Source organism: Corvus cornix, chromosome 28 (genome assembly GCF_000738735.6).
Source record: "Corvus cornix cornix isolate S_Up_H32 chromosome 28, ASM73873v5, whole genome shotgun sequence".
NCBI classification, from domain to species: domain Eukaryota; kingdom Metazoa; phylum Chordata; class Aves; order Passeriformes; family Corvidae; genus Corvus; species Corvus cornix.
In genome coordinates, this window is record NC_046356.1 from 4,538,865 (window position 1) to 4,755,924 (window position 217,060).

Sequence of the window (217,060 nt, forward strand, 5' to 3'; positions counted from 1 at the left end):
CCGCCTGCCTCGGCCCCCCCGAAAAGGGGCAGCTCTCCCCCGCATTCCCGGGCACCGGGAGGGGTGGGTCCGGCCCCCCTCGTCCCCTCTATCAGTTTCCCCCATCCCGGGTGCCGGGAGGGGCTGGGGTTGATCTCCCCGTCTCCTGCCCGGGTTTCCCCCCCATCCTTGGCACGAAGAGGGGTTCAGACCGAGTCCCCCCATCCTCTGCCTCCATTTCCTCCGCCCCTGGCACGAAGAGGGGCTGAGGCTGACCCCCTCCACCCCTTGCCTCAGTTTCCCCGATTTCCCACCCCGGTGAGGGGCTGGGACCCCATTCCCCCGCGCTGCCACAGCCTGGAAGGTGACTCCCCTCCGTTGCTGCCGAACATGTCCCGGCCCTCAAGCTGATCCTCCTCCCTCGCTGTGAGCCCCCCATCCCTGCCTCAGTTTCCCCTCGCACCCAGAAGTTGCTCTGCGCCCCACGGCTGCTGCCCACCCGAACCCCGCCCTCCCCGAGCTGCAGGGGACGCCAGGATGGGCACCGGGGGGGGCCCACAGGGTGGGGGGCCTAGCACGGCCTTACTTTGGCCGTTTTGTTGCGTTGTCCCAGTTGTTTCAGCCTGAAGAACCCCAAAGCAGGGTAAAACCGTGTCCGGGTGTGATGGGCGCACCGAGCTGTGCCCAGGCCTCAGCCCACCCTGGCGAGCAGGAGGTTCGGAACGTGATTCACCTCTTCCTGCATCCCTCCGGTCCCTCCCGGTTCCCAGGGCAGGGAAGGGGACGGCCACCCCCGGGTGGGACACTGACGGAAGAGGGGTCTCCTGGGGAAGGAAACCACGGCCATGACTCAGCGCCTGAATCACTGTCCCCAGGGGGGCAGCGAGGGGACACCGCGAGCCCCTTGACCTGTTCACACAGCCCCGGCCCTCCGCTCGCCCAACTCGGGCTCATTATGGCTAATTAATCAACGCTCCTCAGAATTAATTCCTCCACGATTCCTGCAAGCACCGTCCAAACGCGTTTTGCTGAACAACAGCACCATCCTGGGGCACCCCGATACCCCATGGATATCCCACGGCACCCGAATATCCCCTGATACCCCACCACCCTGCAGCAGCCCAGCACCCCATGGCACCCTAATATCCACTGGCACCCTCATATCCCATGTCACCCTGACATCCCACGGCTGTGACGGTCCCACGGCTCCTCCCGTGCAGGAATTTTGGCTGGCAGTTTGGAAAACAGCGGCCCTGGGAGGGCTCTTCCCATCCGCAGCCTCCAGATCGGGATTTATTCCCGGATTTGGGGATTTATGTGACCTTTAAGGGAATAGCGCGCGTCGCGGACGCGTCGATGGGCTCGGGTGAGTCCCGCAGCCACACGTGCGATGAGCAGGGCCGGTCTCAGCTGCGGGACGTGGTGGATGGGGGGTCGGGGGTGTGTCGGCCCCCCCCGTGAGCCCCGCCGGCCTCGTGCATCCCGAGCACGCGGGGTGGGGGCCGCGACCCCCCGGCCTGTCCCGGCACGTCTCGGCAGGCACGGGATCCCAGTGCCACCCCCCGCACCCTGCTGGGGCCCAGGCAGGGGTTTTGGGGAGCGGCGCCTTCACAGCCCCCCCGTCTGATCCCCCACCCACCCGGCGATGGAGCCCCGGCAGCGCCCTGGGCCCCTCCACCCTGTGGGAGCGGCCCGTGAGGGGCAGGAGGGGCCCCAGTCCCGGGGGATCCTGGCACGGCAGCCCCGTCCTCCCTGGCAGAACCCCTGGATCTGGACCCCTGGGTGTCCCCTTCCCTGCATGTGTGTGCACGTGTGTCCATCCCTGTGTGTGTCCATCCGTGCGTGTGTCCATCCGTGTGTGTGTCCATCCCTGTGTGTGTCCATCCCTGTGTGTGTCCATCCGTGTGTCCATCCGTGTGTGTGTCCATCCCTGTGTGTGTCCATCCGTGTGTCCATCCGTGTGTGTGTCCATCCCTGTGTGTGTCCATCCCTGTGTGTGTCCATCCGTGTGTGTGTCCATCCCTGTGTGTGTCCATCCGTGTGTCCATCCGTGTGTGTGTCCATCCGTGCGTGTGTCCATCCGTGTGTGTGTCCATCCCTGTGTGTGTCCATCCGTGCGTGTGTCCATCCCTGTGTGTGTCCATCCCTGTGTGTGTCCATCCCTGTGTGTGTCCATCCGTGTGTCCATCCCTGTGTGTGTCCATCCGTGTGTGTGTCCATCCCTGTGTGTGTCCATCTGTGTGTGTCCATCTGTGTGTCCATCCCTGTGTGTGTCCATCTGTGTGTCCATCCCTGTGTGTGTCCATCCCTGTGTGTGTCCATCTGTGTGTCCATCCCTGTGTGTGTCCATCCCTGTGTGTGTCCATCTGTGTGTCCATCCGTGTGTCCATCCATGTGTGTGTCCATCCCTGTGTGTGTCCATCCCTGTGTGTGTCCATCCGTGTGTCCATCCCTGTGTGTGTCCATCCCTGTGTGTGTCCATCCCTGTGTGTGTCCATCCGTGTGTGTGTCCATCCGTGCGTGTGTCCATCCGTGTGTGTGTCCATCCCTGTGTGTGTCCATCCGTGTGTGTGTCCATCCGTGTGTCCATCCCTGTGTGTGTCCATCCGTGTGTGTGTCCATCCCTGTGTGTGTCCATCCCTGTGTGTGTCCATCTGTGTGTCCATCCCTGTGTGTGTCCATCCCTGTGTGTGTCCATCCGTGTGTCCATCCGTGTGTCCATCCATGTGTGTGTCCATCCCTGTGTGTGTCCATCCATGTGTGTGTCCATCCGTGTGCCCACCCATGTGTCCACCCATGTGTCCACCCATGTGCCTCCCTCTCCCAGCTGCAGCCATGGCCACCGCGGAGCCCCTCTGTGTCCCCACACTCCTGTGCACGCGTGTCTGTTTGCACGTGTGTGCGAGTGTTTGCACACGCGTGTGTCCGCACACGCGTGTCCGTTTGCACACGCATGTGTTTGCCCACCGGTGGCCCCGCGAGCCATCCCGGCCACCGCCAGCCCCCGCAGCTGCCGCAGCCCCCCGGGCCCCCCGGGCCCCGCCGCTCCCCGGTCCCCAGCACCTGCCGCGGCCGTGGCGGGGCCGGCCCCTTCCCGGCACGCGGGCGCTCGGGGAGGAAGAGTGGTAATTAAGTTAATTTGCACATGCAAATCATCCGCAGTTGGAATCTGTTAATTTTATAATTTGATGTTTAATGTACATATCTGCTGTGTTTTCCCAGGCAGAAACCCAACATTTTCTGGGTGCTAATGACAGGGGCCGCGCCCCGGGGTGGGGGACAGGGACCCCCCCGGGTGTGCAGGCGCTGGTGAGGCACCGGGGATCAGCCACCACCGGGAATGGGTGCACCCCGGTGTACGCTTGGGCCAGCCCCAAAAATGATTGAATTTGCCCCGTTCTGGAGGCAGCGTGGCTTCTTTCCACCCCTCCTGCCCAGGAGGTGTTTTGGGATGGTGGTGGTGAGCTGAGACCTGGCCACCCGTGTCAGCTAAGAGGGATGTGGTGGCCACCGGAGCGTCCCCACCCTGGAGGGTCACTGGTGGCATCGGTGGCAGCACCCAGCACCAACCATCAGCACCCCAAAATGCAGGATACAGGCATGGCGTCCTCTCCCCCTTCCCGACGCATCCCTGGGAGCTCTGCTGCCTCATCCCCAAGCTCCTGCCTGAGGAGAGGGGCGCAGAAACTGGGGCTGTGCCCAGACTGAGTGTCACCCCAAATACTGCCCTGAGGCCGAGCACCTCCCGGGGCTGAGCATCCCTCCAGGGCTGAGCATCACCCTGAGTTCAGGCATCATCCCGGGGCTGAGCATCACCTCCAAGTCAAGCATCACCCCAAGGCAGAGCAGCTCCCTGGTGCTGAGCAGCACCCCAGGGCCAAACATCACCCCCAACCCAACCCCCGCCGAGCCAATCATCCCCCAGAGCAAGCGCTGCCCGTGGCTCAGCTGCCAGGGCTGGCTGAGGCCACTCCAGTCCGGTCCCTGTTTATCTGCAGGACCAGCTGGGGCTTTGCATGTGCCGGATTTGTGGGTTCCCTTTGAAGCTCCGGCTGCCGCCGGCCCCGCGCCTCTGCCGCGGCGGAGATAACGCGGTTCCCCGCAGCCCGGGGCTCGGCAGGACGTGGTCATCCTCCTTCCCGGGGCTGGATCCGGCTGGGAGCTCCCCCCGTCCCCAACAAGGCACGGAGCAGCCCTTGGGGAGCAGGGGAGGGTGATGCCACCTTTCTAATGAAAACTAATTGCCATTAATCCCGTCTCATTGTTTACTCGGGGCTGATTTAAGCACATTTCAGGCAAGACTGAGCAGTTGAACATTTCTAATGTATTTTTCTTTCTGCTTTAATGACCTTGTTCCTGCCACCCCGCTGCCATCTCCCCGCTCCAGGAGGCGACTGGTGACTTCATCGAGTTCATCCGGAGAGAGAAGGACCCTCCGTGACTGCTCTGGGGGTGGCTGGGAGGGAGCTGAGCTCCCCGAGCCCCACGGGGACCCGGCTTGGCCCCACGCCGGCTGGGACAGCCCTTTGTCCCCATCAGTGTCACCCAGCCATGACCATCACGTTCGCTGGCCTCTCCCGTGCAGATGTACCCCCAAGGCCAAATCCAGCTGTTTCCAGCCCTGCACAGCCCCCCTGGCCGCTCTCCCTGGGATCCCATGGCTCTGCCATCCAGATGTGCCCCCGTGACCCCATTCCAGCTGTTCCCACTGTCACCCCAGGGCCATCCATCCAGCTGTTGCCCCCATGCTCCCAAAACAGCTGTTCCCACTGTTACCCCAGCCAGATGTGCTCCCCGGAGCCCAGTCTGTCCCAGCCCAGCTGTTCCCCCCCAGTCCATGGCCAGTCCCCTCCACACCCCATCCCCATGTCCCCTCCATCCCCCCCAGTCTCCCACCGAGCCGGGGCTATTTTTATCCTCCTTTCAGCTCTCTCCTGCTCCGGTTCCATCCGGAGTCAGTGACTTTCACAACCTCCTTTATTCCAACCCCAGACTTTCAGTTCTCCCTCCCTCTGGCAATGAACCAGCGCCGGGAGGGGGGGGGGCCCACAGAGGTGCCCGTGCCCCCCAATCCCTGATGAGGGACTTTGCCAAACGGAAGAGTTGCCCCCACCCTTGCTCCCTCCTCAGCTTTCCTCCTTTCTCCTCACGAGGATAAAATCCTCAAGATTTCCGTATCCTACCGAGGGGGAGGAGGAGCAAAGTCAAGACTTTTGGGTGGGCAGGTTTTTTTTCCCCCACTGAGGTCATGATGTGGCGATGGGGGGATGCCTCAGGTCTCTCCCAACCCCGACCCTTTCCCTGAGCCACCTCACTCCCACCCCGTGCCTCAGTTTCCCCAGTGACCCAATGCACCAACAGAGCCCCCCAAACCCCACCCCCAGCCCCCCAAAGTGACCCTGCCAGATCCCAGCGGCCCCCCATGTGGATCCCCCCCGGCAGAGCGGCTCTTCCCGGGGAAAATCCGGGGCCGGCTCCTGGCTTGGGGCCCCGGCAGCGATTGTGATTTTCCCCTCAAGCGTGGCTAACGCCGGCCCCGCAGCCCAAGCCAAAGCATTTTCCACCCCCCGGGGCAGCTCTGGCAACACCCGCTGCAGGGGCAAACCTGGGGATGGGGGTTCCCCTCTCAGCAAAGGGATCACAAAGATTTCACCCAAAATAATGGCACAAACTGGGAGCAGGCTGCTGAACCCGTCCTGACATTTGCTGGGATTTTTTGGCCCCTCCATCGGCTGTTTTCCAGCTTTCAGCCCAATCCTGGAGGTCTGACGTCGTCTCCTCAAGAGCACAAACCCCCAGGAACTGGGGTTCTGTTCCTCAAAAAAAGATTCATTAATTCAAGGACAATCAGAGTCAAAAAAGCCGCTTTAAAAAAAATCTCTTTATTTATGCCATTATTACAGACAGAGAGTAAAAATGATGCTCTCGTGGCTTTGAAGCAGAGCAAACAAACCGCCCGAAATGGTTAAAAAACCCCAATTAAATGGTGAAAATCCTGCCCTTCCTCCCTGCCTAAGGACTGGAGTTAAGGTCAGCTCTTTCCTTCCTTAATCTGTGATTTTTTATCTGGATAGCAATTTTCCCTGGGCTACCAGCCGGTTGGTAAACGGCCTCTTTTGTCTTTAGCCCTTCCTTTCTCCTCAGGAAAATGGAATCCGATTTTTTTTTTTATCGGTGTTATTTATACACCGGTGCCCGATGGCACGAGCTGCTGATGCTCCCCCCGCACCCCCCTCCAGGTGCCACGGGAGCGGCGGGCCCGGGTGCTTTGGGCATCCGCCCGTGGCTTGTTTAACGTCCCCGTCTGTCACCGCGAGCGCCCGGGACACGATCCAGAGAGCGGTTTGTGGCGGGGGAGTGCCAAGCCGGCACGCCGCGGGCGCCTGGCAGGCGCGGCGAGGGCTCATCGGCGTTTCCCATGGCCCTGCACGTCCCCACCCCACCATCCTTTGTCCCCAAAGAGGTTTCTGTGCCTCCTCTGGCCTCCAGACCCCGAGGCCGGATCCTGCAGCCCTTCCTGGGGAAGCCTTCGGCCTCGCTGAGCCTGGGCTTTGCTCCAATCGATGCTCCAGCCTCTCTTAACACCTCGCAGGGATCGATGGACAAGGCAGGGAATTGCCTGCACCGAGGGACATGGATAATCCCCCTAGCAGGGCTCTGCCTGCAGCGCTCACCTTAACCCTGCCCGTGCCGTGGTGGTCACCAGGCGCTCGGGCAGTGCCACCCGCCTGTGCCCATTACTGGGGCCTCTGGTCACCACCGTCCCCAGGGCTCTGCCTGTCCGTGTCTGCCCCTCCTCCAGCTGCAAAGAGCTCCCACAGCCACTGAGAAAACACCAAAATCTCCCCAAAATCAGACCAGCTGGTGTCACTGGGGTAATTTCCCTGAGTGGGGGGACACCATTGCCCGTTGCTGAGCTCCCCCTTCCCAGATCCTTTCCCAGATCCCCGGCCAGATCCCTTCCCAGATGCCCTGCCAGATGCCCACGCTCCGCTTCCACAGAGCAGTTTAATCACTAAAAGGCAATTTGACACCTTAAAATCACACTCTGCAAACGGGTGCCGGGCTGCCCACGCTCCCACGGGCTCCCGGGTGGGTGCGTGTCCTCAGCGGGCTCCCAGGCTGTGGGAATGCTGTTATCCCGCCCTGTCCGTGTGGCTGGAGCAGCGGAGCATCCTTCAGCGGGAGAAGGAACCAGCCCAGCCGGTGGCAGAGCCCTGCAGAGCCCTGTCACAGCTCAGCACACGCATGAGCTCATCGCAGGGGGGATCCAGGTCCCCGGGGGGTGACACGGCCAGGGATGCTGGGTTCAGTGATATCCCAGCGACGAGCTGGATCCCATCCTGGGGAATCGGCTTTCGAGGAAAAGCAATGTGGGGAGAGGGAAGAGGAAGCTGGAAAAGCTCCAAGATCAGCGGCACTGATACGAAACCATAAATTATCCTCCGGCTGTGCCGGCTGCGGGGACGGGCGGCCCCTCGGAGAGCCGGGGAAGCGGCACCGCCGACATCGACCCCGGCCCCACCGCCGCGGCTGAGCCGCTGCCATCGTTAACGGGAGCTGCAATTTCTCATCAATCCAAAGCGACTAATTAACAGGCGCCGCGGCCGGGGCTGCTCCCCGCATCCATCACGGCACGCGGCCCCGCATCCATCACGGCCCCGCCGCCGGCGGGGTTGGTGCCCGCCGTAAATCACCGGCACCGGGGCTCTGCGCCAGAGCTCCCGGCCAGCGGGCGGGGTCCCTCGGCGGGGCACAAATCCCCCATTTCGGCAGCTGGGGAGCATCCGGCAGCACCGGGATGAGCCGGCTGGGTCGGGATGACTCCGGTTCCCTTCATCCCCCTCCGGCAAGCGTTAACCAGCTCAGCTTCCCGGCATCCCCACGATCTAATTACACCGAAGATGAAGCAGGGAACGATACCTCGCCGTTAATTAATAACTCGTCACGGCTCAGAGCAGGCGGAGAGCGTGAACGCCGGGTGCTGGCGGACCAGGGCGCCCAGGTTTTGGGGTGCAGGGGGGGGGTACAGGCACCCTCAGAGCCGGAAAGGGAACGAGGAGCTGAAAAACGACATTTAAATAATAAATCCCAGCTATTAAGAGAGGCTGTACCTGGGAGCGCCGGGCAGCGCCGGCGGCCAGCGGGGTAATTAGACCGCGGCTGAAATGATGAAAAGATATCTGCAGGCTTTGAGGCCGAGGCTTTGAAGCTGTAAATCCTGTGAAGGCAGCATCCCCGCACGCACCCGCCGGGAGGTATTTACCCGGGACCTGCTTCCCACCATCCACGTGGTGTGCAGAGACGAGGAAAAAAATCCCCCCCGCCACGGGAAGATGATGAGCTCGGGGGGAATATTCCTGGGTACCCCAAATTCTGTGCTCTGGGGAAGGGTAACCCCAGCACCGGGGATGCCCTGGGGACCAGGGTGGTGTGCTGGCTCAGCCAGCGGTTATCCCAGTGCTGCAATTTCCTGTGCCGGGAGTGCCAGAGCCTCGTCCTGTGGGGTGTTGGAGCTTCTGGGATGCAGTGAAAAGTGCCGCTCAGCGCAGGGGGTGGGTGAGTTCAGCAAGGGGGGCCAACACCACCGAGGGAGAGCTGGTGCTGCTGGGGGGCCCCGGTGGCCTGGCGGGGGGTGCTTCCCCCAGCACATGGAAAGGTTTGGATTTCAAACATCCCTGTCCCACGTTGGCGCTGCACACCCCCCGCGGACACACGGACATTCCTGTACGCGCCCGGGCATTCACCCACCCACGGCAGCCCTCGGTCCTTGACTCGGGTGTGGCTGTGCCGGGTCACCCAAAGGGATGTGACCAGGGTGCGGGATGGCATCTGCCTCAGAGAGGCCATCCAAATGGGAAGACCCTTGGATTTGGCCTCTCACCTGCCCGAAACCTCTTGGCACGGGGGTCTGGGGCCAGGGATGCCGTCGGGATGCGGTGGGAGCCGTGCGGCGTGGCTGGACAGGCAGAGCCCAGCAGGAGCGATGCGGCAGCTCGGCACAGGGGTAATTAGCAGCTTTGATTCCAGATCCTCATTAGGGGCTGGCACCCCCCGCTGTTGCGCTCCGTGCAATTAGTCGCTAAGTAACACACGGATATTTATACCCCGGCACAGAACCGGGGCCGGCACGATGCCGGCATCGGCATCGCCGGGGTGCTCCGGCTGGGGCCGGCCATCGCCGTGACGGGGACATTTTGGGACAAGCGGCCCGGGCTTGCCAAGGAGCTGGGATGAAGGTCCGAGAGCCACTCCGGGGTGCCTAGTGGCGAGGCAGCACCCAAGGGTGGGCACCCACAGGGACACGTGTGACACCGTCACCCTGGGGAAGCCACTTCCCTGGCACCACCGCGAGGGACCGGCAGCTCCAAGAGGCTTTTCTATGGGGAAGATGTTTTATCTTCCCTCTCACCCCACCCTAATTAATTGTTTTAATTAAGGAAATGCCACCTCCACTCCCGACTGCCATTTGCCTGCAGAAACGTTGCTAATTACGGCGAGGGAATCGCGACGGGGCTTGTTAGCAGGCAGCTGGGCGGGGGGTTGTGAAGGGGGGGGGGCTAAAAATATATGGGAAAAAGGAAAAGAAATGAGCTCTGAGATGCAAATCACCCTCCAGGCAGCGGAGGGAGTTTGGGGTCCCCTGTGAGGGAAGGGGTGGCCGTGGTGGGGGATGTAGTTTGGTGCCCTCATCCATCACCTCTGCCCGGCAGCGGGTGGGTGCTGAGGAAACCGTGTCCGCTGTGGTGTCACCCAGCCGGAAACCGGCTTGGGAAGAGGGGGGCTGAACCCCAAATTTGCCACTGCACCGAGCTGGCACCACCGCCTCCCTCGCCGGCTTTGTCAGCAGCAGCCGGGAGCTCGCGCTGCGCTCTGCTTTTTAACAGCTTTCATGAATTTTAATGGGCAGTTGCTGCTGGATTTCTCCTCTTCCCGCTGCTTTCCCGCCCCCCGCAGCCCTTCGGGTCGCCCTTTTCCTCCCCGGGGCTGCTCCGGCTCGCGGCATCCTCCGAGCCCCCCCCAAATCCTCCCCGGTGTCCCGCTCGTCACCCCACAGAGGAGATTTGTCCCCACCGGGGCCGGGTGTTGGCGGCGGTGCCGCCGGTGCGAGGGTGCCGCGGGTCCGCCCGGTGGCTCCGGGCACCCCGGTGGCTTTTCCCGAAATTCCATGGATACAAAGGCTCCGGAGACGCTACTTCAGAACCATCCATCTTTATTAGCAGCTGGTTAACACCTCCCCGAGGGACCATAACGAAGGGAAGCAACTTAATCACCGTCATGCAGCGAAGTGCGGGCGAGCACGTCTCCCCCGGCCGTTCCCAGCCCCCGCGCGGCTGCTTCCCGGTGGCTGCGGTGTCCTCGGGTGCTCCCACCTGGTGACAGTGTCCGTCCTGCAGTCCTCCGGTCCTCTGATGATGTCTCTGCTGGCTCCGTGTGACAGCGTCGCCCCTCGGCCTGAAGCCTTGTCCCTAATGGTCCCTCCAGGTTCCTCTGGTCCCCACTGGTCCTTTGGTTCTTCCGAACCTCCTCGTTCTCCAGCCATGTCTCTCCTGGCCCCAAGCAGTGATGCTCCCTCTGATGTCCTCTCTCCTCCCTCCTGGTCCCTCCTGGTCCATGATGGGATCCCCCCTGGAAGGGAGGCTGAATCCTGCCCTTTTCCCAGGGGATTTGGAGAGTGGGGCCGGGACGCTGCAGAGCAAAGGCGTTTGGGTCTGCAAGGGAAAGGCCACAGGGCCACGGTTCCTCAGACCACCTGCCCAGGCACAGGAAAACTGGGAACTGCTCGTCACCAGGGGTGGTGGCACCCCCTGAGGTCCCACGGTGCGGGGATAACGGGGGGGCGTGGATCCAGCCCCACCGGCTGCCAAACCCCAACACCCCTCGCTGTGGCTCCATCCCAGCTCCCAGCAGCTTTCCCAGAGGCTCCATTCCCAGCTACTTTAGATTTGGGTCCCATTCCGAACACAAAGCATCACTTTGAAACGACTCGTGGTTGCCAAAGGGATCGAAATAACATTTTCTGGCGAAGATTTCGCTTTGTTTTTTTAAAACGCTGCTTAGGAAAAGCTCGGCGCTGTTGGTCCCTCTCCTGCCACTGCCGAATTCCAGAGATTTTGGAGCTCATCCCACCTGGCTCCAAAATTCCCCTTATTCTGGGAGAAATTTCCCGGCTCCACCCCCCGCCCTAAGAGCCAGTGTTGGACCTGGGTGAGCTTTGGGAAAGATAGAAACAGGCTTGGACTGCTGGTGGGTCTGCTTGGCTCCCTGGGCTGGGAAAAACTTGTTCCAGGAAGAGTGTGTAGGAGCAGGGGGAAGGGGTGGGAGAAGCTGGATCAGTCCGGCCCAGGGCTTCTGCTGAACCAGGTCCTGCTGTCCCAGCACGGTGGAGGGAGCGTGGTCCCACCAAAGAGTGTCTGTTCTCCAATCCCTGGTCACTGAACTGCCCTGCTTGAACGAGGGGAGGTGGTTGGCCATGGGGTGGAGGTGGCTGTGGCCATGGCGAGATGGTGGTTGCAGATTCAAGCACCTGATATAAGCCCCAAGGCCACAACCACCACCTCCCCAGGGTCACAACCATCTCCCCATGACAACATCTCTCTTATCCCCCATCTTCATCACCCCCCGCCCTGCCTTCGTCCTCCACTCTTCATCTCCATCACTTCCAGTCCTGCTTTCATCTCCCCCACCCCCCGTCTCCATCACCCCCAGCTCCTCCACCGCCGCTCCAGGACCCTGCGGATGCCACCAGCTCCCGCATCCCCACGAGGCGAGGGCGCCGGGGAGGAGCGCCGGGAACCGGAGCGCGGAAGATCAAGAGGAAAATGATCAAAGGAGGGATGTGGGTGAGCGCTGGCAACCCTGTCACCCTGGAGACGGGAAGCAAATATTTGGGCTAATGGCACTCCCGGGGAGCAGGACAGGGCGCTTCCCATTGTCGGGTGACAATAGGGATGGGCAGCTGCCACCGAGCCGCTGTCAGGCGCGGCGCGGGGGGAATTTGGGCTCTCGGCGGTTCCTTACCGGAGCTGGCCGTGAGGCAGCGCTGGGTGCCGGCCGGGGGGATGCTGGGCCGGGGGGCTGCTCTGGCTGAGGGATGCACGTTCAGGGGGATGTTTATCCCGGGAATGCTCTGGCGGGGGATGCTCGGCTGGGGAATTCAGGGGGTGTTGGGAGGGCAAAAGTTCACGGCCCTGGCGCTGTCCCGCAGCGCCACCGTGCCACGAGGCCAGCAGCACCGTGGGCATCGCCAGCCCGGCTCCGTCCCCTCCCGTGCGGGTCTGTCACATCCCTGGGCTCAGCCTTTCCCCACCGTCAGCTCCCCAGAGGCAGCGAGTCCTCCCTGAGCCTTCCTCCCGCAGCCCCGGGGATGCTCCTCCTGCCCAGCCAGGAGGGAAACTGAGGCACGGAGAGCTCAGACAAGCAGTGAGTGCTGGGAAGGGGCTGCAGGAGCTGCAGACGTGTGTGTACACAAATAAATACATGTTACTTTTAAAATACATCTTTTTAATAAGCTCAACCAACTGGTTGAATACAGAGAACACTTAAACATAGCCCCAAATACCTCCAGTTTTAACCCAATGGTTTGTTTGCAACAACATCCTTGAGGTGCTGGGAGAGCATCCAGGCTGCCACCTCCCGCCCTCCTGCTTGGGGACACCCGGCAGAGGTGACAACATGGCCCTTGGTGGCGCTGGGCCACCCACCCGCTGGCAGATGTGGGTCTGTCTGCACTGGGCAAGGCAGGGTGGGCACAGCCCGGGGTCCTGGGGGGGACAGGAGGGTGGTAACAGCTATATTAATACCAATATTATCAATAATGATAATAATAATGAAAAAAATTAATCGTAATTTTAATAATAACAGTACTGACGCTGAAAATACTAGAATTATTAATAATAATATTATTAATGCTAATAATTCCCGAGCTGGCAAAGGGCTTTTGTCTCGTGCCCCCCGTCCGTCCCCACAGCTCAGCACCTGACGTGCCGCCCGCCTGCCGGCTCCAGGAGCATGATGGAATCGGAGTGACACGGAGGAAAATCAATCTGAATGAATGAGGTCACCTGCCTCATAAATAATTCACCAAAGGCGCGTGGTAACACACCTCGGCCCCGAGAGCCGCGGGGGCAGGCGAGGGAGCGGCGCGGCCCATGGGTGCTGGGGATGGGTGCTGGGGGCTGGTCCATGCTGGGTGAATCCTTGTGCAGGACTCAGGACGATGCCCAGCCCCAGCAAGGCTCAGGGTGGGGGTCCCGGGGTGCTTGGTGGGTGCTGCGCCCCGGTGCCGCTCCCAGTGCCGCGGTGGGACAGCCAGGGCTGGGACCGGAGCGTGGCAGGACCCCGATCTCTGGGAAGAAGACACGAGGTCCCCCCACGGTGCAGAGGTGACCCCCCAGCACCCAGCTGCTGCCATCAGCTGCCCCGGGGACACGGCAAAGGGGCTTTTGTCCCCTGGGAGCAGCGGGCAGGTGCTGGAGGTGCGGGCAGGAAGGGCAGCAGGCCCAGGGATTACAGCGGGAAGAAGCGGAGCAGTGTGAGCCCGGCAAATGTTTTAATTCCCTTTAATTCCCCGGCTGCACCGTGGCCCTGGACCCGTCCCCGGGGTCATCAACCCTCCCCATGCGCACAAGGCTCTTCCCAACCTCCCTCTTGGAGCTGTTTTGGAGGAAGGCGAGCAAAGGAGCCCAAAATGTTGGAAAAGAACATCTTGAAGCCCTTCTGCCATCTGTTGTGCTTTCAGCGCAATTAAGCAGGAGGCAGCCGTGCCAGGCAGCAGGAGCATCCCTGCCTGCAGCAGCCGTCCCCCTGCCAGGCCTGGGAATCCACCCCGTGGGGCTGCGGGTGGGTTTTCGGGTGCCCAGGGCAGCTGGTTGGCAGCTGGGAGCGGGCGCAGATGTCCGGGCTCTGGTTGCTTGGCAGGTGCCTGGAAGGCGGCTCTGCTTTCCCGGCTCTCTCGGCTTTCCCGGCTCGCCAGGGCGGGTGCCAGCTCAGCTGTCCCTCCCCGGGGCCCGGTGGGATACTCTGGGCCATGAGGGCTCATTGCGGGCTGCAGACGTGGGGCGGGAGGGGGACAGTGACACACTGGCAGGTGGCTGTGGCACCCCAAAACCTCCCCTCCCGCCAGACCTGGGGACGCTTGGCCAGGGGATCTGGGTGTCTGGTGTCACCACACACCCGGCGAGGCCACAAAGCGCTGCCACAGACGGGGCTCAGAGCTGGGCTGGGACCTGCCCATCTCACCAGCCCCGAGCCCTCCTGCCATCCGCACACCCCGAGGCAGCGCTCCGCGGTGGGATTCGCCTCCGGATCCGCGCTTGTCAAGCTCCGGGCTTGTCACCGCTTCCCTGAGCTGCCGCCGGCGTTAACTTTGCCGGCAACATTGGTTTATCCCCTTGATCTTGACGGGAACTGGGAAGCAAGGGAAGCATCCCCAGGGAACCGCCGTCACGCGCGCCGAGCTTTAATTAGGGCTGGGAAATCGCCGCCGACAGCCGCGCGGGGAAGCGAACCCGGCACGGATTAGGGCCGAAATTAAATGGTCTGCACCGAAACGGGGAGCAAAATGCCCCGAGCCCAGCTCCCGGTGGTGCCTCGGCAGTGGGGTGGGGATGTGGGGAGCAGCCCCGCACCCCCCTGCCCGCGGGGATCTCGGCAGATGGCTGAGACAGGCAGGGAAATGCGGGATGGAGCCGGCGGCGGCAGCAGCTGCGGCGAGAACAGCTCTGGAGTCGGCTCAGATGGGGATGAAGGAGCTGCTCCCCAGCCCCCTCCGCCTGTCCCCAATCCACAGGGCCCGCTGGAACCCCCAGACTGCTGGTGACAGTGGGGACAAGGTCACACGTGCGGCCGAACGTGCTCTCCCGGGGGTACCGTCCCGCGGGCAGGGACAGGGACGCGCCGTGCAGGGCTGGTCCCCAGCACCCTGCACCCTCCGCGGCACGACCACCACGGCAACGGCTGGGGACACGCGTGGCACCACTAGTGACATGCATGTCAACTCCCGCTTGGCCCAGATGGCACGGAGGCACGTCACAGATGGGTACCCACCCACCAGCCGCCGGTCCTGCTGTGCCAGGGCGATTCCTGTGGTGCCACCCGCCAGTTTTGGGGTGAAATCTTGCAGGATTTGGGTCACCGGTGTGCACAGTGGGTGAAGCCACCACCCGAGCCCCAGGAGGGATGGCATCCATCCCTTTCCAGCGGCAGCAGGATGCCCTGGGCCGGCGTGGGTGTCCTGGCACAGCAGGTACCGGCAGGGTGACACTGTCACGATACCCGGCTGTGTCAGCACAAACCACCAGCTCCCAGCCCGGCCGAGGACTAACCAGCCAGCTCTGCTGCTAATTAATAATCCACTTGATTAAGAATTGCCAGTCAATATGTCACCAGCACAAGGACAGGCTCAGTGGCCACGAGCCGGGGCAGTCGCTCCATGGGGCCACCGTCCTCCTCTTGCTCCTGCTCATCTTCCTCCCCATCCAGCAGCCCCAGCTCAGCCTGCTCGGGCCCCTCTCTCTGCCCCCCCATTAATTGCCACCTGATGATGTCATGGATCATGCCGATGACGTCATCAGCATCCTGTCTGTCTCCTCCCCCATCCATGGTGCCATCGCCCAACAGGCTGGGGGTTCCTTTGTCCCACAAGGTGACACAAGGACCCCCTCTGATGATGTCATTTGTCGCTCAGGCTCCTGGTGATGTCACAAGCTCCCACACTCACCCCAGGTTCCCACTCAACAGCTGGACGGAATTCGGCCACGAGAGATCCTGCAGCCTTGGGGTGCAGCAGGACATCCCCAAAATGTGGGGGAAAGCCAGATCCATCCCCGGTGTTAAGAGCATCGTCCCCTTTGTCCCCAGCAGGTGACATCAGGGACATCACATCGAGCTGGGCTGGGAACAGCAGGCTTGTGGGGGCTCCCCTTCCCTCCATCCTGAACCTCTCCATCGCTGAGCAGAGCACGGGGGGCAGGCGGGGGGCACGGTGTCCCCCAGGGCGGTTTTGTCAGACGGAGAGAGAGCAGGAAGCCGTAACAGCATCCCCGCTTTCCCTGCGAGGAAACAGGAGCAATTAGCTAATTGCAGTCGTGGGGGCCTGCCCCGGCCCCCCCGTGGGGCCGAGGGGCTCCGTGTGTCGCAGCCGCAGCACTTTGTGCTTAACCTACATTCGCTTTTGTCCGGCCGGCGCAGCCGGAGCGCGCCCGGGGCTCTGTGCTGGGCTCGGCTCAGATGCCGGGGTCCCTCTCTCTGTAGCCCCCAGCCCCAAATTAAGCAGCCAGGTCTCAGATGAGCCTGGGTAAGTGAGTCGCACTCAGGCAGCGACATGGTGACGAGGAGTCGGGCCACACAACAGTGTCCCCAAGCCAGGGATGGAGGTTTGTGTCCTCCCAGGGAGGGTAATCACAGAAACGTCTTCCCCAGGGTGCGTCTCTCCCCCGCAGCATCCTCCTCCACCCTTTCCCGGGAGAACGGGAGCGCTCGCAGCCTCTCGAGGAGCGGCAGTGCCTGACAGCTTCAATCGAGCTTTAATTAACTAACGAGGCTCGGCATTCCCCGCTCTGTGAACAAACACACGGAGGCAGAAGGGGCCCGCTCCAGCTGTGGCACCAGGCCAGATGTGTAGCAGGGAGGGTGGGAGTGTCAGGGGACTGCTCTGCTCAGGAATGTGGGGCCGGGGACCCGGGAGACCCCTTTGTCTTGAGGGAGGAGCAGGAGCACAGTTGGTTGGGGCCTGTCCCCATGGCTCAAGAACAGTCCCATGGTGTCCCCAGCTACCTTTGGGTACTGCCAGCACCCCGAATTGACACCTCCATCGTGCCTTTCCTTCCATCCAATGCCAGCTAAAAATCCTGGAGCATCACTGGGATAACTGGTCAGGAGAGCGTGCCCTGCTCGCGGTTCTCCTCCGGAGCTGGTGCCTGCCAGGATGGATTTTTTTTTACTGGGATGGATTTTTCCGCCTCGGCTGCCAGCGGGGTGGCTCGGCACCGGGGAAGGGGCCGAGGGAGCGCAGCCGGCGCCGGTGACGCGGCAAGAAGGGGCCATTGTGGCCAGGCACAGCTGTGCGGCGCGGGAAGGGAGCAGTGGGAATGCAAAATGCTGGAGAGGGAAGGGCTTGCGGGATCCACCACCCCGCCACGGGGGTTTCCCCACCCCGCACGGGCCCCGGTGACAATAGTGGCTTTATGGGGAGTGACACCATCCCCTGTCCCAGGAGCTGCCGGGGGCTGGCATGTGCCATGGGGACAGGTGGGTGTTGGGGACACCCTGTCCCCGTCCTGTCCACTGCACACCCAGACCCACAGGCTCAGCCAAACGAGGTGTTGGGCCCTCTTGGAGCCGGGATGTGCCAGCAGCAACCTGCTCTCGAGGCTGATGGAACCGGGCCCTGAAGTGCCCTGCCAGAGTGGCACTGGGGACTGAGGGGAGGACAGAGAGCGGCTCCGTGCCCTTCCCAGCGCCCCTCCGCGACCCGGCGGGCAGCGGATCCCGTTCCTCTCGCTGAGCTCCCCTGAATTATTCAGGCGCTGCCTCCCTGGCGATGCTTCCCCCTGCCCGCAGCGGAGCCCCCCGCACCCGGCCGGAGGGGAGCAGCCGGGACTGGTGTTGCTGGAGCTGTGGTGGGTATCCGGGTGGGATGTGCCGCGAGAGAGGGAGCGGGATGAGCCGTGCAGCCTCCCCGAGGACGGGCGATGCTCAGCGGGCGGGAGAGGAGCCGCTGCAAAGCCCCATTTCATTTCCCTGAAAGGAGAGGAGGGACGGGGAGGAGAGGCCGCTCGGAGCTGGACCAGATCCTGCTGCTTCTCTTTTTTATTCCCTGTTTCCATGCGGCGCCAGCTCCCATCCCTGCTGCTCCGCAGTGGCTGCTCCATCCACCCGGCAGCGCCCTTCAGGCAGGGACAGGGATTTGTGGGGTCTCCCCCCTGTGTGATCCCAGCCAAGCACCCCCCAGCCGCTGCTTCGGGGTTGGAGTGAGGTGCAGAGCTCTGCGAGACATGGGGACATCTCTGAGGTTCTTCCGGAGACGGGAATTGGGTGATCTGGGTTTTGGGCACACGGGAACGCACTGGGGGGTGCAGGGTGCCCCCCACATGCCCACCCCATCCCATCACCCTCCGACGAACCTCCAGAAACAGCCTGAGAGAGGTGAAAAAGCTGCAGGGATGTCCCAGCGATGGGGATGTGGGATGGGACAGTGACGGGGGTGCAGAACAGGGCAGGAATGGGGACAGGGGATGGGGAAGTGACTCCGACACAGGACAGCAGTGGGGACATGGGGCAGGGCAGCGGTGGGGATGCAGAACAGGGCAGTGATGGGACGCAGGACCGGCCTCCTGGTGGCCTCCGGGACCGGACGAGCCCAGAGGGTGATTTATGCCGGGCAGGTTGACGCCACAACTGTTCGGAAGAGCGGCAACAGCTGCTCCGGTTGTTCTGGCACGACGTGGGACCAGAGCAAATCCTCGGGAATAGTGGGAGTGGGGGCGATGTCCCTGCGGTGTCGGGGACTGTCGTGGGGTGGGGACAGCAGGGCCGGGGGTGCTGGCGGGGCTCTGGGTTTTTTTTCCCAGCCGCTGCATGAGACCAAGACTCAAGTCAAGGCTCCCGTTAATCCGGACTTTAATCCGCTCTAAATCCCACCTTTAATCTGTTTAATGCCACCTTTGGGAATTAGGATCCGGTGCCGTGGCATCTACCCCCTGGAGGAGGAGGAAGAGGAGGGATGTTCCAAGATTCCCGATGCTGGGGAGCTCGGAATCTCTGTGGGATGTCGGGGGGTCCCCAGCACCAGGATGAACCGACAGCCACGACCGCCGGCCCTAAACACTCCCCCACACGCTGCTCTCGGCCGGCAGCACGGCAGCGCCCCTTCCCCTCTTCCCACGGGTGCCACATCCCCTCGTGGGGCACCTGTGTGCAGAGGAGGGGGGGCTGTGCGAGACCCCGCCGTGCTGCCCGCGCTCAGCCCGGCCCAGCAGCGCCCTCCTGAGCTCCCGCCCGTCAGCGCCGCGGATCCGCCCGGCGCCCCGCGCCGCTTCCACGCGTGCTGCTCTCACCCACCGTGTCCCCGTCACCCACCCGTGTCCCCGTCACCCACCGGTGTCCCCGTCACCCACCCGTGTCCCCGTCACCCACCCGTGTCCCCGTCACCCCCGAGCAGCTGCGGGGCCCCGTGCCCGCCCCACGCGCGCTACCGGGACCGGCCCACGCGCGCGGGACCCGCAGGGACGCGCCCGCCCCGGCCCCGCCCCCGCCGCCTTCGCGCGCTCCCATTGGCTGCTTCGTAGCAAGCCGCGCGTCGCCATTGGCTGGCCCCGCCCTCCGGCCCCGCCCCCGGGGCCGCCCCCGCCGCTCCCGGCCCCGCGCGGGACTTGGCAGCGGCCGCGAGCGGGAGGCCCCGACCCGCCGGGAACCGGCACCGGGAACCGGCACCGAGAGCCGGGAACCGGCACCGGGAACCGGACACCGGCACCGGGAACCGGACACCGAGAGCCGGGAACCGGCACCGGGAACCGGACACCGGCACCGGGAACCGGACACAGGGAACCGGGCACCGGGAACCGGCACCGGACACCTGGAACCGGGCACTGGAAACCGGGCACTGGGAACCGGCACCGGGAACCGGACACCGGGAACCGGGAACCGAACACCGGGACTGGCACTGGGCATAGAAGACCGAACGTCGGACATCGTCACCGGGCACCGGCATCGGGGGCCGGGCACCGGTAGCGGCTGCGGGGGCCCGCCGGGCGGGGAGAGGCGCTGGGGAAAGCGGGACCCTCCGCCCGGCCCCGCCCCGTCCAGCCCGTCCGCCCCGTCCCGTCCCGCCGGGGACACCGGAGCAGCCCCGATCCCGGTCCCGGCGCCGCGCTCCCCGAGGCAGGCTGCAGGTAAGGGCCGGCTCCCCCGGTACCTCCCAGTTCCTCCCGGTTTCCCCGGTTCCTCCCATCTTCCCCGGTCCGTGGGGGCGGGGGCGCTCGGTACCGGCCCGTTTCGTGCTTCCACTGCGGGGCGAAGCCTCTCGTCTCCCACCCCGGGAATCATCCGCGTGTGTCCCCCCTCCCCGGTGTCACCGGGCACCGACGGCCCCACCCAGCCTCCGGCCCTGGGGAGCCCCGGGGGAAAGGAGGGCTCGGGGAGCCGCGAGGGGCGGGAGCTGCGGGGTGGGCAGAGCCCGGAGCTGCTCCCGGCAGCCCCAGGATGTGCCTCAGCTTTCCCAGGTGGATAAAACACGGGGAAAGGGCGATTTTCCCCCAAATTCAAGGGAAACCCGAGGGGGCTGGAAACGGCGCTGGGTCCGGTGGGTGCTGGATAACGGGAGCTGGGAGGAGGCGCCGGAGCCATCCCCGTGGGGCTGTCACGGACCCACGTGCCGGGGCAGGGCCGGGTGCCCCATGGCAGCACTTGGCTTCGGGCATCGCCCGTCCCTCCTCCCACCCCCGTGCTCCAGAGGATGAAATTCCTCGATTCCTGGAAAGACTAATCCCTTCGGAGAGGCCAGATCCCACCCGGGGCAGGAGCTGGGTGTAAAACTTCCCAATTCTGACTAATCTTCCCCTGGAGCAGGGAAGGATTTGGGCCATTTGAGGCCATTCTTTGCTGACCCCAAGCCCAGTATCGGATCCGAATTGTCCCGTGGAGTTTTCCTCCCTCCCTGAGCGACTTTGTCCTCCTGATCCCGGGGCAGGAAGCATGTGGTGCGCCCTGGCCCCCGCCGCAGGCCGGACAGACGGACGGATGGTGGCTTGGCCTCAGTTTCCCCCCTCCCAGCCTCTGTTTTCTACTTCCCCATAAGTCTCCGTCTGCTCCAAGCAAAGGAGAAAGGAAGTTGCTGCCAGAGAGAGCAGCTTGGTGGCAGCTGGAGAAAGAAAAGGAGGAAATGGAAGGCGAGACAGATGCTCCAAAATAACCCCCCCTTCCTCCTCCTCCTCCTCTTCCTCCTCCTCTCCATAAAATAATCCCCCTTCCTCCTCCTCTTCCTCCTTCTCTCCATAAAATAACCCCTCACCCTCTCCTCTTCCTCCTCCTTCTCTCCTTAAAATAACCTCCATTCCTCCTCCTCCTCCTCCTCTCCAATTTGGCAGCTGCCTCCCCCCTGGGGCGCAGTAATCCCAGGGGGAATTCCTGGGATTGCCAGGTCCTCAAATCAGCCCCCCAGGATGACCCCCTGCCCTGTGCCAGAGCACCCCTCCATGTGGATCCCAGGATCCCATTCCCACGGGAAGCACTGGCGGGATTCCCCACCCATGCCCAGGGTTGGCATCGCTGGAGCCCCCTCGGATGGGCCGCTCAGCTCCTTGCACAGACACGTTGGAGCTGCCAGGGTGGATCAGCATTCCCAGGCAAAACAAAAAACCATCTCCTTCCCGTGGGTGCATTTGCAGCCCCAGCGAGGGCACCCGCGGGAAGGAGATTTTGGGATGGAGGAGCTCAGATCCTGGTGCCAGAGGCGGTGAGGACAGTGATGGGGACACGCCAAGCGCGTGGCACCACCGCTGCCATGAGCGCCGGGAGCGCGCGGGGCGAGGTTGAACCCCCCGGCTGCGCCGCTGCCCCGCGGCATTCCCGGTCCCTGCTCCAGCCGTGGCGGCCGTGGATTCATCCCGGCCTTGCCAAGAAATGAGCTTTTCCTCGGGCGAGGTGTTTACTCAGTGGCTTCCTCCCCGGCCTCACCCCGCTCGGCACACACGCGCCCGAGCCCGGCGTCTCCGGCTGCTCTTTGCACCCATGGCAACGTGCGAGGGCCGGCACGCGTCCTGCCTCCCGCTCCTCTTCCTCGGCTCTCCCGGCGCTGGTAACGTGTGGGCTTGGGAGCTGTGGGGGTCACGGATGGTGGGGGACAGGCGGTGACGCTGGTGGGGCTCTCCGGTTACTGCCCGGCGCTCCGGCCCAGCTCCTGTAATCCAGGAGGGTTTAATTAATTAATAGGGGTTGGAGCATGGGGGAAAGCGATGCCGGGGGATGGAGGGCAGAGCAGTGGGATCCCATCCACCCAAGGATTCGGGGGCACGGGGAATGCTGAGGTGCAGAGCAGGGGTGTTTTCCAGAGCAGTGGGAGGGAACAGCATGTGGGACGGAGGGGAAAACCAGGGAGATCGCCACTCTTCAATGTTTATCCTGTTGGGAAACGATGCTGGAGGAAACTTGTAGCAAGACAATCCAAGTTACTGTGATCGTGGTGGGAAGGTGGAGGAGGGAGAGGAGGAGGAAGAGGAGACAGAGGTGCCTCTGCTCTGAGCTGGAGCTTTGTGGAGCCTCCCCCTCCTTGCTGCTCCATGAATTATTTACGTACTTTTCCTTTCCTGCATGAAATATTCACCCGCTGCCAAGGGAACTGGGGGGGCTGGGGGGACCAAGCCCACGGAGCTGCTGGTGGGAACCAGGTGAAAGGGACAGGCAGGGAGAGTGATCTTTGGGGCAGGTGGAAATGATAATTGAGATGATGTCACTGCTGCATTTGGCCCCTCTCCATAAAGGAGCTCTGGACGGTGCTCACTTGGCAGCTCTGCTGTGGTGCCACCGGCACCAGGTGACCACAGGGTGACAGGGTCTCCTGTTCCCCCCTCAGACAGGAGCTTTCAGTGATGCTTGTGCCCTCAGTGGTGTGGGGGAGGTTTTTTGGGGATCCCGAGGAAATCAGGTCACAGCTGGGTGTTGGGTGAGGTGCTAGCCCAGCAGGGTGAACGCCAAACCAGAGATGGGCACGGCACGTGTTGGTTCCCAGGGGACCACATCCATCCTGTGGCAGGGACACCCTCTGTGTCCTCACCCAGGACACCCCACCCCTCACACCACTGCTCAGGGCTGCAAGACTGCCCCAAAACCTCCAAATTGGGTGGAAACCCTCCAACAAAGGGCTGTACCTGTCCCCAAAGCCACCGTTGGGACCGCAGCCCCGCCGTGCTCTTCCGGAGCAGGGAGGAACTTGGTGACAGCAACACTCAGCTGCTCCACTTCGGAAGAAGAAGAAGCTGTTTTTTAGGGCGTTTTCATTAAAAAGAAGAAGGGGGTGGGGGGGAGCCCAAGCCCTGAGCCGGGCTGGAAACTTCAGCGACAGGAAGGAAGCGCAGTGGGTTATTTCGAGCTCCAGTTGGCTGGTGGGGCAAGGCTTGACTCTTCCGCGCGCCGATAGCAGCCCCTCGTGAACAATGGGGTCGTGGGGCCCTTCCCAGCAGGAAAACGGCTCATTCCGGTGAAATGTCCTGTTGGTGCTGAGTCAGCAGGTCCTGGTGAGCCGAGTGTGGTGCAGAGGGTGCCGGGGGAACCATCCCGGTGCAGCCGGAGCCAGCGGGAGGTGAGCCTGGGTTTCCTTGGGGTTTGCAGGGAGTGACCTGTAAAACCATCCCTGGGCACTGGAGAGGGAGCTGGTTGCATTTTTGGGATCCCTATACCTGCCTATACCACTTATGGGGTCCCTAGACCCCCCTATAATGGCTTAGTGCCTCAGTTTCCCCCCTGGACCGATGCTCTTCATCCCGGAGCAGGGGAGGGCTGTGAGCAGCCGGGTGTTATTCGGTGTGGGGAGCAGAGGGTTGAGCCATGATTCCAGCTGGCATTTGGGAGCTGTGGGCAGCTCGCAGGACTTGGCACTTCCTATTTTTCATGTGGTCTGGAGGTGGAGTTTGCACTTGCTGGTCACCCAAGGGAGAGCTCGGGTGTGGGAATTCCTATTTATCCAGGCACCGTTCCCAGGGCACCCCACAACCGCGAGGGCGGGGACTTCCAGGCTGTCAACACCACAGCAAAGCCCTGCTCCTTCCGGACAGGATGCCTGGCACGGGCAAAGTGAGTCCCCTCACAGCCAAGGCACAGGAGATGGAGCTGCCTCTGCCCATCCTGCCCATCCCTCCCTCCGGGCTCCGCTCCGGCAGCAGCTCATGGATGCAGCCATCGGCATTCCACGAGCCCGACCTGCCCAGCTGTCACCAGGCTCTGCGTTGTCATTTTTGTCTTATTAAGTGCGAGAGCCTCAGCTCGAGGCTCAGGCTGGCAAAAATCAATGTTTTCCCATCGAAGGAAATGCTTCCAAACCTCCGTGTTTTTCCAAAGGGCTGTAAATAACGCTGCAGACGGCGGCTCCCACAGCACCGGGGACAACAGCTCCATTACTGCTCTGAATTCACGTCCCCACGGAGCCTTGGCTGCCCTTGGGTTTGGGAGCTGGTGGCTGGGAGATGCCCAGGGAGCCGGGGCTCAGCACCATCGACCTGGCACGACTGGCTGGGTGAGATGGAGCCTTGGCCACACCAGGGGGTCCATGAGGAGCTGGGATTTGCTCCTGAGAGCCTGGTGTGTGCTCCAGAGTGGCAGGAGCAGGACTGGAGGTCCCTGGAGGGGTCTGGGACTGGCAGCTTGGCTGGGGGGAGTGACAGAGCTGCATGTGATGGGGACAGACTCGGTTCTGTGATAGAATCCCAGAGTTGTGGAATGGTTTGGGTTGGAAAAAGACCAAAAGCTCATCTCATCCCACCCCTGCCATGGGCAGGGATACCTTCCACTATCCCAGGGTGCTCCTGGGACACTTCCAGGGATGGGGCAGCCACAGCTTCTCTGGGCACCCTGTGCCAGGGCCTCACCTCCCTCTCAGGGAAGGATTCCTTCCTAACATCCAATCTAAACCTGCTCCCTATCCATGAGCAATTTATCCCCATCCATCCTCACAGCGGCAGCATCCTTTAGCTGAAATATCTCCTCTCCGTTCCCTGGGATGTATTTATAGGCTGATCCCATCCCCTCCCGCTCTGCCGGGCTGTCCATGCCATGTGCAGGCTCTTGCATAAGCAGCTCCCAGCTCTGCCCATCCATCCCCGCTGTTTTCCCGCTGTTCTCCCCTCCCTGTGATTTGTAGCTCTGCGGTTTCCCAGGCCAAGATGCATCTCCAGGGTCGGCGGCATTTTAATCGTTCACAGCAGATTTTAAAGCCGTGCTCTGCCCGAGGTGATGGATTTGGTCCCGCTGGGATGTGGGAGTCGGGCTGTAGTTGAGGTTCCTGTCTGGGTGAATTATTCACCTCCGTGCGGTGCTGGCTCCAGAGGAGGTTGAGGCGGCAGCAGAACAAGTCCGAGCTCGTGTGGGTGTTCCAGGGTGAGCAGTGCCAGGGAAAAGGGCTCCCACGCCGATTGCTGGGTGCTGCAAACCGGCTGTGCCGCTCTGGCCGCGGCCAGCACCGGGGTGGATGCGGCACATGGCATCGGGGGGTGACTCAGCTGCCACCTGCGCTGTCCCCAGCTCACCCTGCAGGAAATGAGTCAGGTTTTAAGGAAGGAAAAATGTTAAGATGATGGGGCAAGAGTCCTTCCTGCACCAGGAGCAGGGAGGTGTTGGTCGCAGGAGGGAGACCGGGATGGAGGGTCACGGGTGGTGCTCAGGTAGGGGCACCTCGCTCACTGTGACCTCTCCACAGAGTCTGGGAAAAGGAAGGTGGGAACGCCCTGTGACTGTTCCCACCATCCACACCTGGGGGGTGAGCTCAGCTCTCACCTGCCCTGGCACCCAGGAGCTCCCTCGCTCTCGCCATTGGCTGGAGATGCTCTTTCTCCTGCCAAAAGGCTGCGTGGGGAGGTGAGGAATCACAGAATCATGGAATGGGTTGGGTGGGAAGGGACCTTAGAGCTCATCCAGCTGCACCCCCTGCCATGGACAGGGACACTCCAGTAGCCCAGGTGAGATGGGGACAGATGCAGAGCAGGGGCTGATCTGTGTGTGCCTCTTCCCCTGCAGAGATGGACACCTTCAGCACCAAGAACTTGGCCCTGCAGGCCCAGAAGAAGCTCCTGAGCAAAATGGCCACCAAGACCATCGCCAACGTCTTCATCGATGACACCAGCAGCGAGATCCTGGACGAGCTGTACCGTGCCACCAAGGAGTACACCCACAACCGCAAAGAGGCCCAGAAGATCATCAAAAACCTCATCAAGATCGTGATGAAGCTGGGGGTCCTCTACCGCAATGGGCAGTTCAGCCCCGAGGAGCTGCTGGTCATGGAGCGCTTCCGCAAGAAGGTTCACACCTTGGCCATGACGGCCGTCAGCTTCCACCAGATAGACTTCACCTTCGACCGCAGGGTCATGTCCAGCGTCCTCACCGAGTGCCGGGACCTGCTGCACCAGGCTGTCAACGGGCACCTGACGGCCAAGTCCCACTCGCGCATCAACCACGTCTTCAACCACTTTGCGGACTACGAGTTCCTGTCGGCTCTGTACGGCCCGGCCGAGCCCTACCGCACCCACCTCAAGAGGATCTGCGAAGGGGTCAACAAGATGCTGGAGGAGGACAACATCTGAGGCTGGCCCAGGCGGGCTCTTGGCAGCCAGACTCTGCCTCCCGCGAGGCCGAAGATGCGGTGTCTGCTTTGACCTTCACCGGGCTCGTCCCCTCCTCCCCTCTGCAGTGCTCACTTGTGTTCTCCTCGTTTCTACAAAAGACTGAACCTCTTGACTTTGTCTCCCCCTTGCCCAGGGTCTGCAAAGCCCTCCCTGCGCTGGGTTGAGCCCTCTCCAGGGCATCCTGGGATTTTGGGCCCCTGCTGTACAGTTCGATTTCCTTTGCCCACCAAGTGCCTTTAGCTGAGAGTCCAAGGATTTGGACTCTTTGCCTTGAACTCGGTTGTAACCCTCTGGGGGGAAACCAAAGACTTGTGCTGTGAAGCACCTCCGAGGTGTCTCTGAGGAGGTGGGACGTTGTTGGGGTGAACAGTTCTGAGACCCCGTAGCTGGAGGGTTGTGGAACTCCGGTTTTCTTCCAGCAGCTCCACAGCATGGTGGGAGCAAATCATGGTCCAGACTTGTGCTGCCCGGGCAGGAAGGTGCTTCTGTGTGTACTTTAGTGTCCTCAAAGACAAGTCCTTGTGACCAGGAGGGTCCCTCCTCACCTGGGTGAGGGCAGGGAGGGAGCTGGGGGGAGCTGCTCCTTCCCTGGACCCTGGGAACCACCCAACACCCAACTCCCCACGGGCCTCCAGCAGCCGGTGCCACCTGGCAGCTCCAGCGCTGTCCTCGGTGGTTATCCAAAGCTGCCCCTGGGATTTCATCCCTTTTCCATGCCCTTGACTGAGTGATGGTTGTTCATTTTTAGCAAACTCTGTAGCCCTGATGAGTTATTTAAATAAACTCACCCGTGTGGCCTGGGAGCTCCGTGCAGTTGTTCCAGCGGTGGTGACAGTGACAAAATGAGCCCTGGGACAGCTGGGTTTGTCCCCAGCTGGTGATGGCTCTCTGTGCCCTGGCATTGCTGCTGGTTGTGCTGTCCCTGCTCAATGGCCCAGCAGCTCCTGGCTTTGCAGGGACAAGGGGAAATGGCTTCCCACTGCCAGAGGGCAGGGGTAGATGGGTTATTGGGAAGGAATTGTTCCCTGTGAGGGTGGGGAGGCCCTGGCAGAGGTTGCCCCATCTCTGGAAGTGTCCAAGGCCAGGCTGGAGGGGGCTTGGAGCAATCTGGGATAGTGGAAGGTGTCCCTGCCATGGCAGGGTGGGACTGGATGAGCTTTAAGGTCTCTCCAAAGCCCAACCATTCCATGATTTTGTGAGATCCCGCTCCCAACAGACACCCACGTGTGCTCCTCTGCACCCCTGCATCCCCTCCCTGCTCAGCAGGAGCCCAAAAGCAGAGCCCTGGCAGCAGGAAGCAGGGGGTGACTCCAGAGTCACAGGGGACAGCCTGGAACAGCGTCTGCTCTCGGAGCGGGGATGCTCCGGCCGCTCCCAGCACGCTGAGCTGGGCTCTGAGCACTGAAAATTTGCCCTTTTAGCATCCCAGACACCACAGTTGCAGCTGGCCTTATCTCCGTGACCTTCTTGTGCCTCCTGTTCCATGGATGTCTCCAGGCACGGGCGGCTCCCGCTCGCTGCTCCCTTTCCACCGCTGGCACTGATAACTCTGAGCCTTAGAAGATTAAATAAAAGACACAAAGGCCCTATCTCTGTCGTTTCACAGGCCTGGCTCCAGCTGTCACAGAGATTTGTGTGACACAGCTTGGGGTGGGGGCGAAGCTCATTCACAGGGGGCTGTGGAGAACACGGCCAGGAGCCCAGGAGGTGCTGGTCCCTCAGGAGGGCAGGGGCCAGTGGCCTTTGAGAACAACTCCTGTCTCCCCTGGGCTGGTGTGTCCCTGTCAGGAGCGTGCTGGAGAGGAGCTGGGAATCCCAGGCAGGTGTGGTGGGATGGGGCCGAAGGATGCCCAGCCAGAAATGCTTCACTATTCCCAAAATCTGTGTCTGTGTCAGCTGCAAGAACCCCCCTAAACCCTCTGCAGGCCCCAAATTCCTGTGGGACACCTCAACTCGTCCTGGCCAAGCAGCAACAAAGGTCCATCCAGCTGGAGAGGGGAGGAGGGACAGAGCAGAGCAACTTCAGGCCTGAGCACGATGCTTTATTTCTTTATTTGTGCTGTATTTACACAGGAAAGGAATTGCATATTCCCTGTTATTACTCTGGATAAGAAAAAAATCACTTTTCTGTAGGTATAAAATAGTCCCGTGGTTGTGCTGAGACGTGGAAGTGTTGCTTGGATTGATTCCTGGTTGTGTCAGAGTAAGCTGCTCTGCCTTCCCCCCATCCAAGCTATCCCAGCCCAGCTCTGGATCCACTCCAGCCACACACTCGCCACGGAATCAGAGCTTTGGCCAACTCCCTCCCTTCCTCCCCCTAAATTAATTATTTCCTCCTGTCACGCTGCTGGAGAGAGAAATCCCATCTCCCCTCCAGAGACTACAGAGTTAACAACTTCCCTTTAGCAAGCCCTGCTTAAATCCAGCCACTTATCTCCCTGCCTTGCTCTTCCCGGCGAAGCAGATAAGGAGCCCCTTTCCTCGGGAGCTTTTCGTGCTCGGCAGCTCTGCCAAGCAGGAAGGGGCACAGGAGGATCGGGAGCCTCCCGGGAGGTTTCCAGCTGCAAAGCACGGTGTTACTCTGACACAAGACACAACAAATCTGTCCTCACGCCTCCACACCCCACTCGTGTCGGTCCCCAGCACATTTCAGTATGGAAAACATAAAAGGTTCGGCCAACCAAAAGAAAAACCCCGCGGGTAACCAGGAAATCCCTTCACTGCCACGCTGGTCCGGCCAAGCCCCCTGCCCGGGGCCGGCCTCGGGGTCACAGCTCGTCACGGGGGGTTTTTGCCACAATCATGAGTTTGGACAGCTCGAAACGGAACTTGCCTTCCCTGTGAGACACTGGGGAGAAGAGAGAAAAGCCCAGGATCAGCAGATGGGAAAGCAGGAACAAAACAGCCCCGCTGGGCCCTTTCCAGGGTGCCAGGCATTGCTCTTCCCGCTCCTGCACACGCCAGGCTGGGGGAGAAACCCCTCCTTCCCCCTTGGAATTTAACTGGGATGGGACCCACAAAATCTGGCTGCCAGTGGTGGACTGAGAGCACTGTACCCCTGGCTCCATGGCACTGGCACCAGTATTTGAGCCTAAACTGGCCACTGGCCTGTGTCCCACACCAGCCCCTCTCTCGCAGCTCTCTCCAGCACAGACCTGTTGTTTCAGTGATTTCAAATTCTTCCTGTTTCAAGGGGATGTCGCTCTGGGCACCCACAGCAGCCTGAGACTGAAACAGGAAGGAAGGAGGTGTAAGAGGCTGAGGCAAGCCAAGGAGTCACAGCACTTCAACCAACCAAACAACAGTGAGAACGAACAGGTCTGTGATTTATGTGCAGTGAAAGAACTAAGCGCACAAAGGAAAAGTGAAGGAAAATCTCCATCTGTTTTTCCATTTCCTATTAAACTGTGGACTCGTGTGAGTGAAAGCCTCACCCCTGGAAACTGGGAAATGGAAGAATGAGCCAGACAAAAACACCAGCCGAGGTTTGGTTTGCTTTGTCACCTGCAATTTGTTGAGGCAATCCAAGACTCCTTCTGTGCCCTGATGCCTTTGGAGCCCCCTCCCAGCAAATCCCTGGGACTGAGAGGGCAGGAACACAGAAGAGCAGGCTGCCCACCTGCAGCCCCTCTCCTGCCTGCCACCAGTCTCTAATTAGGGACATGATGGAGCACATTTTATGGCACAGATGTCTAATAAATGTTTTCCACATCTAATTCATGTTTTATAGCAGCCTCCCACACTCCTGCTTCCCCGGGATCAGCTGGGACTTACATAAGCCATGGCATACTCTATCTTGGCTCCTTTCACTTCAGCTTTAAACTGGGTAAAGAAGAGATAAGACTTCCCTTGGGGCCTGAAAGAAGAAAGCAGAGCCTTTGTCAGCAGCACAGAGCGTGGAGGTGCAGAGGAGTGAAGGATTCCTGGCTCCTTCCCTCCCTCCCTCCCCCCACAGGCACCTCTGGATCTCCTGTAGCTTTTGTGCAGCGTGGGGAAGAGGGGAGCACAGAATTGATAAACCAAAAGCTGCACGAAAAGCCCCCAGAGCCACAGCATCCCTGGGAGAGGGAAATCCTCCCTGCAGAGATGCAAGTCCACCTGGGAAGCAGGGTCCTTATGCCTGCCCCACATCCACCCAGCCGTGGTGGTTTTGCTCAGGACACACCTCCAGATGGAGCAGGAGAAGAGCCCGCTGTCCTCGCTGACTCCAACGTTCATCTGCCATTGCTGCACAGGGGAGATCCAGAGTCAGCGTGGGGAAAACCCTCCGAGGCCAATCCCTCCCCTCCAGCTGCAGCAGGAGCTCCAAAATAACCCAACACAACCACCCAGCACTCGCCGGCGGCCCCTTCTGCTCCCTCCTCGCCACAGTTACAATTGTGCTCTTCCACAAAACAGTCACCAGTCTCGTTTCCTTTTAGGCTACAAAAAAGGAGCCGATTCCAACAGGACCAGGACGTGCCTGGGGCTAGCCCAGCTCACCTCGTTTGTGCCGCCCTGGGCCGAGTAGGTGAAGGTGCAGCCGTAGTCCCCCTGCCAGGAGAGAGGAACAGGAGCAGCCTCGCTTCAGCACGAGCTGCTCTTCCATAGAATCGAGGAATTGCTGAGGTTGGAAAAGCCCTCCAAGACCATCAAGTCCAACTGTTCCCCAGCACTGCCAAGTCCACCACTGCCCCATGTCCCCAAGTGCCACATCCACACGGCTTTAACTCTCCAGGGATGGGGATTCCGCCCCTGTGCCAGTGCCTGACCTCCCTTTCCATCAAGAATTTTCCCCAATACCCAGCCTAAACCTCCCCTGGCACCACCTGAGGCCATTTCCTCCTGCCCAGAGTGCTGGGGTGAGGGACCCCCAGCCCCTTCCCCACTGGGGCCCTTCCCGTCCTGAGCCGCCTTCCCATGAGGACCCTTCTTTCTTTAAGACCCCCCTGCCCTCGGCATACCTCATCCCTTCGGAACCCCCCTTCTCCTGGGGTCCCGTTATCCATGTCACGTCTCCATTCCTGGGGCTCTCCTCTCTACAGACACCGTCCCACCTTGGGGATCTACTTGCCCTGGGGACCCCCTTCTGCTGGACAACCCCACTTGGGGACTCCTTCCCCTCGAGGACCCCCTTCTCAGTGGAGGCTCCGTCCCTCCCTGAGTCCCCCCGTTCTCTCCGGGTCCCCCCGCCTTTGCAGCCCCCTTTGGGGACCCCTCTGTCCCCGGGGACCCCCCACCCGGGCGCCCCGCCCTCCCTCGCGCCCAGCCAATCCCCGAAGCAGGATGTATGAGTGACGTGTCGCGCAGCCAATCAGCGAGGGGCGCGTACCCTCTCCGCACGCCGCTCCCTCCCTCCCGGCCGCTGCACCAGGCTCCGGGAGAAGGAGTGAACCTCCCCGCCGGGCCGCACGTCAAACTCGGCCGTGCTCGGGGCCGCGCCCGGCGCCGTGCCCGGTTCCGCGGCCGCTCGGGCCGCCAGGCACAGCAGGGCTGCGGGCACCAGCGCGGCCCACGCGCGCCGGGCGCTCCTCCCGCTGGGCGCCGCCATCTTGAAGAGGAAGCGCGGCCTATGGCGGCCGGAGGGGTCAGCGCGGCGGCGGCGGCACGGCGGCCATGTTGGGTGTGGGCAGGAGCCCGGGCGGGCCAAACCCGCGGGAATCGAGGAGGGACCGGAGGACACGGGGACATCAAGGGACAGCAGGGACAAGGGACTGAGGGACAGAGGGACAAGGGAGCCTCGGGGACAAGAGGCCCTGTGGTCAGGGGACAAAGGGACCACGAGGATAAGGTGCCATTGGGACAGGCGACCATGAGGACAAGGGGCTGCGGGGACCTCGGGGACAAAGGAGAGCGGGATGGCCGAGCCGGGAGGGAAGGCCTGGAGAATGCTGAGCACGGCGAGAGGGAGCATCCAGGCTGGATGGGGTTGGAGCAGCCTGAAAAGTGTCCGGGAACAAGATGGGCTTTAAGGTCCCATCCGACCCAGCCCCTTCCGCGATGCCACGGTTCTATGACAAGGACCTGGTTGCACCAGCCAATTAACATGGCACTTTTAATTGCTTCTTGCTGCACAGGAACAAAAGCCCGTTTCCAGAAGGAAGCAGCTGTGGATTTGCAGGCAGGGTGGGAGGGAGGGAGAGCTGTCCTGGCTCAGGGCAGCGGGTAGCTGGCATCGCTGGCCACCCCGCACTGGTTTCCGGTGTCCTTCAGCAGGAACATGTAGCCCTTCGCGCCCCAGCACTCCGACCAGCTGCAGGCAGAGACAGGAGCAGCACCTCCATGAGCACATCCATGAGGATGGGGACCAGGGGGGCAGCAGGTTCGGGGGAACCCCCTCAGCCCTCACCTGTTCTTTAGGATCCAGTAGCTCACTTTGTACTTGCCCACTGAGGCCGTGTCGTAGCCCACGAGCAGCATGGCGTGGTTCACGTTCTGCTGGCCAAATGGGCAAGTGAAGATGCCTGGGGGGAGCAGAGCTAGGGTGAGCTGGGGGCTGGCCCTGGCCCCATTTCCAGGTGGTGCTACCGATTGCCTGCGGCTGGGTGCCCTGGGCAAGAGGCTCAACAAGGGCTCAGCAGCCCAGGCCTGCAGCGAGGTGGCCCTGCCTCAGCTTACCCACCAAAAGGAGACAGTACCTGAGCTGTAGAATTGGAAATTCTGGCTTCTGGCGTCCACTGCCACTGACACGGGGCCATTGATTGCCACTGCGTGCTTCAGGGCCACCTCGTTGCCCTGGGGCACCATCCTGAAGCCGGAGCAGATGGCGGCTTTGTCGCGGGGGTTGTATCGGCAGCTGGAGTTGTCCTGGGAGAGGGAAAGTGTCACCAGGGCTGGGACACCAGCAGTGCTGTGGCACATCCCGGGGTCACCTGCTGTCCCTTACAGTGCCCTGGTAGGGGTAGGAACGCTCCGAGTTGAGGCCGCCGTTGTTCCGCACGTACTGGAAGGCCGGCTGCATGTGGCCGCCTCTGCAGCCCTTGTTGCCCAGCTTCTGGGTGCAGTCGATGAGGTTCTGCTCGCTCAGCGCCACCAACTTGCCCGTCCGCCTGAACATGAGCCCCTCCAGGGCCCCCGTGGCACTGAACGCCCAGCAGGACCTGCAGTCGCCCTGGGGGAGGTGGGGGCAGCAGGGGGTCACGGCCTCGCCCCCAGGCCCACCAGAGGGATGCTCTGAGCCCCTGGTGCTGCTCTCAGCTACAGAATCAGCAGCCAGGACTCTGGGAGCAGCTCAGAGCTGCAGCTGCTGCTGCTGCTGCTCAGTTCTGCTGCCCAGATCCCCCAGCCCTGGCTGGGCTCCCACCCCGTGCCCACCTGGGATTTCACGGGTGTCACGTAGCCCTTGGCCCTCCAGTCCACCTTTGCTGGGGCCTTCAGGGCTGCCGAGGCTCGGAATAGTGGTGCTGGCTCCTCCCTCTTTGCCGGGATGTAGCCACTCATGAGCTCATTAAACTCCTGGTTCGTCTGCAGGTCACCAAGGGAAAACTCGTGTGATGCCAAGGGTACCCCCAACCTCCAGGAAGCAGCCCAGCCCCAGGAGTGGGCTGGGAGCTGGCACTCCCTGGATCAAGCCCTGTGAGCATCAAGATGTCCCTGATCCCCTGGATCAAGCTCTGGGTGCTCTGAGGGTCCCCAGGGAAGGTGGCAGCAGGTACCAGGTCCCCAAAGTGGTTCATGGCCAGGCGGTAGCTGTGCTTCCCCTGCGACTCCTCCTGGTTGTGCTGCTGGATGTGGCGCAGGTTCTGCTCCCAGATCTCCCTGCGGGTGGCCTCGGCCTCCTGCCAGAGGATCAGAAGGATCAGGAATGGCCCCTGGATCAAGGGGGGACAGGGTGGGGTGGGCGCACATGGACAAGACCCCCTGGAGCAGGACCCAGCACGTGTTGGGAGGGCTGTGGGGAGCAGGACCTACCCCTGGATATTCCTTGGCATAGAGACTCTTCCACCCTTCCCAGGCCTCCTCCAGGGCAGGATCCGGCGCCGCGGCGCAGCCCAGCAGGGCCAGCAGCAGCCCCAGGGTCAGGGCCATGGCACCCGGCTGGGGACAGCGAGAGCAGGGTCAGGGGGCTCTGGGCTGAGGCCGGGCCAGGGGCTGGGAGCAGGAAAAATCTGGATTTGAGGAGAGGGGGAGGCACAGAAATCTGCACCAGCTCCGAGAGGGGCTGGAGGGGGAACCAGGGAGAGGAGGTTTCTCTGCAGAGGCCATGCCTGAAGCCTTCCCTCTCTCCCCACACGGAGCTGGGATGCCTGTGATTTCACCAAACTCCCTCTGTGAGGATTCTCCAAGATCAATTTACATTCTTTCTTTTGGCCAGCACAGACACACAGAGCCCAGCCCAGCCCTGTGCCTTCCTCAGACACCCCACTCCTCCTTTGGGGACCCTGGGATTTCTGAGCTGCTCCAGTTATTCTGGGGGTGCAGAGATCAAATGCCTGAGACCCCCAAGCACCCAGAGTTTCCACTGACGTGGCTTTCCCAGACCCAGAGCTGTCACTGCACCTTTATCCCACCCACTTTGGGAATGGAGATGCCGGGAAGTTTTCCATTCGAGCATCTTTCAGGGCAAGGAGTGACTTTTCTGAGCTAATTTTGTAGCTGGAGGAGTGGTTTTGTTTCAAAAATAAGCCCTCAAGAACATCTGTTCTCCCTCCACCCCATCCACCTAAAAATAAAGCCCCACAGGGTGGGTTTTTGGGAGAGAAATGCCTCCCAAGCCACACTCAAGTCCCAAATTCTTGAGGAAGAGTCGTTTTTGCCTGGTTTGCCCAGCACCTGCTGCTTCCTCTGTCATTGCCACTCACTCAGGAAATTAGCTCAGCTTCATCCTCCAGCTGCAAATCCTCCACCCAGAGATGCCCTGCTCCCCGTTCCCATCACCTTTCCCGCGGGACAGCGGGGTGGGGGCCTCCCACATCATTTGTATTTCAATCCCCTACAGAGCCTGTTCCATATGGAACAGCTCCGGCCCGCGGGAGGCGATTTCCCAGCTAATTCCTCTCGGGATTCTCAATCCCCAAAAGAAGACAACCAACCCCTTTTTAGGGTGCCAAACAATCCTGCAGCAAGCTGGGGGATCAGAGGAGCCAACAGATTTGCAAACTCTTCTAGAAAAGAGCGTTTTAAGACATTTTAAGAAACACTCGGCTTTTTGGGGACAGGAAAAAGCAGTTTAAATTAAGCCTGAAAAGAAACAAATCCTGCAAAAATAAAGCTTCTTACCATCCAGCAGCACCCACCCAGCTGTGAGGGCAGCAGGGACAGAGGCAGCAGCTTTGCTGGCTGCAGGGTGCTCTTATAGACCCATCTCAGAGAGGTGCAACTCCTCCACCCCGGTCCCTCCTTCCACACCTCCGACCTCAAAACTCGCACCCGAGGTGCTTTGTAGCAGCTAAACCACAACTGCAATAACTGGACAATTATTTGGGCACAGGGACAAGAAGGGGGGGGGAAAATCTGCTCCCAGCTGTCCCCAGGAACCCAAACGCTCCAGCTGGAAGAAGCTTTGCATTTGGAACAAGCCTCCAGCAGCACCTTCGGGGCACGAACAGCGCGTTCATTAACACCGGCTCCCACGGAGGAAGGCGAAGCAAGGCCAGGCTTGGGAAGCTTTGAGCTGGGAGGGCGAGCAGCGGCAGGCCCAGCTCTGCAAAAGCAGCTCTGTGTGTCCCAGAGCGGGAGCAGAGCAGCTGCACCCCCGAATCCCATCGGAGGGAGGGAGGTGCCCACCCCAGGCTGGTGCTGACTCGCTCAAGGTCACGCCAAGCCAAGAACACAGTCCAGGATTCCCAACCTTCAACTGCTTCGATCATGCTTCCCCCGAGGAACATCAGGGATTTAATATTCTCTCCACTGCTCGGCACAGAAAGAACAGAGCACTTGGCTTTCAGCAGAGCCGCTCTGGCTGTGGCAGCAGCTGCCGTTTCCTCCCGCCCCCCAAAGCAGCCACCACGTCTCTTTCCAATATTTTAATGAGTCGCTACATCTTACACTCATAATTATAAAAGAATAAGAATCCATAAAAATATTTTCTTTTCATAATACGCACTTAAAATACTCCAGGGCAAGTCAACGTGGTTCATTTGGGTGGGTTTTGTTTGTGTTTTCGTTTTGCCCCTGGCAGAACCCTTGGCTTGAGGGGGGCATGTGCTCCCCTGAGGTGTGATTGCTCAATCCCCCCTCCCCAGAACTGCAGTTCCTGTTGCCCAGGTAAATAAAAACCAGGAGAGACGGGCAAGGGGACCAGTCACTGACCCGCAGAGAACTGAAGCACAGCCAATTTCAGTGCACATCGGAAAGCTCGGGGAAGGAGAGGGGGGTTGGGAGGCGGCACAGAGAACGGAGGGAGGGAGGATTTGCATAAATATCATCCATCTTGTGTTGCAAAAACCCAAATGCTGCTGTGTGCGCTGGAGAGGCTCTGGCTGTAGCCAGTTGCCAGTGCTACCTGTTGGCACAACTCTGTGTGAGAGCGGCCATGAGAGGAAGGATCAGAGGACGCCGTTACTGGCCCCGGCCACTTCCTCCATCTGCTCTGCAAATTTAAACTGGAAAATATATATATAAAAAAAAAAGACTAGTGTTGCATGCTTCTGTAGAGCTCTCTTCCCTTCCCAGGGCTCCAGTGTGGCAGCAGGGCCAGGACACAGACCAGCTCCCCAGGTGAGCAGTAGGTAGTTGTCTCTTCCCTCCCACTCCTGGCTTAAGGCAGCTTCTGATTCGGCTCTTCCGTTTCCAACACAGGCACTGAGTTCTTGCAGGTAAGAGTTTGGGAACTGCACAGGTGCAGTGGAAGGGGAAAAGGATTGGGGAGAGAGAGAGATGGACACAAACCTCAGCCTCGGGACACAGACCACTGTCCATTGATTCCCAGGAGAGAGGGAGTAGCAGCAAAAAAAGCATTGAACAGCCAGGCTGGAGGAGAGGAGGAGGATGAGCAGCCGAGCAGGGGCAGACCTCCAGCTTGGAAAGTGAGAGAAGGTGGCACTGTCCAAAGGAAAGGTGCCCTCCAGCTTTTCCCCCTGGCCTGGGGGGATCCCCAGCCCGACGTGGGCACTCAGCCCCTTGTGCTCTGGGTTGGACGCTGCTGGGGAACGGGAGGGCACGGGGCAGGTGAGCTGTCAGTGTCCAGTTTGCAGAGGCTCGTGCTCTCAGAGGTATTCTTGTAGAAAGTGCAGCAGCGTGATTTCGTAGTGCTCTCCTGACTCAGGGCACCGAATACTGTGTCTCTCGTTGGGGTAGATCTGTGCCGGGGCAGACACGGGGCATCGGTCACTCAGCAGGGACAGACCTCCCTCCCCTCAGCCCTGTTCCCTCCATCCAGTCTCCATGTGGACAAAGAGGGTGCCAGGGAAGGTCTGGAGCACAACCCCTCCCTCACTGCAGCCACCTCTGCCAAGTGGGACAGAACAGCTCATGGAGAAGGAAAGTTCCAGGCCCCAGGGCAGCAGCCCTGCCTGCACATGCCACATCTGCCAGCCATGGAACAGCCACAGTGCCACCTCCCGGCCTCCTGTCCGAGTCCAGCGAGGTGTTCACTGTCACCAGCATCATGACAGGATGTGGGATATCTGCCTCCATCTCCTCCCGTCCCCAGAACACACAGCAGGGAGCTTTCTCCAGATTTATGGGACCTTCCCACCCCACTCCCGTCCCTCCTACCTGCAGCTGGTAAGGTTTTCCAGCCCGGATTAGCTGCGACACCAGGAAGTTGGTGTGAAAAAAGTGCACATTTTCATCCAAAAAGCCATGGAGGATCAGCAAACGATTTGGCCTGGACATGGGGTGGAGATAAGGAGAGAAACAGGATGAGAAACCGGATGGAAAACACGACGAGATACCAGATAAAAGCTCTGCAGAGGGTCTGAGCAAAGAGCTGGACAAGCCAAACCCAAGCAAGAGCAGTGCCAGGCCATGGCCGTGGGCCTCGAGCCCTCCCTGGCAGAGGGGCTGGGGGTGCCATGGCCCAGCTGCTGCCGAGTCAAAGTGGACCAGAACCCCTGAATTCCTTTGGGATTGAGCAGAGGTGGCACCGAGCAGGCACAGGAGCAGCTCTGGGGCAGGTACTCACTCGTTGGGAAGCTTTTCCACGTGCAGTGCCACCGAGCCAGCCTCGTAGCCCTGCTGGTTGTTCTCGGGGACGTCCATGTAGCGCTCGGTGTAGCCGGTGTCGTAGGCCATCCACACGGTGACAGGGGCACCTGCTATAGCGATCTGTCAAACAGAGGGGTGCCACCACACAGCCTCCATTATCGCCTGCTCAACAGCACAAGTGTTCCCCGTTTCCCAGGAGAGGCAGGAAGAAGCAGGCTCTGGGCTGTTCTGTCACTCAGATCAGGATTCCCCCTCAGCAATCCCACACACAACCCAGATTCCTCCTCCTGCTGTTCCTCTTGTGGTCACAATGGGGCAAATCCCTGCACATCAGCACTAAAGGCCTCCCCTTTGCAAGGAGGACTTGTGAACGATCCAGAAACTCTGCTGGGACTTGGGCTGGGAATAGCACATCAACATCTCCCTGTATGGCAGACCCAGCCCTCCACTGGGAAGCAGCCCGTCCCAGAGCCATCCTCCTCCAGCCCCAGCCAGGGATGAGCTGCAGCAGGACACAGGACTGGAGCCAGGAGCTCCAGGCAGGCAGGACAGGGGGACATTTCCACCTGTCCACCACAAACAAGGCAAAACGCCAACTCCAGCTGCCAAGAGGGACAGAAGCTGCGAGAGCCAAGTGTCCTAAAGGTGCCAGTCCCACGTGCAGGCTCACCTTGAAGACGTTGGGTTTACAGATGAGCCCCATGAGGGACAGAAAGCCCCCGTAGGACCAGCCGTGGATGGCGACCCGGCTCAAGTCGATGAACCCGTATTTTTCTGCTACATAATGTAAACCTTCCACCTGGTCCTCTATCTCCACCTGACCCTAAAAGGCAACAGGGAGGCTCATGTTAGTGGACTTGATAAATTTAGAAACTTGAGGCAGGGATGGGCAATGGTGACACAGGAAACGAGCAGCCACCACCCTTAGGAAGGACAAATGACCAGAGATTCCCCAGCACAAGGAGGATGTTACCATTTGGTTTTTCAGGGCCCCTTCAAATTTGAGGCCTCGCTGGCACGATCCCCTTCCATCAATCACCACCACAGCGTAGCCCAGGGATGCCAACGTGTTCAGCCGCAGGTACTTGATACCTTTGAAGGAGTTGTTCACCAGCTGCACCTGCACAAGGAAGGAGGAAGAGTTTCAGAGCTGGGCAGCTGCCTTCCAGTGCCTTCCTGTGCCAGTGGAGGATCATGAGCTGGACAGCAGCCACTCATCGAGCTACCAGAGCCATGGAAATCAAACCCCATGCTGGAAAAGTCATCTGAGGTTTGAAGCAGAGGTCAAACAGAGGGACAAACTAAAAGAGTAGGTTTAGATTAGATTATTAGGAGGAAGTTTTTTGCTGTAATGGTGGCGAGGCCCTGGCACAGTTGCCCAGAGAAGCTGTGGCTGCTTCAAGGTATTCAAGGCCAGGCTGGATCTCTGAGTAACCTGGGACAGTGGAAGGTGTCCCTGTCCATGGAAGGGGTGGAACTGGATGGGCTTTAAGGTCACTCCAACCCAAACCATTCCATGATTCCACGACAGTGTTCACTGCTACCCAAAGTGCAAGTCCTGATGCATGACTGACAGAGCTGTGCCCTGGGCAGCAGCCCCAGCCCTGACCCCAGCAGTTCACCTGGGTTATTACCTGAGGGCCTCCATACACAAAGAGCACCGTGGGATGCTTCTTGCCAGGCTGGACATCGTGAGGTTTGTAGACCATTCCGTAGAGCTCCACGTCCGACTGGGTGTGGAAGTGGAAGATCTCCGGGGGGACGTAGTCTGGGGGACAGCCTGCAGCAGGAGGGTCACACACAGCACTGAGGGATTGAGCAGGCTCTGCCTCCCACCCCCTGAACCAGCTCCTCTGTCCAAACCTGACCCTGGTCAGGGCTCCTTCAACACCAAACCACACCAAGGCTTAGCAAAGCCTCTCCCTGGGAAACACAGCCTCCACCTGTCTGCACAGGGAAGGGATTCCACAGGAAAACCTCACCAGCTGGGAGTTCTCCAACAAGGCACACGTGCCACAACAGCAGCGTGGGAGAGAGTAAGAAGAGGGATGGCAGAAAGTGTTTGCAGTAGGGATTCAGCTGCTGTGAGCTGTACCTAAACCTTTAAAACCTGCAGTGCAGAACGGAGCAGCCACTGCATTCCAGGGACTCATTCCTTCCTTCTTCAGACAAACCATGAATAAAAAACCCCCTGGAAGTGTTCAAGGCCAGGTTGGACGGGGCTTGGTGCAACCTGCCCCAGGAAGATGTCCCTGCCCATGGCAGGGCATGGGAACAAGACGAACTTCAACGTCCCTTCTCACCCAAACTGTGTGGTGACTCTGCGCTAAAACCACATCCTTGTCCATGTGTAAACTCTGTACATCCCTGAGCACAATTTTTGCTCAAGGTGTGAAACACCTCAAAAGCCCACAGAGCATTTCCTGGGCAAGCTGACCATGACAAGTATCTCCCCCACAAGATAACATCATTCATCTTCCCTCAGAGCAAAGGTACTCAGACCACTTCCTCCCCATCACTCTTGGCTACTGCTGGGAGTGTTACCACTGAAAGGCCCCACTGGCACATTCCCCAGGACTTACTGGCTGCCTCCATCATGCTGGCCCAAAACTTGGGCTGCTTGTGGAGTGGGTCATCATCGGGGCCGCTGAGCTTGTAGATGTGCACACAGGGAGGAGTGCTCACACTGCTGTAGTGGCTGATGAACATGTCAAAGTTCTGGCAGGGGAGACAGGAGAGTTAGGGAACGAGATCCTGCATTTCCCACAGAAAAGCTCCCACACCTCAAGCAGCACTCAGGACTCGTTACTGGCCACGAGTCATTGCCACTCCCAGTTAGGATCCCTGTCAGTCAGGAGATGGGAATCCAAGAAACAACAAACCTGGCTCATGGAGCAGCTGTGGGAGAAGCCTGGAGTGGTGAGTCGCATGATCTCCCCGGGATCCTCGTAGCTGACCACATAGAGGTGGTGCTCCAGCGGGGTGTCCTTTGTGCCTTGGAAATACACCAGCTTGGTGGCCTCATTGACCCAGATCTGTGCCGGGAGAGAGGGCTCAGGGACAGACAGGGACAAGCTCTGCCCCTCTGCCAGCCCAATGTGTCTGTCCCTGGGCAGAGCCAGCTCAGAACACATGCAGACCATGATGGGATGCTCAGGGCAGGGGGTTGAGGGGCCAGAGAACACACACAGCACTTGGAGAACTGCAGACAACACAATGCAGCGACAAAGAACAGTCCCTCAGCCTTTTTGTTAAAGACTCAAAGCATTTGCTTATTAATGGGCATAAAAAGTTGGGCTTTGCTCCCTGCAGGTTAAGAGGAAGCCATCCTCTTAGCAAGGAAGATTCTGTGCTTATATGGCATCTTACAGAACCATGGAATCATTGGAAAATCTCTCCAAAATCAACCATTAACCCAGCAGCACTGTGCTCACCACTAACCCATGTCCCCATGTGCCACATCCACACCTTTCTGAACACTTCCAGGGGTGGTGACTCCTCCCCACTGCCCTGGCCAGCCTGTCCCAGTGCCTGACCACCCTTCCAGTGAAGCCATTTCCCCCATCTCCAACCTAAACCCCGCCCTGGTGCAATGTGAGGCTGTTTCCTCTGCTCCTGTCCCTTGTTTCTGACCCTCACCTGGCCACAGCCAAAGCATGGCTGGGTTAGAGGGTACAGGTACCTTTTTTCCAGCCACCATGGTAATGAATTCCCATTTGTGGGAGGACAGGTCTAACACTCTCAGCACCAAACTTTAAGACACATTAAAATAGGTTTTTTACTGTCCAGATAAAGCTGTTTCTAAAAACCACACAGTCAGGCAGGAACAGAGGCGACAGCTTTTAAATCCTGCATTGATCCAGCGACAGTAACTGAACTGTTTTTCCACCTTACGGTTTCCAAATGCTATTTCTGGCTAACCCACAGTTTGAAGACCCCTGTGAACAGCAAAGGGAAAAACATATCTAACCCAATTGGCCAGGAAAACCAGGCAGAGCCCTGTGGAGCAACAAATGCATCAAAATAATTGCTGCTAACACAATTTTAGCCATAACACATGCAGGGAAGAGCTGTGGCCAAAATCAACAGCATGTACAGTGAGAATCCACATGGGGAGGGACAGCAGGTTAATTGCAGATTGAGGAAAAGCAGCAGAAACCAAAAGCTTGGAGCTGTTGTTCTTTTAAAAAGCGAGAAGTGAAAATCCAGATTAATTGGAAATGAACAGACAAGGTCTTTATTTTGACAGAAATCACCTGGGAGTGTTAAAGATCAGACTCAGAGTTAATTCCTGAAGCAAAAATGAAACTAGGTTTCTACAAGATTAATAAAAATTCATTTCTGGCTGTTCTGCAAGCGACAACAGATACAGCTTTTCCATATTCTAAATTGCTTTATATTCCCCAGCTGCCTTCTTCCTAAAGGCTCTGCTGAGGGATCAGCTGGAGACCAAGAGTTCACTCCGAGTGCCAGGACACATTTCCACATTGCAAGAACTCATTGGAGTTAAAATGCCTCAGCAAAGGCAGCAGTCCCCAGCTTCTCCACAAAATGGTTCTTTGTTGCTCTTAAACCTCAGACTTGTGTCCTTTTTTATAGCCTGATCCACTCCTGGGATTTACCTAAGGAGCAATCCGAAGTCTGATTAAGAAGGCAATCAGATCCATGGGCACTGGCCTACAGCACTTCTGGGGAAAGCACAGGCAGCAATAAAAACAGCAACAAAATGAAACTTAAGCAGTTCTAGCAGGTCCCAGGCGTAAGGGAGGACTCAGGCCAGGACTGGGGGCAGACAATGCAGAGCTGAGACACTGCAAGAGAATAAAAATAACCCCTACCTTGGATCCGTGCCTCGCCAGCACCTCCCATTCCCCACCAGTCAGGGCAATCTCCTCCTTGATGGGACATTTGAAATCATCTGCAAGAAAAGCCATGAGAATAAATGACTGCCCTCCAAAAAGGACAACACAGGCCAACGAGAGGGGGAGCTCCCAGGGCTGCAGCCCTTACCCTCACTGTGGACACAGGGCTGCACCCAGTCGTGGCTGCCTGGCTTCAGGATTGCTGTCACCCTGTACAGGTGACAGAACCCCGTTTTGCACTCGTTGGCTCGGATAAAGCAGAGCTCTTCCTCCTCCCCCTCCGGCTGGATGAAAGGATAGAAGATGTCATGAACCTGTCACACAAGATGAGAAACCTGTGAGTGATTTGTTTTATCAAACCCCTGATTTAACACCAAATTTGGGGCTACTGAGTAGCAAAGCTGCTGGAGCAAGGACTAAACTGGACACCCATCAACATGAGAATGGTTAACTGAGGGGAGGAAGGGGCAGCCTGTGTTCTCCCAGCCCTGAGCCTCTTACATTTATCCACACATCAGTGGTTTCTTCATAGATCACAAATGGCTGGACATTTTCTGGCACAGTTTTGGCAAATTCAGCACGCTGCTCCTCATTTTCTGGGACTGGAATAAAGAGTGCTGGAGGCAAAAGGACTAGCTGGAGCCGCTGCTGAGGTCTGTCTAGGAACATAGCCCAGGCACTGGGGAAAGAAGTCGGAGGTGAATGTCAGTACCACAGAATAGAGGTTCCTTTCCAACACCCAGAACATGCATCCCTTTCTTCCCCCCGCTGGCAGAAAGGATTTGGGCATCTGAATGCAAAGCTTTTCTCATCACTGCTGCTTTCTAATCCCCTGGAAGCTGTGCCAACACGCACGTACTGCCAGACAGCTCTGGTATTTCACAGGGGTATCGCTCAGACGAGATGTCTGACAGATTTGCCAGCGCCTGTTCCAAGGGAGCACTGCTAACAGAGCCCTGTCTCCAGAATGGAACTCCTCCTTGGACATCCCTCCATCAGGAAGCACAACTGTTTGTGCTCCAGCTCTCCTCCAGCTCAAGTGATCACCCTCCAAGAGCTCCGTCTGCAGCCTCCTCCTCGCGCTCTGACAGAGAGGCACAGACCCAACACGAGTGCCAGGGGAAGGAGTCGCTTCAGCCCCAGCCCTGCTTCTCTCCAAGGAGAGTCCCTGGAAGTGGTGCTGCACTGCAGGCTCTCAGCATGACAGATGGCAAAGCACGGCCACCCCAAGGCCTGTGAGTGCATCCAGGGAAGCTTCGTCATCCAAGACAGGTTTGAAAAGAGCCAGCTCTCCCCCAGCGCCGCAGGATTGCAGGAACTGAGATATTCAGCACATTTAGATAAGCTCTGGTGCAGAACATCACAATCACCTCCAGGATTACCTGCTGGAAAGCTCTCTAAATTTCCCTTCCAGAGCAGAAAATTAATGATGAGTTACAGAATGCCACCTTCAAAGACAGCCAAGTCACCCTAACTTGATCTGCACACACACCAGTTAAGCCAAGCAAGCTTGGGAGGGGGAAAAATTAAGAACTTTAAAATTTCAGTCAGATTGGGGTGAATTCTGTAACTCTTCAGGCAAGACTGGGTATCCCATTTGGAGCCATGGCCAGCCCCAGAACAATCCTTCCCCTTGGACACGCGGCAGGGAGGATGTGGCAGCACAGATCCTGGCCCTGTCCTGGGATTCAGGCTTTGATCACTAACTGTGCCAATGAACAAAGACAAAACTGCCTACAGAACACCCCCATTTTCAGCAGGAAGCACACTGCACCTGTGTTAAACACCTTCAGCTCCAAAGAATTCCCCAGGACTGCCCACTTAATGTATCAATGTCATTTAACTCTGTGGCTGGGACAAACCCCACAGCCTGTCACTCTGCTCTGCTTCATTCCTACTTTTAGGATGCTACAGCATTGAGGAAGCCAAATATTCATGTGCCAGTTTTGGCACTCAGGGCTTTAAAACAGGTCATGAACACAACACAAGCATGTGGAGGGTCTGCAGCCAGAGGAGCCCTTGGGAAATTTATTTTGGGAGGAAAATGGACTCACTATTTGCCATCCCGGGTCCATCCAGCACGGGCAATGTACTCCACAGTGGGAAACAAGGCAGCAAAGGGTTGCACCAGCTCTTTGTCCTGAGCACACACAATCTGCAGCAAAACCAAGGTCTGACATCAAATCAGAGCACCAGAGCTCCTCACCTCCTCCCAGGGAAGCTCAGGGAGATGGGACAACAAGGAAGTTTAGCTACTGGCATCAGTAAGGGTCAGGCCAGGAGAAGCAAGCCTTGCTACAAAGAGCAGGAAGAGAAGGGAAAAACAGGCTTCAAAGCAAAATGATTTTGGCATTCAGCCACGGGAAAGGACACAGGCAGGGACTGAAGCCCCAGATTAGACCTGGCTCCAGCCCTCCTGTCTCTGCCATGGTGTACCAGGCTAACCCCACTTCCCCCTTCCCTCCACATTCCCAGCTGAATCTCCACCAGAATGATTCTTTTCAGCATTTTCAAGTCTTTCTGTTTCTTGGATAAACACATTAGAGAACAAGGTATTACAAGAGAACAAAAAAACCCAGACTAACACTATTTAGGATTTCTCTGTGACCTTGTTTTAATTCTCGGGAGCTTCAAAAACCCTCCTGTGCAATGTCCCCTTCTGAGTTATCACTTACCTTACCCTTGCTGTCTGTTTTAAATTCTGCCAGTTTTAATGTAATCTTGGGGTTTTTGCTGCCTGCAGAGAAGAATTGAAAAAACACCAAGACAATCAAGTTGAACATTCTGTGGTTACACAAAATACAGCTTCTAAAGGAGAACTGCCCCTGGTCCTACTGAAATGGCTCTGTGTGAATTTAAAAATATCAAATATGTATGTAAGCAAACACCAGAGTCATTCTGGGAATGGGAACAGTTTGCTTTGCCTTCCCTAGTTGGCTGTGCATGTTCCCAGGGGGAGAGGCAAGATGGGATTCAGAATGTATTCCACAATATACCACCGGATATATTCCACTTCCTCAGCAATCCTTTCATTTAGGGCTGGGATTTAAAGTTCAGCCTTTCTTGCAGCACATTTTGGGATCGGAGAGTCAATTAGGTCTCAACATTTACAACCAGTTTCTACATCCTAGTAAGTGCCCAGATTAGTGATGCAAAGTTCATAGCCTCAGTTCCACTGCTGATTCCAGCTGGAGTCCAGAGCTGCCTCAGCAGCCCCACATGTTTCACTCACCTGTCCTGGGGTACCGATAGGAATCTGTTTTTCTCTCCTCTAAGGCAGGTGAAGGAACATGAATTATCTCCACCTCTGACTCATCCACTTCCTCATACAAGATCCGCAGTGTTTTCAAATCCTCTGAACCTGGGACAGAGAGCAGGAATGTTTGCAACAACATTTCCTGCTGTTCCTGGACTGCCTGGAGCACCGGTGCAGAGGGAACACCTGTACAGCCCCAGCTCCTAGTGACCACCTGCAAACACTCCACAGTTATAATCCCCTCAGTGCTTTGTTCTTTCAGGTGATCTCCCCAGAAACAACCCAAACCCAGGCCAAAGGAAAATCATGCTCAGAGTGTCATTCCTAGCAGGAAGGCAGCAGTCACAGCGCCAGGATTTGATGAGCAGAACAGTGACTGACCTTCTGTGGAAGCTGTGGGACACCACCAATAGCCCGTGAACCGATCAAACTCCTCCTGAATGACAAAAGTGGCTACACCAGCAGACTTGGGGTCATCCAGAACATTGGATAAGCCTGGAGAGGAACAAAGATGAGACAGCATTTGCATTTTGCATTTCCATCTCCTTGGAAAACGCTGACCCAAAAGACAAATGCACTTGTAAGAAATAAGCCAGGAGTGTGGGTGTTGCAGGCCAGATTCCTCAGCAGGAATTCCCTTCTGGAGCTGGAAGAAGCCCCGCTACCTTTATGGCAGTACGTCATCCGCCTCTCCTCGCCCGTCTCGATGTTTGCCACCCACAGGTCATTGTTGTTAATGAAGGAGAAGAAGGCTGGGTCAGCAGGGCAGATTTTGGGATCCATCCGTGGCCCCGTGCACTGAGTCTTGATCTCCAGAGGCTTCATTGGAGACACCTACAGCAAGAGACACACACAGAGCTGGGTGCCACATCAGCTCCCAGCTCTGCAGGGAAAAAGCCTAAATCAGAGATACAGCACAGCCCACGGGATGATGGCAAATGTGGCCCTGACAGGACACAAGAGAAACCACCATAACCAAACAGATGAAGATGTGGAAGATGTGGATCTGCTAGAGCAGGTTCAGAGGAGCCACGGAGATGCTCTAAGGGCTGGAGCCTCTCCGCTCTGCAGTCAGGCTGGGAGAGCTGGGGGTGTTCACCAGAGAAGAGAAGGATCTGAGGAGACCTTAGAGCCCCTCCCAGGGCCTAAAAGGGCTCCAGGAGAACCTCCTGTGAGGGGGGGGAGGTGACTTGGTGTGAGCACAGGGTGCTCAGAGAAGGTGTGGCTGCCCCATCCCTGGAAGTGTCCAAGGCCAGGTTGGACCGGGCTTGGAGCAACCTGGGACAGTGGGAGGTGTCCCTGCCCATGGCAGGGGTGGCACTGGGATGGGCTTTAAGGTCCCTTCCAACTCCATCCAGCCTGGGATTCCATGTGCAGCCATCTCCACTCCAAACCATCAAGGCCCTTTGAGGTGATATCCACCAAGTCCCGCCAGACTCACCATGAAGCCATTCTTGCCCCCATCTCGACAATGGAAGAGGCTGTTGCTGGCCTGGAAGAGGAACAGGCCGCTCTCACTGTGGAAATCGTAAGATGTTATCCCAAAGACACCCAGTCTCTTGCGCTCCCTCAAGAGCTCCTCCTCTCTGGAATACATCCCATGGTGAGGGGTTGCCTAGAATTGAAGGAAAGGAATATCTGAAAGGATCTGCAAGGAGAGGAATGGTCACAGGAGTGCTCTGAGCCTGTCACAACACCCCAGCTCAAACAGGCAGCAGTGTCAGGGTCCCCAGTTCCTGTACTCCAGGCTACAGCTGTGGGGTCCAGGAGGCCTAAACCCACCACACCCCCCCAAACTTCCCTCTGCAGGAGGGCTGAGCTGTGAATCTCTCAGTTCTGCAGTTGGCACTTTAGCATGAACTGAGAACAGCTGCACTTGCTCTGCTTATGCAGATAGATGTAACCAATTAACTTAATGACGTTATCTGCAGCCTTCACAAACAGTTTCCATGTCAGACACTGCAAACAAAAGTTCTTCCGGGATCTTGAATTACCCTGGAGAGAACTCACAGCCCAGATAGGGTCAAGACAGAAATTCTGTTCCACCAGGAACTTTTTAAGTAGGGGAGAAAAGACCAACACCCTCCAATGCTGTCAGTGACAAAGGACATGAAGGTACTGAAACCAGGGAGGGGAAAATTCCCTCCTGTTCTGGTTTACTCACAACAGTGTAAGGCAGAAGCAGCAATTTAAACTCAACTTTCCCAACTTTTTAAAAGCAGGAAAGATGACAGACACCACACAGGTGTCCCCACCACAGCAGCCCCACAGCATCACCCAGTTTCCCCAAGCACTGGCAACCCAGGCTCTTCCCACTCTGACTCACCTGAAAGTGATCCAGCATCTGTTTCCAGGACAAGAGCAGCAAGGCCTCCTTCCGTACCTTTTTGGGAATCTCTGAGTAAAGAAGGGAATTCTCTCTGCTACCGTATGGCATTCCTATTAGGAGGACAAAAGCATCACCCTACTTAAGATGAGTTAGCCAGGAGGCCCACGAGCAAATTCAAACAGGAGTCTGGAAACAGAGGGGCTGGGGCTGCCCAGAGGCCTTTATCCACATTCCTTCCCAAGCAGCTCCCAGATCAATCCCAGAATAACATCTAAAGCACTTAGATACTCATTTGTTTGGAATTTTTCCTAAGCAAGATTTAACACTAACTCACCTCTCCAGAACGTATCAGGTCCAACTTTCCCCTCTGTGCCTGTCCTCCGTGCCCCAGATCCACTCTAAAAGCACCACTCCCTGAATGGGTGACTCAACATTACTCTCCACATTTCTCATCCAGAAATTTGCTACAGGGACCTCATTCAGGCCAAGGCAGCAGCTTGCAAGGGGGGAAGGAAAAGCTTGGAAGCTCCAGAGAGCCCATTCAAATGTGAAACGGTATCCTACAGTCAAAAGACCTTGTCATTTTACATAAGCCTTTGACTGTGGTTATCAAATAAGCTCCTGGCCTTCATCCAACTTCCAAAACAACCATCAAATATCCTGACACGTGATTTTGACAGTTTCCACAAAAACAAAGACCATGAACTTGCCCTCTACTTATGCTATAGAGACTCCCTGGATCAGAAATTCACACAGGGATATGTGCCCTGATACTGCCTACTCTGCACATGTTCTGGGCAGAACAGAGAGATTTCTGAGCTGGCTGACCCAGCAGTACAGTTACTTCAAATTAAAACTGAAATATTAATAAGTGCTCGGTAAGCAGAGTGATATGTGAGGATCTAATCCTCAGAGATACAGGAACACCAAAGTGCTGAGCATGTGGTGTTTAACATAAGCAGCATCTGCTACGATACAACATAAAACTCTGTGGGGATGGCCCAGGAATGATTGAAGATGGCCAAACAGGAAAAACTGCAGAGAGGAACAAATGACTCTGGGCACACATATCTGACACCCAGGCAACTGTGACCTGGACTTCCCTTCCCCTTATGTTAGAACTTTCTCCAGTGACCTCAGGCTGACTAGAATCAATTGGCATTTACAAGGAAAATACTGCCTTCCTCCCCAAAAGACAGTTTGCTTTGCTTCCAAGTGAAGTATTCAACTCTACAGCAAAGTTCATCAGGAGTCTCCATCTACTCCTCAGTTTAATTTAAACACTTTAAAATGTTATTTAGTGCTGGGGCAGTAACAGCAAACTGAGTTAAACACTTGTGAACTTACAGGTCGCCCAGAGAAGATGTGGCTGCCCCATCCCTGGGAGTGTCCATTATTATGGCAAAAAAAATCAGCACTTAAATCAGCATTTACCCTTTATTGGGGACATATGAGAAGAGGTACTCTGGGATTACCTGGCTGATACTGATCTTAACTGAGCTCTAAGCCCTGTACAATTCCTTAAGGAAGGAAACACTGAAAAGGCACTTGTGTATCCTCAGTTCCTGGTTCTGGCTCCTGGAACAGTCACACCCTGGCAGAACACCAACCACCCAGTAGCTGGTTTGGTTGCCATTTCATACAACAGAACATTAAAAAAATTTAAAATTAGCCACTTAGTTCTTTAATCATCTAGATCAAAAACCAGTATCAAAGTGAACTGGAAATACATTCAAGCTTTAAATCAACCCTCACTGCTCAGACTTGACAAGAAAAATATGCCAGCTCTGGATACTGCCCTTCAGAGCAGCACTTGTGTCCCAAGAATTTATGAGAACTACACAAATCAAGTCACTGGCACACAGGAGCTGCTTAATGACAAAACAAAGCAGTCCCTCAAATCCAGCATCCTACAGTGACCTACACTCAAAACCTGGAAAAAGAAGGAAGAACAGCAAGGTCACTTCAGGGCAGCAGTCACTGCACAGAGTTGCACATCAGGCAATTTTTACTGGCCCAGTAACGATCAGCTCATGCCCCAAAGCACAACAAACTCTTTAGAGTCTATAAAGCTTCCCATGTTACCAGCCACAAAATTATCCAGTTACTAAAATCCAACAACTCTGTCACTAATTACATTGTGGCTCCAACTGTAACGAGGGACCTCTACAACACGGAATTCTGCTTTCAGTCCCACTGAAGGAGAGGGATATTTCCATGCAAATGCCAGGAACAGCTCATTCCCACCTCAATTTTCGTCCCTGCTCTTGAAAGCAATCCTACCTTCACGACACTTAATAAAGCAGGAGACACCACCATCCTGCCATTAATATGTTGCAACATATAATTAGACATTACTCACAGCAAATTTCTTGGAAAGTCAGTCTGGTTACTGAAGCAAGTAAATCCCATTTCTCCCTAGCTACAGAGGCACAAGACAGTCCTGAGCGTGAGGAACATCCCTTGAACTTCCCCATCCCCTGTGTGACAAGGGACACAGAAGTGCTGGGTGGCCAACACTTCCCCTTGCCACAGCGGAAGCCCTGTGTGCGAAGCCTGTCTGGGACTGGCGAGCCCCAGGCTTTGCGGAAGATCCTGCAAGCCTTGAGCCACATTACCCAATCTCCCATCCTGTAAAGGGAGATCCCTCCCACGCCTTCCCTTGCCTGTTGAGTTTGGAAGAGCCCCATGCCCCCCCCAGATGCTGGCACGGAGGCTTACCCAGGTAATAGAGGCGGTGAGAGTGCGGGCTGGACTCCTCTGTTTTCCGGACAAACTGGAAATCATGGGGAGCTTTGTTCACTATCATGCCCGAGTACTTCCTGCTGCTGTGAATAATGTCACGCAGCCCATCCCAAGAATGCTTTTGCACCTGGAATTGGGAAGGCACATCTTCCATCTCAACCACTTCGGAGCTGTCCGAGAGCGTGTCCACTGCAGTCATCCTCGCTTCCCCTTCAGAACTGGGCAAAAAACTGAGGGAGGAGTAGAGGGAGAGAATTAAGCCTTAAAATCAAGCAGGTGCTCCTTGAACTACAGATCCTAGGATTCTCTGCACTCAAGGATTACATTTTAAACATATTGAATCCTGTAAATGAAGATATTGACCTCAGAAAACTCCCTCTCCCAGGACTGGCTCTAGGAATAAGCTGTTAAAGGAAGCACAAGCAGCAGATTCTCGTGCAGACAACAAGCAGCTTGACTCAAAGGAAAACCACTCCAGGAATTTGGATAGATATGTCATCAAAGCTATGACCTATCATAAAGGCACATAAACTCCTGCCCCGTGAGACCACAGAAGAGGAATCCCCTTCCTATCCCAAAGGAAAATCGCTTGGGGAGAGAGGTTCAAACCCAAGCACAGCAACTCACCTGAGGAGATACTGAGGCCAGGAATGAAGTAAGAGAGATGGGAAAACAGGAAGGAAAAGTGCAGCTGCTTAGCTAAGAGAGAGCAGGCAGCAGGACCAGACCCTGGCTGTATCCTGAGAAACGCAGCACACATTCCTCAGAGATTTCCAAGCGAGCAGGTGTGGAAGGAGAGGACAAGAACCGCCTCCGCATTAACACAAATGTTAATTTGACGTGAGGTGGGCCCACAGACTTGCCCAAGGTCAGTGATGTCATCCACTGCAAAGCAGGAATGAGCTGAGGACTAGGGAAACCAGTTTCTGACACCCCACTTGAGAAGCAGGATGTCCCTCCAAGAGGACATTTGTGTGGTTTTGGAGGTACCTGAAAGAATGTTACAGAGAATTTCAGAAGAACTTCAGTTTACTGGACAAAATTAGCTTAGAGAATTTTGCTCCAAGGAGACAGAATCAGCCTTGTACAAGGGCTGAAAATGTAACATCTCCTCAGACTCCTAAGTCCCTAAATTGTACAAAATGTGCCAATAGTAACACAAGAACAAGCTCCCAAAATAACTCTGTAGGTACTCCTGGTGCCTACTGCCCAGCAGTGAATCCACAGCTTGAAAATGGATAAAGAGGAGTATTTTCCAATCAAAGGCAGCCAGGAAGTCCAAGTGAAACCACAAAAGCGAACATGATGGGATGTTCTAAGACTGTGAGTGTGTCTGTGGCCTCTGCCTGTATCCAGGGTCGCCACTGCAGCAGCTAAAACCACAGCTGAAGGCAGAAGTGTTGCCTGTCAGAAACAAGTGACAGGAAGACCATGAAAATCCATAAACTGAGTGCAGTTCTCCCAACCCCATCCCACTGCAGGTCAACTCAGCCAATTAAATACTCTGGCTTTGGCTCACAAAGCCTGGCCCCTCGGGTTACTCTCACCCAGCTGATGAATCCATCTCACCCAGCCAGGCTGGCTCCTCACCAGGGGAAATGTAACCTTTAAAACCAGTCCACAAATGGGATACTGGTACCTGTCCCCAGCTGAACTGGAGTCCGGAGCCCCTTCCAAACTGTACTGCCATGACTTTATGATGTGAACAGCACAGCTCTAAGCTTCGTACTGTTCTCATCCTGGTGATTTGGACTCTAGAATGGAGTGGGGAAGCAGGACAAGCAAAGCAGCCACCACACAAAGTGAGGTGAGAGAGCTGGGAATTGCCACTGGCACAGCTGGAGCCTGGTGGAATCTCACAAAATCACAGAATGGTTTGAACTGGAAATGACCTTAAAAATCATCTAATTCCAAACCCCTGTCATGGGCAGAGATACTTCCCACTAGGAAGGGAAAAAAACCCCCTAAAACCTAGGTCCTGGCATGATACAGAGTAAAAAGAAACTCAGATTTCTGCCTCTGTCACTACAGCCACCTCTGGAAAAAGACGCAGCCAGTATTTGGCAACAACACATACGTAAGTAAACAAGTACAAGAAATAACTTATCTCAGAGTAGATTTTGGGATTACATTACTCAAACGTGAGTTGGATCAAGACACCAGTTATTAACTACCTTAAGACAGGCAGCAATAGCACATCCAAGATTTCCATCTTGCTGGAGAAGCCCTGTCCCTTCTGCCCCACGCTGAGGCAGAGACTGAGATGACTCAGAGCGGTTGCAGGAACACTGCTCTCTCCACTCCCCAGAACATGGAGCTGCCCCTTGGGGCTCTTTTAATGCCATTTGTGCCCTGCCAGGTGAGGTGGAGGAGCTACCAAGCCCTCCTTTGGGGGAAGGTGTTAGTCTGGAGAGGACAATGAGCACAGGTGGGAAATCAGCACCAGGAAAAAACTGTAGAGCTCGAAACTGGAAGTGAGTGAAACAAGTTATTGTCCTGAGTCACTTCCTGACTCACAGATCCTGACACAGAGCTCCCCGGGCAGGACTGTACAGCTGGGATTTCTCAGAACCCTCACTTGCTGCAGAGGTGATTGCTGCTCTGTCCCAGCTCCAGAGGTGATTGCTGCTCTGTCCCACAGCACACAGAGGCCCCGGAGGGACCTGGACGTACCTTCTCCAACTTCCTGCAGTCTCGTTTTCCAGACGAACCCTCTTTATCTTCTGCATTAACTACTCAAGAGAGCTGGGCAGGACAGGAAACTGGGGAGGAAGAGGGGAGAAAGGAGATTTCATACAAGTGCTGGATAAAAGCATCTTCCATAGGTCACATCTCCAGCTGAGCGGGGAGGCACAAATAAATCCTTGGGTTTCATTCCTTGGTCCAAATCTGTTCTGTCATCACAGGCTGGATTTGAACAGCCCTGAGAAATCTGAGAGACTTCTTCACCTGAACAATGAGGCTCACTGAACTCTGTGGTGTGCCTCTTTCTTTCCCAGAAAATTCTTCTTAAAATCTGAGAATCTTGAGTACTGAACCTTTCTGTCACCCCCTTCCCAAAATCTTGAAATTCTTGCAAGTATCAGGTACTAAAAACTGACAAAACAGAGGCCTGGTCCATACACTTAGAGGGAAGAGTCAAACAAAGGACACACCATAAGGAGCCAGCCAGAGGGTAACAGTCCCACCTGGGACATAAAAAACACATTTATCTTCCAAGCCTGACTGCTGCTTCCCTGTGCCTCAGCCCTGCTGCCACGAGGAACCCTGACTCCCCACACCAGGAGCACAGGAAGGTGCTTCACTGTCATCCTCTCTCCCCAAGTACAAAGGTCTTGAGCTCTGAGTCACAGACACACTCCAGACCCATCACTGCCTTTTATCGAGGCTCCTGCTCTCCCCCAACAGCCATTTCTCCACCAAAACCACACTCAGAGGGGACCGGGAGACAAAGCATCACAAAGAAACTCCTCAGCTGCAGAGGAGAGCAGAGAGAGAGGAAGCAGCAGCAGCCAGTAATTTCAGGGCAGTTTTTGATGCAGGCATGAAGGGCAGCAGGAGCGATGCTCAGGAATGCTGAGTAACCTGGTCTGATCTCCCAGCTGAGCCTGCCTTAAAGCAGGGGGTTGGACCAGAGACTTCCCGAGGTCCTGCCAGGCCCGGCTGTTCTGTGATTTTAATGATTCTGAGGAACATCTTAACCCTCATTGCACCCAGCCCAGATCACGCATTTCACAGAGGGAAGGAACAGTAAAATCTTGGACCAGGGAAAAAAAAAAGAACCTGAGCAAAATAGACAAAAGAGATCAGGAACCAGGGTGAATCATTCGGGAAGAGCCAATGGAACACAGGAACACAGTCACCTACAGGAGCCCTTACAACATGTCCCTGTCGTGGCCGGGAGCTTTAAGATCTCCAAAAATTAAAGCAACTGAGAGGGGGATGAACCTGTGGGGATTTCTCCCGAGAGGGATGAGCTCTGGCAAAGGCTGCCAGCAGCCCGTGTCCCTCTGCAGCTCTTGCCGGGAGCTCTGCCCTTGGTGCAAAGGAAAGGCCGGGATTTGGGACAGCAGGAGAGGGGGAATCCCCGGGGACGGAGCATCCCGTGGCCCCCATCTCCCTGACCGCTGCAGGCGGCTCTTTGCCGTGGAAGAAGAGGAGCGAGCAGCCCCTCACCCGCCTGGGCAGAGCAGCGGCTGCTGGGGGGAGACGGGACCCCCTTCCAAGGGCAGGGGGTGCCCCCCATCGCCCCATCCATGGGCAGCATATGGGGGGAATGAACTGCAAACGACCCCGAGGGCCAGGCCTGGCGGCGAACCCGGGCGAGCAAACGCCCCCCGGGGCGAGGGGAGGCCGCCCCCACCCCTGGGGGAAAAACAGCCCACGGAGGGGGGCAAACACCTCCCCCCGGCCCCTCGGGCACCCCCAGCCCAGGGCAGCGGGGATGCGGCCCACGGAGCGGGCAAACGCTCCCCGCCCGGCCCAGCCGCCCCGCACAGGCGTGGGCCCCACCCAGCCCTACCCGTACCGGGGCGGGACCCCGCTCCCCGCCATCCCCCGCTCCCCTCCTCACTCACCGCGGGGCGCGGCGACCTCCCCGTGCCGGGCGGGGGTGGGGGCGGCTCGCGGGCGGGGGAGGGAGGGGGCGGCGGCGGCTCCGTCAGTGCCGCTCCATGTCCCGGGCGCGGGGCAGCCCCGGAAACGGGGGCGCGGGGGCGGCGGCGGCCACGGCGCGACCTCTCACCCGGCGGCGGAAGTGGCGGGAGCGCGCGCGGCGGGAGCGCGCCCGGGCGGCACGGGAGGAACCACTGCCGCTGCGGCGGGGGGAGATGCCTGCGGGAGTACGGAGCTGTCGCAGAATCACACAGAATAGATTAGGTTGGAAAAGACCTCTGAGGTCATCGAGTCCAACCGGTGACCGACAGCCGCCTTGTCATCCAGACCATGGGGCTGAGTCTGTCCTTAAACACCTCCAGGGACAGTGAGTCTGCCGCCTCCCTGGGCAGTCCGTTGCAACGTCTTCATGGAGAGGGGGGACACAGAGAGAATTGAGGCTGATACAGGGTAAAAAAGCACGGAGAGAAGATTCTTCCTCCCCTCGCCCTAGAGATGGGTCCCTAATTAAGCATTTATTGCCGTCGTGGGGCGGCTGTAGAGCCGTTCTCATCTCTCGTTGTACCTTATCCCGTGCTTCGGGAGAATGGTTGGGTCCCGCTGGGTGCTGTTGCTGAGGGAAGCCGGGGAAGAGGCCGTCAGCGGGCGTTGGTGGTATAGTGGTTAGCATAGCTGCCTTCCAAGCAGTTGACCCGGGTTCGATTCCCGGCCAACGCAACTTCGTTTTTCCTTTCTCGTATTATTTTTTTCCCCCGTTTCTCACCGATCCGAACCGAGCTGAGATGCACCGGCGCGCGGAGCGCCCCCCCGCCTGCGCTGTGCCCGCTGTGAGCCCCGGCGGGAGCGGACGTTGCTCAGTCATGCGGCGCACGGTGCCGGTTACTTCTCTTCCCAGCGCTCGGTGGAGGCCTCGAGTGGTCAGGAGACGGCAGGGAAATAAATAAATCCGAATTTTAAAAACCCGCCTTAAACACGCCCCTACAAACAAACAAGAAAAACCAAAGCAGCACCGAAATAAAGCGCCGCAGAAAGCCACCACTTAGAACCTAAAAGCAAAAACACCTGTTTCCGCCCGGGATCGAACCGGGGACCTTTCGCGTGTGAGGCGAACGTGATAACCGCTACACTACGGAAACCCGCCGTGGTTACTTTTTCCGTAGGGTGGAGGATGTTCCCACCATGGCGGCTGAGGCGACGCCGATCTCCCTCACGGCAACCTCAAAATAAACCTCCCGCAAACCCCGAGAAGCGCCGCGCGGGATCCCCAGTGCTTATCATTAATGACTAATTGGAGTTCCTAGAGCCCCGCTGGTCTCAGGAGGCGGCTGAGGTGCGTGGCCCGGGCAGTGTTTCGGGGATCCCCTCAGAGAGGACACAGCCCCACAGGGAGGGCTGAGGGGGCGCAGGGCGCTGCTGAAGAAATGCCTCTTTTCCCTAAGGCAGCTGCCACCAGATGTCGGTAGAATAGTGGCGACAGGGAGTGGAGCTCCCTGGAGAGCCGCCCGGGAGGGACAGGACCCGCCTGGCCCAGGGGACAGGGGCTGGAAGAGGAACGTCCCCCAAGGACACACCTGTTGACAATCACAGATTCACAGGATGCCAGACTGGTTTGAATTGAAGGACTTTAAATCTCATCTCATTCCACCCCCTGCCATGGGCAGGGACAGCTTCCAAGGCCCCGGGGTACTCCAAGCCCTGTCCAGCCTGGGCTGGGACACTGCCAGGGATGGGGCAGCCACGGCTGCTCTGGGAATTCCATTCCAGGGCCTCAACACCCTCAGTCAAGAGCTGACAATTCCAGATAGTTGTAAGTTTGTTCCTCTTACCCTACTACACTGTTAATGGCGATCCTTCTCTTTCTGGTGAAACCTCAGCCCTTGGAATCAGGTGGTAACATGAGAATTATTTTTTCCTGTTTTGTTTTCTTTGTTGAAGTGTATTTTATGCTCTGCTGGCTGCAGAAAAAAGCTTAGAAGGGAGAAATGAATCATAAACCCAGATGAAAGCAAAAAGAACCTCACTTTTAATAACACTTGCTCTTAATAAAATCTACTTTTAATTTTACAATTTCGTTTTACAGTTTTGTAGCTGATCTTTTGATTTGGGGCTAAAAGGGATAGAGAAGAGGTTGTCACATGTCCTTTAACTTCAGGGCTTGCCAGTGCTTTATTCTGATCTGATTTATGATAAGGATTATAATGTTACATCCAAGTCCGGGACAAACCTGATGTCTCGGGACTTGTTTGCTTCGTGTTGTTGTTAAACATCCCGGAGTGAAATTCTTTTTGCCTGCAGCTGGCAGAGCTGCACAGAGGACTGGTACCAACCTTTGCACCGAGCATCAGCTGAATGTGCTGGGGCAGAGCTGATCAATAGCTGGGGGCAAGGTCCCCTCCCTCGAGCAGGGCAAGTGGATCTGTGAGTGACCCAAGACCATCCATGAAAAGATTCAAATGCTTTGGGTTATGTTTTCTTCCGCAGCCCTCTTTCAGCCTGGCGATGGGTGGAGAAAGGAGCTGCAGAGCACACAGCGCCAGGGAGGAAGCTCTTGGAAGGTACCTGTGGGAAGCAGAGGCAGGAATTCCATGAAAGACATCGTGCTGTCGGTGTGAGCTCCCAGACCCACACGGATCCCGCGGTGGTCCCTGGTTCTGGCAGCGCTGGGCTCTGGGAGCCCTGAGAGACACCGAGTCCTGGGCTCTCTCTGGGTGCTCCTGGCGTGGGCAGCGCTGGCTTTGGGGGCACAGACAAAGCCGCCTCTTCCCGCTGCTTCCCGCTTGCTGGAATGGCTCCCGGGGATGTTCTGGCTTTTCTGACAAAGGTCCATTGTCATGGACGGCTCAAACTTTGCCCGCAGGACAAAGATCCTGCAGCATTTCGGTCTCCCTTCCAGCCCCTGACCTATCCCTCTTCCTCCGCTTCCAGCACTTCCCACCCGTGTGGCGCTGCTGGGTGTGGGAGCCCCCACGGACAGTCCCCAGAGCACGAGAAAGAACTGTCGCAGGGGAAAAAAGAACCCGGGGGCTCATCTGAGGTGAAGGCTGGATATTCTCTTCTATTATCACCAGCATCTGCCCTTTCTGAGCGAGGAGCCCTCCCCCAGCTCTCACCAGCGGCCATGCTCGGCTTTGTTTCCCTGACACGCTGCACTGGCTGCACAGTCCCATTCTTCCCTTTTCCTCCCTCCACTCCCAAAGCCTGCGTGGCTGTTCCAAGAGGGGAGCTGGAAGCACTGTGGAGCAGGAGAGCTGACAATCAGGGCCAGGAGACAACGCAGCCGTGCACAATACCCCCTCAATTAGCCATTCATTTCTTCTGCCTCTGAAATGGGGAGCACAGCCCTTGTGCCGGGAGATAAAACAAGAACGGCTTCAATAGCACTGATTTAAATTAGGTCAGGCTGGCTTTTGTGTGGCAGGGACCACACAATAGCTGTCACACAACGGTGGAGGGGAGCAGCATAAAGGAAAAGAGGCCAAGCAAGTGACACAGATGCTGGGAGTTGGTGGGTGCTGGGACACGGGGGGTGTGTGCGTGGGGATAGTGGAGGGGCAGACACTCCACCAGCACGTGATGCTGAGGCATAAAAGGGGCGGCATGGTCAGCAGGGGACAGAGAAGTCACACACGGCCTGTGCAGAAATGAGCTCGGCTACACCACAGCCATGTGCCCCGGGAAACTGGTCTTTAACCACAACTGGTTATGAGACAAAGGGGTGACAAGCTTTGGACCTCTCAGGGCAAGAAGGATATTGAGGGGCTGGAGCGTGTCCAGGGAAGGGAACAGAGCTGGGGAAGGGTCTGGAGCACCAGGAGTGACTGAGGGAGCTGAGAGGGCTCAGCCTGGAGAAAAGGAGGCTCAGGGGGGGCCTTCCCGATTGTTGGGGTGTCCTGTGTAGGGCCTGGAGTTGGACTGATGATCCTTGTGGGACCCTTCCAGCTCGGGGTATTCCATGATTCCATGACCTGAGTTTCAATCCTCAGCGTTGCCCAATTTTTTTCCCCTCGTAAGTTCCCCAAAAGCCCACGCCTGGCCTGAACACCTGGTGTGCTGTGAAATCCTACACTGGCTTCTTTAGGGATGGGCGTGTTTGGGGAAATATCAGCAACTCCCTCAAAATGATCTCTTAACTCAGGTTCTCAAAGCCATCCAAGTGTCTGCCTTCAGAGAGAGGTCCTGGGGAGAGTTTTTCAGGAGGATGTGAGCACTGGAGCTTTGTCCCAGTTCTCCCCCCAGTTCCATTTGTATCCTTATTGCTGTTTTTACAATGGCAGTGCAGATGTTCATGTTTATCTGGCCATGGGAGGACACGAGAGCAGCGTGCTCAGAGCTATCAGCAAGAGCCTGATCTTTTCAGCAAGCTGTTGTCATGGTCTAAATGAATTTATCCAGGTAAATTCATATGCAAAGGAAGGGCAGGTAAATTTAAAAATAAGAGTCCACCCCTTCAAGTCTTCCAGGAATAAATGAATGGTCTTTTGTGCCCCAGAATGGACTTTTACAGGTACCACTTTGCTACAGTTGGGCCAAAAATCAGTGGGGGAAAATGTGAGTGTGGAAGAGTGGAAAGACATAATCAGCCACTTAACTGAGCCTTTTTGGAAGGACAGGGTGATATTCTTTTGCAGTCGCAAGAAAAAGCTGTAAACAAAAATGATACTTAAGAAAAATGTTTATTGTATTACCCAGTCATAATTTGCATGCTAAAATTGCAAGTGTTATCATTTCTACTACTGATAGTAAAAAAGTAGGTGAGCCAAAGCCCTGAGTGTGCCAGCCAGTGCCAAAAGGAGAAAACTAGGTTAAGCTGAAGTATCAGTTGTTCCTATTCCCCTTCATTTGTTTGTTCACACATGAATAATTTTTTTTTTTTTAAATCCAAGACAGCTTAGGTCCACTCTGGGCCATCAGCTACAATGGCCTACATAATTCCCCGGCTGATTTAAACACACTGCTTCCCATGGGCACACACAGGCAGCAGAATATTCAGTGGCCACCAGCTGATATTGGAAAGACAGGCACTAAAAATAAGTTGTCCTTTTTTAACAGTAAGTGTAATTAAGCACTGAAATAGTGCCTGTTGCAGGGAGGTGGCCCCGGAGGCACGGAGCCAAAACGAGACATGTTGTTAAAAGGTATGTTCCCTTCAGCAGATGGTCAGAGCTCTGATGCATGAAGCACCCAGCGAAATTATCCACCCAGTTCCTGTAGGAAGCCTGTCTAGAGCAACCATAACAGCCCTAATTTCTCTCAAAATACAAATATATGGTTGCTAGTTTTCACTGCTTTACAGCTACACTATTTGGTGTATTTTTAGCCGTTTAGTTGTGAGAACACAACGAAAACAGCAACAGCCCACTTTGGTTTGCATTTTGATTTACTTTCTAAAGCCCACACTGCAGTGGAGACTGGAGGTGCCCGGGTACCAAAAGCAGCTTAACTGTGGTAGCAAAAAATGTGTTGTCTGTCAGGGGAGGTTTAGGTGAAATACCAGGGAAAGATTCTTTCCGCAGAGGGTGCTGGGCACTGCCCAGGCTCCCCAGGGAATGGGCACAGCCCCGAGGCTGCCAGAGCTCCAGGAGCGTTTGGACAGCGCTGCCAGGGATGCCCAGGGTGGGATTTTGGGGTGTCTGTGCAGGGCCAGGAGTTGAATTGATGATTCTGTGGGTCCCTCCCCACTCAGGATGTTTCTACAATCTTTGATTTGTTCTGGGATTCTGTGATTCTGCTCACTGCTTCCTCTGGTGCCTATCCCTGCATGTGGGGTAACCCAGAGGCAGAAGAGGCAGGAGTCCAGCTCTTGTTGACAGCTTAGGGGTGTGATCATTGTGGGTTCCAAGCAAGAAGACATACAAGTTATATCTGATCATGTTATTAGTGCACACATCCATATACATAAATAAATCAGAATGATACAATTATGTGTATATCAGCAGAGATCATTATTGTCCAGCAAATGGCATCATCTGGGATGCTCCTGAGTTGTGACTGTATAAATCCCAGTATTCTTGAGATGGACTCTATAACCTGAAATGCTCGTTGGAGTCCTTCAGCTCTCCAACAACCCAAAATCCACTGCAGAAAATAATACGTTCTGCAGAAGAATGGTTCATTCCCTGAATATTTATTTGCTGGTTTGGGCTGGGGTATTTTTCTATTATTATTATTACTATTATTTGTTTTGTTTATTTCTTCTCCTTTAATCAGCTCCAGCTGAGACAGGAGAGGGTGGGAGGAGGGTTTTGTTCCTCTGGAGAAAACAGGAGGCTGTGCCTGTGCAGCCATGGTGACAAGATCCAGGGCGCTTTCTGGCTTCCAAGCAATTTGCTCCCCACTCCTGGCTCCCAAGTAAAAGTGGGGCAGAGAAAGAGAGGAGCTTTTGTTTCTCAAGTGCTTCAGCTGTTACTTCTAATTAAGCGAAGAGCTCCAGTGCCTTCCCACTCCCCAGCCTAAGGAGGATGGAGTTGGGGCAAAAGGAGAGCCAAGAGGCTGTGGCAGCTCTCCTCTTTCCAGCTTCAGCCTGGCTGGGTGACCTGTGCCATCCTAGTGCCTCAGATTCCCTGGCTGCAGGGGGGAAGAAATGAGAGAGCCCGAGCCCAGCACGAGGCCAGATGGAAACGACCACCCTGCTGTTCAAGGTGTTATTATCGGTTTAATGCAATATGTTCCCAGCTTCCCAGACATGCTGACCATCAGCAAATTGCTCTTCCTTCTCCAGCTTTCCCTGGATGCCATCCCCTTCTCTCTGAGATGCCGGCCCCTGCTCTGAGGTCTAACAGCATTTCTCCAACCTCCCCAGTGCACCTCTTTTTAACCCCTGCTGGTGTCACCAGGATGCGCTGCAGGAGCCAGGTGAGGTGTCAAGAGCCAGGGATTGGTGGCCTTGGCACAGCCCGGTGGGGTTTGTGGGACAAGGAGAGTGGGGTGGGCAGAGGGCAGAGCTGTGACAGCTGTGAACCACAGCCCCTGCCCAGCTCTGCCACAGGGAACACAGACTGTTCAAAGCACTGCACGCTCATGGGAAGGACTGCCAAGAGGAAAAGAGGGTGGAGATGTGGAGGGAGAGAAAAAAAAAATGAATGTAGGGAATAGGAACTCTCAGGAATCCAACAGCCCTCGGACTCAAGGTCCAAGCCCTGGCTCAGCTCTGGAAGTTGCCCACCAAGGACTGAAGGAGCCCTCCAGGTCATGGCAGCTCCCCTGTGCCTCTGTGCCCACTGAACTCTGTTGGATCTCTTCAGCCTGGGATCTCACAGGGAGAAGTTCAGGCCTTCACTTGGAAACAGATGGTCTCCCTCTTGGGCCCCATCTGCCACGCAACGCTGGAGCAGTTGGTCTCTGCAGTGCTGAGCAGAATCTTGTTTACTTTCCCCTCCCATCCCCAAGGTGATCGTGGGGCAACCCAAGCCTGCTGTTTCAGCCCAGATTTCCAGGAACAGCCAGGAACTCCGAGGTGCAGGAGTGCAACCCAAGAGCAAGAGAGGGCACGTGGCATTGGCCAGCCCTGATCTCTGTCACTGTTTAGCCTGGGAAGAGGGCTGTGGTTGCAGGTGGTCAGAATGTTTGGGGAGCCCTTTGTTTGGAAGAAAGCACATAGGTGAAAGGAGAAATCCAGAGGGAAGTTTCTCCAGGGCCAGGCTGCAGGAGAGGTGCCAGGAGCAATTGGTGTGTGAGCCTTATCCATGATGAATCAATTAGTGCCCAGACTGATGAGAAATACATGGTGTGTTTGGTGGAGCTGTTTGGCACTGACCTTCCCTGGAACCAAGTCCAGTAAGGTCTTTGGGTGTCTGGGCCATCTGGAAACGCTGGTGAACTCATCAGCCTCAGTGCTTCTGGCCAGGCAGAAGGCTGGTGGCTGCTCTGGGAAGAGCCTTAATGCTTGGAAATCTCTTGTCAGCTGAAAGCCAAGGCCTGACCTGGCCTGTGTGCTGGACTCTTCCCCCTCAGCTTCCCAAGACAAGGCTGGCTAGGCAGGAGAGGTTGGAGAGATGGAGCAGCACCTGGCAGCTGCCCCTTTTTCCCCCCCTCAGGACACAGTCTCCATCCAGCAGGGATGCAGGGAAGTGTCTCATGACAGCATTAAGCACACATAAAAATAGCAGGTGAGACCAGCTCTCCTTGAGAAGCAGCAGCCAACATTGCTGCAGTATGCCTGATAAAAGAACTTTACTTCTTTTCTGGGTTCTGCTGCTGGAACTCTGTGTCAAGGACTGGAGGATATCATCCGTCCGTGCACCACCCCGTGTTTTCCAGAGACCTTAGCCCTAGCAGCCAGAGCAGCGAGGTCCTGCTCTCTCAGGTTGCCAGGTTAGGCAGTCAGTGCTCTAATGGTGCTCGCTGAGCAGAGGGCACGGAGCACCACTTTATCCCTCCCCCGAGGGTTCCCATCCGCGGAGGCTCCGGCCGGGCAGTAATCAGCCCCGAGGCAGGAAGTGGAAACTTTCTGCTTGCAGCCACTTAGTTTCATTAGAAGCATCACGAGAGAAAACGGGGCCTCAGGTGGGGCAGGGAGATGCAGCGGGTGGGGGAGAGGGGCTTGCAGCCTGTTTTTCGTGGCACTTGGCATGGCAGCTTCAGCTGGAGAGGAAAGAGGGGCAGAGACAGCCTGGAGCTGGGGCCTGTCAGAGCTCTGGGGATCGTGCAGCTGGGCAAAGTGATTGTTGCAGGATATATTATCCCTATCGCTGCAAAGAATTTTTCCCCATGTCTAGCCTAAATTTTCCTTGTTCAACACAAACACGATGCTGTTCAGAGGTGGAGTATTAAGAGCTGGAGTCGCTGCCTAATCACGTATTGATTTCAGTGGAGCTAAGCTCAATGAGAGGAGTCTGCCCGGCCTTGCTCCATCCCCCTCGTGCCCCAGGAGAATGTTTTGTGTGAGACTAAATGCCTCTGTAAGTGCCTCTCAGCTCCCTGCTCATTGAGAGCTGTTCTGCACAGACACATTGGAGCACAGGATCTGGCCTGGAATCACATTTCCTTTGGCAAGAGGGATTTTATCTACCTCAGTCTCCCTGGGCAGTGTGCTTGGTGGGGCTGTCAGTTCTCCTGAATGGGACTAAGAGCCCAGCCAGGCAAGAATTCTGCCACCAGCAGCAGCCCTCTACCCCTTGCCTCCCATTTCATTCATGTCCTTACCCAAGAGCAGAAATAAACTCAACTGCTCACCTCTAAGCCTGATTTCCTTGCTTACATTTTTCACTAAGCCAGTTCAAATGAAGCAACACATGCAGGAATTGGACTTGATGATCCATGTGGGTCCCTTCCAGCTCAGGATCTTCTACATTCTGTGCACCCTGATGGCTTTGGGAGAGCTCTGGGACAGGGACAGAGCTGGCAGGATAAATAAGACAGGGAAAAGTGACCAGAAGAACATATTTCAAACTCCTGAAGTCTCATTCATGAAAAAGTACTGCCTCTTGTTCCTGGTCTGTGTCTCATTTGTGAACACAGATGTTCTATTATTCCCACGTGGACGAGCAGTTGTTTTCCTGTGAGCTCCTGTCCATCTTCCAGTTAAAGGGTTTGTTTGTTAGCCTTGGAGATTTCAGCAGCAATAATCCTGTTTGGAGACACCCACGCAGTTCTGCAGCAAGCTCTGCCCTGGGATGGAGAGGAGCTGGGTCAGGGAATGCAGCAGCCAGGAGATGGAGCCGCTTGGCTCCTCAGCAAGGAACAGGCAGCAGGCTCGGGAGAGAAAGCCCGGGCCCTTACAGGGCTCTTGTCCCTGATGGAACAGATGTGGCAGCTGCTTTGTGCCACAACCGCTGCGTGTTTGCCGAGCGGCCAAAGGACTCCCCGGGCTGTGCCTCGGGCTGGCACATGGGGCCTTTCATTTTCCTCAAGGGCTCTCGAGGAAGAGCTCATTGTACCTGCTCAGAATTAATTCTGCCAGTCCCCAGCCTGCTCATGGACTCCCCGTGCTGGAGTTCAAGACATGCCTTTCATTTTTTTCCTTCTGTCTGGGACAATTGATATCCTGGGATGGAGCTGCATCAACAGCCAGGACCTGATCCTAGTAAAGACCACAGGGACCTGACTTGGAGCCTCCAGGAATTGGATTCTCCAAGTCTCCCTGCAGCAGCTGCTGGCTGGCAGCTTTGTCCCATTTCCTTGTCGCCCCGACCCCAAGGATCCCTCTTTGTGCCCCATCAGCTGGAAGTGCTCTTCTGTTTGGGGCTGCCTCAGAACTGCTGGCACAACAGAGCTGTTTTGGTTCTGGCTGAGCACTCGGCATCTGAGCTCTCATGTGGTTGGAGCCCATTTTTTTGCAAGAATGAAAACAGTGGATTAATGAGCTGCTTGTGGCTAATGTGCAGGGTTTCTCAGAACTGGTGCTATTAGAGCCCAGCGTCATGTAGGAGGTAAATGGCAGCACACGGTGAATAAAGCAGTGATATAATAGGTTTAAGTAGTCCATTTCCCTTTGGAGTGTTACTGATAACAGGCCCAAATGCATACAAGACCATTCCCTTAATGAATAAGACTGCCTCTCTAGCAGAGCACGCACTGCAGTGCCTCACAAGGGGTTTATTTTTCATCATTTTCATCCAAAACAAGGCTTGGGTGTTTGGGTTGGAGTGGGGTGCAGGGAGGACTATAAACATGTTCTGGCTGATCTGCAGGAGACACGTCCTTATCCCAGTGTACTGGCCCTGGATATAACCAGAGGAAGATACTCAGGACAGGTCACAAGGGTGTATAAAGAATAAGGCTTCTCCCACTTGTAGTTTTGTAGCTTCCAGCAATCTGTGGGGTTTGCTTGGATGTTGCATGCAAACTATTAAGTTTAATCATCACTGATAGACCAAACCTCCATAATCTTGTCTAAAACCTTTTGAACCTATTTATATTTTCAGGCTACAAGATATCCTGTGGCAAACGAGCTCCAAAATTTAATTATGTGCTGTGTGAAAAAGCAATTCTTTTTGTTTGTTTTAAACTGGTCTGGTAATTTCACTGGGGCACTGACTCCTAGTGTGGTGAGAAACAGCATCTAAAATACCTGAGGGAAGTAGAATCCCAGATTTTATTGGAAGGGCATGTGATTATGACTTCTAAGTGTTAAAAGCACTTCTGAAAATGGAGCATAGGTTCTACTTTTAATGCTTATGAAAATATTGCCTCCAGTGCTCTTGTTTGCTCTTCAGCTTGTTTTTATTTATTTTATTTTTTTCCCTTAACCTCTCTTTACAAGCTGCCCTAGTCCCAGACAGATCCAGTTCTCAAGCTCCTTGTTTACTCTGTTTGCATGGGCTTTATTTTTTACAATATTCTCCTTTTAAGTGCTGCAGCAGCTGAGAGTCTCTTGCGAGAGCTGTGAGCACAAACCCCACCAAGGACAGGCACATGCCTCGGGGCGACCTCTTCCTCCTCATTATGTTTGTGATGGTCTCAATGTCACCAGTTCAAGCACAGGCGCACGGGGTTCAATACAACACTGAGATAAAGGCAGGAGAGACATCCCCACTCCCCCGAGGTGCGAGCGACTCTGCCGCTCCTTGACTGTGCCTTTGGCAGACACCTCATTAAAAGTGGGTTATTCCACACAAACATCCCCTTGTCCTTTCGCAGGCGTAATCTGAGCGTGGAGAGAGAGCTCAGCCCCACACCAGCGTGTCTGAGTCTGTCCAGACCCTGACTCTAACGAGCTGCTGTTCATTTGTTGCCTTCTCTGCCCTTCCTGGAGTTGTACTTTCCTGGTGCATCCTTAACTTAACACTGTCTCACAGGCAGTTTCGATCGTGCCTCCAGCTACTAGAATGAAAATTAACATTATCCAAACCAAAACCAGGACACTCCTCTTGCTAATCCTTTGCTCTTAGTCCAAATAACATTTCTCCTCAGTCGGATACACCTCCTGCATGAAACATTCCGATGTAAAACTAAGTTAACGGGTAGAGAAACCAGACTGAATCTTTCCCTTCCCATCGTATAAATGGTCCAGTGGAAGGCGTCCCTGCCCATGGCAGGGAATGGAACTGGGTGATCTTAAAGGTCTCTTTCAACCCAAACCATTCTGTGATCCTCTGTCCTGCAGCCTCCTCCTGCTGTGCTCAAAGCGGTGCTTCTGGGTACTCTCTGCACTGCCGAGAGCTTTGCAGAGACTGCCCGCGCCTCAGTTTCCCTTTGCGCTGGAAGGTTTCTAGGTAGATTTGGCAGCACTGGGTTAACAGCTGGACTCAGTGATATCAGAGGTCTTTTCCAACTTAAACTTGCCTGTGATTCTGTGCTCTGTGTGTGAACGAGCAGGGATTTCAGGCAGGGCTGTGCAGTGCTCAGAGGGAGATGCCTGCAGGTAGCGCCGAGCGTGCGCACGGGGGGGACTGTGGAGGGAGGTGTGAGGAGCTGCTGTGTGCGTGGAGGCTGCCACGCCTGTGTGTGGGCAGAACTTCAGCTGCATGTGCTGCGAGAGGGGTTTGGGGGAGGGAGAGGAGATTGGTCTACGTGGGCGCTCTGTGCCAGCCTGCAAAGGATCCAGGTAGGCTGGATCTGAGCGTGCAGCGGCGGAAAGCTTCCATCGAGGCCTCTGCGATTATAGGAGACTTTTAAAACACACCTCAGGAAAGGGGTCTCAAACGTGTGCTCGAGCTCCTCTGTGGAGAGCTCGCAGGGAGCGTCTGTGCTCTGGAGCTGTTGTTCAGGCTGCGGTGTGGTTTTGTTCAGAGGGGCGCGTGTGGGGTGCGTGGGAGGGCTGAGCCGGAGGCAGCTCATTGCCCGGGGAGCCGAGCACGCACCGCAGGGCTCGGCCCGAGCCACTCCGCCAGGAACATCGCCGGATTCCACACGGGTGCTTTCTATTTTGGGTGTTTTTCCGCACACCTTTGCTCCCGTTTTCTGCCCGGCTGGCGTCAGGCCCTCGGGACCAAACCGCGGCTCTCCCGCACTTGTTGAGGAGCGTCGGCAGGAGAGGGAGCGGTTCCCTTGGAAACCTCTGGATGCCCAGCAACAAGTCGCTGACAGCTGCCATGTGACCAGGTGCATTAATCAGAAATGTTGTATGAATCAGGTCAGATGGGGCCAAAGTCCAGCGTGCTCCCCCTCGGCTGCGTTGCTAATTACTGAGCTGCAAGGGCTGCTCCGAGTACGGGGTGGAAAACAACTCAAAATAATTAAATCAAACAGTGACCTTTCTTGTCGTGGATTCTAAGTTCATCCCAGACTTTCTCCGTGAAAAAAAAACCTGTCCAATCCCCTCTTCCACTGAAACAAATCTTGAATGCAAATGAATGAGGCAGAGGAGTCTCCGGAGGTGGAAAAGCCAGGGCGAATGAATGCGCCATGGACACAGAGAGTTCCCAGCTCTCTACTCACAACAAGCCCAACATTTCAAATGAATCTTTTGAATAAATAGATCAGGCTTGAGACACTTTGGGCTGGACAGGTACAGCTTGTGTTCATCACTCGGATCGCTTTGAAAATCATATTTCTGAAGCCTCAACTGAATTTGATGGCAAGTTAGAATGCAGGGAAAGGACTTGTGTCCAAAGTCCTGCCCAACAGCCCTAAAAGAAGAGGTTGCAGCTCTCAGGAAAAAGGGCAGTGCCTGTACATGCCTCATCCCTTGTGAACTGCTGCAAAATGGCTGTTCTTTGTAGACACAGAGAACTGGAGCACCTCTGCTCTGGAGCCAGGCTGGGAGAATTGGGGGGGTTCCCTTATTCTGGGTTTCCTTTCTAGTAGGATCTTCTAAGGGAATTAGGAATCCAAGGCTCCTTGTCCTTTGAGGTGTGTTGTAGCAGGACTTGGGCACCCCTCAGCATTTTCCATAAGATGTTTACACCTTCAGCTCTCATTCTTTTCACATTTCCCCCAAGTCTCTGCTTTGCCTGGACAAAGCCAAATCAATGGCTTCCAGATTTGGCTCCTGAAGGAAAATTTCTTGCAGACACACATCCAAGGTCAGGCACCAGCAAGGCTGTAATGTCTTCTCTTACCCCAACACCAATCTACATTCTTTGTGCTGTGACTAATTCATGGCAAGGTCATCAGGTCCTGCCAGGCTGATCCCCTGCTGCAGGGTTTGAGCCTCCCAGGCTGTTCACTGATTTGTGTCACACGCAGGTACATTCTACCCCAAACCAGCTTTTATCTTAAGCAAAATAACGCTGTTGCCGTGGCTGGGCAGGGCCTGGGCTGGTGTAAGCCAGGCAAGGGACTTGGCCCATGATCCGTGGTAGTGGGGGAAAACAAACAAACAAAAAGAGTTGGAAACAGAGCACCTGGCTTTACTGTAATTGCTCTGTAATTTGAATAGCATCCAGTGCCACTCGAAAATGGGCTCCTTCATGTCATCTGCTCTTACTTAAAGGTCTTAAGAGCCCCATATTTACTCGCAGGGATCCATTTGAAGCAGAAATTTCCCAAAATAGACCTGAATGGGGATCTCAAGTATTACCCAGAGATCTCAAGTATTACCCAGACCAAGCCTCCAACTCTGGACCATTTTGATACCTATCTAATTAATGTTGCAACCAATTATTATTTTTCCTTTGGTATAAGGTGGTAGCACATCCCATGCACAGGATACACCAGGAGACAAAGCTTTACCCACCAGACTGGCAATCTAGGGTAACTTAGGGCAGTCTTGAAAAATTGGTGTCTGCAACCTGTGTATTTTCCATCTTAGAGGTGCAACTCAAACCCATGTCTGCTGACACCCCCAGGCAAACCCAGGAACACGAGTGTTTCTGGAGGCGAGGTTTAGGAAATAAATTTGTTTTCTGTGGTGAATGCTGTGCTCCTTGGCACACTTGAGGGAATAGCTGTCTGACCTCCTTGCTCTGGAAACAGGAGAGATCCAAACGGATTCCAGGTACTCAGATCTGGGCTGTCTTTCAGCTCAGTGTCTATGGGAAGAAATGGAGGGTTGGGGTTTGTGCAAGCCCCAAAAACAGGATGATAAGGGCTGAGAATTTAGGGTGAAACTTGGCTTGTCCATTGGAGTGAGAAACCAGAGGGTATGAGCCCCCCAGGCCAAGGGACACTGCGGCAGGATGGAGAGGACAGGCTGGTGGCGTTTGGTCCTGGGAAATCCGGAGCGAGTGACCCCCACAAAGCAAAGCTTCCGTGCTCACGCTGGGGCGCGGGGAGATGCCGATGGGCTCTCCCAGCAGGCTGCCCCCGCTGTTCCCAGCCCCTGTCCCTCCCGGGGAGAGCTCGGAGCCCGCTCCGCCGGCGCTGCCCCGTTTCCAGAGCTCACTGCTCCCCGGACAGACCTGTTGCCGTGTGGCCCCGCTGCCGAGCCGCCGGTGAGACTCTTACACTGAAGGCGGGCGGTCCCATGATGTAATGCTGCCGCAGCTGCCCGGAGCGGCCGCTGCCGTTGGCCGAGGCGCGGAGTCCCCGCCCGGGCGCTCCGCCCGCCGCCCCCCCGGCGGGCCATAAAAGCCCCGAGGCAGAGGCAGGGCAGCTTCCACGGCCCCTCCGCCGCTCAGGTGACCCAGGGACAGGTGAGCCCCGCAGGTGCGGAGGCGGCTCGGGGACGCTGCGAGGGGCTCCCCGCCACCTGTGGAGCCGGTCCCGCCTCTGCCGGGCGGCTCCTGCGGCGCAGGGACCCGGCGGGTGCGGGGAGCGCTCGGGGGAAGGGGCCGCGCTCTCCCGGCCCTGGGGGCGGCCGGGGCGGAGGGGCCGGGGCGGTCCCGGGCAGATCCCGGCCGGATCCCGGCGGTGGGGCCGCGGATCAGCACCACGGACAGCGCCCGGCGGCGCCTCCCGGGCGGGGCTGGACCGGGACGCGAGCCCGGCACCGGGAGCGGCACCGGACAGCGGCGGGCGCGGGCAGGACTCTCCCGGGACATCACCGCCCACACAGAGCCACCGAGGCGGCGCTGGACTGTTCGCCGCGGCCAGAGTGAGTCCAGCGCGGAGGGGTCTCGGCGGGAGAGGGGAGGCGGGAGAGCGGCCAAGGGGAGCGGCACATGCCGGTCACCCGCCCGCAGGTACCCGGTGCCGCGCAGGGATGCCCGGGTCGTGTCCCGATCCAGCCCTGCCCGACACGGACACAAAAGGGCCGGGAGCCGTCCCACTGCCCCGAGCACGGCACTCGGGAGGTACTTGGGGTCTGGCTGAGAGCCGAGGGCTGGACGAGATGGGAAGGGACATTGGGATGGATGCGTTTTCCAAACATCCCTCACAGCCTCGGGTAGGGCAGGGAGTAAAACATTTGGGAAGCAAGGAATGATTACATGAATCCAAATGTAACCGGCACTTTCCATCTACTCAACATCAAAGCTTTATGCTGGAAAAACCAACACTCTCGTTTTGAAAATGTGTCTGACTGGTAGTTCATGTGTAAAGTTGCTCTTGAAATTCCCTAGTTTGTAGGAGAAACAGGGCATTTCACCGAGAGACTGTTGGGAGATGATGCTTCATGAATAGTTATTTGAAATTATTTTTCCTCCATAGTTGATTCTATCTGACTACTCAAAATCTGCCTCACAGTAGTGGCACGCTTTGGGTCCATTGACAGATTGTGTTATATTGAAGTGCTCAGTGGCTAAATCAGAGTGGATTTTTTCCCAAGATGCTCCCCTCCAAATAAAAAAATTAAGAATTGAGTGTGATTAAATTAAACAAAGCAATTGGTTTTTGGTTTTAATTTTGACAAAATTAAAACAAAAAAGTATTTATCTCTGACTCAAGCTGAAATAAAACATTTTTTCCTCTTTAGATTATTAAACCAAGGATCTAATATAGAAAATAAAAAGTATAAAATGTTGAAGTGTTTGAGCACTTTGGAAATTAAGCATTTCACAGAGCTATTGCCAGCTGAAGTGATTTGCTGCATTTGTTTTATCTCCATTTTTGGAAGCTGAGATATTCCCTCAATGAATCCCTGTTCATTGGAAATTCGCCCTCAGCTCTGCTAAATGTGTGTTTAAACACTTTGCTGAACAGAGGCTCAAGGAGGTGATTTAATCCAGGCTCAGCCTGGCCACATCTCCTGTTCTTACACTTGTGTTTTTCCTGAGTAATGTTGGTCTCCGAGAGGAAAAGGAAACAAGCTGTTCTCCATCTTAAAGAAACTTCTATTTGTTATTTCAGAATTAAATATTTTGGGGAAAAAGAAGAAAAACACTTGAAAAGAAAGTTATTTCCTTTCAGGCCTTGAGTATCCACGCAGCCTTTAGACATATTTTATAGACATTGAACGAACTAAGGGTGGAAATGTTTCCCTATAGAATCGGAGTGGAGAGATATCTTTGTTATCTCTCTGTAAATCTTTTAACATCTCCCATCAGTTCTGGGTGCACACGGTGACTCTGATCTGTCCTGAGTGCAACAACTGCTGAGGTTCACTCTGGGCAGTGCCTTGTCTCTGCCAACACCAATATCAGGATTTTCCCTCTGAAGTTCAGCTGTAAAACAAGGGGAAAAAATCGTGTTCTTCACCTTCTAGCCCAAAAAGCCATGCAGAAGAAGCTGGAAAATTATATTGCACCAAATACCTATTCCTTCTTTTACGGGTTTATCTCTGCATTCTGGGAAATTGCCTAATCAGTTTTCATATTTAGTATAAAAAATAGTAGGACAGATGATATCATATCCTCAAAGCTAACTAAATTTTGTATTGTGCAGTCTTGCTTAATCAAAGTTTCATTTCCATTTGTTCAGGGCATATTTTGTCACTTTTTGTTTTTGGTTTTTTTTAACTGGCAATTTTCTGTAGATCTCATAGATGGATCCAACCCTGTCCCTGACAGAGGTCTCTGAAGAACAGGGAACTCAGGGTAAGGTCTGAGCTTAATTCAGTTTAATTCCTGACCTTTTAAGTATTCTTCAAAATGAGTAAACTGGAAATCAATCTGGCAGGAGGGTCCCACATCACCTGCTGGAAGGAAATATTTGAAGTTTTGCTAGGAATAAACACCATACAGACATACAGATGTTTGTTATTTAAAATTCAATAGAAATAAATCCTCTTAAAGGCAGGATCCTCCTTGCCCTCTCCCCCTCCCACCACACAGACAATGTTCCAGGCTCCTGGCTCTGTGTGCCTTGCACAAATATTTGTCTGTGCGTCGCTGCCACTCCACCACAATCGTGGCATCTGGTAGTAGCTGGGAGACTGGGAGGTGCTTGGGAATCTCAGCAGGAAAAAGAGAGTGGATTTCAGACGCAAGATCTGCGACAGCTTTTGAGCCTGGATAAACAGGGCGAGGTTGTTCTGCCTTTAGTGGGGATTTGTTCTGCCCCAGACACCTGCAGCGGGTTCACCTTCAGCCTCTCTCAAACACTGCACTCAGCGTGTGCCAAGCCCAGCCCTGCTCCGGGGCACACCTGCTCCTGCCTCACGCTGGCCCCAGCCTACACCCCCCAAGTCCTGCAGGATTCAGGCCAGAGTGAGATCTCAGGGAAGTCTGAGCAAAGGTTTTGGTTTTTTTCTGCTCACCCAAATCATACAACGACAGAAAGGTTTGGGTTGGAAGAGACCTTAAAGCTCCTTGGGACATGGAAATTGTGTTCCATGTGTGTTCAGCACTTAACAAGTCCAGCTCTGGGACTCTGGCTTGGGGGTTTAGGAAGTGCAAAGAAAAGATCTTTCATGGCACAGCCTGTGGCTCTGCAGGTGAGCACATGAACCTGCAGCAAGCCAGCAAACCCTGCATGTCCTTGAGGGAAGAACTTTACCTTTTGATTTATTTTAATTTGGAGACTCAGAATTTTTCACAAACCTACAGTAACTTACACAATATCAGGCTCCACTTCAGGAGAATACAAATGCACTTGCACAAACTTCAGCACTGAACTCCCTCAGGAATCAAACTAAATTCAAGCACTTGGCTGCACTGAGGATTAAAGGATGTTTCCATAATGTTATGCAAAGATCTTCTCTTTATCCTGTGTTACTTAAGGCTGTACGTTCTTCCCCAGTCATGTTCAGAAACACAACTCCCTCCCTTATGATTTTCCAAAGCATTCGAGTGTTTTCAGGTGCCCAGCATGACATATTCCAATTAGTCCTGATTTTCAGGGACTTCTAAGCACCTGCCTCTTGTAATCGGTCCCTTTCCAAGTGTCTCAAACACAAATATAAGGTATCCAAAATTGCTAACTTCTTTTGAAAATCCAGAGCCATGATGAACAGTCCACCTACAAGATTCCAGCACAGGTGAAAATTGCATGGTTTCAAGCCCCCCAAAATCAGAGGCAATAGTCAGTACTTGCTCCCATGGGATGACAATGCACCCTGCCATTAGAGCAAAATTTCTGTTAGAAAGGAGAGAATTGCACCATTCCCACTGAGAACAAGCGCAAATCTTTTCAGTTCAGCTCACAAAATTATTAATGTTGTGGTCTGTAATTCTGGCTAATCAAATATTCTGTTGCTCCATGCTGCCAGTCGAATGTTTGTGGAGAAATCAATGCCACGAAGAGATGGAAAACTTTCCTTAGTTTCTCCCCTCAGACAAGGAGTCCCCATCTGGAGGGCAAAGGCTCCAGAAAAGGGCAGTGCTTTGCAGGCTCGGACCTTGCACGGATCAGGAGAAATGGGAATTTCTCAGGAGCGAGGAGAGCAAAGGCCAGTTCAGACAAACCCTTCTCCCAACTGGGAAAGCGCCTCAGAGCTTGGAATGTTTAAAGAATTTTCAGTTGCTCCAATGGGTTGTTTAGATCTGCTCAGAGATAATCTGTAGCCTGAAAGCAGATGGGACAGAGGGGACAGGAGGACAGTTCCCCTGGTCCCATGGCAAGGTGCAGGGCTGAATGCAGATCCCACCAGGATCAGCGAGCAGGAGCAGAGCTGTGCCCTTGCACAGTGCCTGGCTCTGGTGACAGCTGCTAGGGACAGGGACACACTCGGGAGAGGACAGGACTGACTCCCACTCTGGCTCAGCTGGGAAAAGGTGAGCTGGGAAAAGGTGGCTGCAGCTCTGGTTTGACCAGCTCCTCCTTGGCCCTGCCCGAGGCACAGCGAGGGATGAGAAACAAACCAAGAAAAGGCAAAGGTTTGATGGATTTTTGCAACCCTAATCTGAAACCTAAAGCCATTCCTAAATGAGGCACCTCAGATCCCTTGTCCATAAAGACAGACTTCGTGATCCCCATTTCCAGGGTACCAGAAAACCAAATTCAGTGATATCTGTAAAGCTCTGGTGATCTGAGAGCAAATGGAACCAGAGAACAGAAAAAGGTGATTATCTGGTCAGGTTTGGCCTGGGAGGAAGATTATCCATCTATCTCGCCAGACCTATTTATCGTCTGATTTTCTCCTGGCTTAGCTTTTATCACCTTTCTAATCCTCCCCATCTAATTCAGATAACATTTTATCTCAGCAGTTCTCACTCTGTGTTGACGAAGGTGGGCTTGGAGCTCTGGGCAGGTTTTATGTGACCTCACGAGGGGCTGCACAGGTGGGTGGAACATTAATCGCCAGCTAATGAGTTCACAATTTTTAAAAATAAACGAGCTGATATATTTTTCTGGAGGAGAGGTGTTATGTCTTTCTGCTGGTCTGTCAACGAGGGAGTGGGTTTGGAAGAACTCTTTTTCCAGAATTTTTAAAGAACAGACTCGTTCTGTGTAACATACACTGATCAAAATGTGTGTGTGTATATATGTGTATATATATCTGTTGCACGATGTGTATTTAAGTGGATGTGATGTATGAAATTGGTTTCTGGGATGGGAAGTACTGGGATGTGTCATTTGAATCAAGCAGGACTCTAAGATAAATTTGAGGCAGACAATGTTTTTTGAATATTGCTCATGATTTGAACCCAGTCAGAGAAAATGAAATTCCAGGGCTTCCAGTCCCTCACAGGGTTCAAGAACCAAAGCTGGAGGTTTCTCTGGATACCACAGCCCTTTGCCTTTTTCCTTTTCATCCTGAATCAACGGGCACTTTCCCCACCTTGTTGCTGGTGAATGCATTAGGGGCTAAACTTTATCATCTCCGCAGTGGTTCCTGGAATAGCTGCAAGCTGAGCACTTGGTTAGGGACAGCCAGGAGGCTGGGAGAGATGATTACCTTCAGGCAGTCTCCCTGGAACATCCCAGGGTTCCTACAGGCACAGCCTAATGCGGGACTTAGGATGCTGAACAGACTCCCATTACAGGGCCAGCCATCTCCACACTTCCACACGGAGAGAGCTCCTTGTTAACATGCACACCAGTGGCTCCAGAACACAGCAGCTCAGTCGGGGCTCATTAAGGGCAAAATCATTCCAAGGGACATTGTTTCAGAAAGGAAAGAATTTAATTTCTCTGAGGGTTGTGGCTGAGTTGCAAAGAGCCCGGGGATTTTGCACAGGGTTGTGTTGGAAGTTGTCTTGGAGCGTGGAGCTCGGCCGTGCCAGAGGCTATGGTGGGGTTACCTTGAGAGGTACCTGCAGCCTCTGCCCCAGTGTGACCCTGGCTCACACCAGGGGCACATTAAAATGAATCTTTGTTAAAGAGGTGACTTTAAAGCCCGTGTGTCCTACGGGAGTCAGCAGCTGAGGCTCAGGTAGGAGCCACAGGCACCGCGCTGCCGAGGGAGGCTCTGTCTGTGTGCCTGGTTCTGTTCTGTTCCCTTGCTCCAGACCTGCAAAGCTTTTGAGACCAGGAGGGGCTGTTGTGATGAGGAAATCTCAGTCCATTTTAATTAGCAGGTATTAAAACCCCCTAAGAATTATCATTAATAGATACAAATGAGTCACTGCACAGCTGAAGTGTCAACTTTCTCCTGTTTACCATGGAACAATGCACTGGAACACACAAGATATCCAATGCTTTAGTAATTCCCTGCAAATAAACATCTAATTATCAGGCCTGAGAGGGGAAGGACTAAAAATCAACAAGGATGAAGCCATTTGTCATCTCAGTTTGATTTCCTGTACAGAGTCCTGCACAAAGTGTGCTGGTAGCTCTCCTCTCCCACGTGTGCCACCGCTCCTCGGGAATAACTCTGATGCCTGTTCATTCAAAGCTCAGCTCTATTTTAAAAATCTACTCTCTCTGAAAGGGCTGTCTTTAAAAAACCCAAAAAATTGTACAGGAAAAAGGACAAAATTGCTCCTCAACAAAGGGGCCTATCAACAGCCTGTCAATAATGTGCCAAAGGCCAGAACCTGCCTTTCAAAGAGGCTCCGAAGCCTCAACGTGTACTTTGAGAGCAATTAAGGGATGTAAGCAACATGATGATTATCTCATGGGTGACATTTTCATCGGCTCTTTGGGAAAAAGGAGAGATGGGTTTGAGATGGCTGTGATCAATGTTCTTCCCAGTCCTGCATAAGTGGCAGGAAAACATGTGGTGGTTTGGCCTGGAAATCAGAATGCACAAGGAAAGGAAGGGTGGGAGGAAGAGGTGATGAAGGCAGAAGGATTTTAAATCATACAAGCTGAAAGAACAAGTTACATGAGAAGGAGAGAACCTGAGAAATGAGAGTGGGAATGTCAGGAGGGCAGGAGAAGGAGAGGGAGTGCAGGTGGAGAAGTACAGGAGGAAGAGGGGAATGGATCCCCCTGGTGAGGAGGAAGCCCAGAGACAGAGCTACAGATCTGTGGCACTTGCACAGGGAGAAGTCTCTCATGGGCACATCCCTGTGACTCTTCCCTTTCCCATCTCAGGCCCTGTGCCTTCCACCTCCTCACTTATCGGGGCACAGCTCCATCCTGAGCCTGAGGAAGGAGGAACAGAACACTCCCAGGGACTGAGGCGATGCCTCAGGGCTGACCTGTGTTATGGTCACTCTGCTCTTTCTCCAGAGTATTGCACAGAGCCGCTGAGTTTGGGTCATCGAGTCCGACCATCAGCCACTCCATCAGTGTTGTCCATCCCTCCCTCCTTCCTTCCTCTCTTCTGTCTCTGTGCTGCAGGTTCCAGCACAATCCCAGAGACGGGAGCGCGAGGGGCAGACAGAGCTGGAGGGGTGCAAGACAGGACTGCAGGTGGGAGCCTCAGCCAGAGTCTCATTGCTTGGGATAATGCCTGAGGGCTGAGAGGAGCCTGGACACTGCCCCAGGAACACCGGCTGGCTCAGTGGGATGAGCTCAGCCCCAGCTATCCCGGGTGGATTGGGAGAGCAGAGCCCACACGGACTCTGCTGCCAGCACCAGACCAGGACAGAAGCCAAACAGAAGCCCGGATGTTGCACATACCCAGCTGTTTTGGAGCCAGGCAAAATGTTTCATGGAAATTACATCTGCAAAACTGCATGTTTGGCTGCAGTATTTCCCCAGTTTGCTGAATTTCTTGTTTAGGAAAACAAACTTAATTGTGGCAGAAGAAAATGTTGCTTAATTTGCTACAAAAATCTCCTTCCTGCATTTCATTTAATGAAAAAAAATTAAAAATGTTTATGTTGAGTGAAAGAACTTATTTTTTAAATGTTTGGAAATCTCCCTTGTCCCAAAAAGATCCTGTTATATTCCCAGCTCCTCTCTGCATGTACAGCACAGAGGAGCACACATCCAAATTTCTGTGTGCATCTTCACAAGTGCACACTCACATCCTGGGCAAGCAATTCCAGGCAGCTCTGACAGGCGTAAGCTGCTCTGCAATCTCCAGGAGTGCCTTTTGAAGAGGATCTTAATAATAAAAATAATGTTATGTTACTAGTTAAACATTGGGAATAATTCCTCCATCACAGGCAAACTGTGCTGAAGCCAGGAATGAACCCACACGTTCCCTGGGAGGAATCCCCAGGGCCCCAGCAGGATGCATTAACAGCGCGTCTCTCCAGTGAGCCGTGATGGGAAGAGCACGGAGCAAAAAAAGGTAAAGTGGTTAAAAACAACTTGTATTTTTAGAGCCCAGTCTCCCACAGAAATCTTCCGAGATGCTGAGCTCTCCACTTCTGATTTGCAAGAAATAATAGTTTGGAAGCCCAGCTGGGACTCCTGGGCTGTAAATTTTCTGTAATGTTTTTCTCCAGACCCATTTGCTGTCCTGCTAATTAACCCAAGTAATGGCTGGGTTGTTTTTTTTCCCTTCAGCAGCAGTTTTCCTTTTTGTTAACACAAGCACAGAGAACCGAAGAACCGATCTCTCGAAGGATCCTGGTTGGCAGCAATATCACCATCTGACTGAAGAGAACTCAGCCACACGCATAATCCTCGGGAAAATTCATCTCCACCCTCCCGCAGACCCCGGTGAGAGCCCTTGAAGTGGTAATTAAAGTCTATTGAGTGGCAACTGCACCTGTTTAGAGAGGAGAGTGCGGGTAAGAGGTGCACGAAGGGAGATGAGCAGCGCGGAGAGAGGAACTGCTGGAGGTGGGGAGGAAGAGAAGTGGAAGGAAGGGGGGAGAAAAAGTGCGTTGGTTTGCTGAAGTCGATCCAATCAGTTGTGCATTTCCATCGCGCCCTTGATTTGCTCCCTCCCCGCTCTCACAGGCACTGGTGGAAGCTCCGGGGCTTTCCCCACCAGCCCCAGCCCCGGCCCCGCTGCTGCCGTGCTGTAAATCCGCAGCTCCTGCCCGGTCCCCGAGGACTCGCAGCAGCCCCGCCCCAGGGACGCTCATCGGCAGCCCCCGGCTCCTCGGGCTGGCCCCGGGACGTGCCGGCTCTTGTCCCTCTTCCCTAGGAGAGGGCACGGCCCCGTGTGACAGCCTCAGCCCCGCTGCGAACCTCACGGCACCGCGGGAGGGAATCACAGGCGTTCGTGGCTTCTGGCAGACGGGGCCGAGAGCAGAATGCAGGCAGGATCAGAGGGAGGTGGAAGGGACTGGAGTGGGGCAATGCCTGTTCCAGTACGGATGCTGGGTTTGCCCACATCCATGGCTCTCAGGTGGTCTGACCCAGTGCCATCTCAGATGTCCCCACGGTCTGTAGGAGAGGCCACACAAAATAGACTTATTCATAAATTTTATTCATGGATTTTCACAAAGGTCAGAGAGCCAGAGACCAGTGCTGCAGAGTGATCTGGGTGCAGGCACCAGGGAAATTTTCATTCTGAGACCCACAGCTTGATCACAGAATTCCTGGCTCCTTCTGTCACAATTCCAGTGTGACCTCGGATGGCAGCAAACACGGTCCCAGGCTGTTTGCCCTACAGATGAGGCTCTAAAACCTTAGTCAAAGACCGCTGCAAAAGCTTTTTATTGTAGGAGCAAATAATCACCCTTCACACTCTACACAGGCACTACTGATACCTTGACCCCCTTTATCCAACCCCAAAATCCGTTGGTTTTGGTGGCACTAGAACAGTAATGTGAGCTTTGTCCTTGTCACTGCAATTCCGTGTGTGCCTCAGAATCAACTGGGCTGAACCAGGATTCCTGGGGTGAGGACAGGAGGGGAAAGAGGTTCATCCTGAGAGCACCCCGAGGCTGAGCTGAGCAAACGAGTCAGGCAGAAGAATTCCACCGGTGTTGGCAAATTTTTCTCTCTCACTGGACTTGATGGCAGCCAGTCCCCTGTGAATCCCTGACCTTCACACTCCACAGGCTGCCTGGGATGGCTGGCAGAAACTACAGGAGATTTTTTCCTGTTCCTGATTGTCAGAGCACATAATAATTCTGGTGTGAATGTTGTTGCATCTGCTTTGGACAAGTCCTGTCAGCAGCACCTCTGCAGCTTCCCAAAGCTGTGCCAGGACACGCTTCGGTGTGAACGAGGATAGGGAAGAACTTGCACTCAGAGAGTCACAGAATCCCAAATGGTTTGGGCTGGAAGGACCATAAAGCTCACCCAGTTCCACCCCTGCCACGGGCAGGGACACCTTCCACTATCCCAGGGTGCTCCAAGCCCTGTCCAATTCCATTGGCCGTTCCAGGTGGGATTTGAAATTAGTTGTGTGTCTGATCCAATCATTTGGCTACAGTTTGTGGAGACAGATGGACATCCCTGGACAACAGGATAACCCCCCAGTCAAGTCCTGTCCTAGGGTGAGAGGAATTGTTGTGCTGACTTGGGCAGGGAGGCTACGTGACTCAACACTAAAAGCCCACCTGCCAAAGAATCATCCCTAAAATACCTTCCTTGACTCTTAAACTCTAGTCTTGTGCATTAACCAACTAACTGGGTGGAAGGGCACCCTGTGATAAGTTGCCTTGTTTCTGCCTTTTGACTCCCAAACTCTCTCACTTTTCCCTTTTAGCCCTCCTGTCACTTGGCCCTTTTCTCTCTCCACCTTCCCTCTGATTGCTGAGCAGCTTTTTGACTTTTCCATCAATAAGTCTAAAGAGCATTTGAACTGCTCTGGTCCCCCTTCTCTCCTCCCTCCAGTTCCAAGTCAAGCAAGCTCATCGATCAGAGGAGCTCAGGAAATATCTGGTGTTTTGTTGTCAGGCTGATAATAACATTGCAGTTGTGAATGGGCTGCTGCAGGCCTGATCATGGACACCTGCAGGGTTTGTTTAATTGCATTTAATGACAAATCCTATACAGAGGAGCATTGCCAGAGAGATTTATTATCCGCCAAAGAGGCAAAGCACAACAGCTCAAAATATAATTTGCACTGAGCATTTTTCCCCCTGCCTCTCTTTAAAGCACGGTAATAAATGACAAATCGGGTAAAGTGGGAGACACGGGGCTGGGGAGGAGGTGGGGGGCAGAGGACAGAGATTGAAACCAAAGGAAATAACAGCAATAAGGCCACATTGTTCTCCCTGCCCTCCCTGTGGTCTGGTGTAGAGGAAATACTGTTTGTTTAATTTACAGCCTGGAAGTGCAGCTGGGGATCTCTCCGTGATGAGCCTGGTCGGAGATAGCTGGAGGCCAAGAGTGCCCGCTCTTTCCAGACAGGCTTTTTCCCCCTGCTCTGGAGCTAAGTTTAGTTCCCATCCATAGAAACAATTACCAAGGAGCCTCCCAGTGCCGAGGAGGGGGGGAGGTCCAGCTGCCACCAGTACAAGGAGCCACGTTCCTGAAATCTCTGGGACAAACCAGAGGTGGCAGATCCCTTCCTGAAAAATATCACATGGAGAAATACGGCCCCACGGAGACAGTCTAGACAAAAACCTCACACGCCTCCCAGCCTGCGATTTATGTTTCCTACGAAACACCTCGCTCTGAACAGGGAATGTCTGGGTGTGAAACCAAGAGAGGAGCTCTTGCTCACACTTCTCCTGTCTTGATTTTTACGTGACTGTCTAGCAATGATTTGTGGTAAATCTCTTTGTGGAGCTGTGTCCCAGAACAAGGACTGAAAAGTGTCCTTGTCACCTGGAATTCCAGTCCAGCTCAGCACTTCCCAAGCTGTCTTCTCTCTCAAATTCATTCTTCTTTACAATTCATCCTCTCTTCCAATTCTCTTGGGCTGAACACTGAATTGTCCTGAATTTTTATTTCTAAATATTGTCTCACTCCCCAGATGTTTTCACTGCAGACCCCTCTGTGGGAAGAAGAGAAGAAAATATGTGATGGTTTAGGTGAAATTGTAGGAAATCCAAGGCCAGGCAGGTGAACCCGTATCCAGTGTGACAAGGAGTGCACACCCACTGCTGTTCCACCCCATACTCAGATTGGAGTCACAGAATATCCTGAGTTGTAAGGGACTCACAAGGATCATCCGAGTCCAACTCCCAGTTAAATTTTACCCGGGAGGTTTGGGGTGACAGCAGTTTTGTACAAGAACACGTCCCCCGTGTTCAGCAGTTGGCTCTGTCCTTACACAAACACGGTGTTGGGTAACACCTGGACCCGTTTTTATCTGATTTCCTGGAAAATGGCAGTATCACTAATGCTTTCTGTTAAATAAGACCACCTGGACACCTCCTGGTATCAGCCCCAGCTATCACAAACACTCCTGCTACCTAGGCCAGCACAAAGGGCTGTTATCTCAGAGCAGCACAAATCCCCAGACTGAAACACCCATCTGGAGTTTGAATAAAGTGTCCATAGAAAGCACATATGTTATAAAAAGGGAGAGGGAGGGAGGGATGGGACTGCTCCCCATGAGCTCCCACGGGGCACAGCCCCTGCCAGCAGCAGCAAACCCAAACCCTCTCCTGTTGCTGCACACTCTTCATCCTCCCATGGAAGGAGCAGCCAAGGCTGCTGAGGAATGGGTTTATTTCTTTCTCTTTTTTCCCCCACCGGCTTATGAAAGTACCCAAAACAGGCTGGGTGAAGATGGGAAGGAGCCATTCCCTGCCTGATTTCAGTGGCTGAGGTGAGTACAGATCTATTGGACAAGGAATAAAGTCAGATCCTTTCCATGGGTGTGAGCCAGCACTGTCCTTCCACGTGAGGTATTAACAGAGAAAAGCTGGGCACTGAAAGAAAAGCTGGACCTGAACCAAAGATTGCTCATCAACATATCCAGAGAAAGGAAACAGCAGAAGGGGTTTGTTTTCGTTGCTTAAATCAGCCTCTCAGCGGGATTCCAGGAAACTCGGCACTATCGTTATCTTTTTCTTTGCAGAGTTCTTTCCTCCAGAGTTCCCCAGCATATATTGCATTTGCTTATTCCAGTCAGACTAAAATACAGCTGGGAGACAGACAGGTTGACAGAGCTCTCCTGAAGAAGTTTATCACAGGGTAAGGCAAGAGGAGCCCCTGCTGAGCCCTGATGTCCCCACAGAGTCTCTGGAGTGAGAAAATGGAGCAGAAACTCACGAGAACAGCCACAAATTGGAGAGATGATTACAGGGAGATTTGATGTGGTCTCAGGAGGAACGCTGCAAAGGGCAGCATCCATCCCTGAGGGAGACACAGGAACAAGGATTACAGGATGAGAACTGAGGAAGGATGCTGGGAGAAGACATGTGGGAGGACGTCCCTGAGGAGGAAGCGCTGCTCTCCTGGCCTGGCTCTGTGTGGAAGACTAGTGATTTTGTTGTTGTGTTTGTAAAGGTGACAACAAATCATAGCCTGCCATACAGCCCAGGCTGCCACGGCCCGGGTGTGCAAGTGCTTTGGGGTGCTGCAGCTCCTGTCATGGCTTATTCTGCTCTTCAGTCCAAATGTCCCCCAGTTCCTTCTTTGGCCCCATTTATATCCTGAGCATGATGTCCTATGGTCTGAAATATCCCTGGGGTCAGTTGGGGTCACCTGTCCCAGCTGTGTCTCCTCCCAGCCCCCCAGGCACCCCCAGCCCCTCCCCAGCAAGGGCAGGGAAGGCCTTGGCTCTGAGTGAGCTCAGCAAGAACAAAACCATCTCTGAGTTATCAGCCCTGTGCTCAGCACAGACCCAAACACAGCCCCAAACCAGCCGCTGAGAAGGAAATTCACTCTAGCCCAGCTGAAACCAGCACAGGACCCAAGGAACCCGCCCCAAGCACACCAGTGCAGGGTCAGGGCACTCGGACACCGCTGGGACCTCGATGCCTGGCAGGGGTTATTTGGAGAGTTGAGTTCTTTGCTTCCAACAGGGCTTTAAAATATAAAAAGAACAAATTTTCAACACCACTCAGAGCCTCCATTCTCAAAGGTATTTAGGTGTGAAAATGAAACTCCTGAATCCTGCCAAGGCCAGTGGTAAAAGCACTGAAATATCTTTAATAATTTGGGTTGTTCGTGCTGTCGAGCACTTTTCTCTTTTTCCTTTTTTTTTTGTAAACCTACCAGGCTCAGGACAGCCCACATCACTGGTACTATGGCAGATGTGATTGAAGAATTGCAGAATGGTTTGGGTTGGAAGGGACCTTAAAGCTCTTCCAGTCCCACCCCTGCCATGGGCAGGGACACCTTCCACTATCCCAGGTTGCTCCAAGCCCCGTCCAGCCTGGCCTGGGACACTTCCAGGGGTGGGGCAGCCACAAATCTGTTGCCAGAAGAGTTTCAAGCCTGTACAAATTGCTGTCATTTGATGGTGCCTGAAAGAAAAGATCCAGGCTTCATAAACCACAATGACTCTCTCTCCCCCTGTCTTTTACTTCCCCACTGACACATTAAACCCACACAAAATTCCGAGGGCAGCAGTGCAGCCATTAATGCTGCAATGGCCAGGCTGGTGTCTGATGTAAATGAAACTTTGATTTAGTGCTCCCCCAGAAGCCTCCCCAGCGTGTTCATCCTCTGCAGGCTGATCAAAATCCTCCCTTCCAGGTACCCGCGGCCTCGTGCCCCACATAACCACAGAAAATAATGTCATCACAGCCCTGCTGATGGAGGCAGTTACAGGACAAAGGCCCTGCAGCAAGTTGGGGATTGGGTCATCGTTCCTGCTAATGTCAGGATGCCATTTCTCCCTATTTTTAGAATTGTTCTCTTTGTACAGTAAATTGCTTAACTATAGAGAAAAACTGGTGTTCACTGGCTCTGGGAGCAGGGACCCATCTTCCCTGGCTTCAGGAAATAGCACAAACTGCTGAAAGCTGAAGAGATGGATAAAACCTGGGTACACAGAAGCCTGCAAACCTCAATTTACACTGAAAAACCTGAGGAGCTGCTGCAGCCCTCACTGAGCACAAAGGAAATTCTGCAGGTTTCTAAATTACCCACTTGCTGCTTCAGAAGGAACTCAGGGATTCAATAAATCAGTATGAACTCTTTTCCTAAATTATTTTGATGCTCTTGGAACTCTTAGCACAGCTCCAAACTTCTCCACATTTTGAGGGAAGAGATGGGGAGCAATGGATTAGGAATTCTTGAACCTTTCACACTGAGGATGTTCCAAACCATCCATCCCAGCCCTTTGTTATTCTCCACATTGTACATCGTGGTTGTCCCAGACACCTCAGCACAGACTGAAGCTCTTTGGCTTCAAAGCAGAGCAAACACAAGCTGTAAATTCCGAGTTTGCAGCCTAAATAAGGCAGGCAGACAGAACAGTTATTATTCCCGTTATTGGCAGGGAATTGAGACACAGGAAGATTAAATGGCTGGCCCAAGGTCACCAAAGGAGCCTCCTCTAAAGGTGAGGGCTCGGCCTGGATTTCTGAAGTCTCTGCCCAATACTTCAGCCATCCATTCACTTGCTCTTTAAGTACCCTGTCATTATTTCTGTGAAGGAAATTATGCTCCTCCTGCAGCAGCCAGCACCGTGTAATTCAGCTTGTCTGAAAGGGAATATGAAATGGCAGTTTCACAAAAAATTAACCCTCCTGCCACGCAGCCTGGCAGCCCTGTCACAACGTCTCATTTTTTATCTGCTCTTCCTCCTGCGGGGATTTAACTCCCCTCTTATTCCCAGAGCTCTGGCTGGGGCTTTTTCTGTTATCCCAAATGCCCTGCACAGGTGTCCCCTGTGGGGGACTGTGGTCTGTGGGGGAGGGACATGGGGGCTTTGAGCCCCTCGTTTCTGCCCCAGATGTTGGCATTCACCCATATTCCTGAGCTGCTGCTGGCACGGGGAGGATCCCAGGAGCTCCTCGGAGGAGCAGCAGCAGCTGGAGCTCAGTGGGAGAACCCAGGAGCAGCCACATGTCCCTGACACCCTCAGAGGGATGGCACAGACCCTTTGTTCCCAACTGTTGTGTCAGCAGAAGTGGGAGCTGTTCAGGAAAGAGGCGCCAACTTTGGGACAGGCTGGGAGAGCTGGGGGTGCTCACCTGGAGAGGAGAAGGCTCCAGGGAGAGCTCCGAGCCCCTTGCAGGGCCTAAAGGGGCTCCAGGAGAGCTGGAGAGGGACTGGGGACAAGGGCTGGAGGGACAGGACACAAGGAATGGCTTCCCAGTGCCAGAGGGCAGGGCTGGATGGGACATTGGGCAGGAATTGTTCCCTGGGAGGGTGGGCAGGCCCTGGCACAGGGTGCCCAGAGCAGCTGGGGCTGCCCCTGGATCCCTGGCAGTGCCCAAGGCCAGGCTGGACATTGGGGCTGGGAGCCCTGCTCTATGGAAGGTTGGGGGTGAGGTCCTGAGGCTCCAGCACATTCCACATCCAGGGATCCACAGGGAGAGGCTGTTGTGACATTTCTCCTCCTGTTCTTTATTCCCTCGTTACTGAGAAATTTCTTATTAATGGAAAAACCATTTCCATCAGCTGCACTTTACCCCACAATGCCTCTGAGCCCACCCAGGAACGGGGGGCTGGTTCTGAGGTGGATTTGGGACCTAAAAAGCCTGTGTGGTGTTCTGGTGAATTCCTAATGGATTCTATGGAGGGGAAATTAATAGGAAGCTTTGGTTAATAGATACTTCAGATAAAAGAGCGAGTGCATCTGGTCACCATGGCAACGAGAGCCAGCGGGGAGAGGAAATGTCACCGTGTCTGTGCCTTGACCTGCAGCACAAACAGCCTGAGGGCTGGCGGTTTGCACTGGGTGTTCACAGAGGGGACAGGGACAGGGACAGAGCACTCCCAGGTTGGATATTCACAGCCCGGGGGTGCACAGACACACCCAGAGCGTTCACAGTGTTCAAATGCAACTCGTGGGGCTTTTTCTGGGTGAAAACACGGTGAACTTGTGCCCAGAGCTGTGTGTTCCCACAGAACTGGGCAGGGCTGAGGAAGAAGTTGGACTTGATGGTCCTGGAGGGCTTTTCCAGCCTCAAGGATTCCCTGATTCCTCCTGTCCCGACATGCACGGAGCTGCCCTTGCACAGCACGGACACCCTGGAGATCCTCAAGGGACCTTTGCTCCTTTTCTTCTCAAACACAAAGTCGCTGAATTGCAGAAAGTTTTGGGTTGGAGGGACCTCAAAGCCCATCCAGTGCCACCCCTGCCATGGCAGGGACACCTTCCACTGTCCCAGGCTGCTCCAAGCCCCAATGTCCAACCTGGCCTTGGGCACTGCCAGGGATCCAGGGGCAGCCACAGCTGCTCTGGGAATCCCATTCCACCCTCACAGGGAACAATCACCGGGCACAGACCTCGCGTGGGAATTCTGCCATGGATACTCTGGCTCTGGCTCCAGGAGCAGCTGCTGCTCCCGGTGACTTTCAGAAGCTGCTGAAGTGAAAATTGGGCTCCCGCTGCCTGTTATGCAAAAGCAGTTTCTTAGCAACAAAAGTGATATTCTGTGTGAAGGCAACAGGCATCAGTGGGATAATCCACCGTAATTCCAGACAAGACCTAAAACGGGTGGATGGGCTGAATAATAATCATGACAGACAGAATGATAATAATGGAAGTAATGAGACTAAGCTTATTTCCCTGGGTAGGAGAAACCCAGCTATAAATAAAATACAATGGGAGAAACCCTGTACCAGTTCTCTGTATAAAGATTAGAGACACTTAAACTCAACTTATGCCCTAAAAATAGGCTCTAGTGAGTAAAGAAAGCTTTGCTCATCTAAGCTGAGCTATTTATTGCTTGAGTGTTTTCCTTCACTCCGAGCAGGTACTGTCACTCAGGGACGGAGCAAGCTGGACATAATGTCCCGTGGAAGGAATTGGAGGGCATAAATCTGTGTTCGCTGGTGGGGACGAGGCTTTGCCACCTCCAAGGCAGGAAACTCGTACTTTAAAACGCATCACCACACCTGTGCAGGGCCGTGGGCTGGACTGCGTGATCCCCGTGCCTTCGTTACAGCTCAGGACATTATGATTACATAAAACCTGCAATTAAACCACGTCAGATTAATGCTGTGTAGCCGCTGTGTTTTGAAGTTCAATAACATCAAGGAATTTAAGAGAAATAAAACCGCTATGCAACGAGCAGAGACGCACCTGGACAGCGCCCGGCCCGCGCGGGGCGCGCTGGGAAGCGTAGTCCCGGCGCGGTGAAGCCCCGTCAGCGGCGCTGCTCGCAGCGGGGCGACAGGACTACACTCCCCAGGATGCCCCGCGCGGAGAGGGTGCACGTCCTTCCCGCCTCTCCCCCGTCCGCGCTGCCTTCCGGGAAACAGAGTACGCGGAGCGCAACACCGGGTGAGCAGCGCTGCGCGCGGGACTACAGCTCCCATCATCCACCGCCCGTCCCGCTCCACCCCGCGCGGCGCCATTTTGTTCCGCGGCGCAGCCTGAGATGGCGGCCGGGTTCGGGCGGTGAAGGTCCCGCCGCGCTGAGGGCAGGGGGGTCCCGCCGCCCCCCGCCCGTCCCGCGTCGCGCTGGGGCCGCGCCGCCGCTGCCGGCCCATGGCCTGGAGGCGGCTCCTGGCGCCATGGACCTGCGCACGGCCGTGTACAACGCGGCCCGCGATGGGAAGCTGAAGCTGCTGCAGAAGCTGCTGGGCAGCCGCAGCCGGGAGGAGCTGGAGGCACTGACGGCGGGGCCCGGCGGCGGGGGCGGCCCCGGGGCCGGCAGCACTCCGCTGCTGATCGCGGCCCGGCACGGGCACCTGGAGGTGGTGGAGTACCTGCTGGATCACTGCGGGGCCCGCGTGGAGGAGGGCGGCTCCGTCAGCTTCGACGGCGAGACCATCGAGGGGGCCCCGCCGCTGTGGGCGGCCTCGGCTGCGGGGCACCTGGGCGTGGTGCGGAGCCTGCTGGACCACGGCGCCTCGGTGAACCAGACCACGCTGACCAACTCCACCCCGCTGCGGGCCGCCTGCTTCGACGGGCACCTGGAGATCGTGCGGTACCTGGTGGGTGAGCGCGGGGCCGACCTGGAGGTGGCCAACCGGCACGGCCACACGTGCTTGATGATTTCCTGCTACAAAGGGCACCGGGAGATCGCCCGGTACTTGCTGGAGAAAGGGGCCGATGTGAACCGGCGCAGCGTGAAGGGAAACACGGCCCTGCACGACTGCGCCGAGTCGGGCAGCCTGGAGATCCTGCAGCTCCTGCTCCGCTCCAAGGCCCGCATGGAGAAGGACGGCTATGGCATGACGCCTCTGCTCGCTGCCAGTGTCACCGGCCACACCAACATCGTGGAGTACCTCATCCAGGGGGGGCTGCAGCAGGATGAGGCCGCGGGGGGCCAGAGTGGGACCTGTGCCTCAGGTGGGAGCCATCAGAGGGGCTGCAGTGAAGAGGGCTGTGAGGGATGTGGTGCTTCAGCTTCCAGTCAGGACGAGGTCCCGAACGTGTTCTGCACTCGAGAGGCTGCTGTGGAAGCGCTGGAGCTGCTGGGTGCCACCTTTGTAGACAAGAAACGAGACCTGTTGGGAGCCCACAAGTACTGGCGCAGGGCGATGGAGCTGCGCTGCGAGGGCGGGAAGTACCTGCCTAAGCCCGAGCCCCGGCAGCTGGTGCTGGCCTATGACTATTCCCGGGAGGTGAGCTCTCTGGAGGAGCTGGAAGCGCTGATCACGGACCCCGATGAGATGCGCATGCAGGCGCTGCTGATCCGGGAGCGCATCCTGGGCCCTTCCCACCCCGACACTTCGTACTACATCCGTTACCGCGGGGCTGTCTACGCCGACTCCGGCAACTTTGAGCGCTGCATTAACCTGTGGAAGTACGCCCTGGACATGCAGCAAGGCAACCTGGAGCCCCTCAGCCCCATGACTGCCAGCAGTTTCCTTTCCTTTGCCGAGCTTTACTCCTACGTGCTCCAAGACCGCTCCAAAGGCACTTTGGCCACCCACCTGGGCTTCTCTGACCTCATCGGGGTGCTGAGCAAAGGGGTCCGGGAGGTGGAGAGGGCCCTGGTGCACGGCAAGGACCCTGTGGCCGATTCGGCTCAGTTCACCAAGACGTTGGCCATCATCCTGCACCTGGTTTTCCTGCTGGAGAAGGTGGAATGCACCCCGGAGCAGGAGCACCAGAAGCGCCAGACCATCTACCGCCTGCTCAAGTGCAGCCCCCGCGCCAAGAACGGCTTCACCCTCCTGCACATGGCCGTGGACAAGGACACCACGACGGTGGGGCGTTACCCCGTGGGCAAATTCCCGTCGCTCCACGTGGTCAACCTGCTGCTGGAGTGCGGGGCGGACCCGGACAGCCGGGACTATGACAACAACACCCCCCTGCACGTGGCTGCCCGCAACAACTGCCCGCTGATCATGAGCGCCCTGATGGAGGCCGGGGCGCACATGGACGCCACCAACGCCTTCAAGCAGACGGCCTACGAGCTGCTGGACGAGAAGCTGCTCACCAAGAGCACCATGCAGCCCTTCAACTACATCACCCTCCAGTGCCTTGCTGCTCGCGCCCTGGACAAGCACAAGATTCCCTACAAGGGATTCATCCCTGAGGAGCTGGAAGCCTTCATTGAGCTGCACTAGGGCGTGAGAGCCGACGGTCCCCAGCTTATCCCACCCCGCTGAGGTTGTGCAGCTGGAAGGCTCGGGCTGGCTGTGCCAAGGGGCTGAGGGCTGCCGCTGTGCTGAGCTTTGTCCCCATCTGTCACCACCCAGCTGGCGTGTCAGGGCAGGGGAGGAGGAGGCTCCAGAGCTCCTGGCTGTCCCTCGTCACCTGCAGGTACCAGCTCTCTCCAGTGTACTCTGCCCACAGAAGCCCACAGCCCCTGCCCTTCCCCATCCCACCATCTTGTCCTGAGAAGGAAGAAAACAGAGATTCCCTGGGACCTGCTGCCTCTCCTGTTAGTGCTGGATTAACTCAGCGTTCAGCTTTGGAGCAGCTACACATCCCCCACGTGCTCTGGCCTTTCCCACCCCACACACCCAACAGATAGAAAGTGAATGAGGAATAAAATATCCTCCAGCTAGTCCCTTCCCCTCCCTCCCGTCAGGTTTGGGACAGCCCATGCCCAGCGTGCACGAGGGGCTCGTGCTCTGCCCAGGGATGGCACAGGGCTGGGTGTGCTGAGGATGGGGTTTGTCTCTCTCTTGGTTGGCCAAGTAGCAAATGGTGTTAAACGCCTGAGATTTCCATGATTGTGCATAAAGCTGGGATGTTTTTTCTCTTGTAGAGCCAGGCCCTATCTATGCTGCAAGACTTCTCCAATCCTGTAAGATAGAGGAAGGTCAGTTCTGGTTATACAGTTTCATCCATAGATGTAGTTTATGAATGGGGAGGAAAAACTACTTTAAGAACAAAATCCTGATGTGGTGTTCAGGCCCTTGGCTTGTCCATTCCACACCCATTCGCTCCATTCCCAGCCTGGACGTGCTTTAGCTCCAGAGGTCAGCAGGGACTGAGCTGGAAGGGTGAATGTGGATGGTTTGGGAGCCAAAACAGCAAATTCAAGGCTGAGCTCTTGCAAGCCCTTTAGGCCAGGAGGTACCTGTAGCGTGGAGGTGCTGGGACAGGGTTATGGAAGCAAGTGAGTGTCTGTGGTGGGTTTGCACCAGGGTGGGGCTGAAGGAAGAAGCAAGAAATGAAAGGTTAAGGTGCCTCCTTGTCCTTTTGAGGTTTTAGTATCACCTGCTTGGGCTCTGTTACTGCCCCATTCTGAAACTTGTGCAGTGGGTTCTTAGCAGCTGGTTTGGGCTTTTGAGTCTTCTTTTTTTTCCTTTCTTTTTTTTTTTTTTTTTTTTTGTAACTTCACTGAGGATGGTGCTACTTCCAAGGTGGAATTTGAAATCTCACCTGGCTGCTGTTTGGGCAAGCTCCTTCCTTTGATGAGGATCTGCACACACCTTGTTTTTAACTCTGTAGTCTCAGGGCAGGTTTTTGCCTCCATGAGCAGAACCCTCAGTGGTGGAAAACAAAGAGTTTCCAGCAGTTTGTCCTTGTGCAGGGGGTGATGGGCAGCCCCTGGCTCATTCCCTGGCCCTGAGCAGGGTGGGAAGCACAGCTGAGGGGGGAAGCAGCTGCCTCGGAGCTCTGGGAAAGGCCCCACCTGGGAGAGCAGACCCCAGCCCCACCCTCGCTCTCTGTGCTACTGAAGCTTCTCTACTTGTATTTATCAGCCTCAATAACCACGCTCTCTGCCCCTTCAAGATAATGTAGATCTGCCAGTACATTTTGCAGTGTTAACTATAACATTTATTTATAAAGCGAGGAGGTTTAACTTGAATTGAGCTGTAAAGTGCAGAGTTAGTTTAGCTGCCTTCTATTTTTTTTTTTTCCTTTTGGCTGAAACCTGAACTAAACTGCAGGAATGGGATTTGTTCCTTTGTGAGCTGATGAGCGCTCTTAACTTTAAATAATAAAACAAAAAATGGCTGCTAGAATGCAAGTGCCTTGGACTTCTTCCTGATAAGCCTCTATTTTCAGTTTTTTTCCTCTATTTTCAGGTTGTTTCCCAGGGATGGGACACTGTGGGTATGGAATTCCAGGGTGTTTGCAATTAACAGGCGTGATTGGTTCATTTCATGGTTACTCCTGTGAAAAACCAATCTGTGCTGCAGTGGCAAACGTTTCCCCTGGAAAAGGGTAACACTGGCACTGAAGTGACACCTCTTCTTATATGTTTTGCCTTATATTTCGATGTAAATCAAACTGTGAGAGGATCTTTGTTGGCTCAGGTATTACCTACCTTACACATGTGGGACAGTGGGCACAGCAAGCAGAAAGAGGGACACAGTGTCAGCAGTTTGTTTTCCAGCCCCAAATCCATCAGGGATGGTAAAAACAGAGAAATTACTGGTACTGGAGTTAGTTGCACACAGGAACCTGGATTCCCAAAAATGTTTGGTCTTCCCCAGGGAGGGTGGATGGATAAAATATTTGAATGTTTGTCCTGTCGTTAATTGCTCCATCCTTAACGCTTGATGCCTTGATGAATGATGGGGCCTTTGTGCTAAAAATGACATTTAAGCAGTGTCTGTAGAGCCTGGGGATGTGCTTCTCCCCCCCAGATCTTCCTCCTGTGCTGCAGGTGATCTCCAGGTGTGTGGGAGAGCAGCTGCCAGGCAGGTGCAAGGAGCCAGGTGGCCTCAGGACCGAGGCAGGGGCTGGCCAGTGCAATTCCATGTGCACCCACGGCTGCTGGCAGGAGAGAGGTAGGAAGGGAGTTACTCCATGCAGGAGCAACTCGAGCTGGGCTCTTGTGGTTGGGGAATGCAGTCGGGTGCTACAGCCCCAAGGAGGAGAATATTCTGTGTGATAGAAAAGGCTTCACTTTTTTTTTAACACATAAATAATCTGTAATTACATAGAGGTCCCAGCAATTAAATGTTGATAGTAATTACAGGGTGGGAGAAATCACTGCATGATTTAGGGGTAATTACACCAAACAGGCCTGATTGACTGTAGGGCCAGCTCCATGTGGGGAAAACACAGAGTTGTGGGGAACAGGGCAATGTTTCAGTGATTATTTTGTTAATTATCTTCGACAGAGAGGAGTTTTTTCTCCACTGTGGTGGCTGCAGACCCTCCTATATGCCAGACACAGCTCTCCCTCCCCTTTGTGTGATCCAAGCACGCTGGATATGGCTGTGCTGAAGTTGTTTACAAGCTGGAGCAGCTTCCAGTTGACTAATTTTGCATGATATTTATTTATAGTAGGAGAGGAGCCGGGAAAGGAGGGATGTGTGTGTGCTCCCAAGGGGAGGGACTGTCCTGCACCAACTGCAGGGCACAGGAATTGCAGTAACACAACACCTCTTAGCGGTGCTGAGGAGGAGAGAAACCAGGAAAATAAAAGGAATTAGAGCACTTGGAGGATGCCAGCTGGCTCTGGAAGGAGTAGATGAGTTAATCCATTGTCACTGGGTCCTGCAGAGTTGAAATCCAAACTGTTTGAGAGCTGGAAGCCAAGAGTTGGGGGTAGCTCAGAGTCCAAGGACTCGGTAACACCTGTCTCATACAGGGGTTGGCTGCGGGGCTCGCGTGGCTCTTGGACAAAGACTGCAGTCTGGAGTTAGGCCCTGAGAGGGGCCAGGGCCAGGCCCAGGGCCAGGATGGCCTGTTGGAGTCCTGGGCTCAGATCCTCCTGGAACCTGCTGGGACAGACATTGGGAGCCTGCCGGGGAAGCCACGGAGCACACACAGACTGCAGAAATACCTGGGGTGGGGTCACTTCCCTGTATTGATCACAGGTGGCCCTCGGCATCCACTTTAACAGGGAGTGGCTCCTCAGGAGTCTGCGAACTCTGCCCTGCTCCTGGCACAGCTGAGCTGGCTCTGGGCTCTGCTCTGGGAGGGAACAGCCGCATTTCAGTCTCTCGGTGGCTTTGGGGTGACCTCTGCTGACGATCAGGAAAATGGCTGTGCCTGGAGCGCGTGGCAGGAGGAGTGAGGGGCTGGGGAATTTGCTCCAGGTGCCCTCCTGGTGTTAAAACTCAGTAGGTACCAGCCTGGTACATCCCTTGCACAGTTCCTGCAAAATTACCCCTCCCACTCCGTATTCCTGGAGCACTACTCTGCTCAGTGCTTTTGGTTTTTCATCCCACTTTTTCCTTAAAAGCAGCTTCCCAAAACATCCCCTGCAGATTGTCCCTCAAATCATTTGGTCAGTGGCATCTCCCAGCCCTTCTACCCAACATGCAGAATAATTTTCCATATATCCTTGACTATGCCTTTTCAAATTCTACAGGAAAGAACCAGAGGAACACAAATTAATTAATTAAAATTTATTTATAAAATCTTCAAGTAGCTCCACAGAATCAGGAAAATAATTTTCAGTTACTTGAACATAAGCACAAGGAGAAACAGTTCCAAGAGATCTCCATGTCTTTTTTCCCAACAAAAAATGAAGAATTTTCTTTTGTGCTTCAGGAAAATGGCACTCTTGATGCATAGAATAATAGTCCCAGTCCCAGCAGAATCACTCTAATCCAGGATTTGAAATTAATTGTGTCTCCAACCTCGGCTGCCCCAGGTCAGACATTGTGCCTGGTTTGCTCCTGGCTGTCCTGGGGCCCAGGTGCGGCAGTTTCCACCTGCATCATGTTGTGGTTCCCGATCTGAACCATCCGGGCGTGTTGGATGATGAGGGATGGGATCCCTCCCTGGCCTGGCACGATGTTGTAGTGGCCTGGGGGGAGCTGTGCTTGGGAAGGGGGAGGACCGCTCTGAGCAGGCAGGGCGTCCATCGGGGCAGGGGGACACCAGGGTTGGGGTGATGGCTCTGGTGGCCACGGCCGTGGCGCTGCTGGAGGCACCCAGGGAGGCGAGCCCAGGCTCAGGGCAGCCAAGTTCTGCTGGGCTTGGTACCGTTCCCAACACGCCTGGAGCTTCCTTCTCTGCATCTGGTCCCACAGGGCTTTCTTCTCCCTGATCTTCTTGGGGTTAAAAGTCTTGTGCACATTCCTGGAGAAGAGAGGAGAGCTCTCCTTCAGGGTCACAAGCACACTGAGCATCGTGGGAATCCGGCTGCACTCCAGGGCATTCACCTTGGGTAAAAACGGGATGACTGAGTGTTGCTTGGAGGGGTCCAGGATGGACTGCATCAGAGCAGTGTCTGTCTGGAACTGACACAGGTTGCACGGGAAGTTCTTGGTCAGCAGGAGGATCATGAAGGCAGAGTTTTCCATGGCGTCCTGGAAGCAAGTCATGTGGCTGCGGCCGGCAATGAAGAAATCCTCACTGAGTGTGGCACCATTGGACACCCCCAGGCTCTCCAGCAGGTTCTTGACGCGGTGGGCCTCAATCTCATCTTCACTGGCGTGCAAGACAACAAACGTGAAGAACTTGGTACCATCTGGCTCTGATGGATCCATGGGTGGGAGAGCAGGAGGAGGCCAGGCTGGAGAGGGGGATGAGCGCAGGGGAGGGGGATATAGTACGTTGGAGTGAGATTCCTGAAGAGGAGGAAGAGTTGAGGAGAAGGAGTAAGTAGGAGGAGGAAGGGAACAGGTTGAAATAGAAGCAGGTGCAGAGTTACAAGGAATGCCTGCTGGAATGTAGGAGTCCTCTATGGACACGTGGGCAGGAGCAGTATCCACTGCACCCCTTGGGTCAGGGATACCAGTAGATAATTGCTTTTCATCCTGCTTTTCATCCTGCTTTTCTCTTTGTGTGTGAGGCTGTGTCAGTGTGCTGGACACGTCTCTGCTTTGGGCAGGCTCCGAGGGCAGCGGCGTCTCAGGAACGGGGAGCGTGGGGTGACAGGGACTGACCTGCAGAACCTTCTCTGGCCAGGGCCCGTGGGCAGCCGTGTCCTGCCTGGGGAGAGAGCTGGGTGTGCTGGCCCAGCTGGATTCCTGCGGGCCATGGCTCAGTCCGTCCCCGTCGGGGTGTCCAGCACGGCTGGGCCGGGGGACAGGCTCGAGGATGGAGGGCTGGGTGTGAAAAGCAACTGTTGGTGATGCACTGATCTCCAAACAGCTGGACAGGGAGGAACTCTCCTCAGAGCACAAGGTCTGGGGGCCTGAAAGGTCTGAGTTGCCTCCGATCTGCACTGGAGAACTCCTCACCACGTAGTTGGAACTGGCTGTGCAGGGAACTCCCGCATCCTCATGGGATCTCAGCGTCCAAAAGCTGTCCCCTGAGCCCACACTGGCTGCAGAGCCCTGTTTGTCCTGTTCCTCGGCTGGGATGTTGTTGCGTGTCCCCCGCTGAGTGTCCTTGCTGGCATGGCAGGCTTTGTCCCTGGCCTCGGGACTGCACAGCTTTTCCTGTGCCAACACTGTGTACACCTGTGCCAGCAGTGCCACGGCACCTGCATCCAGCTGGGGAGGCTGCAAATCCTCCCTGTCTTCACGCACTCCTGCAGCGCCCAGTTTGATCTGGTGGATGTACTGGGCTGCCTGGTTATCCCTCAAGGCATCCAGACAAATTCTTGCATCGGTTTCTTGCCCCAGAGTGAGCAGGACCATGGCTTGCAGTAACTTGCTGCAGGGCCCAGGGATCGAGTGCTTCAGTTTGAGTTTGAGGCTCAGCAGTTTCTCTGGTGGGGCCTGGGACAGAATGTTGAACACGTCCTCAAAGCTCGGCTGAAGCTCAGCACTCTGTGCCATCTCTCAGCTGCTGGCCCGGACCATGGACTGAAGCAGGGATGGGAAAAGCATCTTATGGCAAAGGGTTGTCTCCCTGTGGGGCTTGGGGATGCCCCGGTCGCGCTCCTCGTACCACACAAACCCTTTGGTGCTCAGGGACTCATCTCGGAACCGGGACCTCTCTGTGCTGGGAATCTGTGAGGAGAACAGAGGACAGTGTTCAGAGGGGTGATGTGGGAGCTGGGGGATGCTCCTGGAGCTGCCAGGCTCTCTCTCACACCTCCCAAATATTTTTGCATCTGTTCCGAGCTTGCAGCTGTGCCAGTGCTCTGTGCATTATTCCAACTCTGTGATTAAGCAAAGAGCACATTCTTTGTGTTAATTTCACATTAATTATAACTAGTTTAAAATAATTGATGAAATAATGATGTATTTAGGTAAATCCAAGTGTCTCCTCCAGGCAGCTTGTTCCAGAGGTCTTGCAGGCTCCTTGCAATGGCAGTTGAGGAATAAAACAGGGACAGAGGAAACCCTTTCCAGCTGATAACCTGTGTTATCAGGGAAGATTCACAGGGAAGAATTCCTTCCCAATATCCCATCTAACCCTGCCCTCTGGCACTGGGAAGCCATTCCCTGTGTCCTGTCCCTCCATCCCCTGTCCCCAGTCCCTCTCCAGCTCTCCTGGAGCCCCTTTAGGCCCTGCAAGGGGCTCTCAGGTCTCCCCAGAGCCTTCTCCTCTCCAGGTGAACACCCTCAGCTCTCCCAGCCTGGCTCCAGAGGGGCTCCAGCCCTGCAGCAGCTCTGGGGCCTCCTCTGGACTGGCTCCAGCAGCTCCACGTCCTTCTGACGTTGGGAGACTTTATATCCCCATCCACAGCTGATCCCTGACCCCCTGCACTCACCCCCGGCCTCTGATGGGATTTTAATTAAACAACAGGAGTGTCTGGAGGGGAGGAGGGGGTTCCCGGTGGGGCGCTGCTCCAGGCGCTGCCTGAGCCCGCTGCAGGAACTTTCCCTATTTAAAGGCAGCCCCAGCAAACGCCCCGAAATAACTCTGAGCTGGGGAAAGTTTCTAACTGCAGCTTCCTGTTTTCCTCTCTCATGAAAATCCTGCAGTTGCCCAATTGCCCTCCCTCCCCAGTTGCCAGCCCTGCCCCGTGTCCCCCGATGGGCGCGGGGGTGACACGGCCGAGCCCGAGGAAGTTGAAGCGGGGGCCGGGCGGGGGCAGCGCTCAGGGCGAGCCCAGCGCCGCGACCACGGGCCCGGGGCCCGCGGGGAGGGAGGGGAGCAGCCGAGAAGGGATGACCCGGCAAGGGAAGGGGTCGGCCTACCTGCGGCCGGTGCCTGTGCCCGGGGCAGGCGGAAGCGGCGCGGGGCGCTGGGCACGGCCGGGGCGGAGCGGGGCGGGACCGGGAGAGCGCAGCCCGCGCTCGGGAAGCGCGGCAGGACGGCCCTGGCCCGGGCGAGCCGCCTCCGACCCGCTCCAGCCAGGGCCAGCCCTGCCCCTGGCCCCGGCATGAGCACCCCGAGGTGACACAGAGCGCTGGGGACAGGCGAGGCAGGGACCGGCTGTTCCCTGCGGGCAGTGCCGCGGGGAAGGGGTGGAATTGAGACAAGCGCTAGAAAGCCCAGGATCCAGGGGCGAGGAACAAGAATGAAACATGGACAGATGTATCTGAGCCGCAGGAGCACAGGCAGAAGTTAGGGGAACAAAATAATTAAGGCATTTTTCTGCTTAGGAAAACATGGCACCTCCTAAACATATTTTAGTTTTCCCCTCCAGCAAGAGCAGGGAACAGACGAGCTGGCCAGGGACAAGATTTGGTAAAGGCAAGGCTTCATCACAGCTCAGGTGAGGGAACACAACCCGGCAGCTTTAGATACACACAAACCCACACATCTTTAAACGCAGGTCACACTTTATTCCAATGTCTGCTCACCAGCCCTGGCACAGGGACAATACCAGGACAGAAGTTACCAAAATAAGTGACATTAGAAATTATTGCAAAGTAGTGTTTTCTGGGAAAGAACCAGCACCTGGATTAAAATACCCCCTATTTTAATAACAGGATTTCCTAATCCCATGGCAGAGTAACTCCTGGGAAAAGCTGCCTGATTTAATGGCTGTGAAGTGTTTCACACATGAAGGTATGCACACACAATCCCTGAAGTCATTCACAGAACTAGGAAAGATGATTAAAGAAAACTCCACCCTGTTGAGTGTTCCTCCATGAAGGAAAAAATGTTTGGCTGATCCACAAAGAGAAATCTTTTCTTGAGAAGCAGCTCCTTGCCCCGAGCTGTGCCAGATGTGCTGCAGGGCCGAGCCCTGGAAGCACAACAGGCACAATGGAAGTTGTGTCTGGAACTTGTATTTTTAAACATGGAGAAGGCAGGAGATGGTATCAAAGGTCAAGCACAGCATCTTCTCAAGATTCCACAGCTTGGGCAAATTAAAAAATTCAGCATTAAAAGTAAGTTGAGATCACTTCTTCTCTCCCACAACTTGTTTCAGCAAGAATTAGCCACTCACAACTACAGCTGGGCTGAGTTAAAAAGCTGAAGTGCAGGTCCCATCTCCCCTTTCAGCACAGCAGTGTGATTTAAAAACAGTAAATCAAGATTCAGAATATCCCCACCTTGCTTATCAGATCTCTTTACAACTACATCTGACTGTAAATTCAGAGAGCAGAGGTACTTGTGGCACAAGTGGGTGCACAATTAAAAGATCAGTGCTGTTCTAGTCAAGGAGCCTTGGCCAAAAGAGCTGGGATTTATCAGAGATTTTCCTCTGGTGCACTGGTTTTTATCTCCTTTTTAGCCAGGGCCACCTGTGTGTCCTTCTCTGCCTTCTCCTCCAGCTTCTCTAGCACTTCACACCATTTTTCTGAGATCCTGTTGGTTCCCTTTGGTGCTTGAGGTGCCTTTGTCACCTCCTGTGATGGTGGAGCCTTTTCCAACGTGGGCAATTTTCTATCAGTCCTCATCTCTTTCTTCTTGTGCTTTTTGCTGTCCTGTGCCACCTTAGCTATGGCCCTGAAGGGCCCCACAATCCAGTTCAGAGGGGTGTTGAGAGTGACATACTCAAAGAGGACATCGAGGGACCTTCGGGCTTCTGCCACACGGTCCTGGCTCTGGGCCAGGGTAGTTCTGGAGAGGTCCCGAAAGGACACGGCCCTGGAAAAAGAGCTGTGGAGCTTGTGGATGTGTCGAGTGGCCTGACACACAGCTTCCTGGATGTTGCTGGGGAGGCCGTGGACGCTGCGTCGGAGGCTCTCGTAGGCGGGCTGGAGCTGCTGGGTGATGATCCGCAGCATCGCCAGAGTGCGCGATTCCACCTGCTGGGAGAAACACAGCTCAGTTACGGGCTCGGGGGGCCCAGCCACTCGGGGCCTGCTCAGATGCACCTTCTGCGGATACCTCTGGCTGGCAGGCAGTTCTGACTTGGTTTCCTTTGGGCTGGGTCAGGCTCCAGTCCACCCACAGCTGATGGAGCTTCTCCTGCCCCTCCAGTAGCTTCTGGCCAACATCCTGTTTCACAGATTCAATCTGATGGGAAAAATGAGAGGAAAAGGTTGTATTGCAAGCACACAAGTGCTTCCCCTCCAGGGAAGGATCCAAGGTGACGTGGAGCTAGTGTGGGACGGAGGAAGAGCTTCCAGCTGGATAGCAGGGCAGGAAAGGCTACAGACAGGAGGAAGAAGGGCAAAGCATGTTGGTACCAGTTTTATTGCCAGCTGCAGTCGTGAGAGGGTGTCCTGGGTGCGGTGCCTGATGCCCTGCAGCTTGGCCAGGGAGTGCTGGTAGGCTCGGTGCCGGACCCTGCCCGACAGGGAGCCCAGGCGCACAAAGTAACTCCGCTGCCGCTTCTGCTCCTCCACGGAGGCCACGCCAAACCCCTGCACCGTGGTGGCCAGTTTACCTGGAGGAAACAAGAACAGAGCTGCAGCTGGGCTCCACTGCCAGCTGGGAGGGGTGGAAGAGGTTGGATCACCCATTGGAAAACATGAAGGCTGAAGCTTGCTGTGAAAGCAGGAGGTTTGCAGTTGCTCAGGTGTTAAATGCGGGTTAGTCCCTGCTTGATCTTCACATAAGCAGACTTGATGGAGAGGTTGAAGCATGAACCCACGTGTTTTACTTTGAGGCTGATGGGCAAGGACCAACCAGCAAATGCTTGAACTCTGTTCCATATCATGTGGCAATTTGGTGTTGACAGCCAGCCAACTTGGTGACAAATTCAGAGCTACCTGTCTGCTGTAGAAGCTGAATCTTGCTGGGTCAGGTGCTCTCTGCTCACACGGGAACGAATTTGCATCTACAAGCGCCAGGTAAGTATTTTCTTACCTAGTTCCTCCTCAGTCATCGGGAGGTAATGATCCACCAGATCTTCTGACATTCCCAGGACAGATTCCACACCTCCAGCCACTGCCTGGCTCACTGCCTTGGCTTTGCTTATGCTGTTGGTCACCACTGAGTTGGTCATCTCCACACCCTCCTGGAGAGCCTCCCTGCCCTGCTCCAGGGCTGTGTTGATCTTGCTGGTGATGGTGCCGTAGGCAGCATCCAGAGCTGTACTGACCGTAGAGGTGACCGCAGATTTGGTCTTCTCAACGCTGTCTTGAACAGCCCCTTTGGTCAGGTCCACTGCTTCGGTCACCTTGTTGGCCACCAGGTCCTTGGCCCCCTGGGCAGCCCCCACAGCTGCAGTGATGGTGGAAGCAACAGCAGACTTGGTCCGGTCAACACTGTCCTCCACCATGTGCTTGGTGACATCCACGGCCTCGGTCACCTTGTTGGCCACCAGCTCCTTGGCCCCCTGGGCAGCCTCCACAGCGTTGACAATTGTAGAAGCAACTGCAGACTTGGTCAGGTCAACACTGTCTTCTACGATGTGCTTACTGAGGTCCACTGCCTTGGTCACCTTGTCTGTCACCAGCTCCTTGGCCCCCTGGGCAGCCTCCACAGCGTTGACAATTGTGGAAGCAACTGCAGACTTGGTCAGGTCAACACTGTCCTCCACCATGTGCTTGGTGACATCCACAGCTTTGGTGACCTTGTCCACAGCATCTGTCACCTTGTTGGCCACCAGGTCCTTGGCCCCCTGGGCAGCCCCTACAGCTGCAGTGATGGTGGAAGTCACAGCAGACTTGGTCCTGTCAACGCTGTCCTCCACAAGGTGCTTACTGAGGTCCACAGCCTCTGTCACCTTGTTGGTCACCAGCTCCTTGGCCCCTTGAGCAGCCTCCACAGCGCTGACAATCGTAGAGGCAACAGCAGACTTGGTCCTGTCAACACTGTCCTCCACCATGTGCTTGGTGACATCCACGGCCTCTGTCACCTTGTTGGTCACCAGCTCCTTGGCACCCTGGGCAGCCTCCACAGCACTGCTGACAGTGGAGGTGACCACAGACCTGGTCAGCTTGACACTGTCCCCAACAACATTTTTAGTGAGGTCCACAGCTTCAGTGACTTTATCAGCCATTGCTTCCCTGGCCTCGCAGGCGGCGTCCATGGCAGATGTGACCTTGGTGGACACCAGCTGTTTGGTGTCTGAGATTACCTGCACCAGGGAGAGGCAGAGAAAGATTTTTTTTTTTTTCCCAAAAATATGTTTTCCCTCCCTGAGAAAGCTTTTCCACTTGGGTTAGTTGTGCTTGCAGTCTGTGGGAGGGCTGGGGAAGTGAGCACACCTATGTTGACATGGATGTGTTCACTCCCACATGCTGAGGGCACCTCTCCAGCTTTCCCTGCTGCTAAGCTTTATTTATTTCCCCATATTCTTCTGTACCCATAACAGTTCCATCAAGCCATGGCTTCCCCAGGAAAAGCCTTTCCTTACCTTATCTGCTGGCTGCTGCAGGAAGGGCAAGTTCTCCTCCAGCTGATCCAGACCTTTACAGGCATATTCATTCACAAGGGCAACTGGAAGAGACAACAGGTACCAGTTTATTCTTCCATGTGGGGATGGGTTTTTGACCCTACAATGGCCAGTTCAGGACACACTCATGAAAACAAGCCCCCAGAAATTAAATCACCATTCTGCGGTGGGATGTGTGTGGGTGTCTTGTTAAAAGTGAACAAACCCTAAAATTTGGCAGGTTCAAATAGTCTCCATTTTGCCTTCCCAGCTTTCTAACTGTAGACTTTAATCCAACGGCAGTGTAGCACCTGCCCTTGGTGGGTAGGGCAATGGGTTTAAAGGGTTGAAAAGTGTTGGGATAACCAGGCTGAGCTCTATCCCAGACTGACACTGCTACTACCAGTTGGGATTGTCAGAATTCGGAGTGAGAGAGAGCAAGCAGGGAGTTACTACTTAGTAACCTAAAGAAATCAAACTCTGTTTCTCCTGGAAACAGTTTAATTCCCCAGAAGTTCAGTGTTGGGAGCTGCCAAGTGGGAGGCTCAGGGCTAGAGCAGAAGGTGCTGTGGGAGGTGGGATCACCCTACAGGCACAGGAACCTCCCTCCCCGCCTGTCCCTCTGTCCCAGGGGTCCCTCCAGCCCTGCACTTACTCTGTGGCTCGAGCTGGCTCAGGATGGGCTGTGCCCCTCCGACCACGCTGCCCACGGCCACAGCAGCCACGGTCTCAGCCACACTGCAGACACCGCTGAGGCAGGGGTGGGACTCCTTGGTGTGGTTGTAGGCAGAGGAGACCAGGTTGAAGGCAGAATTGAGCAAGGGCAGGCTGGTGACTCGATTGACAGCACTCTAAACCCAGGAGAAACAGAGACATTAGAGCCCAGCCTGAGCTGGTGGGTGAACACAGCTGTGTGTCTTTCCAGAAATGTCCCACCAAATCCATCTCCTCAGCCTTCTTAAACTCAGAGTTGAGGAGACTCATCCAAAGGCCACCACCAAATGAACAAGCCAGGATTAAAAAATTTGACCTCTGGGCTCCTGAATTCTGAGTCACACTGGTTTCAGCACCAAACCAGATGTGGAAGTAGGACCTGTAACAGCTCATGTTTCAGAACTACTGGCATCGCTTGACCAGCCCTAACATGGTCTCTTGAGCAAAACAATTACCTTCTGTACTGAGGGGGTTTTGATTTGGCCACAGCTTCATTGGGCTAATCTTTCTGTCCCCCAGCCTGGTTTTGGGGTGCTGGCAGAGGTTTATCAGCACACATCAGCAGATGATTTAACTGCTCTGTGTTGCCCTGGCACCTACCACTGTCTGCTGCTCCTCAGCCTTCAGCAAGTCTGGGGTTGGGGTCTTTCCTGAGGCCATGCTGAATTCAGCTGCAGCTGGAAGAAAAACAAGAGTATCACAGCATGAGCACAGCTTCATTTCCTCCAAAGAAATAAAATCCTGCCAAAAAAGGGTAAAAGCAGAGGGCAGCAAAGCTGGGATCCATCATTCAGCTGCTCCAGGGAGGGTTCAGGCTAGAAATAGGTGGGAACTATTTTATCTGTCTTGTGTTTTCTCTGTGGGGTGGGATGACTTTGGCTGGACACCAGGTACCCACCAAAACCACTCCATCGCTCCCCTCCTCAGCTGGACAAGGGAGAGAAAATATAACAATATAACCAGTTTGGGAAGGACATGAAAGTCCTGTGGAGTTTTCCCTGGAGGATGAGCCAGGTTTCCCAGCTGCAGCACTCTATGGCTACCTGGAGACTTGCCTTCTCGTCCTACTGACCAGCAAGGCAGGAAATCTCACTTCCTGTGAAACCAAGGCTCAGAGACATTCTCATGACATAATGGGATTGAAGAAGCATAAAATGTTGCAATATTTTGAATGTGTGTTGGCTCCCCCAGCGTAGATCTCGGGCAGCATCTGGACACTCCAGTATTGGTGATAAATCCAGGATTACTCTGAGCCTTAGTCAGGCACAGCAGAGATTTCAGCACATTTGTTCTTCAGGACAGAGTCTGCTTTTCTCTCCTGTGCCAGTTAGTTGCTATTCTTAGATTTGCCATGACATTTTCCAATGGAAAACCCTCAAACCAAAATTCCTCCCAAAGTGGATTTCTAAGCCACACACTGCTCCAGGCTCACTGGCAGACTCTCCCCAAAAAAACCTTGCCATCTGAGTTGTGGCAGAGCCCATTGTCTTGTTTCTTGTGTTCTTTGCCTCGTGCAAAGTTTTTATTTTGCTGAGAAACAGGGACAGAGAGATGGGGAAAAGTTGTGAAACCAGCATTTGTGAGCCCTGGACTGGTTACCAAGAGGTAACTTGGTAAAACACCAAATATTGCTGCATTAACCACTGAATTAGTGAGAATTCAGTGAGATTTGAGCAGGGCAGGGATGCTGAGTGCTATGTGCCTATAGCAAAAGCTGTCACACAAGCTGTCACCTCCTCCAGCCTCTCCAGTGAGAAGCTGGGAGCCAGCGCTCCTCTGGGAGCCCTCCCCAGTTTATCTGCACAGCAAAAACACCAATGGATCCTCACCAGGCTGGAAGAAGTTGTAAAAACCTGCTCCAAACAAAGCAAGGCTGAATATAAAATCCAAGTCCCAAAGTCCACAGGGTTTGCTGTCAGTGCCTGTCCCTCTTGCTCTGCCTTAGGGCAGGTTTGTTATTGCTTTGGAGCCAAGCAGGGCTGACTTCGGGGCAAAGCACAGCTCTTTCAACACCATCACAAACAACCCCTCTGCTCAGTTATTTTACTTCTGGACAGGTGGAAAAAGCTCAAGCTGTGGAGTTTGACACTATGGTGGCCTTGGTGTCAGGGCCAGCACAGAGACACTGGAGCAAAAGGAAGAGGGGAGGATTCTTGTTAGCATAATTCAGGAGTAACTCCTTGGCTGATGTAAAAACTGGTGTAAGGTTAGAATCAGCCTCTGAAGGACAGGGATCCCGTGCTAATAATGGATGCAGCTGTGCCAGGGACAACCCTTCAGCACAGTCATGTTGGAACAAGGTTTGTTCTCCACTGTGTGGGAGAAATCCACATGTTGCAACGCCAGGATTTGCAGTGTGGGCAAATCTCCACAGCATGGTTTTATTTTCTCTTTCCCTGCAAAAGTGCTGAGCAGCCTTTGTTTTACTTCAGAGATTGCAGGAAAGCCCAGTGCTTGGCAACTCTGGGGCAGGTAGTTCCGAATGCTTTGGAGAAGCCACAGCCAAGCCAGGATTGTTGGGAGTGGAAGTTCCAGTGGGCAGAGGAACAGAAACAGCACCACTTTGTTTTGGTTGTGGTTTGCATTGTATGAAAGTGATAATCAGATGATTTCACACCATTGCTACATCCAAATATTAGGTCACTGCTGAGAAAGCTCTTGAAACAGGTGGTTTCAGAATGATGAAACTTCAGTGCTCTTTTCTAGCATCAGGGTCAGGAGATTTTCTGGGATCAGGAGCTGAACTCCTGATCATTGCCCAGTTGGAGTCAGTGGAAGAACAAGGGCTGGCACCAAACAGCAGGACCGTGGCACCAAACCCACCCAGCTGCTCCCTTTTCCCTGCCCCATCCCACACTGGCCTGGCAGAAGAGCAAGGAACTTCCCTGCTCCTCCCTGATTTCTGTCACTGGCAGTGACCAGTTCACACAAGCTGGTTCTTTAACTCCCCTTGGTTGGAAGGTTTCCCTGTGGAAAGCAGCTCAGCTCCATGAGAACAGGGTGCTGGTGTGTGGTCCTGTAGGTTCTTTGTGTTCAGGAAGCTTCTCCCCCTTCCAAAGGGCTTTTACCTTGGGAGACAGACTGAGCCACAGCCAGTATGGCTGGTTCAGTAGCTTAACTGGCAATTCCTTAATGACCGTTGAGGAGAACAAAGCTAAATTTAGTGCTTTAGATGTGAGCAGAGAGGGCTAATCAGGGCAGAGGAATTCAATTGTAGTTAAAGCACCTATTTACATTCTTGTCGAGATTTGCCACTGATACCCGGTTCCCAAAAATGCAGAACTTTGTCACAGGATGTCTGTGGGGAATGGGCTGCAAATGCTCTGAGGACAGAATTAGTTTTAGGAGGAAGATCAAATGATTCCCAGCTTTGACCTTAGGACAGTAGTTTCAGGAGGGCTGGCAGAGGTGCTTGTCTCACCTTTCTGGATAAACCAGCAGCACTAGAAAACCTCAAGGATCAAAGCCACGCTTTGTGGATGGATGCAGGGCTTTCCCCACGCACTTCCAGCAGAAATTAAACACCACAACCAGTGGCCGCCCCATGGTCAGTAACTGCTTGGAACAGAGGTATCTTAGCAAAGAGGAGAGGAAGGTTTAACTAGAACAGCTTCTCAGTACATCCCATTTACCAATCTTTCTACGAGGACAGAGCTCTTGGTTTCAGCTAGAAGCTGTAACTTGCAGAGCAAGCAGCTCAACACATTTCCATCTGGAATTTTCAGCAGAACCAGCTTCAGAAATTGAAATCCTTCCCAGCCATGCTCAGCTCCAGGTAGTCATGACCACATTTAAAGCCTTGTTAGTCTTGAGAAATGCTAATCCAGTTGGCCAAAGCTCCCTCCAGGAGCTGGCAGGGCCCTGCAGGGACAGGGTGCTCCTGAGCTAGAGGTCCCTTGTCACTCAGTTCTCGTGTCTCCACCAAAGGATCATGAGAAACAGCCCCAGGCAGGGCTGGCAGCGCTGTCACAGGAAGGGAATGCCCGGCTGGTCACCTGCATCACCTGTGCCCAGGATGTCACCTGCATCACCTGTCCCTGGCGCACCCGGGGTGTCCCCACCATCCACACACAGCACTGGGCTGTGCATGTGAAGGTGACTGGTGGGACTCACCTCCTGTGGACCCCCCCCAGTCGGGATCCTCAGCAGACAAGAAGCAAAAAAGAGCTTTTAAACCCCAGACTGTTCAATCACAGATCAGAGATCCATGGAATTACCAAGGACTCACCTCAAAGCTAGGAAAGAGCCTTTAGGGAAGGATTTGAATCCCACAATGGTTTGGGTTGGAAAGGACCCTAAAGATCACCTCATTCCAAGCCTCTCAGCTGTTACCCAAGGCAGACACACCACGACACCAGAAAATGTCACCTTTGGCCTCAGAAAGCAAAGACCCCCCCGCCCAAGCACAGAGAAAGCAAGGACACAGCACCCAGCTCCTGCTCGCCCCGTGGCACACAGCTCCCACAGCGGGGACCTCTGAGCCAAGGGCTGTGGGATGGAGCCGGGTCCATCCCAACCTCTGCCCTGGCGAGGGCTGCAAGGAGCCCCCAGGAGAGCAGGGGGGAACCCTGGGGAGTCACCCCAAGCCCCCAGACAAGTCACAGGCCCCCCAGCTCCCTCACCTTGCCCTCCCCAGCAGCCCAGCCTTACCTGCCTGCTCCGCGCCCGGCACCGGCGAGACGGGGGAGCGCGGGGCGTTGTCCCGGTTAAATACCCCGGGGCCGATTGGCAGCTGCGGGATTGGTGGAACCCGGGCGCTGCGGGGCCGGCCTGGCCAACCGGGAGCGGGAGGGGCGGAGGGCAGCGGGGTGGGGCCGCAGGTGAGGGTCCCCCCGGGGCCCTGGTGGGTGTTGGGAGCTGCTGTTTGTCCCCCCCAGGAGGGAAGGACCTGGCGGGGTGTCCCTGGGGATCTCCAGAGGGTGTCCATTCCCCGGTGCTTTGGCCTTGGGGTCATGGAATCCCCTGAGTTGGGAGGGGCCCGCAGGGATCGTCGGTCCAACCCCTGGCCCTGCAGACACCCCAGCAATCCCCCCTGTGCATCCCGGGAGCTGTTCCTGCAAACACGGGGGCAAAGAGCTGCTCGTGGAAGTCAAGCACTGGAGCTGCTTGGGAAGAGGTGCTGGGACAGGAGCTGAGCCCCTGTTTGTCCCCCAGCTGGGGGGACAGAGGCTGCCCTTGCGCTGCTCCTTGCAGGGCGTCACAGATGTTATTAGGAAGTCCCAGGGAAGCAGGACGTGGAGTTTGTGGTGTGAAACATCATCATCATCCTGATGTTTTTTTGGCAAAGCTCCCCCTCCCCACACCAGGACTGCTGTGCCTCCCCGAGGAGTCAGACCTGCTCCCACCTCAGCCCGTGCCTGCCCTCAGCAAACACCTGATGGTGAAACCTTCTGCTTCTCCTGTTTGCTGGGATTTCAGGGTAGGAGTTGATTTATATTTTTATCCTTGCAGAGGCCCCAGCAATGCAGGACTCCAGGGAGCTCAGGGCTTTTTAACAGCTATAACAAATACTGAAAACTCTAGTTAATGCTTTTCTTTTCCATTTGTGCCTTTTCATCTTCAGCTCTCAAAAACTGGTTTGAAAACATCAATTAAGCTTCCTGTTGTCTGTTTTCAAGATCAGCGGGGGAGGAAACTGAGGCACAGGTAAAAATTATCTGGAGTCTTCTAATGCTATTAAAGTGATTGAGTCACCTTGTTTTGGGGTACTAGATGCAGGAGACCTTGGCTCTGTTTCTGTACTGCCATTCAGGCAGGGGGGTGCCAATGGTTTTTGAAAAATGCGTTGTTAAGCTGACAAAAATGTGGACAATTGTCACTCCTTATCTTTGGGGTTGGAAGGAATCCCCATCCTGAGGCTGACTTAGCTGGGAGTGTTGGCTGGAAAGGCCTCTGGAGCTCAGGTACTCCTGGAGAGCTGGGATCTGGCTGAGACTTGAAACCTCCCAGGGATGGAGATCTCACACAGCCTTTCTGGCTGTTGGATCCACTGGATCTGGGTATTGCATTAATGTCCCAATGTCCACTCTGAGCCTCTCCAGCTACAGATTGTGGCTTTTGCCTCTTGTTTGATCCCCTGCACTGCTGGAAACAGTCCTTGTGCATTTTTCAGTGTGACATAAACTTCATTTTTCTGTCATCACCTGGGAACCTGTCATAGAATCAAAGGACCCCAGAATGGTCTGGGTGGGAAGGACCTTAAATCCCACCCAGTGCCACCCCTGCCATGGGCAGGGACACCTCCCACTGTCCCAGGCTGCTCCAAGCCCCAATGTCCAGCCTGGCCTTGGGCACTGCCAGGGATCCAGGGGCAGCCCCAGCTGCTCTGGGCACCCTGTGCCAGGGCCTGCCCACCCTCCCAGGGAAGGATTCCCTCCTAATCTCGTATCTAAACCTGCCCAGTTTGGAAGTTTTTGATGCAGTTCTGAAGTGTTTGATATCTTGTACTAAAACTGAAGCCAGTGGCTTTTAACAACTGTGATGTTTGTAAGGGAAATAAAAGTTGTTCTTGTCTGTCCTGTGAAGACTTGATGAAATGTAGGGTTTTTTACAGGAACAGGGAATTAAGAAATGGGTCCTGTGATTTTGGAGTGTTGGCCTGACATGGCCAGTGCTACATCCTCACGTAGCATGTCAGTGATCCAGCTGCCAGGTGGTTCATGGGTGTGAAGTGCCCCAGTGGGTCAGTTGTGGTGGGATGGTGAAAGTCTCATGGGACAGGTTGTATTTCATGCCCTAAGTGGGTGAAACAGCACTGCCTGCATGATACACCTTCATGTGGCTGTGGTGGAGGACAGGGGAATGTGAGCAGAAGTGGCAGGTGATAACCAGTAATTATAATTAACCAGGCAGTGTTTAATATCTAATATGTGGCTTTGATATTAGGGTAAAATACCAGTGCTCATTGCTCCTGCTGGGTGGCAGAACTGCCTGCAGGCTCGGGACACCGGATTTGGGGGATTCCAGTGTCAGAGCAAAGGTTTGCACAATCATTTCTGTGACCCTTAGTGCTGTATGAAAGACACAGATTTAAATCCGAGATAAAATCATAACTAAGAGTTTGGTGGGCGTGGGAAGGGCGTAGGAGGAAGTGGAGAAACACGTTTGTGGAAGGGAGAGGAGCTGTGCTGGTTGGAGCACGGGAGCCCTGTGCTCGGGCAGGAACTGCAGCCCTGCAAAGCTGCAGCATCCAGACCCGGGGCAGGATCCCTCAGGTGTGAACCCCACATACTGCACCTGTGGGAGCCAGGAGCCCCTGTCCCTGCAGCCCTGCTGCTGCTTCACTGCTGTCCTCCAGCTGCTGCCTGGCTCTGCCTGGGGACGAGGCCTCTCCAGCCTCGAGCACCTCACTTGTCCCGTCCTGGTTTCTGTCGAGTGCAAAACCTGCAGGTGTGGAGGATTTGGAGAGTCAGGCCCCGGTGTTGGGGGCCATTCCTTTCCCTGCTCTGTGGTGTGTCACAGCTCAGCATTGTCCCTTTGGGGCCCAGAGGCCGCATGTGACACTGGAGTTGCCCACTGCAAATGTTTATCTGCTGCAGCGGAAATCATGTCGCTGCTCTCCCAGGGCATTGACTCCATGAGTAACCTGCCACCATGCCATTGTCACCTTCCCCATGGTCACCTTCCCTGGGGCAGCCACAGGCACGAGAAGTGATGAGAATGATGATTCAGGGCTGGGGTATGAGGTGCTTTGGTTCTGTTCCTCAGTAAGCGGAGCACAGCCCTTGGGCTTCCATCAGCCTGCCCGGGCAGTCTGCAGGGCTGAGCTGCCAGGAGCCCACGGAGGGGACGGGTTTGGGTCATCCTCATTCACTGCTGTGCAAAGCCCACCAACCTTCCTGGTGCCTCCAGGTCTTCAGAGCGCTCTCCTGGGTCAGGACATGCTGCAGGTCTCTGCTGCCCTCCCACTGCATCAGCCCAGCAGGACTCTCCAGCAGGTTCCCTGCTCCTGCTCCCCTTCCAGCAGCTCACGCCACCTCCCAGAGGGACAGGTGCTGGCAGGTTCCTGCTCCCATTCCAGCCACTTTGCCCTCACAGCAGGGAACAGCCTGATGGTTCCTGGCTGCTCTCCCAATATTCCAGTTCACCTTTCTGCTGCTTTTTCAGGCTGCAGGATGGTTTTCTACATGCCTGGCTGCTCCTTCCTCTGCTGCTGCTCTCTTGCCTGAGGTAGAGGTGAGGTGGGGTAATGTAATGCTGGTAGGTTTTGGTAGATGGGAGAGGGGATGTCACCTGGGCCTGCTAAATGTGTCCCCTCCATCCCAGGCTGTGGCTGAGACCCCAAGTCCTGCCTCCCCAGAACCACAGGGCTCCTTTGCACCCCCCAGCCCTGGGGTTTGGCCAGCTTTACCCGGTAAACTGCTGCTTGTTCAGCTTCCATCACACAGAGCTTTGCATGGAGCGGGGGGAACATGGAATCTGGTGACTTCCCAGGTGCAGCATGACTCTGGATCATCCCAGAGCACGTGGGAGCTGGAACACCCCTACACTGCCTCACCTGGGGGCAGGTTTCTCGCTGTGCTGCGTGTGACAGGACTGAATCATCACCCGTCCTTGGGAACAGCTATGCAAGGAATATGTATTTATGCACATAAAAGCATAAATGTCAGTGCCTGTGTCCCGGTTTTGGCTGGGATAGAGTTAATTTTCTTCCCAGTAGCTGGCCCAGTGCTGTGTTTTGGATTTAGCATGGGAATAATGTTGATAACAACTGATGTTGTAGCTGTGGCTGAGTTGTGCTTTCTCCAAATCAAGGACTTACCAGTTTCCCAGGCTCTGCCAGCGAGCAGGAGCACAAGGAGTTGGGTGGGAGCATGGCCAGGAGAACTGACCTGGACTGGCCAGAGGGATATTCCATTCCACGGAACATCCTGCCCAGTACAGAAACTGGGGGGGTTGGGACCTGTCTCTCGCTGCTGTGGGACGAGCTGGGTCAGGGGGTGGTGAACAACTGTGTGGGGCAGCTCTGGTTTCTCTTGGGTTTTTACTCCTCTTTCTCTCCTTTTCATTACTATTATTGTCATCATTACCATTACTATTATTGTAATTCTTCTTCATCATCCAAGATTTGTTTTAATCAGCTTTTAATCAGTTCTTATGTACCTGCCTGGGCTTTCATTTCTCATAAGACATTGTGCCAAAACTCCACTTTGACCAATGTTCCCGTGGGCTGGGAGACTGTTAGAACTTTGTCTTGCCAACAGCATCTCTGCAGGGAATTCAACAATGCTCTGAGTTTCCCCAGGCTGAGCTGGGTCTCCCTGCTGGCAGAATCCACATTGTTCCCTCCCAGCATGGGGCACTTCCCAGATGGGAGAACAGTGTTTTCAATCAGAGCTGGAACTCCAAAGAAAAGAAGTGCCTGAAACAGTCCCAAAGGGAGGAAAATAAAACTTATCACTGCAGTTACCACCAACGCTCTTTTTTCTGTCAGTCTGTGGACACCTGATGCTCCCAGGTCTTTATCTCACTGACACTGAGTTCTGAGTAGTGTTCTTGTTTTAGAAGAGGGAACTTTAGGCATAAGTAATTTAACCTCTAATGAAATCAATGTTCCACTACTAGAATGATCTAGAATTGAACCTTATTTTAAGTGATTTTGGGGTCCAGCTGCAGAGTGTGTAGGATGACGTTCAGTGTTTGCAGCCTGGGGATTCACTGCATGAGTCAAAGTTTCTCTAGAAAGTGGGGGCTGCTTCTTTTCGGCCCCTGATGGTTCCAGGGACATTTTCTTCCTCAGAACTGGCCAGAGCCTTTTCTGTGAACAGTCGGTGTGTTACAGTAACCATGTTCACCTGCTATGATGGGAATTGTGCAGGGAGAAGGACCTGTGGGAATGACATGCATGGAGATGTGTGTGGTTCTTAAAGGGGCATGAGATGGGACCCTAATGGGGGTCTCTGGTGAGCCCCACCTGCAGAGCTGCCTCCAGCCCTGGGAATTCCAATGTCAGAAGGACGTGGAGCTGCTGGAGCCAGTCCAGAGGAGGCCCCGGAGCTGCTGCAGGGCTGGAGCCCCTCTGCTCTGGAGCCAGGCTGGGAGAGCTGAGGGTGTTCACCTGGAGAAGGCTCTGGGGAGACCTGAGAGCCCCTTGCAGGGCCTAGAGGGGCTCCAGGAGAGCTGCAGAGGGACTGGGGACAGGGGATGGAGGGACAAGGACACAGGGAATGGCTTCCACTGCCAGAGGGCAGGGCTGGATGGGATCGGGAAGGAATTCCTCCCTGCCAGGTCTGTAACATCCGAGAACCCTCTCGGGCGGCAGGAAGTGCTGTGGTAGGTTAACGTTAATCCTCCAGCGCATCTACAAAGGCAAGAAATGACTTTCTGTGAAGGCAGAGCCTTCGGCCCTGGGAGGAAATGAAGCCTGGCTGCTGCAGGCCGCGGGTCAGAGCCGTGGCCTGTGTGCCCCGACACGCCCCAGACCTTTGGCTCTGAGCTAATCCAGGCCGCTGGCTTCCAGCCTGTGATCCGTGCCTTATCAGTGGGGTCCATGGCGGATCCTAGGAAGGGAGTGGAACACGGAGAGGCGCTGCCTGGCGCGTCCTCTCCGGCAGCCGGCAAACCCGGGGGCGGGAGGGCACCACATCCCGCTGGTTTGCTATGTTCTAGCGCAGAGGTGAGCGCTGTGGGGAAGGGGAGGGGGAACACGGGAAACAGGGGTTTGCCGTGGCCTCCCGCGCGCCTCGTGCTCCTTTGTCCGCGGGGCCGGGCGGGCGCAGCCTCGGCGGGGCTGTTCCGGCCGCGCTGAGCGCCGCCATTCCCGCAGCCCCCACACACGCCAGTCCGCGGTCTTTCATCCTTCTCTTCGAGCAGACTTCTCTCAGGGGCCTCTTGGCCACGCTTTCCCCCATCCAATGGTTGCTCTAAGCAAATATTACCGTTTTTAATTTCCTCATAGCATCAGCGGTCTTAGGGACAAACATCCTCCCAGAACAGCCCTTTCTGCCGGCTCACACGGCCACGCCGTGGCCCTGCCGTGTCACCCAGGCCACGTTGTCACCAGTGGGGCCCTGCACAAGCCCCACAAGCCCCCCTGGAGCTAACGGCCTGGGGAGTTAGAGCCCTTTTGCGGATTATTTGGATTATTTGGCTTATTCTGTTTATTCGAATTTGGTTATTCGGTTTATTCGCATCATTCGGATTATTCGGTTTATTCGCATCAGGGTAGGCCCTGGAGCCCCCCAGGGGGACAAGACACCTCGGGGAAGGGTGGCTGTCAGAGGGGGGTCATTGGAGTCTCCTCTCCCTTTGGGGCTCACCGTCCTATTGTTTTAGGACAATAACCGGCACCGTGCCCGCGGCCCCAGGGGTTGAGGGGTGATGAAGCCCTTGGGGATTTGGGAGGTTTCGCCCCCACCACCCCCGCGCAGCAGAGCGGGGAGCGCCAGGCCGGTCGCTGTCGGGGGATCCCCGTTGCCGTCCCCGGGAGTGCCGGTTCCAGGGGGTGTTTTCCCGGTCCCGTTCCCCCCCCAGGACCCCCCCGGTCCCGGGAGGCGGCGGCGGCCCCGCCCCGGCCGCGCGTTCCCGCCAGCGGCGGCCAATGGGCGCGCGCGGGGCGCGCACGGGGCTTTTCCGCGCCAAACTCCAAAGCCCGCGGAGAGCGCGCGCGGCACCGGCTCCAGCACCGCACCCCGGTGAGTCCGCCGGGATCCCCCAAACCCCGGCACCGCACCCCGGTGAGTCCGCCGGGACCCCCCAAACCCCGGCACCGCCACCGCCCCGCGATCCCGCGGCGGGCCGGGGAGCGGCCGGTGGCACCGGGAGCGGGAGGACAGAGAGGGGCGCAGGGCTTTCCCCGCCCTGCCCGCGCCGGTGGCTCCGCGGTTCCCGGGCGGTGACAGCTGGTTCGGGTGCCCCGGAGGGGACGCGTCGCTCGGGGCTGCGACAGCGGGACCGACCTCCGCCCCCGGACGGGCCCGCGGGCGGGGGGTGTGCCCTTCAGGGGCGGTGCCGGCGGCACCGGTGCCCTGCGGGGCCGGGGATTGGCATCGCCCCGCGGGGTGCGCGGGGATGACGCGGCCGGGCTGGGGCGGTTCCGGGCGCGGCGGGGGTCGCTGACACCCCACGATTCCCCTCCTGCCCCGGGATGGGTGTGCGGGTCGAGGGGCCGCGGCCCGGGTTGTGCGCGGCTGGCGCGGCCCCGCCGTGTCCGCCGTGCCGCGGGGACGCGCCGGCGGCGCGGGCGGGCTCCGGTGACGGCCCCTTTAAGACCACGCGCTCCCCCCGCCCCCCTTTATCCCATCTCTCATTTGCATGATCGCGCGAGACTTGGCGCGTGGGCGCGGCGGGCGGGTTTCAATTGTGGCGCGAGATACGGTCGGCGCGAGCGGAGCCGTTAGGCTCCCGCGTGGGGGGGCGGGACTTGTTCCCCGCAGCCAATCAGCGCCCGAGCCGGCCAGGCCTCCGGCCAATGGCGTGCGGCGGGCGCGTGAGGGCGGCGCGGCCGCGGGGCCCCGGGCCCGCCCCGCCGGTGCCGCTGCCTGAGCGCGGTCCCCATTCCCGGGGCAGGACCGGCGCCATGTGGATCCAGGTGCGCACCATGGACGGCAGCGAGACGCACCGCGTCGACTCGCTCTCCAAGCTCACCAAGGTGGAGGGGCTGCGCCTGCGGATACACGAGGTGTTCGGCGTGGAGCCCCAGCGGCAGCGGCTCTTCTACCGCGGCAAGCAGGTACCGGCGCGGCGGGGCGATTGACAGCCTCGGACCGGCAGCAGCGCGGCGCACGGACACCCCCGCCCGGCCCCGTCCTCCCCCCCGCTCATCTCCCCCTCCAGCTGAGGACGGATATTTTAATTTATTTATTTTTAATTGCGTGGAAATGAGGGGTTTTGCTGCCATCTAGTGATCCCCCGGCTCCCTCCCGCGCTGCTCCTCCCGTGGGCTTGCAAGGAGAGGAGCCAGCTGCAGAGTAGCCTTTATTCTTACTTTCCCTTACTATTTTCCATCTAATGTGTTGCTCTTCTGCCTTGACATCGCCTTTATGAAGTGTCTGAAAATTACCAGTAATTTTATGGTCTTTAAAGTGCTTAATGTTTTTGAGCCTTGCACGTTTCACCGCTCTGAGAGCCGTGAAGATCTCATTTTTCTTTGTAAATTGGGATAAGCAACTCATGATTTTGAAGTTCTTCGGCTCTCATGTCAAATTCTCACTAAGTACAGAGCACTTGAGTGTGGCTCAGTGGTGTATTATGTTCTCAATAATACGTTTACAATCGCTGTTGTACAACTGTTTTCTTTCCTGTGAGTTAATAATGTAACTAAATTAGCACTGAAGTCAATCAAAACCATTTTAAAATACAGTTGCTATATTCTGCCTAATCCTATGCTGCTAAACCTTCGTGCGAGGGAAACTCCTGATCTGGTGGTTGGTTGATCAGAGGATTTAATTTCAGAAAAATCAGTGAGATACTGAGTTGGCTGGAGATGGACAATTTTTTCTAGTTGCTTTTCTTTCTGTTTTAGGCAGTCTTGTGCTAACTGTACTCTGTAATTAGCAGGTGTGGCTGTAGAACATGGAAATACACCTGGACTAGCCTCAATCTAAGCTCAGGTACCAGTTCTAATATAAAAAGAGGCTTGTAGGATGGTGAAACACCTCTGAAGGGCTGTTGGGTGTAACGCACCTTTCTGTTGGGTTAGATGCATTAATTACCCATTTGTGTTGTAAATCAAGTGATAAGAGGGGATTGGTTCAGGGCAGGTGCCACTTGTCAGCCTTAGCCTGAAGTCTGTGCAGACAACCGGGGTAAAACAGATTTTCAGGAGAAGCGGTGACTTCTCGGTCAGGATGCACTTGCTCTACAAAGGGAATCCCTCCTCCTGCAGTTCCAGTATTCCTTAGTTCAGGCAGAAACGTTCCCCAGCGTGATCCAGCCTCTCTTAGGCCCTGTTCCCACTGTGCTTTGTCTGGCTTTTGGGATCCCTGGAAATGTTCAGTTTCTTACTCATGAACATTTTTTAAATGGGGTTAGAAAATTAGCTGGTAGTTAAAACCTGCCTCCTTTGTTAGAGGTTTGTCTTCAGTCCCGGGCTCTTCTTTCCGGCTGTGCTTTGAACTCCTGTGGTTTCCTGTCCTGTTCCTGTGCTCTTCCATTTCGGTTTGCACCTGTTGTCACTGAGTCCTGTGCTGGTGTTGTTTCCATGTGTGTGACATTGTCTCTTGGTTAAGAAGAAACAACCAGTTTCTGGTGTGTTCTTACATAGCTCGAGGAGTTTTCATCTCTAAACCAGCAAAATGCTCAGATCTCTTCCTGTGCAGTCAGATTTCCAGGGATTGTTCCATAGCCATTTGATGCCATAAATCAGAATTGGATTATCATACTGATTCCTGTGAAGTGTAAATTTTTGTGGTTTTGCTCTGCTTCCCCCTGATAGAGAACAAAGCTCCAGGGACTGCTTTTTCTGGTGGTTTGGGCTGGAAGGGGATGATCATTTCCTGTATAATTTCTTAGTCAGACCTTAAATATGTGGGGAAGCTTGTCTGAACTTCTGACTGCTCCGTGGGCTCCAGCCTTGCATGTTAACTCTAAAATGATTGTGCTCCTTAGAGCTTTTGAGAGGTTATTGAGGGACCTCTTTCTCCCTCTGCACTTCTCTTTTTGCAGGGACTAGGTCTTGATTTGACTACAAACCGTGCCAAACTTGCATATAACTCTAGATAAACTCTTAAAATTAGAGAGGGTGTGAAATTAGGACACACCTGGCTACGCTAAAGAGCGATTGGGTAGTTTCAAGTTGAATTGAATCTTTTTTGATTTTACTTTCAATGGAAAAAATGTGTGTTTGCCGGGAGACGAGTGTGTGATTAACTCTTTGGCTTCTACTTAATGCTACAATTAATGGAGGTGGTGTAACAATGATCTGGATCACGCACAATTAAAATGCAAAGACCAGTCTGCAGTAGCATTTGGGATGTGTCTGAATTGAGGAAGAAATTATTTCCTTTTGTGTTTGTAGGTAGTGTGGAATTTTCTTTGAATCCTGATGAGAATGTGGGGGATCTGTAGTTGTTTAGTTGATGTTTCTAGGGAATGTGCTGAAAACTTTTCCAGATCTCATAGAGGCTGGGTAGCAAGTCCAGGGCAGCATGAAAGCCTTGCTCTCGCAGGTTGCGGGGGTGATTGAAAAAAGAACATTTAAATAGCAGGAATAAGAGAGAAGGAGGGCCCAGTTAGTGGCTGATAAAGGTTTTAAAGCCACGTGGTCGATCTTGGCGGGCAGAGCCAGTCTGAGCACGATGGGTGGTTGGAGTCAGCCCCGATGGAGGCAATAACCAGATGGTTTGGTGCTTTCCCTGCAGATGGAAGATGGTCACTCCCTGTTCGATTACAGCGTGGGGCTGAATGATATTGTTCAACTGCTGGTCAGACAAAGCCCGGCCGTGCTGCCTGCTGGGAGCAAGGAGAAGGACTCGGAGCTCTCGGACACCGACTCCGGCTGCGGCTCCGGCCCCAGCGAGTCCGACAAAAGCTCCCACAACGGGGAGGGTGCCCTGGAGCTGGAGGGACAGCCCAGCACAGCAGCTCAGCCCGACTGGACCGACCCCGGCTTCGGCCTCTACAAGGTGGGTCCTCACAAACGGAGAGCCCTCAGAACTGCGCCTTGCCAGGGCAATTGTTCCTCTGTGGTGGGGAATTGCTGAAAATCTTTCATACCCCAATTGTGTGGGCAGTTCCTTTCTTCCTCTCAAACCCTCCAACAACAAAGACAAAAATACCAACCAACCCACAAACCAATTAAATGCAACATGCTGTAGGTCAAAATATTTAGGTTTTTTTCAACTAAAACTACAATACATTAATTGATTAAAAAAAAAAAAAGCATTCAGAGTGTCTGGTTTGATTTTTTAAAAATTTTCCCAATATTTTTGCTTGGAGTCACTACATTTGTCAAAGCTGAAACTTTTCTTGAATGAACAAAAGAAAGTCTCAAGCAGCTGTTCAGAATTATTTTACTCCTCTGTTTCAATGGATTTTATTACAGATCTAGTGATGTCTTTGCCAGACTATGAGCAAGACACTTTGAAACTCTGTTACAGACTAGCCAATAATGGTTTGGGCTTGGTAACAAGGCTGGTTTTACATGTGCTGGTGTAGAATGGATTTATAACCTTACAAATTCAACCTAAGCAGACTGTAGGGCTGCACAACAGGACCAGGAAAGCAGAGGAAATCTTAATTCTTAAGGTGATCAATTAAATATCTTGATAACAGTGCAGTTCTTGAGATGGTTAAATCTTCAAGTAGATTGGAAATGAATGCTTAATTTGCAAATCCCTTTTGGTGAGCTGTACACTTTGCTCTGTGTAGATCAATGACTTGGTGGATGCTCGGGACACGGATATGGGGGCGTGGTTTGAAGCCCAGGTTGTGAATGTAACCAGGAAAAAACCCACCAGTGAATCAACTGAGAGCTGCACAGGTCCTGACCAGCCCACAGCTGTCCCTGAAGAAGATGTAATTTATCATGTGAAATATGAAGAGTGAGTTTTGTTGCCTTCTTGGCCAATAAAGTCATTTGGATCATGTTGTTGATGAGAAATTTTATTGCAGATATTGCACAAATTAAAACAGAACTGGGCAGTGACATAGTAATGATGTCATTGAGCCCTGGTAACTGTAAGGTTTTACAGTTGGAATTCCAGGGGGCTGGAATCTTTTCTTTATGGATACCAGCATTCATAGGAAATGCTGGTGTCCAAGTGTTAAAGGGAGGCAACAGTAGCAAAGTCAGAATGGTTGGTTCTGGCTGTGTCTGTGTGGGAGAAGGAGATTTTATCCTTGTGTTGCTCAGCAAAATCAGCCTGTCTGCATAAAACCTGTTACTCCTCAAAACTGATGTTGAATCGGATTTTTGTTCTCTGTTGCTCCCTTCAAGTTATCCAGAGAATGGGGTGGTGCAGATGAGCTCCAGTAACGTGCGGGCTCGGGCACGGACCATCCTGAAGTGGCACCAGCTGGAGGTGGGGCAGGTGGTGATGGTCAACTACAACCCTGATGAGCCAAAGGAGAGGGGGTTCTGGTATGATGCTGAGATCCTGCAAAAAAGAGAAACAAAAATGACCAGGGAGCTCAATGCAAAGATATTACTTGGGTAAGCAAGTTCCTAACATGGAATAAATGGAATTCCCCAACACTGCCTTGGCTTTCTGAGGTCTGAGTGACTCTGCTGGCAAAGAATGGTGCAACAGAAGTGCTGGGGACGGATGAGAAGTGGCCTGTCCTTTTTGGGTGATTAACTTCAGCATACTGCAGTTCTGATCAGCTTCCACTGAGGAACTGGACACTTTAAGGGATGCTGATCCACGGATTCACTTAATGCTGAAAGGATGCAAAGCCATGAGGCAAATTATTGTTTATGTGTTAATTATCCATTAATGGCTTTACAAAAACTGCAGTGTAGTATTTTGTGGAGATAGGATGATGTAGAATGAACTCTCACTTTATAAAGGTGATGAAAAATTATTCCAGTTCTCTCCTGAAGGAGACTCTCAACTTCAGGAAAAAAAGGATATGTTTTTTTAAGTTTCAGGTAATTTTGACAGAGTTTCCAGAATATTCCTCCTTTTTTCCTTGCACCGCAGTGATTTTGACTTTTTAGCTATAAAATATGAGAAGAATTAGTCTGAAATATATTTGGGGGCAGGGGGAACAGTCACTCTAGATAATTGAAATGCTACAAGTGCCTGGATTCTCCCTGAGACAAAATGGGGTTAATTCTAATTGCATGGAAATGATTTGATTTTTAGTAGCAGAGCAGTCTGATGCATTCACAGTTGTGAACACGAGCTGTGGGATGAAGTCTGATCTCTTTTCTCAACTTCTTCTAGGGAAGCTGGTGATTCCTTGAATGACTGCACAATTATATTAGTGGATGAAATCTATAAAATTGAAGAGCCAGGCACTGCTTCTCCCATCAGTCTTGGTACCCCAAAACGTGAGTCTGATGTGGAGTTCTTGCATGTCTGTCTTACCTTGTGATGTTCTGCCAGTTGCCTCTGTGAGGATCAAAGGATTAAGAGTTCCAAGACACATTTAGTTGTGCCTCCTTTGACCATTTCCAGTGGATCTTGGCACTTGCTGAGTGTGGTTTCTGTTTGCCCACAGGACAGAGTGGACCCGTGTGTAAAGCCTGCAAGGACAACCCAAACAAGACCTGCAGGGTCTGTGCTTGTCACATCTGTGGAGGGAAGCAGGATCCAGATAAGCAGCTCATGTGTGACGAGTGTGACATGGCCTTCCACATCTACTGCCTCAACCCTCCCCTCAGCAGAATTCCAGATGATGAGGACTGGTAAGTTCTGAGGAGGTTTGTGGGGTGTCACAAGTACATCTAATTAGGAGCACAGAGTGAGGTCCGGGCCTTGAAGCTGCCCTTCAGTGGCCATATTGTGGCTGTATAGGGGTATGTATGTTTTGGGGTTGTTTTTAGTAGAACTGCTTAGCTTTTCTTGAGCTTAATGAGAGTAGGTTTTAAGCCAGGTGGCTTGCACACTCCTTTTCCTAGTTTTGGGATCTAGATGCTTAATTCACATACCTGCCTGAGGCCAGGGCTGGAGCAACCTGGGATAGTGGAAGGTGTCCCTGCCATGGCACGGGGTGGGACAAGATGAGCTTTAAGGTCCCTTCCCACCCAAACCAGTCTGGGACTCAAAGAGGACCAAATGAGAACCTGATGTTGGGAGGCTTCAGTTGTGCAGTGGCTTTTATGGGTCAGTGCAGGCAGGTTCCAGGCCTCATCATCAGTTCAGGCTGGTTTGAAAATGAAACATGTACAGTGAGAGATGTGGATGGTGAAATATATCTTTCAATAGATACAGAGTTAGTGAAATGCACTGCTTTATTCCCTCTGCCCTGTTTCAACATCTTATACAATGATTTTATATCATAGCTCTTTCCTGACACATCTGCAGTGCCTGGTGCAAGGACAGGAGCTGTTGTAGGTCAAATTCCTGTATGGAGGTGTTTCCATGTCCTGTCTGGTTTCACATGGGGAAATTGTAACATAGCTCGCTATGTTTGGAGGAAATTCTCCTAACTGAAGGCTTTGCTACTTGTTAATTTTCACTGACTTTAGGTATTGCCCTGAATGTCGAAATGATGCAAGTGAGGTGGTTTTAGCAGGAGAGAAATTAAAAGAAAGTAAAAAGAAACAAAAGATGGCATCTGCTAATTCTTCCTCCCGGAGAGACTGGGGAAAGGTCAGTCCAAAGCTGTTTTACTTGGAATTTTGTTTGTTCCTTTGGGCTCTTGGCTGATCCTGCTCTCTGTCCAGGGCATGGCGTGTGTTGGGCGCACCAAGGAATGCACCATTGTCCCCTCCAACCACTATGGACCAATTCCTGGCATTCCTGTTGGCACCATGTGGAAATTCAGAGTTCAGGTATGAGGCTGAATCCTGGACTGACCTACTGTGGGGAAAAGTGGGAATGATCCAGCTCTTACAAGAAACCTGAAACAGTTAATCTGGAAATGCATGTGTCGCTGGATATGGAAGTGCAGAAGGAAAAGAATTCTGGCTTTGTCTGGATCAAGTGTTCCATAACTAATGCTGCATTGTCTGGGCCCATCAAGTGCTGGTTTATTTTGCTTTAGTGCTCTTTTTGGTAACTCAGAAAACTCAAAGCAAATATATTTGTTTCCAGTAGTTTGTCCTGGAGGTGTGTAGTGTGCTCTGGTAAGGGTGTCTCAGATATCCACTTATATGAAACAGAAGGTTTCTCGTCCTGTTAGAAAGTTGGGGGAGAAAAAAGCACTGGCCTATCCAGATCTTGTTTGTGAGTATTGAGGGAAAGTTGCTATTACAACCCTTTCAAAACTTTATACAAATATTTAATATCTGTATTATTCTTAAGTACCTGGAGCCTTTTTATAAACAATTTCAATAAGAAATAGCCAAAGTTTTAGATGTGCACCACAAACCTTATCTATGTGTTCAATTTACTGATACAGTTAATGGCTTATTTTTTTAGAGGCATTTTTATTTTTCTTCTGTCTGGAGCTGTTTTGAGGATAATGGTGAGAGCAGTTTCACCCTGTGATACATGGAAAGCAAATGTGAAATAGCACAGTTAGTTCAGCTCCAAGCCCAGTCCTGTGTGGGGCCCTTTGAGAGCAGTTGCCTTCCAAACCCGTTTTTGTTTTCCAGGTGAGCGAGTCTGGGGTGCACAGGCCCCATGTGGCAGGGATTCACGGCAGGAGCAACGATGGGGCCTATTCCTTGGTGCTGGCAGGAGGATATGAAGATGACATAGTGAGTGGATTCTGATTATTTATGCACAGAACCAAACAAACTTGTTAAAACAAAGGTTTGGCCTTCGTTACTTATTGCACTCTACATTAAACACTTGCCCATCTTCACTTATCTTCTTCAGAAGGAAATGAGGCAAGGAAAAACTACAGTAATCTGTGACAACCTGAGCCACAGGATCATCTAAACCCAGTTTAATATCCCTATGTCAGCTTTTGGTCCCGGAGTTCTGACTTTCCAAGGTCTCCCTTGCACCCACAGTTTGAACAATCCCACAGGCTGTGCTGCCAGCTCTTCACTTCCAGCAGATCCTGTGTGAGCCCTGGGCTGCTCAGGGGTCCTTGCACTGCTCAGGGTTGTGACAAGACATTGTCACCCTGGCCTCCTTTCCTGGCAGCCTGAGGGAGAGCCAGAGACTGGCCCAGACTGGGAGCTTAAACACAGGAAGCATCTTTCCTTTTTTGAGACTACCCCGCAGGTATACCCTACCTGGTTAAAAGACTCTTCTGCTTTTATTGATTTCTTTTTGTGACTGTGTCAAAACCATCCGTGTTCATTTCAGGATCATGGGAATTCCTTCACATACACAGGGAGTGGAGGGCGAGACCTCTCTGGGAACAAACGCACGGCAGAGCAGTCCTGTGATCAGAAACTCACCAACATGAACAGGTTGGCAACGTTTGTGCTCCATTCTACCCTCAGACCTGGCAGTCTGTCAGCATGAGGAATTGTTTGGCCTGTTTGCATCCAAGGAAGCTGACTAAGTGGAAAAACTGTCAAAATTGGGTCTGGGCTGTGGTTTAGGCTGCGATCAGTTGCACAATGGGAATGGTCCTTTCAGTGCACTGTACTGGGACAGAACTGTGAGTGGTGTTCGTGTCACATGCAATACTGGCTGAAACTTAGGGAACAGAGCAGTAAATTGGGGTAGGAGCTCTGCTCTCTTCTGAAGACATTTGCAGTCACTGGTCACCTTGGGAGACCAGACCATTTGTAATTCTGAGCTGTTACTCTTACAGATAAGCCTGGACTTGAGTGGAGGAAGTGATCTATGCTGGTGCATTAGGGTAATGCCAGGAGTAATCAGCTGTTTAAGATGTGCCCCCATCAGGAGGTTCAAGGAGTGCAGAGGTGTCAGTGTTACACAGGTTCCATGGCAGTGCTGGTATTTAAGGCAAATACACTGAACTCTGGCGTCTCTTGCAGAGCCCTGGCTCTGAACTGCAGTGCCCCCATCAACGACAAGCACGGGGCTGAGGCCAAGGACTGGCGGGCGGGGAAGCCGGTGCGGGTGGTCAGGAACGTCAAGGGAGGCAAACACAGCAAGTACGCTCCTGTGGAGGGCAACAGATACGATGGCATTTACAAGGTAAGGAGGGCTGGGATTTGCTGGCTGAGTTAGGAAAAGATGATGTGGTTATGGCCATGGGGGTTTTTACAGAGTGTGATGGACTTGCTCTGACTTTTTCAGGTTGTGAAATACTGGCCTGAAACAGGGAAATCTGGGTTTCTAGTGTGGCGTTACCTGCTTAGAAGGGATGATGAAGAACCTGCTCCTTGGACCAAAGAGGGAAAGGACAGGATGAAAAAACTTGGCCTGACAATGCAGGTACTGCCTTGGGGCATCACCTGGACTCCAAACTCGATGGAGAGCAGGGATTTTTCTGTTCTTACTGAGGATGATCCTTAGGTAAAAATTGAGACTGAGAGGGACACAAATGCTTCCAGTCTGCTGTGTTGTTTGTTTTTGTACATCAGGAGACTAAAAGGACAAAGCTCACCTTTTTTTTTTTTTTTTTGGTATGGAATTTCTATAGGCTGCATTAGTGCTTAGAGCAGGGATCTGTTGCTTAAAATAGATTAAAGATGCCCCTGGAACAGGTCTCCAGAGGTCAGTTGTGGACCTGTCTTGGTCTGCAAGTCTGACCTGGTGTGTTTGCATTGGATGCTCTTTGTTTTGTTTCCCTGCAGTATCCTGAAGGATATTTGGAAGCTGTTGCAAACAAAGATAAGGAAAAAGAAAATAATGGAGATGATGAGTTTGATACCCCGGGGAAAGGGAAGAGGAAAAGGAAATCAGCAGGTTTGTGGAGTAGGCAAGTGGAAAGAGAAAGCCTTGGAGGTTTTGCGCGTTTTACTTGGTTGCTCTTTTCTGGTGTTTTCTTGGTTGGCTGTTTAAAAAAAATCTTTGTGTTTTCTTTCAGGTGGGGAGGAGAAACTCGTCACCTCCCCAGCAGAGACTCCAAAGAAAACTAAAGTTGAGCCATACAAGCTGACATCCCAGCAGAAATCTCTTATAAAAAGTGATGAAGCCAACGAAAAACTGTGGAATGAAGTCCTAGAAGCTCTCAAAGACGGACCGGTACATTGGGCCCTTTTCCCCAGAAATAAAGGGACAGCTGTACTTGTGGTGTCCCCAGACACAAACCCTTGGCCAAGTTAAAGAACAGCCTCAGACCTAAAATGATTTTATTTTAGTGTAAACATCCCCAGCAGGTTTAATGGGAGTGGTTTTTGCATATTAAGATTTGTTGAAAATCTTTCTATGATCAAAGCAATCCCTTGCATTTAATGGGTGGGGTTTTGGGTTGATTAGTGTGTTTTTCAGGGAGTAGTAGCACTAAGTTGATTCGAATGCTCTCTTTGCAGAAATTTCTCAATAAAGTGGAGGAGGCCTTTCTGTGTATTTGCTGTCAGGAGGTCGTGTTCCGGCCAGTCACCACCGTCTGCCAACACAACGTCTGCAAGGTGGGCTGGGCTCTGCTGGGCTGGGCTCTGCTGGGCTGGGCCTGGAGCTGCCTCCTCGGTGCTGACAGGGAGGGGGGTTGGTTTGTTTGGAATTTTTTGCCAGGAATTACTCCTTTAGCGTGAGTCAGGTTTAGAGGGACTTTGGAGAAGTCCCTGGAGGGACAGGACACAGGGAGTGGCTTCCTACTGCCAGAGGGCAGGGCTGGATGGGATATTGGGCAGGAATTGTTCCCTGGCAGGGTGGGCAGGCCCTGGCACAGGGTGCCCAGAGCAGCTGGGGCTGCCCCTGGATCCCTGGCAGTGCCCAAGGCCAGGCTGGACATTGGGGCTTGGAGCAGCCTGGGACAGTGGGAGGTGTCCCTGCCATGGCAGGGGTGGCACTGGATGGGATTTAAGGTGCTTCCAACCCAAAGCAGGCTGGAATTCCCTGATCTCTGCTGTGTCCAGCAGGAATGTTCCCAGCTGGAGTGCAGTGCTCTTGTTCCCTCCTCCTGCCTCGCACTGCTCTGGGCCTTTCCCAGGAATCTCGGGGCTGTCTCACTGTGCCCGGGCTGTGCCGGATGAGCCAAACTCCCCATCCCTGACCCCTGCTGGCTTCTGTCCCCAGGACTGCCTGGACAGGTCCTTCAAGGCCTCGGTGTTCAGCTGTCCCGCGTGCCGCTACGAGCTGGGCCGCAGCTACAGCATGGAGGTGAACGAGGCCCTGCAGAGCGTCCTCACCCAGCTCTTCCCTGGCTACGGCAGCGGCCGGTGATCCCCAAAGCACTTCTCCCTCCCTCCTGCCTCCCTCCCCCCTCCCTCCCTCCCCCCAAACCTACCCCTGGGCTTAATTTAAAACAAAAAAATGGTAGTCTGTGTTTTCTCCCACGCCCCCCCCCCCAAATGATTTTAAGTCTTCCTTGGTTTTAAAAAAACTGTAAACTCCAAGGATTATCCTTTTGTATGTTCGTGGATTTTGTTTTTGTTCTCTATGTTGAACTTCTCATTTTTATTTTTTTTTTCATCCCCTCAAACCTGCCATTCATCAGCACAGAATTATTTGTTTCTAATGGACTGAAAGTGCTTCCGGTGAGGCTGCTAATGATGAGGAAAGCTCTCAGAGTGCCCCTGTGCCCCCTTTATTTTTATGTTTTATTCCAAAAATGGCTTGGTTGCTAGAACAATCTTCACTGTCTGGGGATTTGGCCATCAAGGTAGACTTGTGCATCACCTTGGCAGCATTTTGATACTCCATTTGTACAAGATGGTTCCTGGCTTTGTATCACAAGTGGTTTTTGCTATTTTTTGTAAGAACTGGGTTTTATACATTTGACAAAAAGCCATTTCCTGCTAATTTTGTATCTCAGAACCAGAAGGCTGCTTGCTTAGAGCCAAGTGGTTGGAGCAATATGAAGTACTACCTCACTGGGCTTCTCTTAGGGAAGGATTTGTTCAGCCAGGCGCTGTCCCCTGTCCCGAAATGCCATTGTGGAATCTCCTAAAGCCATTCTTAAGTGCCTTTTGTCCTTTGCTGGAAGACTGGGCTCTGAATCACGATCAGTATCTTTTTTTTTCATAAGCACTGAATTGTTGTGACTTGCCAGCCGGATTCTTTGGGAACGTGGATCACTGTAGCTGTGTGTGATTAGTGGGGATTTGCAGAGGATCAGGTTTCCTAGTGATAGGTGTACTAGGGAGGTTTTTTTTCTTTGTTTCACTGCATTTCTACCTGGAAACGAAATATAATCAATTCTGGCTTTTTTATGAACCATTTTGTATTGGCCATGCCTCTGAGAAGGCTCCCGTGGTCTCTTTCTAACATTACCAAAGTTTGCAGTTTGATACCTCAGCAAGACAGGGACGTTTTTAATCACACTTGACTGCAGACAGACTGGAACAAATGTGCCTCTTTTTGGTTTCCTCAACTCTTACCCCTTGGAAAGTGATTATGTTAATATGTTAGGGAAAAAAATCCCGTGACATTTTATAGGATTTTTTTGATTAATTTGTCAATTTTTTGTATAATGTGCAAATTGATGTTCTCAAAATAAATATCTTTTCAAATTAGTTGTCAACTGTTTTCCTTCAATTCTTTTGATCCAAAGTGGGTTTCCAAACCCAGTTCCTTCTGCAGGAATTTGAATTTATGTCCCATTAAGCCAAGCCTTTTATTTTTCTAAGGGCTGTGATTTTCATTATGATTTTTCACTGCAAATTTGGAAAATACTAATTTGATATTCTTTGACATAATTGCTACTAGGCACTAGTGAGGGCATATGTAATGTTCAGCTTAAAAACTAAAGCTGCCCTAAGCTTTTCATTTAACTTCCATTAGATTTCCACTGCTCTAAAATCCAAATATCAACTGGCAGTTGGAATTGTTTGTACATTTAATGAATAAACCCCAAAATTATTGCGAGTGCCAAGTCCTGTATTGTATTTGAGGTGTTACAGGACAAGCGTGAGCATCTCCACAAACCAGAGGAATGAATTCAACCACTGAGGTTGAACAAATGCAGATGAAGGAAATAAAGTAACATTAAGGTGGTAAAAACAAAAGCTGTGAAATTAAGTGGCAGTAGCACCATCTGCCCTCTTGAAAATAAGTTTATTTTAAGGTCGGGGTTAACATTAAACACTTTCAGATATTCAGATTTCATTGAAAATGTCCTTCCACTTTTTATTCTGTATTGCAATGGGGAGAATTGGGGGTGAGTGACTCAAAGTGAAGAAGTGTTTTTGCATTTAAACTGAAATAACTGCAGTGACTTCCTTCGTTTACTGGCTTAGTTGTTATTTGGAACTTGAAAAACAAACTTTGTTTCCTCCATAGGTGCCAATGTGCAGTTCTGTTAGTGGCTTTTTAAAGCAACAATTAGAATTCCTCTGGAAATTAGACACTTTCTGGTGAGATCTGCCAAAATTATCTGTCCCAAATTACAAAGCCTAAAATTCCTGTGCTACAAAGTGAGCGGGTTCGGCTGTGGATACAAAGGAATTGTGTTTCACGCTGGAGATGATTTGCTGGGTGATGTTTCACTTCCCCCTCGCTGCCGGAACATTTCTGTTGTAAATGTCCGAGGTGGGAATGGTAACAAAGTGTCCTGGGTAAAGACTGGGGAAGGGAATGACAGTAGCAAGAAACTAACCAAGGAGCCGCTTCTGTTTCGGGAGCGCGCAGAATCCACGGTCTGAGGGCGGAATCGAGTGCGAGTTGACAAATGCCCCGATAGCTCCGGGTCCCGGCGGGCTCGCACGGTGGAATCGCAGCCAGGCTGGAAGCACCTGGAGCCGGTGCTGGGGCGGGCATCGCCCGAGCTGTGCCCGGTCCCCAGCGTGTCCCCAGCCCCGAGCACCGAGGGCCGGCTCCCGGCGTCCCCGGGCAGCGCCTCCCACGGCCCCGTCCCCTTCTCCGGCCCGGGCTCGTAGCTCTGCCGCGGCCGCGGCTCCGCCTCGGGGGCTGCCGGGGGCGGCGGCCCGGCCCTGGCGGGGCGAGGCAGGGCCGGGGGCTGCGGGGATGGGGATCGATGGTTCCCGGGACCCGCCGGTCACGGCCGTGCCCCCGGTCATTGCCGTGCCTCCGGTCATTGCCGTGCCCCGGTCCCTCTGTCCCCCCGGTCATTGCCGTGCCCCCGGTCCCGCTGATCCCCCGGTCATTGCCGTGCCCCGCCGGCCCCGCTGCCCTCCGGGTCATTGCCGTGCCCCCGGTCCCTCTGTCCCCCCGGTCATTGCCGTGCTCCCGGTCCGCTGTCCCCCCGGTCATTGCCGTGCCCCCGGTCCCTCTGTCCCCCGGTCATTGCCGTCCCCCCGGTCATTGCCGTGCCCCCGTCATTGCCGTCCCCCCGGTCCCGCTGTCCCCCCGGTCCCTCTGTCCCCCCGGTCATTTCCGTGCCCCCGGTCCCTCTGTCCCCCCGGTCATTGCCGTCCCCCCGTCATTGCCGTCCCCCCGGTCCCGCTGTCCCCCCCGGTCCCGCTGTCCCCCCGGTCATTGCCGTGCCCCGCCCGGCCGCGCGGGGCGCGCGCGCTCCCCGCTCCCCCCATTGGCGCAGCGCGGCCGCAGCGCCCCCGCCCCGCGCTGTGCGGCTCCTCACGTCCTCACCGCCCCGCCCCGCGCCCGACGGGCACCGCGCGCCGCCAATCAGCGCTCGCCCGGTTCCCGCCTCGCCCAATGGCCGCTGGGGGCGGGCCGCCGGTAGCCAATGACCCCGTGCGACTGGCGGAAAGCGCCTGAGCGACGGGAGCGCTCCCTGCTGCCCCGCCCGTCGGTGGGCGGGCCGCCGCTCGGCACCGCCGGCCAATCGGCGCCCGCGCTCGCCTTGTTGTTCGGCGAGCGGCTTCACCATTGGCTGACCCCGCCGTCCGTCACCGCTAGCTCGGCCAATGGACGCGAGGGCGTTGCCGCGCGCGGCCAATGGGCGCGGCGGGGAGGCGGGCGCAGGTGGTGGCCGCGGGGCGCTGCGCTCGCCTGGGCGCCCCCCCTTCGCTGCGCCCCCCGCGCCGCCGAGGGCCCCGCGCGCAGGTACGGCCGGCCCGCGCCCCCGCCGCCCCCGCGCCCCCGGCCCGGCCCCGCCGCCCCCGGCCCGGCCCCGAGCGGCCCCCGCGCCGCCCCCGCGCCCCGCAGCTCCGCACCGCGCCCCCCGCGGGCCGCCCGGCCCGCTCCCGCCGCCCCTCCCGGCCCGAGCCCCTTCCCCGCCGCTCCCCGGCTCGGCCCCGGCGCTGCCGCTCCCTTCTGGCCCCGCCGGCCGCAGCCTCTGCGCGGCCTCCCCCGCAGGCCGGGCTCGGGACGGGCCCGGCACCCCCGGCGCCGCCGCGCTTTGTGTGGGTGGGACCCCCCGAGTCCCCGGGCCCGCTCGGGCTGTGCGGTGCGAGGGGCGGCCCGGGGCTCCCCGCACCCCGGGGCTGCCGGCGGTGATTCACCGCCATCGCGGGGATTTGGGCCATAAACGTGGATAAATGGCGATTCCGGGGGTTCGGCTCGGGGCCGTGGGTTGGGGGCGAGCAAAAGCTGCCGCTGGGTCCGTGATTCGGTACGGACGCTCCGTGCTGGGAAAACCGGGGGCAGGAACGTGACACCGGCGTGGGGTTTGGCTCTTTTATCTCTATTTTCCTCCTCCGGAGACTGTCAAAGTCTGAGGCCAAACCGAAGCTCTTTTCTTCTGTTTTTCTTTCTTGAAATTCCTGTATTACTTGTTCATGTGTGTGGTATTATTGGCCTGAGTGGGACCCCCCGGCGCAGCCCCTCCCGTGTCCCCGGGCAGGGGGAACGGGGGTGCCCAGCCCCGAAACACTCGAGAGCTGCAGAATTTGTGTGTCCGGTCACGCTTTGGTGACTTCCCCGGGTTCCAGCTGCTCTTGTTTGCAGAAACAGATAGAAGATGGATGGGATGTGGGATGTGGTGGAAGGGGAACTCTTCAGAAACCCTTCCTGAGGGTCTGCAGAGGGGCAGGGGCTGAGCTCTGCTCTGGGAGCAGGGACAGGACCAAGGGAACAGCTGGAGCTGTATCAGGGGGTTGGGATGGATCTCAGGGAAAGGTTCTTCCCCCAGAGGGTGCTGGGCACTGCCCAGGCTCCCCAGGGAATGGTCCCGGCCCCGAGGCTGCCAGAGCTGCAGGAGCGTTTGGACAGCGCTGCCAGGGATGCCCAGGGTGGGATTTGGGGTGTCTGTGCAGGGCCAGGGGCTGGGCTGGATGATCCCTGTGGGTCCCTCCCAGCTCAGGACATTCTGTGATTCATCCAAAGGTGGTTCTTGGCTTTCCTGGAGTTCTTGGTTTTGAAGCTGCTTAGGAGCCAGGGCTGTTGCAGAAAGGCTGCTTTGGACACCTTGGTATTGAAGAATGAAAGTCACTGATGAGGTTCAGCTTTACGTGTGCTCCTTCTGTATTTTAATAAAGCTGCTGCAGGGACTGGGCCCTGCTGGGCACTCGCAGGGGCTGTGCTGCTCTTCTGGCCTGGGACATTGGTTTTTTGCTCTGTAACTCGTTTGTGCTGGGCCAGTGTAAATCTGTGTTATATCAAGCTTGACCCTCCCAAAATTAAGTTTCCTTTAACCAAAAATAGTTAATTTTAAGGAGCTCTGTCCATCTGAAACCTAATAGCATTTCACCCACAACATTGCTTCTTTCCTGGGAACTTTCGGTTTTTTCTCATCTGTTTCCTTTTCCTGTTTCATTGAAATTCACAGACTCGGGGAAACCTTAAGCCTAGAATCGCAAACTTACAGTTACACTTCAGCAATTACATCAAGTAACTGTTGGAGGACCCAGTAACTGCTCTGTGACAGCAAGTTCCCAATTCTTGGGTTTCCCTGTAACAAGAGAAGGAAGTTGGGGCAGGTTGACCTACTCCTGCAGTGCCAAAAGGAATCCTAAAGGAATCCAGGGCTGTTCCTGTCTCATTGGAGACAGGAGTTCCTCCCATGCAAAGGAGATGTAGGTGGATGTAAAGTGATTCCTTGTTCCAGAGCTAATGTTCATGGATGAAACACTCACTGGAGCATCTTTTGACAGGAAAATTCTGTCTAACACTCCATGGGGGATTGTTCTTTCTCCTTTTTATGCTGATTGGAAAGAGATAATTCCCTTAACTGGTCCAGTGGGACCAGAATATATGTGGTTCTATATATAAAAATTATGTATAAAATATATAATATATATATACAAAAGGACATAAAATATTTTTATACATATATAAAATATATAAAAGGAGTCAGATTTGTCAGTAAGTCAGAACACTTTGGTAAAGACCCAAAGTACACAGGTCTGACTCTCCAAGTTTGGCTTTAGGGTGAACATGGGCTTTTATAGGTAAACCTTACACACATGAGGGGTTTCACCAGCTTTTGATGGGAAGTCAACAGCAAAATGCACTTTCAGGGGGAATCCCACCCATTTCCTTTAGATAATCCTGGTTACTGGTCCATGGGAAGTACTCACCTGTTAACCTGAGCTGTGGGCACAGTGATGCTCTCACTGGAAACAGTTCTCACCTCAACTCGTGTCATTCACCAGAGAAAGATTTAACAGATAAAGTGAGAGTTCCCAGCTCTGTAGGTGTTTTAGATCACCCAAAATACAGGCAGCTCCTGAAAACTTTGAGCTATTTCCATATAAAAGGTCACAAGAAATTTGATTCAAGTTGGGAAAACCAGTTTGGCCAGCCCTGCTGGAAAGGCACTGTGGGGATTTTACATTTATGCAGAGTTGTTTTATTTCCTCCTGGGATGTCCAGCTGCACTACAGCAAACAATGTCAGCATCAGGAGGCTCTGATTCACCTTGCGAGTTTAAATCTCATTTTTGAGAGCAGGGAATTCACCTGAGAGCAGAAATAATCACTGTGAGCTGCAGGCTGAGCCACCCAGGCAGCGGGAAGGGAAAGCTCTTGGCAGTCAGGAGAAACTTGGCATTCCTTAATTAATTCTGGGCAGTACAGGAGGACTCGGGACTGGTGATTTCCCCCCCTTCCTGACTCACTTCAGGGTTCAGGGTGTGCTGGGGAAGGGTTTGCAGTGCCTGTGCTGCTCCGCGTTCCTTCACTGGAGCATCTGTTAATAGCAAAGATGGATGACAGCTAAATATGTCACCACAAGTGAGGGATTTGCTTAATGGATTTGGATGCCACTGGGATCCTCCGGGGCTGCACAAGGCGCTGCTGGAAATAATTATTTGTCATCTGGTAAAGAATTCAAGAGGGTTTGTCCGTTTGCAGTAGCAACTGAAATCCTGGAGTCCTGCAAAATGTTGGCAGAAATCCTCTCATTTCACACAGGTTGGGGGATATTAATGTCTTATCACCGGATGAGAAAAGTGTTTTTCCATTTTCAGTGTTCTCCACTAAACTGATCACTGCTTAATAAGATTTCCTCTTTTTAACCTTTGTTTTGGACCAAATATGTTCTGTCTTGTCACAGCTTAGGGATAGCGTCATTTGCTACCGTGGCTTAATTAAGGTACTTATTTTCATTTATATTTTCATGGAGTAAATAATTCTCCTTTATAAATGACAGAGTTCCTCAATCATATTCTTACTGGATTACACAGGAGAACACATTTGTATTCTGCCCTTCCTTGGTCTGTGTGTGCCTCACTCATGGCAGCAGTGACCTGAAGCTTCATTATTTTTATATTTCTTTGCTGCTTCATAAGGCTCACGAACAAGCCACAATTCCCAGATTCTTGAAGAATGTAGGATTGCCCTTTTGTTCCCTAAATCTGTTAGAAATCCTGCATTTGAATATGGCCCAAGAAATGCATGTTGGAAGTTGGTGGGGGGGGGGGGTTAAGTGATTTCTGAGATTTTCTGCTATTCCTTCACGATTTTGGATACACCCCCAGGGCAACGGGGAGGCCTTTGGTGAGTTTTTTGGTGCAGATAAGAAGTTTTTATGAAGTTTCCCATATTTGATCTCAGTTCTGTTGGCAGAACAAGCAGCACAGCTTTGCCTGGGAGGGGTGTGTCAGGTTTTGAGCTGCAGCTTCCGGAGAGACCTGGATAAAACTGAGCTCAGAGAGATTCAAATTGTCTCATTTCACCTTGAAGGTTTGGGTTCGATTTCGGTTTTAAATTGTCACTCCTTGAGTTGCAGTTTGGGCTAAAAGGTGTGAAATGGGTGTGAGCTGGGAGAAGCCGGGGGGTTCCCCGCCCTGTGCGGGGCAGGCGCTGAGGTTCCTCGGGAGCTGCGGGAGCCGTGCCGGGCTCCCCGAGCCGCCGCTGCCGCTGCTCGGCGGCGATTCCCTGGCGCTGGATGTGCCGGGAGCTGGAATGTGGGTCAGTGTGTCACACCCAGCCCGGGCAGCACCTCGGGCACAAAAGCAGCCAAGGGCTTCGTTTTATATTGGCAGGATAGTCAAAAACGCCTCAGACAACCCAATTTGTTGAAATGTTTTGTTATAAAAATCTAAAGGAGCTTAGAGAAGTTGGGCAAGTTACTGAGAACTCCAGGCTTGTCGTTCTGGCAGGGTTGTGGAAGGAAAACTGGGAATTAGTCCTTATTAAGGTATTAATCTGATGCAGGAATTACCTTTTGGGCAAAGCACTGCAGTAGTCGAGGTTCCTGTTTGCTTTGCAAGCTTTCTGATGTTCTTTCCCCTAAGAATAAGAGACTATGGGCTGCTTTATTTTAACATTTGCAGTGCTGCTGCCTTGGATTGAGGTGCCACGGGTTAAAACTTGGAATTCTTGTTCAGGTTCAACGGGCTCAGTCCGCATGAGGTGCCTTTTTAAATGCTTATTTCTGAAGTTGTTTCTGAAATACTCCTAAAGCCTTGCAGTAAATCCAGTGAAGATAATAAAATGCAGCAGAGATAACTCGTGCCATGCAGCAAACTGAGGTTCCTGCAGTCCTGGGTGAGACTGGGCCCCAGCAGTGGTTTGTGAACTGATCTGTGTGGTTTTAGGGTGAGTTTATCTTGCCTGTTCAGTAAAACTTTTGAGTTTTTGAGGTTCTGATCTGGATTTAGTCAGAAATAACCATTACATGCTAACTACCTTGCCTCAGGCAATAATAAACTGTTTTAAAGTCATCCAGATTTATTGCTCTTAAATGTAACCACCTTTTTTTTTTGCTTTTAAATACTGTTTGTGACTAAATAATTTTGCTGTTAGAGAAATGTGTAACTGTGCACTTCTACAGCAAAGAGGGTGTTTTGAGGGAAAATTTTATTTTCCTTTAATGAGCTACATATGCTGCTTGATTTCAAGTACAGGAGGATCTGGAATTGTGGAGGAGCCTTGTGGAGTGTAAAATTTAATAGAAAATAACTCTCAATTTATCAAATCCCAAGCACTGTAGATCTTCATCCCTGTGCAGGATGGGAATGTTGTCTCTGTTCCTCTTTCCCAAGTATTTCCTCTGTTATGTTTATTTAGCCTTTATGGAGGCTATGCAGAACTCAAAGCAATTTGAATGTTAAAAATGATATGAATTGAATATATAAATATTTTGGGGGAAACGATGTTAAGTTTAAATCCTTGCTGTAATTGTACAGTTGTTTAAAACTGGGCTGAACAACACCAAACTTCAAACTTGAACGTTTACACTTTGTTTGTCTAAATGCTGGAATTTGATTCTTGGGAATAGAGGGGAAGGAAGGAAAGTTGTCTCAGTTATCCTTACACCACATAACCATGATAGTTTTAATATATATATAAATATTATAGCTTTTAGTAGTCTATCTTATACACAGACCTGATGTCTTGCAGAAGTTTGTCTTTGATTCTGCTAAGAAGCTTTGGACAGAGCCTGGTCCGTGAGAATTGATGGAAATCAGAGTAATTTGTTGGCTTAGTGAGAAAGGAAGTAGATGGAAATAGAAGGATCTGCCCTCTGTGTTCCAGCCTAATTCATCAGAAAATGCCATTTCAGGTAAACACATGAGGTTTCCATTAATATTTGTGTGCAGGACTTAGCAGTTAAATAATGAGTTAAGAGAAAGTTTAAAGGAGTTTTTCATGAGCAGGGTTCTCATTATTGTTGGGGAAATGCCTCAAATACTAAGTGAGGCAGGAGAAGTTAATCCAGGCACGCTTAAAACCTGCGTTTTGTTGGTTTGATTTTGTGCCTCGGATGTCTGACACTTGGAGGCTGTGTCTGGGCTGGTGGCTCTGCCCCATCTCCCTGCAAGTCCTGCCCCTCAAGCCCAGCCCTGCAGCCAGAGCTGTCCCAGGTCTCGTTGTTCCGTGGCACCACAGGCGATCCCTGGGCACAGCAGAGGAACAAACGGCCACGGGTGGGAGCTCAGTCCCCATCCAAGTCTGTGCTGCTGGGAGATTTCCTCCTGCTTCCCGCTGTGGCCGGAGCTTTGTTTATCCCGTGGAATTTCGGGGTTCTGCTCCCCTCAGCAGGGTGTGGTACCCGTGCCAGTCCGTGCCCACTCCTGTGCAGCCTCACCGGGGTGCCCAGAGCTGGCAGCAGCTTGCAGGGCTGGGAGAGTATTTCCATGGGTCTTTGTGGTCCTTTCCAGCACAGCCCAAGGGAAATCCTGTGGGGTGTTGTTGGTTCAGGAGTGGGTTTGTTCCACGTTGGTGGTGTCATGCGCAGGGTAGCAGGGTCTTCTTCATCACCAGGGTACAACTTTACCCTGAGACCTGGTGCCTCCTTCAGAGGGCTCTGCAGGAGCTTGTGTTCTGGTCTGTGGAGAAATTGAGAATTAACTTTGTTTAGCAGGATCAGAGATGGTTTTCTGATGTTGCTGTGTGAACAAAGCGCGCGCTGTGCCCTCAGTGCTGCCGTGTGTCGCTGCTCCAGCCCGGATCGATGACGGGGCATTCGCAGCCAACCAGCAGCACCAGTTTGCTGCTCGCTGCCCTGGGAGTGGGGCAGGACTGGGCCCCAGTGCTGCTGCCTAAAGCCACGTTAGCTTCCACTGACAGGCACTATTTTAGTCAAAGTCACCCCTGGCTGACAAGTGCAGGAGAATGAGCTGGCATTATCCGCTCTGCCGACATCAATAGTGGGGCAGCAGCAGGGAACTGCTTGGAAGTCCCAAGCCTTTTCCTGGAAGAAGGATTCCCAGTCCTGTAAGTCCTTTAGCAAGCTCGAGTCATTGATCTCAGCTGGGTGTCTTGGACTTTTTCTCTGCTGTACAAAGGTTTCAGCCAACAGGTGCAGGATTTCAGTTGCAAAAGTGTCTTGGTTCACATCAGTTTTGGAAGGGAAAAGTCTCATGTAAAAGTCATTGAAATTAAAACTCAGTTCTTTGTGTGCACCGAGATCATGCCTCTGGAGACAAGTTTTAGTGCTTCCTCACAATGGTTGAAAATTAGAAGGTTTTCATAATATTTCAGGTTGTTACTCTCTTACAAAGAAACATAATGTATCCAGCTGAGAAAAATACCTTCACTCTTCTTTTCAGGAGCTAATGGGGGCTCTGACTGCAGAATCCTCCTTTTCAGTATTGAGAGAAGGGTTTGTTCCCGTCTCGCCCTCACCCGCAGCACTGCTGGGGCTGAAAGGGGCTCTCAGTGTTCTCAGAATAGTCGGATTCTGCTGTGGAATCTCTCAGTGATGCTGAGAGCTCATTAGGGCACTGTTTAATTGAGGCCATCTCCTGAAAATCCCACGTGAAGCTGCAGCCGCAGCCCTGGGCTTGTCCCGCTGCCTTGGCCTCGTGTCCCGTGTGATCCCAGGAGCTGGGGTGGAGGTGACACTGAATCCTGGCACTGCTTTTCCAAAACACATCAGTGCTGCCATGTGGGAAGCACTTGGGAAAGAAATTCTCTTCTCCCCAAGCTTTCCCTGTGTCCTGGGTGTTTCCAGCTCCTGGGGCCGGTGGGGGAAGCTCCTGTGTCTCACTGAGGTCATGGAACTGATTCTCCCTTCCATGAGCTCCATGGCCATTTTATTGTAATAGCTTAATTAGTTTGATTAGCTAAATGTACATTATCTAGGGTAGGTGTTGAAATGTTCTTTAGATGGGCTTGAACATGGAAAGATCTTGTGCTTTGCTGTCTCTGCACTACAGAACTCCAGAGTGCCAGGTGATGCTGCTTGTATTGAGGCAGTAGACCTTTTAATTAATTAATTAAGCTTTGCAGGAAGTAGTTTTACCCTTTAATTAATTGATTAAGCTTTGCATGAAGTAGTTTTTGATCTCCCTTTCTTACTGGAGCATGTATTTTGACTCTTTGCTTCGAGTTTATTGACTAAAAATTGGAATTCTGTGAGATAATCTTGAGGAAAAGATGGGATAAAGCCTGGCTTTGACTGTTTGTTTTTCCCCCTGGTTGTGGGCAAAGCTGCAAATCCTGGGAAGGCCTCTCTGGAGCAGATGGTGCTGGCACGGCTCCTCCTCAGGACGGAATTCAGGCGCCTTTCCTGAGCCAGCTCCTCCCGAGGAGCCTGGTGGGGCTTCCCGCTCCCCTCGGCTCCCGTGGCATTTCCAGACCCTGCTTAAAAATAGCTCGAGTATTCCCGGGAAGACTGTGTTGGAGCAGGGCTTTGGGGATGGCTTCTCTCCGTGTCCCACTTCTCCAACAGCCACCTTTTCTCCCTGCTCAGCTCCTTTTTCCTGGGGATCCACATTTGTCTTTGGAAACCTCTGGCAGATGGGTCCCCAGCTCCCGTGGTTCATCCCAGGGGTTGGAGATGCTGTTTCCTTTTTGTATTCCTGCAAAACAGTTGTGTAGGAAATCGCTCCCATGGGCATGGATCAATCTACTGTTTCTCCTGAAGTGCTGACCCTGAAACAGTAATTTTTGTTCTTAAAAGGCAATTTTTGTTCCTTGTTTGGCAAGGTTGGGAATCTCCTTGGGCAGGGCCACCCTGAAGATGGAGGGGTTGGTTAAAGGGCCCTTTTGTTTCCAAACAGCAACAATTTCTGTTGGGAATTGGAAATACCTGTTGGGGTGAAGGGAGTGAAATGGTATTTTTCTCCCTCAATTGGTTTTGCTTTGGGATTTCCTGCAATACTGGGATTCCTAATTTGATTTTATTCTGGACTGGGCTCTGCATCTCTGGCTCCTGTCTTGAGAAGGGCTTTTCTGACTGTGATTTTATGCATAAAATTCCTTTATGGAAGCCTTGGGGAAGGGCTTAAGACTTGCAGATCCTTGTTTTGAAACAAATTTACATAGAAGTTACTCTGTAAAATTCTAATGTTTTCTGGTTTCTAAGATTTCACTCAAAACTGTTCATGTGACTTTGAAATGAAAAGTTTTACCCAGTTAAAACTAAGCCTTGGTGCCCTGAGTGTGGAATCTGTCCACATTAGTGTGCAATGCTGGTTTTAATTCCAGAAGCTGGGAGCACTTGCTGTCTCTGGAGCGAGTTCTGTGCCACACTCACCCATTCAAACACAGATCTGGGAGCGCTCCCTGTTCTATTTTGTGTTTTCCTAGCACTACGAGTACTTCTAGGAGCATCTGGAATATTGCTTGGCTAGTTTGAAATCGGTTTAAATGCTCAATTGCTTTGCTCGGATTTAAAAGCCACGCTGGATGCGTTTCCCAGCGTCGCTTTCATCCTCCCGCAGCCCAGCACTGCCATCTCGTGAGCGCTCGGCGTGCGGGAGCCGCTGCTCCGGCGCGGAGAACGCCCTCGTGGCGATATTTGCAACTGAAACACCACTGAAACATTTTATTTCCCTTACAGATTTCCAGCATAACCTTAAAGAAGGCCATTTAAAAGATTGTGATTTCATCCCGAGTTGTTTGAGAGTTTGTTTTGGATGTTTTGGAGTTGCGCATCTTATTTGCAGGGTGGCAAGTTCTGCACGCTGACAGTGCTGAAGGTGGTGAGAAGTTGTTATTTTTGTGACACCATCCTGATGAGGCACCGCTTTCTGTGCTGAACTGGGGGAAGATGTTAAGCCCATGGTCTAGATTTGGCCCCCCTCTGAGCTCTCGGGTGATCCTGGTATCGGGAGTTCCTGACTAAGTGGATTTTTGGTCAGAAGCTCCTCATATCCATGTTAGAGGGTGGTTCTTACAAATCCCTCCTTGTGGGAGTAGAGGGAGAAAATGAAAAATCTCTCCAGGCTTTCTGTGGAACTCATTAAAGTTGGGAGTTAAAGACCAAAGGTTTTAACCAGTGTCTTTTTCTGCCCCTTTTCCTCCTTTGTCCCTCTGTTTCCCCTCTCCAGCCGCCAGACTGGAACTATGGGGTCGGAAAACCCGAGCCCGCAGAACCCTGGCTGCAAGATCATGACCTTCCGGCCCACGCTGGAGGAGTTCCGCGACTTCGGCAAGTTCATCGCCTACATGGAGTCCCAGGGAGCTCACCGGGCAGGGCTGGCCAAGGTGAGGAGTCCGCTCAGGGAGGGGGAGCTGCCCTCCCCAGGGGTGCAGATCCCGCCACTCGGGAGCCGTTTGGATTCGTGGAGTTGAGCACAAGGAGAATGGTACCTGGAATCTCTGTTTTGGTTGTGGAGAGAGGAAAAGAGAGGAGTTACAGGGCTTTTGTAGGGCCATGGAATGTTCTGAGTTGGGAGGGACCCACAGGATCATCCAGTCCAGCTCCTGGCCCTGCCCGGACACCCCAACAATCCCACCCTGTCCCAGAATGGTGTCCAAAGGCTCCTGGAGCTCTGGCAGCCTTGGGGCCGGGACCATTCCCTGGGGAGCCTGGGCAGTGCCCAGCACCCTCTGGTTATGAGAACTTTTCGTGTGAAGCTTCTAAATTCCAGTACCTGACATAGAACTGCTTGGAAAAATCCAGGACTAAGTGATTAGAAGGGGTATTTCTGTGGCCATGTCACCACAGGCTGATGAGATCATTTGTTCTGACAGGGAGTTGTTAGGAGTGATATTTAGCTGGACTTAATAAAGCACAGCGGAGAAATAAAGCTGTTAGGCATGAAATAATTCTTATTTCTTCTAAAACATAGGTCAATTACTGGGTTTATTGCTGCTCTAAAGAGAGCTGGCTATTGATGAAGAGCTCTCTGTGGAATGTTTCCTTGTCCACTCAAGTGTACAAGCAATTACCTTCCAGGACTCTGCTAGGGAGATTATTTTAATAAAGCTTGTTGCTGACTTCCAGATGTTGTAAAGAAATTGCTTTACTTGTAGGATTAATCTGAGCATTCCAGGTCAGTTTTGTGTCTCTCTTGCAGCTGCAGTTCAGAGCCCTGTAAGGGAGGTTGAGCCCATCCTGCCCTGGAGGAGCCCTGCCCACCAAAATCCACAGCTCGGCCTGCAGTTTCTGTAACAAGTGCCGTGTTTGTTGTTCTCCCCCGCAATCCCAGGTGATTCCCCCCAAGGAGTGGAAGCCCCGGCGGACGTACGATGACATCGATGACATGGTGATCCCAGCCCCCATCCAGCAGGTGGTCACGGGGCAGTCGGGGCTCTTCACCCAGTACAACATCCAGAAGAAGCCCATGACCGTGGGCGAGTACCGGCGCCTGGCCAACAGCGAGAAGTGCGTGGGTGGGAGGGCTGTGCTTCAAACTGGGCATGGGGCAGTTCACGGGAAGCTTTTCTTTCTGGAAACGAGCTGACAAGGAAACGCAGCCATGTTAAATGTGAAGCATTTTGGGGGAAACTGCTTTTTCTTGAGTCTCAAGCAAGTTTGTAACTTGGTGGGTTTTGGTGTATCTCGGATCTTTTTCTGGGAGTTGGTGTAGAAAGGTTGCTCAAGTATTTGGCTGAGAATCTTCCTGAAAAGAATGGCTTGGGACCAAAAAAGGATCTCTTGGCTGTTCTGGAAAAGGTGTTCCATGGCTGGGGTAGAAATACAAATGCCTTGGAGTGCTTGGGCTGATACTGGGGACTCTGCAGAGCACTTCAGCCAGCTGGGATGTGCCAACTGCAGTTGCATCCTGTTTCCAGAGTCGGGAGTTTTCCGGAGTTCCCTGGGTTTTAATCAGTACTGAGATTATGCAGTCATGGCTTTAAGCTGAAGGAGGGTGGACTTAAATGGGATATTTAAAAGGTGTCCCTGCCTGTGGCAGGGGGTGGGACTGGGTGAACTTTGAGGTCCCTTCCAACCCAAACCACTCCATAATCAGCTTTGGAGTTTTTCTGGCACCTGAGAACTCCAGCTGCCCTCAGCTCCCTGTGGGATAACATCACCTCACGTTTCTGTGGGATGGAGATGTGGTGCTGCACGTCCTGTCAGTCAGCCTGCCCCGAGAGGGTTTGTGGAGAGGTGGAAAAGGCAGCAAATTCTATGAATTAAAGATGAAATTCACTCTCAGCACCTCCTGGGGGGGCCTGCTCTGACACCCCTGCTGCTGTCAGTGGTGGTGTGTGCTGGGTGTTCTCAGGACTCCTCACATCCCTGTGTTCCTGGCAGGTACTGCACCCCTCGCCACCAGGATTTTGAAGACCTGGAGCGCAAGTACTGGAAGAATCTCACATTTGTGTCTCCCATTTATGGGGCTGATATCAGTGGCTCCCTGTATGATGCAGTAAGTGCAATGCTTCTCCTTTGTTTATTTTAGACATGGACTCTTTGTTGCACTGCTCTCATTAAGGAGCAGTAATTCAGAGTTTCATTGACGTAGCCACCCTAGAAAAAACCCCAATACCTTTGTTTTTTTCTCCTCATTACAAAACTGGGACTGAACTTCCCCTGAGATTCAGGATGTCAGTGGAAGCTGTGAAAAGCTGACTTTTAGTAGAAAATTAAGGAGAAGTGTGATTTAAACAAATTCTTATTAAGTCTGTGGCAAAAAATTATCTATAGCTTGGGCTTTGTTTCTTTTATAAGGGATTAAAATAGAGATTTCTGTTGAAGCTCCTTAGAAAGCCAGAAAAAAAGCAGCATTTCAAGGAAGTGGTGCTTTATCAGAATTATTTTTTGATTCTTAACATAAATAAATTATTTGCATTTGCATTTTAAATTATTTGCATTTGGATTTTTTCTTTGTAGGCAGCTCCATTAGGATACAATGCACCTGTACACTGAATTATTTTACAATTCAAGTTGTTTAAGCTTTTCCTTGGTGAAATTTCATTCTCTGCTTCAAGTAATTCTGTAAATGATAAAGGTTTCTCTCTTCTTACTCTTTTTAGGCAGATAATTTAAATCTCTTCCTCTATAGTTTTCTTTAGAGTGGAAAGTGGCCTTCTTTGGCGTGATGTCTGATTGTGTGTGAATGTACAAGTGTCTTTATTATCTGTATGGTTTAATATGGGATTAATTAGAATAAGCAGAGATATCTGAGGTCCTCAGAGCCATGGACATCACAGGGATCCAGAGGATTTGGTGCTGGGATGGGAGCATCACATCCTTTCTGTGCTGTGGTCAGTGGTGGGACACAACCAGGCACAAGCACAACTGTTCTCCAGATGGTTTCCCTGTTTTTACCTGAGCTGAGGTAGAAGCTTCTGCCCCTTTGGCCACATTGAGGTGGTTCTGATCAGGGGAAGAGCATCTGAGAGAGGGGTGTTTTACCCTGAGTTTATGCTGTGTTCATTACCAGAACAGTTAATTAATAGCGGGGTATTGCACAGTGCAAGAGCCTCATCAGAGTGCTGGAGCTCCCTCGTGCTTGTGGTCAGAGAGGAGCATTAAATAAACCTGTCTGGAAGCAGAGAGGTGTTAAATTAATGCAGGTTACACCATTATCTCCACACTCCAAGGCACTGAGAGGGAGCTGTGGGCTGTGGTTGTTCTGCCATTTCCCAGCACAAACCATTTCTGTTGGGTTCCAGGACGTGGATGAATGGAACATTGGCAATCTGAACACCCTCCTGGACATGGTGGAGCACGAGTGTGGCATCATCATAGAGGGTGTGAACACTCCCTACCTCTACTTCGGGATGTGGAAGACAACTTTTGCTTGGCATACAGAGGACATGGATCTTTACAGCATCAACTACTTGCATTTTGGGGAGCCCAAATCCTGGTGAGTGAGGGCTCTTGCATACCCCTAAAATACCCTTTCCACAGCTACCAAATTCCATCAGGTTTACCTAATCTCTCAATTCCCATTTTTTCCTCTCCTCTCGTACTCTACATTTAAAAGCAATTTCACTTTCTTTCATGCTGGCTTGCTCAGAGGCCTAATTCCTGACTTTCAGCAGGATTAGGGAGACTTGTTGACATCACGATTAAAACCAGATTTCCACACTTGGGGATTTTTGCAGTCTAATGCACAGGAGAGCAAATGGGGATGGGAATGTGTGGATGCTTCAGAGGCACTGTAATAGTGAAACACTGTTGTTCTTGCACTGTGCTCTAGGCAGGAAACATCTGTTACTTTCAGATTTCCATTATTTAAATACATAAATATGTTCACAGCTCCAGGGACAAGTTAAGTTAAAAGGTTACTTTTCCATGGTCATTTTTTGGCCTGATGGTAAAGCATTTTTCAGCACTGTTGATGCGTAGACTGGTTGGAAATAACTTTTCACAAAAGCAGTTGATAGTTAAGGATGAAATGAAGAACGTAGGAAGTCTGGAATAAGTTACCAAGAGCCAATATTCTTCTTTTTTCAAGCAATTTCAAAGTATAAGTGCAGAGGCTCAGCAACCCAGGGGAGCTTTGCTGAAGATCTTGATGTGACTAATAAATATTGACATTTGCGTGCAAATTAGAGCTGAAATGTCACAGGGAGGCTCTGCTGTCACCGTGCCCGGGCCGTGGCAGACGAGATCCTCCCACCTCTCAGGGCTATGGGTCCCTGGTGACTCTGAGTGGCTCCGGGTGTTGGTGCCTGTGGCACGTAAAAGCCCCCAGGAGCCAGCAGACTCTGAATGAATGGCTCCAGTGCTCTTTTCCAGGCCTGGAAAGGGGTGGAAGGAGGGGCTGAATCTGTGAAACATGAATGGGAATTAAAAAAATCTTCCAACACGTCATGAAATCTGTTTCCCAGCATTCCTGATCCTCTGCTGCCGTCCAAGGCACGAGGATTTTGCAGAATCTCTTGTGATGCCTCTGTTAAACAAGGTTGAACTCCAGAAATGTATTTCTGGGTTATGACTGGGATGTGACTGCTCTCAGGGAAAGGTTCTTCCCCCAGAGGCTGCTGGGCACTGCCCAGGCTCCACAGGGAATGGGCCCGGCCCCAAGGCTGCCAGAGCTGCAAGAGCATTTGGACAGCGCTCTCAGGGATGCCCAGGGTGGGATTTGGGGTGTCTGTGCAGGGCCAGGGCTTGGAATGGATCATTCCTGTGGGTCCCTCCCAGCTCAGGATATTCCATGATTCTCTCAGTTTGGATCCTGTCAGTTTTTCCTCCAGAATCCCTTCATTCCAGCCCATTTTCCTGGTCCCATCTCCAGCAGATGGTGCCACAGCCCACAGGAAGCTCCTCGTCCCCTTTGCCCACGGAACACAGGGACACCAGCACAGTCCCAGCAGGAGTGGGCAGCTCCAGGAGGGGTGAGAGCAGCTGATCTGAGGTTTGGGTTGGGTTTTTCCATCCTTTCTCCAGCCTGTGTTTGTGAGAGTCACTCGTTCTCTAAAGCTGCCCCACCTGGGGGAAAATGAGGATTTTGAGGACAAGACCACGTTTGGAGCAGAAGGTTTTCCCTTTCAATGGAGTTGTCGTAGGTAGGTGACAGTGTGTGACACGGAACGGGATGGGTTGTGACAGGATGCCACTGCTGGCTCGGCAGGGCCTCCCTGCTCTTCCCTTGAGCATAAGGCAGGAGTTTGCCACTCCCCAAGTTACTCCTTCCTTGTTCTGCACTGTGACAGGTCCTCTTAAGGAGTTCTCAAGCTCTTCTGAACAAGCGTTGGCTTCAAAGAGTAAATCCCAATCCCTTTGGAGCACATCTGGAACTTTCCAGGTACCTGAGCCGTTCTGGGAGTGACTGCAGCCATCCCAGAGCTCAGCTGGGGGAGCTCTTGGACTGCACTGATGGAATTCCAGTGCTGCAGCCTGGCTTTACTCAGGGATGGCTGAAATGTTCGTTCTGTTTTGCTGGCACCACCTCTGTGGAAATTTCCCAGCTTCCTTCGTCCTTTTTATAGACTCCGTGACTCTGACAGTGATCATCTTGGAAGCACCTCAGGGAATAGCAGGAGTGTGGAGAGTTAAAAAGTCTACCAGTTTGGGGTTGAGCTCTAAAATAAGAGGCAGAGTTATTGTTTGGCTGTCAGAGATATTTATTCAGTGGAACCAAGGACTCTCTATATTGGTGGTATCTGCTTCAGAATTGCCTGTTAAAAACCGTAACTCTTCCTTTGTGTCTCCCATAAATTATCTTGGGGTGCTTCTCTCCAGGCTGTGGGAAGGGTGAGGAGCCACCAGCCCTGCTATCTTCTCAGGGGAAAGGAGTCAGTTCCCTCCCAGACCTCATTCAGGTGGGTTTTAGGAAAAGTCTGTGTTTATTTCACAAAATCCCAGAATTGTTTGGGTCGGAAGGGACCTCTGGAGACCCCCCAGTCCAACGCCCTGCAAGCTGGCTTCACCAGCTGAAAGTGGCTTCTCTGGACAAGCTAACGAGCATCTGCCTGGTCTTACAAGTCCTTGATTAATGAGTGTCTCTGTCACTGCAGAGGAGTCCTGTGCCAGCCCTCCCGGTGCCGGTGCTTTGCCCTGGCAGAGCAGGACAGGCTGCAGCACTGGGACCTGTCTGCACAGGGTTGGGTCACTGGGATGCAGCTCAAAAACTTGTTCAGCACCAAGTGAAGCCGTTGAGCAATGAAAGGTCACCCAGTGATGAGGGAGAACAAAGGGGTAATGGAAAACAGCCATTTTCCTGTTCCCAGCCTCATTAAATGATTTATCTGTGCCTGTAGATTGCAGTGCATTTATTTACTGAGTTCTGTTGTGTTGTAGTGAGGAGAGCAGGACTGTTTGTGTTCAGCCCCAGGGGCTGCTGCTGCTGCAGCCCCCATCCCACCCTGCCCTGGCTTGGACTCGCCTCATTCCAGGGGGGATTATCCCTCCCGATGTGCTGTTCCCAGGCTCGTGCTCTGCTCCACGCCGTGCTCACACTGCAGTTGTTTCCAGCTGGAAAATCAGTCTGACAGGTTGAAGAGGAAGCGTGGAAGGTGTGGGCACTTCCCATGCAGCACCCCCGGAACTGGGAGCAGTTGTGTAACCTCATGTGAAGCCCCTCAGGCGGGAGCTGCCAGATCCAGCCTTTTCCTTGCTTTTTTCTCAAATTACAGAGAAATGTCCCTCGCCCATTAGGAATTTAATTGCCACCTTTTCATAGTCTCAAACTTTTGAAAAAACAGAAATGTATTTCATTCTGCAGCCCCATATTAAACCTCTCTGGTAGGAATTTTTACGGTATCAATTATACACATTATGTGTAATTACCTCATACACTCCTGTGTGAGATCTAAAATTGAGCATATTGTCAAACGGTGCAAGCAGAAACTGATTTTATAATGACAGAAGCAACAAAGCTGCATGCCAGGCCTCATTCTTCATGGTTATTATGGCATTTTATTGAGCAGCGGATGCAATTCCAAAAGAATATTTTTAAACGCTGAGGTGCTCCACCAGCACTTCCCTGTATCTCCATAAAGATGTGCAATCCCTACCTGGAGGCTTCCTGGGGTGGGGAAGTGCTGCAGGAAACTTTGAATCTCAGTATTGTGAATCTGCCAGATACACTTTAGGAGTGTAACATCTTTTTTTTTTTTTGTCAACAGTGTAACACCTGATTGGTAATGAAGTTATTTTTCTTGGATATTTTGTGACTGATCTTGCTGTACAGCAACAGTGTTTAATTTACCTTCTCTGAGTGCTGGGGGGATGTTACACTCCTCCTCTCAGAAACTGCAGGTGTTAAACCAGACTGACACTGAGGAAGGTAATTGATTTTTATAAAATGTCCCTTTTCCCTTATCATGATGGATGTTTAATCCCCTTTAATTAAAACAGGGAGCCAGCTTTAGCTTTTAAGTTATATCATCTCCTCTCCAAAACACTCCCTCGCTGGAAGTGGATCATGCCTAATCTGTTTGACTTTGATATCACAAAGTACACTTTATGCCAGAACAGCAGTTTATGTGGAATTAAGGACAAATTACCAAAGGAACTTTAAAATAATATGATTAGTTGGAAGCACTGGTCACATACAATTACATTCTAGAAACACTTCTGGAACTCTGTCTTGTGGAAGTCTGCAGACTACAAACCTGAGGGTCCACGGAGTTACCCCAAGCCTTTGTTGGTTAAAATATTTTAGAATTTCTGCTTTCTTCCTTCCAGGTGCCCAGAGAGGCTCCCTGGGCGGGGTAAGTCCAGTCTTCAGCAGAGGAAGGCAAATCCATAGGAGGACTTGTGGCTGCTCCATCCCTGGCAGTGCCCAAGGCCAGGCTGGACAGGGTTTGGAGCCACCTGGGCCAGTGGGAGGTGTCCCTGCCCATGGCAGGAGTGGTACTGGATGCACTTTAAGCTCCCTTCCAACCCCAACCATTCTGGGATTCCATGACTTTCTCATAACATCTACAGTTTAGTACCTTTGTTGTATCTGGTAGTGCTGCTGTCAGCAGGGAAACGTCACCTTTCCTAACAGGCCTGTGAGGGGGAGATTTAAACCAAGATGTGGTTGTTCCCTTGGGAGAGGATTCCCAAAGGAGCCCTCTCTGTCCTTGGCTAAAAGCAGCTCCTGAAGCAGCAGCAGCTCTGAAGTGCTGAGGATCTCCCTGGTTGTATTTCTCACTCTTGTCCTGGGGAGCACTGCAGCTTTCTTAGCTGAACTCTTGTCCTGTCCTCCCCTTAGAATAGAAAATGTTAATCCCTGGAAAACTGCCTTGGAGGAGGAAAATGACCTAACACAGTCGTGGAGCTTAACTCTTGCAGCTTCTCTCCTCACTTTCCGTGCAGGGTGCTGGCCCCTCACCGCCTCTCCTGTGTGATGTTCTGCTCTGTCTCCCTGCTTTAACGCTCTCCCAGATGTTCCATGAGCTCGGCGTAATTCCACCACTGCTTTAATGTTTGGTAGGGAACTGTGTGGCTGCAGGGGGCAGGGCACTGTCCCTTTATCAGTTATTGCCTCCTGCCATTCCCTCCTCTTGGGGGGCACTGCCCAGGCTGCTGGAGTCACTGCAGGGATCAGATGTGACTGCAGGTGTGCATTATTGGGATCTCAGTAGCCCTTGCAGTCTGGAGATCCTGAGATTCCTCAGGCTGCATTAGCTGGAATCACAGCTGAGATTTGCCCTTGAGGGAGCTGATGCTCCATGCTGAGAATTTTTATTTTTCTGAGTTTCACTTTTCCTGTTTCTTGGTGTTAGGGAATTCAGGAGAAGATTCTGCAGCCTTTCCTCCCTCAATCCCCAAAGTCTGCATCATCTTCCATGGGAAGTGTGTGAGGTGTCCTTGCTCTTAAACGTGTTCCAGGCCTGGCAGCAGAGGTGTTTGGAGGCTTTTTGGGTGGAGTGGAGAGAAAGAAGAAGCAGGGAAGGCCATTTGGCCACAATGGCAGCTCCTCACAGCTTCCAGATTTCCTTCCTGCCTCTGCTGTCCCATGTAATCTGTTTTTCAGCTCTGCAGTTTTGGATGGAGAATGAGCAGAATTTATGGTGGTGGTTGATTTATAGATTAACTGCAACACCATTTGCTCTCAGGCAGATTTGGCAAAGCAAGACCCTTTTCTGTTGATAAAAGGGAGAGAGAAAGGAACAGGGATATTCATTAAAAGGAATAAAAGGAAAGTGAGATAAAGTATGACCAGGCAGAACAGCTTTTCACTCTCCTGACTCTTCTAAAATGAAGGTGAAAGCTGCTTTGGGATGGGCTTTCTGCACTGAGAATCCATGTGCATGTTGATTTGCTGGGAGATGCATGGAAGGAGGGATGTGTTGAAATGCAGAGTTGTATCCCCCTGTAATTCCCTGATAACTGAGAGCAGAGCAGTGAGTTATTAACACAGCCCTGCACGCACTGCAGTCATTAGTTAATCAATACAAACCACTCTGCCGCCGGTACCCAGCCCAGCTCCCAGCCCTTCATCCTGGAGGTGGTGCTGTGGGAGAAGGATGAGGTGGATCCATCGGGACGGGGCCAGTGCTGGCTGGTGGTTTGCTTTCAGAATCCACAGGGTCACCACGTTCCAGGACCTGAATGAGCTCTGACTTGTGTTTGTGGATTATCTTCCCAATCAGGTGCTGCAGTGGAATAGTGCAGATTTCTCTTTTAATAGACTCGGGTTTTTGTGGTCTTTCATTAGGCTGCTGTAGAGAGATTATTGAAAGGTCATTTTTCTGCTGCAGAGGAGGCACAGGATTTGGGGAGTTAGGACTCATGTATTGCCTTTCTTCATTCACCCTCATCTAACTGAGAGAAAATGCCATGAATGTCAAGCCAGACTCTGGGACTGATGGAATCAACTGTGGAACTTGTCTGAGGAGGGACTGGTGCTCTGTGAGAGCACAGATGGATTGACCTCAGCCTCAGCACCCCTTTCACTCAGCTCGGTGCTGTCTGTGCTTCCCCTCCAGAGCCCTCTTTGGTTTTTATTCTCACCCAAACCCACTGCAAAAGGCAGGGAATTGTTTTGTACTCTGCTGCCGTTTTAGTTTTCGGTCTCTGCATTTTTGGTTGCCTTTACTGAGCCTGTTCAGTTGGTTGAAATTAGAAATCTTAGAGGCTGAGGTTCATCTGTGAGTTGTTGTAGCTGACCCAGCAAAGAGGAGACCCTTCCCACCTGTGGTTCCTCTTGGCACTTTCCGTCATGATCTCAGAAGGACGAGGTGCTGCTCTGGGGTCACGTCCCCATTTCCACAGCGGCATCCTCAGGTGGCTCCCACCCCACCGCCCTGGTGGTCTGTGCTGTGTCTACAGCACGGTCATTGCTGTCAGCTCAGGAGCCCCAGCTGGATTGAGAGAAACAGGTCTTTGATCCAGGAAGGCTCTTGCTCCAACTCATTCCTGCCTTTGGAAAGTGTCTGCTCAGAGCTCAGGCCTGATTTGAAATGAAGATCTATGGAAGTCTGACAGGATCACAGATTGGTTTAATAACAGAGGCTTTTGAGCAGAGCGCTGAGACAGGAGGGGAGGGAGATGTGCTTCCATGCTCCATCTCACTCCTTCAGCCTGATCTGACTTGGGCCCTGTGGGACAATGAGCTTGCAAATTCCAGCTTGGCATCGTGCTGGAAGCAGGGCTTGGAAAGGCCGGGAGGAACCAAGAGTGGTGCTGCAGAGCTTTGTCTTTATTCACATTTTGTTAACACGTTGGCAGAAATCAGCGGGGATTTTTTTTTTCTTTACTCAGCAGAGAAAATTGTCGAGGGGTGATGCCAAGTGCAGCACAAGTGTGGTTTAAAATAAGAGGAGCCTGTAGTAATGACAGCACTTAAATAGCACTCTGTGCTGTCTGAGAGCTGTGCACTTGTTAACCCCTTAATGTTCCGAGGAATAGATGTGCTGGGTTTGCATCCACTTCATTTCCAACTGCCCAATCAGAGACACAAAGGGGATCAAACAGAAGAAATACAGGAAACTTTACAAACTGTGTCAGTGATCTTTATCAAATCTCAGCTACAACACTTGTGGCTTTGATGCTGACAAGAACACAGCGCTCACTTCAAAGCAGTTGTAGTTGGAAATGGTGCAGTTTGATGGATGAGGAGCATTAAACCTTTGGAATGCTGGATTTTTTCTCCTCAAAAAAGAAAAGAGTGTGTGTGTAGAGGCATTGCACCTCTAGCACAAGGGGTTTCCTAATCTAAGAATATCTTTCATTACTCATGAGCAAATTTCTTTTGTTCTGCTGTAGGCAATTATCCGTGGTTTTTTCAGGAGTACGTGTTGCTGTGCCTGGTGAAGGAGGCAGCTCACACAGGTCACTTGGTACAAGGCACAGATATCTCTGATCTCCCCTGGTTACCTTTTTTCTCCTTGTTTCTGGAGCTGAAATGAGCTATTATTTTAGAACACAGGCTCTTTGAAGCATAATCTTTGCTTTTCTTTCTATTTGTATGGTATCCACTACAAAAACAACCAGTAATTAATAATCTGATTGCCAGTTTAGGGAAATAAATCTGATGTGAACAGGTTCTTCCAAACAAATAACGGGGAATGGCAAGGGGATGAATATTGTAGTCATTCATCTCTGTTGAATTGTGCACTAATTATCTTCTTGGCTAAACTGAATGAGTAAATGACTTCATAATGTTTTTCCCCAAACACCTTTTCTTAGTAAAATGGCTCCTTCATGCTGCTCATTCACTGCAGACAGAGGCAGGCTGTGGGATATTTTTACACGTGGAGGGAGAGACACTCCAATGTGCTCTGTAATTTTGTGCTTTGTGCCTGGCATTTGTGCTGTGGAGCTGACTGGACTGGGGCAGCGAGAGTCCTTCCAAGAGCAGATGGTTGTTCACATTAAATTCTCTGCTTTAAAATAGTATTTTAAAATTGCATTTGGAGTGCTGGAAAAATCTCTTTGTATTCATTGAGTTGGGGGTTAGTGAATCACTGTGAAAGTAGCCCATTGTGCTAATCTTGGAGTTCAGTTGTACCTCTTGAAAATTCATATTGCTTTAAAATCAGAATTTTAAGAAGCTCCTGTCTAATGTCACTTCTTGAAACTAATGGCTCTTTAATCCTATTTCTAGCTAAAGGCAACTTTAAGGGTTGAGGAGTCTTTTAGAAGTACATGATTGGCACAAGTTAGGCTTGACTCTAATCTTCCAGTACTCAATCCCTGGGGATTTGATCCCAACTTCAGAGTAACCTGAGGTATTCTGCCCATCCTTACTGGAAAACAAATGGAGACTTTGCAACTGCAACTTCAGTTTCTCTGGGGAAGGAGGAAGTTTTTTATCCTGTTGTTCCATTGGCAGCAAAATCGCTGCCATTTCTTCATATTGTGGATCATGAGGAAGTTCTGTGTGTGGAAAAGTGATTGGCTGGAGTGAAATCGCCCATGGGTGAGTGCTGGGTGTGTTTGGTGCTGCCCAGACCCTTCCTGAGCAGCTTTGCCCTGATTTTCTCTCTGTGCTGGTTCCCCAAGGGTTGCACTGAGCAGCTGTGGGAGGCAGAAGTGTTTGGTGTGTTTTGGGGTTGTAATTTGGTCCTGTCATTACTTATTTACTCCTAATAATGGCTTTTGGAGTTGATACTCCCCAGCCTCTGTGTTTATCTCTCTCCCTGGGTGTATTTCAATAAAAATGTCATTATTTGAAATCATTGACACTGCTGGTTAAAGATACTGGATTCCATCATCTGTTGTCCTGTGAAATGATCCATTAAAGATAAAACTGCAGGCACTTGATAGAGGCTCTTTCCCAGGAACAAGGAGCTCTCTGATCCCTGTGTCATCTTATCTCCAGAGCAGTGCTTGCATTCCTGATGGGACGCAGCAGAAGGGGATAGGAGAGGGAATCCAGAGATTTTCCTTCCTGACCAGGATCTTGAGAAGGCAGACAGGATATTTCCAGCCCATTCAGTGTGAGCCAACCTCAGATTTGATGAGAAGAAGAAAAGGAGTTGATTTCAGTATTTTAACAAATTGTGGGGAGAGAGGGATGAAGGGAGGTTAATTACGGAGGAAGGTGAAGGTGAGGAAAAGAGAGCTGACCATGGAAGGGAGGTGACAGTGCTACCAACAAAGGAACAATCAGTTCTTCTTGTTGAAATACCTTTTTTCTTTTCCCTACAGGCAAAACAGCTTAAAAATAGTGTTGGACAATAGGAGTTGGACTCTGATCCCTGTGGGTCTCTTCCAGCTCAGGATATTCTGGGGTATTCTAGCGTGGAAACCCCCACGTTTACCCTGTGCTTTGCTCTGACACAGTGAGGAGATGTTGTTTAATGAGTGTTTTACCTTGTAGAAAAATGAGGCCTTAGGAGCAGGATCTGAACTTTGCAGGGAGCACCCACCCTGTGCTAATGGTGGTTCTTAATGGTTCTGTTGGGTGATAAATATTCCTGATGGACGAGGGGTTTTCTTTGGAGCCTTGGCTGCTGTCGTGGGGGCTAAAGATGTTGAAGGTTGGGGTTCAGATTCTGGGTTTATGGGCACCCTTTGCCTTACAGAGACTGAAATAGCAGCTTTTCATTCTGCCTGTCGTGGCTGAGAGCAGGTTGGCATTTGAATCTTCAAAGGGTCAGCGTTCTTGGCACAATTAAATCTACTTTGAAGACAGATAACTCACCCCAGCTTGACACATGGGCCTGGGCATTCTGAATGTGCTGCTCCCGTTCTGTTTCTGTTCCTTATTCCAGTAATTATGGTGTGTTAAACTGTGTGGGGCCTGCTTGGGCAGACCTTGTGCAGACTCTGTGAAATTGAGTTTCTTACCTTCTCACAGGAACCGCACTGAAGTGACATTTCCAAAGTCTTGTGGTTGAAGCTCCTCCAGCCCATGGAGTCTGGACTCCCAGAGAGTGGGGGTGTGGCATTTGGTGAAATAATCACTGCTTAATTGCTCTGTGTTGGTGCAAGAGAGTGTAAATAAGGTGTGGAACAAGGTGTAACTATGAAAAACTCTGGGAGTGACAGCTGGAGGAGAAAAGGTCTAGGAAGCTTTGGGGGATGTTGGATGAAGGGACAGGATGGTCTGGTGCTCTGCCAAAGGTGGAGATGGCTTCAGGTGAGAAAAATTCCTCTTAAGCAAGGAAAACCAGATATGAGCAGGGTGCTGTGGATGAAGTTTTTAGTGTCTTTTTGGCCACTGGAAGCCAAAACTGAGCTGACTTCCTTTGAGGAAGCAGCAGTGAGGGGAGAACCTGAGACTGGGAGGTCCCTGAGGAGCACCTGGTGCTGGAAGCTGCCTGAGTGAATTCCCTGTTACATCATTCCCTGGTGGCCTCCAAAGGGGTCCCTGCATCCCAGGATGGCCTGAATGCTCGTTCTTACTGACACACTTGTTTAATTCTTAATTCACAAGACATTTACTTATTTATTCTCATTGTTCCTGATAATAATTCTAAGCCATTAGAGGGGAAAATTGTATTCAGAAATGCTGTTTCACACTTTATTTGTTTGATGATTTAGAGCGATAGAAAATAGCACATTTGCTGGCTTTTATAGTCTGATAATTATCCACATCCATCAAGCCCCATTCCAGGGGAATAAACAAAACACCAAGAAAATTACTCTATTAATGATATCCTATGCTGGCAAATAGGACAGATCTCTCTTTTGTGTTAAGGATAGAGAGGGGACTGTCCAGTTAAACTCATGTTGGGAAGGAGTTCTTCCCTGAGAGGGAGGTGATGCCCTGGCACAGGGTGCCCAGAGCAGCTGGGGCTGCCCCTGGATCCCTGGCAGTGCCCACGGCCAGGCTGGACATTGGGGCTGGGAGCAGCCTGGGACAGTGGGAGGTGTCCCTGCCATTGGCAGGGGTGGAAATGGATATTTAAGATCTCTTCCAACCCAAACCATTTTGGGATTCCATATTAACAAAAGCAAGCTATCACTCCAGGAAGATAATTTTCTAACCCAATTATAGCTTTGGGGCAAAACCTTTTGGACCTGTGATCCTGACTCAAGAACTCAGAAAATGACATGGAAGTAGAGATCAGAAATGCTGGAATTAGGTTTCATGAAATAAGTTTGGAAGCTGAGAGTCTTTCCTGCGGAACAGCGAGTTCTGGATGTGTACAAGTGGTACTTGATCCACTTCAGGGATTTTCTGTTGTTTTGGTGGAAAGTAGAAAAAGGTAATTTAAAAGGCTCAGTATATTACTTTCAAATTGTTGACTTTGGGGTAAGATGACATTTGAGTCACAGAACTATAACTTTTTTTATCTTGAGCTGGTTTTTTCTTTCCCCATTGCGTAAATCTCACGCTCCCTGGCAGAGCAGCAGCACATTTTTCCTGCTGTAATCCCCCAAACTGCTGAGTGGCAGGGTTTTGGGTGAAGCCTGGCCCTTTGTCTTGGTCAGCCTCTGCAAGGCTGACCGCTGGAATATGGACTGAAGGGTGGTTTGCAAGCCCAGTGCCTTGGAAGTTGGATTTATCTTCGAGCAGCTGCTGCTTTAGCTCTGTGGCCGTAAATCTCCCTTTTCCTGGGGACCAGGCTGAGCCAGAGGGACAGACCCTGCCCTGTGGCTCCAGGTCAGTGTTCCCTGCACTGGGGGCTGTTGAAATCATGCCTAGAGAAAAGGAAACAGTTGGTTGTTTTTTAGCACGCACAGACCTGTGGCTTGCCTGTGGAATTGAGGTTTTGCAGCTGAGCTGAGCCCCAGCTGTGGGGATGGTGACAAATTGTGCTGAGGCACACCAGGACTCCTGTCCCCAGCAAGTGCTGGGGTGTTCTGCCCAGAGAGCAGGGGGTCGGTGCCACGAGTGCCACACAAAGCCAGCCCTCCGTGGGTGTTCATTGCTCAGTAACTGCACCCCTTTGATTGCAGCAATTTTTAGTCTTTCCATTGTTGTTCTGCCTCGTAATCAATCATTTTATGTGTAGATGGAGCTCAATCTGTGCCATACGTGCAGGAGCCTCCTGTTTCTCTTCCTGGTTTTAAATAGCAGCCCAAATTCTGTCTTTATTGCCTATCTTTATGTAAATCAGTCAGATTTGTGAGCCTAACTTAAAGCAGAATTTGACCTACTTTTAATTCTCTTCTGCAGTTAATATTTTGAATTCCTAAGAATAAATGCAGAGGGATGTGTAGGCTCTGCTTCCTAAAGACTGGCCCAAAGAAAAAAGTTAAATTCTAAAATTGGAGTCAGCTATTGCCATTCTGTGCTGGGGTATTTTGATTTGTATATTATTACATATAGTTCTTTTTTATAAGCTGGAAATTCCTCCTCTCTGGCTGGTTTCTATCCAAGCAAGTCTTTTTTCTTTGTCTCTCCATGGGCCGTTCTCTAAAGCCTCGCTTGGCTTTTTGCAGGCTGCAGTTTCAGATAACACAATAACCATGTTCCAATGTATTAAACTTTTAACATCCTCAAGATTCAATTAATCTTATCTTTACAACTCCCAATTACAGGCACTAATTAAGTGAAGGTTGCATTGTAGACTGGGGATATTACATTAATCATCAGCAGCCTTGTAGCCATAAATTAGTTCTTTCCCAATCCTTCAGCATTTTTCCCAGAAGGAATGGAATGTCTCATTTCCCTGTTTTAAGGGACATTAATCCCACAAAGGAGCTTTGGATCGGGATTAGTTTTATCACATTTATGTAAGTGATGAATGGTCTTTGTAAAATAAAAGCCACTAGCTTTGTCCCAGACAAATGAAATTGAATTGTTTGATAATTATGCAATTTAAGGCACTGTCAAACTTTGGTCAGGGGATGTTGGGAGTCCATTGCTGCATTTATTGTTTTACAAGATTAGGTGCTACATAGTGTTTTGCCTTAAATTTTTTTTAAGCCATCAGTTTAAATCAGCTTAGTGTCTAAACCCTGAAGGCCCCTGTGTAGGATTCGTGTGCTGTCATTCCCCCCTGCCAGGCCAGCTCAGGTGTGTTTGATTTCGTGACACAGGTTATGGCTTCGAGCTGCTTCTCCCCACACTGTGCTTTTACACTTGAAAATGGAGAATTTGCCCAGCTGAAATCCCCCAGATCAGGTGCATTTTGAGCCCCCACCCTAAGAGGGGCAGTGCTGGGCACCTGTTGTTGAGTCCCCTCCTGCAATATCCTGTTCCCAGCGTGGGGAATGAGACAGGGTGGGTTTGACATCTTTATTTGAAATAGCAAAAATAATGCATTTTTTATTATTCACTTTGAAGAGAAGTTATAGCTGGCAATAAATGCCATTCCCACAAATGTAAATTCTCAGAATTCTCTGTCACAAAAAGCAGGGAGAGCCATATTTAATTTGCTGCAGAGTGTAACCAATGATTTACAATTTCCATTGGCAATATTATTGTGTGCCATCATGTTAAACACGTTTAAATGTATCCTGGTATTCAGTTCCCTTCTTATAACCTGACCACATAAATCTTTGTCACCTGGGCTTTGCTCCTGAGAATATTGTGAACTTCAAAGCACTAAGAGAACTAACAGCTTTTGGGAAGAAAAAGAGCCATTTGAAACTTCCCTGATTTTTGTACATGCTGGGCACACCCGGCCCTGTGTCTGTGACCCGTGGGACTTCAGACCATTGATTGTTTTTCAGAATTATGTTCAATAATTTGCACTCAAAAAAAATTCCAATCAAATTCTTTTGCACTTTATTTACCCCTAATCTAAGAAAACTGTCTTTAGCAAGTGTAGAAGTTGTTCCCTGCACCCTTTAATGATGTTTTCCTCAGGAGACCCTGCAATTTCAATCACCTCATTGAGAAAATTATTGAATACTTTAATTCCATTATTTCACATCAGACAATAAAATCCATCATGGACATAAGGATTGAGCCATGACTGCTTGAGCTGTGGTGAAGAATATTTACTTTTTTGAATAAAATGAAAGCTATTTACACAGAAGAAGGTTTTATTCTTTTCCAAAGCACACAGACCCTCCTTTACACCTTTTCAGCCCATCCAACGTTTCTTGCTTATTAAGATTTAACACAATTTTATTTTGCAGATATTCTCCCCATGGAGAACACACCTGCTGTTCCCTGCACTGAGTTATTTCTGGGGTTTCCAGTGCTGTATCATCGCTTTGTCTTCTCGATTTTCCTTCTACCTTGTGAAATCTTGTGATGCAGTTTGAAAAAAAGGGCAGGAAAATAACACACTTCATGTGACATGTCTAAGGACTTGTATTAAATGCTGGCTTTTTTCCATGGGCTGTGTGTTACTGATGCCTTTCAGACGTGTAGAGCTGTGGTTATATTGCCAGCCTGTGTGCTGTGCTGAGGGTTATTACCCCACTTGTTCCTAGACTTTTCCCTTCACTGGTTTTACATTAAAGACTGATGATTTTGATTGTTGTCTGTGTTACCTCCTCCCAGGTATGCCATTCCCCCGGAGCATGGCAAGAGGCTGGAACGCCTGGCAAAAGGTGAGCTCTGGCTTTTGACTGGGTTGATAAAGGACTGGCAGTGCCCTGGTGTTACTGATGACTTCTGCAAGAGCTGCTTGGGGAACCTGCTGTGTTGGTAGAGCAGCTTCAGAGCCAGAAAACTTGTCAGGGAATTTTCTTTCCAACTCTTCCCTCAAAGCCTCGGTCTCCTGGCATGGTGTGGCCTCAACTAAAATTCCCTGAAAACCCCTTGAATTTTGAGGCATTGAGGCCAAACCCTCCCATGTCTGGGCAAGGGGTTTAATCCGCAACGGCGTGGCTCGGAAAGGACCCTAAAAATGATTTCATTGCACCCTGCCATGGGCAGGGACACCTTCCACTGGACCAGGTTGCTCCAACCTGGCCTGGAATGCTCCCAGAGATGGGGCAGCCACAACCTGTTCAGTGTCTCACCACCCTCACAACAGAAATTTTCTTGCTGATATTGCACCTAAATTTCCCCTCTTCCAGTTTGTACCCATTACTCCTTCACCCTGTAACGATACATTCTGTATTTGGTGGTTTTCCTCTTATTTTAGCCTCATCCTCCTTTAGTTTTCAGTGCAATAAAGTTCATATTAAAAGGAAAAAAAACAGTGAAAGGGAAGGAAAAAGAAAAGGAAAATGGTGGTGGGGGAAGGCAGAGTTACTTTGAGCTGTGGCAAACTCCCACCTCTCAAGCTTCAGGGAAGATGTCTGGCTGTAGAAGTAGATATGTTTTAATTTGTTGGTGTTGTTTCTATTTTTGTTCACTTGCAAATGTTCAAGGAGCTGCCCAGCTAAAAAAAGCTGCTGGCCCAGAATGATTAACTCCAAATCTCCGTGTTTCGTCTCCAGCAAGGCAACTGGGGGGGGTTTAAATCTGGTGGTGAAGGTAGGAGCAGGCAGGAAAATCTGGAAGACTCTACTCTGATGCAAAAGAAAAGAAGTTCTAATGCTGATTTCCCAGAAAACAGGCAAATTCCTGTAGTGCCTTTTCCTGCTGACAGTCTGACTGTGTCACACTCCAGGGTGTCAAGGGGAGCAACTGACTGTGTGGGGTAAATGCAGAATGAGTGGGGATGAGTGTCCCGGGGCTTGGTGGTGTTGTTTTCCTGGGCTCTGAGCTCCATGATCCCTAAATACAAATAATACTGGAAATGGCTGCTCAGAAATGTTTCATTTCAAAGCTACAGTCATTTGCCAGGTTTTAATAGATGAAAAAAGTAATTTTTATAAGAAGTCAATCAATCAGATGACTTGTGTTCTGCAGACTCTGAAATACCACTCCAAGTCTGACAGCAGCAATAATAAGTTTCTTGCTGTTTGTAACTAATTTTTACGGATGATCAATTTTGAGGCACGGGGATGGTTTGTGCTGTAAAACCAGGAGCAAATTATCAGTGGTCTGGTCTTTAGTTTCCTGCCTCTGGAAGCTGGGATGGGTGATGATTTAACTCTGCAAAGAGCCAGTATTGCTGCCTGGCCATTCCCCTGTCCTGTACATCAGTGGGGAGAAGTGTACTATGGAGAAATGAGTGTGCAATTAATATGGAAAATGAATAGCTGAGCTGTAAATGGGCTCACTGGGAGAGCCATGGAGCCCATGGAGAGAATGTTAATGTGTTGCCATGTTATTGGTGCTAATCACTTAAAATGTGCTTCTTTATTAGTGGCTTTAATGAGAGCCACTTAAACTGTGCATTAAAAAGAGGAACTGCAGAGAGGGACGACAGACTGGGTAGCAGACAGTCATAACTTTAATTGAAATGCTTTTAGTACAAAAATATAAGAAAACCTGGAACCCAGTAATCCTTTTGACTTTCTGAAACCCCTTCCATTATGTCTCATCAATCAGTTTTGGTTCCAGAGCTTGGGTTATTTGTTTTCCTAAACTGTGATGGGTTTGAGTCCCTATAAACACAGTTTGTTGTGGAATCACCCCCTTGGAGGGAAAGACATGATCTTGAGGAAAATGGGGTTACATTGGCTGAGCTGCCGTTGAGTGGTTTGGTCAGTGTTTACCACTACTTTAGTTTCCTTAATTATTTGTGATTTGTTTTAATAGCTCAGTGTGGATCTTGGGTAGAATTTAACACTTAACCATGCTGAGGTGCTGACTGGGTCAGGTCCTGCTGCCTCTGCCACTTGCTGGTGACCACTGTGAACGTGTCCCTCCTGCCTCTGCCTGGGATGGAGATGTTTCCTTTCCTTTCTTCTCACTGAATATTAACATGTTTTCCCTTTAGGAGGTGATATGTAGGGCAGATTGAACTGGAATCTAACAAATACTATTGTTTTCCCAAGAGCAGTCCAGCAGCCCTATAGTGATGCTCCTCCTTTGAATGTGTCCACAGGATTTTTCCCAGGAAGCTCTCAGGGATGTGATGCTTTCCTCCGTCACAAGATGACCCTCATTTCTCCCTCCATCCTGAAGAAATACGGCATTCCCTTTGACAGGGTATGTACAGGGCTGCAGAGGGACCCTGCAGGCTGTTGGCAGCACAGCACCTCTCTCCTGAGGAATCAATTCAGCACCAGCCACTGGGGGATTTCCAAGGGGCATTATTATGCTGAGTGCATCCCATCAGTTCAAACCAGGTCTGCCTGGAAAAAGGATTTGGGGTTTGGCTGAGACACTGTGAAGTGAAGAAAAGCTGTCACTGAACAAACTCTGGCAATTAGGGAGCCTCTCAGGTAGAGAGGGACGAGCTAATGAGCAAAACCCGCCGGTGATTCAGGAACACTTCTTTGTTTTCTTGTGGATCCAGTGTGACCCAAAGTGGAGCTGCCTGTGCTGGTTCCCTGTTGTGTAAGTGCTCGTGCTGCTGTAAGCCTGGAAGGATCCCTGCAGCTCTTAAGCCCTGATTTGAAAAGAGGGGTCATGTTTATTTGGTATGATCGTTTTAATGTGCTTATTCTTAAAGTCTTGTGGCAAGAAGTAAATCTCCTCAGCCAAGTGTGGTTACAGGGATTTGTATCTGTGCAGAATCAGTCAAACTGCTGCTGCTGCTGCTGGGTGTTCCCAGCACATGGAGCCAGAGCTGCCTGTGGATGTGAGAAGTGTCAAAGATGCCTGCTCCAAACTGGTTTCATGGAATCATGGAGTGGGAAGGGACCATAAAGCCCATCCAGTGCCACCCCTGCCACGGGCAGGGACACCTTCCACTGTCCCAGGCTGCTCCAAGCCCTGTCCTGAAATAGTGGCTGTCGAAGGAGGATCACTATTATTCACAAACAGGGAACAAGTGCTATTTTTCCTGAGGAATAGAGATAGGATCCCTGCATCCAAATTCTTGGCAGATTTCAATGAAGTGAATAGGCAGCATTTATAAATCTCTATAATGCTGTTCTGGAAAAAAAGAAACAGATCAATACTAGGGCTTTTTAATAATTAAAAATGTGTATTTCTGTAATCTCCTATTGATTTCTCCATTTATTCCTCAAGAGCTTGCAGAAGTCAGTAAATTTGGGGCTTTCTCCATGAGTGGCAGTTTGTGCTGGCTTTCCTTCAATAGTTATTACTTTTCTGCATGGCCTATCCATCATCTGGAGTGTTTTCTAATTTATTGTGGGATAATGTTGACAGCAGTGCCATGGATGATGTGGGCTTGAAATGGAGACACCAGGATGTGCAGTCACTGACAGAAACATAATCTTTTCATCTTCTGAAGCCAGCAGAGTGGCACTGCTGGGATTTATGGAAGGGATGGATGCAGGATGCTCCATGGGGCTGGGTGCAGGCTGGACTTCAGCACCTCCTCCTGAAATCCTGAAGGAGCTTCTTGTCTATCACAGCAGGTTTTATTCCCTATTTTTAAAATTATTCTTCTAATGTTAATGACATCAGCAAGTTCAGATGTTGGCCCAGCCAAGGGGGGAAATGTTTGAACTTCTGTCTGTTTACATTTTCCATTTGGCTCCATCCCTGTGTTTGGAAGTGCAAGTCCCTTGGAGTCTCTGTGGGCTCTGAACTGCTGGGGTGTGAGTTATGGCTGGTGGGAAGGGATCCAAATGGAATTGCTTGGCCTGTGACAGCTGTGAGAGGTCTGTCAGCACTTCTGGGCTGGAAAGACAGTGAAGGTCAAGCTTTGCCTCTTCCATACCCCGTGGAGGGGAGGTGCTGCTGCAGGAGGGGCAGCTGGGCTGGGAGTTGCTCCCATGGCTCAGGCCATTCTCTTAACAATTAAATTCCTTTTTTCCCCAATGGTTTTTCTGCGTAAGATGTAAAAAGAGGATTTTTTAGAAGCATCGCAGATTGATTGGCCTGCTGGTTCCAGCTGTGATCTGTAGAGTTCAACCCTTATTAATAATGTCCATTATGCTTATTGTTGTTTTAAGTTTATTAAAGTAGGGTCACAGGATGGTTTATGTTGAAAGGGACCCTAAAGCTCATCCAGTGCCACCCCTGCCATGGGCAGGGACACCTTCCACTGTCCCAGGCTGCTCCAAGCCCCGTCCAACCTGGCCTTGGGCACTGCCAGGGGTGGGGCAGCCACAGCTGCTCTGAACAATTCCCAAAGCAGACAAAAGATGGGCTGTAATTTTTCGGGTCTTTGATTTTTGGGTGAACAGGTGGGAGTGAGGCTGATAAATGTGAGTGGGGAAATAAACACAGGGAAGGGCAGGAGGTGCTCCAGAAGGCCCCTGCCATGCAGAGGGAATGTTAGGAGGGAAATCCAGGGCTCTTGGCTGCTCTGGCATGGGGGTGGGAGTGAAGGTTTGGAGCTGCCGTGAGCCAAAGCGGTCATGTCAAAGATTTATTGATCTCTTGGAATGTTGCAGCCTGAGACCCTTTTGTAACTGGAGCCTGCAGGTGTAAATAGTTCAGATCATGTCACCCCTTCCATCCACTGTTCTGAGTTTTTCCCTTAAGGGAAATACTTGAGTATTCCTGCAGTTCACCAGGAATCGTTCCAGGCTCAGCCAAGAGCTGGCAATGACTGTTCTGCCGACCCTCCAGTGGAAAGAGATTTAATCAGTGGGGTTTTTTAATAGGTCTCTGTTCTCAAGCTGCTGCATTAAGTGACCTGTGGGGTGTCTCCTCCCTTTTCCTTTGTTTTTCAGATCACCCAGGAAGCTGGGGAGTTTATGATCACATTCCCTTATGGTTACCACGCTGGCTTCAATCACGGCTTCAACTGTGCCGAGTCGACCAACTTCGCCACTTTGCGCTGGATTGACTATGGGAAAATGGCAACACAGGTGGGATCAGCTGGGATGAGGGGCTGGTGGAAACCACCAGCTCATGGAACACAGAGCAGTGTTGTTTGTCCTTATTCCTAAGGACAATGTGGAAAATGCCACTGCTTTGGGACGTGCTCTCTCACTGTCCCACATTGGTGGTTTTGCCTCGATAATTGGTTTTGTTCTGAGGGTGTAGGAATGAATTTCTCAAGTGTTACATTCACCTTGTGAACAGGTTGTTTTGGGATTGGTAAATTTGGATTAGTTTTCTGATGTATCCAAACTGCATTTCAGAGTGAATAAGGTGACTGATGTGACTGAATACAACTCATTAAGTACACACTGGAGGGGAAGGAATAAGCTGGAAATACTTTTAAGCTTTAATAACACTGTGGTAATAGCATTCTGAAGATACCGGAATTCCTCTAATCTGTGCACCCAGTTAAGTTTGGAGAGTTATGTTTGTGTGGTTATTTCTCATTAGGGCAGATTTCTGGTGTGCTTTGTTACTTTGGTTTGTGACAGCACTCGTACTCTCCTGGTTTGAAGTCTGCAGATAACTGATCAGCAAAGCTCATTCAGTAGAATCTGGGAAGTTTTGCTGTGGGCAGGGACACCTTCCACTGTCCCAGGTTGCTCCAAGCCCCATCCAGCCTGGCCTTGGACACTTCCAGGCATGGGTCATATGTTTGAGTTTGTTCTGGAGTTAAAGGGATGGTAAGAAAAACCTTAAACCATAAGGGGCCTCAAATCGGTGTCAAGTGTCTGAAACTCAAAAACAGCCAAGCAACCTTGGTTTAAAAATGTAAAAAATGATGTTTGTCTGCTGTGACCTTGTAAAGCAGGTTTATGTGTAGTGAGTGGTCATGGTATTACACCCCAGAAAATGGGGTTTATCATGGAAATTCAGACAGACCCTTAACTACAACAGAGCCAGCAGGCACCACTCGAATATTAAAAGCAATTTTGGGTTCAGCCATGTGTTCACGAACAAGTGACATTTGGGAAGTGCAGTTTTAGATGGAGCCTCCATGCTTACATTGTTAAGCAGCGTAGCGTGAAATTACTGAACAAGCAGCAGCAGAGCTTGGAGCAGATGTGGGGACACAAAGTGGAAGTGTGGAAGGAGATGCCCAATTTATTCCCATTGCACTCTGTGGCACTTGTCCGTTCTGAGCTTCCTGGTTGATAAATCACATGTTAATTAACCCTGGGATACCTGACTGGGGGTCCCAGCTGAGGGGGGGATTTGTTACGCAGTGAGGGCAAAGCTTTGTTTAAATCTCATTTGAGATTAAGGAGGGACCTAAGGAAGTATCAGCTGAGGGTGTGCACTGGAGCTGCCTGCACCTCTGTGGGGAGGGAACATCAGGAGGGAATTCCTCCCTGCGAGGGTGGGCAGGCCCTGGCACAGGGTGCCCAGAGCAGCTGGGGCTGCCCCTGGATCCCTGGCAGTGCCCAAGGCCAGGCTGGACAGGGCTTGGAGCACCTTGGGGTAGTGGAAGGTGTCCCTGCCCCTGGCAGGGGTGGGATGAGATGAGATTTAAGGTCCTTCCCAACCCAACCCATTCCACGATCCTTGAGTGTGTGATTTTTAGTTAGCTACTGCAGCTTTCCTATATTTAAAAAATGGCTTTATTGATTTGTATGCTTCCAGGAACAATAGATTATCCTTACTCACATGCAGGCAGGTTTGGGGTTTTTTTTCTTATCATACACTCGTTTATAAAAGTTCTTGGGAGCTCTGAGCTGGGCAAAGCTCTGCAGGCACCTGCTCTTCCTGCGCTGACCCAGCTGCTTGGGGTGATTCTCTCCTTTCCTTGGGTTACCAGCACAGCTCTCTTGTCCTGCCAGCACTCAGGAGACCGAGGACAAGGCAAGGTTCATAATTAGCCAGTTGTAATGTTCTCCTGGACATTATCCTGGGGAGGAGATTTGGATTGTGCTCTGCTGAGAGCTGTGTGTGTCAGTGGTGCAGTGGAAGAGAGGAAGGTAATGGTTCACCTCGGAGGGCAGAGCTGTGGTAATTGCCTGCCAGATGGGTGCAATGTTCTGCATTCCACAGAGAACCTGCCTGGGCTGTAAAAAATACAGAATAATCAGCCTGGAGTGTAAAGATCAGCTTCAGAGACACTGGGCCTGCTCTAATTGTAGAATGAGTGTCAGTATTAGCAAAAAAAAAAGCAAAAAAAAAAAGCAATGGCTGCAGAGCTGTGTGGGAAACTAAGAGCGGGTAAATCCACTTGTGTCTGTAAATTTGTAACCAGGATTACCGTGGAAATTGGTTTGGTGAATACCAAGTGAATAATCTAAGCTGTCCTATTTGGCTCAAAGCTTTTTGAGAACCTGGCGTGAGGTTTTGGAGTCTTTCTCTCCTTGGGTTTTTAGCTAGAACAGGAGCTTTTGCCCCTTGGGTCTGATTTTCTGATTCTCCTTTTAGTTGCTCCTCCAGCCCCAGTGCTGAGTGTGGTTTGTGACAGACAAATTTCATGTTGTCTTTTCATGATGTGCAGAAATCTTCAGGACTGTGTCAGTCAGTGAGTCAGTCCTGTGTCAGTCTCCTCAGATCCAGAGGAAGGGTATGACATCCTCCTTCACAGCCATAATTCCATGCTGGTGCCCCACTGGGAGGTGGATGTCTTGCCTCCAGCTGGACATTGTGCCCAGAAGTGCAGGAAATAACAGCTTTTTAACTGTTCTCCCATTTATTGCCGATGTAAATGTCTCCATCTGTCCTGGAGGAGCCTCGTGCTGCAGCTAACTCCTTCCCAGCCAAGGTGACTTTGAGGCCAACCTCAGCTTGTCTCTCCCACCTGATCCTTGGGAAAAGCCGTGGCTGAGCAGCAGATCCTTGTTCAGGGATGGGAGAGACCTTCAGCTGATCGTGGGGCTCCCAGGGACAGCCCTGGTGTGCTGCCACCAGGTCTTGCCATGTGACTGGTGGGAGTTCATTCTGGGCTCTTTGCAGACCAGACACTGGCAGGGAAAGCTCCTTGGGAGATGCAATCCTGTCTGAGCGGGTGTCACTGGCGCAGGGCACAGCAAACAGAGAGCCGGAGGAAAGGAGCTCAAAGGGGTTTTCACAGCGCTGGAGATCCTGGCACCATGTTTCAGAGTCAGCTGTAATCCAAATATTTGCTTTGGACTTCAGCATTCCTGATTCAATGGTACAGCTGAGGAGGAATGGGTTTATTTGAATATACTACAGTTAATGTTTGCCTGCATATGCAGGGCTTGGAAATTAGGGAGAAATATTTCCCTTTGTTCTCTGTAGTTGGAGTTCCTCAGTCGTTTGTCTCCCTTTGTCATATTTTTTTCTGTTTGGTTGTTGAAAAGAGCTGCTGGGTTAAAAACAGGAAATTATAATTTTCATTCCTTACCTTTTTTTTTTTTTTTTTAAATTTCTTTTTATTTTGCACCATGAGCCTGCAGTGCCTCTCTGCATTCCTGGTTTTTTGTTTCTGAAAACCCTTGGATGCCACCACTGACAGCCAGAGGATTTTAAGAGCTGTGTCTTTGCCCAAACAACCCTTTTAAACCAGGGGTTTCAGGAAAGTGCCCTTCCTCCAGTCGAGGTGGCCTGTGAGTCCCCTGCCATTCAGAAAGACCCTTTCAGAGTGTACAGTTTTAGCAGAAATTCAAATCCCAGCTCAGCTTTTCTACTTCTTTAGCAAACTGGACTGAAAATAAGTGGATGGGAGGGGAACGATTTCTGCACTTCGCTCTCAGTTAAGTGCAGCCACTCCTGGAGCAGGTCTGGGCTCCTGCTGGTGCCACTTTCATGCCTTCCTTTATCTCCTGTTTGCTCCAGAGAAACTGCTGGAATTCTCTCTCTCAACATAAAATGGGGTCAGGCTGCCCTTCCTGCCCAAATCCTGCATTTTAGGGTCTGAAATAAGCAGCCTTCAGCTCCTCCAGGCAGTGTTCCCATCAAACCCCTCACTCCAGAGCACTCCTGCTCTGCTGCTCTCTCATTTGGGGAAGGGGGACACAAATAAAACTCTTCCCTTTGGATTTTACTGGACTGCCAAGAGAAGGGACCTTTTGGATCCCAGCCTAGGATCTTTTACGTGATTTGTTGCTTCTAAACCTTCTGCTCACTCATTTTTTCTGTACTATGTGTATAATATTGAAATAATCTCAAATTTACACTTGGAATATCTGTGATTTAGAGTTGCCTAGCATGTAATTTTCCAGGTAAAATCGAAGCTTTCTTCTTACTATTCACGTTTTAGTAGATTTTTCCCTCAATCTGTCTGTATTTCCCAAGAAAATAAAACTTGTGAGGTTTTTGCAGAAACCTGTTTGATAATACTGCAAAACTGGTCCCCAAAATAAGGCAAATCAGAATTGTATTTTTTCATTACTTTGAGTCTGTGCCTCAACTGACTCTAATTAGACCTTTTAAGCTTAGAACACATAAAGAAATCTATTATGAAATAGCATTTCCATAGTTTATTTTTGTCAGACATTCAAAATTGCTCTTTTACTCTAATTAGACCTTTTAAGCTTAGAATACATTAAAGAAATCTATTATGGAATAACATTTCCATGGTTTATTTTTGTCAGACAGATTCAAAGTTGCTCTTGTACAAATTCTTCCACCTTTCTTCATACTTATTTTATTGTATTATTTGTAAACACCTCTGCTCTTGATTCTGTGCAAGACAAAGGAGCTTTTACAGGTTTTTTTCTTGCTGAGGTGGAAAGGGGACGGTTATTTTTTGGAAACTGTCTGGAAGCTTTGTTTTATCAGCTCTTTTCTGAGCTCCTCTTCTGGAGTTCTGGCTGGGAGGTTCTTGGCACAATTTTTGTTAATGAAGGAAGAACACTTTGAGTTCTGTGGGCAGAATAAATGCCTGGGTTTGCTGGGATTTCCAGGATTCCAGTGCTGGGGGTGCTGCTGGGTGGGGTGGCCGATGTCCCTGTGGATGGAGGGGTGTCACCAGCTCCTTCTGGCCTGGCCCTTCTGGGTGTTGGGATGGGTTATCTTATTTGCTTAGGCTGGAACAAGTCCCAGAGTGTTTCTGTCACACACAAATGCTGTGTCTGAGGGGAGTGGGGTGACTCTGACTCCTCCTGGCTGCTCCCCCCACTCCTGCACCCCGGGAATCCGCACCGAGCGTTTCGGGAGCAGTCAAGGAAGCAGGCAGGGAGGAATCGTGCCCTGCAGCCAGGGACAGGGGGAGTCCATGGAAATCTTTGCCTAATTGTTTTGTTTATGAAGCTCTGGGAAGGGTTTCCAGTGGGTTTCCTAATGAACTGGTTTGTTGTTGATGCCAGTAATTACTCTGCAAACGGGGGGTCAAGGCTCATCTTCTTTCCCACAAGCTTCCAACCACCAACCATTAAACACACAAACTATGCACTTTGGGCTTTTCCTCCTTCTTCTCCTCAAAGTTTAACTCCTTACTTACTCACAGAATTTCTGCCACTCATCTTTCAGGAGCGTACTTGGACTGACTGAGTGGAAGGAAAAGGAAACCGGAGCCCCAAACTGTTTTTTCTGTCCTGTTGGATCTCAGTAGCTCATCTGTAACATGGGAACAAACTGGATTGCTGCTGCTTAGAAGCAGTGGTTACACTGGGGGCTTGTTTCTCCCAAAAGCTGAAACTCTCTGCTTCGACCTGGGAATTTACAGGGAGAGGCTGAGGGCAAAGTGTGTTCCTGTAACAGCGAGAGTTTCTCCACTGCCTTTTCACAGAACCACCCCTCTTTCCCAGGAACTTGCTTTTAGGCTTCATTGTTATGGAAAAGCAGATAGAAAAGCTTTCAGCAAAGATTTTGGCCTGGCATTTAAAAGCTGAAAGAACTTCAATTTTGAGCATGTTGGGTTTTGTGATGGATAAATTTCCATTAAGGCAAAGTGGGAGGCTCAGCTGAGTCTTATCAACTGCTTTCATCTGAATATGAAGGGTTTTTTCCATGAAAACCAGAGGTGCCACTTTAAATATGTAATTTTGGTGACTATTTCTGCATAAGGAAAAGGCTTATTTTCCATTAACCTTTCCTATGTGATGGAACTGCTGAGGTTCAGTTCAGTGTTAATAGTTGGGAATTGAGGGAAATATCCACACAAAACTGTTGCTGAAGGTTGAAGTTGAATGAGTCTGTGCTTTTCCATATATCATTTGATTTTATGACTTCAAGGAGACAGTCATTTTATTTGACTGTTATTTTATATAGACTTATTTGTGTTTTTATGTTAAAAAATATTGCAAATAAGATAATGGTGGTGCATTCAATAGCCACAAATTCCCCACTATCAGTCTTGGAGCTGGAATTGATGGGACAGGGCTCCTGGTGTGATCACATATTTTACCACAGGCTCCAAATTAGAGTAGCAGATAATAAAATAATGAGGAACGGAAGAACGTTCGGGTTTATTCTGGAAAAAGCTTTAATTGTGCATTTCCTTACAGTATTTTTCCATGTCCTTATGGTTAATAAAACCATGAACTTGTGGAAAAGGAGAGGTGAGGCTGGGAAAAGCCTTCAGAAGGTGGAATAAGTAAAGTTCCACAGATTTGGTGAATATGGAACTCCTCTCTTGTTGATCTTTTGGGTCTCAGCTCCCCTGTAACCGAACGCAAAGAACTGACCCTAAAGCTGGGTTGATTTTCAGTTTGATTTTTTTCCACTCCCATTTTCAGGACTTGCAGTTGGTCCTTGGAGATCCCAGTTATGAGAATTCTGTTGTTTATTCTGTTGTTTGATCTGTGGCTCTGCCAGCCCTGCTGTTCCCAGGAGTGGGGTCTGGCAGCCAGACTGGGAGTGATGGAGGAGAGAGGGGAAAGGGCTGGGTAAGATCTCAGAGCTCCTGGAATTTCTCACCTTTTGGACACAACAAAATTTGGACACATTTGTCATTTGGACACAACAAAACGTTTGTGTTGCCATTCAGTCTTGTGCTTTGGGTGATCGTGTCACCCTGAAATCCTTCTCAGGGCTATTGATCCATAGGAACTCTGTGAATTCCCAAAATGGAGTTTTGTGGTTCAGTTTTGCCTCACGTAAAGGAAACGAGGTTTCATATCTCTCCTCAGTGAGGGTATTTTGGTGTTGACATGTTCATTCTTTTTTTCTATAAAGTTTATAATACTGGGATATAAAAGTGTTGGAATCTGAGGGAATTTGGGAGGATATATCCTGCAGAAATTGGGGTGGGGATGGACAGAGATGGGGGGTGTAGGCATAATGTCTTTTAGGAAATACATGTGTTTATGACCACAGTTAAATACTTTGAAAGAAATGCAGCTCTGTGTATGTGGAAGGGGGAAGGCAGGTGTGGGGCTGGAGATCACTGCCAGGAAACAACCTTACTGCTTTTGTCCTGCTGTAATGGAGCAGAGCAGGGAATTCATTGCAAAGGCAATTTCTTGCCCTTCTCTACCCTCATTCTCCTCCTGGTCTCCCCCATTCTCCCAGCTCTCTCACGCACACAAGAGCATTCCCTTCTCCAGCTGTATTGGAAGCATCAGCAGGCTCTCACTGCTGTCTGAGGGGAGGGTATGGAAAAACTGGTCTTGCTGGGAATGTGGCTGTGACACAACTGCAGCAGCTGAGGAAATATCACTGTACGGTCCGGAAGAAGCCCCAGAGGAAAGAGGCTTTGTAAATTATTCATGCTTGCTGGTGTGAAAGCAATAGAATTAAATTAAAATTGAAATATAAATATACATCATGGTAGATTTGTGGAAAGAAAAGAGCTTGGCTACTTCAGGCTGTGGGATGTGGGAGATGGAGGCCGTGGTGTCAGTGCCGAGTCCCAGCCCAGCAGCATTCCCGGAGCTCAGCGTGGGGGTTCTCCAGGACTGACCAGCAGGTGCAGCTGGGGGAGACTCTGGAGCTGCTGCTGGTTGGAAACTGCTCTGGAGACCTCTGGCCCCGAGTGCCTCAGGATTTTCTGGCTGGGTTTGAAGGCTTGGATGTGTCTGTGCTGCACCTCTTGAGTCCAGGTCAGGATCACAAAACACAGCGTTCCCCTTTTAAGCCATTTTTCAGCCTCTGAGGAGGTCAATCCCCTGGGGATGCTGTTCTGTGTTCCTCTTTGTAGCACTGCACGGGTGCTTTTAAACTTTCTTAAGGAAAATCTGCTCAATCCCTTAAACCAGGACTGATGGAGGTGCTGTGGGAAGCTCCTGCCTGGGCTGGAGTTGGAAGCCTGGGTGCTGTCTGTGTTCCTGCCGTGCTGTGGCCAAATTGCATTTCCAGCCTTTCTGGCCTCAGTCATTTTTCATTAAATGGAGTTTTCCTGAAAGTGCCTGTCCATAAATGCTCCTTCCCACTCGGCACACTCGGGTTACCAACCAGTCCCAGTCCCTGCACAGTGGGAAGCAGGAGCTGGAGGATGTGGGGTAGTGCAGAACTGTACAGAGGGACTCTTCTCTCCCTCTCTCAGTGAAGTCTCAACTATGGCCATAAATCTTTTAGTAAGGGGAAGGGACAAAGGGGAGAAGCTGGTTTAGTTTCAGGCATTTCTGCCAAACGAATGGATAGAGTAGTTTTGAAAAGGTGTGGAGGAAGGGTGGAAAAAAAAAAACCCAAACCAGTCCTGCAAAGTGGCTCCAATTACCTCAGCCTCAGCTTGGAGTTGAAAAGCAATTTCATGCAAGCAAAGCTTTGCACCTTAGAGCAGAAGCCCCAAGAGAGCTGTGGCTGCAGCCCCCAGAGGCACCGGGGGGTCCTGGGTCCTTTTCCACCCTCTGCCTTCTTTTGATTAGGTTTATAACTCTTTGAGACTGGTATCAGTGCTCAGGGTGAGAATCCCCTTGCTACACTCAGTCTGTTGATTCATCCCAGCAATGGTTATATCCAAGGAAAACCACCTGTGAGTACTCTCTGTGCAACGACAGGGGTCTAACTCCAGGTTAGTTCTAATGAGCATATGCCAGCTGAAATGAATAATGCACATTTCTCCCACGTGATGGTTTGGATGCAGGTTGTGGTTATTGCAGGTTTTTTATTTCTTCCCTTTTGTGCAGGATTGCTGTGACATGTCAGGATGTGTCATTATGAAGTTTAACTGCCCTGTGCTCTAGGTCAGGCCTTGGTTCCTGTAAGGCTTTTCTGAGTTATGAAGTGATACCAATAATATCTTTTCAGCCTGGAAAACTCTGCCAGAGAGAGGCTGATGGAGGGAACGTGGCTTGAGGGCAGACTCTGACCTGGGCTAGACCAGGCAGAGTAATTGTGTCTAATGTCTGCAGCACAGGATATGAGCAGTGCCAGTCCCAGGAAGATTTAGTTTGTTGGAGGGCTTAGAGGGAGAACAAAATCCTTGGGAACAGAGTTTTCCACTACCCTTGGAGAGTGTTGGAGCGGCAGCTGGTTTTCCAGGAGCAGGTAGAGCCAATGGCTTCCATGGAGAGCTGAAACAGCCACACATCCCTCAGAGGCATTCCCAGCACTGACCCCTGCCAGAAACCCTCTTCAGCCAGCTGGGGGGAGAGTTAATTTGCCTCCAGAGAAAGGGGAAGGTCCCTGGTGTGACGTGTGTGGCGTCTCTTGCAGTGCACGTGCCGCAAGGACATGGTGAAGATCTCCATGGATGTGTTTGTGAGGGTGCTGCAGCCCGAGCGCTACGACCTCTGGAAGCAGGGAAAGGACATCGCTGTCCTGGACCACATGAAACCCACGGCTCTGAGCAGCCCAGAGCTCGATGCCTGGAACGAGACCAAGGCAGACCTGAAGGCTAAACTGCTCCGCAGGTAAGGACAGAAAGTGCTTGTGTCTCAGCCCTGCCCTGGAGTTTGATTGCTGAGATTGTAAATGCTACAGTTCTTAATTTGAGATAGTTCAAACTCCTTTCTTCATTTGTTCTTTTTATAATTCCTCATGTAATTTGTCTGGAGTAATGTGTCCCTCATGGTTCTGTTTCCTTTCCATGTTATAAAAGCAGATGTTTTTCAAAGTGGGACTCCTTGTGCCCCCTCACATCTCATCTCTTATCCTGGAAGACAAAAGTCTATAGTGAACATTTAGAGCTTCACTGATCAGAAAGCAGGAGTTAAAAAAAGCCCATCAGTTGCAAAGGGGATTTTATGCATGCCTTTCTGTGCTTCCTTTGATCTTTGTATTAATTTTCTACAAGTCTGTGATTTTTGTGTTACAGCATGCTTGAATTTAAAATTTGGCATGCTAACCTTTTCCTGTTGGAATCTTGCTTTATAGGATAGGAGATGAGGAAGAGGACAACAAACACCGGTATGTGACTTCCCTCAGCAACTTCAATCACTTCATTCTTTTTCCTGGCAAATTTCTTAAAATAGTAACTCTGGGACTCTTTTCCTCTGTCACTGAGTTTTTCATGAAAGCCTCCGGGAAATCTTTGGGCCTTGAGGTTCCTCAGGCTTCATCTTGGTTTGGATTTCTGTGATCTCTTCCATCACTGGAGAACCTCAACTGTCTTGTGGCTCTTCTGGTTTTCGCTCTTGAGTTCCTGTGCTGGGCTGGCAGGGATGTGTGATGGTAACTGCGTGTGGGTAAAGGGAACTGGTCACTGATAAAAATGCTGTTGCTGACTCAAAGTGCGTTGTACTGTAGTGCTTTGGACATGGGCAGCTGGTGGGAGAACTTCCCTTCCTCCTCAAGCTTGCTTGAAGAATGAGATTTTAGGAAATGGAACCATCCCGGGGCTTTAAAGCCCACTTTAAAGCGTGTGCACTTCCTTACCCTCCATATCCTCCTTTTTTCCATCATTCTCATTCCTGTTACCCAAGTTTAAAGACCTGATAATTGGATGATAGCTGACTTAGTTAGGCAATAGTAAAGAACAAAGTAGCATAACTAAAATATCTTAAAGTCTCTCTGTCACTGGTATTTGTCTTCCAGGAGTTTCAGTTACCAGTGAGCTTTGGACTGGGGTCCTGTGTCTTGTGTTTCCTACATGAAATGATTTGTCCATTATTATTTTACAAATGCTGAAGGGGGGAAGTGTGTGCCCCACTAAATCTATGCTGCAAAAGACATCATAAAGATGATGTTTGGAAGAAGACTGACCCCTGCAATGTTGTATTCCTAAAATGTTTTCAGCTATTCCTGCTGCAGGGAGCTTCAGGAAAAGCAGTGTAATCTCAGAGCCAGAAGTTGCCTTTGGTGCTCTCTGGGCAATGAGTGAACCCCAGTGGGTTCCTGGAGCTGTTTCCTCCTCATCTGAAGTTGGGAATCTCTTTGCTGCCTGTGCCTGGTCAGGGTTCCTGATGTATCTGGTGTTTGCACAGTGTAAGGTACTGTATGAACACTGAGGATTATTTTCCCTCCCTGAGCCTATTACCCAGCAGAGAAGCCTCCCTCTCAACCTGAGCCTATTGCAAAAGATCTAGGTACTTTTTTTGCTTATCTGTTCAGTGTTTCCTGGATTATTCCAGCATTATCCTGAAGCAGTTTTGGAGCTGTTCAATACTCTGTAGCAGTACTTTCTCCTGTGCTTATGTCTTTCCAAGACATCGTTTTACTTGAAGCCTGACTTTTCTCAGCAGGATGGAGGGATGGGATTCACCTCTGCCCAAACCTCTTCACAGTTGTAGCTACTTAATTTAAGTCACTTTGTGCTCTGTTCTTCAAAGAGTACAAATGGTGCTTTTTTGTCAGCTCTCTTGGAAAAATGGAGCTTTTAAACTCTGCAGAGAGGTGTTATTTCTTCTCTAAGGTCAGTCAGACTTGGTTACCTTGAAAAACCCAACTTTGTTTACTTTATGGCTTCAGCAAGAGACTGTTTTAGTCCAGTCCCCACCAGCCCATTTCTGGTGTGTGAATTCTGTCAGACACAAAACAGCTTCACTTCTGGAAGTGCTCAGCATTCAGCCTGTAGTTCTGGAAGCACTTTCTTTAAATGCTGAGTTTTCTGCCTCTCCCCCACAACCCCTGAGTGAGAAGACCAGTGCAAAGCAGATCTTTTTTCTCTCCTGTGAGTATAAAGCTCTGTGCTGTAATTTTTGCCTGGCATTTCCACACCACAGGAATAAAACACACTTTGCTAAAACCAGCTTGTAGTGCTTGACTCTGCTCCTCCTTCAGCTACGGAAAGTTCCAGCTGCAATGGCAAAGTCTTACAGCTTTATCTTCACCTCCCACCCTACTTTCCCCTCCCAGGGAAGGTGGTGTGTTCTTGGAATATGGGTGAAGAGCAGAGCTGATCCTTCTGGGTTCAGCCCCTGTTCCTGCTAATGACTGTCCTGCAGGTGTGAAGGCACCAGCTCTTCTTGCAGGGCCACCATCTGCTCAGAGTCTGGCAATTAGAGGTCCCCGTGCATATGGATCAACTTGCTTTTCTATTCATCATTCATCTCAGGTTGAATTTTTTTCTCCCTTCTTTGTCAGTTTAAAAGCTGATTAAGGGCTCTTAACTCTGTTGTGCTCCAAATCTAATTAGCAGTTGAGTTTTCTGGGCTCTGAGGATGGGGAGCTGCTTTTCAGCTTTTCTAGACTTCGGGGCTGATGAGTAAAGTGTGTTTTAGTCTTTGTCACGCGATGGTGGATGTGAGGCCATCAGGAAAATGCTGCTTTCAACCAAAGAAGAAGTGCTTACACGCTAAAAATGGGGTAAAAATTGCAAGTTTCTGAATCAATCCTTTTGGAAAAAGAGAACTTGTTAGATTTAAACCTGAAATTCAAGGAGCAATTTTATAGATTCTGCAAAAACCCTGTGCTGGGGCTGGCTGGGATGGAGTTACTGGGTTTTGGGGCTGCCCAGTGCTGATAAGGCTCTGAAGTTTTGGCTGTTGCTTGCACAGTGTCAAGGCTTTATCTTGTCCCACTCTGGCCCAGCAGGACCCTGGGGGTGGGCGAGAGGTGGGGAGGGGACCCAGCTGGCCCCAAGTGGCCAAGGGGAAATTCTGTGCCATAAAATGTTATGGGGAGCAATAAAAACTGGGAGAGAGGAGGAAGGAGGGGGTTGGCTTCTGAGGTGCCATTTTTGGGGACTGGCTGGGCATTGCCCTGCCTGGGGAGGTGGTGAGTGGGTTTCCTGGGCTTCTTTCTTTCTTTTTTCATTCTTTCCTTCACCTATTAAACTGCATTTGTCTTGACTTACAAGTTTCTGGCTCTTGTTCTTCCAGTGTTCCCTGCCTGTCCCTCTTGAGCGGTGGGGAGTGTCTGTGTGGGTACTTGGCTTCCTACAGTTCCCAACCAAAAATCTTGTCCTGACTTCTGAATTTCCATTTCTCTTTGCATTGTGGCTCCTGTAATCTTTGCCTTAGTGGCATTGACTTAAAAAAGAATGAACAGCATTGCTATTGCCTTGTTAGTATTTGTCTGTTCTTATTAATATGCATATTTTTTAGTTGGATTTCTTCAAGGCCTTGGACCTTCTGAATTTACTGCTGAAAAATCATAGACTGCCTATTGATTTTGCTCTGAGCATTCATTATAGTGTGTTTTGGGGAGCTGGCAGTGCTGGGTAATGTCTCAGAGCTGGAAGATGATGTTTTGCAGACTTCCAGCAGTTTGCCAAAGGGAGGCACGGACAGAATGAAAAGAAATAATGGAATGGAGGCAGAGGATGAAAGAGAGATTTAAACAAGTTTTCATCTGTATTTTGAAATACAAGCAAAATAGATTGAAAACACAATTAAAATCACTTTAACTGCAGCTTGTGAGCTTACATTAGTAATGGTAGGAAAAAGCTCTTCAGGAAACCCAGACAATTAATGGCTGCTGTGAATGGATCTTAAATGTTGTGTTATGCAAGGTTCATCTGTTCCCTTTCAGATATCTCGTCTGCCCTGTAGCTATTTTAGCTACCTTGTGTTTTCCCTCCAAAGAAGATCCTTTTGTTTTGTATTCAGCTTTTTAAGTCAGTGATGATTTTCTATTTTGAAGGCTGTTCTTTTGTGTCAAATCACACTTCTGTACTTTCAGGTCTCACAGAAAAAGAAGTCAACCCAGAAGACACAAAACAGAGGATCAAAAGTCTCTTGGGGATGTCATGGCTATTGAAACTGCCTTGGAAGATGTGAAAGTAAAAGAGGAGCTGAAAAGGGGGCCGGATCTGGAGGAAGAGGAGAGAAGCAAAGGGATGGAGGGAGAAGGTGAGGCCAGACCAGTGAAGAGCTGGGGAGAGCTCTAAAACATCTCTGTAAATAACCTGTCTGCTGCTGTTTATTTCTGTTGAAATATCAGCAGAGTTTTCCCTGATATTAAATCTCTGCTCGCTGAAATATGTCATCATTCACAGCAGCAATTGATTTTTCCCTCTCTTTAAGGATTCAATCCAAATAGCTTTTTTGGCAGGGCTTGAGAATTCTATAGGCCCAAACTATTACAGGACTGTAAAAATATATATTATGTGAGGAATATTTTAAATTATTTCATAGAGAAACAAATAAGTGTATTTTTGTATCCTGCTCTGAAAAAGAATGATTTGTGCACTGCCTTGTGCAATTAATCTTTCCTCTTCCCCTCCCTTTGTTCCCATTTTTCAGAGACTGAATCCAGTGAGCCTCAGTTTGGGTGGGATCCACAGCTGCTGCACGAGTCCCACTTGGGTTTTGTCAAGTTTAGCTGGAGCAGGGAAGCTTTTCAGCTTCCTCTGCATGAAATATAAAACCTTTGCTGAAAATAAACCCGGGCCATGACAACTCCCAACCCTTTGGGATTCCTTCTGCACATTCAGTCCCAAGGCCTGAACACACCCATTGTGCAGGGGGCTCTTTCTGTGGCACCTTTTTCTTGGCTGTGTAGAAAAGGTTGGAGTTCTTGCTAGGAAAAAATCTGCTTTTTTCCCCCCAGATGTGTGGTTAAATGTTTTTTGTGTCTGTGGCACACTCACTCCCTCTTGGAGGCTTCTCCAGCACTGCTTACAGGGAATTAATTTACATCTATTGTACTTACCCATTATTTGTTTAGCCTTTGGAGAAACTGATGCTGCAAACTGCTTAGAGAGCCTCGATAATGATCTTAAAGGAAATCAGTGGAAGCTCTGGGAAGAGAATTGAGGGCTTTGTTCAGAGTCTCTCAGCTAGACAGTGTATTTTCTCTTTTCATGGGAAATAAGGAGTGGAGAACCATTGTTGCACAGTGCAGGTACTTAATTTCTATTGCCCTAAGCCTGAAAGCATCAGCAGTGTGTTAAATTGTCTGCTCTTAGCTCTTGTACAAGTTTAACACTTGATGCTTATAATAAATGGCCCGAAAATTCTGATTTTTCTTCGGAGACGAGAGATAAGTGACAAGGACAGATCTGAGATCATTAGAATGGCCAAGGAATAATAAAAACTCTGTTCTAGCTGAATGGCTTCCAAATCATACTCTTCCACTACTTCTTAAGAGCTCTTTAACTGTTAGCTCAGGAGGGAAGAGCTTATTTTCAGCACCACTGCAGAAGTGCCACTGGAGCAAGCTCCAGCTTGGTGTGGCTGTTAGCAAATATTCAGCTTTCCTACTGCAATACAGCAATTAAATCCCAATGACTTCTCTGGTTTTCCACATCCTGCTGTCTGCATTTCCTCTCACCAGTGTCTTAGGGCTTCATTTTGAAGAAGAAAACAACATTTGTTTGGATGGCCCTGCTCGTGGCAATTCTGCTCCCCCACCTCCTGCACTTCCTTTCTTTATTTCCCTGGTTTTGTTTTGTCTTGATTTTCTATTACACCAGAAGACATGACCTTGAGAAGGAGAAAGAATGAGATTTCAAAGTGATCATGGTTCCAAAGTAGGTCTCGTGCTTTGTGTTGGTTATTTGGACAAGCTGAGTATTTATAACTTGAGGTTTTCAGGATTTCTGACCCAGATCCCTTATGGTGTTTACTTTTGGTTTTTATGACTCAGCTTTATATTCATAATTTATTATGTTGCTATTAATATATTTAGAATCCTTAGCAGGTTGTCTTGGGACATTAGGAAGGAGAGTGTTGAGGCTTTGCCCTCGTCTGGGTGTGCTGAGCAGCAGAAATGCCTCCTGTGAGTCAGCAGCTCTTCCCTGTGGGGCTGTGCCCAGGAAGGGCCCTGCAAACCTGAGTGCCACCTCCAGGGCTGGGGACTCCACCACCTCCCTGGGCAGCCCTTTCCAATGCCTCACCACCCTTTCCTGGGAGAAATTTGTCCTGATGTCCAACCTGAAGCTCCTCTGGTGCAATTTGAGGCCGTTCCCCCTTGTCCTGTTGTTCCCTGGGAGCAGAGCCCGACCCCCCCCGGCTGCCCCCTCCTGTCAGGGACTTGTGCAGAGCCACAAGATCCCCCCTGAGCCTCCTGTGCTCCAGGCTGAGCCCCTTTCCCAGCTCCCTCAGCTGCTCCTCGGTTTCCTGAGCTCTGTTGAGGATTTCAGATTGTCCCTGGACAGGCAGCACAGCACTGCCACTCGTGCTCTGCTTGTGCCCCAGCTCTACACCTGCCATCCTCCTGCAGTGGAAGGGCAGGAGAGACATTCCTCTCTTAACCTACCTGTGCATTTGTGCCTTCAGATCCTTTTCCTTCCTAGAAGTGTTCAGGATAGCCAGATAGACTCTTGGAATTTTGCCTCCCTTTTTCCTGGCTTCTGATTCCATAGATTCACTTGCAAACTCGTTTGTTCATCTTAATGCAAAAACTTTCAAGCACAGTTCTCTGTGCCAGCTGCTGTCAAATTACCCTTTAGAAGTCAATAAAGCTGGTGAATGGCATTTGTGGTGCTGTTGGGGAGAGAATTCTTAGAGTGTATAGAGAGTAAATATGATCTGGTTTTGTGCAACTGGGGAGAAATCCAATTTGCCTTTCATTCAATATGTTTGTTTCTCTAAGGAAATTCAATATTCCTTTCTCTGTGATAGAACAAACCAGTTTATCTGAGGGACTGCCTACACGAGTACAACTATAATTATTTGAGTTGGACTTCTTCCCATTTTTATAAGTTAGTGTAAATAAAGTGATCAGACTTCTGGGAAATGCTGGGGTTAAGGTGTTCCCTAGGGGTTTTCAGCAGGGATTTTATCCTGTTGTGGGATTATTCACCCTTCTTCCTGCAGAAACCTCTATGTGTGGTGGTTATTCTGATTTTCCATTCATGGGTTGGGCTAGTGAGGTTTGATGTAGCCAGAAGTGGGCCTGAAGTGGAGGGGTCTGAAAATTCTTCATTGGGGTGAACAGGGTGTCCCTGATTGCCCCAGCCTAGAGACACCCCCTCAGTGGAGAGCAGGAATTGTAGTCATTGCTGTAAAATGGGAGTGTGTGGATTCCTTTACACAGAAGAGAGGTGGGGAAGACTTTTGCAGGCCAGTACTGCCTCTGGTGACAGTATTGAGATGTTTATCTGCTCAAGAAGTGTTGTCACATCCATGAGGGCTGTGCAGATAAACTGAATGACAGTGAGCTGGGAGAAACAAGGACATGAGCGTGAGTGAAGGATATCTCAGGATCCAGCTGAGCTCAGTGCTGTACCTGATTTATGCTTTAAAAGCATTTTTTTAAAAGACTTGATAGCAGAAATCTTTGGGTAATAATGATTCAGGTATCTCTGTTCAGTTCTTCATTTCCTGGGGCTGTTGGGTGCATTGACACACGGTAATGCCCAGATAAGAGCTGTGCTTTCAAGTACAGGGAGCAGCAAACCACTGATACAGAATGGGGGGCTCCAAACTGTTTTGATTGTGCCTCCTTATCAGCAAAAAATGTTGAGCACACCTCCTGATGTATGTCTTTATTTATATACACATTTATTCATATATTGCACAGCAATACACATGTACTTGTGTATTTCCGTGCTAATATGCCCATTATGAATATACAGAAAAACAGAGGTTCTAAAAGGAAGGCATAAAGATTAAAAAAATACTGTTTAAAAAATATATTTTATTAATGGTGCAAAAATGTTTCTTTCCTGCACTCCAGTGGATGGTTTTGTGCCCCTGACTTTGGAGGACAGAAAACTTGAAACACAGAGTCATGGCTAATGTGACATATTACAGGTTTTTTGGCACACTGTCCAGTTTCTTAGGGATTTAGGTATTTTCCCTCCAGGAAACATTGCTTTTAGCAGCCTTTGTGCTCCAGTCAGGAATTGAATAGTCCGTAGAAATGACACAAGTATTTTCTTTCTGAAGTGGCTTCTCTAGGTCAGTGCTGAGGCGCAGCTTTCAGAGCGCCCGTAATTCCGTGGTGGAACGTGCTAGCCCAGCACTGGGCTCTTAGAAAGGAGAGAAATGCTGCACTGCCAGGAGCCGTGGGAGCTCAGTGTCGCCTTTCTCTCCAGCAGGGGAGTGCAAGGCCAAGGCGCGGCCGCCCAAGGTGAAGGGCGAGAGGAAGAAGAAGCACCTGTTCCCCCAGCACCCCCTGGCAGCCCCTCAGCCCCCCGTGCAGCGCCCGGGGCCCGCCCCGGCCCCCCAGCAGCCGCTGCCCGAGGATGGGCCGGGGGCAGCGCGGCCCCCGGGGCCACCAGGGCCACCAACAGCCCCGGGCGCGGGGCAGGGCCGGCCCCCGGCCCCCCTGAACGTCGTGCAGCCCTCGGAGGCGCCGGCCGAGGAGGACGAGTTCAAACCGCGGCCCATCATCCCCATGCTGTACGTGGTGCCCCGCAGCAAGAAGGTGGTGTTCGACAAGGAGCGCATGTCCTGCCAGCAGGCCTTCGAGCAGTTCGCCACGCAGAAGGGCCTGGGCTGGCGCGAGCAGGGCCCGCTCGAGAGCCCCGGCAAGGACGAGGAGAGCGCCGAGGCGGAGCACGCAGAGGTCACTGCAGAGGTCAGTGGGTCACAGGTTGCCATGGCCGAGGTGGGGACAGTTCCGTGGCCAGGCTGGATGGGAACACAGCCTGCTCTAGTGGGTGGCAGGCTGGCCTGTGGCAGGGTTGGAACTGGATCGGCTTTAGGGTCCCTTCCAACCCAAACCAGTCTGGGATTTCCATGGAGTTCCCAGCTGTGTATGTGTTTGAGCAGACTTTTCACAAGCTGATGGAACTGGCAGCTTGCAGATGTTCTGAGGCTGTCCTGATTTGAAGAAAACTCTGTAGTTTACCCAACTTCTTAAGAGTTAGTTTTGGCTTTTATTTGCTCCAGGAGTTGGCTCAGAAGGCTTTAGTGGTTCAGCCAAAAGTCAGAGAAAAGTTTGCTGTGTGAATCCAAGAACTCTTCTTGACAAGGGCTCTGCCTCTCTTGTCCTGTTCCCTTCTTTGGGGTGCCCATCCAGCTTGTTGTGCTTCCTTCCAGGCTGCTTCTGCCTTCTCCAAGATGAAGATGGAGATCAAGAAGAGCCGCCGGCACCCGCTGGGCAAACCCCCGACCCGCTCGCCGCTGTCCGTGGTCAAACAGGAGACCTCGAGTGACGAGGGTGAGTGAGCAGCACCAGGGATGTGTGGATGTCCCGTCTGACCCAAGGAATTGCTGAAGCCTGTGACAAAACTGGGTGGCCTGAAACTCAGTGTGTTACACTTAGCTGGTAGGAAATGCAGCGTGTTCCCATTTTGATAACCCAGCTGGAAACAAAACTCCTCTGTGGGAGGTGTCGCTTCTCACCTCCCACCCTTTTTTCACTCAAGAAAAATATTTTGCTGGCTGCAGAATGAGGCAGCATTTTGGGCAAAGGGAAAAAAGAGTTTGCAGAAAATAAAATCTTAAAGGCAAAGCTCTGTCTTGGATATTGCAGTGGGATGAGGTTTGTTCCCCTTGGAGGCAGTGGAGGTCAGGTCTGCTCTCATGTGTGTGGGGAAAGTCAATTCTAACCTTTTGGCTGGCTCCTAATTCATGTCAGTGTTGGGGTCCAACTTTTCTTGGCAGATGCAGAAATGAAAATTAAAATGTTTTTCAGTGTTTAACTGTACATCACTGATTCTTCTTTTCCCACATTCCAGTCCCTGTGAATACCCTGGCAGTCTGGACCAAGGGGAAAGAAAAGATTCTTACCTTTCACTCTGTTTTGTGTGTAATTTCCCACTTTGAGGCCTTTCCCACGTTATAGATTACTCAGAATATGGACAAGCCCCCAGTAAGGAGCTTTTGTGTGCTGGGGCAGGGACATGGGTGTAGCTGGCAGTCCCTACTCACAACTCCTCATTCCAAAGGACAACATCTTTCCTGTTCACTTTCCTTCGGGAACATATCCATAGATTTTAGAGCAGCCTCCTGCAGGAAGGGCTTCTCCTGTACACACAGAGCTCCCTTTCCTCACCAAGGAGGATGCATTTGATGCCTTCCAAGTGTGTAACGTGGAGTGAAGCACGGAGAGGCGGCTGAGACTTGTTATCTTGTTTTGGTGTGAGACCTTGGAACCAGCTCTGTGCTGGGGGATACTCATTAGGCAGATTCTTCTCACTGCTTTGACTTGTTGGATGGTGTTTGGGGACTTGGCTGGTGGAGCAGGAGCAGCTCTTCTTTAAGCTGGCATTTCTTGGGGACTGATTTACAGCTCTGCTGGGCAAAATCTGATCAAACAGATTCTTCCCTCCCCACCAGGGAATAGAGGCAGCTCTCTGCACTCCAGGCTTTTTCAGGGAGTGATGTGCAAGGATGATCTGCAGGCTGCAGGAGGAACAGTGAGCATGTAAATTAAGGGACGTGTTACACAAGGATTCAGCCCAGACAAATTGTTTGTCTCTTCCATTTGCTTGCAATGTGGGAGCCATCCTGAAAGCCAAGTGTCCCCCTGGATCCATCCTGGGAGGAGTGAAGGTGATAACATGCGACAGTCATTCCCTTTTTTCTCTCTCTCTGTCACTCTGGATTAGGCTGCTGGTTTCACTGATTTCACTGGTATCGTTAATCCTGGCCTGTCACCTGATGTGCCTCGACTGAAATTTGGAGAAACATGGTTTTTGGTTCACATCTTAAAAATAAACAAGATAAGACACGTTTTAGGAAATAGCCCTCATATGAAATGTGACAGAGCCACACAGCCAGCACTCATCACCTCAAAAAAGGGATTCATTAAACACAATACAATTTCCACATTGTCTGACAAATATGTTATGGGCAACATTTAAAATCTGAGATGTAAACTCAGCCATTAATGTTTTACTCCAGGTTCCTTTTATCCTTTCAGGTAACCCGAGAGTCAAAAAATCTTCAAAGGGAGGGAGAACTGGGGAGGAGACTTGAACTTGTAGAGCAGAACATAAACTGCTTATTTCCAGTAATTAACAGTGAAGCAGTGAACAATTTGGTTTAATGTGCTGAGCTCTGCGGATAATGTTCTTCCAAGATGTTTTTGAGTTCCCTGTTCTTTTGGAAACTTTGCAGATTGGTGATGCAGGGAGTGATTTACACTCAGCCTTGTGTGGAAAATTTCTTTAACACTTACAGTGACTCAAAACTCCTTCGTAAGGAAGGGTAAGAAACTTGGACCCCCAGACTGCCACAAATGGATTCTGCAGTGGTTTAATCGTGAAATGCCAAGGACCTTTTAAAGGTTTATAAAATAAAGAATTAGCAAACTAATTAGTGGGAGCAGTCCCTGGCAGAGCTCTGGCAGAGGGAAGGATGGTGGGGAATGCAAATGGGAGGTGTAGTGGCTGTACCAGAGCACTGAACCCAGGGTGTCTCCCAGGCAGGGTCTGTGTGTGCACAGCAGGGCTGGGATGCGCCTTGGGAGGGTTGGGTCAGGCTGGGAGCTGGGAGCTGGCCTGGCCACACCAGCACCAGCTGCATCCACACCTTCCAGAGAATGCAGCTCCCTGATAGAGACAGAAAAGGCAGATTTCCTTGCACTGGCATCATGTGTTTTGAAGTTACTGAAGTTCAGATTAAATTTTCATTAAAAAGATGGTGGAGGTTCCCACAGCTGGAAAGGGGAGGGAGTTACAAAGGCAGCAAATCTCCATTCTCTCCTTCCTCATGGCCAGTTCCTTCAGGTCACTGCTGTCCCACTTGTGTGTCTATCCCCAAAAGGGAGATTCCATCCATTTAAGGAAGTATTTGGAGCATAGGCATATGAGACACCATGGAGGAGTTGAATGTTTTTATTTGTTGCACTTCTTGTGTTGTTGAGACCTGAGCTGTTTAACTCAGCCTTGCTCCTTTTGCCTCTTCTATCCATAAACTCTTTTGCGTTTACTGACTGCTCACTGTGTTGGGATTTTTTTTTCCTTTTCATTCTAGAAACATTTCCATTTTCTGGAGAGGAAGATATGAGTGATCCAGAGGCTTTGAAATCTTTACTTTCCTTCCAGTGGAAGAATAAAGCATTTAATTTCCCAGCTGAAAGGAAGTTCAATGCAGCTGCTGCCCTGAGCGAGCCATACTGTGCTGTCTGCACCCTCTTCTACCCCTATAACCAGGTAATTCCTCGTCACAGAGGCAGGGAATCATTAAGGTTGGAAAAGAGCTCTAGGATCAAGTCCAGCTGTCAATCCCCCACCACCATGTTCACCACTAAGCCACGTCCCCCAGTCTGTATCCACGTGTTTTTTGGGATGGTGACTCCACCAGTTCTCTGGGCAGCCTGTGCCATTGCCTGACCACACCTTCCCTGAAGAGATTTTCCCTAGTATCTCTGACACTGCTCAGATGGCTAAATCAGGATGCAGACATTTCTGATAGAGGCAAACCCATACAAATTTGCACACCAAAGGAATGTGTTTGGATTTGGCAGTGATTGGAGCCTTTTTTGTTATCTTTCCTGGTTTCTCTGGCTTTCTCAGTGTTCATTTTGAAATCACACTTAAAGAGCTTTGCAAACACTGTTCCATGCAGAGAAAAGTCACACCAGGCTCCTGTTGCCTTATGGGCCTGAGTTGCTGAATTTATGCAAACAAGCCACAAAATAAAAATTTACTGAGTAAGCACATCCATCATCTTTTTTTGGAAACTACCAATATGCTTTGGGAGATGTTATGAGCAGAAAGGCAAAATTCATCAGATGAATTAGTTATTCGTGCAGTTGTGCATTGATTTGTTCTCACATAAAGCCAAATCTGGCTTTGTGTGCCCACCAGGAATTCGTGCCTTAGATACTTGTAGATGTGTTGGAAGCTTCTCCTGAGGAAAGCAGAACCCACCTCCCCCTTCAATAAAATCTCTTGATTTATTATACAAACTGAAAATAAAATATCTGTTCTGATTGCTGGCTGTTGTGAGGGAAACTGAGTGCAGCTGAGCTGGTTTTATCCATTGCTTTTAACTCTGTCTGCTGCCAGAAACCTTGAAATGTCCTTCAGGAGAAATTCTTGCAGGAAAGTAGGGAAGGATGCCAAAGGAATGGGGGAGGGGGAGGGAAAGTCTTGCTTTTAGTAATATTTTCCTTTTTATTTTGCCTTGGTGTTTTCAGCTGCAATTTAGGAATTTAGATTTTTGCAGAAGAAAAACAGGAAAAGCTGCTCATTATTCTAATGCTTCTTTGAGCTTTCACAACAAATTACAGATCCCAGCTGACGCCTGAGGAAGAGGGGGAGAAGCAAGGCAGGGGTGGGAATTGGGATTTTAGGTTGTTTTTTGGCTGCCTGGTGTCAGGTGTTGGGTGACGTTTTTGCAAGGGGAATGCTCAGAGTGGAAAGTGAAAACGGTGGCCAGGAAGGGGTGGTTCCATTGATGGGGTTTCCTCTCAAGTCCTCACAGGTGGGTAAGGAAGCCGCCCCAGTCTCCGCAGGGGAGCCGTCCTCCTTCGTGCACCTTTCCAAGTGTGGGCAGAAGACCAAGCCCCTGATCCCAGAGATGTGCTTTACCTCAAGTGGAGAAAACACCGAGCCCCTCCCTTCAAATTCCTACATTGGAGAAGATGGAACCAGTCCCTTGATATCCTGTGCCAAATGCTGCCTGCAGGTTCACGCTAGTGAGTGATTCCCCCTTCCCCAAAGGGAAGTCCTGAGAAACTCAGGAGTTTGTGTTGCTGTATTTGAATTCCTTCTTGGCAGGTTTGCATCCTGTCACTCCCATTTTTATCTTCCTCGGCACAAGTATGTCATGGAATCCCAGAAAGGTTTGGGTTGGAAGGACCTTAAAGCTCATCCAGTCCCCATCCCCTGCCATGGGCAGGGAACCTTTCTCTCAAAGCCATATCTGTGTATTCAAGTCCATCTTGGCAGTCACTGATCTTAAAAATACAGAGCAATATTCTTTTTACTGCTTATTTTGTTGGCTGATTCTTCTCTGTCTCACAGAAAAGATTCTTTCTTTTGATACCTTTCATTTTTTGTAATAAGGCAGAACTCAAAGGCTTTATTGCACTCTTTTCTCTCACTTACTTTGTTCCAGTATTGGTCTGCTGGGGGAGGCTGTATTGTTCCTGCATGCAGCAGAGATTATGGAGTAGTTTGAGATATATTTTATTAGTGTCTGTGATAGTGTTTGTAGTAATGGCACTTGATTACAGAAGGGAACATATGTCTGTTTGCTTCCCTGATAGTTATGTCTAAAAGAAGATCTGATTAATCCTGGTGGAGTGTACCTTCAGTGGAGATTGTACAGCATCCAGTTAACATTTGTGACGAATTACTGTTCAGCTGTTTGATCTTGACAGATGGGGAATCTTATTTGACTTGCATCAGCTGGAATTACTTTTGTTGTTGCAATTTTAGAGTCTGCAGGTCCCTGTGCAGCTCAGCAGGGCTGGGGAACTGGAAGGCAACGTTTGTTTCTGTGCTGAATCCCTGATTATGGTCATTTCTGGCTAATAAGGCCGTGAGATGCAGAGTGGGTGTGAGGAGAAAGATTTCATCCTTCCTTGACAATTCAGGGATGCTGCATCTTGTCCATAGTCCAGTCTATCAGAATGGTTTCTGTGGCCAAATTCTATTTAAGGACAGAGGGATGTGGGCAAGATGATGTCAATCTGCCGGCTCAGATCTGAAATCCATCTTTTTTTTTTAGAGAAACTCAGTTTTATATTTTGGCTGTGCTCTCCCCTTGAGGATAGGACAGGACAGGTGTTAAATCTGATGGAGGCTCTAGTGCCTGGTTGTTTCCTTGTGCTCTGTGACATCCCTTTGACTTTGCTGCAGAGAATCCATTTGCCTTTATTGCAGAATTGCAGTGGTGAGGTGTATTTTGGCTGCCTGTAAAACCAGCTGGCAGCCTGTGTGTTCTTGGGAAGTGCCCTCTCAAACTGTGCCAGGTTCCAGCAGCCAAGCCCTACAGAGAGAGGAAGGTTTGTGAAGGTTTCTGGGCTTTTGAGGCACTGACAAAATCCATAAAAAGAGCATATTTTTCTTGGTCTGCTTGGATTATCCTTATGGGGCAGCCTGGGGTTCAGTAAATGGCACTGTTCTGCCCTCGAAGAATCACAGAATCATTGAGGTTGGAAAAGACCTCTAAGACCATCAAGTCCAAACATCAGCCCAGCACCACCACCCTGTTCACCACTAACCATGTCCCCAGGTGCCATGTCCATGTATTTTTCGAACACTTCCAGGATTGGTGATTCCACCACTGCTCTGGGCAGGCTGTCCCAATGCTTTACAATCCTTTCCATGAAGAAAATTCTCCTGATTTTCAGTCTGAACCTCCCCTGGTGCAGCGTGAGGCCATGGTCAGGGTCTGGCTCTCCCTCAGCTCAGTTTTGGACTGAACACCCCTGTCCCTGTTCTAGGCCTGGGTGGAATCTGCTTCCCTGATTTGCCATATGATGAAAAGAGACCTCAGATGTGGAGAGCAGCTGCAGATCCATAGTATTGACTTTTTTTGACATGCTGTTTATCTGGTTAAGTGGATGATATTTATAAATCAGGCTGTGGTGGCAATCCCAGTGCTTTCTGAATGTCTTCTTTTAAGTTTGATTCAGTAATCTGAGATTGTTGTTCCCAGCTGAAATTTTCTGTTCAGTTTGTTAGGATAGGTGAAGGCTGGATGGGATTTTATTAGGAAGGATAGAGGCTGGATGGAATGAGCTGTGTGTTAGTTGAGATGCTTATCTTTAATTTTCCACTCACTTTACAAGCTTGCAGGAATCACATAGATCTACTTTTCCAAAACTATTTCTGTGTCTTTTCCCCATTGTTTTCAGTGACAAACCTCAGTGCCTTTTATAGAATTGTAAGGACTTTTTTGTTCTTATTTCCTTGTCTTTATAATGGGCATAATACCACTTTACTATTTTGGTGTTGCTGTAGGAGGATTTGGTGCTTGCATGTTACAGTAATTGATGCTCTGTAAAATGGGATGTTTTTAACACTTCCTATAACCATAAATTAAATACTGTTAACCATGTGGAATGCAGGTATTTAATTTCCTTGCAGTATTACTAGACTTCTTCCTTGTGACACCACACAGCAAAGATAACTGCTTCAACCTTGCCAAAATTCAGTGCCCTTACCTGTTTTGATGTGTGAGTGCACTCCAGCAATGGTGGCATCACCTTGGAGCCCAGTTCCTGCCTAAAGAAACAAAGTCTTGCTATTGTAGTCCTTAGAAAAGTGAAAAATAAATGTGAGGCGTACCTGTTTGTGGGGTTTTGGTTTGTTTGGTTTTAGACCTGCTGGTCCCAAATTCTGCGCCCCCTTATGACTTTTATCCAAGCCTGTTGAATACAGTTCCTCAAATACTCTCAAAGATGTTTCTGAACTGAAAAGTCAGCAAGTCAGTACTAAGAAATGTTGGCAAACCTCTGCTGTAACAAGGCTGTGACTCTGTTTCTTCCAGGCTGTTACGGGATACGCCCAGACCTGGTGAACGAGAGCTGGTCGTGCTCGCGGTGCTCAGCCGGCGCGTGGGCAGCGGTAAGGGCTGGAGACAGCTCAGTTCCCACTGGATACTGCTGGGATCGCTCAGCTGCTTCCACAGAGATGAGTGGTGGGAGGGTTCAGGCTGCCTTTGACATCCCAGGTGGGGTGCAGTCATTTTCTGGGGAGGATAAACAGCCTGGCAGAGCTTTCGGGTCCTGTTCTGAAGGAGTTGTGTTCCCACAGGAATGCTGCCTGTGCAATCTCAGGGGAGGAGCTCTCCAGATGACCACTGATGGCCGGTGAGTGCTGGCTTTGAGTGTATTTTCCTTCCATACTGCACCTCATCTCCTTATCTTGTGAATTTGGTCTTAATGATCAGTGTAGCAGCAAGTTTTGGGGTTTTGGAGGGAACTGCTCCTCGCTGACTTGGCAGGATGAGCCTGAGTGACTGTGCTGCCCTACACTGCACCAGGCTGCTCAACAGCAGAGCTTCTGAACTCTTGCTGAATGTGGTTGTTTCTCAGAGAAAAGTCTTCTCAGAGAATGTTTAGTATCGTGCAAAATCGAGTGCAAAAGAAGGTTGATCTCTGTTGTTCCAGAGACATTTACCTTGTGCCACCCTGATTAACAGTCAGTTGGGAACGTTGCCAAGGCTGCCAACCCCTGGAAATGTGCCTCAATGCTGAGGGAGGCAGGGAAATGTTAACTGCCCTCCTGAGCATTTCATTCAAATAATGGCAGGCCCTGATCTGTGTCTTCACTTTGCTCCCCAGGTGGGTCCATGTAATCTGCGCTATTGCTGTCCCCGAGGCGCGTTTCCTCAATGTCATAGAGCGTCATCCTGTGGACATCAGCGCCATCCCGGAGCAGAGGTGGAAACTGGTGGGTGTCTTTTACCTGGGGAGAATGTTTGGGAACAAGAGCCAAAGGGTAAAGCTGTTACTAGACAGAAAAACATTGTATGGGTTCGTAAAGAGATTAAAGGTGATCTCGCTCTCACTTCCAAACAAGAGCTCTGGGAAGCTGCATCGTTTGTGTCTGCCGAGCACTGCCAGTGCTTTGACACACAAACAGCTCTGATTTCCAGAGCTGCCTTTACTCTCTGGGAGTGTGCTGTAGCCTGGGCAGAGCCTGGGACTCCTTCCCACCTGCAATCAGGTGTAAACTGCCTGAGAGCTTCGTTTACTCCAAGTACGGCACAGTGGGAGTGCCAAGGTACATGGTGATAGAGAGAAGCTCATACATTGCTGACTTGTTCATCTCTAATTCATCTTTCTTCACAACATTTCTCTTTTTCTATCAAGAAAGCTCTTGTAGAAATGAATAAACATTTCTGTGACCCTGACTGCAAGGCAAGACTGCAAGGATTTTAATACAAGCCCAGCTCCACGTTGTTATTTAGCTGTGTGGCCTCATCCGAGGGATTAGTAATGGACGATTCATTAGCTCAGAGCAATTTATCTTAATGTTAGTTAATGCTCCATCACTATAGTGTGTTATTGCAAAATAAATTGTGCTTTTGCTGCTTTTTTTGGTACAGAAGTCAGCTGGGTGACACAGTGTGGGATGGGGAAGGTGCTGGAGCAGTGATAGATGGGTTAGCGCTGATGGATTCGTTAACAGAGCTGCTACTTAGTGCAGGGAGCCTGGGTGAGAGATTAGGAAGAACCTATCCCTGCTTCCAGAGTTATTTCTCCGTGGTGCAAATGGGTTTTGTACACAAATGTGAATGTAAAAAGCATTCATTATTCAGCAGGAGTGATGGGGCAGCGCGATGCCAGGGTGATAAATCTTGCAGCGGTGGCTCTTTATGGATCAGCTGACACTTCCAACGTGCATCCTCTTCATTACCAGCACTTGTAACGCTGAACTTAAAATCCTTTTACACAAGATTCACTTGTATTGCTTAATGGAGCCTCACAAGGAAACATGACTTAATTCTTTAACCCTTCCTTGGCTGCCTGGCAGTCCTGCAGAGCCAGGGCAGTATCAGTGTGTGTCAGACTCTGCTGCTTCGTTCTGCTCCGAAGTGTAGCTGTGTCATCCAGAGCCTCTGCATGGACCCACTGTGCCCATTTCTCCTTCATTCCTCAATTAAAACTGCAAAGTTTCATAGAATCACAGAATATCCTGAGTTGGAAGGGACCCCAAAGACCGTGAGTCCAACTCCCGGCCCTGCACAAACACCCCAACAATCCCACCCCGAGAGCATTGTCCAAATGCTCCTGGAGCTCTGGAAGGAAATTTTGTTTGATTTCTTCTGTTGTATTCCATTTGCACCTCATGTTTTCTTCCTGTCTCAGGGAATGTGAGATTTTGGTATGAAGTGCCTTGACTTACACAGTCCAGTGTTGGAATTTACAGGCACATATTCCTTATGCTGCTGTTAGCCAGAGCCTGGCTTGTAGCTCAAATGTCAAAGCCTGGCTTTAAGCCCTTCACTTGGAAAGTTTTAGAGTTATGAATTAGGTAAGGATTAAACAATTAATTTGGATGGCAGAATCCAGAGGCAGTGGTGCTTCCAGCAGCAGCTGTGGTGTGGGGTGTGAGGTACAAAGGGAGTTAAAATTGGATAAGATTGTGTGGAGAGACTCATGAGCCATCATGGGGAGTTTTAGGATTCTTCAAAGGACTTTGCAGGTAATTCCTGGAGCATGTGAGGAGTCAGTGGAGGAGGGCTGGGGGGGTGTCTGTGCTTTGCGGTTTAGCAGCTGCGTTTAGGAAGATAAACTGAGGGGGACTAAAAGGTGATGGCATTGGAACTCCTGACTTTGGCAATGATGGACTTGGTGCAGTACTTGATAAAACTGGGGAGATGACCTTTGTTGCTAAAAAAGATGGAAAAGGAGAGCAGGAATGTTGTGAAGGGTGAGGACAGCTGATGTGAATGGATGAGGGTAGTGGAGGAGAGAGGGGGTAGGGGTAAGCCATGATTATTATTTGATTTTTTAATATGTTTGTATTATTTTAAGTTCCTGTGATGAGGGCTGAGGTACCAAGGAGTTGCAGTGATCTGGTGAAAGGTGTATCCTGTTCTCTAAGCATGTGCCAGATCTCCCTGTGTAAGCACAGACTTTTCAGTCCATTTGTGGGTATGGCACCATTTTCAGGAATGCAGTTTCCTGCTCCTGGATTGATGGCACATTACAGGCCTGTGCACGTAAATTATTTATGACGTGGAAATTTGGAATAATTAGCTGTCATTCCTCAGTGGAGTAAATGAATTGCAGTGTTCATCATGCAGGAGACAGCCCATTTCTTACTCTCAGCTGTGACCTGACTCTGGTGTGCATTTATTCCGAAGATTTCTCTCCTGTGCTTTAGACTCTTTTCCCTCCCACAGAAAATGCCTTTAAATCTCCATGTGCTGCTTTCCCACAGCACTTGGCACTGGTGTTTCTGTCCATCCCATCTCCCACACTTCCAGGTCTGCATTTTCATACAATCCCAGACTGGTTTGGATTGGGAGGGGCCTTGAATCCCATCCAGTGCCACCCCTGCCATGGCAGGGACACCTTCCACTGTCCCAGGCTGCTCCAAGCCCTGTCCAGCCTGGCCTTGGGCACTGCCAGGGATCCAGGGGCAGCCCCAGCTGCTCTGGGCACCCTGTGCCAGGGCCTGCCCACCCTCACAGCCGAGAATTGTCACTTCCTCCATCTCCATCACTCCTTACACTTCAGGCTCACTGTCACTCACATTTATCTTTTGATCAGATTTACTCTGAATATCCCGTTGGTGCAGCTCTTGTGCCTGTCGCAGGGAGTTTGTGTGGGCACAGGGTGGCACTGGGTGTGTGCTATTCCTGGCTTGGCAGAGCCCTGTTTGCATCAGGAAGGGCAGATTCCTGCCCTGGGGGGGTTAATGCTCCCTGAGGCCCCTGGGTGTCAGCAGCTGTCCCTGCTGCTGGGACAAGGGGATATCGACAGGTTAATAATGGGATCTGTGCTATTGACTCCCCTCAGTCCTGCTGTGCACTTTCCTGGTGCTTATCTGCCTCTGGAACATGGTTTGCAGAGCGATAAAGGCTCAGCTTATTAAAGGCTAAACCCACGTTCTGGCAGCACTCAGGCTCTGGCTTTGAATTTCCTGGCTTTTGTTCGTTTGTGTAAAAAGGCCAAATTAATCTTTGGTGTAAACAAACTGCCTTCAGTTAATTCATAGGAAGGAATGGGACTTATGTCATGTGAATGTGGGGCACAGCCCAGGCAGGGAGGGTGGTCTTGCACAGGAATAAGGAAGAACAAAAATCTCCTTTTCTTTGCCATCTTTTGCTTTCAAGGAAGAGCAGTGCTCCTGGAGAAGGAATCCCAGAATGGTTTGGGTTGGATGGGACCTTGAAGGTTTTGGGGTTCCACCGCATGCCATGGTCAGGGGCAGCTTCTGTTCATTTTAACCAGTGAAAGGCACATTTGTCTTATGTGTGATATTAATTTTGCCCTGATTTGCCTTGTCCCAGCCTCAGATAAGGTAAAGAAGCTGCCCCTGGATCCCTGGAAGTGTCCAAGGCCAGGTTGGATGGGGCTTGGAGCACCCTGGGACATGGCAGGGGGTGAATGGGGTGAGTTTTAAGGTCCTTCCAGCCCACACTGTTCTGGGATTTGCTGATCAGTGACAGATTCCTTAGACTGGAAATGTTAAAAACTGAGCGGTGTTTCCAAATGGATCCCTGGAATCATGCAAGCATCCATTCCTTAGACTGGGATTCCCCAAATCTTCTTTTTTGTATTTCTGAGGGGCTGGAAACAAGAACTGGTGCTGTAACAGGGAGTGAGGAAATCTCTCTTGTTCCCTCTACAGCTCCTGCTCACTGTCAGTGCCATCAGGCTTAGGATTTTTAGCTTTGAGAAAATGCAATTTCTTTTTAAAGCAGTCACATGTCTTACACTGATTACCTAATAACTGGCTCTGCTTTGCAGAAAATGAGTGTGAAAATGTCTCCAAGATTTCAGACCTTTTCCCCCCTGTAATTCTGGTGTTTTGGTACAATGTTTTTATTTCTTTTGTTTGCAAAACTGACTGAATTATCTACAGTGGCTCATCTGACATGGATGCCAATAAAATATTTATGGTTGATATGCTTATGCATCTAAAATAAACCCACAGTATTTTTGTTCCATTATATGATTTTATATTCTATGAGATCTAATCGATACAATGTCCCATTAAATAGAACAGAGCAAATTGCTGCCCAGTTACTGTGTTCTTTTCTTTCAAAAAAATGGAAATGTTGTTTTCCAGCGCTGCATCTGAGGATCCAGCTGCTGTTGGAATTAGTGTAACGTAGATGCACTGCTGTATCTGAGGGGGGTGAGGGTGCAGGTGCAGCAGTTCTCTGGTACCACTGGTGGGTGTTTGCCTGGTTCCAGTTCCCTCAGCCCTCCAGTGAGCCCAGTCCAAACTGGAGTCCAGTCCGTCCCTGCCCAGCGTGGCTCTGCAGGGCTGAGTGACTGGGAGGTGCTGGCATGGCCACGGGAAAGGTGAGGTAGGGAAGGACAGTATCTGCTGGAGTTTCTTGCCTTGCAGAGATCCCAAGTGAGTGCACGCAGACACTCGTGGCCATGTGGGCCCGAGCCCTTGGCACAGAAGGTCACTTCTGGCTGTGCCTGCTGGGCCTGGGTGCTGCAGCCACGGGCTCTGCGCCGTGCCAGGTGCGGTGCCACGTCCCGTGGGCGACGGTGTCTCTGCACAACTCCAGGCTCTGCTCCTTCCCAGAGATGTGTCTGAGCCCCAGCTGTGTTCCCTTGCAGAGGTGTGTGTACTGCCGGAAGCGGATGAAGAAGGTGTCGGGGGCCTGCATCCAGTGCTCCTACGAGCACTGCTCCACGTCCTTCCACGTGACGTGCGCGCACGCGGCCGGGGTGCCCATGGAGCCCGACGACTGGCCCTACGTCGTGTCCATCACCTGCTTCAAGCACAAAGCAGCAAACCAGAACGTAGGCTTGGGGCTGGGCCTGGGCTTCTGTGCTGGGATGTGGGATTGGGGATTTTTTTGGGGGTTTTGTTGCATTGGTTTGTTTCTGGGGTTTATTAAAATAGTTTCTCCCTGCCTGTGTTGGCTCAAAAAGATTATGTGCTTTTAATGCAGAATGATTGTCCAGGAAGTCATTATCGGGGATGGCTTTAATCTGCAAGAGACCTGGTTTAGATGGGATATTGAGAAGGAATTCCTGGCTGTGAAGGGGGTAAAACACTGGCACAGGGTGCCCAGAGCAGCTGTGGCTGCCCCTGGATCCCTGGCAGTGCCCAAGGCCAGGTTGGACACTGGGGTTTGGAGCAGCGTGGGACAGTGGAAAGTGTCCCTGCCATGGCAGGGGTGGGACTGGATGGGATTTAAGGTGCTTCCCACCCAGACCATTCCATGATCCCATGGGATTTTTGACACAGCTTTTCTGGGTGTGGCTTGCAGCTGATTCCCTGCTGTGTCCCGCACAGGTCCCGTTCCGGAGGGAGGTGGCCCTGGGGCAGACAGTGATCACCAAGAACAGGAACGGGCTCTACTATCGCTGCAGGGTCATCGGCACCACCACCCAGACCTTCTACGAAGTGAACTTCGACGATGGCTCCTACAGTGACAACGTTTACCCCGAGAGCATCATTGTAAGGCAGCTCTGGGGCCACTCCTGCATCACCGAGTACAAACTGTTATCTGTGCCTTGGGGTGGAACAGTGAAGCAAAACTTAACTTTTTCATTTTAATTTTTAAGTTGCTGCTTGCCTAGAAAATCTCACACTGCTCTTCATGACAGGTCTTGTTTCTGACATTATCTCATTTATTTTTTGGTTGCTCTACAAAGATGTGATCTTGCTGAATGCAGATGACTTCACAGAAAGCAGTGTTTGTTCTAGGTTTCATCCTATTTGTTTTGTGGTTGAATAATCTTATTTTTCAACTGACAAGTGTGATTCATGGGGGAAGCAGATTGTCCGTAAGCACTTCTGGTTCAAAACAGGGAATTCACTTAATAGAGGGAATGTCTAGAAGGGCTGATTTGTCAGCTCATGCATTGCCTTCCTGATTGTGCCACTGATTCACTGCATTGCCCTGCTTGTTTTTGAGATACAGGAGATGTGATGTTTTGGGATTTGTAATGAGAAATGTCCATGAACTGGGTGCTGTCAGCAGAAGGAGCTGCCAGTGTTGATTCTGGTCTCTCAGGCTGGTTTTGTTTGAGATGCCCACAATTAATCACAAGTGCAGAAACTTATAGCTCATTATAATGTTCTGTGATTTTAGCACACCTCTGGCTCCTGAGCTCTGGTGGAGTTGTGTCTCTGACCCCTCTCTCTCTGTCCTCAGAGCAGGGACTGCATCCAGATGGGGCCCCCTCTGGAGGGGGAGCTGGTGCAGCTGCAGTGGACAGATGGGATCATCTACAAGGCCAAGTTTATTGCAGCCCAGATCAGTCAGATTTACCAGGTGAGTGTGGCAGAGGGATCCCAGCTCTGGGGAGCTGCTCCAGGGTGGGAGAGCTGAGCCTGCACCAGGGATGGGCTGCTGGAGCTGGGCAGAGCAGGAGGAGGATTTGAGAGCACAGATGATTTATTCCCTCTGAGTTTGTCCAGCCTGAACTTGACACCCCTATTAAACTGTGCTCTGTGTCCTTCTGCTTTATCCAGAAAAGTGTATTAAAGTCTTGAGCAAAGGAAATAAGAATCCCTTAAAAACTTTTAATAGTTTTAACATTTTGCTGTGCACGTTTCCATGAATAAACATCCCTGGAACATCCGATGCATAATTCATGATATAATCAGTGCTTAGCAAAAAGGGTTTCATGGGAGGAGTTTTTTGTACCTGGCTGACTATTTCTGCTGGTTGAAATACAAATGTACTTTAGTAGCTGGAGTTGTTTCCTTGTGACCTGTGAAAATGCTTTGTTTAAGATGAAAGAAATTCTTATTACCATGTTGGCCTGAATGCAGGGCTGCTTTTGTTATAAGTGAAAAGCTGCTTTTTTCAGGATGTGAATCAAAAATCAGTAGAAATGTGAAGTGCTGTGCCTGGGAGGGGGGAGCAGAGGTGCTGGGCCAGCTGGAGCACAGATATTTTGGGATCCATGGAGCACTGAATGAATCCACTTGGATAAGACAGAGGTGCCTGACCAGCACTGAAAGCAGCACTTTTTGAGTTCAGCATCCTCACCAGAGCTTGGGAGTGCTCGTTCCACAGCAGCCCTGGAGACGTGCAGTGCCAGGGGCTGCATCTGTGGGAGCTGGCCCCTGATGCTTCCTGGGTGTTCCCTGGAGGGCCCAGGTGTGGCACAGGCCGGGAATGGGCTGTTCAAATGCTGTCTCTGATTTCATCTTCTGCCTCCCTGCAGGTTGAGTTTGAAGATGGTTCTCAGCTAATGGTAAAGCGTGGGGATATTTATACCTTGGAGGAAGAGCTTCCCAAGAGAGTCAAGTCTCGCCTGGTGCGTACCAAAATAGCAAACAATAAACCAGCTGCAGCTTGCAGAGCCCCTTCCCATTTTCTTCATGTATTTTTTAGACATTAGGTGAATGCAGCCTCCAGTTTCTGTGGCTGTAAAACTGCTTGTCATTCCCAAAATACACGGAGTAGAAGAAATCCTGGCCATGAATGCTTGAGAGGCACAGAAATGATTTTCCCTTGCACGTGTTCAGCTCAGAGTTTTATTTTCTCTGGTTAAAAGATTATGTTCAGGTCATTTTACACCATATGAATTCAGTTATAGAGAGCCATCCTGTCCAAATGTGAGCTGAGCTGGACTGCAGCTCAGTGGTTTCTGGAGAACTGATTATCACCGTGGGACCAAACTCCTTTTTCTCACCAAACTGGAGATTTAGAGTGTAGCTCTTACCTATAAATCTCTTAATCTACAAGATCAGGCGGTCTTTAAGTGCATACAGTGGAATTACTGAGCCTAGAAAAGATGAGGGATTTATTTCATAGCTTTTTTTGGTTCCAGACTTGCTGGGTGTTTTCAGACCTGGTGCTTTGCCCTTTCAAACCATTTCATTTAACCCAGTGATGGGACTGGAGAATGCCCGGGTTGTTCCCGGCTGCCCCGGCGCGAGGCACGACCCGCGGGTCTGTCCCTGTTCTCCTGCTGTGCCTCTCATGGTTGTTTTGTGTCTCCTGCAGTCCCTCAGCACTGGGGCCCCTCAGGAAGATGTATTTTCGGGAGATGAAGTGAGAGCAGCCAAGCGTCCCCGGCTGGGGAATCCAAGAAATCCTGAAGAATATGGACAAACCCCCGATTACTTGGCCTTTATGGAGAGCCTGTTGCAGACACAGTACCAGCCTGGGACTCCGAGCAACATGTTTTAACCAGGATTCATTCAAAATATTCAATTAACCCTTTTTGAGTTCGTGGAAAAATAAATACAAAACTGTGGAATGGAAGACCAGCCCTGTGCAATAGTCTGCTGTGAATTTCTTTCATCTCTTGGTTTGGACTGCAGGAAATCCCTGTCTGGCTGCTACCTCGACCTTGCCAGGAGTTGCTGACCAAGAGCTGAGGAGCTTGGAAACCCTTCAGCTTTTCACACGGAGACTTTGGAAGAGTTTCTACAGATGGAGCTTTGTGACTGGTTCTTTTTTTATGAGGAAAGGGTTAAAATTTAACAAAATGACTTTTTCAAATCTGTCAAACTTTTGTCTTTCAAGGTGCTATTACATTGACTACTGAAGCAGCCTTTGGAATCGTGTTTTCTGTACATAGACGTCACCTTTGTGAAGTTTTCTATGAATGAGCATTATTAAAAAAAAAAAAGCAAGCAAAAATAGGAAAATGAAAGTTTCCACAAAACATTTTTCTAGATTATGGCTTTAAAACAAAATAAATGAAATCCTCCCCCATCACCCCCAAACGAATCAGGACTGATGTTACAGCGGGGAGAGGGAGAGCAAGAGCAGATGTCCTGGAATGTTCTGGGTTCTTCTTTTGTAAAGAAACACTATCTTTGTAAGCTGGGGAAGGTGGGGGAAGAAATGTTCACAGCTGGGATGTTTCTTACCATTCGCTCTCTGAAAGCCCTGAGAGGGATGTTGGCATCGCTGCCACGTCACCAGGGAGGGACTTAGGAAGAAATGGCCAGGTTTGGGTCATTCCTGTCATCTTCCTTCCCCATCTTTGCCATCACAGTTGCTTTCTAGTTCAAGATCAGCATGGCTTTGAGTTCCAATGTGCCACCCTTGTTTGGCAGGTGTTCTGTTGCTGCTTGTGTTAGTTCCTTACGAGCCGCCCCCGTCCTGCTGCGGTGAAAGCTCTGAGGGGCTGCCCCGGCTCCCTGGCAGCACTTCTCCCTTAGGAACCTTTCTCTTTTCTTTGTATTTTTATTTTTAAATTTTTTTTTTTGAGTTGTGCTCTTTACAGTGTGAGAATCATTCCATGACAGAAGCTTGGGAGGTGTTTGTATGTTTTTCTTTTATCTTATTAAAGAAGAAATTCCCCAAACATCTGATTGTCGTGACATCCTTTCCTTGAGTAAAGACTGAGCCTTTGAGTTACTCCTGGGGAAGAGGAGTGCAAGCCCTGCCTTTGATTGGACTCAGCTCACTGAGGATTGAAGGAGCACTAAAGGCAAACCCAAACCCTGAAGCATTGAGTGGGCAGCTCCCACCTGGACGCTTGGAAATCACCTCCGGCCGAAGAGCTGATGTGGAGCAGTGCTTGGGAAGCAGCCTGATCCAAACCCTGCTGAAGTCACTGGAAAGTCTTCCACTCTCTGGAGGACCTCAATCAGTTCAGAGGGAGAGAACAAGGCAGTGCTGGTCCCGAGCTGCAAAGGGGCCGTGGCAGAGCTGGGGAGGTTCTGGTGAAGGGGGAGAGGGCATCCAGACCCTCCCCTCCCTCCGCGCCCCGGCCGGGCCAGCAGAGCAACCTGGAATGCTGCACTGCAATCTTTTCCACTTAATTCCCTGAAATTACTGGATGGAAAGAGACAATATTCTTGTTTTCATTATTATTTTTTAAGCCCCTTTGCAAGGTGGTTCTTGTTCTGGGGAGAGGCTTTTAAGCAACGCTCTGGCTGGATCTTTAAGGGAATAAGTGGGAAGGATTTGTGGGCTAGCAGATGGTAGATTAGCATCTTAAGAGACTCCATGGGTATTAAACTGTCCTAGTGAAAGAGTGGAGATAGAATAAAGCAATTTAATTTTTTTTTACTTTGGTTTTGTTCTCCCTTGAGGATTGGAGTTCCCGTCCTTTCTCCTGCCTCTGCTACGGGTCCTTTCTGTGTGTGTGGCTGCGCGTGCGCGGTTGTAAGACCTTGCAAACAAGGTTCTGGGGTTTTTTTCTTGTTTGTTTGGGTTTTTTTGGTTTTTTGTTTTTTTTTATTTCTGAGTTTTTGACATTTTCAGTAGATGTCTCCACGAATAAAACCAAACTGAGACTAATAAAAGTTTAAAAAATTGGCAAGGTTCTCCCGAGCCTCGGTTGTTCCTCCTACAGAGCTGTCTCCTGTCGTTTGAAATGTGATTAAATAGAAAACTTGCTGTATAAAAGACTAAGAATGTTGCCAGGCCATGAGAGAAATATTTAAAACAATTGAAAGAGAAATTTAACCAGCAGAGGATTTTTTTTTGGAGGTGGGAGGGAAGGGTGGGATGGGATGAGTGGTTGTGAGCGACGGGGAATTTCCTCTGCATGTTCGAGTCCTGCAATAGCACCGTTGCTGTATCCATATGTAGTACCTTTTCCAAATACTATTTATATTGTAAAAACAGAAGTGTGTTTCCTCACCCCATATTCAGATGCTGAGTTATGTTGAAACATGAACCTGGAACTGTTGAATGCCCTTCCTTGGTGCAAGGGTTTTCTCTCTTTTTGTTGATTTTTAAATCCCTCTTTTTGGTTTAGGAATGACTTGTGCAGATTCGGGGTAGTGGCCATATTGATGGTCTCTGGGCATCAGACTATTGACAAGGAAATAGGAAATGCACATTCCTACCCCTTCCTCCAGTGAAATATATTTGTGTCTGATTATGTGCTATACAAATAATGATTTTTTTCTTTCTCCCCCTAGATTAAGGCTGTGATGTATTTTTTGCCTATTTTTTTCTCTGCCTCTAGGCTCAAAATGAATTAAAGGCTGTTGAGCATTTCAGAATGACACTTTTTGGGGGGTTGAAGTCTCTTCATTTCTAAGTTTAAGGTCTTGTGCAGCAGGAGGTCATTGAACCTCCTCGAACAGCATCTGCCTGAAACCATTTAAACACCTTAAATTTCCCATCCTGAGCTTTTTGACAAATTCCTCTCCAGTTATTGCAGGATGAGGCTGGTGCTGCGGGTTATATGAAAGAAAAGAAATCTCCAACTTCCAGTCTTTTGCAGCTTATTCGTTTTCCTTGACATGATCTGAGGACTCGTCCAGTGTGGAGGAGCTGCTGGGAGGAACTCTTGGAACTCACACCCACACGAAGCTTACCTCTGAGGTTAAGGGCTGCTGTGTTGCTGCAGTGATGCGATTTTGAAGATGTCTCAAGCAGCAGCGCCCGCCAGGAACTGCCTGTGGTCAGAGGGATCAGCCCCTCCGCTGCTCCACATTCCCACATTTCCCCATTTCCAGGCAGCCCCGGAGCCCCCGCGGGTCTGAGCGCGGGTGGGGTGGGGGCACAGGAGATTCTGCTGGGCCGGGGAGGCGATGGGAGCGCCGGGCCGTGCTCCCTGAGCCCCGGGCGGGGCTGGCACCGCTCCTCACCCTCCTCCTCCTCCCACCTCTCCGCCTTCCTGGCCCCCCGGAGCAGGGCACTCGTGGGTACCGAGCCCGGAGCAGGCACCGTGGGTACGAGCCCGAGCAGGGCATTTGTGGGTACTGAGCCCCGGAGCAGGGCACTCGTGGGTACTGAGCCCCGGAGCAGGGCACTCGTGGGGTGGGTACCGAGCCCCGGAGCAGGGCATTCGTGGGTACCGAGCCCCGGAGCAGGGCATTTGTGGGTACTGAGCCCCGGAGCAGGGCATTTGTGGGTACTGAGCCCCGGTACCCTGCACGGCTGAGCTGCAGCTGCACCAAAGCGCGTTCCAGTTTCCTCCTGTGGCTTTTCCACGCTCCCCGTTGGTGCCAGCTCCATCCTCTGCAGATGCTGCCTGCACAGATGTTCAGGGGTGGTGCTGCTGTGCAGCTCCCACCTGCCTGGAGCCGCTGCTCCTGCCCTCGCAGGCTGTGCCAGGGTGCCCGCTGCGGTGAGGTGTGGAGCTTTCCCTGGCGCCCAGGGCTGGGGTTTCCTGCAGGCTCCTGAGCACCAGGACACCAGAGCAGATGTTCTGAAACCTGTGGCACAGGAGCTGCTCAGAGTCCCCGAGTCAATGTCACAACTGTCACACGCAATAAACTCGTTTGTGCTAATTGCTGGCAGCAGGGACGAGATGGGGATCAGCGGCTCCTTCCTCCTCCCAGGCCGGCGGAGAGTCCCCGTGTGCCTGGAGAGTGGGACAGGGCCTGGAGATTCATTAACTCCTGGCTCGGAAAGATCTTGAGCTTGGCAAGATGAAATGGAGGAGACAATTCCTTTTTTCCTTTGCAAAGGACAGGATTAAATAGAAAACTAAAATTAGCAGTGTTGCTTGGGTGAGGCTGTGCAGTGATGGGGCTGAATGGACAATCCCAACTTCCCTGAAGCCTGATGAGAATTCCGCCTCTTTGTCCTCTGCTGGGTCACGGTTCTCTCACTTTGGTCCCATGGAACCAGAATTTGGGTTCTCATTTTGGTTTCCTGTGGAAACAACTCTTCTTGCAAATGCACTTCTGCAAATCTCCAGTGCAGACCCGTGTCCACATGTGGGGTTTGGTGGATTTCCCATCCATGGCCTCTCCTGGCTCCCAGCTTGTACAGGGTTGGACATCCCAGGATCTCAGACACTCCGTCTTCAGTGCACTTGCTTTAATTTTGCTTTATTTTGTTGACTGTTCAGCTTAGGGAAAGGGCAGATGATGGAAAAGCCTTGTCATGTGCTGCAGACATCTGTGCTTTGGCCAGTTTTGCAGAACTTCTATTTCTTGAGGTTATTCCATGAGGATTTTTCTCTGTTCCCCTTCCCTTGCTGTTTGTATTAGTTCTTCATCAGTAGTTCTCCCTCAGCTTGAACAAATTGCACCAGTTTAATAAAACTGCTCATTAAACAGGTGCAGTTCCCTTCTGGAAGCAGGCCCGTGCTTTGGTGGGAGTGCTTAACTCAGGGAGTTCTAGCTTAAGGTAACCAGGAGCTCTTTTAACCTGAACTTGGCTCTGAAGGTGCTGTTTTAGTTTGAAAGCACTTTGAGTTGAGCTCGTGGGATTTCCCACCCCGTGAGTGAATTTAACTCTGGAAATTTGAGCAGTGTCAGAGTCAGAGCACCTGGCACAGGTGGGATCCCGGAGTTACAGGGGCAGAGTGAACAAATCGCTTGGGATCCAGCAGAGAGGCTCCAGGGGAGCTCCTGTGGGTTCCTGATTTCCAGCCCCACGTTCAGGTCATCTCTTGTTCCTTGTCCCATGAACAACTGTGCTGGCACACGGACACAAAAAAAGGCAGTTTTGGCACAATCCTGAGACTCAAATGAGCTGGAGCTGTTGACACAGAATTATTTGGCAGCTTTGATAGCAGAAGAAGAGAAGTCCTTGGGTTACTTGCTCACCAATAGAAAGTCACTGGGAGTTATTTATTCTGCATGACAGCAGCAAAACAATTAAATTTTTGGTTTCCAAGAGGGGAAATGTAAAGGTCACTGTGCAAATACTATTTGGAATTACACAGCCACCACAGCTTAACCACTTTTCCTGTGGAACAAACAGGATTTTTGCTCTGTTACAGCACAGTTGACTTTGGCTTACCTCTCCACCCCAGCCTTGCCATTTCAGATGCCAGCTGCTAACATCCCCCAGCAAACGAGCTCGCAGCCAATCTGTTTTTGAAACAGGAGTGATACCCTCCCCTGTGCCCCAGATCAGGGTTTAAAAATAAATAAATGGCCAGATCCACTGCTCATCTGCTTCATTTAATGGAGCTGTCTCTGGAAAACAGCAAGTTGTCTTTGATGAGGAGTGAATGGTCAGTTACCCATGATCCAGGCCAAGATGCTGCTGCTTTGGAGAGGAGCAGGGATTCATCTGCCTGACTAAAGAGATGAATCGGTGTTGATTGGAGGTACAGAAGGGTTGCTGGACAGTTTTCTCTGTGGAGAAGCCACGAGGAGGGAGAAGGGCTCTGGTGCAAGTATGATTTCCTCGTGGCTCTGCTTAGAGCTGAGGTTTCCTTCTCTTTGTTACCTGAATAGCTCAGAGCCAGTTGGAGCTGGAGACGTGGTGTGTCTGCTTAATCTGGGATTCAGCTATAACATGGAATTAACACTGCAATCCAGGAGCTTTGTGGCCTGGGTTGGGTGATTAGTGTGAGATTTTTGTCAGCACAAAGTGAAAAATCTGCCTGAACACAACTGTGTGAGTTGCCTCTGCTCGGGATGGGGCTGGGTTATAGGAGCAATTTATCATCACATTTTTCACTAATTCAGCTTAGAGACAATTGGCTGCTTGTTAAGCACTGCCATTTCTCTCACTTCTGTGATACTCCCAAATCAAGGACTTGGCCCATTTTGTCCAACTTAATTTCCCTGCAGTTTTTCTCAGTAGTAAGAGAGGTTCTTGGGTTTTTCCTGGTTGGATTCAGATGTTTGTGCTCAGACCTGAGTGGTGACATGGAGCTCTGCCGTGAGCAGCAGCACTGACAGGCCCTGGCACAGGGTGTCCAGAGGAGCTGGGGCTGCCCCTGGATCCCTGGCAGTGCCCAAGGCCAGGCTGGACATTGGGGCTTGGAGCAGCCTGGGATGGTGGAAGGTGTCCCTGCCATGGCAGGGGGTGGAAGAGGATGGAAGGCAAAGTTTCTTGAAACTCAATTTTTTTGTTGGTTTTCCTCTCCCAACTTGCACCTGGATACAGCTGAGAAAAAACCACTCCTGAGCAGAGAAGTTTGTGTTGTTGTACCGAGACTGAACAGCTTCTCCTGAACTGCTCGGGCTCGGTCAGGGTGTGAGGGCGGGGGCAGCTCGGGCTCACAGAGGTGACAAAGCCTCGGTCACCTCCCCTGGGCGCTGCCAGCCGGGGACAGGGATCAGCCTGTCCTGGGAGCTGCCGTGTCCTGCCGTAGCTCCCCAGCACTGATGCTCATTTTCCTTTTTATTTTTCCCTTTCTCCTCTTTCCCCTTCCCTTCAGTACAGCGTCTCTGTGCCGCAATTCCCAGGTCCAAGTGCTCATGGTTGTAGTCTGGTTATAACCCTGCCTTCCTCTTCCTTCTTATTTTTATGTCAGTGCTCATTGGGGGAAGCTTTTCCTTTTGTACAGCTTTGCTTTCAATTTAACAACTCTCTGCTTTCCTGTAGAAAATTGCAAATAGGCTCTTCCAGCTGCTTTGTTCCTGCTCCAGGTTCGTTTCTTTCCTCAGGACTTGACTGCACTGTGCTGGGAGAGGAGGAAGAAAATTCCTTCCACGAGCAGGCTGCCAGTTCAAGGAGCTCCTGGAGTTTCCCTTAGGGCTTCCTCCAGTCCAGAGCAAGGAAAACAAATTAAAACCAAGGTGGTGGAACCCACCAGAATATTTTACACTTATTTTTCTGATTTATTAACTCCCGAGTAGATCGGGGAAATTTATGGCATTGTGTTTTTGTATTGCTGGAGTGTCCTGTGTGCATAATTTGGGGTAAGATTAATTCCTGTGTGATAAAGGAATAAAAAACCACAGCGAAGACAGGCTTGTGCCCTGGAAATGGTTTCCAGTCTCTGCTAGAACACGGTGAAACAGGATAATGGGGAAAATAATGGGAAATGTTGTTTGCTGTGTAATCACTGGCCTCTGGAGATTTTCTTTTGGTGACTCAGCAGACACAGAAATGAAAACTTGAGGCATTTGGCCACTGCCAAGGTCGTGGTTGTTGCTCTTACAGAAGGATTTGAAGTTTCACAATAAATTTGGGGCAAAAAGAAAGAATTCCATGGTGTTTCTGGCACCCTCGGCAGCTGCCTGCAGGAATGTGGGCCTGGCAGTGGGGTGTGAGGAGACTAGGAATGGGTAGAATTATTCCAAGTGCTTAATTTCTTTAAGGTGATTATTTGTTTCCAAGTCAGCTCTGCCCTGCTCTGCACAGCACTTCCAAAGAGGGGGATAAGCTGGGAGGAAAGGAAAACAAAACAGGGAAGTTTTTGGTGCTGTGGATGTTTGGGATCCATCTCAGGGGTTGTGAGCTGAGGTGTAAAACCATCTTTGGCACAGCTCCAGCATCCCCTTCCCAGGTGTCATAGGTTAGCAAGCATAGTCCCGGAAGGGACGTCCTTGCTAAGGGGTGCTTACAGTTTCCTCTGGGAACTGATAGAACCTATCAGCTGGCCAGTTTGAATATGGACAATTCTCTAAGCCACTTAAAGTTGTGATCACCTCTGTTATCCACATTTAAGAATAGGCAAACTCCCCCTCCAAGCTCTCTCTCGTTCCCGGCGCTGGGACAGGTGGCTGCGGGCCCCGTGTGGGGGCCAGCGGGCCCGGCCAGGCCCTGCTTGGGCCAGGCCGGGCCGGGCCACGGCCATCCTGAAGCCATGGACCTGTTCCAGCCATGGAACCCCCCCACTGCCTTGCCGTGGGCAGCCGGAGCGGCTCGGCTCTCCCCCCTCTCCACTTCGATAAGAAACATTCAACATTCCAGCTGCAAAGCTGCAAGGCCGAGGTGAGATTAACCCTTTTATTGCTGTGAAGAGCTGAAAACCTGAGGGAAGAGAGAGAGGAGATGCTTAAAGCTGAAATTCTGTTGTTAGGCTATGATATATCAGAGTATCCCGTTGTAATTTCATGAAGATCTGGGGGGTGGAGTGTTCAGCTCGTGAGCAAAAGCACCTGCGCTGAGATAGGCAGATGCTGACGCAGCTGTAATTTCATGAGAAGTTTGGACAGGGAGAGATGAACCAGATGAGGACTTTTGCTCCAAATGGGAAAGGAGAAAACCTCAGTCCCTAGAGATGCTCCCAGAGATAGTCCTAACGATGAAGATGATGAAGACCCTTTGTTCCCAGGGAAGGAGAAGGGCCTCTGTTTTTGTTTCTGAACGGCTCAACCTTAAAATTGTACCCCAAAAAAACTTCAAGAGTGCACCCTCGAAAGCAGTTGCGGGAAAAGCTGCAAGTTGGGGGGAAAGGACTCACACGCAGGCAGAGAGACTCCTCTTCCTAAATGGACTGAACAATATTTGGAAGTGGGCGGCTGTCTTGTTGTGATAATGTTTTCATAGCATGAGCAAGAAGAGACTTCTCTTTCTAAATGGACTGAACAAGGTTATTATGGAAGTGGTAAACAGACTGAACATCTTAAGGGTTGTCTTTTCACATTGTCAGTGGGAGAAGGGAGGAAGGTGGGGGGAGGAGGAGAGTTCTGAAGGTGGTATAATTTTTTTTTTCTCCTTCTTTTAGGTCTGTTAATAAACTTCTTTATATTCTTTCAAGTTTGGTGCCTGTTTTGCCTTTCTCCTAATTCTTATCTCACAGCAGATAAACAGTAATGAGTATTTTGGACCAAACCACTACACCAGGGAAGGCTCGGGAATCACCCGGGACAGAGACATCAAGGGCACAGTCAGGGCTGGGGCTGCTGCCACCGGGATACCCCGAGAAGGAGAAGCCATTCCAGGGGTTGTTTAACACAGCAGCGAAACCTCTGGTGACTCTGGGAGCCCCCTTTGGGGTCTGGGAGGGAGCATCCCTCCTGCTGCATCCCTGGGAAGGGGCTGGGGTGAGAGGCAGCTCCCTCCCAGGGCAGTGGGAGGGGGGAACCAGCCCGGGACCCCCCAGTTCTGCCTCCCCTCCCCTGCAAGGAGCAGACAAAAGCCAAGATCTGATAATAGAATCTGGTTGGAACAGCTGTCTGCTGACAAGTATAATAAACTGTATTAATGGTGTCATTATTATTCCCTAATTAAAAGCTAATAACTAAGAGTTAATTGCCTTTAAAAGATGAAGCAGCACCATGGCAGGGATTTATCTCTGTTTTTCTTTGCTCGCCTGGCTGTGCTGATATTTTCAGGCTAATTAATTGAATCAAATCTTACTGAAAACTAATAATCTCTCTGTGTCGATTCAGCCAATTGAATTAAAAGGTGTTTGCTGTGTGCTGGGCTTAAACAACCCCTCACACATTTATAAAGATATATCTCTCTGTGTGTGTGTGTGTGTCACAGCTTGTCACCCCGGGTCACAGGGTCAGCAGGACACCGGGCAGGGACCTCAGTGGGAAAAGGTTTTGATGGGGAAAAGTTTCTCCTCATGTTCAGAGGAGCGAAATAGAACTTCCCACTGCCAGATGGCAGGGATAGGTGGGGTATTGAGAAGGAATTGTTCCCTGGCAGGGTGGGCAGGCCCTGGCACAGGGTGCCCAGAGCAGCTGGGGCTGCCCCTGGATCCCTGGCAGTGGCCAAGGCCAGGCTGGACACTGGGGCTGGGAGCAGCCTGGGACAGTGGGAGGTGTCCCTGCCTTTGTGCAGACACAGCTCCTGATTCTGCTGCTCCCCATTTCCCCCAGCCCTGCTGTCCCCTCTGGGGTGTTTTGGGGTGTTGGAGCAATCACAGAACCCTGCGTGAACCTCCCCAAAAAGTAACACCTCAGCATTGCCTCTGTGAGCTCCTGACACTCGTGTGATGCCAATTGAAAGGAACCAAATGTTCTCTCTGGAAGTTCACTTTATCAGTGTTAATCTTCAGTGTGGAGTAAATTTTATTAAAGTTCCCCAAAGAGCAAATTGTAAATTCATTAGTGCCCGTTTTGGACTGCACCTTCCCTCGTTTTGGGTAAAGAGGAGATTAGAAGTCATCTGGGCTCCATGATAATTAAAAAGAAGATGCTCAAATATAATTCTTAATTAAACAATAATGAGATAAGAACTTGTGTAGTCTGCTTTTGGTCTGTTGGAAAGATGCAGAGGTTCCCATTGTAATTATGTGATTTATGATCTCCCACACAAAGATGTAATTAGTTTTTTCTCCCCCCTTTTTAAAATTTAAACATTATTTAGATAAAAAATTGTGCAGCAATTTGAATCTGCTTTTCCTGAGGGAATAGTAATTTGGTTTGATTTATCTTTAGGTTTCAACCTAAAAAAATTCTTTGTAGCTAAAAAGGGATACCCTAAAATATAACCCCTCCTGCAAGTCCAAGATCTCTGAGGAGAGGGAGGTGGGAGAGGGGGAGTGAGACATTTGAGGCTAAGAAATTTTGAAAACATTTCTTTCTGCTTAAAAAGGTCACATTTGTGTTTCCAGATGTCACCTGTGGAAAGTTTTCCCCTCTGACACCAACGTGTCCTGTGAATTGGACCTGTGGAGGGTTTGTTTCTGCCTCTCATCCTCTGTGCAGATGGAGCAAGCCCTGGGAGCTGCAAGGGTGGAAGTGGAGGAACTTTAAGGTCTCTTCCAGCCCAAGCCAGTGTGGGATTCCATGTGGTGGATCTGCAATTTCATGCACTACTGGGTTCTCAGCAATGGCCCTCCAAGCTTGCTCTGTTTGATGTTATTCCCTTGTCTCTCCACTCCCCTGCTGCTGGAGACTCCCTGAAGGTACCTCCAGCATTTCCTCCCCAGCCTCTAAAAATATCCCGTGGGCAAAATCTGCAGGGCCCACGTGGGTTTATTTTAGTCATTTGCACTTTTTTTGGTGGTTTTCATCGCATTTCTGGCTGTGTGACTCAGCTGCCTCGGCTGTCACCCCAGGGGGAAGGGTTTGCACCTCACCCCCGAGGCAAATGCTCAGCAGCTCCTTCCTGGTGTGCTCTGGAGGAGAGAAGGGGGATGCATTCTGGACTGGGACTCAGCACACGGGCAGACACCTCACAGAACTCCAGAATGGTTTGGGTGGGAAAGAACCTTAAAGCTCATCTCATTCCAACCCCCTGCAATGGGCAGGGACACCTTCCACTAGGCCAGGATACTTGGAGCCCCATCCAGTCTGAGCCTTAGGCAGGGTGTTTGTTGCCCTAAAAAACCATAAAAATACATCTATTGATTGGTTGTGGGTTGTTCTTTGCTCACAGCAGTACCAATGTGCCATCCCCACCCTGCTGGTTATTCTACTGGGAAGTGCTTGGCTCTCCCAGCCCAGAGATGGGAGAAGGGCCTGGTGGAAGTGGAACCTGAACCAGCGATGTTCAGCAATTTCCTGAACAACACCTTACACGGCTCAGGCAGAACGTTATATATTTAAAGAGAAGAGACTTTTTTTTAATCATTTGGACACAGTTTTGTTCTGAGGGGTTTATTATCCTCAGTAAGCTCGGGATAAAGCCCTTGTGTAACCCATTAATCCGGGATTGCCATCTGCACGTCTGCGTGTGCCCCGTGTGCGCACGGCCGGGCACGGACACAGATGGACGCAGCCCAAACTCCTTAATCAGGAATTCCTCCCTCTGATGGCTGGAAGGAGTTGGGCCTTTGGTGTTTCAGGAGATAAAGGCACAGCGAGGTTGGGACTTCGGGCTTTGATCCCTGTGCAGATTGCAAAGGGATCTGGTGCTCCTGCTCTGCAGATGGAGGGATGGATGGATGGATGGATGGATGGATGGATGGATGGATGGATGGATGAGTAGACAATGGAAAAACAGGGAGATTAAAGCTGGACTGGGGTGAATGCATGAAATGGTTGTGTGTGGTTATCCCATAGCAAGGCTCAGGCTTCAGCCACATTCCCAGGTCATCCCACCCCTTCCAGGGACAGGGACACCTTCCACTATCCCTGCGTACTCCAAGTTCTGTCCAGCCTGGCCTTGGGCATTTCCAGGGATCCAAGGGCAGCCCCAGCTGCTCTGGGCACCCTGTGCCAGGGCCTGCTCACCCTCACAGCCAAGAATTGTCACTTCCTCTATCACTGTGGCATCTAAAGTGCCTGTGGTGACACTGCAGTGGAAGTGATTGAACTTGTGGTTTCCTTGGGAAATCTGGGAGCAGGCTCCCTGTATCCCTTTCCCAGTGGATGAACTTGTAAGACGATTTTCTCAGCACCTCCGAGGGTATTTACTTTTTCCATTTCAGTTCTACATCTGTTCACTTGACGACTTGGAATTTGCAACCATCTTATTTAGGAGGAGGAATTGATTTCTCGGTCTGTTACTGCTGCTCTTGGTATAATTAAAGCATATTGCAACGTGAGGAATTTCTCCTGGCCTGGGAACTGCTTTGCCACTTGGGTAATTCTGTAAACCAAGAAAAGCTTTTCCTTTTCCTCTGGAATGTAAATTACAGTTCCAGCTACTTTAAAGCCTTTGTTCTGCTCAGGGGACTGGGGGGCTCTTGGTTTAGGGCTGTGCAAGGGCCTAGAGCCTTTTGCAAATCAATCCCTCAGGGATTTGGCATCCAGGCTGCTGCAAATTCCAACTGAGGCACAAACTGGTTTTGCCCAGTGTGGTGTAAATGGGAACTGGGACGAGCCTGCTCCCTCCAAGCCCCTGGGAAGGGCTTTGCTGCTCTGAACTTTACGGGGCAGCACCGGGGTGGCCGTGGGGGTCTGGATGAGCCTCAGGCAGAGCCAGAGCTTAAAGAGACTTTGATCAAACTGTGCAGAGAATCCCTTCAGGATTTGCATAGGAATAGTGCCAGATGTGGACAGGACTGTGAGGGTGACACAGGTGCTCGTCCTGGGGCCCCTGGAGATGGGACCAGCACCGGCCAGGGCGGGGGCACCTCTGAATCCTGCCATGGGCTGGACCCATGGCTGTGGGACTCTGCTCGGAGCAAGCACTGAGCCATGCCCTGGACACTCCATAAGGAAAACCCGTGCTGGAGACACAGGTTTGGCTCTGCTCTCAGTGTCCTTCTCAGCTTTAATAAAAGAGGGCTCTGAGATCCCTTGTAAAACCACTGTCCATGACTTAACCCCGCTCCTCTGCCGGGAGTTGGACTGCGTAGATCTGGAGCCCTTGTGACAGCCCTCTGGTTGTAAAAATATTACCTGCAATGATTTACTCCTTCCACCCCTGCTCACATCTCTAATAAAGTCGCTGTCAAAGCTGTCATTTGGAGCTTGTGTGAGAGAAAGAGAAGAGAGAGACAGAGTGAGGGAAAAAACCCTGGGATCAATAAGGAACAAGAGCCTCCCCCCCCCAGCTGCAAATGGGCATCAGTGGGCCATCACTTAGTTTAATTAAAATGAAACTCAGCCCCGTGCCAGGTTTCAGGCTGGTGCTGTCTGGAACAGCAAACCTGGAGAGACTGAGCTTGGAGCAAGAATTCCTGTTTCATTTGCCCTCTGCAGCTGGGAGGGGCACCAGGGTGCAGTCGGAGCATACCATGCACATCCCAGAGTCAGGAATCATTTGTTATTTTTTTTATCATTTGCTTTATCATTTATTAATCCCCATGTCAGGCTGTTGCATTCAAAAACTATAATTGGGATGTAATTCCAGCAGCTTCTCCTGGGAGTGCTCCCTGTGAGCCTCACTCTTGGGCACTGCCCAGGCTCCCCAGGGAATGGTCCCGGCCCCGAGGCTGCCAGAGCTGCAGGAGCGTTTGGACAGCGCTGCCAGAGATGCCCAGGGTGGGATTGTTGGGGTGTCTGTGCAGGGCCAGGAGCTGGGCTGGATGATCCTGGTGGGTCCCTTCCAATTCAAGATTTTCCATGATTCAATGAAAAGATTTCATCCCGTATTTGCTTCCCTAACTGGCCTCCTGCAGAGTTGGTTGGGATTTTTGGAAAGCTTTACTTAGTTCCCAGCTGCTGTTCCAATTCTCTTTGCCACTCACCTTCCTGTGCTCCATGTGGGGTTTATTTCAGTTCTGTGAGGGGTTTGCATTTCAACCCGAGGGATGGTCATGCCAGCTCAGAAAAGGATGGAACCAAAATAAGAGCCTGGAGAGCAGTGATGGGAATGATTATCGTCATGGAGAGACAGGAATAGCAGTGCTGGGAGTGCAGGGGAGCAGGTAGGCAGGGAGGGAGGCAGGGAGGGGAAGGCTGAGAAACAGAGGAAGAATCAGCTTTTCCTTTCTATTCTTCAATGATAACATAAAGTGAGCATCAAAAATCCCCTCACTGATGTGAGGCTGGGGAGGTGCCTGTGTCTTGTGGCTGAGCTGTGGAGCCACTTGTGCTACAAATTTCCTTTGAGTCCAGATTATGAAGTCAAAAC

At 51.6% G+C, this 217,060-nt stretch overlaps 9 protein-coding genes, 3 long non-coding RNA genes and 2 other non-coding genes across 36 annotated transcripts; 7 read left to right on the plus strand and 7 right to left on the minus strand.

Moving 5' to 3' along the window:
* Positions 1-19,326: 19,326 nt before the first annotated feature.
* On the plus strand, positions 19,327-27,109 carry TNFAIP8L1 (TNF alpha induced protein 8 like 1). 3 transcript variants are annotated; one of them, XM_039566053.1, is made up of 2 exons: positions 19,327-19,871; positions 25,702-27,109. In XM_039566053.1, exon 2 carries the CDS (start codon positions 25,704-25,706, stop codon positions 26,262-26,264), a length of 561 nt encoding a protein of 186 aa, XP_039421987.1. In that variant the 5' UTR covers positions 19,327-19,871; positions 25,702-25,703; the 3' UTR covers positions 26,265-27,109. The 3 variants fall into 3 exon arrangements, with proteins under 3 accessions (XP_039421987.1, XP_010410510.1, XP_010410513.1); XM_010412208.3 differs by lacking the exon at positions 19,327-19,871 and adding an exon at positions 21,080-21,775; XM_010412211.4 differs by lacking the exon at positions 19,327-19,871 and adding an exon at positions 23,007-23,275.
* Positions 27,110-28,327: 1,218 nt separating this feature from the next.
* MYDGF (myeloid derived growth factor) lies at positions 28,328-31,851 on the minus strand. The gene is made up of 6 exons (XM_039566054.1): positions 31,657-31,851; positions 30,789-30,839; positions 30,472-30,533; positions 30,081-30,162; positions 29,462-29,534; positions 28,328-29,154 (listed from the first exon to the last, which is right to left on the minus strand). The coding sequence occupies exons 1-6, from the start codon at positions 31,834-31,836 to the stop codon at positions 29,075-29,077; spliced, it is 528 nt and encodes a 175-aa protein (XP_039421988.1). The 5' UTR covers positions 31,837-31,851; the 3' UTR covers positions 28,328-29,074.
* Positions 31,852-32,310: 459 nt separating this feature from the next.
* Positions 32,311-36,159, minus strand: LOC104697404 (procathepsin L-like). Of its 3 annotated transcripts, none has more exons than XM_039566047.1 (8): positions 35,505-36,159; positions 34,197-34,322; positions 33,941-34,063; positions 33,600-33,749; positions 33,172-33,396; positions 32,924-33,092; positions 32,635-32,749; positions 32,311-32,538 (listed from the first exon to the last, which is right to left on the minus strand). In XM_039566047.1, exons 1-8 carry the CDS (start codon positions 35,988-35,990, stop codon positions 32,439-32,441), a joined length of 1,494 nt encoding a protein of 497 aa, XP_039421981.1. In that variant the 5' UTR covers positions 35,991-36,159; the 3' UTR covers positions 32,311-32,438. The 3 variants fall into 3 exon arrangements, with proteins under 3 accessions (XP_039421981.1, XP_039421982.1, XP_039421983.1); XM_039566048.1 differs by having other exon boundaries at positions 34,197-34,376; XM_039566049.1 differs by lacking the exon at positions 35,505-36,159 and having other exon boundaries at positions 34,197-35,461.
* Positions 36,160-36,235: 76 nt separating this feature from the next.
* On the minus strand, positions 36,236-56,209 carry DPP9 (dipeptidyl peptidase 9). Of its 3 annotated transcripts, XM_039566044.1 has the most exons (21): positions 56,145-56,209; positions 54,241-54,329; positions 51,544-51,797; positions 48,820-48,932; positions 47,935-48,108; positions 47,159-47,327; positions 46,875-46,988; positions 46,470-46,598; positions 45,913-45,974; positions 45,292-45,392; positions 43,739-43,916; positions 43,386-43,551; positions 43,214-43,293; positions 41,258-41,410; positions 40,958-41,093; positions 40,010-40,155; positions 39,349-39,495; positions 39,046-39,198; positions 38,353-38,495; positions 37,944-38,055; positions 36,236-37,525 (listed from the first exon to the last, which is right to left on the minus strand). In XM_039566044.1, the coding sequence occupies exons 2-21, from the start codon at positions 54,294-54,296 to the stop codon at positions 37,433-37,435; spliced, it is 2,679 nt and encodes an 892-aa protein (XP_039421978.1). In that variant the 5' UTR covers positions 54,297-54,329; positions 56,145-56,209; the 3' UTR covers positions 36,236-37,432. The 3 variants fall into 3 exon arrangements, with proteins under 3 accessions (XP_039421978.1, XP_039421979.1, XP_019149065.2); XM_039566045.1 differs by lacking the exon at positions 54,241-54,329 and having other exon boundaries at positions 56,145-56,173; XM_019293520.3 differs by lacking the exons at positions 54,241-54,329; positions 56,145-56,209 and adding an exon at positions 52,195-52,321.
* A 617-nt stretch (positions 56,210-56,826) lies between these two features.
* Positions 56,827-56,898, plus strand: TRNAG-UCC. Its single transcript has one exon. It is a non-coding gene; the product is annotated as a tRNA-Gly (tRNA).
* A 346-nt stretch (positions 56,899-57,244) lies between these two features.
* Positions 57,245-57,317, minus strand: TRNAV-CAC. The gene has a single exon. It is a non-coding gene; the product is annotated as a tRNA-Val (tRNA).
* Positions 57,318-71,809: 14,492 nt separating this feature from the next.
* LOC104697361 lies at positions 71,810-89,525 on the plus strand. 11 transcript variants are annotated; one of them, XR_005603722.1, is made up of 8 exons: positions 71,810-72,037; positions 73,856-73,916; positions 76,467-76,541; positions 78,991-79,062; positions 79,764-79,891; positions 80,110-80,265; positions 84,167-84,229; positions 86,107-87,131. It is a non-coding gene; the product is annotated as an uncharacterized LOC104697361 (long non-coding RNA). The 11 variants fall into 11 exon arrangements; XR_005603724.1 differs by having other exon boundaries at positions 80,113-80,265; XR_005603726.1 differs by lacking the exon at positions 84,167-84,229 and adding an exon at positions 84,482-84,597 and having other exon boundaries at positions 80,138-80,265.
* A 433-nt stretch (positions 89,526-89,958) lies between these two features.
* FEM1A (fem-1 homolog A) lies at positions 89,959-93,906 on the plus strand. The gene has a single exon (XM_010412255.4). The coding sequence runs from the start codon at positions 90,046-90,048 to the stop codon at positions 92,050-92,052; it is 2,007 nt and encodes a 668-aa protein (XP_010410557.4). The 5' UTR covers positions 89,959-90,045; the 3' UTR covers positions 92,053-93,906.
* A 2,328-nt stretch (positions 93,907-96,234) lies between these two features.
* TICAM1 (toll like receptor adaptor molecule 1) lies at positions 96,235-99,981 on the minus strand. Its single transcript, XM_039566046.1, has 2 exons — positions 99,889-99,981; positions 96,235-98,751 (listed from the first exon to the last, which is right to left on the minus strand). The coding sequence occupies exon 2, from the start codon at positions 98,575-98,577 to the stop codon at positions 96,499-96,501; it is 2,079 nt and encodes a 692-aa protein (XP_039421980.1). The 5' UTR covers positions 98,578-98,751; positions 99,889-99,981; the 3' UTR covers positions 96,235-96,498.
* Positions 99,982-100,458: 477 nt separating this feature from the next.
* LOC104697402 (perilipin-3-like) lies at positions 100,459-109,822 on the minus strand. 2 transcript variants are annotated; one of them, XM_019293513.2, is made up of 8 exons: positions 109,779-109,822; positions 105,729-105,805; positions 105,070-105,265; positions 104,397-104,479; positions 102,902-104,117; positions 102,280-102,479; positions 101,978-102,106; positions 100,459-101,895 (listed from the first exon to the last, which is right to left on the minus strand). In XM_019293513.2, exons 2-8 carry the CDS (start codon positions 105,786-105,788, stop codon positions 101,335-101,337), a joined length of 2,445 nt encoding a protein of 814 aa, XP_019149058.2. In that variant the 5' UTR covers positions 105,789-105,805; positions 109,779-109,822; the 3' UTR covers positions 100,459-101,334. The 2 variants fall into 2 exon arrangements, with proteins under 2 accessions (XP_019149058.2, XP_019149057.2); XM_019293512.2 differs by having other exon boundaries at positions 100,459-101,898.
* Positions 109,823-109,985: 163 nt separating this feature from the next.
* Positions 109,986-114,515, plus strand: LOC120411410. Its single transcript, XR_005603713.1, has 3 exons — positions 109,986-110,547; positions 110,692-110,774; positions 113,235-114,515. It is a non-coding gene; the product is annotated as an uncharacterized LOC120411410 (long non-coding RNA).
* A 2,167-nt stretch (positions 114,516-116,682) lies between these two features.
* On the plus strand, positions 116,683-128,936 carry UHRF1 (ubiquitin like with PHD and ring finger domains 1). Of its 3 annotated transcripts, none has more exons than XM_039566397.1 (17): positions 116,683-116,761; positions 117,636-117,798; positions 120,428-120,691; positions 121,437-121,609; positions 122,005-122,220; positions 122,957-123,063; positions 123,234-123,420; positions 124,204-124,327; positions 124,402-124,509; positions 125,275-125,379; positions 125,939-126,045; positions 126,583-126,745; positions 126,848-126,985; positions 127,348-127,459; positions 127,581-127,738; positions 128,026-128,124; positions 128,732-128,936. In XM_039566397.1, exons 2-17 carry the CDS (start codon positions 117,646-117,648, stop codon positions 128,876-128,878), a joined length of 2,361 nt encoding a protein of 786 aa, XP_039422331.1. In that variant the 5' UTR covers positions 116,683-116,761; positions 117,636-117,645; the 3' UTR covers positions 128,879-128,936. The 3 variants fall into 3 exon arrangements, with proteins under 3 accessions (XP_039422331.1, XP_039422332.1, XP_039422333.1); XM_039566398.1 differs by having other exon boundaries at positions 116,720-116,803; XM_039566399.1 differs by lacking the exons at positions 116,683-116,761; positions 117,636-117,798 and adding an exon at positions 118,623-118,678.
* A 1,735-nt stretch (positions 128,937-130,671) lies between these two features.
* LOC109146332 lies at positions 130,672-131,523 on the minus strand. Its single transcript, XR_002048301.2, has 2 exons — positions 131,253-131,523; positions 130,672-131,167 (listed from the first exon to the last, which is right to left on the minus strand). It is a non-coding gene; the product is annotated as an uncharacterized LOC109146332 (long non-coding RNA).
* A 1,019-nt stretch (positions 131,524-132,542) lies between these two features.
* On the plus strand, positions 132,543-205,055 carry KDM4B (lysine demethylase 4B). Of its 4 annotated transcripts, XM_039566102.1 has the most exons (24): positions 137,478-137,499; positions 138,304-138,466; positions 142,683-142,839; positions 143,787-143,962; positions 144,839-144,953; positions 146,203-146,396; positions 161,271-161,320; positions 163,657-163,760; positions 166,367-166,504; positions 176,001-176,197; positions 176,661-176,693; positions 180,348-180,517; positions 184,651-185,135; positions 185,600-185,720; positions 188,483-188,661; positions 189,929-190,151; positions 192,956-193,032; positions 193,222-193,277; positions 193,752-193,860; positions 198,726-198,911; positions 199,411-199,575; positions 200,276-200,395; positions 201,297-201,389; positions 202,082-205,055. In XM_039566102.1, exons 3-24 carry the CDS (start codon positions 142,699-142,701, stop codon positions 202,265-202,267), a joined length of 3,318 nt encoding a protein of 1,105 aa, XP_039422036.1. In that variant the 5' UTR covers positions 137,478-137,499; positions 138,304-138,466; positions 142,683-142,698; the 3' UTR covers positions 202,268-205,055. The 4 variants fall into 4 exon arrangements, with proteins under 4 accessions (XP_039422035.1, XP_039422038.1, XP_039422039.1 ...); XM_039566101.1 differs by lacking the exons at positions 137,478-137,499; positions 138,304-138,466 and adding an exon at positions 132,543-132,622; XM_039566104.1 differs by lacking the exons at positions 137,478-137,499; positions 138,304-138,466 and adding an exon at positions 132,543-132,622 and having other exon boundaries at positions 184,654-185,135.
* Positions 205,056-217,060: the final 12,005 nt, after the last annotated feature.

Bases quoted from the DNA above. Each gene is read 5' to 3' on its own strand.
- DPP9 (XM_039566044.1), bottom strand. From the start codon at position 54,296: ATGCAGAAGATAAAGAGGGTTCGTCTGGAAAACGAGACTGCAGGAAGT. The intron at 41,411-43,213 runs GTAGGGGTTATT...CTCCCGGCACAG, and splicing joins TGGCGAGGCACGGATCCAAG to ATCTGGGTCAATGAGGCCAC. The intron at 39,199-39,348 runs GTAACATCCTCC...GTTGCCTTTTAG, and splicing joins GGGCCCTGAAAAACCAAATG to GGTCAGGTGGAGATAGAGGA.
- LOC104697404 (XM_039566047.1), bottom strand. From the start codon at position 35,990: ATGGGATTCGGGGGTGCAGCTGCTCTGCTCCCGCTCTGGGACACACAG. The intron at 33,750-33,940 runs GTACCTGCTGCC...GGTGACCTGCAG, and splicing joins TGAACCACTTTGGGGACCTG to ACGAACCAGGAGTTTAATGA. The intron at 32,750-32,923 runs GTACTGTCTCCT...TGCTCCCCCCAG, and splicing joins TTTCCAATTCTACAGCTCAG to GCATCTTCACTTGCCCATTT.
- KDM4B (XM_039566101.1), top strand. From the start codon at position 142,699: ATGGGGTCGGAAAACCCGAGCCCGCAGAACCCTGGCTGCAAGATCATG. The intron at 180,518-184,650 runs GTGAGGCCAGAC...CTTTCTCTCCAG, and splicing joins CAAAGGGATGGAGGGAGAAG to CAGGGGAGTGCAAGGCCAAG. The intron at 193,861-198,725 runs GTGGGTGTCTTT...GTTCCCTTGCAG, and splicing joins CGGAGCAGAGGTGGAAACTG to AGGTGTGTGTACTGCCGGAA.
- TICAM1 (XM_039566046.1), bottom strand. From the start codon at position 98,577: ATGGCACAGAGTGCTGAGCTTCAGCCGAGCTTTGAGGACGTGTTCAAC.
- MYDGF (XM_039566054.1), bottom strand. From the start codon at position 31,836: ATGGCGGCGCCCAGCGGGAGGAGCGCCCGGCGCGCGTGGGCCGCGCTG. The intron at 30,840-31,656 runs GTGCAGCGGCCG...CTCTCCTGGCAG, and splicing joins ACTCCTTCTCCCGGAGCCTG to GGGGACTACGGCTGCACCTT. The intron at 29,535-30,080 runs GTAAGTCCCAGC...TTCCTGTTTCAG, and splicing joins TAGAGTATGCCATGGCTTAT to TCTCAGGCTGCTGTGGGTGC.
- TNFAIP8L1 (XM_010412208.3), top strand. From the start codon at position 21,601: ATGAGCTTTTCCTCGGGCGAGGTGTTTACTCAGTGGCTTCCTCCCCGG. The intron at 21,776-25,701 runs GTAACGTGTGGG...CTTCCCCTGCAG, and splicing joins CCTCGGCTCTCCCGGCGCTG to AGATGGACACCTTCAGCACC.
- LOC104697402 (XM_019293512.2), bottom strand. From the start codon at position 105,788: ATGGCCTCAGGAAAGACCCCAACCCCAGACTTGCTGAAGGCTGAGGAG. The intron at 105,266-105,728 runs GTAGGTGCCAGG...TCCTGGGTTTAG, and splicing joins CTGAGGAGCAGCAGACAGTG to AGTGCTGTCAATCGAGTCAC. The intron at 102,480-102,901 runs GTAAGAAAATAC...TGTTTCCTCCAG, and splicing joins GATGACTGAGGAGGAACTAG to GTAAACTGGCCACCACGGTG.
- UHRF1 (XM_039566397.1), top strand. From the start codon at position 117,646: ATGTGGATCCAGGTGCGCACCATGGACGGCAGCGAGACGCACCGCGTC. The intron at 117,799-120,427 runs GTACCGGCGCGG...CTTTCCCTGCAG, and splicing joins TCTTCTACCGCGGCAAGCAG to ATGGAAGATGGTCACTCCCT. The intron at 122,221-122,956 runs GTAAGCAAGTTC...AACTTCTTCTAG, and splicing joins AATGCAAAGATATTACTTGG to GGAAGCTGGTGATTCCTTGA.
- FEM1A (XM_010412255.4), top strand. From the start codon at position 90,046: ATGGACCTGCGCACGGCCGTGTACAACGCGGCCCGCGATGGGAAGCTG.